The 266,637-nt window shown below is 41.3% G+C and overlaps 2 protein-coding genes across 3 annotated transcripts; one reads left to right on the top strand and one right to left on the bottom strand.

The window, feature by feature from the left end:
* Positions 1-25,868: 25,868 nt before the first annotated feature.
* On the top strand, positions 25,869-223,657 carry LOC126354727 (alanine--glyoxylate aminotransferase 2, mitochondrial-like). 2 transcript variants are annotated; one of them, XM_050004584.1, is made up of 10 exons: positions 25,869-26,050; positions 95,370-95,452; positions 113,049-113,233; positions 142,664-142,787; positions 148,691-148,879; positions 150,650-150,847; positions 151,812-151,904; positions 191,497-191,718; positions 223,088-223,336; positions 223,447-223,657. In XM_050004584.1, exons 1-10 carry the CDS (start codon positions 26,017-26,019, stop codon positions 223,558-223,560), a joined length of 1,491 nt encoding a protein of 496 aa, XP_049860541.1. In that variant the 5' UTR covers positions 25,869-26,016; the 3' UTR covers positions 223,561-223,657. The 2 variants fall into 2 exon arrangements, with proteins under 2 accessions (XP_049860541.1, XP_049860540.1); XM_050004583.1 differs by lacking the exon at positions 25,869-26,050 and adding an exon at positions 88,584-88,859.
* LOC126354728 (transmembrane protein 64) lies at positions 223,359-264,967 on the bottom strand. Its single transcript, XM_050004585.1, has 3 exons — positions 263,723-264,967; positions 263,474-263,632; positions 223,359-224,381 (listed from the first exon to the last, which is right to left on the bottom strand). The coding sequence occupies exons 1-3, from the start codon at positions 264,263-264,265 to the stop codon at positions 224,283-224,285; spliced, it is 801 nt and encodes a 266-aa protein (XP_049860542.1). The 5' UTR covers positions 264,266-264,967; the 3' UTR covers positions 223,359-224,282.
* Between the last annotated feature and the right edge of the window lie 1,670 nt (positions 264,968-266,637).

Here is a 266,637-nt window from a genome sequence, read left to right as displayed (position 1 = left end):
AAATGCAAGATGTAATTAGAGATTGTTCCTTTGCTCACTTCGATATAGTTTTAGTTATCAAAGCAGAAGATACCGGTAACTAACTGTAAGCAGATAGATAACTCTGAAGCACAGATTTAATTACACGTTTCTTTTAAATATTACCGTTATTGTTTGCATTTTCTGTAACTTGAGCAACAAAAACGGTATGAAGATTAAAAAGGCTAAAATGGAAACCAAACGAGAGGTTTCGCGAGAAGGGTTGAGCGTGCCGGGAAGTTCCTGGCCTAGGACGCCGCCGTCTGAACATCCTACCACGGTCGCATGAAAGGGGGAATGTTTGGTTTTCAACATGTCATTATTTTAACCCTCTCAGGGACCGGCACTGGGTAGTCCTCAAAGATCAGTCTCGGTGTAAATACGTCATCTTTGGGCACCGCTGGATATGGGGTACAAAATTAACCTGCCTCTTTCCAGGTTTGTATGTAGTTTTTATTCTTTTTCGGTATTAGAATATGATAACCTGGACCAAGCTGACATTGACAAGAATGTCGCCAAACTTGACTCAGTAGAGTACTACTCATGAATGTTTAGTGGGCATAGCTTAAATTATGAACCAAGCGACCTATATTTTAATACATAATAGTATTTCATGTCCTCTCTATCCCTCAAAGCTTGCAAATATAGTTTTTCTGCACCCTCTATAGTGTGGCTGGTAATCATCCTACGAGATCTCACTCAAATTTCGGATGACAGTGGACCAGATCCCCAGCTGATCGTCAAAATTTATGGTTTCTATGGTGTTCTCACAACGCTTGAAGCAAATGGCAGGATATGGCTGATTTCCTTCCTTATCCTTCTCCAATCCGAGATTTTGCCTCTAATGACCGCATCGTTGACAGGACTTTAACCCTAAACCTTCCGTCTTCCACTTTCTGTTACGTTTGTGGATGGTACGTGGAAAAACCTAAGTATTGGAGTTAAGTCATAGTAGAGCCACAAAGTTCTCTAATTATACCATTGTGTTTACTGCAGGAAATTGTGGTATGTATTTGGAAGAAAGTAAATGATATTTAGCTGTGCTTGGAACGAACACTCTCGACATTTTAAGGGAAGTCTTCACCTTCCTATATTATGCCTGTAGCATATCCTACTGGAAATTTCAGATCGTTTAATCGACTCTTACTCTGTCTAAACAAGCCTGTACAAATCAGAGATCAGATTTCTGACATTTGTTTACCTCTTTTGCTAAACCAAACTGGTATGGGAACGAAGAAAAATCCAGAGGTAGTCTACATCCACATCAGCTTCCGTACTCTGAAGTCAGTGCATGTCAGAGGGTGCTTCACATTTCACTGTGATCATAAAGACTGCTTTAGCGCCACGATAAATCTTTATTTACGATCCAACTAGTTTCGCGGCGTTAGAGCCACATCTTCAGGGATACATATTTATTTCGTAATTTATTTCAAACGATAACCAGTAGAGGACCCAACATTTTTTGTCCTCTTGTGATAAAAATGTTCAGCCGTCAAGACGTCGATAGTCCAGTTTAAAATAGTTGAACATTTTTATCACAGGTGGACAAAGAATGTTGGGTCACCGAGTGGTTATCGTTTGAAATAAATTATGAAATAAATATGTACCTCTAAAGATGTGGCTCCAACGCCATGATACTAGCTGGGTCATAAATAAAGATTTATCGTACAGCTGAAACATTGTTTTTTTTTTTTTTTTTTGTCGTGGCACAATACAAACTTTGCTGACTTCGCATTACATATTACTGCTCCATCTTGATCCATTCGCATATGGAGTGCGAGAACAATGACTTTTTAAATACTCCTGTGGTGCTGTAATTAGACTAATTTTATCTTTGCGGTCTTCATGGCAGCGATGGCAGTGGTATGATCCTAAATTCATCACTTAATACTTGTTCTGGAACACATGCAAGTAGCCTACAGCGAGACAAATAACGTCGATCGTCAAGGACGTGCCAGCTCAGATTTTTCGTCACCTTGTTGGCGTTCAACCGTCAGTCAGACAAACGTGTGACCATTCGTTCTATATCCTTGTTAATCCAATCTGCATAAAACAATACTCTGATATGGGACGCATGACGATGTTGTAAGGATTTTTCTTTGTAGGCTGTCTGCATTTTCTCAGGACCCTATCAATGCAATAAAAGTGTCCTTCCTCGTTTACCTTCGCCTAAGCATATATGATCATTGGATTTCATATCTTCACAAACTGTTACACCCATGTGTATTTATAAGCGCACTGGAGAGCCAAAAAAATACTGGTACACCTGCCGCAACAGGACGTATCATGGACTTGACTAACGTCACAACTGTGAGGGAGACCACTGACTCCTTGGACCCTGCAAGGCTGTCTATAAATCCGTAAGACTACGAGGGGGTGGAGATCTCTTCTGAACAGGACGATGGAAGGCATCCAAGACAAGCTCAATAATGTCCCTGTTTGGGGAGCTTGGTGGCCAGCGGAAGTATTTAAACTTAGAAGAGTGTTCCTGGAGCCACTCTGTAGCAATTCTGGACGTGTGGGGTGTCGTATTGTCCTGCTGGGATTGCCCAAGTCCGTAGGAATGCACAACGGACATGAATACTTTTGTACGTGTCATCTGTGAAAGTCGTATCTAGACATATCAGGGGTCCCATATCACTCCAACTGCACACGCCCCACACCATTACAGAGCTTCTACCAGCGTGAACAGTCTGCTGCTAACATGCATGGGCCATGGATTCATGAGGTTGTCTCCATACCCGTACACGTCCATCGACTCAATGCAATTTGAAGCGTAAGTCGCCCGACCAGGCAACATGGTTCTAGTCATCAACAGTCCAATGTCGGTTTTGGCCGGCCCACACGAGGCGTAAAGCTTGTGTCGTGTAGTCATCAAGGGTACATATAGTTGATGTTTTTCGTTGAATGTTTCGCACGCTGACACTTGTTGAAGGCCCAGCACTGAAATCCGCAGTAGTTTGCGGATTGGCGCACTTCTGTTTTGTTGAACGATTCTCTTCAGTCGTCTTCGGTCCCGTTCTTGCAGGATCTTTTTCCGGTCGCAGGGACATCGGAGGCTTCATGTTTTACTGGATTCTTGATATTCACTGCACACTCGTGAAATGATCGTACGGGAAAATCCTCACTTCATCGCTACCTCGGAGATGCTGTCTTCCATTGCTCGTTGCATTCAAACTCACTTAAACCTTGACAACCTGCTGTTGTAGCAGCACTAACCGATCTAAAAAGTGCGCTTGCTTGCTTTGTGTCATTCCGAAGCTGCAGCTTCGTTGGGTTGAAGGGTTAGCAGGTCTAGCTGCTTTTCCTTTTTCTTCCTCTGGTTTGACTTTCGATTCATCGCGTCTTGTTTTTTTTTCTGGTCTGACACTCTTCTTTTTCCTTCCTCTTGCTGCCTGAGCAGCGTTGCTACTCTCGTAGCAAGTCCGGCCATCTTGTTGTCTCTCGCCAGTGAATCTGGTTTCCCAAATTCCTGTTGAGAGAATTCGTGGATCTTCTCGTGTCGGCATAGAGGTGTCTCGCCGACTGCTTGAAGCGGTCCTTCAGCATCGGCACGCCCGTTAGCCGATGTAGTTCGACCGCTCTGAAGTCACGCGGAAGGTGTAATGCCAGTCTCAGGCACCTGTTCTAGATCTTCTGGAGACTGCTGATGTGAGTCTCGGCGGCATACCCCCACACCAAGGCGGCGTATTCCTGCACGGGCCTGATAAGTGCCAGATACAGCGTCTTTGAGCAGTGTGGAGACGCTGTGGTCGTGGGATTGAATAAGGGGTATAGAAGGCGAATTCTGTCACGCGTCCTGCCCTACAGTGCGTCAGACACTTCTTGTCTTATATAGGCGTTGCCGACCGCAACGCCATTTCTGCCTGTTTACATATCTCTGTGTTTGAATATGCACGCCTATACTAGTTTCTTTGAGCTTGGTTGTAGTATAAGTAAATTGTTTCCAGATATGACTCACTGGTATTGTACTGAAAGGGTACTACTGTATTGCTTTTGTTGTGTGCACAGTTTTACAGTTGGATGGTGGATGCCCTTAAAAACGCAGCTTTCATTATCAAATCGTATTTGGCGACAGCGTAAGGGCCAGATCCATGGCACAGCCTCCCCAACGATATTAGTTTGTTGCTTTCAGTAGCGACTACGCTACCGAGATGTCTCGGTAAGGTGTGCCACTGGCTTTACGAGTTTCGAGAGGCTTAAAGTAAGCCTGTGCAAGACATATTGTGTACTCGTCACTACCACGTTGCCCCTCTCTGCTTAATTTATTTTGTCAAAACTCTCCCTCTTCAGGCACCTGACAAGCTAACTTTTCCCACTAGCTTTCCGATACAAATATTGTGGAAAATCGATTGCAGCCTAGACACCAAATGTGCTAAAAGCGCTACTTCAGATTAATCAATGATTATGTATCTTCAAGACGTTACACTCTTCCAACACACAAACTTCTGCGGTAAACATTTAATTCGAGGGGTTACTTTACCTTTCCAGAGTAAAAACTTGAATGTGCACCGATCGGGCCGGCCGCGGTGGTCTCGCGGTTCTAGGCGCGCAGTCCGGAACCGTGCGACTGCTACGGTCGCAGGTTCGAATCCTGCCTCGGGCATGGATGTGTGTGATGTCCTTAGGTTAGTTAGGTTTAAGTAGTTCTAAGTTCTAGGGGACTAATGACCACAGCAGTTGAGTCCCATAGTGCTCAGAGCCATTTGAACCATTTGTGCACCGATCGGGGCTGTGTTTCTGGCAAATATAAAGGAATTCCACAGAGGGAATGTTATAATTGGTACTGCCTAACCAAAAAGCTCAAAACAGTTAATCAACGTTTAAGTGTCTGAAACTTTCATCAGATCAGACCAACGTTCCGGTTCTACATCAATAATTCGCATCTACTATCAGTTCTAAAGCCCCGACAGTGTCAGAAAACAAAATGTCATCTTCATTAAACAACCAAAGAAATACGCGTTTTTAGCCCGTTGGTAACACAAATTTTGGCTCTTTGCGGACGGCTATCGCAGTGCTTCCTTGTGGTCAGGTTGTCGGCCTTCGTTGCTAACAACCAGCTACGGGTTTCCCAGGCCGCAGCGTCTCTCTCGTGTCTGCAGTGGTTTCGTTTCCCTTTTCTCTTATTTATCTACAACACAAATGACGCACATACTTAAGGCCTTATCGCTATGACAAACATAAATTTATCGTTCCCTGTTGGTACTGTATATCGTGCGATAACACTATATTTCTGACTATAATCATCTCATCGTCCCTGACGGCAGGAACACTCCACTTTGGGCCACCACACTATCTCCCGGAAACCGGTCTTTCAGGCCACTTCAGAGACACTCACACGATGATATTGCGCACTTCCAGGCATAGAAGAAGCATACTTGTACTTGGCAACTGATGTCCCCACTTCGTTTGTCGACCCTCCACGGCCGTGGTCCCCTTGACACTCGTCTTTCTCTTCGCACAAGGCAGATCACTGTTGGGTCTATAGATTGCACTATCTCCAATGTTGCTGCATCCAGTTCCAGCCCTCACCCTTCCCCCTCTCCCTTAAGCAAGGACAGATCTTGTCCCATTACACCAGTCTCACAACTCTCACCTGACAAATTATCCATCCAAACATCCCAACCATAAACTATCCATCGCCAGTGATGATCTAAAACATTACTATCACGAGCTTAATAGCGTATCGGCCCACCTATGCAACACAATACGGCAGCGATTCTGCGTAGCATGGATTCGAAAAGTCCTATGTAGGTTTCCAGAAGTATGTGGCACAAGATGTCTACGCAATGCACAGCTGAAGCAATTCACGTAAATTGCGAGCCTGTCGTTTGTGTGTGTGAAGCTGGTTCCCAGTACTGCCCCAGATACGTTTCGTTGGATTCAGATCAGGAAAATGTGGTGGCCAAGACATCAATGGGAGTTCACTTTAACGTTCTTCAAATCACTTTACCACGATTCTGGCCTTCTGGCACGGACAGTTATCCTGCTGAAAGATGCCAACGCCATTGGGGAAACAAGCATAAGGGGATGGAGATGGTCCACAATACAGTGTTCGTTCACAAAGTTTCAGGACTGATTTGTTCCTGAGCATGGGAGGGCGCGCATCCCTGTTCCACCGACAGGGTGAAGTACTGGGAGATGTCAGCTAAACGACTGCGAAAGCGGCAGTTGGCCCCGAGGCGCTGGAGTGAGCAGATCGCATGTGGCGTGAGTCCATGTTGGTGACCCCCGTCGAAAACTTAGAGAGTCAAAGATGCAGCGCCATTTGGAGCAGCGTTGTTTAATAAAGTTCTGTGCGAAACTGAACAAAACTGTCACAGAGACTTTTGACATGTTTCAAGAGGCCTAAAAATAAGAAGCCCTGTAACATGAAGTGGTTTTCATGTAGAACAAGAAGTTCAAAGATGGCCAAGAGGACACTGAAGACGATGACCACAGTGGGAGATCTTCAACAACCCAAACAGATGAAAATTTTGTGAAAGTGCATGAACTGATCGTCGTCTTTGATTATTTGCTGATGAGCTGAGACTGGGTCAGACTATGGTGTTCAAGTTAGTGGCAGAAAATTTGATGACGAGAAAAGTATGAGTCAAACTACTTCTGAAAGTTCTTTCAGATGAACAGGAGGCATGGAACCAAGATGTCTGCGAAGAAATATTTGAACGTTTTCAAACTGATCTCAATTTTTTTAGATAATGTGGTTACTTGTGTTGAGGCCTGTGCCTGTGAGTACGATCCTGCAACGAAGTTGCGAAGTGCGGAGTGGCACATTGCCTCATTTCCAAAGTCCAAGAAAGCTCACATGAGCAAGTCATGTGAGAAAACCATGCTGATTGTTTTCTTCTATGCCGAAGGATTGATCCACAAAGAGTTTGTTCCTGCTGGACAGATGGGTCGAGTCTGCCGCATCCACCCGGAGATCAAAGACGATTGCGTTCTCCAGCATCACAATGCGCACTTTGACATGTCGCTCACCACTGGCGAAGTTTTGGCCAAGTTCAACATGACAACACTGCCACAGCTACACTACAGCCCCGACCAAGCTCCCAGCAACTTCTGTTTGTTTCCCTGAATCAAGACAAGCCTGAAAGGGAAACAGTTCGACACGATTCCCGCGGTCTAAGCATCTTCAACAAGACAGCCTTCCATGCAAAGTGTTTCAAGGGAGCCTATGAACAATGGAGGAGAAAACGCTTGCAGCAGTGTGTTGATGCGCGAGGGGGGCCATATTCGGAGGACTTTTAGTTTGCTCTACGATAACGTTTAATAAATTTTTTGTTGTGAGACCATTCTTGAAAGTTTGTGATCGCATCCACAGCTGCCACCGTGCCTAAGATTACTGCCGCAGGCCTCATGGAAGCCCAGACGATGACGCCCATAGCAAAATACTATCCCCACTGGTCTTCATTGGAGACATGGTGCATGTTTCAAGCAGTTTTTCACATGGGTGACAGCATCACCAGGCACAACCATCGATCTAGTGTAGCACGAAATTGATTCATCCCTCCAGGCACACACTTCTGTTCATCCACAGTCCAACGTCCATGATCATGTGCTAATTGCATTTATAACTGACGATGTTGTTGGGTTAACAAGGGAATACCTAAGGGTCGTCTGCTGCGCTGGATAGTGTTCTTAAGGCCCCCCACACACGCTACTGCATGCTTGACAATCACGTTTGCGCAAGCGTGCTTGTGCAAACTTGCTTGACACTGTGTAGGGTATATTAGCGCAAGCATCAGGCTTGCACAAGCAGCTTGACCGAATTTCGATCATGCATGCTTGTGCAAGCCGCCAAGCGTGTCCATGCTTGCTCGTGTGTGCCTAGAGTAAGGAGGCTTGTACAAGCACACATCTATCATTCGGACACAGACTGTGGAGAGCGCGCGTTTATTTAGATTTTGTGTCGTTTCCTTCTTCGTTCTGATGTCGGACCGGGATGTGTTGGAGGAATTTATTAGGTGCTACGAAAGAGACCCATGTTTATGGAATATTAAAAGTAAAGAATATCACGATAAAATGAAAAGAGACGCGCCATATGAGGTGCTTCTCACAAAGTACAAAGAAATAGAGCCATCAGCAACTAAAGATACTGCTATTAAGAAAATCAATACATTATGAACGAATTGCAGACGAGAAAAAAGGAAACATGACAGCACTTACAAATCAGGAGCTGCAGCTGAAGAAGTTAGCAGACCTGTTCTGTGGTACATCGATCTTTTCAGCTTTTTAAATGAACAGGAGACATCAAGATGCTCTTCGAGTAATTTACAAGAAATAGAGGTAAGTGAGATAGGTTGGTAGTGGTATTTATTTACAATAGAACTGTTAAAATTAAGATATATGCCTATGGTTTTATTTGTTTATACTATACTGCAATACACATTGTTTTCTTTTACATTTTTCTTTACTGCTAATGCACAAAATTATGTTGCCAAGGAACTTGTCCTTCATTCACAAAGTAGTTAATAAATTCCTCTCTCACATGTTTGACATCAAGTGGAATGTTTCCTGCAGTAGACCTTTGCAATGGTAGCATATTAGAATCCTCTGTTGTTAACATAGAGTAAATATCTCTGGAGTGAGCATTGCGTTCTGCACATGTTGTCAACATTGAACCAGGATTGTCACGTGAACCAGGATTGTCACGTGTTTTCGGGGCTTCGCTGTGCTTGTGTGCTATCCGCAGCGTTTGAAGTTTATAATATTAAGAGTTTTTGTTGTGTTTCACCGTTTGGTGATAGTGTAATAATAGCGATGGTGAATTACTGTTGTTGCTACAGATGCAAAGAAAAATATGTGAAAGGAGAGACAGTAACTTTTCATGGGGTACATACCATGTAGCTCTAATTATAGTTATCATATTAGTACGAGACACTGTATATGTTTAAAAATTTCAAGACGCATTATAATTAAGGCTTGATTCTGTAGGCCTATTTTTCTACGATTTTATGACTATATAATAGATATTACGGCTCGTACAAAAGCTTACAAACAATCGCTTCCTCTCATAAATTTGCTAGTGGAACAGGAAAGGGAATGAGTAGTTGTTTCAGCAAATACTATCCTCCATGCATCTATCAGTGACTTATAGATTATGTATATATAGATTACTCAGTCAACTATTTATTTAATAAACTGGGAGCAAGTACGTAAAATGCGTTAAATAAATACTTCAGTGTCACCAGTAAGAAAAATTGTGCTTTACATCGTAAAAACGAGAAAATAAATACGCAGAAATAGCAGAATAAAAGAACGAATTAGCAGGGATATGATCGCTAATGTGTGGCAAATTCGGTGTTTTCCGGACACTTGCAAAAGTACTAGCGTACTGTCAAGTCGTTTTGCAAGACTATCACTGGAAAAATGTACGTCAGGCTCTGTACTACTATAAAGTGCCGTATCATACCGAAAACTACGAAAAATCGAGTGCATCTGAACTGTGACACCTACCGCAAAGAAGCAGAATGAAATATCACTTGCCCTTAAAAATTACGTAGCTGGTTTATTCCCGGTATCAAATGGATACTGTTAAAATGTCTGCGCAACATATATAAATAATTCACGACACGTACGAAAAGAATCAGTCTGTACTAGGGATGTAGTGATATTCTAAATATACAGAGCGCTATACGGACAAACACACGACATCCCGAGAACACGTGACGAGGCCGGCAATGTATGTTCACAACACAAAATAAGGTCTGCGCATGTGAATGCTCACTCCAGAGATATTTACTCTATGGTTGTTAAGCCATTATGGAACAAGCCATGTTCTATGTCCTCCAAATAAAGGGAATCACGTGGGGCATACGTTTGATTCACAGCAGTCATAAAATAATTTTGCTTTCACCACCTTATCGATACGGCCGACTTCCAAATTAATAGCTGTGTGGAAAATCCTAAAGCGTGCTGCCAAGATCCCAAATACATTCTCAACAATGCGCCGAACTCTGCATAATCTGTAGTTGTAAACTTTCTTTTCCAAGCAGTTCAAGTCACTCTGCCGGAATGGTTTCAGCAAATCAGTCCTCAAAGGGAAATGTATCATCCCCTATAAATACTACCATTTTCGTGAACTGTTTGCTACTTTTTTTTCTCTTTTGGAATGTTGAGGATGTTACTTTGCAATCTCCTAAAAAACCAACGTCATCCAGCATAATATCAGAACCAAATCTCCCGCCTTGGAAATAATCATCAACACATTGAAATTATCTATTTTATTAAGAATCATTTGTACATGCTCAGCTTTCTAATCCTCAGAAATTACACTGTGTTCTAAATAGAAATGTACAACTGAAGAGTAGTATATTCTATTGACGCTTTCTCCCTTTTGCGGGAAAGAAATGCTAACGAAAGAACAAAGAAAAGGAAATGACTTGTCTGTCTGTTAGCAGTATTAATCACCTGCTGCTGGTGCACTATTCTGAAGGTACTCTCTGAGTCTCAGTTTCTTCTGGTCATTCTTCATTGGTTTTGCATTTCTTGAAAAAATCTTATTGTTCTTTTGTCAATTTAAGTGTGGTGTCATAGAGAGATACCACTCCCACCTGTGGCAATGGAAATGCACATTTCTAACAGACACCGACAGCGGTCGCATGGGAACCCAGCGGATCCAATGATGCGTGCCCACTGAGTCACATCTTCTGCGGCTCCGACTACAAGCGCCGTCTGCCGCTGCGATGGAGGGCGGCCAGCGGCAGCTACACAGCCCAGTCTCAATCGCAGTCTTCAGTCTTAATCAGCCTTCGAAAGTTTTTTGGAAGTTTGTGGTAAGGTCTTACGGGACCAAGCTGCTGAGGTCATCGGTCCCTAAGCCTACATACTACTTCATCTAATTTAAACTAACTTACACTATGGACAACATACACACCCATGCCCGAGGGAGGACTCAAGCCTCCGACCGAGGAGGGAGGGGGGGGGGGGACGCATGATCCGTCATGAGACGGCACCCCAGACCGTGCAGCTACTCCGCACGACTCGAAAGTTCGCATATGCATTGGGAGTATCACATTGCACGGTGCTCTTTAGGAATGACTGGACTTTATTGCTGTTTATTTTTTTGTAAAGTTTCTTAATAACACTTGGAGAAAGCTGCAAGTTAATTAAAACTTCTGTTCACTGTATATACGTTTTCTTTCCTACGACGACAGCTGCTCTACTACTCTGTAGCCCATCTCTCCTAACCATTGTGTAGAAGTAGTAAGTAACAGTAAGCGTATCTCCATCCAGAATAAAGTACTGCATTCTGCTTAACAACTAGACTACGATGCAGCTGAAAATATGGCAGGCTACCCAAAGTAAACAAATTTGCTTCACTAAGCATACGAATGCTATTTAATCTAAAGTCTTAGGAAGTAAAGAAACACCAGATTATTTCTGTGCGTGGCTCTTAGGATATGGACCAAGTCCTCATCTTCCACCCAAAATGAAGGTGCATATCTGAGTTTCAGTCACTGTTTGGAACTGTTAATAGTCAAGTAGGCTATAGGCTAGGCGTGCACAAATTCACACACACACACACACACACACCCACACACACAACACTATAAATGTTTAAAGTTCAGTTCCACGCTGCCATTCACGACGCGTTATGCTAGTTATAATAACACTCACAGCCTCAAATAAAGAAAATATACACTCGAGCGCCGAAGACACTGCTATAGGCATGCGTATTCAAATACAAAGATATGTAAACAGGCAGGACGGCACTGAGGTCAGAAACACGTGTGTAAGATAATAAGTGTTTGTTGCACTTGTCAGATCGGTTACTGCTGCTACAATGGCAGGTTATCAAGATTTAAGTGATAATTAATTGAAACCCTCAGCTGCCGACAGGTGTTGTAGATATACCTCGATGGGGACAGCTGAAAATGTGTACACCGGCTGGGACTCGATCCCAGGATCTCCTACTTACATGGCAGACGCCCTACCCATCTGAGCCACCGTGGAGATACCCAAACAGGAACAGATCGAGCTGAGTTACTGCAACAGGACCGTGTTTTGAGCATTCGGTGGAGATGCGCGCAATGTGATGCGTATCCAAACTAGATACAAGTTCTAAACATTCATGGTGGTGTCTGATTGTTCTATATCGTGTCTCCCTACCACTTTCGCGCAACGACGCTCTGAGCGTGTTTTTTTAGGGAATTAACTAGTTTGAACCTGGGACCTGTTGCTGGTAAGGAGACGCCAGACCACACTTGACATGTAGAATTCAGAAGAGTTCAGTGAGACTAGCGATGATATAACCAAATACTAAATGATCTCAGCGTCAGCTTCACTGCACTCCCTGTAAAAGAATCTTAATACTAACTAAATATAGTGGAAAGGGTTCAAGGCTTTCCTATTTTTAGTTAGCTGGTAAAATAACGTCGAAAAAGCAGTTAAGTTTACCATTCGAAATTTTATTCTACTCACAAAACATTGTTTATAAATTGCACTATTGATAAAAGGAAGTGTTTTAATACAGGATGGTAAAAACCAACAGCGTCCAACAAAAATATGAACGAATATTCCCTGAATGTGTTTCCAAGTTCTACAATAGATCGAAGGATGACGTATGCCATATCACATATATAATCTAGGTTTAATTTAAGTTTTACAGAAGAGAAAACTATCAAAATGGTCTACAGTGACCCTCAATTATCTTTAATTACTTATCTAACTTGTCGTAAATTACAGTGGCTGATGTGGCTTCTCAATAACTATATAAAAGAAAAATCATCGCGTTTCAGATCTGTTCTTCAAGTGGCAAATGTGAACACCATGAGTTTTAATTAACGATCGAACCAGTATTACGCAAAAAAGGGGTGTAACAGATGAGTCTTCTGCAGTTCTGAGTGAAGCCTTATGCGCTCAAAAATGCGGCATCACCTTGTCGGTGTTTAGGCAGCGTCAGGGCGACAGCGGCCGGCGCAACAGCCATCCAGCTCGCCGTCTCGGAACTAACTATCTCCTAACTTCTCCTTACTACAATTTACCGAAGTTGGTTTAAAAAAAAACTATCTGGCTGTGTTTTCATCTGACCAATCAGGGTCTCAATGTTAACCTTGAGCTCCGCCTACAAAAATTCTGTCTATCCAATGAGAAACGTTATACTTTTCGTGGTGGGGCAATGTTTTTAAAGTTTGCAACGTAACAGAGACGCTAAAAAGTCTCACGCTAAAACCTACAACTGGTGTGGTCCTTTTAGCGTTATCGTAAGATCTATACTGTTCTTCTGGAGGGCTCTATCTTTTAACATGGGCTGGGGGGGGGGGGGGGTGGTCCTTGACGTACCTGAGACGCGAAAGTCTCACGCTAAAACGTGCGGGTGGTAGTGGCCCTTTTTGTGTTATCGTAAGATCTATACTGTTTTTCCGGAGGGCTCTAGCTTTTAACATGGGCTGGGGGGTGGTCCTTGGCGTAACAGAGACACGAAAAAGCCTCACGCTAAAACGTGCGGGTGGTAGACTTAGCGGTAGGCTGCCGACGTGGGTGTCCAGTCCGTCCGTTATCGTAGGGCCTTCTAGCTTAATACGGTTCTGCTCTCGGCTTCTGTCCTCGTTTCTCCCCTCGGAACTGCGTCTGCCTCACGGTGGGAAGGTACGACATGCATTTAGGCATTCTTGTGTTAGTCTGTGGCATTCCATTTGCTCACTCGTTACTCGTATTACTTTGGTTAATTTAATGTCACGATTTATTCGGAACTATGTGACATACTACTAGATTTGCTTGTTATGTCAGGGTTTTCATGGAAGGTGTTGGGTTTGCCTGACACCTTACAAAGTACTACAGACCCCAACATGCTATCTTCGTTACTCTATACCCATCCTAACATAGAAAAATTACCAACTATAAAAGCTCATACGAATTAGAAGTCAAGTAGACGTCGATGCGTTCGCAGTGACACATAGCTGCGGTCGGCCTCCAGCCCGAAGAAAGAGATTTCACAATACGTCCCCAGAATAGCGTAGCGTGCTGCCATCGAAGCATTCCTAGTGATATTGCCCCTTCCTCGCCGGCTCTCACTTCAAACTGCTACTGCTACTCCTGCTGTGTCTATGACACGATTCTATCAAATATACAGACGCCGCATAGACCACTTTAATGTTTCATCACCTATACTCTAAGCGAATTATTGTATGAGACTCTCACTCTGCCCCTGAATAAAGCAGTTTCCAAACACGCTTTTGTACACTGCCAAAGATTTCGTTTTTCAACACGACTTCGAGATTGCTGTCACATTCTAAACTCACATTAAGACGCTCTGGTCCACAATCTCTCACAGAAAACTAGACATCACATCGTGTAAATAATATTCTTACGATAGCAAAAGAATCGATTATTTTTAAATAAAACACACAACATAAGGACAGTAGAAGAGTTTGGCGGCGTTCTGGAGAGTTTCCAAACCACCGTCCGAAAGTAATTGATGACCTCTACATTTAAACTCATACGCCGCAATGACGGAATAGATGATTGCTCCGTGTTCCATTTCCACTCATTCCTCATGTTGACCTCATGCACCCGATCACTGTTTCGCTGCTAGTAACCCCCGGAAGTTGCAGTCCATCCACGAAAACTTTTTAACCAACTCAAACAAACCATATCAATCAATCATTATCTGCTAACCATTGCAGGGATGCGATGGAAAAAACACCATCCGTGTACTCTAATAATAAACACGAAACTTGACAGCGCAAACAATTTTAAACTAACTTCACACCGGCCAATCATGTGACAGCATGTTTCCTCAATTTCACTATCATGTCTAAGGCATCCATTCTCTACTTGGCGAGTATCATTGCGAGCATGGATAGATGACTACTCAGCTCGTCCTTTCAAAGTTAATTCCCGAACACTTAAATCATCATAGTATACAACACAGCACTCTACATATTTCTAAATCCTCGAGCATAGTACTTAATTTACGATCCACCTCTATGCGTATCAGGGTCTCAGAGCATTCTCAACTCTAAATTATTGTTCGAGAGTCTAGGATCTGTACGTGGAAGATATTGGCAAGGGAGAGAGAACATAAACACAAGCACTGCTAAGACTACAACGTTCTGCATTTACAAACGCGCTAGAAAGTTAGATCGATTGCCTTGCTGGCCTATCAGACATACATCCTTCTTCTCAGTTTGTCTACGCTGAACTATCTTATCCAATCCTAAAAGGAAAAAAAGACTACTTGCCTATAACATTTACTTTTCATCACACCAGCACAATATAGCTTTGCGGAGACGTATAGTGTCCGCTGTTCACACGCGATCACAGTTCAGAAATTATACCATGCCTGCATCAGGCCTATATAAAATGATAGTTAATAGCGGTGCATACATCCTACAAGGAAACAGATAAACGCATAGCAGCAGCGTCCCACCTGTGAAAATTACAAGTCAATCCTCCACTAACTCTGTAAACACGACATGTCAAGCAAATGTGTACACGGGGATTATAGCACGTCACAAGCTCATACTTATATCTTAGTTATGACGCTGAAATCTCGATTTTATACACACAAGATGCGACAGGGGCGATTGCACAAATCAAAGCTCGTTTGGAGGAGTGCGTCAAGTTTCTTCACACATGAGATGTAAGTCCTCTGGTGACAGACAGGCTTACTGTTAACGATCGCCAAGTAGACAGTGCTTTAAAACACATACGGGACACGTAGCTGTATATGAGTAGAACGAGGGTTATGTCACGTGACTGATGCATGCGGACAGAACACTTGAAAAAAAAGTTGACCTCCATCAACTTATCCTTCTCCAGAATGAATCTGGCAACCATTAATTCGTACCTCGTTACAGCTCCATCTCAATCGGTCACCCGGTCTACTCTCTGTTGTCCTTTAATGCAGATGGAAGTAAGTTTAGAAATGAATAGTTGTCTGTCACTCCAAAAAGCATCAAATACAGTAGTCAACTTGCGTGTATCACGGGTACCTCATTAGACATACAGTTTAATACTGCTTCAATAGGAAAAAAATGACTTCCTCCCTTATTTCCTTCATTTCGATGTCTACGTTTTCCCGGATCCCTTGTGTTGCCATATACTTGGTCCCATATACAAATTGTTTGCCGTGAACCAGAAGATAGCAAAGTACTTCCTCAATTTCACCACATTTGGGTCTATATTCGGTCAATTCATAACTATTCCCTCGTCGTTTTTCCCAATTCTATCCACTTTAGGTCACATCTAACAATGCGATCATGGCAAAACATCTCGTTCTGTGTTCTAAAATTGACTGTAAATCTAGCAGAACTGCCAACACCTAGCCCAAATGCACTGATCGGGAGGTGTAATATAGCACTGAACTCGACTGTATCCAGTCACCTCCACATTCGGAGAGCGTTTGCTCTCCTTTCTGTATGTCTGCGTACATGTACAGCTCGTTAACTATTTCTGGGAGGGGCTATGGAATTTAGTAGAGTTAGACTTGATTTTCCCTCACGATCTTGGTTTACGTCACGAAACAGACGATAGCGTCGTAGACCAAATGGAGAACACACTGTTTGCCGCCATCATGGATAATTGTACTTCTGTTATCAGCTGGTGCCACTGTGGCGTCCTCTGACGGCGAGGAAATGCACTAAGACAGTTGGGGTCTGGAGCTCGTAGTCAACACACTAGGTGGCGCCATCTTAGATTACGGTACTTGCGTCACTACAGCGTCCCCTAATGGCATTGATGTGAACTACGTCAGTTGGCCCCCTATGAACCATGGACCTTGCCGTTGGATGGGACGCTTGCGTGCCTCAACGATACAGATAGCCACACCGTAGGTGCAACCACAATGGAGGGGTGTCTGTTGAGAGGCCAGACAAACGTGTGGTTCCTGAAGAGGGGCTGCAGCCTTTTCAGTAGTTGCAGGGGCAACAGTCTGGATGATTGACTGATCTGGCCTTGTAACACTGACCAAAATGGCCTTGCTGTTCTGGTACTGCGAACAGCTGAAAGCAAGGGGAAACTACAGCCATAATTTTTCCCGAGGGCATGCAGCTTTACTGTATGATTAAATGATGATGGCGTCCTCTTGGGTAAAATACTCCGGAGGAAATAGTCCCCCATTCGGATCTCCGGGCAGGGACTACTCAGGAGGACGTCGTTATCTGGAGAAAGAATACTGGCGTTCTACGGATCGGAGCGTGGAATGTCAGATCCCTTAATCGGGCAGGTAGGTTAGAAAATTTAAAAAGGGAAATGGATAGGTTAAAATTAGATATAGTGGGAATTAGTGAAGTTCGGTGGCAGGAGGAACAAGACTTTTGGTCAGGTGAATACAGGGTTATAAACACAAAATCAAATAGGGGTAATGCCAAGATAGATATTGTGGCCAAGATAGATACGAAGCCCACACCTCCTACAGTAGTACAAGTTTATATGCCAACTAGCTCTGCAGATGACGAAGAAATTGAAGAAATGTATGATGAAATAAAAGAAATTATTCAGATAGTGAAGGGAGACGTAAATTAAACAGTCATGGGTGACTGGAATTTGGTAGTAGGAAAAGGGAGAGAAGGAAACATAGTAGGTGAACATGGATTGGGGCTAAGAAATGAAAGAGGAAGCAGTCTGGTAGAATTTTGCGCAGAGCATAACTTAATCATAGCTAACACTTGGTTCAAGAATCATGAAAGAAGGTTGTATACATGGAAGAAGCCTGGAGATACTGACAGGTTTCAGATAGATTATATAATGGTAAGACAGAGATTTAGGAACCAGGTTTTAAACTGTAAGACATTTCCAGGGGCAGATGTGGACTCTGACCACAATCTATTGGTTATGAACTGTAGATTAAAATTGAAGAAACTGCAAAAAGGTGGGAATTTAAGGAGATGGGACCTGGATAACCTGAAAGAACCAGAGGTTGTACAGAGTTTCAGGGAGAGCGTAAGGGAACCAAAAAGTGGCTCTGAGCACTATGGGACTTAACATCATTAGTCCCCTAGAACTTAGAACTACTTAAACCTAACTAGCCTAAGGACATCACACAACACCGAGCCATCACGAGGCATAGAAAATCCCTGACCCCGCCGGGAATCGAACCCGGGAACCCGGGCGTGGGAAGCGAGAACGCTACCGCCATAAGGGAACAACTGATAGGAATGGGGGAAAGAAATACAGTAGAAGAAGAATGGGTAGCTTTGAGGGATGAAGTAGTGAAAGCAGTAGAGGATCAAATAGGTAAAAAGACGAGGGCTAGTAGAAACCCTTGGGTAACAGAAGAAATATTGAATTTAATTGATGAAAGGAGAAAATATTAAAATGTAGTAAATGAAGCAGGCAAAAGGAACACAAACGCCTCTAAAATGACATCGACAGGAAGTGCAAAATGGCTAAGCAGGGATGGCTAAAGGACAGATGTAAGGATGTAGAGGCTTCTCTCACTAGGGATAAGATAGATACTGCCTACAGGAAAATCAGAGAGACCTTTGGAGAAAGGAGAACCACTTGCATGGATATCAAGAGCTTTGATGGAAACCCAGTTGCAAGCAAAAAAGGGAAAGCAGAAAGGTGGAAGGAGTATATAGAGGGTCTATACAAGCGTGATATACTTGAGGACAATATAATGGAAATGGAAGAGGATGTAGATGAAATGGGAGATATGATACTGCATGAAGAGTTTGACAGAGCACTGAAAGACCTGAGTCGAAACAAGGCCGCCGGAGTAGACACATTCCATTAGAACTACTGACAGCCTTTGGAGAGCCAGTCCTGACAAAACTCTACCATCTGGTGAGCAAGATGTATGAGACAGGCGAAATGCCCTCAGACTTCGCATGTCTGTAGGTTGTGCAATGTGTAATTTTTGACAGTTTATAATTAGCAAGAGTGTGTGTGTAGAGCTTTATACATGAGTTATGTAGGAGTGGTTTGCAGGTCTGTATGCTGTGGGACATGTCAGAGGGTGTGTTCTGTGATACATATACTCCATCCTTAAATAAATTGCTCGCAAATAAATAAAGTACACTCCTTCCGTTCTTCCATTTTCCACGCACCCCTAGAAAGAGGTGGCAGTCTGGCGACTTAGGTTATTGGTGGTGGTGAGCTTAGTTTGTAGCAATTTTCTTAGGTTGATAGCGAAAACGCAAGTGAGCTTTGTTTACTGCCAGAATTCAAACTTGGCGATGGTTCCTAGGAAGAGATGGCGGTCTGGACCTTGAAAAGTGGTTGAAAGTGGATAGTTGAAAGTATAGTGAACACGTTTTTGATACCTACATGAAATTGTAATTAGAATTATGTAATATGATTAAAATTGAAATGAAATGTAGTACTTATGTAATTGATAGGATAGATGCGCAATGTGGGTGTTAGCATATGTACAGAAGACTATGTCTGGCGCTTGTATGGAGGAGGCGGCCGAGGGTGTGTGATGTAAGCGGTCAGACGCCCGCGGGCCGGTGGTGCGGCGCCTGTCTGGTTATAACGCGCACACGCCAGAAGAGCAGATGATCTTGCGTCCTCTGGTGGTCACAATATGAAATAAGCCACTTGAGCTCTGGAACTCGTGGTAGAAACATCGGGTGCAGCCATCTCGAATAATAGTATTTATGTCATGATCTGACATCAGGAGAACGCACTCTGGTGGCACCAGTATGAACTAAGTCAGTTGCAGTCCAGACTCAGTGGAGAACACATCTGCTTGAAGTGGGTTAAATAATAAAGTCCGTTTTTCCCGCCATTATCGTAGATGTGACGCATTATAATGTTGGAATTTGAATTTTGCACCATTTCCTGGGGGTGGGGGGGTAAGGTTAATGGAGGCAGCACAATTGACCATCTTCCTGTCAAAATCCGCCATCTTGGATGACATCATGGTGGCGCTCTCTGGTGGCGAGGATATCAACTAAGTCATTTGCAGTCCAGACTCAGAGGCGAACACAAACGCTTGAAACTGGTTGCATAATAAAGACAAGTCCACTTTTTCCCGCCATTTTCCTAGGTGTGACGCATTATCATGCTGGAATTTAAACCTCCCGCCACTTTTCTGGGCGAGGGGGAAGGGGGGCGTGGCACTTTCCCACCAAAATTTAAAGCTTGCTGCCAATATCCGCCATCTTGGATGACGTCATCGCCGCCATCTTGTATGACGTCATCGCCGCCATCTTGGATAACGGTACTTTGGAATGGTACACAGGTTGTTCCAATACTCACATCACATGTAACCTGCTCTTCTGGACCTCACATTTCTTGAAGGCTCGTGGAGTTTCTGAATGGTAAACAAGCAGCTGTTTAATTTTCAAATCGCCGCTTGCACTGACACAGAATAGCAGTTTGAAACGGTCTTTCATTTGCTTGTGACCGGGCAGTGCATTCTCCTCTGCTGTTATAAAGGTACATTTCAGCATCTTTTTCCAGAATAGACCCATCTTGTCACAATTAAAAACCTGTTGCGGCAGATAACCCTCGGAATCTACGAGCATCTTAAAGTTGCTGACGAAGTTCTCAGCTAACTTTGTGCTGGAGTTGGCTATTTCACTGTGCCTCACAACACTGTGGATGCCAGTTCTCCTCTTGAACTTCTCGAACCATCCATGGTTTCCCTTAAACACTTCTTCTGCCGCTGAATATCCTGGAGCATGCTTAACGAGGTCGGCGAAAATCAGTCTCGCCTTCTCACAAATAATGTTCTCGTCAATAGTATCGCCTTGCAATTACTTTCCATTTACCTATATAAGGACCAACCTTTCGGCAGTATCCCAAACACGAAACCGTTGTTTAGATACTCTTGTCACTCCCTTTGAAGTATCTAATCTCCTTAATTTTGTCCTTGCTCTCGAAGATAGTGCAAATGATGTAGATTGATTGTGTGTAACACCCACACCACATTCGCGTTTTTCAGTGGTTTTACGTTTCATTTCTTAAGTAATTTTCTTTATCTTATGGTCGTCTTCTTGCAGCTTTATCCTTGGGGACATTTCTCCAAAGGTTATCAAGGGGACCCGGAACGTCCCATACCTCCCATGTTAAATGTAAGGAACATTTTCTTATGAACTATTAACACCAGAATGATGAAACTTTTGCAGTATAATATCACATATATTTAATACCATGTACCATATAGATTTTAATTTATTGTTTTTTGGGAAGATATTAATTATTTTGTTACTGAAAATAATTGACACATTTTTTGGCATAGTATCTAGGAAATAAAATCTGTTTTCAATTATGTATCACAAAAAGGCGTAAAGGTGTATATTGGCACTGTTTACATTCCTTGAAAATTTTAAGTCTTTATCTCTAATAGTTCAGCAGAAAATGTTCCTTATATGGCAAAAAATGAACTTGTGGAAAACTAGTTTCAAAGTTTCACTAACATTTTACTGGAGTCCAGCACCATAAGAGGGGTTTTCACTGTCACTAGACATTTCCCCATCTAGCCTTCTTTTCACACCTTTCATTCTTTGTCTGGCTTGACTCTCACACTCCTTTACTTTCCTTTCAGCATCCTGTTTCCTCTCATTGTCTATCGACATCATTGCACTCACCATGTACTTTCCAGGCATCACATCCAACTTCTGCAGCACATTGCACTTTATAATGTTACCTTTGTTGTACGTAGCAATGGCATCATATACTCCAAAATGAAGAGTATGAATTTCCACAAACTCATGTTTTGGGATTCTGGTCCAAATTACATTATTCACACTCTCATTTTTATTTTGTGCTCGTCCATGGAGACATTTCTTCAAAAGTTCAGTTGCAGAAAGATCTCCGAAAATTGGTTTTATAGCCTTCATGACACTTTCTGGTAGACTGTGATGTTGCTTGTATACACGTTCATATACCTGATATTTGTTGTACTTGCACCAGGAATTGGGTCCCTGTGGGCATAGTCCATGTAGTGGTTCCTTGTCAGTCGATAATGTGTGGTAGTAAAGTGCCATTACAGGCTTTTCCATTGCATCAACACTGTGAGTATTTTGTCTTATTGCCAGTCCATAGTCTGTCTGCAATCTGTTGATTACCTCGTCTGTCAATCTTTTAGCTCCACCCAAAGGTTTTCCATCACTGAGTACTTGGCCTTTCATTGTGGTCTTCAGTCTGTGCAGCCTTGTTCCCATACGTTTCTGAACGAGACCTATGCACTCCTGTTTAGTAATGGCAACATCATTTCCATAAGGTTTCAGCTCAGATACAGCAGCAAAAGACTTCGAATCACCATCACCCAGGAACTGTAGGTATCTGACCTTGTGCCACAGAAGAGAGAGACTGAAAATGTCTTTCACACCGGAAACTTCCATGGCCCCACTAGACCCACTGTGGGGCGGTGGGTGGAATAATCGTTAAATTTTCCTATTATTTATTTAATGCTGTTGTTTGCCGTTCTCAACACTGGCTCTCTGACTACAATATTGGTAACCAGAAAGTGATTAGCAAAACGCGAAGCCTGTAATTAGAATTCCTAGTGCCCACTTCATCTAAGAAATACATGTATAGCTACAGCTTATAGCTCTGAGGAATTAGGAGATTGTCTGGGATTCATAATCAAAAACCATTCTCTCTAAAATGTTCACTATATTCTGAAAGTCACAGACCAAAAAGAATCCACACAATCCAACTACCAGAGCAGTTCAGAGTCTAATGCGCTGATGCAACTATAACTGTTCAAATTAAGTGTTTAAGTGAATGCTCGCCATAATTTGATGATAATGTAAATCAAACGCTACGCTAATAATGGTAGGACGTCTGTTCTGCGGCGGCTCGTGAAAATACGACATACGCAAACTAAAGATAGATCATTAACGTCATCCCAAAATTAACACTTCACTCGAAAACGATTTCATGGTTACGCGTATCCCGAGTAACTTATTACGGCATCCGAGGCTGTTTATATCAACGATACCGACGCGACGCGACTCCCGGCACAGGTGGTGCGCTAATCAGCGTCTGGGGCCTTCCTTCTCGCGCAGCGTTCTTACATATAAAGCCGCGGTGCGGACGGCTAAGGGAACACCTGATCAAATCTGTTCTCCCGACTAGTCGCTAGGCTAGTAATGCACCACTTTAAGTTATCGTATAAATCATTGCTTCCTTTGCTGATGGCCGATGAAGCTCTCAATTTAAATGTGCAATCAGCACACAGGTAAGTAATCATAATAAAAGTCTGACTTGGCTAAGACAAATATTTTGGGCGAGATAATTAATTTAATTACACTACACGCAGTAGACGAGCTTTGAACTTGCCCTTGGGAGATACGCTATCACTATAGTTTTATAGTTATTCAGTTGAAACTTCTCACTTCTTTATGATTATAGCGGATCTCCCTTCTATTTAAACATCCTAGCTTTATTTATTCGCCTACTTAATCTATCTTGCTTCCTTAATTTTTAAGATAAAAATTTAGAAAATCATGAATTTCAACTAAAATTTTAATTTGTGAGATCCAGAATACTGTTTCTACTAAATCATTATGCAAAAGGAATCTAAATATAAATTTTTAAGTTTATAGCTCATTTCTGCTGCGCTAATGATTTTTACAGAAAAACATCCAAATTTCGAAAATGGTTAAAGTTATTGAACTAGTATCCAACACATATTGATTTAGTATTACTCCTGACATTCTAGAAACGTTTTGGGTTATTTACTTGATTTTTTAAAGTATTGCACAACATTTATGACGTCAGAGCTAGTTACAGCAGACTGGCTGGCACACAATGGAAAGACTGATGTGAATTTTATAAGGCGTGAGTAGGCTGCTTCCCTACACCACTGTAATTCCTTCGACAGTTTTCTGCATGCTCATCCTTCACTCTTTTGGGACATCTACAGTGCTTGGATTTAATTACAACATCTATAACTTTTGTAGTATCAGCATTTGTTGCCGTTATTACCCCATTATGTGAAGTGTGCCCGCACTTCTTCCACGTGCCATCCAGTGCGACAGTCAGGTCCCGAGGATTCTGAACATCTGGAATTTCTTCATTCACCGCCACAGCCTCCTCCACTGCGTCTTTCATCGATTTTTGGGCAAGATCTTCAATACAGGATCCAACAACCGAGTTATATTTAGAGAATTTCGTTGGCGGTGGTAGTAGATTCATTACACCACAAAACATTTGACCAGCAGTGTATCCCTTACCGATTGACATTAGAGCATAAACACATCTAATATTTACACCATAGTACTTGCTTTTCTCACTATCAGTTTCACCTTGGCCCATTTCGACATATCCTGAGTTCCAAAATGAAACACTGTAATGACAACTAGTACAATGCAGACAGATTTCTGCTGCAAGTCCTATGTGTCGCTTGGCACATACTGACATACTCAATTTGCAACATTCCTTACACAGTACTGAACTCTCAATTACCTTTGAGAGCAATGAAATGTTATTTATTTCATTCACATCCTCACTACACTTCTCCAATAAACTGCAGTATTTTTCAGTTGATCCATGCAACTTCTTGCTCGTGCTAGAGACAGGAGTAGATTTCACTTCATGAATAACCTCACTATTTTCAGAGTCATTTCCCAAGTTCGGAGAAATTGTCACAGTTCCACTAGTGTACCTCGGAGGAGGCTTCTTCCTCTTGTAAACTCTGTTACTAAATCGAGGCATATTTGATAAGTTCCAGTGACGCAATAGAAATAGAACACAAACCGTGCTATAATCACCAAATGCTCATTGTAAACAACAATATGCAAAGACTACAAGACGCACACAAAACAATGGCCTATCAAATCGTGTTGCCAACATAATATAAAGTCTTTGGAAAGACCGGAATTTTTGAAAAACGATGTTTTCAAATTCATGGAAATTCAATGTCGCGACATGCACTCTACAGCACATCAGCGAAAATAATATTTTCAATACTTGGAGTTGAGCTACTGGTAAGATTAATATGTCATTTTAAAGAGGAAGATTTGTAGTATTTTTTCACAATAAACTGAAAACCCAAAATTTCATCATTGTTAGGTTCTGGGTTCCCTTAAAATTTACACAAAAAAACACACTCTGCGAACACAAGTTTAGAAAAATGTGTGATCGCAAGCTGCACCAAGAGCTGCAGAAGAGCGCAAAACCCAGACTGTAGTACGTACTGAAATTAAATGAGCGTATGGATTTTTGGCTACGTACTTGAAACAATGTTCATAAGCCGCTGTCGACAATATTCGGTGTTGATATTTACGAACGTTTACCCTTCCGCGGCTAACAGCTCGTGACGTCACACTAAATCGTCGTCATTCGTAACATCGCTCGTTAAGCGAGTCATGTTTTTTTTTTTACAATTTGTTTAGCTCGTAATGCGAATTGAGCGATGGAGGTGCTCGTTAAGCGAGGTTCAACTGTAGCGCAATTTGTGAATCTCAGCCTTCTACATAACACAGTATTAATTTACAGTACTTGGACAGACGACGAAAAGAAAGAGCTATCATCGTTTAATTTTTGTCCAGGACGTATAAATATATCGAACTGGAGATTCCCAGCATCATACAAGTGTCTTCAGCCATATCGGCTCTTTTCTTGGCTGGTAGCCTGAGTGCAAATTAATTACAGGGAGTACTTCGCGTGACTGATTTCACACACATGCGCATTGACGCTCACCCTATATGTATGTTTCTATGATTAATGTGTGCTTTTGCTATTTCTCTTAATTGTACACTTGGGAGAAGGATTAGGGTTTAATGTGCGTTCGGCGAATTAAAGACTACACCTACTCGAGTTATTCTGAGCTTCCAAGCAGTATGCAGCGCACGCTCTGCACGTCCAGAAAAACTGCTTCGTCAGCTTGCTCCGCCGAGTCGCTGTGTAATGAACATAAGGCATTGTTTACCGCGATGTTTGAGAGCATAGTGGATTCTCTTGTGGCAGTCATCGTAACAGTAGATATCCCCGCAGGCTGTATCAGTGGTGCTTGTGCAGAGGGCGCCATGAGGTGTGATTGCGTAATGCGTGTCACAGCCGTTATCCGCGCTGCACACGGCCACTGAGTGAGTAGCAAACAGGCAGTAGTGGCGACAGTCTACAGCGACTAAAGTCCTGCCACCTGACGACATGTCTTCCGCAATGCGCCGCGGTCTCACGAGAGGTAAGTATATAATGTGACCTGTTGATCTCGAGTACCTCAAATAACTTTCTGTCCAGAACCACAATATAAAAAAATGTATCAAACGAATGTTATTTCCGTATTTTACCGACTATAAGACGCACTTCTTTTTCGAGAAATTGCCTCCAAAATTCACGTATGTCTTATACTCGAAATTAATATGAAAATGTCCAGTGTTTGATTTAAAATTTTTGCCTGTTTTAAAAATGGCCACAAGTTCGTTGCCGCGGGAAATCTATCTCACCGTGGCAACATTGCATGTAGTTGGCAGCAACAGTGCACCCCGAAGCGACGAACATGAGTTGCGGGGATTCACAGCAGTGCATCCCTTCACCCCCCACCCCACCCCACCGCCACAAACCCAGAACACTGTCTGCATCATTGCAATCTACGGTGCCAGTGAACTTAAATTGAAAATAATTTGTGTTATCTGTAACAGTACAATATCTTTGTTAGTAGCTAGTTTCGTAGGTATTCATATATGCCGGCTGTAAATTGAAAATAATAGCATACACAAAACATGGAAACAGAGCAACTGAGCGGCATTTCGGCCCCCCAGCAGCAGAAAAAACCATTCGCGGTTTAGCGGGCTGGTAAAGAAGAAATGAAAAAAATTTGGAAGACTAAATTTGTAGACAGAGGACTGGCGTACTGAAACGGGTTCATCGTCACCGTCAGAATGGCACTAGAAGCAATACTAAATTGATTCAAATACCCGCTCGTAAGTAAGCACTACAGTGGAACTTAACAGACTTTAAATGCAGAGTTGCTTGGTTCTACAGGTTTATGAAGCGTCGTGGACTCAGCACGCGATCCAAAACCAAGTATCCCAAAAATTGCCACAAGATTGTGAAGAGAAAATATTATCTTACCGTCGCTTTATTATTCAACAACGAAAGAAAACCAGTGCGGAACTAAGCCTAATAGCGATCATGGGCGAAGCTCGTCTGACATTAGATTGCCGTAACAGAGCTGTTCCCATGAAGAGAGCTAAAATGTAACTATACAAAGAAGTGGACATGAAAAAATGCACTACGCTGTTGTCCTTTCATGTTGTGCTGACGGTTCTAAACTTTCTCCAGTGACCATTTTTCAAGCGCAAAACAATACCAGAACCTCCTGAAATAACGTCAGGTGGTGTTGTTCACGTACATGAAAAGGGCTGGAAGGACGAGATTGGTATGAAATTGTGGATAACAGAGTTCCCTCCTTCTGGTAGATCAGTTTAGTAGTCATTTGAAAAATTCTGCGAAAGAGAAATTGAGTTTGCTGTTATTCTGGGAGGATTTACTTCACAATTGGAACCTCTTGAAGCCTCTGTAAATAAACCATTTGAAGTGTATATGAGAGAGGAATGGAACAAATGGATGATGGAAGAAACCCAACAACGGACGGAGCTCTAAAACAACCAACAGTCAAAAAAGTGTCAGTGAGAAAAGTCGTGCTCTAGAGTGAGAGAAAAAATTGATAAATCTTTCAAGAAGCGCGTCATAAGTAACGCTCTCGGTGTCAATGAAGACCAAGCTATGTATGAAGAGAACAACGATGACACGAAGAGGAAGAAGAAGAAAAAGAAATTTCGTATGATGATTTTCAGGGATTTTAAAGGGCTGTTCGGTTTTAAAACATTATTTTTTAATAACTTGTTTAAAAATTAAGGTCCGTCTTATAGACCGTAGCGTCTTACAGTCCGTAAAATACGGTAGTTACCAGGTTATAAACAAACTTGATTGCTTTTCTTAGAACTTTGTTCTTTACGAAGACCTGAATAACAGTACGTCATTTCTTAAATATTAACTCAATTTTTTTAATTCGCCAATCCTCTTTCTCTTCTCAAGGCCCGTTAAAAAACGTATCACAGTGTGCCGTTCACGTAAACATTTACATCTAAATGATTACGCTGCAATTCACATTTAAGTTCTTGGCAGAGGGTTCATCGAACCACAATCATACTATCTATCTACCATTCCACTCCCGAACAGCGCGCGGGAAAAACGAGCACCTAAACCTTTCTGTTCGAGCTCTGCTTTCTCTTATTTTATTTTGATGACCATTCCTACCAATGTAGGTTGGGCTCAACAAAATATTTTCGCATTCGGAAGAGAAAGTTGGTGACTGAAATTTCGTAAACAGATCTCGCCGCGACGAAAAACGTCTTTGCTTTAATGACTTTCATCCCAACTCGCGTATCATATCTGCCACACTCTCTCCCCTATTACGTGATAATACAAAACGAGCTGCCCTATTTTGCACCCTTTCGATGTCGTCCGTCAATCCCACCTGTTAAGGATCCCACACCGCACAGCAATATTCTAACAGAGGACGAACGAGTGTAGTGTAAGCTGTCTCTTTAGTGGACTTGTTGCATCTTCTAAGTGTCCTGCCAATGAAACGCAACCTTTGGCTCGCCTTCCCCACAATATTATCTATGTGGTCTTTCCAACCGAAGTTGATCGTAATTTTAACACCCAGCTACTTATTTGAATTGACTGCCTTGAGAATTGTACTATTTATCGAGTAATCGAATTCCAACGGACTTCTTTTGGAACTCATGTGGATCACCTCACACTTTTTGTTATTTAGCGTCAACTGCCACCTGCCACACCATACAGCAATCTTTACTAAATCGCTTTGCAATTGTTGTTGTTGGTTGTTTTTGGGGAAGGAGACCAGACAGCGAGGTCATCGGTCTTATCGGATTAGGGAAGGACAGGGAAGGAAGTCGGGCCGTGCCCTTTGAAAGGAACCATCCCGGCATTTGCCTGGAGCGATTTAGGGAAATCACGGAAAACCTCAATCAGAATGGCCGGACGCGGGATTGAACCGTCGTCCTCCTGAATGCGAGTCCAGTGTCTAACCACTGCGCCACCTCGCTCGGTCTTTGCAATTGATACTGGTCTTCGGATGACCTTTAGCATCATTTGCGAACACCCTAATAGAACTGCTCTGATTGTCACCTAGGTAATTTACATAGATCAGGAACAGCAGAGGTCCCAGGACTCTTCCCTGGGGTGTCACCCAGGTCATTTACATAGATCAGGAACAGCAGAGGTCCCAGGACGCTTCCCTGGGGAACACCTGATATCACTTCAATTTTACTCGATGATTTGCCGTATATTACTACGAACTGCGACCTTCCTGACAGGAAATCACGAATCCAGTCGCACAACTGAAACGATAGCCCATAGGCCCGCAGCTTGATTAGAAGTCGCTTGTGAGGAACGGTGTCAAAAGCTTTCCGGAAATCTAGAAGTACGGAATCAACTTAAGATCCCCTGTCGATAGCGTTATTAAAAACGTAACTCGACGACTTCGACTCTCCTATAGTACACACAGTGCAAATACCTGGGATAACGAACGTTGTTCGTCCAATAGCTGGAATTGGCTGCAAACAAATGTGAACACAAGAAAATTGCCCCCTGAGCAGTCAACTGTCTTAGATTGAAGGTTTGTTGAGTACAATGTATATCAATGAAAAGAAGGTAGAAATGCTACTGATCTATGGAGAATGTAACTTAGGAGAACAGTAATGACAAGGATGTAGTTTCCTTGTGTTTCCATTTGTTTACTGCCAAGTCTAGCAAGTGTACGTCTTACGTTACTCCGGGTACGTGCACTGTCTCCAAGTACAGGAGAATTAAAGTCAATTTTGTGTTACGTTTTTAATAACTTAATTTAAAATCACGTTTGCAGGGCCCATAAGCTGTTGGAAGACCGTAATCAAGTTTTTATTGCTTGAATAAATGGAAGGCAATTAAATAAAAGACACAGTAAATCTACAGATAACAGCGGTAACAAGAAAACGGAACTCAGTGGAATAAAAGACCGTGTGTACGGCAAAAAGAGCCAAAGATAAAAAAAATCACCGGACGCACTAAAACATTATCTACTTGCACACAGGCAGGCAAAGATAATGAGCGCAACAATCCGAAACTAGCAGCCACGAGATAAACTGTTGATTTCACGAAGCGTACCTGGTCGCGTTGTTTTCTATTTTTATCATCTTTATATTTCTAAGCATGGCTCGCTAAAGTGACCATTAAGCGTCTCTGAACTTTAAAAAAGGGATCTGGATTTGATACCTTTTACTATCAAAAGGGTGTCCCAGAAAGAATGATACTTTTGAGTGCATAATAATATACAAATTTGTTGATAGAATTATGTAAATTACCTATTTTTACATTTACGTTACCTGTGAACGTGTATGATATATGTTACTACGCAAGTTTCTTCCACAACTCTACAGGCACACTCTCGTCCTTTCGATGAAATTTTCCTTAACATTTCAGCATAGGGCTACTTGCACCTCTGGTTCCGAAATTGCCCGCTGAATCTCAGCCATAAGCTCTGGAATTTGGTCGTCATTTGTTGACGTAAACACGAGTTTTCAAATACCCCCACAGAAACAAATCACATGGTGTCAGATCACAAGATCTCTGTCACTACGTTTACATGCGGCAGATTTTCCGAAAGACGAAAACCGAATTTCGGAAACCGTCTTCACTATCGCGTTTACATGTTAAGGTCCGAAGCTAGCCCAGTTAAATATGACGCCTGGATAACAGCTATTGCAGTATATGATTTAGTCAGCACAATCGCTATTTCTCTTGAGTTAGACGAGGTGTCAATGGCTTCGGTCTAATTTTCTACTCATTCTTCACTGTGCGAAAAGCTACTTAGTTCGTATTAGCCGAAATTTTTTAAAAACAATACGAAACTTAACAGCCAAAGCACGTTTCAGAACCGATTGTGTTTACTTGGGAGTGAAAATCGATTGTGGAACTGGGAAACGAGCAAAGAGAAGAAGATGTTCACAATTGCTTGTGAAGTGTTTACATGTCCACCCAAAAGCGGTATTGGGAAATCGGTTTACGAAATCCGGTTTAGGGTGCCCCATGTAAACGGGGCAACTGATCAATATTCACGTCACCGTTGCAAGAATAGCAGATGTTGGGGACTGATGCATTCCTCTCACGAAGAGGAGCATGTTTCTGCTAATAGTGTTTGCTGTACTCGTATCTTCCACCAGTTTGGAGATGCCATATTGACTTGCGTGTTATGGCAGTATAAGACCTCAACGTGTCCTGGTATGCTGTTTGAAAGCAATGGCGCGTTGAACATTTATCACAAAGATGTCACTTTTATAATTAAATGTCAGTTAATGGCACATCAACGATATAAGCCTTCAAGAGATACTATAACAGCTGATAGATATAATCACATGTCTTTTCTGTAGCGTAGCGGATAAAGACATGAAATACAGAGTCGAAGAATGTTTTTTTTATTTATTGTCCGATAGAAAATTTATTTTACAATAGCAGTCTGATATTTGCCTACTAAACACTGTGGGGATCAAAACCCTTGAGAGACTTGGACCCTGGAGATTCCCCCCACCCTCGCCTCTTCTCGTCAGTGTGGGACTAGTCTTCAGACATGAATCACTGAATCACCGTCTCGCATGGCCGGAGTTCAGAGAGACCATCACCAGACAGTTATATAGCATAAGGAGTGTTCAGATGGAACGGTACGAAACGTCGTGACTATCAAACTGGTTGAAATATGCATATTCCGCTTTGGAATAACATAACGAGACATACATGCAGTGGAACCATGCGTCGTCACCACACTCTAACAAATTTAAAGCTCTGCACTCAACAGGCAAGATGCTGCTCACCGTCTTCTTCAAGTGCGAAGTCTGATACTTACTGAATTCCTCGAGTACGGTAAAACCATCAACAGCGACATGTACTGTGACACACTCCGTAGCCTATGCAAGTCCATCAAGAGCAAACGGACAGGGCTGTTCGCGCAGGGAGTGATTCTGTTCAACGATAACGCTCGTCGCACTTCTCCAAGGCCACACAAAGTGTAATGGTCAAGTTCATGTGGGAACAGGTTGGATATCCGCCCTATAGCCTGGACATGCCGCCCTGCGACTTCCATGTGTTTGGTCCACGAAAGAAACATCTCAAAGTGAAGTGCTTCAACTCAGACGACGAATTGAAGGAACAAGGGAGGGCTGGCTCCTGTCACGGTCACAGGAATTCTAGGAACAGGGAATCCTTGTTGTGTTCGGCCTCTGGTGCTCGCTTTGGATTAAAGATTTCAATTGTACCCAGAGTGTTCTTTCGTACGTTTCCTTCCGAACACTCCTCATACGTCGTCCAGTTAGCAGAAACTTTTGTAAGAGGCTGATTCAAAAAGAAACAGCAAATTATTTTTTGCGAAGTATATTTCACTTATAGAAACAAACAAGACGTCATGTTTCAACATAGCAACCCTCCTTTTCGATACATTTCTCATACCGTTGTACCAACTTTTCTGTTCCATTCGAATAAAATACACTACAGGTTATTAAAATTGCTACACCACGAAGATGACGTACTACAGACGTGAAATTTAACCGACAGGAAGAAGATGCTCTGATATGCAAATGATTAGCTTTTCAGAGCATTCACACAAGGTTGGCGCCGGTGGAGACACCTACAGCATGCTGACATGAGGAAAGTTTCCAACCGATTTCTCATACACAAACAGCAGTTGACAGGCGTTGCCTGGTGAAACGTTGTTGTCATGCCTTGCGTAAGGAGGAGAAATGCGCACCATCACGTTTCCGACTTTGATAAAGGTAGGATTGTAGCCTATCGATCCGCATGGCTGTAACGGATCGTCTCGAACTCTCGATCCCTGACATAACAGACGGGGACGTTTGCAAGACAACAACCATCTGCACTAACAGTTTGACGACGTTTGCAGCAGCATGGACTATCAGCTCGGAGACCATGGCTGCGGTTACCCTTGACGTATCACAGACAGGAGCGCCTGCGATGCTGTACTCAAGGACGAACCTGGGTGATCGAATGGCAAAACGTCATTTTTTCGGATGAATCCAGGTTCTGTTTACAGCATCACGATGGTCGCATCCGTGTTTGGCGACAGCGTGGCGAACGCACATTGGAAGCATGTATTCGTCATAGCCATACTGGCGTATCACCCAGTGTGATGGTATGGGGTGCCATTGGTTACACGTCTCGATCACCCCTTGTTCGCATTGACAGCACTTTGAACAGTAGACGTTACATTTCAGATGTGTTACGACCTGTGGCTCTACACTTCATTCGATCACTGTGAAACCCTACATTTCAGCAGGATAGTGCACGACCGCAAGTTGCAGGTCCTGTACGGTCCTTTCTGGACTGCTGCCCTGGACTGCACATTCTCCAGATCTCTCATCAATTGAAAATGTCTGGTCAATGGTGACCGAGCAACTGGCTCGTCACAATACGCCAGTCACTACTCGTGATGAACTGTGTTATCGTATTGAAGCTGCATTGGCAGTTGTACCTGTACACGCCATCCAAGCTCTGTTTGACTCGAAGCCCAGGCGTATCAAGGCCATTATTACGGCCAGAGGTGGTTGTTCTGGGTACTGATGTCTCAGGAGCTATGCACCCAAATTGCGTGAAAATGTAATCACATGTCAGTTCTAGTATAATACATTTGTCCAATGAATACCCGTTTATAATCTGCATTTCTTCTTGGTGTAGTAATTTTAATGGCCAGTAGTGTATTTTCGGTTGTGCCTCCAAGCAAGATTGCACCACTTCGTGAACCTCTTCATCAGTTTCAAATCGTCAGAGCGTCTTTCAGGAATCCAAACACAGGGTAACCCGAAAGAGCGAGACCAGGGCTGTGTGGGGGATGCATTACGACCTGAAATCTCATTCTCCGAATGACGGAAAGCACTGCAGCGGCGGCGTGGGGGCCCGCGTTGTCGTGAAGGAGAAGAACGACTCTAGGCAGAAGTACTCTACAAGGGCTCCGTATTGCTGGCTTCAGCTCATTCTCCAACATGGCGCTGTAGCGGGCACTGTTCACTGTTTCACTCCCTTGCTGATAATACTTTAAAATCGCTACATTCATACCGCAGAAAAAGGTGAATAAGACCTTCCCAGCAGAGGGCCGAAACTCCAACTTTTTCTTGGCTGGAGAAGATGTGTGTCGCCATTCTGAATGCTGTCTTGTGCTTTCCGGTTCATAGTGACGCACCCATGTTTCGTCTTTTGTGGCGATACGTACCAGAAAGTCGTGTCCTTCAACGTTATATCGCAACAGAAACGATGTGGCAGTCTGAACACGCATCATCTCGTGTTCACAAGTGAGCATCTTAGGCACCCATCACGCACACAAAAAAACGGTAATTGAGAACTTCATTAATAATGGTATGAGCAGATCTGACACTGATACTCAGTTCCCTGGCTAAAGCTTCTACAGTAATACGCCGGTTCTCACGAATCATTGTGTCAGCGCGCCCCACGTTCTCGTCAGTAACGGGCGTGCTGGGACGACAGAACGTTTCTCATCTGTGACTGACGTACATCCACTTTTAAAGACGTCTACCCAGTCGTACACTCTTCTCTCACTAATGCAGCTGTCTCCATACCTCTCCAACATCCTTCTACTGATTTGTAGACGTTTCACGTCCTCCGACCAAGCTTGTCATGCCAAATGTCGGCATATGCCAGAACTTTCTCAAAGCATGTATCTTCACTTCCTGGCTGTTTCAAATGTCTGCCTTGTTGATTGCATTTAATACTGACAGTCTGCTGTTACTATTTGAATTGCCCTCATGTAAGCAGAGTACATCGCGTGATTCAATTCGTGCACAGTAAGCAGTGCTGGTTTTCCGAGGCTAGCGTCGCTGTTTTGTTAACCATTCTCTGGCCCTGTGTCCTTTCCATGACGAGCAATGCAACCACTGTGACAGATTAGCTAACATGGCTAATATTTGTCACAGCACAGCTTGGCGGTTGTCGCCGCTACATCCAACTCACACTCGCCAGTGGCCCTATTCTGTATCGGTCATACCGATCGGTGCGGTAGGTTTGCATCAGTAGTGACATCATTTTCGGTTCATTAGCCAAAGTTGCCATTCTGTGAGCTTCTGCGATCTATTACCGATAGGTCCACCCGCCGATTTTCCGATAACTGTACTGAGAGGTTTTTAGGTTTCGGTATGGCCAGTCGTTCAGTTCGGTGTGATTTGTTTACAGCTAGAATTTGATATTTTAGAAATACTAAGTGCTTTCAGTTTCGCATGTAGCGATCATGTTTTACTGAAGAATCACCAGAATGCATCTGAGTGGAAACTGAGTTCATAACAGACTATTTTCCTTTGTTAAAAATATGGTTTGTAGTGTTATTACTGTGAATGATTACAACATTAAAAAAAAAAAATTCGGTCGATATTCTCACAAAATGCCAGCTATTTTTATGTAATTAAGAGTTTAAAAATCAATAAATTTCAAGATGTCAACTCTGCTTATGTGTATGACATGAGTGTTAGCTGAAATTACTAGTGACTTTGCATACTTTTTCCTGCAAATGGTTTAGTTATCAATTATCGAAACGCGTTTACTATTTTTGAGTAACAATGGAAAGGAATTTTGTGAAGCTTGCTGAGTGGACGTCTTCCAAAATGTTATGCATTTACGGCTTACGCCGCATCTTTCGGCAACGAAGTAAACCTGCATTCCTCTCTAATAAAATCAGCAGAAATAGAGCGCTTGCTGTGTATTAGTTGTCGCGGCCAAGTGGTTAAGGCGAGACGCTGTACTGCTAAAGGTCGAAAATTAGCATCCCGCTGGGTATAAACGTTTTTTGCTCTTCGATTTCGTGACTTGCGCATGTTTAAGAAATGAAAGATGAAATTGCTACACATAAAATTGCTGTGCGTGAAACAACCGACAGCGACATTTATATTTTTCTTCTCACAAATAATTCACCATTTTTTTCCAAATACGTAGCGATTTTCGAGTGCATGGTTAGACGGTAACTTAAGGGCATAACTTAAATTGCTGCAAATGGAACGAACAGCAATCAGCTTTACGAGTATATTCTTGCTTGTCACGAGTGTTTATCTGCGATTGAATCCTTAACAACAAGAGACAGAGATGAAAGACCCCCTCCATAATATTTTAATACTATACTACCATATATGAAACATTTTGATTCATCAGGTACATGTTACAAATTACGGTTAACTCCAATAGATGCACTCCCCTCCCGCTCTAGAAAATGCGTTTCTTTTAAAATTTTGTTTTTGAGACCCAAATCATTGACATATCATATAGGGAAGTAGGCTACTTCATCATTTTGGTTCTCTAGGACCGAGTTATAACCACATTCTATGCACCTTCTTAATCTTTGTCACACTCTTAAACAATTTTTTGTGTGTTTTTATAGATGTATTTGTGCAGTGTGATACTTCACACCATTCTAAACTCGTATTCCGAAACGCAAAATCCGAAAAAAGATGTCAGTGTGAATGAGAATAAAATGACATAACATGGCATTTATGACAATTTCCAGAACACAGTCAAATACCCTATCGTCATTATGCACGCATGGAAACACATAGTCAGCGAAAGATGAGCACTACTACCTACACTAAACACATTTCGGTTCTGCGAAGAATAGCGAGCCTGTGTCGGTAGCTAGCCACTTCGGCTTCATGGTGCTGTGCGCGTTGCAGTGCACGTCACAGATTACAGCTGCTTGCTTTTGATTGGTTGGCGCGAGAAGAACTGAGAACAGTGCCTTGATACGTTACAACAATGCGGCATCGCTTCAGAAAGACTCACGGAGTAGAGATGGGCAAACTGAAACACGTAACTGTTTCGAAACAAATGAAACAGTACAATGTAATGTTTCGATACGCTGTTTCGAAACAGTGAAACAGTTTGCGTTTTGTAATCTAATAAACCTACACATTTTATCATCTTGAATGTCTGCTATATAAGTATGCCCATTTCAACACAAATGAGGTGCGAGAGCGATAATCATGTCGCAGAAAGCATGAAAAAATGGTTCAAATGGCTCTGAGCACTATGGGACTCAACTGCCGTTGTCATTAGTCCTCTAGAAGTTATAACTACTTAAACCTAACTAACCTAAGGACATCACACACATCCATGCACCAGGCAGGATTCGAACCTGCGACAGTAGCAGCAGCGCGGCTCCGGACTGGAGCGCCTAGAACCGCACGACCACCGCGGCCGGCGCAGAAAGTATGAAACTATCACTTAGGCGTCTTGGCAATTTCGTATTTCCTGCAGCAAATGCGCTGCTTTCGTGTCGTGTGACTTTCATACTTTTCAATTGGCTGAGGACAGCCATAGCTGAAGACAGAAGAACCACCACGAACGGAACTGGAGGTGGGAGCAAACTGCAGAAACAACGGATATGCTACTGGGATTCCCACATTCCGTTAGTATGGGTAATGTACCCATCCTGCTAATTTAAATGCACACAACGCGAATCACTGTGGATAATAGGCACAGTCACTAGAGACTCACAAATAACAGCAATTAATCCGAATTAATAACAAAATATAACAGAAAAATTTTTGTCTCTCAAGGTGTTTCGAACCGTTACTATAAATTCGCCATACTTCCCAGCCCTTCCCGTTCACCATTACACAATCAGTGATATGTCAAACACAATTACACCTACATCAAATTTATGTATATGTCTAGTAACTGACATTGCGCCTTTTTTTATTCAAAATGTTGTAGGCTTACTTGCGTTTCTTAATATGATTACTCTAGATGAAAAGAGAACCGTATGTTATAAAAAAAAGTGTAATTTAATCGAATGATTTTCACATATTTATTATTTTGAATGTGAATAGTATGCGTTGTTTTATTGTTTGGTTTATAAAGCAGATATTACACCATTTCGCAATAGGACAGTCAGCTAGAAACGAAGCTTTATTTTCGCATATCTTAAGCTTCATGCTATCGCTTGTCAAAAAGATTTCGACACTCTGGAAAGTGTTTCATGAAGTGTTATGTTGTGTTTCAGTACCTGTGCCGAGCCCGAATCTCGTACGACACAGAGCGGAATGAAACATCACTGTTTCGATACAATTAGTCCGTTCCATACACAGGTGGACTGAAACAGCATTATTTTGAAACAACGATACAGTTTCTGTGTCTGTCTCGAGGTCGAATCTAGTGCGGTTATCCGAGACAGGGGCGGAATGAAACACCACTGTTTCGAAACAGTGAACCACAGCCGTTCCGAAACACTGAAACAGTTCCACGTATCGATACACTGTATCGTACATAGAAACAGTGGCCAAGTCTATCACGGAGTAACGTGGAGGCTCTCCTCCGAAAACAAGGCCGTTCGGTGCGCTCGCCTACTCATCAGATCGGCAGAGCGGCCTGAAGATACAGAATAGGACCCCAGGAACAGCACTGAACACTGCGGCGTAAACACGTCAACAAGCTGTTCACGCAGCTAGACCTGTTCACAGAAGGACCTAAGCAGATCCTCCTCCAGTTTGCCATTAGAAGGACTCCATTTTTAATTTCATCTCAATATGGGTACAGTTGTATCATTAATTAACTAGCCTGCATGCGAAAAATTGGTTTCACCACCCATCACACACAGTGTACAACGACTCCACTGTCATACTGAGCAAAATGTTCCTGTCTGGAGTGATTGCAGATTGGTCGCAATATGCAAAAAAGTCTCATGTACATTCTCCTCAGTTGTCGCTTCTGCCCAAACACAGGCCATTATTGGCTTAAAATTGATCCAAGCCTTCCACTTACAGACGATTACCAAGACTGTAAGACATGACTTGCTCACATCAAGTAAATTTAATTGCACAGAATTGCATTCACTTGAATGTGACCACTCCCTATGTTCATCGTCAATTTGCAATAACCACTCGCAAATAGCAAACGGCAGCACTAGCAGTGGAGGATATATAAAGTGTCCTGGTGGACATGCTGGTACCAGTGCAGTCCTTTTTGTAATTCAAACGTGGAGTGGTTTATCTGACGTTCAATAGGGGAAGATAATTGGGTATTGAACCAAGGGTGGAAGCATTTCCAAAACGGTTAATTTTGTAAACTGTTGGAGTGCCACTGTCGTTAAAGCACACTGTGCTTGCCAAAAAGGCGTTGTCCAAAACCGGTTCTGAGGTAACTGTTGGACACCACAGGCCATAGATTACAGCGGCGGACCACAGCTGTGGAGATGTGTACAGTACAGATGGGGGATCCGCTACTGGACTGTTTCATAGAGTTGAATCTTTCAAAGGAGTGAACAATCAGTGATTCAGAAAAAAAGAATGGTAGCTCCAAACGTTTCCCACAGCAGAGAGAGAGAGAGAGAGAGAGAGAGAGAGAGACTGAGCATATCAGCAGGGCCTCTGCTGGTCAGAGCACACTGCACGCCACACAACATAGCCAGCGCCGGCCTCTGCCCTGCTTCTACCTTGGCTGCCTGCATTGTGCAGTGCCCCATTGGATTTTGTGTTTCACATATGCCGTGCCATCTCTGTGCTTCCTCTGCCGCGTGCAGTGTCTGGCACAGTTTAACTTAGCATCGCACTCCGTCAGCGATCGTTTCAGTCGCACGTCCTGCTCTCTGGGCAGTTGATGCGAGCAACAGGACAGAGAGCCTCCTAGCGGAGAACATAAGAACTATTTGCAACAACCTGCTCGCAGAGAACGGACGATTAGCCTCGGAGCGGGTGACTGGTGGCCGTTTACCGCTCCCCCCACCCCCGGAACTCGCCCGCTCAACGCTCATCCCACTGTTCTGGACTCTAGCCAGAGCGTTGAGCAAAGCAACTCAGGTGTCACTCTGGTCTCTGCGGTCTTAGCTCATGCAGTAATTCAGCTCGCGGCTCGACCTGCTTGACTCAGCGCCTCTGCATCGGAGTTCGTCTCTACTGGATATTGTTCTTCGTAGTAATATCGCGATGTATATTACATTATTATGTTATGTATACATCATTTGTTTTTATTATATTTTTATTTGTTTAAACCAGATTAGGTTCCTGACGACTCCTCTTAGTATAGGATTTTTATTATGGACACTCGAATTTACACTTTAATTACGAGCAAACCGATAAACGTATCGCAAAATGTGATACACCAATATTTTCCTTGTTTTATTCTGCGTAAGGCTATATGCGGCACTTTAGTCTTACCGTCAAATTTATATATATTTTTTTCTTATTCTGGTACGGATTTTGCGATTTTAGGCGTCTTTGGAAGGAAACGTCCACTTTAAAAATATATGGCTTGCGATGTATTTGTACGAGGTTAATGAAATTTTAATACATTATAGCCAAATATATTGTTAATGTAAATCTCAAGTTATAACATTTTCCGATTATCCAAAAAACCACGATAGTGCAAGATAAATCAATAATCAAAAACTTTGTCATATCGTGGAAATTTCAATAAACAATACAAAATTCTTACTCATTATCTGTGTTACTTCAAAATAGGATCAAATAAGATCAAAATACAAGTATAGTACTGGAATAATCCAAGTTTAAAGGGCAATGTGCCTTCCATTTATGTTCTATTGTGGATGAATCGTTGAGTCATGAAAAAGAGCTAGTTCATTTCAGGGAGTGAACAGTTCTGATCCGATCTCTGAAAAGAACAGTTCTGCCCATCTCTAGTGTACAGGCAAATAGACGTGCAACTGATGGGCAACTGTCTGCGCGATGAACCAAGGGGCTACCAACAGTGTCTCTTCAACAACCATTCAGCGAATTTTGCTGTGTATGGGCCTCTGCAGCAGGCGTCTGGTTTGTGCACCCATGCTGATAACTGTTCGTTGGTGACGCAGGCTTGAATTTGCACGCCAATACTGCAGCTGGACGTTCACTGAATTGACCTTTCAGGTGAGTCACGTTTTATGCTCCATCTGACAGATGGCCTTTGGTAAATACAGCGTGAAGCGTCTGAAAGCAAACACTCAGCAACACTTGTCAAAAGGGTCCAGGCTGAAGGATGGTCGTTATGGTCTGGGGTTATCGTCATTCTAGAAGGCACAATGGACCAACACAAATTTGCATCTGTTCTTCGGGACCCTGTCCACCTCTATATATGCAGTCCGTTTTTCTTCAGCCAAATGGCATCTTCCATCAGGACAATTGAATTTGCCACATATCTCACAGTCTTTCGAAGAGCACCAGGATTAGTTTACAATAGCCCTTGGTTACCAAAATCCCTGCATTTAAATCCAGTTGAGAATCTGTGGGACCACTTTGATCGAGCTGTTCATGCCATGGCCGGCCCCTTGTGACCGAGCGATTCTTGGCGCTTCAGTCCAGAACCGCATTGTTGCTATGGTCGCAGGTTAGAATCCTGCCTCGGTCATGGATGTGTGTGATGTTCTTAGGTTTTAGTAGTTCTAAGTCTAGGGGACTGATGACCTCAGATGTTAAGTCCCATAGTGCTCAGAGCCATTTGAACCATTATTTTGTCCATGCCGTGGATCCTCAACTGAGAAAGCTGCTGCAGCTGGCAACAAAACTGGAGTCAGTATGGCTCTACATCGCTGTCGGTTCCTCCCAAATCATCACTGATATCTTCCTGCAAGTCCGCAGCTCGCGGTAGCGTTCTCGCTTCCTGAGCCCGGGGTCCCGGGTTCGATTCCCGGCGGGGTCAGGGATTTTCACCTGCCCCGAGATGACTGGACGTTGTTGTGTCGTCATCATCATGATCATCATTCATCCCCAGTACGGTTGAGGGGGGGGGGGGGGGAGGCAACGGCAAACCACCTCTATTAGGACATCGCCTAGTACGGCGGTGCGGATCTCCCGCGTCTTTCTCCTACGCTCTGTCAGGAAACATGGGATTTCATTTCCAATTCCAATCTTCCTACACGTCTTGCAGTGACCTGCGCTGCAAAAGTAGTTGCTTTGAAGTTGTCGCCGCCATGTTAGATGTTTCAAAACATTAACAGACTACTGTTTATAATTGCTTCTTGTTATTAATTTCTGTCGTCTGTACGCTCAAGAGTGGTTTTAAACAGTAAATGGTACAATACTTTCGTGAATCATACAGTGTCGAGAGGGCATTTTTCACACGATTTTCTGGTCTTGCATGCATTTTTAATCCAGCAATGCACGCATTTAGCCTCAGTAATGTAACTTTTTTTTTGGTTACATGTTTCTAATAACTAGGAAGAGAAACATGTGGTATGAAAAGCCTGCTTTCGTAATCCACTATTTATCTTAATAAGGGCTAACGAAACTGAAGTTCGGTCTACGTCCGCCTCCCGAAAATGTCGAGAACGTACTGTGCTACGTTTATTCAGTTACCAATCTTTCTAAAATTCTTGTATTATAAAAGGAAATACTACTTGAACAGGTCCACTTAGGAATGAAATGTGATTCCTTTACATTTGAGCCTATAATCAGAACGATTAGTGCACCTGTAAACGACGCAAGCTGGCATTCTTTTATCAAAATATTCCCACCAAAAGCTAATGATTGGGGCAACTGACATGGCGGACGTCGTCTTCAAAATTGTGACATTATGTCAACTCCCTCTAATATTCCTCCGTGGACGGAACTCCATTATCGTTCCATCTCTGGAAAGAGAAACATCGCGCAAGACAAAATTAATCAACGAATTAAAAAGAGAAGACGACAGCTCCGTGACAACCCAAGCTGAAATAAAGGCCTATGCAACGGAATATTGCCAGGCCGGTGTGGCCGAGAGGTTCTAGGCTCTTCAGTCTGGAACCGCGCGACCTCTACGGTCGCAGGTTAGAATCCTGCCTTGGGCATGGATGTGTGTGATGTCCTTAGGTTAGTTAGGTTTATGTAGTTCTAAGTTCTAGGGGACTGATGACCTCAGATGTTAAGTCCCATAGTGCTCAAAGCCATTTGAACCATTTTAACGGAATATTATAAACAACTGTAATGGATGGAGCCCAAAGATAATGAAGCAACAACTACCATACAAACTATCTTTCAGGGATGCTAGATGAGCAGACATAATGTCTATAATGAGCGAAGTAACCACAGAATAGTTTCGGGCTCCACTGAGGGAGATGCAAGTTGATAAATCTCCGACAGTGACAAAGAGTGCCAGCTGAATTTCGTGAGCTTTTTATGCATATGCAATGAAATTGTAAAAGAAAACCAATTACCGGCAGGTTTCAGTAAGAGCCTAACATTACTGATTTCAAAAAAATACCCCCGTGAACATTTAAATAAATTTTGTCTCATCTCCCTCCTGAACTCGTACTAAAAGTTTGTGGCTCCATTATAGCAGCTATAAGAAAAAAGAAATGGCCTGCACGATATCATACATAACAGTCAGACTACAGCAGTACCAGGACGAACAAGCTTTAAAAGTCTGGCTTATTAGAGATACGTCATATCATGCACAATATCACCACCAAGGGTAGCCAGTTCAGTTTTAGATCAATAAAAGGCCTTCGACAGGATGAACTATCTCGGATTCGGTGAAACTTTATAATCGCTCAGTTCTAACATTATCATCAACGGACAATTTACTCGACAAATACTTACTGAGAAGTCGGATCGACAGGGAAGCCCAATATTAGTGTCGCTCTTCCTTATATCACCTGAGCCGGAACTAGTCACCATTACGAGTTACAAACTTCAAGGATTAAAACTGTGCTGAAGCATAATAAAATGAAGCATATGCAGACGACTGGGGTGTCGTTGTACAATCGAAGCAGGATCTATGGGAAGCCTACAGTAGCATACATAAATATGAAAATCGTCTATCCCTAAACTAAACCCCAGGAAAATTAACCTAATGACGATTGGGAGGTGATTCAGAACATTCAGACAATGCGAGAACATCACACTGCTACGACAGCGATAAGTAGTCGTCTGCTAAAAACAATTGTGGACAACTGGAAAAAACTTTTGGCCATGACGAGAGGCTCTCAGTAACACAACAAAGTCAGAGTACAGAATTTGACACAGAGGGACATTCTCAACACCAAATACTCTCAAAAACATGGTGTGTTGGACAAATATTTCCTGTGAAAGGAAGTGTATCGAAGAAAATAATGGCTGTGATAGTCCGGTATATTTGGAGGGGTGAAATCTTCAAGGTGGTGACAAATGTTATAACCCTCCCACCAGATAAAGAGATCCTTGGGCTAAAGGAAGCCCACAAAAATGAAAGGAGCTTTTGATATGGAGAACAGTGCATCTGCGCCACAAATGCGTGCATGCGTCGCCGAGTGCGGCTACAATGATAATACCCAAGTACCAATACATGTGGGGGAAATACACCACATCGGGGAGTTACTCCTGGAAACAAGCTACCTTCGGGCAGATAGAAGCATATTGTGCGAGACTGAACCACCGCCTGAGTTTACCGGTTAATGAGCAACAAGTGTCAGGCATATGGTAGTAAAGTATCTCTCTAAGGACTGGAAAGTAACCTGGAAGAACGTCCATAACAAAGTGCTAGAAACCGACATAATATCAGCCTGGTATAAGATAGTTAATGGAACTACACCAAGGAAAGCCATGTATGGAAGTGAAACATGGACGATAAATAGTTTGGATGAAAAGAGAATAGAAGCTTTTGAAATGTGGTGCTACAGAAGAATGCTGAAGATTAGATGGGTAGATCACATAACTAATGAGGAAGTATTGAATAGCATTGGGGAGAAGAGAAGTTTGTGGCAAAACATGACTAGGAGAAGGGATCGGCTGGTAGGACATGTTCTGAGTCATCAAGGGATCACCAATTTAGTATTGGAGGGCAGCGGTGAAGGGTAAAAATCGTAGAGGGAGACCAAGAGATGAATACACTAAGCAGATTCAGAAGGATGTAGGTTGCAGTAGGTACAGGGAGATGAAGAAGCTTGCACAGGATAGAGTAGCATGGAGAGCTGCATCAAACCAGTCTCAGGACTGAAGACCACAACAACAACAACAACAACAACAACAACAGCAACTAAGGAAAGAAAAACACCACGAAATACGTTTGTCGGAAACTTCCAAATCTTATCGACACCCTTCCACACAGATACGTCTGTGATGTGATATGGCAGTGGTATAGAAGGAATCTGGCTTTGATTTGCAAAACATCTCACTAACCTCGGCGCTATAACGAGACGGAAATCACACTTCCGCAACTAACAAAAGTAGCTGAACAGCATCGATAGGATATACTCAGCGTTATTTAACCAGCGACAGTAAAAAAACTATCATATCCAGGCTATAGAGTATACATCGCAACCCAGGTACAGCCACTAACGAAAAACGCTAAATATGAGCAAAACTATAACTCAACTTGAAACTACTGAAAATATGACGTAGGAAAAAAAAAAGAAGAGACAGAAGTAAGAATGCAGCTATTTCAGTATGCCGGTAGGACGTTTAACCCATTCTACCTTCTACCAATGTGCCCTTCATAGACTGTTTAGAAACATGGTCATTTCTGATTGGCTGTTGCTTGTGGCTTCCTCCAATTAATATGGTGTTCTTGCCCTTGCTAATAGATATATCTACCAAGACAGGCTGTATGGGAATGCAAATAAAGCACCAGAAATGGACGTCATGGCTGTGCCTGGCCACTTCTCTAAATTAATGTATTTTATTGCAATTCCAATGGTATTGATATTTTTGAGCAGCCACTCATAGAAATTGGGATGAGGGCAAGTGACCATGTTTCTAAACAGTCTACGCAGAGGACATTGATAGAAGGTAGATTGGGTTTAACGAGCCATCGACATCGAGGTCATTAGACACGAAGCACAAGCTCGGATTGTGTAAGATTAGTGAAGGAAATCCGCTGTGCCCTTTCAAAGGAACCAACCCGGCATTTGCCTGGAACGATTTAGGGAATTTACGGACAACCTGAATGTGGATGGCCGGACGAAGTCCAGTTTCCTAGCGGCAACACTTTGGAAGCGTCTGCTCCGCATAACCGTATCAGAGTACAGAGAGCTGAATTACTATGTCATTTGACGGTGCATTGTTGCCAGAAACTTCCACCAATTAACGTGGTTTGTTGTAGCATTGCTCCCTTTCAAATTTCGAGGATGATACTCCACTTTATCAGTGGGTTGTGCAGCTTTTATTATTATTATTATTATTATTATTATTATTATTATTATTTGACTCCCCTGGCAGCGTGCGTACGGTACTGTGGCGCGGGGATTTCATTGGATACTAGGTCTGCACACATATAGCTGTAAACAAACAAAAAGTAGCTATGTAACTTCATTTTTTTGTTAATAATTAAAATTTTGATTACCCTTCATACAGATCTACAGTTACCATTTTCAAGATATGTTGAGATTTTTAAATTGTTATAATTTTTAAATGTATATTTTGACTTTTAACAAAATTGTGTATTTTGCGACTGACCATAATAACTCGACAGGCAATAAGGAGATGGAAAAAGATTTGATTATCAGTTGTACTCCAAATGCTTCTTCGTAACTGGTCAAGAAATGGAGACTGAGAGCCTTAGTGTCTATTCACACAATTAAGTTTAGATTGGCGCAGAATAGCACTCAAGTCCTCATTCTCCAATTTTAGCTCATGTTGTGAAAATTTAAGTAAAACTGTAGTATTTTACACGCAGTTAAGGATATTTAACAAAGACTGGAATCAACCTTTCCTTGCGTTGAATGCTAAGGAGAATACGAAAGAGCTCATATTCCACAACGTAGAACTAAGAAAAATTGCTGAGCTGGATGACAGTGCATTCTGCCGCAGCTTGCTAATCACATATTATCAAATAACGAGGTGTGTAATAATATTAAGTGGCTCTCAAGCACATGTGTGTATTATCCCATTGTCTTGACTGCTTGTTTCATTTCTTTATTTGTCGTATAGTAGCTTGTGTCTGACAAGATAAGAAGAAATGCATGATCATTACAACAAACAACGTAACTTCCGAGCTACAGATTATCAGCTAATCTACTACGTATCTGAAGGAGTTTTAATTACAGTATACATTCCGTTGTGGAATTCATTGTAAAAGCATTACAATCCAGAAAGAATAGTACTGTCCATTACTGAAATACAAGAAGATAAAAAGAAGCTTCTTAACTTCTAACTAAAACTGAGTCTAGCTCAAAATCATTCAAGACGTACCTGTGTTATAATGAAGTACTATGAAAAATACACTGACAGAAAAAAATCACAGCACCGAAAAATAGTTATGTAGAGTAATGAGATTTCCGAAATACACTTGTCTAGGTAACATATTTATGTGACTAACATTGCAAGATCACAGGTTAATGTAAGTGCGAGATAAGCCAAAGTAAATGTGACATGCTGGTACATTAATAAACGATGTGACTGCCACACTGTTGAACGCAAGCAAGCAGACGTACATGTATTGTGTTGTACAGGTGCCGAATGCCAGTTGTATGATGGTGTTCCGTGCCTGTAGCACTTCACAGGAACGCTTAATCCTGTCCATGGATGACACTGGAGTTGTCGCCCGACAATGTCCTATGCGTGCCCATTTAGAGACAGATCTGCTGATTGAGCAGGCCGAGGAAACATGTCGACACTCTACCGAGCATGTTGGGTTTCAACAGCGGTATGTGGTTGAACGTTATCCTGTTGGAAACACCCCCTGGAAAACTGTTTTATGAGCGGCAGCACAACAGGTCCAATCAGCAGATTAACACACAATTTTGCAGTCAGGGTGCGTGGGATAGCCACGAGAGTGCTCTTGCTGCCGTATGAAATCGCACCCCAGACCATAACTCCAGGCGTGGGTCCAGCATGTCTAGCACACAGACAGGTTGGTTGCAAGTCCTCAACTGGCCTCCTCATAACCAACACACGGCCGTCACCGGCACGGAGGCAGAACCAGCCTCCATCAGGAAACACAACACACCTCCACCCTACCCTCCAGTGAGCTTCCGCTTCACACCACCGAAGTTCCAAATGGCGGCAGTTTAGAGTCGGTGGAAAGCATGATACAGGCCGTCTGGCTCGGAGCTGTCATTGAAGTAACCGATTTGTAACACTTCGTTGGGTCACTGTGGTGCCATCGGCTAATCAAATTGCTGGTGCAGGTGCAGTACGATGCTCCCGAGCCATACGCCGAACACGATGGTCTCCCCTCTTGGTAGTGCCAGCTGACCGTCTGGAGCTCGATCTTCTTGCTACTGTACATTCTCGTGACCACCACTGCAAGCAGTCATGTACAGTGGCTACATTCCTGCCAAGTCTTTCTGCAATATCGCAAAAGGAACGTCCACCGGCGGTGTTGATAATAGCGACTTTCTCGGCTTAAAGGCACTCTCGACTAACACCAACTCACCACGTCCAGCTTCATAGGTAACTGAAGCTCACGACCGTTTCAGCGTGTATTTAAGGCAAACCTCATTTGCATTCTCATAGTGTCGCTACATTACGGAACGATTGACAGGAATGGGGGAAAGAAATACAGTAGAAGAAGAATGGATAGCGTTGACGAATGAAATAGTGAAGGCAGCAGAGGATTAAGTAGGTAAAAAGACGAGGGCTAGTAGAAATCCTTGCGTAGCTGAAGACATATTGAATTTAATTGATGAAAGGAGAAAATATAAAAATGCAGTAAATGAAGCAGGCAAAAAGGAATACAGACGTCTCAAAAATGAGATCGACAGGAACTGCAAAATGGCTAAGCAGGGATGGCTAGAGGACAAATGTAAGGATGTAGAGGCATCTCTCAGTAGGGGTAAGATAGATACTGCCTACAGGAAAATTAAAGAGACTTTTGGAGAAAAGAAAACCACTTGTATGAATATCAAGAGCTCAGCTGTAAACCCAGTTCTCAGCAAAGAAGAGAAAGCAGAAAGGCGGAAGGAGTATATAGAGGGTCCGTACAGGGCGTGATGTACTTGAAGACAATATTATGGAAACTGAAGAAGATGTAGATGAAGATGAAATGGGAGATATACTACTGCGTGAAGGGTTTGAAAGAGCACTGAAACACCTGAGCCGAAACAAGGCCCTGGGAGTAGACAACATTTCATTAGAACTACTGATAGCCTTGGGAGAGCAAGTCCTGATAAAACTCTACCATCTGGTGAGCAAGATGTATGAGACAGGTGAAATACCCTCAGACTTCAAGAAGAATATAATAATTCCAATCCCAAAGAAAGCAGATGTTGACAGATGTGAAAATTACCGAACTATCAGTTTAATAAGTCACGGCTGCATAATACTAACACGAATTCTTTACAGACGAACGGAAAAACTGATAGAAGCTGACCTCGGGGAAGATCAGTTTGGATTCCATAGAAATGTTGGAACACTTGAGGCAATACTGACCCTACGACGTGTCTTAGAAACAGATTAAGGAAAGGCAAACCTATGTTTTTGGCATTTGTAGACTTAGAGAAAGCTTTTGACAATGTTGACTGCAATACTCTCTTTCAAATTCTGAAGATGGCAGGGCTAAAATACAGGGAACGAAAGGCTATTTAGAATTTGTACAGAAACCAGATGGTAGTTATAAGAGTCGATGGGCATGAAAGGGAAGCAGCGGTTGGGAAGGGTGCGAGATAAGGTTGTAGCCTCTCCCCGATGTTATTCAATCTGTATATTGAGCAAGCAGTAAAGGAAACAAAAGAAAAATTTGGAGTAGGAATTAAAATCCATGGAGAAGAAATGAAAACTTTGAGGTTCGCCGATGACATTGTAATTCTGTCAGAGACAGCAAAGGACTTGGAAGAGCAGTTGAACGGAATGGACAGTGTGTTGAAAGGATGATATAAGATGATCATCAACAAAAGCAAAACGAGGATAATGGAACATAGTCGAATTAAATCGGGTGATGCTGAGGGTATTAAATTAGGAAATGAAACACTTAAATAGTAAATGAGTTTTGCTATATGGGGAGCAAAATAACTGATGATGGTCGCAGTAGAGAGGATATAATATGTAGAGTGGCAATGGCAAGGAAAGCGTTTCTGAAGAAGAGGAATTTGTGGCACACCTTGACTAGAAGAAGGGATCGGTTGGTAGGACATGTTCTGGGGTATCAAGGAATCGCCAATTTAGTATTGGAGGGCAGCATGGAGGGTAAAAATCGTAGAGGGAGATCAAGAGATGAATACGGTAAGCAGATTCAGAAGGATGCAGGTTACAGTAGGTACTGGGAGATGAAGAAGCTTGCACAGGATAGAGTTGCATGGAGAGCTGCATCAAACCAGTCTCAGGACTGAAGACCACAACAACAACAGTGCCGCTACTGTTAGGCGAATGGTGCGAAATCTGAATAGACATCATCTTTCAGATGTTGAGATACTTCTACCAACTTTCGTTTAGGTCGCACTGCTTCTCCTTGAAGTTGTGATGTTTTCGCATCGGAGTAGTTTTACATTCTGGTGCAAAATTCTGTAACAGGCTGCCAGTAAACTTCAAAAACCATTTTTTTTTTCAAATCAGCAGATGTAAACAATGTAAATTGGTACCTAGTCGGACACTGTATAATGCATCAGAATATTTGTCCTCAGATAAGCAAATTCTGTTTAACTGTAATGTTGGTACTAAACAGATGTCGATGCAGGCTGCTGATAGTGGAAAGAAACATAAATGCTTTGTTGAATAACGTGACAAAATTAGCAGCTGAATACAGTAAAACTCATTTTTAAAGTATGTCTAAGAACCCAAATATTTTTCCTCAAATGGAATATTTGCCAAAGTATACAGAAGATATGATCCAGAGTCTTAATTCAAGTATGTGTGGGAACGTGTTAGTGGCGAGTGAGCAAAACAACATGCAGAATCATATCACTTCAGTAATACAAATCCACACACAGTAAGATATGAACACTACTGTCATAAGACTTCCCAGCAAGACAATAATGAGACAGAAAGGCAAAGACAATAACCAGTACAAAGGGATAAACTCTTTCATTGTTGTTAATGTCTATGTTGTATGTCTACACTGATTTTGGCGGTCGATGCACTTCCACCAACCGTCCAGTACACGGTTCCGAATAGTGGGTAGGAGGGGGACAATACTCCAGAACGTAATTCTGGAGAAATGTGGGAGGGTGGAGGGACCTGCCATAGCGAGAGCATGGTGGACCACTGTCGGCAATACTTGAGACAGGTTGATGGACGCTGTGGGCCCTGCCCAATCGTTTCATGTAAAGGCGGGCCCACACTGAGCGCGCCGCGCCGTCCAGCTGCACCCCGCGCACGGCTGTAAGAGTGCCGTCCGCGCCCCGCCTCGCCGCTCCGACGCGCGCACTGTGTTCCAGTTGGAGCGCGCGCACGGTCTGAAGATGGAGCGAGCCGAAGCCCCGCTAAACTGAGCGCGCACTTCCTTTGATGTGCCGACAACAGCCGGAAAACTGCGGCACAACGCGACGCAGCGCGGTTCGCCGTCCACACTGAGCGCGCACACCCGCGCAAGGCCGTTTTGCGCAGCGCGGCGCGCTCAGTGTGGACCCCCCTAAGATGCCTAAAGGATGCTGCATTCTCGGAATGCTATACAATAATTCAAGCAAAATCACATTAATAGTTTTTATTACAAATAAGAAGGATGACAATACATGACTTCTACACTCCTGGAAATTGAAATAAGAACACCGTGAATTCATTGTCCCAGGAAGGGGAAACTTTATTGACACATTCCTGGGGTCAGATACATCACATGATCACACTGACAGAACCACAGGCACATAGACACAGGCAACAGAGCATGCACAATGTCGGCACTAGTACAGTGTATATCCACCTTTCGCAGCAATGCAGGCTGCTATTCTCCCATGGAGACGATCGTAGAGATGCTGGATGTAGTCCTGTGGAACGGCTTGCCATGCCATTTCCACCTGGCGCCTCAGTTGGACCAGCGTTCGTGCTGGACGTGCAGACCGCGTGAGACGACGCTTCATCCAGTCCCAAACATGCTCAATGGGGGACAGATCCGGAGATCTTGCTGGCCAGGGTAGTTGACTTACACCTTCTAGAGCACGTTGGGTGGCACGGGATACATGCGGACGTGCATTGTCCTGTTGGAACAGCAAGTTCCCTTTCCGGTCTAGGAATGGTAGAACGATGGGTTCGATGACGGTTTGGATGTACCGTGCAATATTCAGTGTCCCCTCGACGATCACCAGAGGTGTACGGCCAGTGTAGTAGATCACTCCCCACACCATGATGCCGGATGTTGGCCCAGTGTGCCTCGGTCGTATGCAGTCCTGATTGTGGCGCTCATCTGCACGGCGCCAAACACGCATACGACTATCATTGGCACCAAGGCAGAAGCGACTCTCATCGTGAAGACGACACGTCTCCATTCGTCCCTCCATTCAAGCCTGTCGCGACACCACTGGAGGCGGGCTGCACGATGTTGGGGCGTGAGCGGAAGACGGCCTAACGGTGTGCGAGACCGTAGCCCAGCTTCATGGAGACGGTTGCGAATGGTCCTCGCCGATACCCCAGGAGCAACAGTGTCCCTAATTTGCTGGGAAGTGGCGGTGCGGTCCCCTACGGCACTGCATAGGATCCTACGGTCTTGGCGTGCATCCGTGCGTCGCTGCGGTCCGGTCCCAGGTCGACGGGCACGTGCACCTTCCGCCGACCATTGGCGACAACATCGATGTACTGTGGAGACCTCACGCCCCACGTGTTGAGCAATTCGGCGGTACGTCCACCCGGCCTCCCGCATGCCCACTATACGCCCTCGCTCAAAGTCCGTCAACTGCACATACGGTTCACGTCCACGCTGTCGCGGCATGCTACCAGTGTTAAAGACTGCGATGGAGCACAGTATGCCACGGCAAACTGGCTGACACTGACGGCGGCGGTGCACAAATGCTGCGCAGCTAGCGCCATTCGACGGCCAACACCGCTGTTCCTGGTGTGTCCGCTGTGCCGTGCGTGTGATCATTGCTTGTACAGCCCTCTCGCAGTGTCCGGAGTAAGTATGGTGGGTCTGACACACCGGTGTCAATGTGTTCTTTTTTCCATTTCCAGGAGTGTAGACTGAGCCAATCTGAGCGCCCAAGGATTGCAGAAGCGGTGCATATATCTCCTCTTCAAGAGGCCGCTCCTGTCGTGTAGCGGTCCTTGTCAGCGTGCTATTGGCTGACATTGCCTCACCGCCTTCTCTGCTCTTCCGTTCTTCCTTTACATTCCGGTGCTTGTGGTTATGCCAGAACAGACATAGAATTCTGCCGTGATAGTAGGATGATTGGCACAAGGGTCTGTGTCAGTCGAAGTGGATGCTGTGCAAGGATCAATTGGCAGTGGTGGCTAGTTGTCCTCCTCTTGTTGCCCCAGCACCTAAGCTGACTTGAGGCGCTGGCTGAAGACCATGGGAGGTCTGCCGTTAAGTAGGACAGAAAACGTCTGTTTCCCACATCGGAGCATTTGTGTCGTCACAGAGAATCATATGGGAGCAGTCACTTACTGTGTTATGCATGATAACTCACTGTACACTGAGAGCTTGAGGAGGCAGCATATGTATGCGACCTATGTGGTGTCTGACTTTGTATATCAATGTTGGCAACTCTGAGGTTGCCACCAGTGGAGAAGGCAAAAGAAAGTCTGCACATAGTGTCAGACGTTCGCCATACAAAACTTCAGCGAGAGAGCAGTTCAAATCGTCACTGTAGTCTGTCTGTACACCCATTAGAACCCACTGTAATGCTTCAGTCCGTTATGAACTGTGACACATCAATGCAGACTTCAGGGTTTGGTGCCACCTTTCAACCAACCCGTTGCTTTGAGGATGGTAGGCAGTTATGTGGAAGTGTTGCACTCCACACAACGTGCGAATTTCTTCAAAGAGAAGTGATTCCAACTGCTGCCCCTGATCAGTGACAGACAATGTGCATCCAAAATAAGATATCCATATATTGATGAAAGACTGCCATTGACTCCACTTGAAACATCCCCTTAGAAAATTTTTATAAATAACAGTGCTGGAAAACCTCTATGTTATTGGATACAAAGGCAGCTGAGTAAAACTGAATGTACTCACACATTTCTCTCTTTACTTATTCTGATCATCACTAAACTGACACACAATGTTTTTAGCGCAACACAATCTGACTTTCAATAGTCCCTACAAAAGAATGGCCCTGACTAACAATAACCTATACCTTTCACAAATCACTTACCTCACAAAAATCTTTGTTACTCGAACTACCGCAATATAGCGAGCGCCAATACTGCCAGCTAAATAAAAGATTCTAACTGCTGAAGGCACTAACTACTGATCGGCATAGTTAGCAAATGAAAGATTTTGACAGATAACAAACAATGTATTTACCTTAATAATGTCCAAAAGTCATCATATATATATATATATGTATTATAAATTTACTCTTTCTGATGAGCACACGTCCAGATCGTCCGCTCTCAAAATTGTGCCATCTCTCTCCCCACATCCACCGCTGCTGGCGGCTCACCTTCAACTGCGCAACGCTACGCACTGTTCACATCCAACTGCCCACCACTACAATAGCAAATATTCCAACAATGCAAACCAGCCACAGACTGCACACAGCACAGTCAGTGATTTTCATACAGAGCGCTATGTGGTGTTAAAACGTGAAAACCTAAACAGCCTTCTTACACACTGTCACACCCTTCAAGAGAACGGCTTCAATCCACCACTTTGGATCGATTGCTGACAAAATATACATGAAGCCAATGGATTCGGGGAATGGTCTGACCAAATCCACGTGTACATGTTGAAAATGACCTTTAGGTACAACAAATGAGCCTTGTGATGGGAAGGAATGGCGTCCCTGCTTTGCTACATTGGCAAGGGAGGCAGTTGTGTGTCCACATTCTGCGCTCTGCCTTTATCCCAGGCCAAACAAACTGCTCCGTAACGACCCTTGTAGTGACACAAACCACAAGGTGTGATAAATTATGCAGATGTATTTTGTGCAATTTCGCCAGGCCCAAGAAGTGTGGCATGCCTTGTGATACAGAATACCAAAGGTCAATCCTAGAGTTAGTTATTGCAACTGTAAACTCATGATGGAGTCATCCAAGAGCACCTGTAACTGACCACCTTGCTCCTGCTCCGTGGCCAACTCACCACAATCATTCCGCATACTAAGAGCATGAATGTGTGTCCTGTAATCTGCTACGACGTTGTTCCCCTTGTTTACATGCCTGATGGTGGTGGTGAATTGTGTGGTATAGTCCATGTGGAATCAGTGAAGTGCTCTCAAGTCTGTACTGCATTTTTTAGCCTGAATGGCATGTGGAAAAACTTGTTTGCTAAGTTCGTAGAAAACGTACAATGATAATGAGCCACCAATACGAGAACTTTGTAGCAGTGATTATGCAGAATAACAACCACATACTGTTGCCATGAATTGTATCACTTTCTTGAAACAGATCACACACAACAAGTTACGAACACTTCAGTCATGAGAGTACATAGACAATAACGTATAGAAAGGCAAAGACAATAATCAATACAAAGAGATACACTTCTTCATTCTTCTTCATGTGCGAGATAGTGGAAAATGTGAACACTGTTTATCTTTTCCACTATGTCGCAATATTTTCCACATTTGACTTGAGAAATTCGTAACCTAACATCAAACCTTTTTGTGACAGGAATATATATTTCACGTCATTCAAGAGAAAAATAAACCTTGTATTAAGACAAATTACACCTTATGATGGACCCACAGGGTCCGAAATGCATATTGTACTTAAGAAAACACGAAAAGTTGTGACTAACGGCGTTTTTTAATTCATACCTCCAGAATACTACAGATTGTCCCCAACTGACCATGTCAGAAGCGTATAACGTTAACATGTAGTCTAGTGATACAATAGTTCTTGTTGTAATTTCTGTATACAAAAAAAAGCAGTAACAGGAAAAAGAAAACAGAACACACAAATGAAAAGTTGAAAATCATGTTTTACTTATGACTGCACTTTCATTATTTTCGACATTACAAATAATAACGACAATTTCCTTACATTTCTTCATCTTCTGTGGCACCACCCACTACCAGTCTTTCTTGCAGCAGAGAATCCTCAAATTATTGTTCTTCTGGTTTTGCAAGAGGTATTGCTTGTGGTATTTTCTTATTTTTGGTAGACCCTTTGCTGATTATGTTCCTCTTCAGCAACAATATTTTTTTTTATTTCTAACGTTGACATATGTCCACTTCAATTGCATACTGCAGCCAATGTCACTTTTAAAGATGGAGTTTACTTTTTGACAATATTAAACTCTTGTAATGTGATTGTGTCGTTAAAAAAATAAAGTAAGTGAGTAATAAATCTGTCCTTCTTCTGTGACAACGATATGGAGCTCTTGGATGTCCCAGGCAGAGGATAGTAAGGGGAAAGAAATTAGAAATTATTATTAAAATTCATTTGCGTTGCTACAGGCAATAACAATCCAGAAATAGAGGCTGAAGCAGGAAGCATACTGGTTTGTTGCAAGTAGGTCAGGCCTTCTACACATCTTGACACTGCCCACTGAGTGAGAAATATGCATTCAGCGGAAAGAAGATTGACAGAAAACTAACAGAACAGAGAAAAGCATACTCGTTAGCTTGTAGACATGGTGCAAGAAACTCTTATCTCTTACACAAGAACACATAGTGAGAACCTGATACAGCAATGAACAGCCTGATAAGTGAATATAGCAGAATGAGGAGGACACATATGGTCATTGCAAGCTTAGCCTCATTTCATAGTCTCACACTTGCTGCCTTCAAATGATCCAGTTTTCCAACTCTCGACAGTTGATCATTGGGATCGATAGCATTTGCAGCAATAGCACTCAATTCTATGACTACAATACTACAGTGAATCTATGCTCCAGCACAGTCTATGAACTAGCCGAATATGTAGTCAAGATGATGGCCTTCACCGGATGAACTTCATGCTGCTCGCAACTTACCATCTCCTGATGGAGAAACTGTTTTCTGACACCACCACATCATAGAGTGTTACTAGCACTGAAGTTCATCCCAGAAACCAGCAACAGTGCCTCTTGGGGGTCCACATTCCTGTCCAATACGCAGGCACCGCCGTGTAGTGAAACCTACCAGGCCTGTGGGAAGGAGATCAACTGATCGCACGATTAGCGCCACAAGGTACAGTGCTGATGGGTCATCGAAGAATTCGAGATGGGACTGAGAACACTCCAACAGCCAGTGCGAGACCAAACCGCAACCTGCCACAGTGTCGAGGTAGCTAATACCACCACCTGGGCATCCAGACACTGAGCTGACTAAACAGACATCAGCTAGAATCCAACACACAGCTGAACGAAGCATCACTAGAGGCTCGTGCAGGAGGGCAACAAATTGTAAACACTGTGAATAAATGATTAAACTTTAATAATGTATTACTGGTGTGAAACACGCTCTACAGGTTTCCAGCAGCCACCTTGACCTCACACAGGGATGCCTCCACTTGCCCCCCTCCCTCCCTCCCTCCAGCACTTAGTTCGACTAATATTGTATGATGCTCATTTGTGGTACAAGTGTCTTCGCTGCTTATTATCAAATCTCTGATGTAGGGAAAGTCTGCAACAGGTTACTCGTGCATTTGAAGCTGACATATATTATGTATATGCTTGTACGTGTTATATTTTGTGGTAGAGTCCAAACTCATGCAGGAGTGTATGCATGTATCACATTCATCACATATCAATTTACATCGACAATGAGCATCATTTTTTTGCAAAAAATACATTTCACATATTTTTGATGAGAATGGTACCTACTACTCATGTTTTTTCCTTTAAGTTCATCTCATATTTTCGTATCTCAGTCAGTTACAACGGAATGTTTATAGGATTACTTCGTTGTCTCTCTGCGTCTGTCCAACTGAACAAAATCCTTTCTCTCAGAAATTGTGTAAGTAGGCTGTTTAGGTTTTCTTATTGGTAACGCCACATAGCGCTCCGTATAAAAATCACTGGCTGTGCCGTGTGCAGTCTGTGGCTGGTTTGCATTGTTGTCTGCCATTGTAGTGTCGGGCAGCGGCAGCTGGATGCTAACAGCGCGTAGCGTTGCGCAGTTGGAGGTGAGCCGCCAGCAGTGGTGGACGTGGGGAGAGAGATGGCGGAGTTTTGTAATTTGTAAGACTGGATGTCATGAACTGATATATATATTATGACTATAAAGGTAAATACATTGTTTGTTCTCTATTAAAATCTTTCATTTGCTAACTGTGCCTATCAGTAGTTAGTGCCTTCCGTAGTTTGAATCTTTTATTTAGCTGGCAGTAGTGGCGCTCGCTGTATTGCAGTAGCTTGAGTAACGAAGATTTTTGTGAGGTAAGTGATTTTTGGAATGTATAGGTTAATGTTAGTCAGGGCCATTCTTTTGTAGGGATTTTTGAAAGTCAGATTGCGTTGCGCTAAAAACTATTGTGTGTCAGTTTAAGCACATTCGTGTATAATTGTTCAAAGGGGACGTTTCATATGTCGACCCTTAGCCGAGGATACCTCACTGGAATCTTCTGATTTTTTTCCTTGTAGTTTGTGTAGTTAGTGTAGCCTTTGTTTATTGCTAGCGCCTTATCATAGAGAGAATTTCCTTTGTAGTTGCAGTCTTTCATTGTTGTACAGTAAAACAGTTGTGGCATGCATGTAGTTTTGCACGAAGTATTTCGCAGCTGCGCTTGCAATTAACTAGATATTATTTTCAGTGCTATGTTAATGTGTTCTCTTATTTTTGTTCTTCAAATTGTGTTTTTCTGTGTTGTCGTGTGAAAAATTGTGACAATAATGGCGTGTGAAAAACGTAACACTAGGCTCCAAAGTAAACTGAGAAATGACAGTGAAGACGAAAGCAGTGTGTTAGCGTCACCATCTAATGAATTCACTAACGTTCAAAGTAGTAATTTGGTAATAGCGCATAAGGAAATGGAGCGGGTTGCAAATAATGGTGTAGGAAGTGAAACAATTAGTGAACAGGGAAGTATTATCGATCGATCGGTCGGCAACAGCTCGCCTCAGGATTGCGAAATGACAGGACACAATCTTGCAAATACTGTAGATTCAGATTTTGCGTCCTCACCGTTTTCTCAAATAAGTCAAGACTCATTTTCTGTTTTTCAAACTGCGAATATTGCCGGTTCAAATGCATTGCCGAATAGCACTGAGGAACATGTTTCAGACACCAGTGCACTGTTATTACAGTTAATGCAACAAATGGGACAAAGGCTACAAAAGTTAGACACAACGCTTGAACAAAATCAGAAACAAATGGGACAAAATCTTCAAAAGTTAGACACAATGGAACAAAATCTTCAAAAGTTAGACACCTTGGAACAAAATCAGAGACAAACACAGCAAAAGCTTCAAAAGTTAGACACAATGGAACAAAATCTTCGAAAGTTAGACACCACACTTGAACAAACACGTGAAGATTTAACTACTGAGTTACATAACATTGAATCGAAATGCCAAAAAATCTGTAATGACGTTAAAACACAAATTTGTGAGCATTTTCAACCTATTTTTTCGCGGCATGAAAATGCATTACAGAATCATGAAGCAGCCATAAAAGAACTGCAAACTATTGTTCGTGAAAATCACGACACCTTGCAAGCTAAAATGGACTCAGTTGCATCCACCGATTCGGTTACGCAACTTGCAAGAACTCAGGAAAACTTAAAGGTCACAGTAGATTCGATTTCATCACAAATGGACACTCTGAAACTTGGTTCAGAAAAACACACTGAGGAAATGTGTTCACTATCGGAGAAAGTAGCCGAACTTTCAGATCAGTTCACTAACTTATCTACAAAGGTAGATGATGATCTGAATGATACAGAAGGGTGCGAACAAATTATGAAATTCAAACAAAAGCAGAATCAAATTAATACACAACACCAAAGAGAAATTCGGGAAGTGCAAGATCAGCTGACACAGGTAATACAAGAATTACGTATTTCAGAGGACAGTCGCGCTCCAACACGGGAAGAGGGACTTATAAATACGGAAAAGCCACAAAATAATAACACAGGGCATTTGGGAAATTGTGAAAGAAATTGGCAAGGTGCACCGAATTTTGAGATGGAACTGCCGACACGACGTAACAATGAACGATATGCTACCCGCCGACACGATGATTTTGACTATAAGCTGTTCATTACTGCACGTAAATTCAAAACATTTAAGAATTCTGGCAACGAAATTCATCCACAAGCGTGGCTCCATCAATTCTCTCATTGTTTTCCTCCCAACTGGTCATTAGAGCACAGATTAGAATTTATGTGTGGCTACTTGGAGAATGAACCAGCTGTAAGAATGCGATCGGTCATTCACGATTGTCATAGTGAAGGAGAATTTTATCATGCCTTCCTCTCAACATATTGGTCTCAAGCTACACAAGACCGAGTAAAACATAGCATCATAATGATGAAACATTTCGAACAATCTGAATTTTCCAGTCTTGTCAAATATTTTGAAGACATGTTACATAAGAATCAGTATCTTTCAAACCCATACAGCCCCTCAGAACTCATCCGCATTTGCTTAATCAAATTACCTGAACATTTACGACAGATTATTTTAGCAGGACGATGCAAAGACGACATTGAAGCTTTTCAGGGACTGTTACAAGAACTGGAAATTGACACTGACAATCGCGGAACGCGAAAGCAGAAGCACAACAATTACAGGTCACACCTGTCACAATTCCGCGATGACAGAAATAATACACGACAAGGCTATTCGTACAACGTAAATCGTGACCAAAACAGACACCACCCGTATGACAACCGTTGGCAGAGTAGTAATTATTACAGGGAAAGATCACCTCTCCGCGGTAATGACTATCACAGAGACAATCAGAGAAACATACAATATGGAAACCAAAATAATTATTATCAAGGGAGACGGAATAACTTAAGACGCAACGGTCCAGCGCGCAGTTACGATTCAGGGAGAAATTCTCCACCACGTGACCGACAAGAAAGAAACTATGGAATCTACCGACATGACGACACACGATATGATCGTAACGACAGACCTGAATTGCAGCAGAACTGGCGGGAATCAAACAGAGCAGGGCCTTCTCGACAAGATGAATTTGTAGAAGTTAGGTCTCCAAATCCCAATAACGACGCGCGCCAACAAAGACACAATAGGCAATGACTCATACCGCTGGCAGCCTCAAAACGTACTTATGAAACTGATGACGCAGCTGCCGTAGCTAGTAATTACGTTAAAATGGAAGACATTAGGGACATCTTACTCCAGGAACAGGACGTAAAACATAACAACATTGCATATCCTGTGATTCACATTACAGTAAATGACGTAAAATTTACGGCAGTACTTGACTCAGGCAGTCCCATTTCAGTAATTAGTGAAACAGCTTTTAGTAAATGCAGCAAATCGAAAGATTGCCCCACACTTCCGTTACGCAAGATTAAATTACAAGGTGCAGTCATTGGAAAAAGTGTAGATGTACGCCAACAAACCAACTTAGAATTCTTTTGTCAAAGCCACAGCTTCTCTATGAATTTTCTTATTGTTCCATTATTGTCGACGGAAATTATACTGGGAGTAGACTTTTTGAATGAAAACAAAGCAATCTTAAACTTTCACGATGCTGAAATAAGTTTAGAGAAAGAAGGTAAGTCAATAGCTTTGAAATTTAAAGATTGGCTCTCAAACCATGACGAGGAAACTAATCGGCTTTACCTTCTGTTAGACAACAGTTCGGAATTTTCTACGGAACTAGACACTAACAGTCGCTCTGCAAGTACTGACAGGGATTATATCGACGGCACAATTGAAACTAATGAGTTAATTCAGAATAAAATTCAAACAATTGAGAATTGTAATGACACTGATAGGCAGGACCTTTTTGAGATTTTACAAGCACATTCCACAGTTTTTACTTACAAAACAGGAACAATCAAGGGATTTCAATACCAATTTCGTGTTCGTGAGCATACAAAATTTTGTGTTAGACCATACGTAATTCCAGCACATTATAGGGACCGTGTTAGAACAGAAATACAATCTATGCTTGACGAGGGCATTATTGAGCCTGCAGTAAGCTCATACAACAATCCATTACATGTTGTTGAGAAGAAAAATGGATCGATCAGGCTTGTCTTAGATTCGAGACAAATCAATACTATCATTATTCCTGAAACAGACAGGCCGCAAACGTTGGAAGAACTTCTTCAAAATTTTAATGGTGTAAAAGTGTTGTCTTCCATTGATCTCAGATCCAGCTTTTATCAGATCGAACTTCATCCAGAATGTAGAAAATATACAGCTTTCCTTTGTTTCGGCGTTTGTTATCAGTTTCGGAAACTTCCTTTTGGTTTGAACATTTCCTCGGCAGCATTCATTCGCGGGCTAAATTCCATATTACCTGAGCTCTTAAAACGTCACATCACCTTATATGTGGACGATATTCTGATAGCAGAAGCCTCATGGGAACAACATAATCGCATCCTCAACAGCGTGTTACATATCTTTGCAGAATCTGGAATTACAGTTAACTTGGAAAAGTCTGAATTCGGTAGGACAAAAGTGAAGTTTTTGGGACATATTATTTCTTCTGAAGGCATCCAGCCGGATCCTGAAAAGTTAGAAGCAATCAGAGCCATTCCAGTTCCATCCACAAAAAAACAAGTCCGCAGTTTTCTAGGTCTCGTAAATTTTTACCGTCGTTTTCTGAATATGCAAATTCTAGTTACACCAAAACTTTGTTCCCTCACTGGAAAAAATACTATTTGGAACTGGGACGACCAAGCACAGTTGGAATTCAATTCTTTGAAAGAATCGTTACTTAACGCGCCAATACTAGCTCATCCAGATCTCTCACAAGATTTTTGCCTTAGCACGGATTCTTCTAAAGTCGGTCTTGGTGCCCATTTATTTCAAGAAGCCACAGAAAATGACATTACTGTTCAGAAAACCATTGCTTTTGCTAGCCGAGTGCTAACAAAATCTGAAAAAAATTATTCCGTTACTGAATTAGAAGCTTTAGCTATCGTTTGGGCATTTAACAAATTCCGTTTCTTTCTTTATGGTAAGCACGTTAAAGTATACAGTGACCATCGTGCATTACAATTTCTTATGTCTTCAAAATTAAATCATGACAGGTTAAAACGTTGGGCATTGTTTCTGCAAGAATTCCACTTCACAATAGTCTACATTCCCGGCAAGGAGAACATTGTTGCGGACGCACTGTCACGCGCACCGGCTGGGCTCGAGAAAAGTAACACAGAAAGCAACCTCGAGAGAAATTTTAGTATTCTTTACATCCAGAAAGTCGCCTTTGAAAACTTCATCACCACATCTTTAAAGGACATTGCTCATGAACAAGATAAAGATCCGATTTGGAAAGACATCAAAAGTAAATGGCATGAAAAGACACACACACAGATTCGGCATTATTATCTGGTTAGAAACAACATACTGTTCAAACGATGCACTGTTGATGACAAGCTATGGGTACTTTGCATTCCAGACGATTTTGTTAATAAGCTCATTTGGTACATTCATTTCAGTTATGCACATTTTGGTCCACGAAAATGTTATCATATTCTTCGAACGACTTGTTATTTTAACAATATGGAAAAGAGAATTCGAAGAGTCTTGTCTATTTGTAAACTTTGTCAAAAGGCTAAACCATCTACTGTCACTCATCGTGCTCCATTGTTTCCTATCATTCCTTCTAAATTAAAAGAATTTGCTGCTGTTGATCTCTTGGGACCGCTTGTCAGAACATCTAATGGATTTTCGTACGTTCTAGTCGCTGTTGAACTTACTTCAAAATTTGTTTCTTTCACTCCGTTACGTAAAGCCACTGGACGGTCTGTATCCAACGCCTTTGTTAGAAATTTCTTACGTGAAGTTGGACACGTTAGTAAAGTAATTTCAGATAACGGACCGCAATTCAGATCTGCTGTTTGGTCACGCATGCTTCGTAACCATAAAATCAAATCTGTTTTTATTTCATTGTACTCACCACATTGTAACCCGTCTGAACGGATTATGAAAGAAATCAATAAGCTTTGCAGACTTTATTGTCACAGAAAGCATCAGCATTGGGACAGATATTTACACTTATTTCAAAACGTGCTGAATGAAATGCCTCATGACTCCACTGCTTTACCACCTGTTCTTGTACTGAAGAATAAAGAACCACCTAACAGAATCAGAGAGCTTGTACCTTTTCCGAATACACGTAAACTTCGACACAAAGACATAATTGATTTGGCTATTAAAAATATAAATTATGCTGCAGACAAAAGAAAAAAATTACATGGTAAAGCAAATGCAAAGAAATTATATATTGGTCAGAAAGTTCTCATTAAGGCTCATCCATTGTCACATAAGAAGAAACACTTGAGTCACAAATTCTTTCTAGTTTACAATGGACCTTACAGAATCCGACATATACCACATGATAATTGCGTTGAAGTTGAAACTCTGCGTACTAGGAAGAGTAAAGGTTTACACCACATTTCACATGTAAAACCGTTTATTGAAAGATAATCTGCTTTTTAACTTAGTCTTTGCTATAAAATTTTTCATTTCACGTTACCAGTATGCTTTGTCAGACTCAGAATCTGTTAACATGCAACAATGTTTGAAGTTAAATATCCAGTCAAGAACCAAGAGAACTTATTTAAACAGAAATTACGAATGCATTGTCATAGTGAACACACGACACAGTGTTATTGTGTGTGTACATTCTTGCTTGTTAGTTGCACGATTACGTAACGACTATAAGGCTGACATACTTAGAACAGTTACCAGTACTGCTAATGAGATTTTAATGCAACATTTTGGTTTACTTGAAAATAAATTCTGGATTTAAAGTTCTTTCTGTGAGATTAAAGATGACTTAGCATTTGGTTTCTTTGATAGCTACACGATTATATCACGACGCTACTAATATGTGACATGATTTACATTGTTGCTTTTGCGGTGTATCTGTTTTATATCAGCACAGTTTTTATGAATTTTTCTGGAAAGTAAAACATGTTTTAGTGGTAACTTTTGTGGTATAGCTACAATTAGACAGCCTTTTCCATACCACAGCAATACGTTACAGCATAGTACTGTCTTCATCACGGCAATAAGCGTAATAACTAAGATATTTATACGCAAAGCAATTCACTTCCTTTATTACGAGGTAGGTACATTGACTTCAGTAGAACTTTGCTTGCAGAGGACGATAACTACGACACTTCCACATAATTATCTTGCAACAAGACGCACAGTTTATCGCTACAGTAGACGTATTTGAGTGATTAATTTTGTACTTAAAACATTTATTTTTAAAGATATTTGAAGTACAATGATACAAAGGTTTTCTGTGATACATTTCATTCCATTGCTGTAATCTGTAACACCTGAGGATATAATCACATTAATCGTCAGGGGGGTACACGCTTGCTTTGTGTACCATGTGTTTGGCAAGCACAAGGAGCCCTAGCTAATATGGTATTTGCTTATACAACTCTACACATCGGTACCGTATTTATCCAACACATAAATTACACAGCTATCTGATCATTTAACTGAGAGAAACAAACATTTATTATACTACATCAGTGACAGATGTTTACGTAATTACACAGTTGGATAACTTCACACTTACGAAGTTGTATATTGTGAACTGTTCATATTTTTTCGGAAACATTGTGATACTATGAGAGCTATGAATGACATATTTGGTATGGGATCACGAGTTTTAAAGTACGTTTGAGGTAGATGACACTTTTGACATGAGCAGAGAATTTTTTTAGGTTTTGAAATTATTGGAGGAAGCTACGACGATTTTGAGAATTTGACTGAGGTGTTATGATGTTATTATTACGACGACAATGTGAATTATACTGCTGAGGTATGTTTAAGCTGATGCTATTTGAGGAATTTGATTATGCTACTTATTTATTATGATGAAATATTGAAGAAGTGTCGACGAATAAGGTAAGGAATAAAGAGTAGTGGTTAGGGACTCTGATTTGTGAGAAAGGATGTTGAAAACCGAGAATCGTACTTTAAGAGTTATAAAATGAGTGTATATGCGCGAATGTATCACTATGTGGCGAAAATTATTTGAACACTATTCTATTTAAAGGATTTTGTTTCTACATATTTGTAACGCAAATTCTTGACCTGTGAATTTTTTTATATGAGACTACCACTGTAGGGGAAACTGGTGTCGTAAATATTTCGATAAGACAGTTAAGTGACCACCTGCATGTAATGCGTCGTGGGCACCCAGCTGCGCGACAACCACCTGACAAAAGAAAGCCATTAGTGTGTGCCTGTCAGAGGCACAGGTGGAGAAAAAAAAAAAAAAAAAAAGAAAGAAAGATGCCGTTATCCTCGCTATTGACATTCCTTTGTAGAAAGCACCGCAAATACGACACGCTCATTTCTCGGAAACATTCTTACATCTGCACACCTGATTATGACAAGTGTCTTTCTACGAGAGTTGAGAGAACTTCTTCTGACTTATGAAATGCCAAATAGCTATTGAATGATGTTTTTATTCTTTACTTTGCATTATTGCTTATTTCAGTTGATATCTGTTTTCCAGCTGTGTTACAACATTGGTTTTATAAAATAAAAGTAAATGCATTTGCTAATGTGAAAACTTTCTCTCAACAGATCTGTTAAATAACAATTTAATGATCCACATTCTTCAAAAAAAAAAAAAAAAAAAAGGAGCACTTGGAAAGGAAAGAACAATAAGAAGGAACTAGTAACAGGAACTGCATACATAATTTTCTTTTCAAGTACTTGGTAATTTATTTCATAGAATAAGTTGTGGTGCACCACTTTAATTACATAGCCATTAAGATGTGATTATATCTTTCCCTTATCTGCATTGTTGTCTTTAGTGTACTATTTTTTTCTGCTTGTAGCTTTTTCATGTTTAGGTATAAGTTATAGCATTTGCTGCGGCTGTTTGCCATTCATAGTGCTACTGAATGTCACTTTGTATTACTAGGATAAGCCAATTTTATTACTGATTTATTTTTCTTGTTTGCTGCGCATTGCCTTATATTACTTGTGATATTGCTGCCTTTTTTTGCCAATTTCCATTTTTTTATCATTGTTGTTTGTGTAAATTGTTTTGTGCCGCTGCATTGCCTCGTCCCTTAGTTAAGCATCTGAGCTCAGTAGATTTAAGTTAGCTTAAGAGGGGGTAGACTATATAAGAAACTAACTATGATGAATTGGAAGAGAAGCATTGAGAAGCTATATGAAAATGATTTGGCCAAAAAAAAGTAGTGTATAGTGGAGAAAAACTATTTTTGAAAGAGGATGAGAAAAGTACAGAAAGCAGGTATAGATAGGACTTTTTGGAAATAATGAAGAACGAAGGGAGATCTCCGAGAAGTAAAGAAAGTTTTGTTTGCAAAATACTGCAGTAAAACAAACCCTGTCCTTTCCTTTCGTATTATCCCTCTATGTGTTTATGTACCCTTGTGTATTTGTCTTTTTCCTGTCTTTATGTGTTTAGCTAATAAGATTTATGTTGTAGAATTTTTCAAATACTATGTTATTTTCTTTGTAAATATGTTCAGACATTATTTATTGTGTTTTGTTTTAATGCTCATGTGTGAAGTTGATGTTTCAAAAGTTATTCTGATCTTTTATGTATGTACTTACGTCGTCATTTTGTAACACTGATGTATTTGCTATTTCGATTCTTTTGTAAAGCCTGTACTACTGCAAATGTTCTCTGTATTGTTATGTTCTTTAAAGATGTATTTTGTTCCTTTGTTATTGTATTTTCATGTTATAAAATTGTAATTGACACCAGTTCATCAAATTAAGTAACTTGTAAATTACATTCCACTGCACACGTTTCTGTTGGTCATTGTATATGGACAATATGTGAGAAGTAGGGACTGATAGTGTTTGCACGTGTGTTCATAATTCAGTAAGGGACTGGATAACAGCATTACTGGTTGTAAGGACATTTCAAAAACAATTTTTGTGAGTGCGCAAGTGGTGGTTATGGACTTGCTATATTATCTGCAAGACTCTTCAATGGTGATTGTGCGCCTGCACAGTCAAACAGATGGCTGCTGGCCATCTCTCCAAGGACTACAGTGGGTCTGCACTTTTGATGACCCACCAATACCATTATTTCTACAAGGAATGCAATGGGTCTGCACCTCTGGTGGCCCACCAATACCGTAATCTCTACCAGGACTACAGTGGGTCTGCTCTGTGATGACCTACCTACCAATAGTTTTCAACGTCGACTGACTCTGCTGTGGCCCATTTCCTGTCTGCTTGTCAAGAGTCAGCACTGCCTTTCTGTTGGAAGGACAACACTTCCTCAAGACTGCATGGAAATCCACTACTTCCGTGTGCATTTTCTTTTACTGCTCAGACTTTGAGAAAAACACTGCAATTTTACTTTGATGAATGATCAGCACTGTCTTTATGGACTGTGAGAAAATTTTAGCTTTTGACCAACATTGTATCGATAAGTGTGTGCATTTCATTTCTTTGTTATTTTAATTATGAAAAAAATTTTCAAACCTGTATTGGCCACTGCCCAAAACAATTTGTAAATTTTTTTGTGGGGAGCATGGGGGCTATGTAAGTAGGCTGTTTAGGTTTTCTTATTGGTAACGCCACATAGCGCTCCGTATAAAAATCACTGGCTGTGCCGTGTGCAGTCTGTGGCTGGTTTGCATTGTTGTCTGCCATTGTAGTGTCGGGCAGCGGCAGCTGGATGCTAACAGCGCGTAGCGTTGCGCAGTTGGAGGTGAGCCGCCAGCAGTGGTGGACGTGGGGAGAGAGATGGCGGAGTTTTGTAATTTGTAAGACTGGATGTCATGAACTGATATATATATTATGACTATAAAGGTAAATACATTGTTTGTTCTCTATTAAAATCTTTCATTTGCTAACTGTGCCTATCAGTAGTTAGTGCCTTCCGTAGTTTGAATCTTTTATTTAGCTGGCAGTAGTGGCGCTCGCTGTATTGCAGTAGCTTGAGTAACGAAGATTTTTGTGAGGTAAGTGATTTTTGGAATGTATAGGTTAATGTTAGTCAGGGCCATTCTTTTGTAGGGATTTTTGAAAGTCAGATTGCGTTGCGCTAAAAACTATTGTGTGTCAGTTTAAGCACATTCGTGTATAATTGTTCAAAGGGGACGTTTCAATTGGTAGACGTATCAAGTTGAAATTTATGTACATACACTCCTGGAAATTGAAATAAGAACACCGTGAATTCATTGTCCCAGGAAGGGGAAACTTTATTGACACATTCCTGGGGTCAGATTCATCACATGATCACACTGACAGAACCACAGGCACAGACACAGGCAACAGAGCATGCACAATGTCGGCACTAATACAGTGTATATCCACCTTTCGCAGCAATGCAGGCTGCTATTCTCCAATGGAGACGATCGTAGAGATGCTGGATGTAGTCCTGTGGAACGGCTTGCCATGCCATTTCCACCTGGCGCCTCAGTTGGACCAGCGTTCGTGCTGGACGTGCAGACCGCGTGAGACAACGCTTCATCCAGTCCCAAACAGGCTCAATGGGGGACAGATCCGGAGATCTTGCTGGCCAGGGTAGTTGACTTGCACCTTCTAGAGCACGTTGGGTGGCACGGGATACATGCGGACGTGCATTGTCCTGTTGGAACAGCAAGTTCCCTTTCCGGGTTAGGAATGGTAGAACGATGGGTTCGATGACGGTTTGGATGTACCGTGCACTATTCAGTGTCCTCTCGACGATCACCAGAGGTGTACGGCCAGTGTAGGAGTTCGCTCCCCACACCATAATGCCGGGTGTTGGCCCTGTGTGCCTCGGTCGTATGCAGTCCTGATTGTGGCGCTCACCTGCACGGCGCAAAACACGCATACGGCCATCATTGGCACCAAGGCAGAAGCGACTCTCATCGCTGAAGAGGACACGTCTCCATTCGTCCCTCCATTCAAGCCTGTCGCGACACCACTGGAGGCGGGCTGCACGATGTTGGGGCGTGAGCGGAAGACGGCCTAACGGTGTGCGGGACCGTAGCCCAGCTTCATGGAGACGGTTGCGAATGGTCCTCGCCGATACCCCAGGAGCAACAGTGTCCCTAATTTGCTGGGAAGTGGCGGTGCGGTCCCCTACGGCACTGCGTAAGATCCTACGGTCTTGGCGTGCATCCGTGCGTCGCTGCGGTCCGGTCCCAGGTCGACGGGCACGTGCACCTTCCGCCGACCTCTGGCGACAACATCGATGTACTGTGGAGACCTCACGCCCCACGTGTTGAGCAATTCGGCGGTACGTCCACCCGGCCTCCCGCATGCCCACTATACGCCCTCGCTCTAAGTCCGTCAACTGCACATACGGTTCACGTCCACGCTGTCGCGGCATGCTACCAGTGTTAATGACTGCGATGGAGCTCCGTATGCCACGGCAAACTGGCTGACACTGAGGGCGGCGGTGCACAAATGCTGCGCAGCTAGCGCCATTCGACGGCCAACACCGCGGTTCCTGGTGTGTCCGTTGTGCCGTGCGTGTGATCATTGCTTGTACAGCCCTCTCGCAGTGTCCGGAGCAAGTATGGTGGGTCTGACAGACCGGTGTCAATGTGTTCTTTTTTCAATTTCCAGGAGTTTATTAAGATCTATGGTCCCTTTGCGATGTAAAAAACAAAATCAAAAAATAAAGATAAAAAATGGAGCTTCTAAACCAGTGCAATTAAAAGATGGGGCCATTTTTGTGACATATTTTGACACACTCAAAGTCACTCATTAAAACCCATAGGTTACTTCCCATTGACTTAGAGTCTTGAAATTTCAGGAGAAGCAAGGTTCCCCTGCAAAAATTAAGGAAAAAAATCCGAAGATTGTGAATATGTATTATACACTACTGGCCATTAAAATTGCTACACCACAAAAAGATAACGTGCTGCAGACGCGAAATTTAATCGACAGGAAGAAGATGCTCTGATATGAAAATTATTAGATTTTCAGAGCTACACCTACACTCCTGGAAATGGAAAAAAGAACACAATGACACCGGTGTGTCAGACCCACCATACTTGCTCCGGACACTGCGGGAGGGCTGTACAAGCAATGATCACACGCACGGCACAGCGAACACACCAGGAACCGCGGTGTTGGCCGTCGAATGGCGCTAGCTGCGCAGCATTTGTGCACCGCCGCCGTCAGTGTCAGCCAGTTTGCCGTGGCATACGGAGCTCCATCGCAGTCATTAACACTGGTAGCATGCCACAACAGCGTGGACGTGAACCGTATGTGCAGTTGACGGACTTTGAGCGAGGGCATATAGTGGGCTTGCGGGAGGCCGGGTGGACGTACCGCCGAATTGCTTAACACGTGTTGCGTGAGGTCTCCACAGTACATCGATGTTGTCGCCAGTGGTCGGTGGAAGGTGCACGTGCCCGTCGACCTGGGACCGGACCGCAGCGACGCACGGATGCACGCCAAGACCGTAGGATCCTACGCAGTGCCGTAGGGGACCGCACCGCCACTTCCCAGCGAATTAGGGACACTGTTGCTCCTGGGGTATCGGCGAGGACCATTCGCAACCGTCTCCATGAAGCTGGGCTACGGTCTCGCACACCGTTAGGCCGTCTTCCGCTCACGCCCCAACATCGTGCAGCCCGCCTCCAGTGGTGTCGCGACAGGCGTGAATGGAGGGACGAATGGAGACGTGTCGTCTTCAGCGATGAGAGTCGCATCTGCCTTGGTGCCAATGATGGCCGTATGCGTGTTTGGCGCCATGCAGATGAGCGCCACAATCAGGACTGCATACGACCGAGGTACACAGGGCCAACACCCGGCATCATGATGTGGGGAGCGATCTCCTACACTGGCCGTACACCTCTGGTGATCGTCGAGGGGACACTGAATATTGCACGGTACATCCAAACCGTCATCGAACCCATCGTTCTACCATTCCTAGACCGGCAAGGGAACTTGCTGTTCCAACAGGACAATGCACGTCCGCATGTATCCCGTGCCACCCAACGTGCTCTAGAAGGTGTAAGTCAACTACCCTGGCCAGGAAGATCTCCGGATCTGTCCCCCATTGAGCATGTTTGGGACTGGATGAAGCGTCGTCTCACGCGCTCTGCACGTCCAGCACGAACGCTGGTCCAACTGAGGCGCCAGGTGGAAATGGCATGGCAAGCCGTTCCACAGGACTACATCCAGCATCTCTACGATCGTCTCCATGGGAGAATAGCAGCCTGCATTGCTGCGAAAGGTGGATATACACTGTACTAGTGCCGACATTGTGCATGTTCTGTTGCCTGTGTCTATGTGCCTGTGGTTCTGTGAGTGTGATCATGTGATGTATCTGACCCCAGGAATGTGTCAATAAAGTTTCCCCTTCCTGGGACAATGAATTCACGGTGTTCTTATTTCAATTTCCAGGAGTGTACAACGTTCTGACATGAGGAAAGTTTCCAACCGACTTCTCATACAAAAACAGCAGGCGACCGGCATTGCCAGGTGAAACGTTGTTGTGATGCTTCGTGTAAGGAGGATAAATGCGTACCATCACGTTTCCGACTTTGGTAAAGGTCGGATTGTAGCCTATCGTGATTGCGGTTTATCGTATCGTGACATTGCTGCTCGCGTTGGTCGAGATCCAATGACTGTTAGCAGAATATGGAATCGGTGGGTTCAGGAGGGTAATACGAAACGCCGTGCTGGATCCCAACGACCTCTTATCACTAATAGTCGAGATGACAGGCATCTTATCCGCATGGCTGTAACGGATCGTGCAGCCACGTCTCGATCCGTGAGTCAACAGATGGGGACGCTTGTAAGACAACAACCATCTGCACGAACAGTTCGATGACGTTTGTAGCAGCATGGACTATCAGCTCGGAGACCATGGCTGCGGTTACCCTTGACGCTGCATCACAGACATGAACGTCTGCGATGGTGTACTCAACGACGAATCTGGGTGCACGAATGACAAAACGGCATTTTTTCGGATGAATTCAGATTCTATGTACAGCATCATGGTGGTCGCATCCTTGTTTGGCGACATGGCGGTGAACGCACACTGGAAGGGTGTACTCATCATCGCCATACTGGAGTATGACCCAGCTTGATGGTATGAGCTGCCATTGGTTACACGTCTCGGTGACCTCTTGTTCGCACTGAACAGTGGACGTTACATTTCAGATGTGTTACGACCTGTGGCTCTTCTACCCTTCATTCGATCCCTGTGAAACCCTACATTTCAGCAGGATAATGCACGACCGCATGTGCAGGTCCTGGACGGGCCTTTCTGGATACAGAAAATGTTCGACTGCTGCCCTGGCCAGCACATTCTACAGATCTCTCACCAGTTGAAAACGTCAATGGTGGGCGAGCAACTGGCTCGTCACAATACGCCAGTCACTTCTCGTGATGAACTGTGGTATCGTGTTGAAGCTGCATGGGCAGCTGTACCTGTACACGCCATCCAAGCTCTGTTTGACTCAATGCCCAGGCGTATCAAGGCCGTTATTACGGCCAGAGGTGGTATTTCAGGGTACTGATTTATCAGGATCTATGCACCCAAATTGCGTGAAAATGTAGTCACATGGCAGTTCTAGTATATTTGTCCAATGAATACCGGTTTATCATCTGCATTTCTTCTTGGTGTAGCCATTTTAATGGCCACTAGTGTATTAGACAAAAACTGTCTATCTGTCCGCCTGTGTGTCTGTTGAGCGCCCTTTTTCTCATCAACAAGTAGTCATATCACGTTGAAAGTTGTGTCACATACTGAGATCTATGGTCTTGGCGTTATCTTCTAAGTCATTGCAATCCAAAGATGCAGCCATTTATGTCACAAATTTTGATTCTCGCAAACTCACCCCTCATAACCTATATAACTTCCCATTGGTCTAAAACCATGAAATTTTGCGGAGAAGAAAGGTTTCACAGTACAAGTAAAGAAAAAATATCAGAAAAATGTAAATTTGCAGTTATATCACACGAAAAGAATGTCTTTTTTCGTTTGTTATCCGAAAGTCTTGGAATCCCTGGGACCGATATCTCGCCAGTATCAATGTCGATAGAAGGCAAAAATCGTCGTGATTTTAGATTCCCACGATGGACGAACTGCTTATATACATAATTAAATATGTACGAAACCCTCAGTGAGCGATTTCTACTCACCTCGCCAATTTTTTGCAGCTGAACTTGACTTGTGGCTACGAAGAATTTCTTTTACTTTATTTGTCAGTTTTGCTTTGATAAGTACAAGCATCCTCTCAAAAATTATATCCCTTAATGAACAGAATTAGATAGAATATTGGCTTATCTAGACATTTCACGTGCTTTCCATGTATTTGATAGTGTGGTACATCCTCTCTGTATGTGTGTTCGTATTTATACTAGCTGCGGCCTGTGGCAGAAAGCCAGTATTCTATGTTATTAACTTAGTTTTCCTGGAAGTAAGTTGCAGACTCTGGATTCTTCTCATCATACTCCTTCCAGTCGAGATGAGCGGGAACCATCACATTCATCTGTTTCTTCTAACAAAGCTCTGATAAGCTTGTAAATATCTGCTAGTTTACTTGGCCTGTAACTTAACTGTTTTATGTTCTTCCTCCATGCTTTGTCCACATGCCATGTATAATACAGCCAAATTCTCAGAACGTTCATTGTAGGTTTCCAGACACTATAGAAGGATTCTGCTTAGCCATAAAGACTTTCCAAGTTTCCACTTTTGTCTAGTGAAAAACAACAACACTTGACTGTTACTTCTGTTGAATACGAGTAAGGCATGTGGGAATCGTTGTGTCATATCGTCGAATACTAGTAATGTAATGAGCTCAGAACTGTAGTTGTTAACCCAATATGTTCCTTCAATATATACACAATTATTTCCGTACCTTATTCAATATTTCATCTTGCCAAGTGTTCATTACTACTAACACAAAATCTGAATTTTTAAATTGTGCATGCATTTCACTTATTGTGTCTCGTGGTTTGTAAATTAACAATCAAATGGTGCCACTTGAGTCTATGTCAACTACACATGGCTCAGCACTGGTCTCATTATTCTGCAGTCTGAAGGGGGTAGAGCAGAGATTATAACACTGTTCAGTATTACACAAATCTTGTTTAGTTAAAAAGTATATTCTTTCCATTTTCGAATAAGTCAGTTCCGAATCTAGAATAATCTGAAATGGAATCTTATTTGCTATACCTGCAGCTACACTCTTTTTCTGATATGTTTAAATGACTAAGATCATTTTCATGTTTAACGCGAGCCGAGGTAAATTTCATTAGGCATGACCCATCTTTAGGTTGGTGCACTTTCATCCTTGCTGGTCGCGATAAAATAAACGACAGCATAAATAATAATATTGTCTTACAAAACTGCCAGCAGCAACTTTAGACGCGCTGTTCTTCACATATGGTACATTGAATGTGTGAACTTCTCTATTTCGTTCTTCCAGCTCTGAAAGTCGTTAAAGGATAATAAATTCATTTCTTCTCAGTCATTAAGCTGTGCTTCATGTGCCAATGCTAAATATTCTGACAAACACCCTCCTATAGGTTCTTCATGATTACAGAACCTCAACTATCGGTGTTCACAAATGCCCTCATCATGATGTCTACATTGATGATGTCTCAACATCGTCTCACGTCTGACACACCCGAAATGTTTGCTGCAGAGATGACACTTAAATGCTGAATTTTTTTGGACTCTTTGAAGATCTTATTGTACGTGTGCGTCTTTCCGCTCTCTGAATACTCAAATTGCCTAATTTTCACTCGTGCTAGAGGATGCAAGTCACTTACGAACGACGCTACGAAGACGGGCACAATACGAACAGAATACAATTAATGGCTATAACTGCTAGGCAGAACTGAAAGACCTAAGTCGAAACAAGGCCCCAGGAGTAGACAATATTCCATTAGAACTACTGACAGCCTTGGGAGAGCCAGTCCTGACAAATGACTACCATCTGATGAGCAAAATATGTGAGACAGACGAAATACACTCAGACTTCAAGAAGAATATAATAATTCCAATCCCAAAGAAAGCAGGTGTTGACAGAGGTGAAAATTACGGAACTATCAATTTAATAAGTCACGGCTGCAAAATACTAACTCGAATTCTTTACAGACGAATGGAAAAACTGGTAGAAGCCAACCTTGGGGAAGATCAGTTTGGATTCCATAGAAATATTGGAACACCTGAGGCAACACTGACGCTACGGCTTATCTTAGAAGCTACACTCCTGGAAATTGAAATAAGAGCACCGTGAATTCATTGTCCCAGGAGGGGGAAACTTTATTGACACATTCCTGGGGTCAGATACATCACATGATCACACTGACAGAACCACAGGCACATAGACACAGGCAACAGAACATGCACAATGTCGGCACTAGTACAGTGTATATCCACCTTTCGCAGCAATGCAGGCTGCTATTCTCCCATGGAGACGATCGTAGAGATGCTGGATGTAGTCCTGTGGAACGGCTTGTCATGCCATTTCCACCTGTCGCCTCAGTTGGACCAGCGTTCGTGCTGGACGTGCAGAGCGCGTGAGACGACGCTTCATCCAGTCCCAAACAGGCTCAATGGGGGACAGATCCGGAGATCTTGCTGGCCAGAGTAGTTGACTTACACCTTCGAGAGCACGTTGGGTGGCACGGGATACATGCGGACGTGCATTGTCCTGTTGGAACAGCAAGTTCCCTTGCCGGTCTAGGAATGGTAGAACGATGGATTCGATGACGGTTTGGATGTACCGTGCAATATTCAGTGTCCCCTCGACGATCACCAGAGGTGTACGGCCAGTGTAGGAGATCACTCCCCACACCATGATGCCAGGTGTTGGCCCTGTGTGCCTCGGTCGTATGCAGTCCTGATTGTGGCGCTCACCTGCATGGCGCCAAACACGCATACGACCATCATTGGCACCAAGGCAGAAGCGACTCTCATCGCTGAAGAGGACACGTCTCCATTCGTCCCTCCATTCACGCCTGTCGCGACACCACTGGAGGCGGGCTGCACGATGTTGGGGCGTGAGCAGAAGACGGCCTAACGGTGTGCGGGACCGTAGCCCAGCTTCACGGAGACGGTTGCGAATGGTCCTCGCCGATACCCCAGGAGCTACAGTGTCCCTAATTTGCTGGGAAGTGGCGGTGCGGTCCCCTACGGCACTGCGTAGGATCCTACGGTCTTGGCGTGCATCCGTGCGTCGCTGCGGTCCGGTCCCAGGTCGACGGGCACGTGCACCTTCCGCCGACCACTGGCGACAACATCGATGTACTGTGGAGACTTCACGCCCCACGTGTTGACCAATTCGGCGGTACGTCCACCCTGCCTCCCGCATGCCCACTATACGCCCTCGCTCAAAGTCCGTCAACTGCACATACGGTTCACGTCCACGCTGTCGCGGCATGCTACCAGTGTTAATGACTGCGATGGAGCTCCGTATGCCACGGCAAACTGGCTGACACTGACGGCGGCGGTGCACAAATGCTGCGCAGCTAGCGCCATTCGACGGCCAACACCGCGGTTCCTGGTGTGTCCGCTGTGCCGTGCGTGTGATCATTTCTTGTACAGCCCTCTCGCAGTGTCCGGAGCAAGTATGGTGGGTCTGACAGACCGGTGTCAATGTGTTCTTTTTTCCATTTCCAGGAGTGTAGATTAAGCATTTGTGGACTTAGAGAAAGCTTTTGACAATGTTGACAGGAATACTCTCTTTCAAATTATGAAGGTGGCAGGGGTAAAATACAGGGAGCGAAAGGCTATTTACAATTTGTACAGGAACCTGATGGCAGTTAAAAAAATCGAGGGACATGACAGAGAAGCAGTGGTTTGGAAGGGAGTGAGACAGGGGTGTAGCCTCTCCCCGATGTTATTCAATCTGTATATTGAGCAAGCAGTAAAGGAAACAAAAGAAAAATTCGGAGTAGGTATTAAAATCCATGGAGAAGAAATAAAAACTTTGAGGTTCGCCGATGACATTGTAATTCTGTCAGAGACAGCAAAGGACTTGGAAGAGCAGTTGAACGGAATGGACAGTGTGTTAAAAGGAGGATATAAGATGAACATCGACAAAAGCAAAACGAGGATAATAGAATTTAGTCGAGTTAACTCGGGTGATGCTGAATTTTGCTATTTGGGGAGCAAAATAACTGATGATGGTCGAAGTAGAGAAGATATAAAATGTAGACTGGCAATGGCAAGGAAAGCGTTTATGAAGAAGAGGAATTTGTCAATATCGAGTATAGATTTTAGTGTCAGGAAGTCGTTTCTGAAAGTATTTATATGGAGTGTGACACTGTAGGGAAGTGAAACATGGACGATGAATAGTTTGGACAAGAAGAGAATAGAAGCTTTCGAAATGTGGTGCTACAGAAGAATGCTGAGGATTAGATGGGTAGATCACATAACTAATGAGGAGGTATTGAATAGCATTGGGGAGAAGAGGCGTTTGTGGTACAACTTGACTAGAAGAAGGATCGGTTTGTAGGACATGATTTGAGGGATAAGGCGATCACCAATTTAGTATTGGAGGGCAGCACAGAGGCTAAAAATCGTGGAGGGAGACCAAGAGATGAATACACTAAACAGATTCAGAAGGATGTAGGTTGCAGCAAGTACTGGGAGATGAAGCAGTTTGCACAGGATAGAGTAGCATGGAGAGCTGCATCAAACCAGTCTCAGGACTGAAGACCACAACAACAACAACAACTACTACTACTAGGCAGCCTCGCTGCTGTAGCATGTATGTGAGGGGGGGCGGCAAATCGGGGTATCTCCCTTCGGCAGTAATTTCAGGGGGCGCCATATTCATATTCTTGAAGAAAAAAAAACTTGTTTCACAAAGTGCCTAGCATCCAGCGCGTGTTAGTCTATCGATTGTTCATATGATTTTGAAACGCTTCCCTGTTGATTTTTGGAAATTTTTGAACACATTCTAAGTTGATATCTGAGCAGAATCATAAGTTGATTTTTGAATGCTTGTATAGTGTGCATAATGTCTCTGCCAGGAGAATCGGTATCGCATCCAGAAATAAAAATGGCTCAAATGGTTCAAATGGGTCTGAGCACTATGGGAATTAACATCTGAGGCCATCAGTCCCCTAGAACTTAGAACTACTTAAACCTAAACTAACCTAAGGATATCACACACATCCATGCCTGAGGCAGGATCCGAACCTGCGACCGTAGCGGTCGCGCGGTTCCAGACTGAAGCACCTAGAACCGCTCGGTCACATCGGCCGACCAGAAATTAAAAACTTTCCCTCAGACAAAAAGGGATGGGGCTATACCAGCTGAAACGAATAATCCCGAACGGGTCAATTCCAATCGCTGTTTTTTTTGTGGTTGATTGGGTGTGCGAATGATAATCGTTCTTATAATTACTAGGGAACTCTATAGATTCAGCCTATCAGCGTGGAAATAAACGACTAACAGGAAAAACAGGTAAGAAAGATTACATATCATCTTCTCGGTATATCAATGAAAACGAAATTTTGACAGAAACAGCGCGGAAAACGCATCGTACAAACACGTAAGGCGGTCAGAGAAGCCGAGCGGTTCTAGGCGCTACAGTGTGGAACCGCGCGACCGCTACGGACGCAGATTCAAATCCTGCCTTGGGTATGGATGTGTGTGATGTCCTTAGGTTAGTTAGGTTTAAGTAGTTCTAAGTTCTAGGAGACTTATGACCTCAGCAGTTGAACCCCATAATGCTTAGAGCCATTTGAACCATTTGAGCGAACACGTAATAACGCCTAACCGGAGAATAAACGCAGAATAACTGAACCGTTGGTTCTTTCACGGTTAGTTACGTTAACTGGAGAACGTTTTAACAGTGGCAGGAATAGTAACAAGATTGTTTGCTAGAAAGAGGAAGGAGAAGAAACAACGGGCATCACACAAATTATATGGAAGAATATGACTATTCCAAATTTATATAAACATTTCGTACTACTACTACTTTTCGATCTCATGCTTGAGAAACTGGAGCATATGAATGATATGTGCAACTATTTCCTAACCTAAAACTTCTTACTTGTAGTAAGCCTAATAGGCATTTCATGTTGGTACTTCGTGAATTATATTCTGACGTGTTATTTATGTAAATGAGGTAGATAAAAATGACCATTAGTGCCAAAACAGTCTCGATTATTTGGCGTGTGCTACAATTCCTACTATATTAAAAAGACCTATTTCGTTTTACCTAACAAGACAGTGACAAAAGAGACGTAATCAAATCGAGAAACCACACTACTCTTCGGTACTATTAGTATTGACAGCTTTTCCAGTATTAGGCAACGGCATTTTGATTTTTCATGTAGGGAAACGTTTGGCGGACTTTTATGAGGTAATAGATTCTTTTGCTAAAAGGAAAGCACTCCGTGTAAAGCTGTAGCAAGATTAGAGAAAAAAAAATGCTGGGACCTAAGGACTAAAGAAATGTATACAATCTTGCTTGTCCCTTGTCTTTACTGGTATTATGTTTCCTATATTTAATTTTATTTCACACGAAGGAGAATGCTATTCGCTAACAGGCAATAAAGAGTGCAGATTTTCTGAGGAGTTTTTGTTCTCCCGGCCACAAATAATCCTGCCCAGTGTTAATTGTGAGGGTTTTAAGTGGGATAGGATATCAAACAGGCCGACTAGCAGCAGGAGAGGTACCAAAGGACATTTGAATTTCGACTGTCCTGACTATAAGTTCGATGGCTCCTGTTACAAAATATACACGTTTGAATTCCACAGAGCGAAATATAGTGAGGTGCGATTGAAGAATGCTGCGTGAATCCCGTGGCACTGTTCTTTGGCACACTTAAGACCAAATAAAATGTTTACATTTCTTCGAACATGTATGTTTTATATATGAAACTCTTCCGAAAGATGTGCGCTACAAAATGAATGAACAGCTAGTTGTTAACTCAAAGATATTTATGTTGTCTGACTAAACAACTCGAATTTCTACAACTGTCAACTGTATTCTAATACACGTACAACATCAAATCATCGAACAATTCTAAAACGTTACTGGAAAAAAATGACATCCAGAAACTACGGACAGCAGCAATGGTTTACTCAAAGTTGCCACATGCCCCTTTACAACGTCAGGACATGTGCTAAACGTAACTGTCGTTTGACTAGGACCTCTCGTCGGATAGACCGTTCGCCGAGTGCAGGTCTTTCGGCGACTTGCGCGTCGATGGGGATGAAATGATTGTGATTAGGAGAACACAACACACAGTCCCTGAGCGGAGAAAAATCTCCGACCCAGCTGGGCCCTTGGAATTGACACACTGTCACGCTGACCACTCTGCTACGGGGGCGGGGGGGCAACATCTACTCATCACGCAATAAAGATGCAATATGCCGATATACTAAAATAAAATATCAAGCAGCACACTGTCTGCCAATTGCCTGCATAATGTCGTTCTGCGACATAATATATGCTGCTGCTCCCGTAATAAAGAAAAATCTTTTACGGTAATTGTTTTATACTATGTAATGAAATCAGATCAATGTCCTATTTGTACCATTATATGCAGCAATTGAATCATGTGAAATGGGCTTTACTTGAAACAAAATAAAAAATAAGTAAGCTGCAACATCTCGATATAAGAGAAAAGTAAGAGTTTCTCAAAGCTTGTCGCAGTTGACGAATCTGAATAAAAATTCTTAATGTCTGAAGAACCTAAATCGCTAATTCTGTTGCAGTTCCGACTGATCTTTTAACCCAAAGTATTAAAATACTGAATAAGTGAGAAATAAAAACATTGTAGCAAATTTTCTCTCTACTTCAATGCCCTGCAAAATAAAAAAAATAAAAAATCACAACAGATGTCACGCCATGCCATATCTTTCTCGTTTCTACCCTTGTATTCATCGGTCCTTATCTCCCGAATACAAGCCCTCTTCTCTGCCTCCATTATCAAAATCACTGTGTCGTATTTCTCTGTGTCCAGAGGACGCATTGTGGAAGACACTTAATAGTCGCGCACATGCCACGGAAAACTAAACACAACCCGCTGTTAAGTGGCTACTCGCTCCCAGCACTGAATGCCTGTTAACATCTGGACTATGTGCGCACACCTGCCGGACTGCCCACTTGATTCTCGTGGCCACGAGCGCTTTAGCCGTGCGTCTATTTACCGCACAGCTAACTTTCTCATGTACTCCTCAAGCGTGGCTCTAGCCTTACCACTGAAATTGAAATAGATAGTTCCTGCGAAATAGTATGGGTAGAGGTTATACTTGACAATCGGACTAAACTGTTAATTGTGTCGTTTTACGGACCTCCTGACTCAGAAGATATAGTTGCTGAACTGATCAAAGAAAACTTGAGTCTCATTTCAAATAGGTACCCCACTCATACAATTAAAGTTGGTGGCGACTTTAGTCTACCCTCGATATGCTGGAAAAATTGCACGTTTAAAGCCGGCGGCAGGAATAAAACGTCATCCGAAACTGTACTGAATGCTTTCTCAGAAACGTATATTCGGATAAAATGTCTAGCATTTTCTGGTGTATTTTATTTGCCATTTGAATGTGTTCTTCGGTTATTACTTTCTGATCGGATCAGATCCACTTCGATCAAATGCTGTAAACATAAATCTTCAGTCGTCGCTTCGACTCATCACTGTGGAGGTTATTATCTTCTGGCTCCAGTTCTTTATCTACCAACGTTCCAAGCTTGTTACAATTTTCACTTTTGTCTGACATTTTCGATCTATCCACAATATTTTCCTCCAGTATTCTTACGGTACAATTATTTTGTTTGCAATTATTGCGATTTTTCCAGAATATTCGCACACTAATCTCGCAATATTCGCGTTACCCAGTCACGAGCTAGCAGGTGAATGAGTTACCTGGCTAGGGTTGTCCCGTATCTTTGTAAATCAGTACAACAAGACGTTGTCTGACGACTGAGGCACACTCAACGGCAAGGTTCACAACACGAACAACTATACCAGTTTTGTTTTTTCTATATCATTATTTGAAAACCCTATACAAAGGGCAGCGGCAATATTACGCCGCTCTTCGGCCACAGATAATACATAGATAAACAAGGAAGACATCGAAAAAAAAAACATAATGATGGATAAAAAACAGTAGACATATGAGTAAAAAACACGGAGCCGTTCACAGGTGTAGTAAAATAAATTTCCAAGAACGTCTATCGAAGTCGCGAGTTCCAAACGATACATATCGAATTTGCGATCGTAAATCGATCATGCAACTCTGGTGGCGCACGTTATGAGTATGTTTACGATGCTCACTACAGCAAGGACAAAAGAAGAGCATTACAAAAATAATTGCAATTGCAAAGGAGACGTTTTACCTTACTCGTCGTCGGTGTTGTCGTCATGTTACAGTCCATTACGGTGGTCTGGATGGATAATTTTGAATAGTCGAAACATGTATTCTTCCTGATACTCGTTCGTTTCCCGCCCTGTCCGCAATGAGACTGTTAACAGCATTTCAGCTTTGAAACTGTTCTTACGAAACTTTTATACACTTCGCACCATCACACTCTACACAGTCCCTTCTTCCATCGTCTGGTAGTACTCCATATTCGCGGTAAAAAGAAAAACAATATTCTACGCTGGATAAACATGGAATTAGATTTTTCCATGTGAGAGAACCCGCTGAAGAAACATCAAGAACACCAGATACCCCACTCTTTAGCTACATAAATCGTCTGGCTTTCACTAGCAACTTACAAATCACAAATAATTCACGGAGGTATGTCATTCAAAGCAACTACAGGAACAACGGAAAACAGATAAAAGTGAAGATCACAAATAATTGATCACGACGCTCGCCACAGGAATCGCACGATCGATTTACAATTGCACATTCGATATGTATCGTTTCGACCCAGCGACTTCGCTAGGCAATCATTCTTGAAAATTACCCGAACACTGATGACTGAAATGACAAATGTGAACGATGGAGCGTGGGCGGTGAAATACTAATGCACTAACACGACGCCACACACAAAGAACCAATGGCGATGATCTCTGGCGCTCGAATGTTCACTGTACGCGTACGAGTCAGCGATACCAGTTAAAAGCACGGTCATAACAAGCGTGAAAATAACTATGTCCAGAGCGAGTATCCACGAGAGAGGGTCCAGTCCTCGTAGCACAGTATACAATCGGCAGCACACTACGTATACGGACCCTGAATCTATGGTGACGGATGAAATGTTACGTGGTAGCGGCCTTTACATAGCTGCACGTCGTTCAGGCTGACGTCGTTGGGGCTGATGTTTTGTGCCGACAGCGCCACCAAGGTCAAATTAAACTCTCTGTATACGATTATTCGTGTTTGCACCTAATGGTCCTTTCACAACCCCAAGTTTGCAAGATAATGCGTTTGTTTTAAAGACTGACGACCCATGCTGATGTTGTGCACATATAAATACAAAATAACCTATATGATGTTGCTGTTAATTGTGACGACAGTAGTGTACACAGATTAGATTAGATTAGATTAGATTAATACTTGTTCCATAGATCATGAATACGACACTTCGTAATGATGTGGAACGTGTCAGGTTAATAAAAGATGTCTGTACAAGAAATTACATTACACAAAATATTGCATGACACTAATGATTAATTTTTTTTTTTACTTACTTACTTTATATCTAAAAATTCAGCCAATGAGTAGAAGGAGTTGTCATCTAGAAATTCTTTTAATTTATTTTTAAATGTTAGTTGGCTATCTGTCAGGCTTTTGATGCTGTTTGGTAGGTGCCCAAAGACTTTTGTGGCAGCATAATTTACCCCTTTCTGTGCCAAAGTCAGATTTAACCCTGCATAGTGAAGATCATCCTTTCTCCTGGTGTTATAGGTATGCACACTGCTATTACTTTTGAATTGGGTTGGATTATTATCAACAAATTTCATAAGGGAATATATATACTGTGAGGTTACTGTGAGGATCCCTAGATCCTTAAATAGATGTCTGCAGGATGACCGTGGGTGGGCTCCAGCAATTATTCTGATTACACGTTTTTGTGCAATGAATACTTTTCTACTCAACGATGAATTACCCCAGAATATGATGCCATACGAAAGCAGTGAATGAAAGTAGGCATAGTAAGCTAATTTACTGAGATTCTTATCACCAAAATTTGCAATAACCCTAATAGCATACGTAGCTGAACTCAGACGTTTCAGCAGACCATCAATGTGTTGCTTCCAGTTTAACCTCTCATCAATGGACACACCTAAAAATTTTGAAAATTCTACCTTAGCTACAGACTTCTGTTCAAATTCTATATTTATTACTGGAGTTTTGCCATTTACTGTACGGAACTGTATATACTGTGTTTTATCAAAATTTAAGGAGAGTCCGTTTGCTGAGAACCACTTAATAATTTTGTGAAAAACATCATTTACAATTACATCACTTAGTTCTTGGTTTTTGGATGTTATTACTATACTTGTATCATCAGCAAAAAGAACTAACTTTGCATCTTCATCAATGTGGAATGGTAAGTCATTAATGTATATCAAGAACAGTAAAGGACCTAAGACCGAACCCTGTGGGACCCCGTGCTTGATAGCACCCCAGTTTGAGGAATCAGCTGTTTTAACATTACATGAACCACTTATTTCAACTTTCTGCATTCTTCCAGTTAAGTATGAATTAAACCATTTGTGCACTGCCCCACTCAAACCATAATGATTTAGCTTATCTAAAAGAATTCCATGATTTACACAATCAAAGGCCTTTGAGAGATCACAAAAAATACCAATGGGTGATGTCCTGTTATTCAGAGCATTTAATATTTGATCAGTGAAAGCATATATAGCATTTTCTGTTGAAAAGCCTTTCTGAAAACCAAACTGACATTTTGTTAGTACTTTATTTTTACAAATATGGGAGGCTACTCTTGAATACATTACTTTCTCAAAAATTTTTGATAGAGCTGTCAGAAGAGAGATTGGGCGGTAGTTGTTGACATCCGACATATCCCCCTTTTTATGCAATGGTTTTACAATGGCATATTTCAGTCTATCAGGGAAAACACCCTGCTCCAAAGAGCTATTACATACGTGGCTGAGAATTCTACTTATCTGTGGGGAACAAGCTTTAAGTACTTTGCTGGAAATGCCATCAATTCCGTAAGAGCTTTTACTTTTCAGTGAGTTTATTATTTTACTGATTTCAGAGGGAGAGGTTGGTGGAATTACAGCTGTTTCAAACTGTGCAGGTATGGCCTCTTCTATTAATAGCCTTGCCTCTTCTAGTGAAGATCTAGATCCTATTTTCTCCACAACATTTAAAAAATGATTATTCAAAATATTTTCAATTTCTGATTGTTTGTTAGTGCACTTGTCATTCAATTTTATTGCACTAAAGTCTTCCTGTGCTCTTGGTTGCCCTGTTTCCCTTTCAATAATATTCCAAATTGCTTTAATTTTATTATCAGAGTTACTGATCTCAGACATGATACACATGCTTCTGGACTTTTTAATAACTTTTCTTAGTACCGCACAATAGTTTTTATAATATTGAACAATTTCGGGGTCAGTACTCCATCTTGCTGTTAGATACAGTTCTCTTTTGCGATTGCCAAGGAGCACAAAAATGTCTGCGGCTGGGCGGAGTCGATCCTGCGACCCTTTCAATACGAATCCGTTCTCTTATCGCTATTTTTTTTTTTTTTAATATTTAGTTGTAGCGGACGTCTCTTGACATCCACTGAAGTTCGCTGTTGCTGATCCTTTTATTTTTTTTTATTACAGTGACACTGAGTCGAACACACATCATATCAAAATTCCTTTTATTTCCTAAACGCTTGACCATCTGAAGTTCCAACTCGGCACACTTTCATGTTTCACCACGCCCTACATGTACCATGAATTTGGACGAATTCGGCGATGACGAGTAGGCGTCCTCCCCTTTTGAGTGCGGTAAAACTGGCATGGGCAAAAGTAAAACGACTGTTAAGGGAGCGCAACATTACAGGGGAAATGTCCAAGGACGTGTCAAATTGCTGGTGAATCTCTTCTGTCGGTAACTACTGGTGACTGCAGGAAGGTCCAAGCACTGGAAGAAGATTACTGGAGGTGCGACAGTGTCGTCAGACTCAAAATAGACGGAATCATTAGCAGTATGGGTACAGCTGAATCGGACAGTGTCAACGATAATCTATCATGCTCAGATGAGTAACACAATAAGACTGATTCTGAATATTTAGTATATCTTATGTAAATAAAACATGTTCAAAATTTTACTCATTCTGTTTTTACTGCCGGAATGTAAGTTTTACTACTAGTTCTTTTTAATTTCGAATTGTCTATAAGAGCTGATACAGAATTATTACTAACAAGTGGCAACATTCATCGTGAAATTATCAGTTTCGATTTCACGACACTTGTAAACTTTTATTATATCGTGGACGCGCATTACCTAGCACTCGGCAGCTGTTACAGCAGCAGCTAGTAGATGGCATTGACAGCGCCACTTGGAACAGAAAATTAATTGTATGTCTACGTAAGTGTGTTGCTAGCACAGCTTGACGTGAACACGGTTTATTACCCTCCCCCCCAAAGAGGGAGCCGGCGCTACTTTCGGTGACCACTGTCATTGATTGAAGCTAACAGCACAAAGTACCACTGCGATGCAACACCTAATGTTGTAAAAGCACCAGCATGGCGACGGTGGCTCCACATTACCACACACGCGTACCTACTTCACAAACTACAATTAACATTCATGGTTTTACTGGCAGTCGCAGAAAGGCCGCTTAGTCTAAATAACGGACTTGAGCAATATTACTGTCAAGCTTGGAGACTTGGTTCTAACCATGCAGAATCATTACATAGACATCCATAACCATCACACACAAAATGAAAATGATTATGGTACGGTATCATACTGAAAGAAATCGGCTCAAATTAACTGACAAAAAGCCTGTAAAAATAGGACGCTTTCAATACAAATGTCTGCTAAACTATGTAAGATAATAAAAACATGTCTGTTTTCAAAATTAAACTGTCACTTGATTAAAGCTTGTACTACGGTGTTAAAGAATACATTGAAGCTAAAAATTAATGTAATGTTTCCTGTGTAAATATGGAGACATATAAAACTTTTCAGAAAGCATAAAGTGACTTTAATCCTTGGTAATTCTCTGTGTACATCAATACTTTTTTTATAGGCTGTGGTTTAGAGGGTATTGTCGAAGAAATCAGCCATTTTACTGATATCTGCATATAGCTGTGTAATTTTGATACTTGTAATTACGTGTAAGTTTCAAACTTCATACAAACATGACGCGGCCAGTACCACCATACAGAATGGTCCATGGACATAAATAAATTAAAGCACTAATTCAGCCTCCCCAACGCCAAGCGTCATTTTCGTAACATTTCGGCTACCAACGGCCGCGTTCGGCGCAACTGGTAGGCAGGGCGGAAATCACCGTCCGATTCGTTCAACGCAATTGCAGGTATCGCTGCAAGGTTCAAAAAATGGTTCAAACGGCTCTGAGCACTATGGGACTTAACATCTATGGTCATCAGTCCCCTAGAACTTAGAACTAAACCTAACTAACCTAAGGACAACACACAACACTCAGCCATCACGAGGCAGAGAAAATCCGTGACCCCGCCGGGAATCGAACCCAGGCGCGGGAAGCGAGAACGCTACCGCACGACCACGAGATGCGGGCTCGCTGCAAGGGAATTCGAGTTGTAGGCCAGAAAACTGCGGTCTAGGTATGTGTCGACCGAAAGAATCGATACCATTTACTGCCGGCACAGTGTCAAACTACACGAAGTGTAATTAGTGGCACAACTTGCGTGAAACTGAAAGAAATATGACACCTACGTGGACGTATTAGGAATTGCGTTAAAGCTGTATTTTAATTTGCCAAATGTTTCATGTTTATTTCTTAAAAGCATGCTTTTCTTAAAGCGGGAATCGTTAAAAGTGGGGAGAACTAACATTGTTCTCATGAGACTTTCGTCAGGACCAAAGGAAATATTCATTAAAAGCAGGATTTCTTTAAAATCGGGTTTGTGAATTTGAAGTTTTACTGTACTATTAGAGAGACTCCGTGGCGGTTTTCTCCTAATATACAAAGCACTGTAATCTAAAAGTGTGAGTAGATTGGTACTAATCATAACTTGTTTCTAGCATGGTTTACAGAAGCAGCATACAGTTGCTGCTTGTCAGTCTTAAAGCATAATGTGACTCTGACTCATTCCACATCTATCTGTTGCTGAAGCCAAAAAATACTGAGGTGTCTTGAACAAAATCACCTCAGTACCAACTAATTCTGAAAACGCCTGTCAAGCAGCATGCAACTCGCAATCTCCTCACAATGCATCTTGAAAGCTACGGATAAAGGCAGTCAGATGGATGATGTATTTCTTATCTTTGAGAAAGCATTTGATTCTGTACCATACCAACACTTATTAATGAAAGTATGGTCATATGAGGTATGAAATGAAGGTTGGACTAGACTCAGTGTTTCTTGCTAGGGAGGAGGCAGTATTTTATGATAGATGTAGAATCATTGACAAATGGAGAAGTAACCTCAGGCATGTTCATATTGCATACTAAAGACCTGGCAGACAATAGTGTTAGTAACATGACTGTCTTCAGACGATGCAGTTATCTTGACTGTGAGTGGTGTGTCAGTGGTAAATCTAGGCATCCTGTACAAGGTGGACAGGAACCAGAGAAGACTCAGGGTACTGTACCGATCTCTCTATATCCAACAAGTTTCAGGTGCTTTCTCTCACTGAAACTGAATCAGTGGGACTCACCTGTTTGGGGAAACCTGTTTTGTCTGGCGTCATGAGAAGGTAAATTTTCAACTCAGGAGAACTGCCCCAATTTAATCCTTGTACGATTGGAAAAATGAATTAAACAAGTTACCAGAGTCAGTGGTGTTAGAAACAGCTGAAATCATTAAAATTTAACAAATCTCCAGACCCAGATGGAATCTCTGTCAGATTCTATACTGAATTTGCAGCTGAGTTTGCCCCTCTTCTAAGTATAATCTATTGTAGATCCCTCAAACAAAAAACCGTGCCCAGTTCTTGGAAAAGGCACAGGTCACACCCGTCTACAAGAATTGTAGTGGAAGTGATCCATAAACTACTGTCCAATATCCTTAACATCAATTTGTTGTAGAATCTTAGAACATAATGAGGTGTCTTGAAGAGAATAACCTCTTCAATGCCAACCAGCGTGGATTTTGAAAACATTGATTATGTGAAATCCAATTCGCAGTTTCCCACATCACATACTGGAAGCTTTTTATTAGGGCAATCGGGTAGATACAGTATTTCTTTATCTCCGAAAAGCATTTGCGCCAGCAACAGATCTATGCTTATTGTCAAAAGTATGATCATGTGAGGTATCAAGTGAAATTTATGATTGAATTCAGGACTCTTTGGTAGGGAGGACACAGAACGTTACCCTGAATGGAGAGCCATTTCCAGATGTAGGACTAACTTCTGCTGTGCCCCAGGGAAATGTGATGGGACTCTCGCTGTTTATGCGGTATATTAATGACCTTGCAGACAATATTAATGGTAAAATCATGCTCTTTGCGAATGATGCAGTTATCTATAATGAAGTACTATCTGAAAGGATCTGCATAAATATTCAATCAGGTCAAGACAAGATTTCAATGCGGTGCAGAGATTGGCAACGTGCTGTAAATGTTCAGAAATGTGAAATTGTGCACTTCACAAAACAAAACAAAAATGTAGTATCCCGTAACTGTAATATTGATGAGTCACTGTTGTAATCAGCCAACTAATATGAATACCTGGGTGTAACGTGGAAGGGTGAGGCAGGTTTGGTCGTGGGTAAAGCAGGTGGTAGACTTCGGTTTATTGGTAGAATACTGGAGAAGTGCAATTAGTCTACAAAAGGAGATTGCTTACAAGTCACTCATGCAACATGTTCTAGAATATTGCTCAAGTGTGTGGGACCCATACCAGATAGGGCTAACAGGGAATATTGAACATATACAGAGAAGGGCAGCATGTATGGTCACAGGTTTGTTTAATCCATGGGAGAGTGTCACAGACAAGATGTGAATTATCCTGAGAAAGTCTATTAACAAAGTTTCAAGAACCAGCTTTAAATAATTACTCTAGGAATATACATATTGCTCATATAAAAATCATGAAGATAAGATTAGAAAAATTAGTGCACGCACAAAGGCATTCAAACAATCATTCTTACTGTGCTCTATACATGAATAGAGCAGGAAAAAACCCTAATAAATAGTACAATATGACACACCCTCTGCCATCCACCTCACAGTGATTTGCAGGGTAGATGTAGATGTAGATATACTGGAGTACTATCTGAAAAATGATGTGAAAGTATCGAGTAAGACCTTGAATAAGATTTTCATGTTGCAAAGTCTGGAAACTTACTTAAAATGTTCTGAAATGTGAAAGTATGGCATTTACAACATGTGAAACATTGTGTCCTATGACTATAATGCCAAAGAATCTCTACTGGAATAGGCTAACTCATACAAATACCTGAAAGTAACAATTTATAGCAGTATGAACTATAATGATCAGGCAAAATGCAAACAGTCTACAAAGGAAATTTGTCATAAAACCATTAGCAACTCATTCTAGAATATTGTTGAAGTATGCAGCACTCATACCAAATAACAGTGATGATGTACTGACAAGGGGAAGGCCTCAGAGACGGCCAACTGATTCAGCTCAGATTTGGCAGGTTGCTTGTGCACAACTTAAAACGAAGGACTCTAAGATATTTTGGGTCAACACCCCCAAGTTTTTGAGAAAATCACCCCTAAAGGTTTTGACGAGCAATGGACACAAAATTGGTGGGATCTACAGATAATTGTAAATAGAGCACTTTTGGTCGTCAGGTATGGTGTTTGAAAACGCATACTTTTCCAGAAATCGAGGTAAGAAACTTTTACAACTGACACGTCTCTACCCACATGGTTAACGCCTATCACCGACAGCGCCGATAGCGCAACGGTCAAGGTAACTGGCTGGGAATCTGAAAACCTGGGTTTGAATCTTGAAGAAACCTAGCGAATGTAATTCTTCTCGTTTGTATTTTTCCATATCTCAGTTGATAGAGATAGGAGGGTTAATAAGGTAAGTTAATCAATAAGGAATGATAATAATAAAGTAGGCAAACTAACTTCCCAAACGCCGTGAGTTAGTAAAGTATTAAACTTTTAAGCCTTGTTACATGAAAACAACTCTGAGTAAAAGGGCTGCAACTTCCTGATGAGGGATCACAGATAGCCAACCGTGCGATGCTTGTTTACAGCGAGGCACGGGATAGAATGCACGTGGAGAGAGTTGAGTTATGTTGTCCCGGTTGCCTCTTCATCATATCATATGGAAGGAACAGTGTAGCTGTCGAATGATTGCGTTCATTAGATGCTCTTGGTGCCATGAGTATATTTGTTTCGAATGTTTATATGACAAGTACTATCCATCTAGTTGTTCGAAGAAAAATGAGGACACGTAACAGTGACTGGAAGAGCCATTGTAAAGTGACCTGGAGTAACATTTTAGTTGTTTACATTCCCAAGAGGTTGGAGAAATTTATTTGCCTACCTTATTCCTTGTTGATTTACTTACCTTATTACACCTCCTATCCCTATCAATTGAGATATGGAGAAATACAAACCAAAAGAATAACATCCACTACGTTTCTTCGAGATTCGCAGCCACTTACCTTGGCCGTTGCGCTGTCGGTGCTGTCGGCGAAAAACATTGACCATGTGGGTACAGAAGTGGCAGTTGTAAAAATTTCTTACCTCGATTTCTGGAAAAGTATGCATTTTCAGACCCCATACCTAGTGATGAAAAATGCTCTATTTACAATTACCTATCGATTCCGCCAACTTTGAGTCGATCGTTCGTCATAACCTTTAGGGGTGATTTTCTCAATATGCGGGGGTGTTGACCCAAAATATCTTAGATTCTTTCGTTTTAGGTTGTACACAAGCGACCTGCCAAATCTGGGCCGAATCGGTGGCTGTGTCTGAGGCCTTCCCCTTGTGAGTGTATACAAAAAAGAGCAGCAGAGATGGTACTGGGTTTGTTTGACACATGGGAGAGCATCACAGAAATCATGAACTGGCTGAAAAACAGTGCCAATTTTTCTACAAAAGCCTTCTTATATTTGCACAACCATTATTAAATGAGTAATCTAGAAATATACTACAGCCTCCCACATATCCTGTAGGGACCACAATAGCGAACTATAGCATGCGTAGTCATTTAAAGTCATTCTTCCTGCACTTCACTGTGAAAGGAGTGGGAAGGAACCATAATATGTGGTACAATAGGAAGTCCCCTATGGCATGCACTTCACAGTATCTAGTTACATGTTGTTCAAGGCTTTCCTTCATCAAGGGAGTTATGGAAAACAATGTGTGAATGAATGACTTACAGTATCATGCATATTTATTTTCTCCATCAAAATCCATATGTGTATTACTAAATGACTAACTGACTGCAGGGTCACATGGCCCACATTGCAGGTTGCCTATCTAACAGCTTCCAGAGGCAACAAAAATTTGATTTTCAATACTTCATATAATTATTAGCCGAATTTAAAAATTAGAATGGTGTCATAATCTGTTTATTAAGAGCTATACGCTAACATTCAGTGTTTCTCTCTGTAAGACAAGTGTTGCATTTAGAAACTATGTACACAGCTCAAGGCAACACAATTCACCACATCCAAATACCCAGACTACATTCATCCAGTATTTGAGAATGAGAGCACTTAGTGGCTTCATACAAACTCTACACATAATTTCACACATTTATAAAACTTTTTCTCACTGACACCCCATACAAAATGTTGAAAGGGAATAAGTTTATTACTTACTACATTTTCACTGTTCATGCAGTAAAACAAGTGCATCAGGCATGACGTTTTAATTTATTACTTCTTTTCCACTAACTCTATTTGCAACACATTTTGCATGCAGTACTTACATATGCCACTGAATACACCTGCAAAATTATATCTTTGCGTGAGACATAACATATGTTATGAAATTTATCCCACTGGGAGGTGAGGTGGTCAGTTCCTGTTTCCTAGAACATGGTCGGCCACTGAAGGATCCATGACCGTACCCCCTCTTACTCTTTCTTGCCGGACTGAAACCGACATGCACACATCTTTCTTCAGGTCACCAAAGCTGTGAAAATAACATGAATATGACGAAAGAACCGGGCTGTACAGGATGTTGCCATGTTTCCCAACCAAATGCTGAAGCATAGCCTTCAATCCCGTTCATGCTCCGGGAACTCTATGAGCAGAGGGACCCTGCAGCCGAAAGAGAAGGTCACCATAACTTTACTGAAACTGTTGGAAATAGCTTTGGATTTCTTTGGCACTGCTGACTGCCATTTGCCCTCGGGCTGTCAGAAAGCTGGTGAACAGAATCATTGTTTGCCCACCCCCACACTGCCAGTCAGATGAAGGTTATGCTTCAGTGATTTGTTTGGGAAACACTGCAACATCTTTTGTATGACCCAGAGCTTCCATGGTGTGATTTTTACATCTTTGGCGATCCCAAAGAAAGACATGTGGACATCAGTTTCCGTCAGATGAGGAAGTGCAAGAGTTGGTGCAGTTGTGGATCCATCAGTGGCCATTCACAAACCAGAAATAAATTGTTTGATCTCCCAGTGAGATAACTGTCTTGACATGTATGGTGCTTACTTTTGAATGGAACCATTCCATGATCCAATTGTGGCGGGTGTTTGCTTTTCATTTGACTGCCCCTCATAGTTCAACAGACATGTCATAAACATTGAGATACCTGAAAAACTAGCTTTTGCTTAAAACACAGTGCAAATTACCCACACTATTACTCACCTAATGTTTGACAATGAGAGCACTTAGTGACTCCCAACAAACTTTATAACTAATTACAAGCCTTTTCGCCCTCATACGCTTAAGGTCAAATATTTGACACATTAACTCATTTGTAAGTTTAAGCTGTTTTATACATGGAAGTTTGGTTCTTTAAAGAATCGAGGACTAAGAAATTAAAGATCATACCACTGGCTGAATTAAATTTTAAATCTGTTCATATAAGTGTCATACTACCTTCCTGATTACTTAACTACCTTCTCTTTAAGGGTAAGAAACATCCAAATTTCTCAACAATTGAATTAACCTTTCAGCAGTCTGAAATTAGAATTTTGCACCTCACATTATACCATTTATTTCTGCATTCACCTTACATGTATTTATTAATTGAAGGGTGTGGCTGATCATTCTTACTTGTGCCACTTTTGAGCATGATAATTCATCAAAATACTTCTGTAAAATCAAACAAGAAGTAGTTTTTCTTTCATATTGTATATTTGCTTTACTTATAAGTTTAGAACATTGTATCTTCAGTAGCTACCACTACAATTTAATTGCTGCCTAGCACATAAAACCATATTCAACATGAGTATGATTATTTACTTTGTGCAGTAGTATATTCACTTGGTGATTATAACTTTGATTCCTTAAACAACAGGTGGTTTACAATGGAGAACATATTCAACAGCGAATGAAGAACCAAAATTACCTCCTTGTGATTTTAAGCCACAGCCATACAAGGTAATACAAAACTGTCTCAGATGCAGTGTATTTATTACTGACTAGTCTACAGATTTACTTTTTAATACCAACACTGTTTTAGTCTGTAGTGTAAACTTTTTTTTCACTTTGCTCTTGTAAATGGAGCTGGAAATTTTTAACAGATGAAAATAAGAATAATGAACACAACTTTATATGATTTTTCATGATGTTTCGTATCATATTATAGGTTGTTAATTTTATGGAATAACTTTTTAAGGATAGGTTGGTGACAATGGACGACATTTTTACGACAGAAGAAGCCAGTCATAATTTTATGAACAAATTTGTCATTACGGCAGATTTACACAATATGAATGAAAAATAAAAACCACAAAGGAATTTATCATTTAACAAAAAAATAAATTGTACTAAACAACATTTAATATAGAGATTTTACTGGAATAACATTCACTTGAAAAGGGTGTAGGATCATGAATCATTTTACAAAATGTTTTTATCGCTCAGAATGTAGATTCTGTTCTTTGGTGCCCGAGTAGATTATTTGCAACCATATTATCAAAAGGGCAAATCTTAGAAGTCTCTCAAGTGAGTAAGAATAAAAGTCAGAATTACTGTGAAACATTTGGGTTTAGTTGGTTGTGTGTTGCAACTGCTAGTAATACATTACATTTGCCTTTTATATCTGCTGATGAGGGAGTTGTTCTGATGATATGCAGCACATAATATCTTTGTGGAAGTTAGTGTCTTGCATTCATAAGTGTGTAGTACACTTCTTTCTCTCAAGAATGTTGTGCATAAGTGGAACACAATGCATCCTCATTATAATGTTTGAAGATGTGATACTGCTGATGCTGCTGGTAGGCCAGCAATACATGATAATGACAACTTGTCTGAAGATATTGGAGGAAAGCTTTCCTCTGTAAGTAGCGGGGTTGGGGTTATTGTGGATGATGGCTTTGCCATCTCTACTACTGAGTCATCCAAAAACAAAAGGCGAGTTATGGTGGGCTGACACTTGGTGTGCACATGCATGCTGATGGGGTGACTGTGCGTTCCTTTCATTCTGTGGTTATATCTTGAAGTGAAATGCTATGGAGGTGCCTGTGTTTAATGTGGAACCATGCTATCCCTGATAGCATATACACTAATACATACACTGTCCCGAGCACTGCATTGCAGTGTGCCCTGTCCAATGCTTGTGCCATCTGCATCCAAAATATCGAGATTAGTTGCTTAGTTGTGGTGTTAGATACTGTGTGGACTGAATAAGAGACAAGATGGCAAATTATGCTGAGTTGATAAGATAGGAAGGTCTGCACCCAGAAATGGGCTTCTTTTATAGGCTATTTGCTGTGGCAGTACTTCTATGGTAAAAGCCCTTGTCAAGGATCCTGTATTGGCTACTGCTGGAATGGGCATGGCACTGTAAAGGATGATGGGGGATCCATGACAATGAACCACATGATGTAAAAAAGGGATAGTGAAATCTGTGAGATCTTGATTACAGTTACCCTATGGGGACAGCCACATTGTGAGCAGCTGTGTGGTGCTGACTAGGATGATGTGTAAATCTGGGGCAGACTGATCATCACTTCATAGCATCTCATCTCCAGCACACCAGACAAAAAATTAGTCACCCCCAACAGATTTAACGATGTAGTGTAATACTACCTCTAGCATCAATAATGGCTTCAATTCAGCAAAAAAGAAAGTCCACAAATTTCTTCGGTCTATCATATCTTGGTGAAGCCACTTCCTCCTAATTAGATCCTGTAGAACTACCAAATTGCCATGATGTTGATTTCTCATTTGACCTGCTGTTCCAACTAGTCACTGCATTTTCTATGGGATTAAGATTAGGTGATTCAGCAGGCCAATCATGGCCCAATAGGATGCCTGAGAGTCGGTCAAATCAGAAACATTTGCACGCAATGCTATGAATATGGCTGTTGTCATCCTGGACATCGGGAGAGTCCACTTCATAGACATCATCAAGATGCAGGGGAAAAGCAACACTGGGTCACTGAGAATGTTGAAACAAACACTGTGGTTCATGCTCAAGATAGTCTGGATGAACTGGCCCAGATCGTGGTATGGAAAACACCAACAAAACATCACAGAACTACCTTTATCCTGAATTGTACTCTCCAAACTCTGTGAGTTAATTGCATTATTGGCCCTTCTGTGCACTCACATCTTTTATCATTTGGAAAGAGGCAAAACTGTGACTCATCAGACCAATCTACATGTTTCTTGTCCAGTTTCTCTGTTGTTATGCACATTGTAGATGTCCTGCTTTATGTGCTACTGCGACTAATGGCCTTTTGCAGAGTACTTGACTCCAAACACCCACTGCATGCTGTTCAGTCAGAAACTGGTTGGGATGGGACTACATTCACTTTTACTGACAATAACAATATGTACGGTTTGATTCTGACTCTCATTTCCAAGATATGACACTCATCTCCATTACCAATTGGTTAGGATCTATTGTAATATTTACAGGTTCAAAAGGAGACCACAAGTGCATAATGTGGACTGAACTGAAGATTACAGAATGACACTGTGGGTTTTCTGTTGGGTTGTAGCCCAAGGAAGTGCACCTATTTCTCTAAGACTCAGTATATTTGATACAGACGTCCACATTACAACAAGTCATACAGCGAACTATCATGATGGCGTAGGCTGTGGGGTTACAGAGTCAAAGGATGGTATGTCGTTCATACAGCCCCCCCTCCCCCTCCAACAGTGTGGAGCACAGTTTGAATGCAGCAGAAAGGGGGCATGCCTGACAGTGAAGGCAGTGAGGGAGACGGCAGTGATGTGATGTGGATGTGCATCTCCAGAGGTTGTTGTGGCAGGGACCACGCTGGGAGGTCAACTTGGAACTTCTGTAGGTGGTGAGGGAGAATGAGGTGTCAGCCTGCATGTGAGGATGGAGCGGTGTGGGGAGAGACTGTGTCCCCCGCATGTTTGGCTGGCAGCATTTGATCTGCAACCCGCCATAGGGGGGGTTACTGTAGCTCAGAGGAGCATATGGTCAACCCCACGTGGGAGTCGGCGGGAGCCAGCAGTTGACTGATGAACAAGGTCCCCGGTCAGGTGGGACGAGTTGTCTTGCAGCAGGATGAAGATGTGATTGTCATCAATGAGGATGATAACATCCTCCACAAGTTCGGGCAGGACATCAGTTTGCAGAACCAATAGAGGAAGGAGTGGGGAGATGGTAGAGAGAGAGGGCGAGAACTCAAGGAATGGTATTGATGGTGATGCTCTCCTGGGTGGCGGGGCGTGTCGCACCACCAGCTACATGCTGAGCAGATGGGGGTGCCAGCATTCCAGTACACGGTGGGTCACTGGTTTGACCCTCTGAAGCAAATGCGGGCATTCAAGTGTGGCAACTCTCCTGGACGGTGGGGTGTGTCACACTACTGGTGACATATGGCAGCAGATAGGACGACAGTGTCACAGTTCACGGCGGGTTGTTGGTTTGACCTCTGAGGTCGACGCGGGGTCCGCAGCCAGCCAGGGCAGGCCACTCTTCTGGTTGCTACCACGGGCAGTCGTCTCATCTCCCGACACATGCCGGAGACTTACAAGGCGAGGGCCGCAGACTTGGACGCCGGAACGGGGGCGGTCATTGCCACTGAGTCCCCAGCTACACCAGCTGAGGAAGAAGCAGCAGCGGGGCCAGCCTATGGCTCCCGGCAGAGCAGCACAGAGGCAACGGGGATGGTGGCCACTGAATTGGCTGCTGGTGCAGCCATCCTGAAGTGATCAGAACAAGGCCGGCACGACACAGCGTTACGTTGCACAGGTTGCTGGGGCAGTGGCCTCAGCAATGCGGGGCCTGTGATGCGGACCGAGGTTGAACGAAGCTCTGTAGTGGAAATGAATAAATAATTTTACGAAGTTCTCGTTGAGTTTTAATATTCCACATTCTGACACCATCCACTACATTTGGTGTCAGAATAGCGAACGTTGTCTGTCCAGTACGGCATTCGAGCCCACCACCTGCAGTACAGTCACAAGATGTGGTGAGTGCTGACAAAATTGTTCTTTTGAGTGTTGGACGTTTATTTTCTTGTTGGTGTTTTGACTATGGGTTGCCAGGAGCCACATTTTAGATGTTTTGCATATGCATAGTATTTTTTGTTGTCAGAATAAGTGTTAACGTATTTGGGACAGTAAGATGTTATTTTTCATGGCATTTGATTACTTTTTATTGGTTTATGATGTTAGTGAGTATGATGATATGGAGTTGTAGGAAGTGAGATTATTCTTTTACTTATTGCCAAAACAAAATGACTAACTGAGAATGAAAGCAACACAATGGCAGAGTCAAGGACGCAAGGTGTGTCGGAACCAGAAGCGGTGCGGATTTTGTTGGAAAAAGTAGCACAATTGACAGTGGACAATACTTAGTTGAGAAATGAATTAACATCTAGAAGTGAGTGGGAAACCCATCTGATCAGTCATTGTTGCCTAGGGAGCAGGGGATTGATCCAGCTGCCACAAGTTTGGTTACTCCTTTTTCTGGCAAGGCATCTGAGGATGCGTGTTCATGTATGGAAGATTGGATACTTCAGCTGCAATGAATGGTTGGTCTGATGAGCAGTTGTTACATGTAGGCAAGGTTAGACTAACAGGTGAGTGAAAACATATGTAAGGTGTTCTGAGGCCTTAAGGAAGGCAGGACAGTTTAAGGAGTTAAAGGAAGTGCTTTTTCAAAGGTACAAGAAACAGAATAGCACTGTGTACTTTAGGGAGATGTTAAGTACAATGACAAAGAGACAGGGGGACACGGTGGAGAAATTTGTGGACAGGATAAGGGAAATTAATGAGTACACTTACGAGTTGGGTCAGAGCGATGAAGCGAATGGTGTTCTGTTGCAGGAGGCCGAGCAAAGGGCACTTGATGTATTTTTGAGAGGGTTATAGGTGCATATATAATGGAAAGTGCATGAAGGAACTCCAAAAGATTTGTATTCGGCCATTCAGCTGGCAATTCAGTGTGAGGAAATAGACGTGGCAACAGGAGTATGCGAGAGGCAAACAATATTTGGAGCAGGTATAAAATGTTATAAGTGTGGTCGTACAGGACATGTGCAGAGGCAATGTACCCAGTCACTAAGGAATAGAGGAAGGGGTGGTAATCAGCAGCGTCGAGGATGGAGAAATGGAGATAGGAGAGGTGGACAAGCATTAAATGACAGAGGGGGCCCAGGACCCATGTAAAGGAGCTCCAGTTTAATTTCATTGCTACAAATACATATACAGAGGTGGAATGTTCAGTGGTAGGATCCGTAGGAACTAAAACGTTTAAGATTTTGTTAGACACAGGGGCGCAAGTGTCAGTGGCTACTAAGAATATAATGGGATGAAGGAAGTTAGACCCACCATGTTACAGGTTGCGTGGAGTGGGGGATAAGGAGGTCACACCTTTGGGGTCAGTGACAGTTGACTTTCGCATAGGGAAAGTCCAATTTAATGGAGGTAGTACCATGGGTGAGTGAGGGCTACAACATGATCCTAGGAGTAGATTTCCTGCATCAACGTCATGCCAAAATTGACCTTGCACAGCAAACTGTGGAACTTGGTGGAATGTTATTTTCGCTATGGGAAATGGTTGTCAATGCAGAGCTGTCGCAAGGGGCATTCAACGTAATGAACAAACTAATTGAACAAGACTTAATTTGCATGAGTGTGTGTCTAGTGGCACCGGGAAGTCACTTTGGGCAAGTGTGGAGTCGAATCTACCTGTGGGTGCAGTATGTTTTATTGAACCATGGAGGATAATGAAGTTTTACGTCCATTGGGTTGTTTTGTGAAACATAGTGTTGTACGCGTACAGGAGGGAAACAAGGGGTGAGTAGTTCTCGTGAATGTGGATAATTTTAGTGCTGTAGACGCGATTTTGAGGAAAGGAGTTTTAGTAGCAAATTTGGATGTGCCAGATGATGAAGACTGGTGTTCGAGAGGTAGGCGAAGTGATCAACCACATTCATGCAAATTAAGTCTTGTTCAATTAGTTTGTTCATTAAGTTGAATGCCCCTCGCGACAGCTCTGCATTGACATCCCTGCTGCCATTGGATAAGCAACTGCAGCAAAAAGTCGTATACTCTTAGCTCACCTGATTGTTACATAGTTTAATTCTTAATTTCTTTGCGTGTTTTTGGTATTTGCATTGTTTAATTCATAAATTTCGGGCGTATTATAGTATCTGAGAGTTGTAGCATCGCATTTTAGTACCTGACTAGTGTAAATTCACGTAGTCATCTGTCTTCTGTTTTTGTTTTGAACGGCCAGTGTCGGTTGCTCACAGCCAATGTGCTCCCTGCCGCCATTGGATAAGCAGCTGCAGCAGCAAGTCGTATACTCTTAGCTCACTTATTTGTTGCATAGTTAATTCTTAATTTCTTTGCGTGTTTTGGTATTTGCATTGTTTAATTCATAAATTTCGGGCATGTTATAGTATTTGAGAGTTGCAGCATTGCGTTTTTAGTACCTGAATAGTGTAATATTGCGTAGTCTCCTTCCTCCGCCGAGCAGTGTGTCAGCAGTGCGCAAGTAGCAGCGTTACTGCATTTACTAGGCAATCTTGTATTTTAATAACTGTTTAAATTTTGTGTCGATTTGTTTGTGCTCTCTGTAGATTAGTTCAGATGTTCTTTGCACAACAGTTTTAGCATGGATAGGGACTGCAACTGCTGTGTTCGGATGCGGGCTGAGTTGGCATCCCTTCGCTCTCAGCTTCAAGCAGTGTTGGCTTCGGTCACACAGCTTGAGGCTGTTGCCAATAGGCATCACTGTGGGGGTCCAGATGGGGGTTTGTTGGGGATGGCCAGCTCGTCCCATGCATCCCCCGATCGGACTACGACTGTGGCTGCCTGGGATACTGCCCACATTGAGGCTGATCCCTCACCTGTGGTCGAGTGGGAGGTCGTCTCGAGGTGTGGCAGGGGGCAAAAGACATTCTGGAGGGCTGAACGGAAGGCCTCTCCAGTTTGTCTGACAAACAGGTTTCAGGCTCTGTCTCAGGCTAATACTGATCTTCGGTCAGACTTGGCTGCTTGTCCTGTTCCAGAGGTTGCCCCTCAGTCTGCATGATCCAGGCGGTTGCAGAGGGTGGGCTTACTGGTAATTGGGAGCTCCAACATCAGGCCTGTAATGGGGTCCCTTAGGGATATGGCAGCAAGAGAGGGGAAGAAAACCAATGTACATTCCATGAGCATACCGGGGGGAGTCACTCCAGATGTGGAGAGGGTCCTTCCGGATGCCATGAAGGGTACAGGGTGCACCCATCTGCAGGTGGTCGCTCATGTTGGTGCCAATGATGTGTGTCGCTATGGATCGAAGGAAATCCTCTCTGGCTTCCAGCGGCTATCTGATTTGGTGAAGACTGCCAGTTTTGCAAGCGGGATGAAAGCAGTGCTCACCATCTGCAGCATCGTCAACAGGACTGACTGCGGACCTTTGGTACAGAGCCGAGTGGAGGGTCTGAATCAGAGGCTGAGACGGTTCTGCGACCCTGTGGGCTGCAGATTCCTCGACTTGCACCATAGGGTGGTGGAGTTTCGGGTTCCACTGGATAGTCGGGAGTCCACTACACGTAGCAAGTGGCTACACAGGTAGCAGGGGTTGTGTGGTATGGACTGGGTGGTTTTTTAGGTTAGATGGCCTTGGGCAAGTACAGAAAGGGCGGCAGCCTCAAATGGTGGGGGGCAAAGTCAGGACATGCGGGGTCCAAGCCGCAATCGGTATTGTAATTGTAAACTGTCAAAGCTGCATTGTAGAGTACCGGAACTTCAAGCGCTGGTAGAAAGCACCGAAGCTGAAATCATTATAGGTACAGAAAGCTTGCTGAAGCCAGAGATAAATTCTGCTGAGATTTTTACAAAGGCACAAATGGTGTTTAGAAAGGATAGATTGCATGCAACCGGTGGTGGCATATTTGTTGCTGTTAGTAGCAGTTTATCCTGTAGTGAAGTAGAAGTGGATAGTTCCTGTGAATTATTATGGGTGGAGGTTACACTCAACAACCGAGCTAGGTTAATAGTTGGCTCCTTTTACCGACCTCCCGACTCAGCAGCATTAGTGGCAGAAAAACTGAGAGAAAATTTGGAATACATTTCACATAAATTTTCTCAGCATGTTATAGTCTTAGGTGGAGATTTCAATTTACCAGATATAGTCTGGGACACTCAGATGTTTAGTACGGGTGGTAGGGACAGAGCATCGAGTGACATTATACTGAGTGCACTATCTGAAAATTACCTCGAGCAATTAAACAGAGAACCGACTCATGGAGATAACATCTTGGACCTACTGATAACAAACAGACCCGAACTTTTTGACTCTGTATGTGCAGGACAGGGAATCAGTGATCATAAGGCTGTTGCAGCATCCCTGAATATGGAAATTAATAGGAATATAAAAAAGGGAGGAAGGTTTATCTGTTTAGCAAGAGTAATAGAAGGCAGATTTCAGACTACCTAAGAGATCAAAACAAAAATTTCTGTTCCTACACTGACAATGTTGAGTGTTTATGGAAAAAGTTCAAGGCAGTCGTAAAATGCGCTTTAGACAGGTACATGCCGAGTAAAACTGTGAGGGATGGGAAAAACCCACCGTGGTTCAACAACAAAGTTAGGAAACTACTGCGAAAGCAAAGAGTGCTCACTCCAAGTGTAAACGCAGCCAATACCTCTCAGACAAACAGAAGCTGAACAATGTCAAAGTTAGCGTAAGGAGGGCTATGCGTGAACAGTTCAGTGAATTCGAAAGTAAAATTCTATGTACCGACTTGACAGAAAATCCTAGGAAGTTCTGGTCTTACGTTAAATCAGTAAGTGGCTCGAAACAGCATATACAGACACTCCTTGATGATGATGGCATTGAAACAGAGGATGACACGCGTAAAGCTGAAATACTAAACATCTTTTTCCAAAGCTGTTTCACAGAGGGAGACTGCACTGCAGTTCCTTCTATAAATCCTCGCACAAACGAAAAAATGGCTGACATCGAAATAAGTGTCCAAGGAATAGAAAAGCAACTGGAATCACTCAACAGAGGAAAGTCCACTGGATCTGACGGGATACCAATTTGATTCTACACAGAGTACGCGAAAGAACTTGCCTCCCTTCTAACAGCCATGTACCGCAAGTCTGTAGAGGAACGGAAGGTTCCACATGACTGGAAAAGAGCACAGGTAGTCCCAGTCTTCAAGAAGGGTCATCGAGCAGATGCACAAAACTATAGAACTATATCTCTGATGTCGATCTGTTGTAGAATTTTAGAACATGTGTTTTGCTTGCGTATCATGTCGTTTTTGGAAACCCAGAATCTACTCTGTAGGAATCAACATATATTGCGAATACATAGAAAGAAGGATCCTTTATTGTATGATTATATGATAGCGGAACAAACGCTGGTAGCAGTTACTTCTGTAAAATATCTGTGAGTATGTGTGCGGAACGATTTGAAGTGGAATGATCATATAAAATTAATTGTTGGTAAGGCGGGTACCAGGTTGAGATTCATTGGGAGAGTCCTTAGAAAATGTAGTCCATCAACAAAGGAGATGGCTTACAAAACACTCGTTCAATATATACTTGAGTATTGCTCATCAGTGTGGGATCTGTACCAGATCGGGTTGACGGAGTAGATAGAGAAGATCCAAAGAAGAGCGGCGCGTTACGTCACAGGGTTATTTGGTAAGTGTGATAGCGTTACAGAGATGTTTAGCAAACTCAAGTGGCAGACTCTGCAAGAGAGGCACTCTGCATCGCGGTGTAGCTTGCTCGCCAGGTTTCGAGAGGGTGCGTTTCTGGATGAGGTATCGAATATATTGCTTCCCCCTAGTTATACCTCCTGAGGAGATCACGAATGTGAAATTAGAGAGATTTGAGCACGCACGGAGGCTTTCAGACAGTCGTTCTTCCCATGAACCATACGTGACTGGAACAGAAAAGGGAGGTAATGACAGTGGCACGTAAAGTTCCCTCCGCCACACACCATTGGGTGGCTTGCAGAGTATAAATGTAGATGTAGATGTAGAACTGCCGATAGAACTGCATTGCATGACAAAATTAAGCATTTGAAAGGAGAAGAGAGAGAGCATATGGAAGAATTATTGTGGGAATTTAAGGATTTGTTTTTTCCACAAGGGCCGTTACTAGCAACTCCATTAGTTCAACATAGGATACCAACTGGGAATGAAGCACCTGTTTACCATAAACCATACAGAATACTGAGGGTATTTGCAGCCCATTGTGGAGGATTTCATTCATCAGCAGCTTGCGGATGGTATTATAGAGCATAGTAATAGTTGCTGAGAAGCAGGCATTGTCGTTGTGCCTAAAAAGTCTGTGGACGTAACTAAGATATACAGGTTCTGTTGTGATTACCAATACCTCAATAATAACACAGTAATGGATGCATACCCCATTCCAAACATATCGGAGACTTTTCTACGATGGATTTGACAAGTGGTTATCATCAGTTAGAGGTGGCTCCAGAGGATCGTCCAAAAACTGCTTTCTCTACACCTGGAGGCCATTACCAGTACATTAGAATGCCATTCGGTTTGAAAAATGCTCCGGCAACATTTCAGAGTTTGCTAGACAGTGTATTGAGAGGTTTGAAACCACAGCAGTGTCTTGTCTATTTGGATGACCTGATAGTGTTTTCAAGTAGTGTGGAGTGACATAGACAGCAGTTAAGGGAAAACTTTATGAGATTAAGAGCAGCTCGTTTGACGTTGAGCCTGGAGAAGTGTCATTTTGTATTAGAAGTAGTAAAATATTTGGGTCATATTATCAGTAAGGACAGAGTGCGAACAGATCTGAGGTTGGTACAGGCTGTAAGGAATTTTAGGGAACCAAAAACAGTTAAGGAATTGCAGGCATACATCGGACTTTGCAGTTTCTATCGAAAGCTCGTGAAGGGTTTTGCAGATTTAGCACAGCTGTTGATGCGATTGTTACCGTAGGGTGTGAGATTTGAGTGATCAGAAGAGTGTCAGAAAGCATTTGACAAGCTGAAAGAAGTGTTAACATTAAGTCTGGTTCTTGTGTTTCCAGATTTTGAAAAGGAGTTTATACTAGCATGTGATGCATCGAATCAAGCATTAGGGTGTGTTCTTAGTCAGGAGGTTGATTGGAAAGAACATCCTGTAGCCTATGCATCTAGGCAGTTGAATGCAGCAGAGAGGAATTACTCAACAACAGAGAAGGAGATGCTTAGTGTAATTTATGGAATCACATATTTTAAATGTTATTTTTATGGGAGAAGATTTCAGGTAGTGACAGGTCATGCTGCATGGAAGTGGTTGTTGCGGTTGAAGGATCCGTCTACTAGACTCGCTCGATGGGCTGTGAGGCTTAGTGAATTCGACTACGAGGTCGTGCAGTAGCCTGGGAAGAAGCACGGTAATGCGGATGCACTAAGTAGGAAGGTGGCAAAAGTAGAAGTTATAGGTTATGACCTAGGAGTATGGCAAAATTACAGGATGCCGACAACGATTTAAATTGTATCGGACACAGCCACAGTTTAATTTGTAGGACGGTCTTCTGTGCAGGGAAACGAAGATAGTGCCAAGGGTAGTAGTGCCAGTGAAACTGAGGGACGAGGTTTTAAAGGAAGCACATGATCACGTGTTATCCAGTCATGGAGGGTGTAAAGCGACAAACAGGAGAGTGGCGGAGAGGTATTGGTGGAGAGGTAGGAAAGGAGATGTGGATCAGTATGTTAAGAATTGCATACCATGTGCACAGAGAGCAGATTTGAGTCAGAAACAGATACAGCTACAACAATTACCAGAAGCAACATTTCCATTCTCTTTCCTGGGGATTGATGTCTTAGGATCTTTTAGGTGAACACCATCTGGGAACAGATTTGTTCTGACACTAATAGACCATTTATCGAGGTATGTGGAGATGGTGGCTATGCCAAATCAACAGGCAGCAATGGTCACACAAGCATTAGTAAATAACCGGATTTTGAAGTTTGGTGTACCAGAGACAATAATTACTGACCGAGGGACCAACTTCATGTCAGATTTAATGAAGGAGCTGTGTAAATTCTTGAATGTAAAGAAGTTGAGGATGGGCACATTGCATCCACAGGCCAACAGAAGGACAGAACGGGTACACAGAACAATTGGGAAGATGCTGACTTTTTATGTGGATTCTCATCACCATCAGTGGGACGAGTATTTGAAGCGTATTGTATGCACATACAATACAAAAGTCCATACAAATACTGGTTTGTCTCCATATGAGGTAGTGTAAGGGGAAAAATGCTGTCTCCATTTGATTTAGTGGAGCTACAAAACGGAAGGACTGGTGAATATGTACGTCAATTCTTGAGAACAATTCGGGATGTTTGAAAAGGGGTACAAAATGTGAATACAAAGGCTTTGGAAAGGCAGGAAGAGGCAGTAAAGCTCAAATGAAGTTTACCGCAGTATAAAGTGGGGCAATGGGTAATGCTGTCCAGCCCCTATATGCAAAGAGGGAAAACGAAGGAGGTCCTCACGAGGTATCAAGAGCCATACCAAGTTGTTGAAACCACATCTCCCGTTAATGTTAAGCTTCAGCTGCCAACTAGAATGACGATAATAAACATTGGGCGATTACGGCCATTTAAGGGTAGCCCGGATGTGATTCCAGGCATGTCACAGCAAGGAAAGAGGGAGAAAGAGAGAGTGAAGAGAGGTGTTAAGCCCAGAGGAAACAAGGAAGATAGAGTACAGCATGAAGTACCGTATGCTTTGCGTTCTAGAAAGTAGTAGAGTATTTATAGTTTTATTTTTTATTTTCTTGTTATATATCATTGGGCTTGTGTAGATTCATTAGGCACTGTGTTTTTATTTGTTGTATGTGTTTTTGAATATTGTAAGCCTGCTAGGGGCAGCAGTCCTTTTGAAGAGGGAGGAAGGGTGATGGTCATCCCTGTCCTCAGGTCACTGAAAGGGGAAGTGTAGCGTCTGACGTATGTGGAGTGTTGTTGGAGGAGGAATCAAATGCAGTTCTGGAGAAATAAATGTGTCAGAATAAATTTTGCGGCAAAGCCATAATAAATATGTATTGGACGATGTCTGAGTTGTATGATTTCTTGTTTAAATTTTTAGTTATCGACAGTGCTGGGTCAGAAAAGTTGTGTTTATATAATGTAAATTTAAGGATGAAAGTAGTCACACAATTAGTGTTGAGTTTTGATCAAAAATAGTTTATGTTAGAGGAAAATCTGTGAAGCTACGAAGATGGGACACATGCACAGTGCAGTTATTTTTAGCCAGGGGAAAAGGAATAGACTGTCCAAGGGACATCGTGGAAACAAAATTGAACTTGCAACAAGTTTGGATGCATTGGATCTTCTCCACCTACGAGAATTTGGTAGTAGTTGCAAGCTGTTTTGAGCAAGGAGTGTCTATAGAAGCAAAATGTGTAGAGCTGGAGGGGAGTGGAATTTTAATCAGTGGAACTGAGTGTAACATAATAGGACCAACCTTCCATCTTCCAGCATCAGTTTCAGGAGTCGCACAATTGAATGTTACGCAGCCACAGCTGTACTGAGGTTAGTCCAAGTTCCAGTGGATTGGATACTGAGGGCATGAGACGAGTAGGTAAGGGGTTGATCAAGCAGTGGTCATCCAGTAAGGAATTTTTATGTTTTGTTTTATGTCATGGGTTTAAGGGGCACTAGACCATATTTAAGTTTTCTAGTAGTAAGTAAGTATGTCGTAAGTGACCATCCAAACAAGTTTAAGAGTTAGTTAAAGGATGACCCGGGGACTGGAACTTTCCGAAGAGGGGAATGATGTAGCGGCATCACCATTTAGGATAGGGAAAGTTAATTTTGTGCAATATTCTGAGCTCAAGTTACAGCCAGGTGTGGGCCAGATTGAAGTACGTAGTTGCAAAGTGGAATGGAGGCCACAGGGGCCATTGAACCACTGAAAAGCGTAAACGCAGCGGTTTGCATGTCGCAAGCTACAGGAAGAAGTGGACCATTGGCACAACTGGGGTGCGGAGCGTACGTGACTTGGAGCGATGCATTACTGAAACAAAGCTGTGAAGCTAAGTATACATATGTGTTGTTTTCTAACGAGATTCATTGAAGTGTGACAGACCTCCTGGACGGTGGGGGTGACACACCACCAGCTATGTGCTGAGCAGATGGGGCGCTAGCATTCCAGTCCACGGCGGGTCACTGGTTCGACCCTCTGAAACTAACGCGGGGCATTCAAGTGTGGCAGCTCTCCCAGATGGCGGGGCATGTCACACTACTGGTGACATATGGCAGCAGATGGAGCAACAGCGTCCCAGTCCATGGCGAGTCGGTGGTTAGACCCTCTGAGGCTGACGCGGGGTCCGCAGCCAGCCAGGGCGGGCCACTCCTCGGGTTGTTACTGCAGGCAGTTGTCTTGTCTCCCGACACATGCCGGAGACTTACAAGGTGAGGGCCGCAGGTTTGGACACCGGAACGGGGCCGGTCATTGCCGCCACATTCCCAGCTATGCTAACCGAGGAAGAAGCAGCAGCGGGGCCAGCCTACGGCTTCCGGCAGAGCAGCGCAGAGTCAACAGGGATGGTGGCCGCTGAGTTGGCTGCTGGTGCAGCCATCCTGACATAATCGGAACTCTACAGCTGGCGAACAAGGCTGGCATGACCCAGCATTGCGTTGCACAGGTCACTGGGGCAGTGGCCTCAGCAATGCGGGGCCTGTGACACAGACCGAGGTGAATGAAGCACTGTATTGGAAATGAATAAATCATTTTAGAAAGTTCTCGCTGAGTTTTAATACGCTACATGCTGACACTATCCACTACAGAAGGGAATTTTTGGTCCGGAATGGGTGGCAGCTGTGAAAGAGGAGGTACTGCTGTTGGTTGTTAGGTTTGATATGGTGGAGGTACTGATGTAGCCATGTTTGAGGTGGAGGTCAATATTAAGGAAGGTGACTTGTTGAGTTGAAGAGGATCAGGTGAAGTGGATGGGGGAAAAGGTGTTGAGGTTCCGGAGGAATGTGGATAGGGTGTCCTCACCCATGATCCAGTTTACGAAGATATCATCAATGAATCTGAACCAGGTGAAGGATTCCTCTAGATGGTCCATAAATATGTTGCATAGCAAGGTGCCATGTGAGTGCTCATTGCTGTACTGCAGGTTTGTTTGTAGGCAATGCCTTCAAAGGTGAAGTAATTGTGAGTGAGGATATAGTTGGCCTGGGTGGCCAGGAAGGAGGCTGTAGTTTTGGAGTCAGTCAGGCATTAGGAAAAGTTGTGTTCAATAATAGCAAGGTCATGGGATTTGGGATGTTTGTGTAAAGTGAGGTGGCATCAATAATAATGGATGGCCCATAAACAGGTTGGCATAGGGGGGTGCTATGCAGGTGCTCATTGCTGCTGTGCTGCGGATTTCTTTGTATATCTTTCCCTTCAAAGGAGACATAGTTGTTTGTTAGGATAAAGTTTGTGAGGTGTATAAGGAATGAGGTAGTGGGTTTGGAGTCTGAAGGGTGCTGGGAAAAGTAGTGTTCAGTAGCGGCATGACTATGGGCAAGGGGGGGGGGGGGGGGTGTTGTTGTTGTACACAGAAGTGGACTTCTGCAAATTATATTAAGACCTAGAATCAAAGATCATTGTTCCTATTATGTCAGTGGCAAGGAGTAATATTTACTGTGAACAGGTTTCTATTGATAAAAATGTAGATAACTATTGTTGTATGAAACATGTAAGTGTGATCATGTAGACATTAAGGTAATATTCAGACATTCTATTTTTATCTTATTTTATTGGTTTGGTCTATGATAAATTTATCATTTATTTATTTGTATCTTGTCCTTCATATGATATTTTGTTCATTCACTATTCACTCCACACAGCTGTTGTTATAAATGCTGTTCTTATCTATTACTTCCCTACTTGTGAGTCTTCCTAGTATTTTACCACTACTCATTCTACTTTACTTGTTCAATCTTTTGCAACCCTGTAGTTCAAACACTTTCAGGTGGTGCACTGCACATTAGTAATTTCCACTTTTCAGTGCCATATAAGGCTTTGCAGTATAAAAAGGATCACACTGTTATTTCCCAAATTGTGTAACAGTTAGCTCACAGACTTGTTTAAAATTTTTGTTTCTGATTTCTGTAGATGTTTTTCTTTCTTTGTCATATTTCATAACACTTCTTGCCCTACATCTCAAACTGCTTTACTAGCTTGACTCCAGTTTGCTGACTCTCTTTCTCTTGTTCTCTGTAATTACCATTGCCTTTGTCTTCCTAATATTTATTTACAGTAATCCTCTTATTACTGGGCATTGTCTTGTAATAGCCAATCAGTATTTTCCAGGAAATGTTGGGGTAATAGTTCATCAGTGATGACCAGAAGTGGTTCAGCATGAATTGGGACAAATTGTCACAAAAATGAGGTCCCTTAATATTGTGTTGAAGTTGAAATTTCTGCTACTCTTTTGGCATCAGTATTCTGTTAGACACAAGGAGGGATAAGAAGAAAAAAGAGAAATAGCCATTGTATCTGTATCATGAAGAATGGCATGCTGACCAGCCTGGATGTGGTTTTTAGGTGGTTTTCCACATCCCTCTACATAAATGCTGGGAAGGTTCCCATGTCCTACCTCATTTAAATGATGCACAAACACTTGAAAAACTTTGTCACATTTGACAGTACAAAGCACACTAGACACAGACAGAAGGGATACACCAATTCCTCCCCCGGGTGGACGTTGGGTGGGATGGATAGCTGGCAATAGCTTTAAAGTGCCTTTGGGACTGGTGACCCCATCACTATAATTGCCTGTATTTAGGTACATTTGGTTCTCCACGCAAATTGGAGAAGCTCCATGTCAGACCTCAGGCCTGGAAATGGGTGGGTACCGGGCATTGGACAAGAAAAGAGATAATGTGGGCCTCAGACACCTCACTACTTATAGCATATCTTAGGAATGTTATTTGACAAATAATTTTTCACTGTTAATAAATGCTCTGTATCACACGCCCACCATGTGAATTCGAGACAACTTGAGAAATCAGCTTTCTCACAAAAAAACAACCCCTCATAAATGGACAGAGAACACTTTCTGATAACACTAAGTGTCCCAAGCATGCCTTGAGATACCAAGATTTCTTAATCAATGAGGCAGTGGGGAATCATATGGGATCTAAACATTTTAACAGAGGAAAAAGATTGTGACATGAGTTTGACATTGAATCTGGTCCAGATGGCATGGCAGTAATTCAGAAGTTGGTACTAGTGATGAAAGCATCCTCAAATTGCTGCTATTATTAATGACCTTTGAGCTGGAAATACCTGCAAACTGATGAATACTGATTAGCCACTATTGTCAGTTAAGTTTGCTATTGGTGAACATTTACAGATAATGGCAAGGACCACTGTAAATATAATATCAATGTGGCACAGTTGTAGAGTCAGATATTATATAACAAAGTTGAGGTAGTTATGATCCTTTTCAGATTGAATTTTAATTTCACTCACTTTCTATACCAGAAAGTGTTTTTTCATTAATATAAATTTTAAGTCAAGAAAGATTGTACTTATAATTAAATTAATTGATATTTCTGTTCCAGGGTCACAGTTATGGATCAGCAAAAGAAGTTCAACAGAAAAATGTTGTTCCTTGCTTAGCTCCTGTGTATAAAGAACCCCTTCTGCTGCACCAGGGGTACAAGCAATGGCTGTTTGACCACAATGGGAAACGATATCTAGATTTATTTGCTGGAATTGCAACAGTCAGTGTGGGACATTGTCATCCGTAAGAGAGCAGTTTTATGTAATCTGTTGTTAAATATCTTTGTATACATTTGGTTTGTATATCCAGCAGCTTATGTAATCACATGTTTCCTCAGCCAACAACAGTGGTATGAACACAAAACTTCAGGTATGCATTATTTAAAGTTTCTGGAGAACGCATGCAAGTTTTCTGTATTCTCCAATAGATAGCGTAGCTGCAGCAGTGATTCAAAATGGCATCTGTTAGTGATGTATATTACAAACAGTGTGTCGTTATTGAATTTCATACTGCAGAGAAAGAATTTTTTGGGTATAGTATTTGAAGTGAGAGTGACACAGATTCCCCTCCTAGCCTGAATACTGATAGAGAGAACATGTCAGAGATACTTGGGCTCCAGGTGACAGCCACGGCTTATGGCCATATGGAGTATGGCCACTGTGGCAAGGTGCATGAGGTGGCACTTTTCTGTGATGACTGTTTACCCATATATGTTTACTGATGTACTGCAGCCGGGTGATTGCAGCCAGTTTCTCAGTTGTCTCTGAAGCCTGAGTATCACGTCACTGAATAGTAGAGTTTTTTACTTTGCATGATTAAAGTTTGAGATTTAGGTTTTCTCTTGGATTGTGTCTAACCATTTAGACGACTTGGCTTTGCCTTAGACTTGTGTGTGTGTGTTTTCCCTCACCTCTTGATCTCTGTTGTCATTCACCAGTCGACCTGCCTGTTTTCATTCCACCAGTCTTAACGTTGCCACTGGTGCAAATTATTGTAAACTGTGTTTCTACCTTTATGGAGTAGAATAGAAACATTCAGAAACATTTGTGTGCAGTTTATGGAGCATCTGCATATGGACAGAAGTACGGTTAGTAGGTGGGCAAACAGGGTGAGGCCATTACAAGTAAGCGGTTCAGCAGATCTCAAAGATTTGCAGCATTTGGGGAGATCATTCAGAGCTGTCCCACCTGACAAGATGCGGTTTGCTGACGCAGTGGGGGGATCAAGGGGTCTGGTTTATCATGTACCACGTGCCACTTGCAGAGTAGTGCCAAATGGTCTCCAAGACACACAAGATTTTCTCGATAGTATATTATTATTAGAGTAAATTCTGTATATTATATATGTGTCTCTTATGTGCGAGGAGCTATAAAGTGAGTGTCGTACCCTGGATTAGGGGGGGGGGGGGGGGGGGGAGGAGCACCAATAAAGTTTTGTACTCTGGGCACCAGTTACGTTTGCTACACCATTGTACTGATGTGCGCTTCTGTGATGACCAGGGGCAGCACCATTAATTCTGATGCATATGTGAATACAATAACCAAACTCAAAAAGCATTTCCAGTGAAACTCACAGGAATGTAACTTTGATGTGATTGCCATATGTACCACTTTTAGATGTGTGCACATCTAAAAGAGGTACATATGGCATTTCCAATGACTTTGGCACCATAACAACCCACGTGACTGTTTGATTCATGATAATGCCTAGCTTTGCATAAGTTTGAGGACTTCAGAACACATTACCATTCAGATTTGGACAATATTGCCCCATCCACCCTATGGCCCTGATTTAGCTTCCTCAGACTTTCATTTCTTTGGCCATTAAAGTATGCCTTTCATGGAAGACATTTTGAGGATGATGAAGAGGTGATTCACACAGTGAAGAAGTGGCTGTGGCCAGAACACACCCATGAAATTTGCTGGAGTAAGGCCATGGAATGGGAAGGACATATGTGGAAAAATAGGGAATGTAGAAGAAACATTATTCCTTCTTGTGTGTACAATTCACTGTGTTCAAATCCATAATTGTTGAAGAAAAAAAGGTGATGCATTACTTCCTGGGTGACACTTTTAATTTGACACTGTTCCTCATTAAATCAGTGCAATTTATTCATTGATTTTCAATAGTGTATATACCACCCCCCCCCCCCCCATGAACCATGGACCTTGCCGTTGGTGGGGAGGCTTGCGTGCCTCAGCGATACAGATGGCCGTACCGTAGGTGCAACCACAACGGAGGGGTATCTGTTGAGAGGCCAGACAAACATGTGGTTCCTGAAGAGGGGCAGCAGCCTTTTCAGTAGTTGCAGGGGCAACAGACTGGATGATTGACTGATCTGGCCTTGCAACATTAACCAAAACGGCGTTGCTGTGCTGGTACTGCGAACGGCTGAAAGCAAGGGGAAACTACAGCCGTAATTTTTCCCGAGGACATGCAGCTTTACTGTACGATTAAATGATGATGGCATCCTCTTGGGTAAAATATTCCGGAGGTAAAATAGTCCCCCATTCGGATCTCCGGGCGGGGACTACTCAGGAGGATGTCGTTATCAGGAGAAAGAAAACTGGCGTTCTACGGATCGGAGCGTGGAATGTCAGATCCCTTAATCGGGCAGGTAGGTTAGAAAATTTAAAAAGGGAAATGGATAGGTTAAAGTTAGATATAGTGGGAATTAGTGAAGTTCGGTGGCAGGAGGAACAAGACTTCTGGTCAGGTGACTACAGGGTTATAAACACAAAATCAAATAGGGGTAATGCAGGAGTAGGTTTAATAATGAATAGGAAAATAGGAATGCGGGTAAGCTACTACAAACAGCATAGTGAACGCATTATTGTGGCCAAGATAGATATGAAGCCCACACCTACTACAGTAGTACAAGTTTATATGCCAACTAGCTCTGCAGATGACGAAGAAATTGAAGAAATGTACGATGAAATAAAAGAAATTATTCAGATAGTGAAGGGAGACGAAAATTTAATAGTAATGGGTGACTGGAATTCGAGTGTAGGAAAAGGGAGAGAAGGAAACATAGTAGGTGAATATGGATTGGGGCTAAGAAATGAAAGAGGAAGCCGCCTAGTAGAATTTTGTACAGAGCACAACTTAGTCATAGGTAACACTTGGTTTAAGAATCATGAAAGAAGGTTGTATACGTGGAAGAACCCTGGAGATACTAAAAGGTATCAGATAGATTATATAATGGTAAGACAGAGATTTAGGAACCAGGTTTTGAGTTGTAAGACATTTCCAGGGGCAGATGTGGACTCTGACCACAATCTATTGGTTATGACCTGTAGATTAAAACTGAAGAAACTGCAAAAATGTGGGAAATTAAGGAGATGGGACCTGGATAAACTGAAAGAACCAGAGGTTGTACAGAGTTTCAGGGAGAGCATAAGGGAACAATTGACAGCAATAGGGGAAAGAAATACAGTAGAAGAAGAATGGGTAGCTCTGAGGGATGAAGTAGTGAAGGCAGCAGAGGATAAAGTAGGTAAAAAGACGAGGGCTGCTAGAAATCCTTGGGTAACAGAAGAAATATTGAATTTAATTGATGAAAGGAGAAAATATAAAAATGCAGTAAATGAAGCAGGCAAAAAGGAATACAAACGTCTCAAAAATGAGATCGAGAGGAAGTGCAAAATGGCTAAACAGGGATGGCTAGAGGATAAATGTAAGGATGTAGAGGCTTATCTCACTAGGGGTAAGATAGATACTGCCTACAGGAAAATTAAAGAGACCTTTGGAGAGAAGAGAACCACATGTATGAATATCAAGAGCTCAGATGGCAACCCAGTTCTAAGCAAAGAAGGGAAGGCAGAAAGGTGGAAGGAGTATATAGAAGGTTTATACAAGGGTGATGTACTTGAGGACAATATTATGGAAATGGAAGAGGATGTAGATGAAGACGAAATGGGTGATACGATATTGCGTGAAGAGTTTGACAGAGCACTGAAAGACCTGAGTCGGAACAAGGCCCCCGGAGTAGACAACATTCCATTAGAACTACTGACGGCCTTGGGAGAGCCAGTCATGACAAAACTCTACCAGCTGGTGAGCAAGATGTATGAGACAGGCCAAATACCCTCAGACTTCAAGAAGAATATAATAATTCCAATCCCAAAGAAAGCAGGTGCTGACAGATGTGAAAATTACCGAACTATCAGTTTAATAAGTCACAGCTGCAAAATACTAACGCGAATTCTTTACAGACGAATGGAAAAACTGGTAGATGCGGACCTCGGGGAGGATCAGTTTGGATTCCGTCGAAATGTTGGAACACGTGAGGCAATACTGACCTTACGACTTATCTTAGAAGAAAGATTAAGAAAAGGCAAACCTACGTTTCTAGCATTTGTAGACTTAGAGAAAGCTTTTGACAATGTTGACTGGAATACTCTTTTTCAAATTCTAAAGGTGGCAGGGGTAAAATACAGGGAGCGAAAGGCTATTTACAATTTGTACAGAAACCAGATGGCAGTCATAAGAGTCGAGGGGCATGAAAGGGAAGCAGTGGTTGGGAAAGGAGTGAGACAGGGTTGTAGCCTCTCCCCGATGTTATTCAATCTGTATATTGAGCAAGCAGTAAAGGAAACAAAAGAAAAATTTGGAGTAGGTATTAAAATTCATGGAGACGAAGTAAAAACTTTGAGGTTCGCCGATGACATTGTAATTCTGTCACAGACGGCAAAGGACTTGGAAGAGCAGTTGAAAGGAATGGACAGTGTCTTGAAAGGAGGATATAAGATGAACATCAACAAAAGCAAAACGAGGATAATGGAATGTAGTCCAATTAAATCGGGTGATGCTGAGGGAATTAGATTAGGAAATGAGACACTTAAAGTAGTAAAGGAGTTTTGCTATTTAGGAAGTAAAATAACTGATGATGGTCGAAGTAGAGAGGATATAAAATGTAGACTGGCAATGGCAAGGAAAGTGTTTCTGAAGAAGAGAAATTTGTTAACATCGAATATAGATTTAAGTGTCAGGAAGTCATTGCTGAAAATATTTGTTTGGAGTGTAGCCATGTATGGAAGTGAAACATGGACGATAACTAGTTTGGACAAGAAGAGAATAGAAGCTTCCGAAATGTGGTGCTACAGAAGAATACTGAAGATAAGGTGGATAGATCACGTAACTAATGAGGAGGTATTGAATAAGATTGGGGAGAAGAGAAGTTTGTGGCACAACTTGACTAGAAGAAGGGATCGGTTGGTAGGACATGTTTTGAGGCATCAAGGGATCACAAATTTAGCATTGGAGGGCAGTGTGGAGGGTAAAAATCGTAGAGGGAGACCGAGAGATGGGTACACTAAGCAGATTCAGAAGGATGTAGGTTGCAGTAGGTACTGGGAGATGAAGAAGCTTGCATGGAGAGCTGCATCAAACCAGTCTCAGGACTGAAGACCACAACAACAACATATACCACCCATAAAATATAATTTCAATAGACCTGCAAAATATTCGTCTATGGCTTCTTCATGTCTTTCATACAAAATTTCCTTACTTGACCTAATAGGTGGAAATACGAGGCACAGAACAGAGTAGATATTCCAACAATTTCTTCTTCAGCTCTCTGTTTTCTCACAACCAAAGCAACTTCACAGGTAGTTTCATTTTCCTGGTGAAAGATGATCCTTTTTTCATTTGTTTGTTTTGCAATGAGTAAGATTAGGCACTGATCTTGCATTTGGGGGAAGGAGGGAAATGGATGGCAGCATTTAAAATCCCTATTCACCCATCCAGATGTGGGTTTTTGATTGTATCCCTCAATAACTTAAGGAAAATATTAGTGTAGTTTCTTTGAAAAAGATATGCTGATTTCCTTCCCAATCTGAGCTTGTGTTTCATCTCTAATTATATCATCATTGGCAGCACATTAAACCCTAATCTTAATTTTTTATCATATATTTTCATTCTGTTAGCCAACGAGACTTGTATGGTACTTGTCACTTAATGTTAAATTCTTTGCAAAGAAACCAATAGCAAAAGTGTTTTAGTATACCACAAAATAGTGGCTATAGCTTTTCTGGCAGGTGAAACTGATTTCACCTTTTTCTGGGTCAGTCATCCTGTGTTCCACCCAGTACTTTGTTCACATTTTTGTTTCTGGAGTGAAGGGGTGGGTAATATTTCATCCACAGTAATAAATTGTTGCATAAAATCAGTTGAACTCTTTCTAAACAATCCAAACATTGCTAAAAAAAATTTACATATGCTTTTTAATCAGCATTCACCAAATGCAGAACACATCTTGCACAAAGCTATTCCACATTATTTATTCATGAAAAATGCACCATACTCTTTCTTCCAATATGCCTATGGCATCAGAGATTGATTTCATTTACACTATAAAGTGAACATATTTAACTGCCTCATGACACCCTTAAATTAATTAGGAGCCTTTGGTGGGCAAAGATACAAAAAGATCAGGGGTACGGCCATGGGAACCAGGATGGCTTCTTTCTATGCCAACCTTTTCATGTGTCACTCTGAGGAGGCTCTTCTGTGATCCATAAGTCTTCAGCCCTTGGTCTGGTTTAGATATATTGATGACATCTTTGCCTTATGGACTGTTAAAATTGCTGGAATCAATAAATATCTTCTCCCAATTAAATTTCACATGGTTCTATTCTGAATTCCATGCCACTTTTCTTGATGTTTATCTCATCCTCACTGTAGGCGAGCTACACATTTTCAACCATGTTAAACCTACTAACAAATAACAGCACCTATAGTTTGACAGTTGCCATCTTTTCCATGTCAAACATTTCCTTCCACACAGCCTTGACATTTGAGGCAAATGTATTTGTTCAGATGCAGACTCTTTACTGTAACACACCACCATTCTCACCTCAGCCTTCGATGAAAGTAATTACTCCACCAGTCAAGTTCAAAAGCAGATTCCTTGGGCCATCACATCCAATGGTGGTACTGCTGATGCCACCAAAAAACAACTTCAGAGCACACAAATTGTCACTCAGTATTATTCTGGTCTGGAATCTATTAATCAGCTACTTCAACAAGGCCATGCTTTCATGTCCTCAAATGAGATCCATTCTGTCTGAGGTGTTGCCCACCACACTTAGAATAGCTTTTCATCACCTTCTCAATCACCACAATATCCTTGTCAGACCCTGTGCTCCTTCAGCACCTACCCCCCTACCCTATGGCTCCTACCCCTGTGACTGTACCTGCTGTATGACTTGCCCTATGCTTCTTCCTACCACCACCTACCTGTTCCAGCCCTGTAACTGGCAAAACATATACAGTCAAAGGGAGAGCCACCTGTGAAACAACACTTGTCTTATACCAGTTGTTACGAAAATACTGTTCAGCCTTTTATATTGGCATGGGTACCACCCAGTTATCATTAAGGATGAATGGGCATAGGCAAAGGGTGTATACTGGCAACACACAATATCCTGTTGCAGAGCATGCTCTACAACATGACAGTCATGACCTTGGTGCCTCTTTCACCACATGCACCATCTGGATTCTTCCCCCAGACACCAGTTTCTCAGAACTCCGCTGCTAGGAAGTAGCACTGCAACATGTCCTCAGTTCTCACCACCCACCTGGCCTTAATTTACATTAATTCCTTCCATCCCAGAGTTTCTAGACAATAACTAGTCCATTCATCCCTCTATTTTAGTCTTCTACATCTGTCATTCCTGCCCTGTCTATTTTTGCTGTCCCCCCCTCCTACCTCTGTTATATACAATGCACTTCACTTTTCACTCTTAGCTCATACACAATGTTTTAGTGGTAATCCCTGTCTTGTATACTACCCTGTCTTCCTTCTTTCAGCTCTCAGGTTTTCAAATCTCATCCAGTGCAGTCTCCAACAATCAGTCTTCCCTTTTCTGAACCGTATCCCTTTTCCTAAATCACTCCAGTCCCTTTTCCTTCACTCCTCATCCTTCTCCTTCAGCTCTTCTTCCAAAAGAAGGGACCATGGGCTCCGAAAGCTTGTAAAAGTTAAACCTTTTTGTGTGTGTTTGAGTTCTCCTACTGTCACTTGGCGAGTAATATTATATTTATGACTGTAACTGCTGTTTTCCAACTATGATTAATTATTGGCAAGAAGCCTCTTTGGAGAAGTAAAAGTGCTCTGAGGTTCTAGACTCTCTGTACAACTATTTCAAAAGTTGTCTAGAATATGCTCTTTGAGAGGACACCATATATTATTCTTATTACATGTTTCTGCACAATTAACACTTTTTTGTCAGTGGTCACTGCAGAATATGTATGGCCTAGGGGCAAAGCATGTGCCCATAAACTGGAAGGTCATGCGATTGAATCCCTGTCGGATCATGGAATCTTTCACTCTGCCATGAACCTAGCCTTCATCTCTTCATGATACACAAATATTAACCAGGAATAACATATGGTTCAAATTTGATGTTAAACTGCAGGTCCCCTTTCCTCAGAAGGATTACTGTGGTTGGGTAAGGACACGTAAATCACTGAAGTGGCATCCAATAGAAAGATTTAGTATGGGCTGTTAAATTACAGGAAATTATTATTATTATTATTATTATTATCATTGTCATTATCATTATACCACAGAATATTTTATGATAAGACAACAGTGACTGAAAATAGTAAACCCTAATCAGCTATTAGATTTTTTTATCTTCAGAACCTGCCATTACTTGTAATACAAAAGCTGCTGAGCTTAGATGTTCTTGTATCTCGCTTGTTTAGTGTCTTTGATTCTATTGAGAAAAATATCAACATTATTGATGCAATCAGATTGCAGGGTCCAACAATCCATGATAGGGTGTGCCTACAGCTGCTCACCTGAGCGCACCACCTAGAAGCCTGAAAGCATTCCTAAACAGAGGCCGGGAACACTACAGTTACATCTATCACCAAGTTAAGACTGTACACATCACCTTCAAGACACACTGTTGGAAACTGGCTACCTGCTACTGTTTTGGATTTTCAATGCCTCTAAGGACTGCTTATTGCTCTACTGAGTATGACTTTGCAATGACTTAAGACCATCTAATACTATTCTTCCAGAGCCAAGTTTTCTCACTCACACCAACCCAACTCATTCAAGTTTTTTTGCGAGCTTTCAGTGTTACGGGGAAATTTCATTGTGTACTAATAAACACTGTGCACATTGATCGCAGGAACACAAATGAGCATGTACAAAAATCGTAACTGGAATTCTGGCTACAATTCAAGGAAACAGGACTCAAACCCAGCATGCATTCACTGGAGGCAAAAATGGATCCAGAGTTTTTTTTTCACACTGACAGCTGCAACAGTAATAATAGGTGCAGCAACAGGCCCACTTGGGACAGTAGACAGATTCTCAAGCCAATCTGTTTCAAGCCAAGCTGAAGCAAGCAGTTCCTGCTTCAAGCAGTGGAGCCAGTACACCAGCTGCCGCCATTCCACCCTTTCAGCCAGATGCTAAGGAATGGGAGAGTTATAGCATAGCTGATGCCTCTCGCTGAACTTTAGTCATGTGACATGTCTGATATACCATTACAACATGCATGTCTTCTGCCTACTAATCTGGAATTGTTAAATTTGCTTCACAAACTTCGGCTCTTAGTAGAGCCAGAAACTTAATAATTTTCAGCGGTTTGTACATTATTTTCTTCATAGTATGAACAAAGGTGTCTTGTAGTAACAGTAAAATCAAAATTTTTTCAGTGTCATATAGCAGCAGGGGCAACTGAATCTCAAGGTGCTTCCCATACATGCTGGTTGATGTGCAACAACTTGAATTGTTATCAACAGTAGTCAAATGCTCTTGAGTGAGAAGTAATCATATGGTTTACTCCCAACCAGGATGCGATTTTAGACAACCCAACCCCAGACAAGGTTCTCTCAGTTCCTAAAACTTATGAAGTCTCATGTCAGACCAATGCTCCTTTGAGGAACAAGATATGTCTTCTATCGAGAGCTTATCCTGTTTCGATTAAAAAAGCTGCAGACTAAGGTCTCGGACTGCTCATTTTCTAGTATTGAGAGCACTGTGTCTTCCCTTCAAACTTCATCTTGCTCCCACATTAAATCACAAAACTGGGATTTGGATCACTTATTTCTTAGCAAAGACCACACTAAGCAAGCTTGCCATTCTGCACTTCACAGAGCACATTCAAATAGCCCGTCTTCTCCACCCATTTCAGATTCAGTCCAGCCCCTCCCACAGTTGTCCCCTGCCCAAGTGCCCACCATGTTATTGCACTCACCTCCAACAGCAGTGTTCTCATTATCATTTACGCTACTTGAATGTCATACTTGGCCATGTCATCATTATCATCTGCAGCTCCCACATATGTCCTTCTGCACTGTGAACAAAAAAAAGTTCTCATCATCTTACCTAAGCTAGATCCTTTTACAGTGCAACTGCAGAAAATCTTATTCACACTCACCATTTTCGACTGCCTGGTTATGTTTCAAGTGAATATAGGAGCTTCCATGTATCTCATAAAATGACACTTTTGCTTAGAATGGGTCTTCTGTCAGCTCCTAATGAGCAACAGCTGAGTGTGCATCCTCCTCAATGGTCATTGTGAAGTGATGGCCTGCTTCAAGAACATCAACAGAAGTTTTACATCATTGCTTCAAACCATGCTCAAAATATTTTTGGTCTCAGCACTTTGCATGGCAATGCCTTCAGCATGACAATTCAGTATACATGAATTCCCTAGTCCAGGCATAATCACCAGCTGCAATCCAGCATGGCTGCTGGCAGTAGCATGCTACTGGATGCCTTGTGGCTGGTGGTGCAACATCTGATGTCTAGCAGCTGCCTACATATGCAGTGGGCACCATTGGCTGGACCTGCACATATATCCGGGACCCTTGATGAGCAATGGGTGTTATCACAGCCAGTTGGGATCAAGAGAAGTTCAGCATTCAAGCAAATAGGGCGTGCCTGGTGCAGCATGCAAACTAGATCCCCCCCCAATGTTCACTGAGCCAGCAACAGCCCAGCCTCCTCCAGTATTGGTTCCAGATGGGTAGTTCTTCTGGTGTCTTCCAAGCATGACACCACCCATGAGAGCAATTTTGCTGAGGTACATGACAGCATGGTGTTCTCCCACTACCCAGGTATTTATCGCAAGGGACATCTCACCACCTCTGGATGTGGAGACGGATGAGACAATTCCAAACTCCCTACCACCACCAGACGTGGTGTTGCAGCCTTCTTTGGTGGAAATGTCAGGCAAAACACCTGCTTACACCCTCCCTTATACAGCTCATCACCTCTGTACCTGCTCCAGACATTTTAGCCTGTACTGACAGACCTTAGTGCGAGGGATCTTGTATCTCAGCCAGGTGGCAACACCACTTCTGCTAGCAAAAAAATTGACATTATCAAAAGAAAAAGGTTGCAAGGCCCAGCAGCTCATGACAGGTGGCACCCCTGGTGACTCACATGGGGATGCCACCTAGAGGCCAAACTGCCTTTATAAGCAGCCTGGAGTTCACTGAGTGAAGACTGTACACATAATCTTTGAGACATTCTATTGGACCTGGCTGCCTGCTACTGATTTGTACTTTGGATTGCTTTAAGGACTGTGCTGATTACTGTTTTGTGACAACTTATGGGCTTTCTGGTATCATTTTTCCACTGTCAAGTTTGATTGTTCACACTGGCCCAGCACATTCAGGTCTTTTTTGTGGAAGTCAATTGTTCTCTTTCAGTCTCATTCTACACTAATAAATGTGGCACTGAGAATCATAAGAGTCCAAAGCACCAAGCTCACAGGCCTGACTGGATTTTTTAACCCAGTCTCAGCATCCTATATTTCCCATGAGAAAATGATGTACCCACTGTATATTATGAAATATTTATTAATATTTAGGATTATATTTATTATTAATGTTAATTCAAAAAATTTCCATATATAGGCCAGCAACAATAGTGTATTTTGACAGTTGTCAAGTTTGTAATTAATGTGAAACTAGAATCAGAACATAAAGAACAAATACTAAATGCATAAGATACTGAATTACAACCTATTCAAACACTTCATGATTCTTGTCATCATTTTTTTCATCAAGCACAATCTGTGGTGTGAGGTTTGGATAAACTGTCAATATACCTCAAATTGCAAAGTAGTTATGTAGACACTGAATTACATAGTAAACCCTACATGACAACTGAGCAGCACATAGAGACAAAATTATTTTTTGTGCTTTGGGTCCATATGGAAATGAATACCCAAGAAATTGGTGAGGCAGCTTTTCATGGATGTTCATACAAACAATGTGGGCTTACAGATAGAGGTAAAACTGGTTCACCACAAGACCACCAGATGTCAGGAGCACACGTACATGCTACAACCTCAAAATCAATGACAGTGTGCTTTAGGTCCTTATGGTTCATAGTGCAGTGACACATGCAAAGTCACTTTAGTTCTCAGTGCAGTAACATATGCAAAGTCGCTTGCAAAGTCATGAAGCAAGGAGGGGAAGTTGCTAAGTCGGGAAGCAAGGAGGGGAACAATCTAACGCTGTGCTCTGTGATCACTGGAACCTGAACAAGCGTGTATGAAAGATAATGATTTCTGGTTCAGATTGTTAACAACATGAACAAGTAAGAATGTAAAATAATCCATTTAAAAAGAAAAAATTCACTTCAGAGAATTATAAAATTATAATTAGAGATAATGTCACCTAGCCCCTAGGTTGAGAGGGATCCACCTATTGTGAGGGTGAGGCAAGACAAAGATGAAGACAGAAGTGTTACAAAGAGTAGAAGCTCAAACAGAGTAGATGGATAAGCATCATGCTGCTTCATTCTGGCAATGTGAGAAGGACAGAGTGAGAGGTAAAGATAGAGTACGAGGAAGGGAAATGAGAAATGAAATAAATTAGATCAAAGATCAAGGAGGAAAGTGGAAAAAGGAGAGGGAGATCAGAGAAAGAGAGAGAGAGAGAGAGAGAGAGAGAGAGAGAGAGAGAGAGAGAGAGAGAGAGAGAGAGAGAGAGAGTGAGTGAGGGATTAAAAGGGGGGGGGGGGAGGGGGCATGAAGATAAAAAGAAAACTAAAAGAGCAGATTGCAGAGAGCATAAATAGAGAAATACTACCAAAAAGCAGAAAAGAAAAAGAGAAAAATAAAAGGGGAGTGTGTTAATGCAAGCTAAGTCCAGGAGAGTGGCAGGATGCAACAATATGTCACAGAATGAACTCCTGTCACTAGAGTTCAGAGAAACTAATACCAGTTGGGATGATCCAAATGACGCATGTGGTGCAGCGGGCACTCAGGTCCCTTTAGTCATGCTGTACAACATGCTCAGGACCTCAGTATTGAGTTTCCCCAAGGTGGACAGTTCTTCTTTGTCCATTCATTTGATAAGCCAGTTTCATTGTGGGCTGTCTTATATCAAAAACTGTGCATTGAATACGTGTTAACTGAAAACCAGCATGAATGATTTCATATGTTGTTCTGTCTTTCTGTTGTTGGGTTTTGCAGTGGTGGCACTTGAGTATGTGATAGTGTGTGGGTACATGGGGCAAGTTTTACAGCAGGAACAGTTTACTCTTCCCTCCGTGAGAAAGGAATTAAGAATTCCAAACAGCAGGATGCTTCTTTTTCCACTTTAAATGTTGTAATAGCCTCTTCTCCTTCCAAATATGTAGACCAGTTCAGAGGGTGCTACAACTGTTTTGCAGTATCTATTATTTGAATTTTGAGGATTCATCGGTTGATTAAGAACAAAAGCACCATGATACAATTAGACTTGAAATTTTTATTAATACTTTTTCATCTCACAGTTTCACATCATCTACATCTACATCTGTACTCTGCAGACATTCATGAAATGACAGAGGGTATGTCCTGTTGTACTAGTTATTAGAGTTCCTTCCCATCCCATTTATGTCGGTATGTGGAAGGAATGATTGTTTTAATGTCTCTGTGTATGCAGTAATTATTCTAATCTTTCCTCACAATCCCTATGTGAATGATACATAGGAGGTTGTAGTATATTCCTAGGGTAATCTCTTGAAGCTGGTTCTTGAAACTTCATTAATAGACTTTCTCAGGATGGTATGCCACTAGACCACTGTGCAAGTGCAAAGCAAGTAAATGTACCTATGAATATTTATACTAAATACTGGATACACTATAGAGAATGATTCAAACATTAAACTGAGAGTGAAGAAGAGATTGAACAGAAGTGCCACTGGTCAGTAGCACTAGTTGCCATGTGTATATTCATGCTCTGTTGGCACAGTCAGTCACCTTCCGAAATTGTTGATATAAATGAATTTGCTCTCCTGTTGTAATGATTATAGATATTAAACTACATATCTTACAATGTGTCTATCAACAGTACTTAGAATTTGACCTCCTAAAGGTAAGTTACAGCCTCCTTGTAACTTTAAAGCAGCATGTCACTTTAACATATTACTTGACAGGAAGTGAACTAAACTCATCATAGAGGAATGTAACATATTAAATCTCATAAGGTTCAGTAAGACTCCAGCTTTGTCCTTAATCTGTGTAAATGACCTTCCAAGGACTTAAATAGACTGTTTGAAAATTGTAAATGTTTGCTGATGATGGTACAAGCATACTAATCAATTTCCCGATCTCAACCATACCAAACAAAGCACAGATTACAGCTGAACTGGGTGACAACTAGTTTACAGCAAGCACATTAAAACTTAATTTCACAGAGACTCATATTATGCAATTTCAAACAAGTAAAAATAACCTACTGTTACTAGAAATAAACATTGATGGTTATATACTAAATAAAATGATTTGTCTAAATTTTTGTGGAGTTCTCGTGGCTAATATAATAAAATGGAATCAACATACAGTTAGCTTTACGAAGAAGCTCAATTTGGCATGTTTTGCTCTCATACCCTTCATAGTGTTTAGCTTACCTTGCACAGGTCTACTACCTGTTGTCTTATGGAACTATATTCTGGGCCAATGCTGATAAAGGAAATCCAAGACATAAAAATAGCATACATACAGACTTTGTTGTCTCATTTAGAGATTAGTGTTGAGTCTACCATTTTGGTTAAAAGCTCTCAGTGTAAGCAGTGCAAGAAACTGAGAATCATTGCAGACCGAAATTAAAATAAAAAAATACCTTATTAGTCACTTCTGCAAACTGATTATGTACAGTGAAGGGTTTAAGAATCCTCTAATTGCTTGATAAGTAGTAATGTTTCTTGCAAAGAAGCCTCAATTGCTTCTGAATTAGTATCAGTATAATTATGTTGATATTAAGTTAGCAGGAGATTAGTATCAGTATAATTATGTTGATATTAAGTTAGCAGTAGGAGATTAACAGCAACTATTTAATATAATGAAGCAAGAAGCAGCTTATTTGGAAACAGAGGACTTCTTTCTAATTATATAGTTATAAGGAAATGAAATCAATATTAGGTTTGGTCCAATGAAACATAATAGGACCTCCAGTGTTCTCAATACACATAAATGATTTATCAGATAGGATACTGACAAGGGAACCTCCCCATCACACCTCTCTCAGATTTAGTTATTACGTGGCACAGTGGATAGGCCTTGAAAAACTGAATACAGATCAATCGAGAATACAGGAATAAGTTGTGTGGAACTATGAAAAAAATAACCAAAATATACAAACTGAGTAGTCCATGTGCAAGATAGGCAACATCAAGGATAATGTGAGCTCAGGAGTGCCTTGATCACATGGTTAGCATGAGCAGCTGCGGAATGAGAGGTCCTTGGTTCAAGTCTTCCCTTGAGTGAAAGTTTACTTTCTTTACTTTCACAAAGTTATGATCTGTCCGTGTGTTTAGTGACTGCACCACAAAACCGTGCAATTAGTAGACGAAAGGACGTGCCTCTCCAATGGGAACCGAAAACATTTGATCGCAAGGTCATAGGTCAACCGATTCCTCCACAGGAAAACACATCTGATATATGCTATATGACACTGGTGACGGCACGTGCGTCACATGACAGGAATATGTTGTTGACCCACCTAACTTGTACACTTGGCGAGTGGGTAAAAAGAGTCTTCTACCTTGCCCGATTTAGGTTTTCTTGTGGATACCCCAAAAAAGTGATGAAAACATAAGAGTTTGTCACATAAACTGCAACAAATGAATGCAACAGTTTCACAGTCGCACAGTTTTCCCTGTGGTCTGTCAAAACAAATGTTTTTAACATTTTCAAATCCTGCATATGTCCAAGCAAATCTGAATATGTCCTGGAATTTTGGAGAGCGAAGTTGATAATGTGTGAGTGTCTGAACTTTGAAAATTGTCTGAATATAAAAAATTAAACTTTTCACTCGAGAGAAGACTTGAACCAAGGACCTCTCGTTCCACAGCTGCTCACGCTAACCACAGGACCATGGCGATCCTGAGCTCACACTTTCCTTGATGTTGCTTATCTTGCACATTCGACTACTCAGTTTGTATATTTTGGTTATTTTTTTCATAGTTCCACACAACTTCTTCCTGTTTTCTTGAATGACCTGTGTTCAGTTTTTCAAGGCCTATCCACTGTGCCAACTTATAACTAAATCTGAGGGGGATGCGATGGGATAGTTCCCTTGTGAGCACAGTAAGATTAGCCAGCCATGGTGTCCGAGCGGTTCTAGGTGCTTCAGTCTGGAACCATGTGACTGCTACGGTTGTGGGTTCAAATCCTGCCTTGGGTGTGGATGAGTGTGATGTCCTTAGGTTAGTTAGGTTTAAGTAATTCTAAGTTCTAGCGGACTGATGACCACAGATGTTAAGTCCCATAGTGCTCAGAGCCATTTGGACCACAGTAAGATTGTTCACTGACAATGCTGTTATTTTCAGGAAAGTGTCATCTTTCAGTGACTGTAAGAAATGCTAATTATGTGGAAAGTAAACTAAAGAAAAGACACTATATATATAAAAACAAAGATTCTAAATAAAATTGAAAGAAACTTCCACATGGGAAAAATATATTAAAAACAAAGATTCCAAGACTTACCAAGCGGGAAAGCGCCAGTAGACAGGCACAATACAATAACACACACACAAAATTTCTAGCTTTCGCAACCAATGGTTGCTTCTTCAGGAAAGAGGGAAGGAGAGGGAAAGACGAAAGGATGTGGGTTTTAAGGGAGAGGGTAAGGAGTCATTCCAATCCCGGGAGCGGAAAGACGTACCTTAGGGGGAAAAAAGGATAAGTATATACTCACACACACACACACACACACACACACACACACACACGTACACACACACACACATATCCATCCATACAGGATGGATATGTGTGTGTGTGTGTGTGTGTGTGTGTGTGTGTGTGTGTGTGTGTGTGTGTGTGCACGAGTAAATACCTATCCTTTTTTCCCCCTAAGGTAAGTCTTTCCGCTCCCGGGATTGGAATGACTCCTTACCCTCTCCCTTAAAACCCACATCCTTTCGTCTTTCCCCCTCCTTCCCTCTTTCCTGAAGAAGCAACCGTTGGTTGCGAAAGCTAGAAATTTTGTGTGTGCGTTATTTTATTGTGCCTGTCTACCAGCGCTTTCCCGCTTGGTAAGTCTTGGAATCTATGTTTTTAATATAAAACAAAGATTCTGCAACTTACCAAACAAAAGTGTTGTACGTTGATAGAAACAATAACAAACACAAACACACACAAATTTGGAGCTTTCGCAACCCCATGTCACTTACCTTGGGGGGAAAAAGGGACAGGTATACACTTGCACACACGCATATCCATCCGCACATATACAGACACAAGCAGACATATGTAAAGGCAAAGAGTTTGGTAGAGATGTCAGTCGAGGCGGAAGTACAGAGACAAAGATGTTATTGAATGACAGGTGAGGTATGAGTGGCGGCAACTTGAAATTAGTGGAGGTTGAGGCCTGGTGAGTAACGGGAAGAGAGGATATATTGAAGGGCAAGTTCCCATCTCTGGACTTCTGATAGTTTGGTGTAACACTGTGCCAAGATGTGCTGGCCATGCACCAAGGCATGTTTAGTCGCAAGGTGATCCTCATTACTAACAAACACTGTCTGCTTGTGTCCGTTCATGCGAATGGAGTGTTTGTTGCTGGTCATTCCCACATACAAGGCTTCATAGTGTAGGCAGGTCAGTTGGTAAATCAAGTGGGTGCTGCCACATGTGGCTCTGCCTTTGATCGTGTACACCTTCCAGTTTATAGGACTGGAATAGGTGGTGGTGGGAGGGTGCACGGGACAGGTTTTACACCGGGGCCGGTTACAAGGGTAGGAGCCACAGGGTAGGGAAGGTGGTTTGGGGATTTCATAGGGATGAACCAAGAGGTTACGAAGGTTAGGTGGACAGCGGAAAGACACTCTTGGTGGAGTGGGGAGGATTTAGTGAAGGATGGATCTCATTTCAGGGCAGGATTTGAGGAAGTCGTATCCCTGCTGGAGAGGCACATTCAGAGTCTGATCCAGTACCAGAAAGTATCCTGTCGCAAGTAGGGCACTTTTGGGGTTCTTCTGTGAGAGTTTCTGGGTTTGAGGGGATGAGGAAGTGGCTCTGGTTATCTGCTTCTGTACCAGGTCGGGAGGGTAGTTGCAGGATGCGAAACCTGTTTTCAGGTTGTTGGTGTAATGGTTCAGGGATTCAGGACTGGAGCAGATTTGTTTGCCATGAAGACCTAAGCTGTGGGGAAGGGACGGTTTGATATGGAATGGGTGGCAGCTGTCATAATGGAGGTACCGTTGCTTGTTGGTGGGTTTGATGTGGACGGATGTGTGAAGCTGGCCATTGGACAGATGGAGTTCAACGTCAAGGATAGTGTCATGGGATTTGTAGTAGGACCAGGTGAATCTGATGGAACCAAAGGAGTTGAGGTTGGAGAGGAAATTCTGGAGTTCTTCTTCAATGTGAGTCCAGATCATGAAGATGTCATCAATAAATCTGTACCAAACTTCAGGTTGGCAGGCTTGGGTAACCAAGAAGACTTCCTCTAAGCGACTCATAAATAGGTTGGCGTATGAGGGGGCCATCCTAGTACCCATGGCTGTTCCCTTTAATTGTTGGTATGTCTGGCCTTCGAAAGTGAAGAAGTTGTGAGTTAGGATGAAGCTGGCTAAGGTAATGAGGAAAGAGGTTTTAGGTAGGGTGGCAGGTGATCAGTGTGAAAGGATGTGCTCCATCGGAAACAAGGCCCTGGACATGCGGGATATTTGTGTATAAGGAAGTGGCATCAATGGTTATGAGGATGGTTTCCGTGGGTAACAGATTGGGTAAGGAATCCAGGCGTTCGAGAAAGTGGTTGGTGTCTTACACTTTTCACATTCTAATACCATGTCACCCTCACAACATCCCCACAACAACCCAATTAAGTTTTATTTACATTCCCTCCGCAAACATGCCTTCGCCCTAGCCAGATTATGCTCTCATATTTTATTTACTCAGGCTTGTCTGACACTTGGCATTAACCCCAAAGGCTTCACACTTAAAGTTCCCATCTCCAACTGTAACCTGTCTTTCCATCCGTTCTTATACCAGTTCCAAACTGAACAATCCAGAGCCCTCACCCGGCTAATCCTTCACCTACACATCCACTCAGCCAATGAACACACCTGTCAACTCCTATCCTTAATAAAAGTCCTCAATCCTTCCTCTCCCACATTCACACCAACGGTTCAGAGCACCATACTAAAGGCCAATCGCAAATTAGAACAGCATTCCACCCTCCACCTCAAAAAACTATCCAGTCTCCTGGTTTCCACCTCCAGAAAGGCAACTCGCACACCATCCGCAACCTTTCCAGCAAACCTCAACCTCCTCTCATGGCACACAGACCCAGTCTCTCTCATCTACTCAATCTCCCACTTCCAGCTCCACTCCCCCCCAAAACCTCAAAATTCTAATCAACACAATCTGGAACCACAACACCCCAATTCAGTAGTTAACCTTTCTTCCAAACCTCTCCCCAGTCCGAAACCTCTGTCCTATCCAAAGACCTCACCTTCAGCCCTACTCCAAGATTCAACCAAACAGCCCTTGTCAAAGATTTACTGTCCTACACTCGTACTCTCTGCTGGAAATATCACTTTGCCATGAAGAAAAATAACCCTGATCCTACTCCTAATGATCCAACTCCCCAAGACACTATCCAAACTGAACCCTACCTGGAACAGTCCCGTCCTTCGTCACAGCGGGACCCACCTCCTCTTCCTCAAAACCACCCTCTCCAAACCTTCCAGGAATTTCTGACTTCCAGCCTTGCCTCTCAATCCTTCTTAAAAAAAACCTTAATCCTACTCCCAACATCACCACAGCTGAGGCCCAAGCTATCCATGATCTGAAGGCTGACCGATCCATCGTCATTCTTCTAGCAGACAAGGGTTCCATGACCGTGTACTTGATCGTCGGGAGTATGTGGCTGAGGGACTGCGTCAGCTTTCAGACAACACTACATACAAAGTTTGGCAATGCAATCCCATTCCTGATGTCCAGGTGGAGCTTTAAGGAATCCTCCGAACCTTAGACCCCCTACAAAACCTTTCACCTGGCTCCATCCACCTCCTGACCCCACCGACATCCCGCACCCTTACCTTCTACCTTCTTCCTAAAATTCACAAACCCAAACATCCTGGCCACCCTATTGTAGTTGGTTACCAAGCCCCCACAGAATGTATCTCTGCCTACGTAGATCAACACCTTCAACCCATTACATGTAGTCTCTCATCCTTTATCAAAGATACCAACCACTTTCTCGAACGCCTGGAATCCTTACCCAATCTCTTACCCATGGAAACCATCCTCGTAACCATTGATGCCACTTCCTTATACACAAATATCCCGCATGCGCAGGGCCATGCTGCGATGGAGCACTTCCTTTCATGCCAATCACCTGCCACCCTACCTAAAACCTCTTTCCTCATTATCTTAGCCAGCTTCATCCTAACTCACAACTTCTTCACTTTCGAAGGCCAGGCATACCAACAATTAAAGGGAACAGCCATGGGTACCAGGATGGCCCCCTCGTACGCCAACCTATTTATGGGTCACTTAGAGGAAGCCTTCTTGGTTACCCAAGCCTGCCAACCCAAAGTTTGGTACAGATTTATTGATGACATCTTCATGATCTGGACTCACAGTGAAGAACAACTCCAGAATTTCCTCTCCAACCTCAACTCCTTTGGTTCCATCAGATTCACCTGGTCCTACTCCAAATCCCATGACACTTTCCTTGACGTTGACCTTCATCTGTCCAATGGCCAGCTTCACACATCCTCCATTACGACAGCTGCCACCCATTCCATATCAAATGGTCCCTTCCCTACAGCCTAGGTCTTTGTGGCAAACAAATTTGCTCCAGTCCTGAATCCCTGAACCAGGTAAATCTTTCCACTCCTGGGATTGGAATAACTCCTTACCCTCTCCCTTAAAACCCACATCCTTTCGTCTTTCCCTCTCCTTCCCTCTTTCCTGATGAAGCGACCTTGGGTTGCAAAAGCTCGAAATTTGTGTATGTGTTTGTGTTTGTGTTTGTTATTGTTTCTATCAACATACCAACGCTTTCATTTGGTAAGTTACAGAATCTTGGTCCCACTCTGGCACTTATGCAAACAGTTATTTGGCTTAGCAATGATTGATAGGGATGTCGGATGCCCTCCTGAGGGTATCATGCCAAATTCTCTCCAATTGGCACATTAGGTCATCAAAATTCTAAGCTGGTTGAAGGGCTATGCCCATAATGCTCCAAACATTCTCAACTTGGGAGGGAGCTGGTGATCTTGCTGGCCAAGATAGGGTTGCCAAGCATGAAGCCAAGTAGTAGAAACTCTTGTTATGCAGGCAGGCATTATCTTGCTGATGTGTGAGTCCAGTATGGCTTGCCATTTTGCACAACAAAATAGTGCATAGAAAATCATTGACATGCTGCTGTATGTAAGGGTACTGTGGTAGGCAACAAAAGGGGTCCTGGTATGAAATGAAGTGGCACCACAGATCATTGCTCCTGGTTGTTGGGCCACCTGGTGGGCGACAATCAGGATGGTATCCCATTGTTGTCCAGTGAATCTCCAGACATGTCTTCACTAGTCATTGGGCCTAAATTCAAAGTGAGACTCCTCACTGAAGATAGTTCTACTCCAGTCCATACAATTCCAGGCTGAAGACATGTCTGGAGATGGTGTGGGCAGCAGTGGGATACTAATGTAATTGTCGCCCATTATACAGCCCAACAACCAGGAGTGACAATCTGGGATGCCATTTCATTTCATAGCAAGAGCCCTCTGGTTGTCATCCACAGCAGTCTTACAGCACAGCAGTATGTCGATGACATTCTACATCCAGTTTTGTTGCGCTTCATGGAAACCCATCCTAGGCTTACATTTCAACAAGACAATGCCTGCCCACACATGGTGAGAGTTTCTACTGCTTGTTTTTAGATAAGAGATTAGATTCCGTTTTCATTCCATGAACCCAAAAATGAGATGATTCTCATTGGTGTGGAACAAGTCAGAAAGTATAACATAAAAAATATCTGAATATAATACTCACCACCCTGATCATTTGTCAGGAGATTGCCAAACTAGGTGAATACATTGGAACTGCTAATATTTAAGGAATTAATATACTATCAGAATGAAACATAGTTATGCACTTTTAATAAAGTTATAATACATAAAACACTCAATCTTGACTGTTGTGATCAAGTGGTGTCAAAACTGAAATCCAACACACATTTTTACTTAGGTCGATCCAACAGTCCTTGCTAAGATATTCATCTATAGAGTAGAAGGGGTTGTCTATCAAAAAGTTTTTCAAACTCTGTTTAGACTGTGCTTTATCTGAAACCAAGTTTTTTATGGTAGCTGGGAATTTATTGAAAATGTGCTTTCCTGAATATTGGACCGTTTCTGGGCCAAGGTAAGTAATTTTAGGTCTTTATGTAGATTGTTCTGATTCCTGGTATTGATACTATGTGCTTGCAAAATCCTAATGATTCCAGCTAGGTTTCCAGATCTCTCCCCAATTGAGAATGTTTGGAGCATTATGGGTAGGGCCCTACAACCACCTCGGGATTCTAACAATTTAATGCATCAATTGGACAGAATACGGCATGATTGTTCCTCAGGAGGGCATCCAGCAGCTCTGTTAATTAGTGCCAAGTCAAAAAAAAGCTTGCATAAAGAGCAGAGGTCTTCAACTTGTGAAGCTCATTCTCTTGAATAAATCTTCCAGTTTTTCTGAAATTGTAATTATTTGTTTGACTACAAAAGTACATCATATCTACCAATTTCCATTCCATACCAATAATTCTTCATTGTGTATCTTTGTTTTTTGTCTTTGTGTATTACCACTATGTGCAATAAATTGTACTTTTCTTTAAATGTGGATAAATGTAAGATAATGTGTGTAATGAACAGAAAGAACCCAATATTATCTGAGCTGAAGAATAGTGGTGAACATTTTGAGCAGATCAAATCATATAATTATGTACTGGAAAAACTAAGGAGTGACATAAAATGGGAAGGCCACATTGAATTACTACTGGGGAATGCAAATGGAAGACTTTGATTTATTTTAAGGATTCTGGGAAATGCTAATTATCTGTGAAGGAAATTACATAGAAGGCACTAGGGTGACCATTTCCAGAGTACTGTTCCAATGTTTGGAGTCCTTATCAAGTAGACATGACAACAGACATCGAGTACAGTCAGAAATGTACTGCTAGGATCACAACAAGTCGGTATAGTCCACATTAAAGTGTAACAGAATGTTCAATAATTTAAATATGAATCCTTGGAAAAGAGATGATGTCATTCTTGTGTAACCCTGTTGGGTAATTTTGGAGAACCTGTATTCAAAGAAGACAGCGAATGTCATGCTGATGCCATCGCATATATCACACAGACATCTTGAGAATACTGTGCAGTGTAGTAAACAGTGCAGTGTGTCCCAGGAGGAATGGGCAGTATTGAGGGATATGACAGGAATGATCATCTGAAGTGTGGGGACTCAACCAGCATGACTCCCCAAGACATCATCTCTGGTTATCGTGTGGCGCTGGGTAGATACTCTCTGCCGGTCTAGTTTGGACTCAACCTGCATTATGTTGGGATATTTGGTCCGTTATGTAAATAAAGTAGTGAACTCTAATGTATGATTACGGTATATTGATAATTTTTACTTATGGACCGTCTGACATCTACTGAATAAAACACAATTTTAGTGCCATACATGTTATGCCTTTATTTTCTGCAAGGCATCATCAGTGGCCTGGAATATGTACATATGTTAGCTATTTAATTTACATTTTTGTCACTGTGCCTATAAGTTATAAACAGTTCTGGTGGTTGGTATTTCCTATTAAGTAGTAATGTTTTGAACTGTACTTACAGGTTGCATGGACAATTTATTACATATTACACTCCTGTTGCATTTTTGGTGTTGTTCTTCTTCTTATGAATGCCAATTTGCATTTTTTTTTCAGACGGTCCATAAGTAATAATTATCAATATTCTGTAATATTACACACAACTGAGGAAGACATGACTACAAAAGTTGAAGATGTCTAATGTATGAATTCATGTCATATCATATCGCATTTGTCATTGCCGGAGTTCCTACATTGTACCGCATTCACTACCTCATCACACCATATTTTCTTGCTTTACTACTGAGCCAGTTGCCATGAAACAACAACACAGCCATTATTACACTCTGCCACTACACGTTTTGTGTGAACAGTCAGTGATTTTGCTGCATCCTTGTTTTATGTGTTACACTATGACTTAGAAACTTCATGGACAACACATCAGCTTGTGTTCAGACCTGAAACAATGATACAAGTGCAAACCACCCATTGCATCTACAGTGTTCCTCCATCAGTGCACAAGAAATTGCTTGTATGGACATGGAGGTATAAATGACATGTTTGGTGCTCCACAACAGCACTTTCAACACTCTCCATGAAACTTAAATTCAGATATGAAGTGCCATTACAGTGCCAGATAGAGACACACTACCCATCTAGTAAGACCGTATGCTCTTATTGACACTACTTTTTGGCTGCACTGCATTCAGACAGTAAACATTTTCACGGTCGTGCCTTTCAATCAATTGAGCAGGGTCAGATGTCATTTTCTGCCCTACTGTTTTGTACAATCAACAATGTATAACTGATGCCGTCAATAGTGGTGGCCATCTTGCGTTGCTGCAACCTCCAATCTCCTCACAACTGCAAGAACCTGAACTCTTGCGAATTCACCAACCATATCACCTTTGTCACTATGCTATCCCAGCTGGCCGAAGTATCACGACTTTGCCCAATGATTGCTGAAGAAGCTGGCATCCTCTCCCTGCTGTGGCAGTTGGCCATGACATAACACCCCTGTCTGAATGACACCAAGACAAGGCAACTCAGCCCAATCACCATCTCACAAGGGAAGACACTTCCCTATAGCAGCTGCTGGATGACATAACAACTTGTCACGCAAGGGATGCCGATTCGCTGCCACATGCCACATGATTCCACCTGCCCACCTACCACATAAGACAACACTCTCAACAATGTCTTAATGCAGTTTTGGCACCACCTAGAGAACAATGTTACTTCATTAAGCAAGACGTTCCAGCAGCATACCATGGTTCCACTGACATCTGGTGGGCGACTTGTTACAGAGAAGAAGCCATCTCCATCTGTTCCCTCTTGAATGACTGCAACAGCTATGTGACCAAGTAATGGCATACAATTTGCTGGTTTCAAACAACTCTCTCTCACATCAGATGATGACTATGGTGCAGGCCATGTGATCTGCCACCTCTATTCCAGTATCGATTTCATACCCTACGATCTCTATGAGAAATGATCCAGTAATGCCTCATACCAACACTCACAGCATGGTCAGTTATGCACACCTGCACTTCCTGCCCACGAGAAAGAGTCCACCTACAACCTGTCTTCAGACAGCCATGATGTGGGTGGTCAACACACTTGTGCAGCCAACATTCCACCTGACTATTGAGTGACTCTCTGCCAGTCTAGTCTGGACTCAACCTGTGTTATGTTAGGATGGTTGGTCCACAATAGTGTACATACAATATGTAAATAAAACAGTGAACCCAAATGTAGGGATTGTGTCATATCTTATCACACACATCCATGCCTGAGTTCCTACAGAAGCAAAACGTCTGGTAAGCAAGGGCTGTGAAATATGTACCTTAAGAGGTATGAGCACTTCTTCATCTTCAATACTGTGAAACAAATAACTTCTACTGCAAACTCTTTGCTTTCCATATTTTGGGAGGAGACAGTATGGACAATATAAGAAGGAGAAGAAGTCTAGTAAACATAGGCTCCAACATGCATATCATGAGACCTTTGAGTACTTGTTCTGTAGAAGAGATGTATTTCACAGAAGTGAAGATGAGCAAGTGCTCATAGCTCTTAAGACATTCATTTTAGTGCCCATGTTTACTAGTCATTTTTGCTTTGAGTGATCATTCTTGTCATGTACCTCAATAGTTACCATTCCTCATGGGACACTCTCTACATGTAGATTTAGATGTTAAATTTAGCATCTGTAACCACAAATAGTGTGCTGTGGTGCAGTGATAATTCTCTGTTGACACAATATGCCAGTTGTTATAAAATCTGAATATCTCTATCTTCTTTTTAATGTATATCTTGACTTGTTACACACTCGCCCCTTAATGGAATCGAAGGAATACAGTGGATGACTGAAAAATGAAAATGTGTTCATGTTACGGGATGAACACATATTTACAACTGATGTGTTTAATACTACTCACTATTTCAATTTGTGAACACATGGAATCACACTTGGCTGGGTTCCACAGACTCTGGTATTTACCCTCTGAATAATTTATGGGCACTTTCATAATGTTGACCTTAGTGTTACATATATATTTTCTACAATCTATGAGGATATCATTTATGTGAACAAATATAATTTTTAGTAGCTATATGCTTAAATAAGCCTACGTTTTAGGAAAAAATGAGACATTCACACACAACATCACTTTGTGTCCTACAATTGCCGGACATGTATTCGGACACCATGGACAATGTGGCAATGTCATATGTTGTTTATGCACCATGCAGTGCCATACGAAATGGGGTGCAATAGTGGTCTATGCCACATAGGCATAGTGAGTAGGCTGGTGGGACAGCGTACCATATGTCATACAGCTTGTGACGACTGGCGGAGGACAGTTGCAGTATAGACCACAGTATTGTGGTCGACACACCTATGAATGGTCATTAGTATGTGTGTGTGTGTGTGTGTGTGTGTGTGTGTGTGTGTGTGTGTGTGCGCGCGCGCTACAGAACGACATATACAGTAGCCCTGGTGATGATGTCAAAGCCACATTGTGAGGTAAGGATGATGTTATGCTCCTTTGTTGGACTCATATGATTTGATATGGACACTGGTACAGATAAGGAACATTTCCATTTCAGACCTATCATGATGGGACACTACTACTGATGCCTCAGACGTGGAATGTGCAACTGGCCAATTCAGCCAGCATGCAAGTGGTACAGTGAATGAGTTATGTGCCATGTTAGCAGAGCCCAATCTACCCGGTACATTGAAGGATACCACACTCACTACGTCAGCCATGGACATATCGGAGGGGGATTGTAGTACTGGTACCGTAATTGCACCGCAATGAGGAAGAAAATGGGTCCAGAATGCATGCCTGTGGGCATGGAACATTCGAAAAGAAAAGTGATCGAAAGGGGAAGAAAACATTAACGTGAAGGGAAATGTAGTGCCAAAGAAAGGTCCACCCTCGTAGCATGCACGTATCAGAAGGAATGTGATCGACATTTTTCATCTGAATACCACTAACATCTATTTGACTCATTCTATGCATTAGGTAGTTTTGACTTGCAGTTGGCATACATTTTTGCTATGGTGAAGGTAGTCCCTACGGCAGGTGCATATTCCTCTGGTACTACAGAGTAGCGTCGAGTAACAGTACGCCTATACCATGTCCATAATGAAGAGGGAGTGGACATGAAGGTGTGTAAAATGTTCCTTAAGAATATTTTGCAGATATCAGATGGTATTTCTTTCATTTGTCCTTTCATCCCCTTGTAAGAGATTCCTGCTGTAAATATGACCTCTATAACATCAAACTTGCTGCAGCTGACACCACACTGTAAGCAGCAGCACCAGTGTGTGACGGGAATGGTGACTGGGTGGGGGTACCCACTCACCACTCCCATCATGCATGGAAGAGAAGGGTAAATGGGCACATGAAAGAAATTTACATAAATGAAAGGCCGAGAGCGTGCAGATGGGAATGCATCGTGATGCAGCAGAAGGGAGGCATCAAGACAATGATATGGTAGTGATTGCCTTGGATTTGACGAGGACTTTACCAACACCAGTACTTACAACAGGTATCTGTACTACTAGTGGCAATTGTGGACATACTGCCTTGGAATACACGACCTATATACCAAGAAAGCTATGATGTATGTATGGACTGAGGGCAAAGCATCCCGAGGACTGCAAGAAATTGGATCATGTCTCATGCATTACATTAAACATGACATCCAAAGAAAGCAACTGATTATGTACTCGGATCAATGTGGTGGGCAAAATCGAAATATAAAAATGGCCTTACTGTGTCAATTCATGGTTCTGCATGCAGACTTCGCACAGGAAGTAATCCACCATAAATTTCTAGTCACTGGGCATTCATACCTACCATGTGACCAGGACTTTGGTATCATCATGAAGATCTAGAAAGTTCACCCAAACATATACACACCCTCTGACTGGATGAATGTCATTATCGCTGCACAAAAACTACAACCCTTCACCACTATACCAATGGCAAGGAATGATTTCATGTCCACAGTACACTTAGAGAAAAACATATAACCGTAAAGTGTTGACACAAAATACCAGAGTGTAATGGTTCCATATTCAGAGGCTTCAGTATAAAGCATCCTCTCCCCATATCATGTTTTACAAGTAATCCAATGAGGCAGATGTCCTATTTGCCGATGTCAGTTTTGCTAAATGAGGGTTGTAAGTAATTGAGACTCTGGATGTACTATATCCCAATGGACATGCTATTAGCACATTGAAAAAGACTGATTTAATGATCTTGCTGCAATTCGTACTTCTGGTGTACCATGGTTATTACCGTAACTTGAAGACATCTGCACAGCCGTGTGGCAACACCATCCCTGTAAATGATGATACAGATGATAAGCATTAATGCCTCATGTGTATCTTGTCCACTGTTTGACTACAGTTTGCAAAACAATAACCTGTTGCCTGTATTTTGGCCAAGTGCGCCGAAACAATAGTGGCCAAACCCACACAAAAATGGTCTAAAAGCACTATTACGGTTAACTCCACGTATAGCCGATTACCAGACACCATACCATGTTACGTATACCACAATCATTGCTATGTGCCACAATCACTACTCTACACATCAAGTCTACAAACATCAGTATCTTCCAGTGGCCATTCCCACAAACCAATGTGCTGTGGGTTAGGCCACTATAGTGCTGATAGCATCAATCATTGTTACACTGTAATATGTTGAAAAGTCTCATTGTGTGAATAAAAATGAAATAACAAGGTGATAAGTAAAGTTGTAAATAAAATGTTACATGACATTTTAAATATAATCTGTGGTGTGCTTTTTAATACTGGTCTTTTATTGTGGTTTATACAAATTTATGATTACTCTGTTTCTTTAACAGGAAAGTAAAAGATGCTTTGGTCACACAAGCAAATTCACTATGGCATACAAGTAACCTTTTTATGCATCCAAAGCTACATGAATATGCTCAAAAACTGACAGCCAAACTGCCTGATAAGTTAAATGTAAGAACTTTGATACATTATGTATTAGTAATAGTGATGATCAATTAGAACAATGAACTTTTTGTGACGTTGGGCAACAGATTTATTATTGTAATGTGAGAAAAAATGTTAAAACTTAAGGTATCAGAAAAGATTAACAAAGGATGTGGATGATCACATTCATCAACAGTTGAAATAGGTAGCTGGTCTTAACATAATTTGTCTAAATTTAGGAATCAAATATTTCTTGTTTATGGTTGGGAATCATTCAAGAAAAAAAGAATATTTATAAGAAGGGAATGAGGAACTGGTTCTTTTTTCAATGAAGTTGAAAAGCCCATTGACAGAATTGGAGAAAACAATGATAAGCAAATGCTTAAGACATGCTTGCGGTGGGAGGGAACTTAAAATAGGAAGTAAAACAAATAGACTACTTAACCAGAGCAGTTTGATAAAATTTGTGAGTGAGGCTAACTATTAAACAATTTTACTTAAATAAAATTCATGAACTGAAGAGAACTTCAAAGATACATTCACAATAATTTATTTAATTCTCGTAGTTCTGACTCTAGCAAGGCGTTTCAAGCAAGAAAAAAATAATGACTATATTTTAATGTTTTACTGACATCAGAAATTTTACAGGCAGAGCACTAGCTCAGCTACAGGCAAATAGGTTGATCAATCCACTTTGACATTTCAAAGCAGCCATTCTGGTGTTCATCTGAAGGGTATAGGGAATACACACGAAGTATAAATATAAAAGACTGTAACTGTGAATGCTGTTGTCTACCATACTTTGCAGAATATAGAATCAGTGGATGCCCAGTAGAAATTGCACAAACACTGCAATGTAATGTCTCGAAGAAAGAACAAGTAGCACTTACAATTCTACAGGAGGACAAATAACTATGTATTTAGAATGAGATTTTCACTCTGCAGCGGAGTGTGCGCTGATATGAAACTTCCTGGCAGATTAAAACTGTGTGCCCGACTGAGACTCGAACTCGGGACCTTTGCCTTTCGCGGGCAAGTGCTCTACCATCTGAGCTACCGAAGCACGACTCATGGCCGGTACTCACAGCTTTACTTCTGCCAGTATCCGTTTCCTACCTTCCTGGTAGAGCACTTGCCTGCAAAAGGCAAAGGTCCCGAGTTCGAGTCTCGGTCGGGCACACAGTTTTAATCTGCCAGGAAGTTTCAACTATGTATTTGCTTCCTTACAAGGATGATGTTGTGGGTGCTGATATCATGTGTGGAGTACAAAAGGCAGATATTTGATCTGTTGTATGATGTTTCCTACATACTCCAGTAAAGCTGAGATGAAGACACTGCAGGTTTAACAAGTACTGACAATAAGCATCTTAGAACATGAGCAACAGTATCAACACAACTTACTAAGGTACACAAGCCACAAATAAAGCTTTTCCGAAAGCCACTAGTTAGTAACAATGGTATACCCTTGTAGCACCTGACAAAATATCAGAACCACATTCTCAGAAAAACTCAGAAAACTCTAATGAATTTGTGCATTACGCCAGTCACATGTGTCTCTTAAATATGGGTATTACAATCAGTTTTGGTACGATTTACATTTTACTTGAGTTTCATTTTTTCAATCTCTGGAATTTTTGGCGAATAGTTTGATGGTTGTTTTACTAAACTCTTCAGGCAATTTTTTATATTTTTCCCCATTGATTAAAAATGTTATGAACAAACCAAAGGAATGGAAATTGATTGAATTTGCTGAAAACCTATACATTTTGAGGCAAAAGCACAGGCATTATATTTTTGGATATAGTTTCATGGAAATGGAAAACATGATTTTTCCATACACTTTAGAAGTTGGGGGTGGGGGCTCTACTTGCTGGCCATCATCTGCCAAGATCAAAAACTATCTGGAACACCAGCTTGTCAAAGCTGTTTTTAAATAAATTTGATGTTTCATTTTAGTGTTTGAAAATATGTGGACTTTTTCTATACCTTGTTGATATTGAAATTAGTGAGAGTATTAATATTCTAAATATTGTGTTTCATGTCACTACTTGTAAGTGGATGCTGGGAAACATTTTACTCTAAACTTATGTAACAAGCTATGCAGTAAAGTATAGATACATAGGACTTCATGTAGTTAGTAGTGTGAGAATTGATGAAATGCCTTTAGTTATAATTTTATTATGAAAAGGAAAGTTGCTTCTCACCAGCTACAACCAGCAATGCCGAGTTGCAGATAGCCACAACAAAAAGACTCTCACAAATAAAGCTTTCAGCCATTAAGCCTTTGTCGACAGTAGACGTACACACACACACACACACACACACACACACACACACAACACACAACACACAACACACAACACACAACACACACACACACACACACACAAATGCAATTCACACACATGACTGCAGTCTCAGGCAACTGAAGCCACATTGTGAGCAGCAGCACCAGTGCATGATGGGAGTGGTGACTGGGTACCCCCACCCAATCGCCACTCCCATCACGCACTGGTGCTACTGCTTGCAGTGTGGTTTCAGTTGCCTGAGACTGCAGTCATGTATGTGAATTGCATTTGTGTGTGTGTGTGTGTGTGTGTGTGTGTGTGTGTGTGTGTGTGTGTGTGTGTGTGTGTGCGCACGTGTGCGCGCACGCACGCTGCCTATGTCTGTTGTCAACGAAAGCCTTAATGGCCGGAAGGTTTCTTTGTGACAGTTTTTTTGTTGTCCCTATCTGCGACACAGCATTTCCACTATATGGTGAGTAGCAACTTTCCTCTTCATAATATTGTTACATTCTATCCTGGATTTTCCTTTGATTTAGCTGTAATTTCTTCATTATTTTCATGTAACTGTAAAGTAATACGTTATTTATATTTTATTTTTCTTTAACTTTAGAACACTAAAGGGGGGAAATGTTACATTGCTAAAAACCATCATTAAGAATACTACTCCACATTTTATTCAATGCAAGCCATAATTTATAGGTTACGTATTAGTTAATTACAGTTATTAGTTCTCCAATAGTATGTTAGATACCAAATTAAGTACAAAACATCCTGTTTTATACTATAAAAAAACCACACAACATCCAAATAGGCCTTGAAGGCCCAATGATACTGACCGGCCATTGTGTCATCGTCAGCCATTTGGTATTACTGGATGCAGATACGAAGGGGCACGTGCTCATCACACTGCTCTCCCTCCTGTTGTCAGTTTTCATGACCAGTATTGCTACATCACAGTCAAGTAGCTCCTCAGTTGGCCTCACAAGGGCTGAGTGCACCTCGCTTGCCAACAGTACTCAGCTGACTTGGACAGTGACCTACCCAAGTGTTAGCCAAGCTCAACAGTGCTTAACTTTGATGATCTGATAGGAAGTAGTGTTACCATTGTGGCAAGGTCAGCAATCATAATTTTTTGAGGGTTTAGTAATCAAGTGTTAATGGCAGTACAATGTTAATGGCAGTGCTTTGATACAATTGTTGAATACCACAAATTGTATGTATTGTGCCCAAAGCTTGTAGTCTAGTTTAGCATTGCTGCCTCGAGATTGTGGAGTCCTCTGTTTGATTCCCAGATGGATCAGATATTTTTGTCACTCAGGGACTGGATGTTTGTGATTTTCCTAATGTTTTCATCTCCTCTTCATTGACATGCAAGTCATCAAAGTGGAGTCACATAGAAAGACTTGCACTGTGCATCCGAATTACCACACGGTGTCTCCTGACCAATAAACCCATATGATCATATAATTTTTGTGATATGTGTTTTACATCTGTTTCTTCAACAGTAGACACATTATTAAACATAAATTATGAAAAATAGGTCACAGATGGCAGTAGTTACCTACTCTTCTGGAAATACACGAAATGGGAAACTTCTGTAGGTGGATGCCTCTGAGATAAATACAGTACTGTGGAAGTTTGTTGAAAAACTTATACTTTAATGCAGGAGAACACTGTAGCTGCAATTGGGAAGCTATGAAAGTATGAACCATGCTGTCAGTCCACACATTCCTGTCATTTTATTCAATGAAAACACAACTGTTAGTTGAACAGCAAGTGAAGACAGAACTACATTAGGCATACTCTGTGTGGAACAACAATGGTGTGAGGATGACCTCAGTTGATTAATCGATTTTATTTGTAAGTAATGTCCTGTTCTCTTTTTTAGTGTGTGTGAATTTAGGTATATTTCCTTATACGATATTTCGGACATGAGGATCCCTTCCCATTAGTGTACAACAAAATATTTTTTAATATTATAGTTTTTGCCAGATGATGGAACTTTAACTGTTATGAAGTAGAACTGTGTACACAATAAAAGAGTGTGGATTAAGCAACTGCTCTGCAATTTATTGATTTTTCAAATTGGTCTTTTAAAGGATGTTGTTCATTTAAATTCATGAGCTATTTTAAGCACTTCTTTCAAAAAAGAGTCTTTAATTTTAATGCCTCTTGATTGGATCATTCTGAGCTACAACACAAATCAAAGAATCATCACAGGACATCTGGCACTCATAACATACAAAAGAACATTTCCAGTTGATGCTGCAGAGATTTGCTACTCGTGCAATGTGAGATAGTTTGGTTTAATTATGCAACTAGTGGAAACTGTTAATAGGTTGGGGATTACCAATGATGTAAGAGTTTTAAGTAACTGATACATTGCACATTCAGTCCACAAGAGATAAAAAATTGCAAGCTAACTTTATAAATCTATTGTTTCATATGATTTGAATTTCGAAATCAGCTGATTGATGCATGACTGCCAGTCCTCTTTTACTGATTGGAATGCTACTAGTGCTGGCATTGTGGATTTGTTTTTGCGACCTATGGCGGAGGGGCTTTTGGAGCTTACAATGTTTGTTGCTGTTGTAAAAGTAGCTGGGACACGTGGCCCTGCAGAACCTCACGCTGTTCTTTTTTCTCCTGGCTGTTGAGGACACAACTAGTGCCAGAAGCAACCTACTTGAGGTCCAAAGACAGTGAATGTTGTCAACAAGTAGATCTGTCTGTCTAACAACTGTTGGGTGTTCACGCCATATAAAGGCAGAAGGCAAGCTGACAATAGTTCACCATGTAGAGCCTTGAGTGCTGAGCAGGAAATTGACATGGCACCTTGTGTATGACGCTCTCTGCTGGGTGTCTGAAAAAGGTGCTCTGTTATAAGGGCAGTTGTCTTCATGGGTATATCTCTGATATCTTGACATTATCACTATTATGGGCACCAAAATAAATATTTATTTTTACTGTGTTGTGAGATACAGGTTTTTCCCAGTTTCATTCTGCTCATTTAATGAAGCTTTTTTTTAGCTGATATGAGCACATTGCTCACACTGTTGCATGAATTTTCTTTTAGGAGAAAAACTGTGAGAGAGGGAGTGGAGCAGAAGGAGTTGGGAGGGGTGTCGTCAGGTGGTGGAGGAAGGGGGGAGGGGGCAGAATTATAACCATCCAACACTATAGAAAGATGGTCAGTATGTGAAGTGTAAGCAAGCAAAACCAAGTTCTGGAGAGACAAATAAAAATCAAGATGGCTACACAAGATGAAATGAAAACCACAATGGGAAAAACACGAATACCAAAACTTGTCTTGAGGGGAAAAAAATATAAAAAAAAATGTGGTGGACTAGACAGAAAACAATACTACTAATGAAGTGGCAACAGACACAGGGTAAACAAGAGAGAGGCTCATTTATCTGTTAAAAGGGACATGAGAATGAGACTAACCAGGAGTGTACTAGAAAACATGGCCACTACAATAAGTCATACAAAGATAATAAGTACGTGGGAAATCAACAATAAAGAGCTGGCAACAGATATTTTGTTTTTAGAGATATCCATTTTAATGTTTTTTTTACTAACTCCTGTTATACTTCAGGTCATGGACAATGGAATTTATACATTATTTGCTGTCACTTCCAGGTTGTGTATTTTGTGAACAGTGGCTCTGAAGCCAATGATCTTGCCATGCTGCTCTGCAGATCATATACGAAGAACTATGACATAATTGCTCTGCGAAATGCGTACCATGGTATGAGTCCATATACAGCAGGTTTAGTTGGAATTTCTGTCTGGAAGCCTGATGTACCAACTGGATCCGGTGTTTATCATGTAAGTCATTATGCATTTAGTTTTGAAATCATTATCTTTAAATAGTTAAGATTATAATGTCTGTGTTTCCACACAATGAGTTCATACAATGAAGGCTTTCATGAGCAGATGGCTTAGCTACTGGCAAATCTTCCGGATTCATCTGAAGCTACATTGGACACCTTCAGACATGTTCTTGGCTCTGCTGACTTGGCAAGACAGGAGCTGAAGACAAGACAGTTGGAATGAAAGAGTTTCGTGGGTCACAACCAGCAGCTGACATAAATTGCCATAATCTTAAAGTAAAATCAACTTTGTTATTTTGATTGTTAAAACAGCTTTTAAAAATAATCGGTACTTTTGATTTGTCAAGATTTAAATAAACGCAGGCTTTGGATCATCTACATCCTGTAAACTACTGTTAGGACTTACATTTTTTGCAAATGGAACAACAGCCAAACAAGATATAGAAACCTTAGCGCTTGATTCCCACCATCCTCCTGGCTTTAATTACTTGATTTTTACTCCTATGGTGCTTTGTGTCAATGGCATTATGTTTTAGAACAATATGTTATAAAATTATTAAAACTTATTCAAATCAATTAATCAAATATTTTTTATGAAAGTAAAGGATAGATAAAAAATGATACTACTAATAACAGTGACTATAAAGCATTATAATTTACTTAACTGAAAGTGAATGGGGAAGGTGTTGGCCATAACCCATTACAAAAAACCATCCAAACATTTGCCTGGAATGATTTGGGAAAAGTCATGAGGCAGTTTTTCAAACTTTTCAATGCCATTTAGTGACTAAAAAATTGCAAGACACATTATTGTCTGAGGCACATTGAATAAAGATTATCACTTAATCAGCCAGTAGGTGTACTGTGACATCATTGTAAGAAACTGTGGCTTTTTAAGCAAAAGCCCACATGGAATTTGACAATTAATGCCACATATAACTCAAATGGCTCACATTTTTAGTAAGAATATTTTTCTTATTCAACTGAGCTACCTCAAAATATTATCCCTGTGACATCAAGGAATGAAGGTATGTGAACTCTATGGATTTTTGCTGTATCACTGGTGCTGACTGTGCACAATACATCAACTTTAAAAAAAGCTGAAGTACTGAAATATAGCTTGGGATTCATCCTCATAAAGCACCTAGAGCTAGTTTTGATAAGGCAATGGTTACTTGACTGGAGAATCATTGTTTGTGAAGATGTCAGTATTGATTTTATGTTGAATAATTGTGACTGAGCACAATAAAATGTTGTTGACTACAAGCCTTAGATTATTATCCACAGTAAAATTCCCAGTGAGCATTGAAGGGCACAGAGCAATACCCACTGATAATTCGTTTTTAGATACAGCTACCTTCAGTGTTCAGTAATTTATACAAAAAATTTATAGTCAACAGTTTAACTGATTATGATGGCCAAATGTTAACTGTAGTGTGATCTTTCCAGCTAGGTAAGCATAATACAAGAAAAGTGTTGTTTCAGAAAATGGTAAATGATGACTCATTCATGACATTTCTATCACAGTATTAAATACTTGTGCTGACTTGATAAGACTATTGTAAGCTATCTGTGTAGTCAATCAGTGACTCAGGGTACATTTCCTGACAGATTTAAATGTGCTGTAGTAACGTGTATCTATAAAACTAGAGCTAGGCAAACTACTTCTGATAATAGACCCATTTCACTCCTTGCCTGCACTTCAAAAAATTATTATAAATTCACTATCACAACACTATTCATTGTGATGTTGTTTTCATCCTAGACAATGAATCCAGATGTGTTCCGAGGAGTATGGGGTGGAAAATATTGTAGAGATTCACCCGTACAGACAGTACGCAAATGCAATTGCAGCCCATCATGCTGTGAGGCATCAAGCAGATACATTGATCAGCTGGAAGAAATTCTTCAAACCTCTGTTCACAAGAAGAGAGTTGCTGGCTTTTTTGCTGAATCCATACAGGTCTGTATTCACCTTGCACAAGTATGTGTTTCTGAAATATACATCTATATCAGCATAGATACTCCATATAATGTAATTGGATGGATAAAAAAAATCTACTCACCAAGAAGCAGCAGGAGTACACACATACATACTCCGCAAGCCACTGTACGGTGCATGGCAGAAACCCTCTATCTTCTTTCTAATCCTACTGGCCATTCAAAATCTGATACATAATGAATTATTACATTTGTAAGTCACCTATAAAAATCTTTCATATCCAAGAAACAACTTAAACCCCTTATCTGGTTCAGATCCACTGATGGTATCTTCATGATATGGACCCACAGCAAAAAGAACCTCTGTTTTTCTCTCCATAACCTCAACATCTATGCACAAACCCACTTCACCTGATCCTCTTTAACACAATGAACAACTTTCCAGGATGTTGATCTACATCTCTTTCGTAGGTCCAGAACAAGCACCAACTACTCTCCTGCACATCCATTCATTCAGCAAACCCATTGCCAGAACCTCTGCTTGTCTCCATAGTCATCTATTTCCTTTTCAGTTTCTTGCTCTGTCTCCTTCCTCTCCCATCGTTCACCATCTGATTCCTTCAAGGTACTCAGCTCTCTAGTGCAACTTTATGTTCTATTACATCTGGCTATGCACCATCCATTAATCATTCACAGTTGAACTATTGTCTTCTCTCATTTTTATTTGTAAGAGCATATTTATAGTGATTACTATTGGCATGTACAACATTCCCTTTGATATTTGGAGAAGACAGGTTGTATGAAGGGCATTTGAAGAAGATGAATTATGTAAAAGTAGTTTACTGGTGTTAACAGATATAGTTGTACTGTTGATTTTGAAACAGAATAGAAGTGATTCTCTACAGTAATATGTTTACTGTCAATAGCACCAATAACTAATTAAAACAGGTTTCTGGACTGTGCATAACAGAAATACTAAATTTCAGGGAGTTGGTGGAACAGTCCAATATCCAAAAGACTATCTTAAAAAGGCATTCAAGATAATAAAAGACAGTGGAGGCCTCTGTGTGTCAGACGAGGTAAGTTTAAATTTTAAAAAATATGTATGCTGAACAATGATCATTTTACTTTTAAAAGACCAGCTTACAGAATATATATCTTGATTTGGCTGTGGGACTGAGAATCTGTCTTCTCAATGTTAATATTTTTTGATATATTAAAAACAAAGATTCCAAGACTTACCAAGCGGGAAAGCACCGGTAGATAGGCACAATAAATAAAACACACAAACACACACACAGAATTTCGAGCTTTCGCAACCGGCGGCTGCTTTGTCAGGAAAGAGGGAAGGAAAAGGAAAGATGAAAGGATGTGGGTTTTAAGGGAGAGGGTAAGGAGTCATTCCAATCCCGGGAGCGGAAAGACTTACCTTAGGGGGAAAAAAGGATAGGTATATACTCGCGCGCACACACACACACACACACACACACACACACACACACACACACACACATATCCATCCATACATGCACAGACACAAGCAGACATATTTAAAGGTAAAGAGTATGGGCAGAGATGTAAATCGAGGCGGAAGTGTGGAGGCAAAGATGATGTTGAATGACAGGTGAGGTATGAGTGGCGGCAACTTGAAATTAGCGGAGATTGAGGCCTGGTGGATAACGAGAAGAGAGGATATATTGAAGGGCAAGTTCCCATCTCCGGAGTTCGGATAGGTTGGTGTTGGTGGGATGTATCCAGATAACTCGGACGGTGGAACACTGTGCCAAGATGTGCTGGCCGTGCACCAAGGCATGTTTAGCAACAGGGTGATCCCCATTACCAACAAACACTGTCTGCCTGTGTCCATTCATGCGAATGGACAGATTGTTGCTGGTCATTCTCACATAGAAAGCGTCACAGTGTAGGCAGGTCAGTTGGTAAATCACGTGGGTGCTTTCACACATGGCTCTGCCTTTGATCGTGTACACCTTCTGGGTTACAGGATTGGAGTAGGTGGTGGTGGGAGGGTGCACAGGACAGGTTTTACACCAGGGGCAGTTGCAAGGGTAGGAGCCAGAGGGTAGGGAAGGTGGTTTGGGGATTTCATAGGGATGAACCAAGAGGTTACGAAGGTTAGGTGGACAGCGGAAAGACACTCTTGGTGGAGTGGGGAGGATTTCATGAAGGATGGATCTCATTTCGGGGCAGGATTTTAGGAAGTCGTATCCCTGCTGGAGAGCCACATTCAGAGTCTGATCCAGTCCCAGGAAGTATCCTGTCACAAGTGGGGCACTTTTGGGGTTCTTCTGTGAGAGTTTCTGGGTTTGAGGGGATGAGGAAGTGGCTCTGGTTATCTGCTTCTGTACCAGGTCGGGAGGGTAGTTGCGGGATGCGAAAGCTATTTTCAGGTTGTTAGTGTAATGGTCCAGGGATTCAGGACTGGAGCAGTTTCGTTTGCCATGAAGGCCTAGGCTGTAGGAAAGGGACCGTTTGATATGGAATGGGTGGCAGCTGCCATAATGGAGGTAATGTTGCTGGTTGGTGGGATTGATGTGGACGGATGTGTGAAGCTGGCCATTGGACAGATGGAGGTCAACGTCAAGGAAAGTGTCATGGGATTTGGAGTAGGACCAGGTGAATCTGATGTAACCAAAGGAGTTGACATTGGAGAGGAATTTCTGGAGTTGTTCTTCACTGTGAGTCCAGATCATGAAGATGTCATCAATAAATCTGTACCAGACTTTGGGTTGGCAGGCTTGGGTAACCAAGAAGGCTTCCTCTAAGCGACCCATAAATAGGTTGGCATACGAGGGGGCCATACTGGTACCCATGGCTGTTCCCTTTAATTGTTGGTATGTCTGGCCTTCAAAAGTGAAGAAGTTGTGGGTCAGGGTGAAGCTGGCTAAGGTGACGAGGAAAGAGGTTTTAGGTAGGGTGGCAGGTGATTGGCGTGAAAGGAAGTGCTCCATTGCAGCGAGGCCCTGGACGTACGGGATATTTGTGTATAGGGAAGTGGCATCAATGGTTACAAGGATGGTTTCCAGGGGTAACAGACTGGGTACGGATTTCAGGCGTTCGAGAAAGTGGTTGGTGTCTTTGATGAAGGATGGGAGACTGCATGTAATGGGTTGAAGGTGTTGATCTATGTAGGCAGAGATACGTTCTGTGGGGGCTTGGTAACCAGCTACAATGGGGCAGCCAGGATGTTTGGGTTTGTGAATTTTAGGAAGTAGGTAGAAGGTAGGAGTGCGAGGTGTCGGTGGGGTCAGGAGTTTGATGGAGTCAGGTGAAAGGTTTTGTAGGGGGCCTAAGGTTCGGAGGATTCCTTGAAGCTCCGCCTGGACATCAGGAATGGGATTACCTTGGCAAACTTTGTATGTAGAGTTGTCTGAAAGCTGACGCAGTCCCTCAGCCACATACTCCCGACGATCAAGTACCACGGTCATGGAACCCTTGTCAGCCGGAAGAATGATGATGGATCGGTCAGCTTTCAGATCACGGATAGCCTGGACTTCGGCTGTGGTGATGTTGGGAGTAGGATTAAAGTTTTTCAACAAAGATTGAGAGGCAAGGCTGGAAGTGAGAAATTCCTGGAAGGTTTGGAGAGTGTGATTTTGAGGAAGAGGAGGTTGGTCCCGCTGTGATGGAGGACGGAACTGTTCCAGGCAGGGTTCAATTTGGATAGTGTCTTGGGGAGTTGGATCATTAGGAGTGGGATCAGGATTATTTTTCTTCGTGGCAAAGTGATATTTCCAGCAGAGACTACGAGTGTAGGACAGTAAATCTTTGACAAGGGCAGTTTGTTTGAACCTGGGAGTGGGGCTGAAGGTGAGGCCTTTGGATAGGACAGAGGTTTCGGATTGGGAGAGAGGTTTGGAGGAAAGGTTAACTACTGAATTGGGGTGTTGTGGTTCCACATTGTGTTGACTAGAATTTTGAGGTGTTGGGGGGAGTGGAGCTGGAAGTGGGAGATTGAGTAGATGGGAGAGACTGGGTCTGTGTGCAATGAGAGGAGGTTGAGGTTTGTGGGAAAGGTTGTGGAGGGTGAGTGAGTTGCCTTTCCGGAGGTGGGAAACCAGGAGAATGGATAGTTTTTGAGGTGGAGGGTGGAATGCTGTTCTAATTTGCGGTTGGCCTGTAGGAGGATGCTATGAACAGCCGGTGTGGATGTGGGAGAGGAAAGATTGAGGACTTTGATTTGGGATAGGAGTTGACGGGTGTGTTCATTGGCCGAGTCGATGTATAGGTGAAGGATTAGGCGGGTGAGGCTTATGGATTGTGCAGTTTGGAACTAGTATAAGGACTGATGGAAAGAAGGATTGCAGCCAGAGATGGGAACTTTAAGTGTGAGGGCTTTGGGGGTAATGCCAAATGTCAGACAAGCCTGAGTAAATAAAATATGGGAGCGTAATCTGGCTAGGGTGAAGGCATGTTTGCGGAGGGAATGTAAATAAAATTTAATGGGGTCGTTGTAGGGATGTTGTGAGGTTGACATGGTATTAGAAGGTGGAAAGGGTAATATGAGGTTAAAGTGAAAATAAATAGAAATATATATAGGGAGAGATAAAGGTGTGAAAGAAGTCGAAAAAGTGTTGGTTTGAGATGAGCTATGTTGATCCTGTGCTGAACTTAGGTTGGTGAACAACAATGGGTGCAAAGGTTAGGTAGTTGTGTTGTCTCCGAAACACGTTAAAGGTTGGGGAAATCAGGAAAATTTCGAAAAAAATTTCCCGAAAAAATTTATCGAAAAAATTCTCGAAAAAAAATGTGTGTAAATGTATTCAAAGGACTGGTTGTGTACTGCCAGGTTAGGAGAATGAGGCTAACAACTGTTTGATGAAGAAATAAACCTGTGGGAAGCTGCTAAAAAATGATCGGTTATGTGGGAAAAACGGGAATGGAAATAAAACAAAAGTTGTTGGAAATAGCTGAGATGGTTGTTTAATGGGTGAAAGGAACTGAAGCTGTGAAATAGTATTCACGAGTTTACACGAAATGTATGTAAACTTGGAACAGTGGATTTTATAGCAGCGGTTATGTTGAAAGCGTTAAAAATTTTTAGGTTATGTTTTGGAAGTAAACTACGTATTATTGAGTATAATTAGGCAGGATAAAATGTATGGTAGATTACGGAAAAAGGGAAGATGAATACAAAGTGAAACTACTTGTACAAACAAAAAGAGAAAGTAAGATGATAGAGAAGATTTCGAAATGCAACAGAGACAATAACAAACGTAATTGTTGGGTTCAAATTAATGATGATGTAAATAAAATAGAAAGAAACTTCCACATGGGAAAAATATATTAAAAACAAAGATTCCAAGACTTACTAAGCGGGTAGATAGGCACAATAAATAAAACACACAAACACACACTCAGAATTTCGAGCTTTCGCAACCAGCGGCTGCTTCGTCAGGAAAGAGAGAAGGAAAAGAAAAGATGAAAGGATGTGGGTTTTAAGGGAGAGGGTAAGGAGTCATTCCAATGCCGGGATTTTGAGGATTTCTAATACTTTGAGGTTAGTGATTGGGTACACTGACAAAGTAGACATCTTTACTACCTGGTTTATTCATGGCAAGCCCAGTCTATTTAAGTAAGCAGAACATATGGGTTCCTTCCCCAGAGCAAAATTTACAATGTCCATAATCTCATTCTGTACTCTCCGTTAAGAGGGGGCTGTGGGTACTCTCAATTAAGAGGGGAGGGGGGGGGGGGGGATATTTATATCACTAATAAATACATGTAACAAAATTTCTCTTTGATAGGGGTTCATTTTACGTGCTATTTCTATGTTACAGGGGCACTGTGGCTCACAAATCTAAAATATTTCACTGACTCTACCACAAATGTAATGAATACTCCAACTTCTTTAAATTATTCAGATGGTCTTATGTCATTCACAGAGCCTCTTTCAAGCCTGTATTTTCTCCCACAGTCTATCATTTAGCATCTCCTCCCATACTTACCTTTGCAGTCCTCTTCGGTTCACATAATCCTTCACATGACTTTTCCATTGTTGTCTTCCAATTAGTCTTTGTCAAGATTCTTTCCATACTAGGGTTCTTCATGGGAATTCTTTCAATGCGGCCAAACCACTTAACCCTTTTACCCTGCATAGTTTCTTTTAGGAACTTCATCTGCATTCCTTATTCTGTCCCTTCTTGTCTTACCCAGGATCCTTCACAGAAAGTGCAACTCTGTTTCTTGTGTTTTACTCAGATCTTTCTTTCTCCAGGTCCAACATTCTGATCCATAGGTCAAAACATGCATATAATATGACTTGTGTATCATGAACTGTACTTTGGCTGGTATTTTCCAATTTCTAATTATGTCCAGTACACAATAATAAAATTTTGAATGATTTTCTATTCTCTCTGAAATTTCTTCCTTGATGTGTCCTTTCTTCATTAATTTACTTTCCAAATACATGCAAACATCTACTTTCTTAATTGCTATTCCACTGAAAATTACTTACTTAATTTTTTCCATTTTTCTGTAGATTTTAATTACTTAACTTTTTGTTAAGCTTATTTCCATGCCTGCTTCTTCAGTTACTCAATGCCAGGTATTTAGTAGTTCTTTCAATTTCTGCTCATTTTCATCAGAAATAATGACACTGTCTGCATATACTATGATTTTAATATTGTCTACATATACTATGATCTTCATATCATCTGCTGTTGGCATGTATGATGTCGTCCATGACTTTATTAGAAAACACTGATGAGAGCGAACTTCCTTGCTGAACCTATCTGTCAATTATAAACCATTTTGTGTTCTTTTATCTTTTATAACATAACATCTTTTATAGCATTTTTCAATTTTTTTCTGGTTCTCAGTTACATTCCTTTTGACAATTCCAGCCTATTCAGATCTTGCCATATTTCTTTTCTTCTAACACTGTCATAATCTCTTTGTATCTATGAATACTACAGTGTCTTTCCCAGATTCCTATTTCTTTTCTACAATCTGGCTGGCTGTAAATATACCTTCTATAGCTGATCTTCTAGGTCGAAATCCTTGTTGTTCTTAATTATGGTTCTGTCTTATTCCTGACTTTTTATAAAATTATCTTTTTGTATCTTCATGCAGTTGCAAACTAATGCTATTCCTCTGTAACTCTCACAGAGCACCTAGTTACTCTTATTAAAGCTAGGTATAATACTTACCTTTGTCCAATCATCACAAATCTTTTCATATTTTCACACTATCCTCAACTTTTCTATTTCCTCTTTGACCAAATTATAAAAACAGATTATCCAAATTTCCATAGTTATTTTAAATTATACAAGAAGCTTCTTTTTAAAGTAATATATAAAGCAAAACAACTAGCAAATAAAGCCTATATAAATGATTCTAATAATAAATGTAAAGCCATGTGGGATATTGTCAGAAAAACTTTACAAACTGATGTCAAACAGGAAACACCACAATCTCTTCAATACAACGGCCAACAAATAACAGACATCAAACAATAATGTTTGTGATACATTCAATAAACAGATTTCTGGAATTTCTAGCAGTCTTTCAATTGGTCACCCTCCATACAGTAAAAGATCTGACAAATCAGTTTTTCTAATACCTGCAACTTTGGAGGAGGTTCTAACAATTATTAGAAATATGAAAAATTCCCTCTTTCTGTCCTTGACAGTTTACTTAACTTTGTAATAAAACATGATGCTACTGAAACAATACAACTACTCTGCAACATAATCAACTACCCCCAAGGGTACTGGTATTTTCCCTCAGCCACTGAAAACCTCCAAGATAGTTCCATCAAACAAGAAAGGGGACAAGTGTGAGGTCAGCAACTACAGACTTATATCCCTCTTCCCATCTGTGTCCAAAATAATACAAACAAATTGTATATACTTGAGTAGTATCCTTTTATGAGAATAACTCCACACTAAGAGCACAACTGTCTGGCTTTCATAAAACAATGGGATTATCTTTTCATTTACTGACCAGACAATGTATGTATTTAATGAAAAGCGGTATGCTTCTGAACTTTTTGGTGCTCTGACAAAGGTGTCTGATCTAGTCAGTCACACACAACTCCTATGTAAATTTGATGTTTATAGTATAAGAGGAATCTGTAATGAATGATTTCAGTCATATCTCTCAAACAGATGGCAGCTGGTAGAAATAACAACACTTGATGGAAGAACAACCTGTTCAGATATAATGCCAATCACATCAAGAGTCCCACAGGGCTCAACACTAGGCCTCAACCTCATCCTTCTCTTTATTAATGACCTCCCAGAATACCTACCGTCAACAATTCCTGTGTTACTCTTCAATGATATAGACCTCCTATCTTTTAACATTTTTCCACAGCAGATGACAGCTGTGAAAAGCTATATGAATACAACCTCTTTATTTGATATGGAAAAACAGCTCACAGTATTATGTCCATCAGAGATCCATACAACATATACAAAATCACTAATTCTAGACAAGAAAGTTGTCAAATAGATTAATGAGACTAAATTTCTGGGGCTCTGGATGGACAATATTGTACAGAGGTGAACAACTATGTAAACTGAGTAACCTCTGCTATGGCTCTGCGTGACTTCTCTGTCAAAGGTATGGCTTGACTACCAATAAAACTGTGTACTTTGCACTAGTTGACTCAGTCATTTCATACGGCATTCCTTTCTGGAGGTCAATACACAACCAAATATTTATTATGCCAAAACAAAGTGACAAGATCATGATTTGATTACACGCACCTACCAAACTAATCTTTAAAGAACAGGCAATATTACCTGTCTAATGCATATACCTCTTAACAATAAATAAGAATCTCCTGCTCTTTAAAACAAATAATGATGTGCGTGATCATCATACCTATGGTGATGGTAACATTTATCTGGCAGATCAGAGACTGGGCAAATGCCACGACAGTGTGAGGCACATAGGCAGCATATTCTATAATAAATTACCTTGTTCAGTCAAAATAATAAAAACTCTTAGGGGGAGGATTTTACTCAGTTTTGTCCAAACTGTATTAACCAAGGGTGGTTAAATAATAATAATTGTCATGTCCAATTTGTATTTTAAAATGGAGATTGCTGCTTAAAAGCTGTTGTATTGTAAATTTATGTATATTCTGTCCTTTAAAGTACATGTATATTTAGAAATTTCTAACAAAAAGGTTTATGCTCCTTCAGCTTTGTATTGCTGTAACTTGTATCCCATAATATGAACATGATTTCTTGAATGAATAAATATTTTTTTGTCTCCATCTATATCATCATGTGGATTTGTTTCATCCTGTCTTTCATAAAGTTTTTGAAAGTATTCTTCCTTACTTTTAAAACTACTGATCCCAAACAGGATTTCCTTATTTTCTGATGACTTTTGAAATATTTCTGATGGCTTTTGAAATATTTTCTTTCAAATAGAAAGCATGGTGACCGTTCCTGTGAAATAAAAGACACCATGCAGATCCTGCAGTTGTGAATCACTGTATGTAATTTGAAGGTGGATCATTTCAATCAGCTGCAATGCGATAGTAAGCAGAATAAGCACTGAAACTTCCTGGCAGATCAAAACTGTGCCGGACCAAGACTCGAACTTGGGACCGTTGCCTTTCACAGGCAAGTGCTCTACCAACTGAGATACCCAAGCACGACTCACACCCCATCCTCCCAGCTTTACTTCTGGCAGTACCTCATGTTCTACCTTCCAAACTTCACAGAAGCTCTCCAGCGAACCTTGCAGAACTAGTGCTCGTGAAAGAAAGGATATTGCAGAGACATGGCTTAACTACAGCCTGAGTTATGTTTCCAGAATGAGATTTTCACTCTGCAGCAGAGTGTGTGCTGATATGAAACTTCCTGGCCGATTAAAACTGTGTACTGGACCGAGACTCAGATTTGGGACCTTTGTCTTTCATGGGCAAGTGCTGTACCAACTGAGCTACCCAAGCACGACTCACGCCCCGTCCTCGCAGCTTTACTTCTGCCAGTACCTCGTGTTCTACCTTCCACACTTTAGCTCTCCTGCGTACCTTCCAGAACTAGTGCTCCTGAAAGAAAGCATAATGCACAGACATGGCTTAGCCACAGACTGGGGAATGTTTCCAGAATGAGATTTTCACTCTGCAGCAGAGTGTGCACTGATATGAAACTTCCTGGCAGATTAAAACTGTGTGCCGGACCGAGACTCGAACTTGGGACCATTGCCTTTCACGGGCAAATGCTCTACCATCTGAATTACCCAAGCACGACTCACGCCCTATCCTCGCAACTTTACTTCTGCCAGTACCTTGTCTCATACCTTCCAAACTTCTGTAAAGTTTACTTCTGCCAGTACCTTGTCTCCTACCTTCCAAACTTCTGTAAAGTAGGAGACGAGGTACTTGCAGAAGTAAAGCTGCGAGGATGGGGCGTGAGTCATGCGTGGGTAGCTCAGTTGGTAGAGCACTTGCCCGTGAAAGGCAAAGGTGCGAGTTTGAATCTCGGTCTGGCACACAGTTTTAATCTGCCAGGAAGTTTCATATCAGCACACACTCTGCTGCAGAGTGAAAATCTCATTCTGGAAACATCCCCCTGGCTGTGGCTAAGCCATGTCTCCGCAATATCCTTTCTTTCAGGAGTGCTAGTTCTGCATGGTTTGCAGGAGAGCTTCTGTAAAGTTTGGAAGGTAGGAGATGAGGTACTGGCAGTAGTACAGCTGTGAGGATGGGGCATGAGTTGTGCTTGGGTTACTCAGTTGGTAGAGCACTTGCCCATGAAAGTCAAAGGTCCCGAGTTCGAGTCTCGGTCCGGCACACAGTTTTAATCTGCCAGGAATTTTCATATCAGCGCGAACTCCACTGCAGAGTGATAATCTCATTCTGGAAACATCCCCCAGGCTGTGGCTAAGCCATGTCTCTGCAGTATCCTTTCTTTCAGGTGTACTAGTTCTGCAAGGTTCGCTGGAGAGCTTCTGTAAAGTTTGGAAGGCAGGAGATGAGGTACTGGCAAAAGTAAAGCTGCAAGGACAGTGCATGAATCTTGCTTGGGTAGCTCAGCTGGTAGAGCACTTGCCCGTGAAAGGCAAAGGTGCAGAGTTCATGTCTCAGTCCAGCACACAGTTTTAATCTGCCAGGAAGTTTCATATCAGTACACTCTCCGCTGCGTAGTGATAATCTCATTCTGAGAATAAGCACTGATGAGCGAAAATGCGTACCGGACCAGAATTTGAATCACTCCTTGGCTTTTGGCAAGATCAATGTGTAGACTGTTTTGTTTTTTGTTTTAAAAAAATCTCATGGGAGATAAAGAAAGGATAGGTTCTTTATTTTAGTTTATATAATGAAAGGTAAGATCACCAGCACTTTAGTTTTTGTACAATTTCTTTGACTTTTAAACCATACAGTGATGGACTCACACTCATTTATTTTACAATGATTCCTGGTCGTCACTACAAATGGCATATTAGACATGAAATAAGACTGACTCATGTTCCGGTTGTACACATTGTTTACTTGAAAGGTGCGATAAGCAATAATATCTCTGCTATTAAAAGCTTCCGGTCCTGCAATAGCGTTCACTATATCTTTGGGATACCGCACAATAGCAGCAGTCATCCAACTGTTACCTTGTTGAGCTACATCATTTTTCTCCATTGTAAAGCTGAGAACACATTTGCAAAACACAGATGGCCCTTGCTGAACAACTTGTGCTCCCACATTACTACCCATGGTAACTTCTATATTGTCAGTGGCATTATAGACTGCAAGGCGAGAAAGCCTAAATCTCTTCTTATGCCATGGCATCTGTTTCGCAATACAATGCTGTAGCACCCGCAGCTGCACATCACCCCTTTCAAGTAAACAAGGTGTACAGCGGTGACAAGTGTTGGTCCCATTTCACGTCTGATATGTCTTTTGTAGTGACGTCCAGAAACCATTGTAAAGTAAATTAGTGTGAGTCCGTCACTGTGTAGTTTAAAGCCAAAGGAAATTATGCAAAAATTAAAGTGATTGGTGATTACAGAAACTGAAATAAAGTACTCATAATTTCCATATCTTCCATGAGATTTAAAAAACATTCTACACATTGGTTGAGCCAAAAGCCGAGAAGTAATTCTTCTTGGTGTTGTAGCTCTCGGGGTACATTGGGATGCTCTCTGTGTGAGGCACCTCTGGGCATCTCTGTGAGTATTGCTGCCTCCTGTGACGTCATGGCTGTGTTGCCACAAGAAAACCAAGGAGCTGCCAACACCAACCATAGGGCACCAAAAATTCTGAAGATGGCTTTAACATAAGCCAAAACCGGTAAATAAACAAATATTATTGAGATGTTGACTGTTGATTTTAACCTAAATTTAGCGTCAGGTTGCTGCACTCCATATTCAACATTGACCAACTATAAGTACTTTGATCTGCCACATACCATTACAAGTAAATAGTTGTTATCTTCTGCGGTGATACTATTGACACATGACAGACTAATAAACAGTCAACAGAGTATGTACAGGAAATATGTAACCACCTGAGGAAAAGAAATTTATGTTTTAATCTTCACGATATTGATTGTATTCTGACAAAATTATGTAGATAGTAAAAAAATCTACCTTCCAAGCAGTGGCAGAAAACACACATAAAAGACTGTTGTAATTGGCAAGCTTTCAGAGCCAGTGGCTCCTTTTGACGCAGAATGATTGAAGGGGAAGGAAGAAGGGTGGAGGAAAAGGACTGTAGAGGCCTAGGAAAAGTGGATTTTGGGAAAGTCACCCAGAACCACGGGTCAGGAGAGGCTTACCATACGGGATGAGAAGGAAAGACTGATTGTTGGGGACTGCATTGGACTAGATTTGAAAATTTTGTCACTAATTGATTGTTTTTGTGATTGTATTTTGAGATTTATTAGAATGTGTAACTGTATTAAAAGGAAAATTTGCCAGATAAAACTATAATATTATGAGACAGAATTGCTGGCCAGTACCTACCAGCACATGGATGTCTAATGACATGCAAATGTGCAACATAACTGAGAAACTGCAGGTAGCTGGATATATATTCGGGATGAAGAGAAGAAAGAGCCACTCAAATAACATCATCTCTTTCCTTCCCAATGTTGCTCTCAAACACTGCCACAAACTGAAAATCGGTGGAAATTGGAACTTGGTGGTTCTGGAAAGCTTTGAACCTATCCAGCTGAATGTACATTCGGGATGAAGAGAAGAAAGAGAGATCTGTCCAATCTGCTTAAAATATTTTGCAAGACAGAAGATTTTCCAATAACTGTGACATGAATATGAGGTGGACATATTATAACAAACATTCTTTAATGAACATTAGGGAATCAGTTAGTACTGAAATAAATATGTTACATGAATTAAAGTAGTTAATTACAGCAACGCAAATTTATTAATAATCCATGTTGTATAGTCACAGTTCTGAAAATTTGTGTAAATACATTTAATTTTCACTATTACAAATTGAAACAGTTGTAAAGTTCTTGAAAAGAATGCATCTGCTTAGTACGAGGGGCATTCAATAAGTAATGCAAAACATTTCTTTTCTTGGGCAATTAGAGTTGAAAAAGTGTGGAATTTGCTGTGGGACATTGTGGAATATTCCTGCTTCAACTCCTATAGTTTCTGATAGGTGGTGGCACTATATGTTGCCTTCAAAATGATGTCTGCAATGGAGGTGCATTCCAAGCAGAGAGCTGTCATTGAGTTTCTTTTATTGGAAAACCAGAGCGTGACAGATATTCATGGGCACTTGTAAAATTTATACGGATACATGGCAGTGAACAAAAGCATGGTGTATCATTGGGTAAGGCGTCTGTCATCATCGCAACAAGGTTGTGCAAACCTGTCCGATGTCCTGTGTGCCAGCTGACCACACACAGCTGTGACTTCAGCAATGCTGTAATATTGCATACATTCTCATTCGAGGTGATAGACAGATCACAATCAAAACGCCTCACTGCACATCTCTGCTGGTAGTGCTGACACACTCATCCACTGTTGTGGTCCTAGAACATGTGTGCCCGCTGTGTTCCTCGTCACCTAACATAAAGAAGGACCATCAATGCAGAATTGCTTGCATGTTATGAGGTTGACCTTAACAATATTTTGTCAAACATTGTCACAGGCAATGAAACATGCGCTCATCACTTCTCACCAGGAAAAAACAGCAATCCACAGAGTGGTGACAGACAACCTCTTCTCTGAAGAAAAAGTTCAAAGCTGCACCCCCAGCACGAAAAGTCATGGTGATGGTCTTCTGGGATCATCTCTGAAATGTATTGTGCTACTTTCAGGGAATTCAAGAAATAACTTCAGTGTGTTCATCACAACAATAATGCAAATGAACTTCTTCTCCATAACAACACAAGGTGACACACATGTCTGTGAACCCAAGCGAAGCTCATAAAACTTCATCAGAATATTCTTCCTCATCCAACCTACAGCCTGGACCTTGCACCTTCTGACTTCCATTTGTTTGGAACAATGAAGGATGCACTTTGGGGAACCAGTATGTGGATGGTGGGGAGGTTATTGATGCAGTGAAATGTTGGCTCTGACGAACAGGCCCTCCCAGTAAGGTGGCATAAAGCCATTGCATAGACGGGAGATAATGTTGCAAAATAGGGTTTCATAGCCAAAAGAGTGGGGAATAATATTGTGTATTGGACTCCTGAATGAAACCCATCTGCTTTCAGAAAAAAAGATGTGTTGCATTATGTGTTGAACACCCCTCGTATATAAAATAGTGGCATTCCACGGCCTGTGGTAAAGTATACTCTGCATTATAACAATGTGTTCTCTCTGATAGAGATGAATGTTCGTTTTACACTTAGTCAGTTACATACTGAATAAAACCTTAGTTCTGAGACATACAGATATTTAATTGGCCAGTGGACTCAGTGAGCAATCATGTCAAAATTTTAATAGTAGTGATGTAGGAAAAAACGAAAAACCTTCACCGGGATTTGAACAGCTTTCTCTCTTTCCTCATATTAATGAAGAGCTTTAATCACTTGGTCATAGTTATAAGGATTTAGGTACATTTCACACACCATCTGATTTTAATATCCTTTCTTAACAATATGACACTTTAGAGCTCTACATGTGAGAGTTTCATCTCCAATAAATATGCAGCACAAACTAGTTTCTCTCTTCAATTAATCCCTCCAGAGTTACTACGCCTCTCTCTGTTCCAAACATTTATCTGTCAACTTAGTCTGGATTAAACTTTCTTTGCTGTCACTTCCCTAGCCACTTTAATTTCTTCTCTTCATCCTTATATCTTTCTTTGGTTTGGTCCCTCCACAGTGTGTTTCTTTGCTTTGATGTCTCAGCTTCTTTTTAATCAGTCAAAACATTCTTAACTCTTGTTTACTAACCTCATAAACATCTATTCAGTTATTAATGTTTTATTAATTTCTACACGCTTCGAAGCACACCTGTAGCTCTCCATTCTCGAACACATTTATATCTTTTGCACTATGCTTGCCTCTTGGTTTGGATTATGAGAAGTTATCTGCAGCCCACAGTTGAACAGTAACTTATAAAAAAACTGTTAATGCTGAAACTCACTGTATATATGTATACGACATCACAAGAGTTATCTTTTGGAAATCTTACAGCACAAGTCGCCTGTGGCCCAGCAAACTGCACGACATCGGGGCTGGGGCAGGACAGGGAGGGGAGCATACTAACCAAATTATAAGTTGATGGAAAAAGCTGACAAAACTCATATCACTTGTTACTCACTTGTTTACTTCATAGAAAACATTTTTACATGACTGGTAGGGAATTATAAAATGTGTCAGAAAAGGAAGTAAATAATTTCATGACTGTTTGTGATGTGCTTCACATGGGAAAAATCATAATTGTCTTGGGGTGTACAGATAAATCTCTGTAAAAAATATTCCGAGACTTTGTATTCTCTTGTAGGGAAAGCTGAATACTGGCTTTGCCCAGGTCTGTATTTATTCTAATGTTCTGTTAGTCCATTTCCTCCTTCCCCTCTCTATGTCCATCTCATCACCCTCCTCCTCCCACTCTGTGTTCACCTGCCCCGGCCCCCTACACTCAATCGACTTCCTTCTGCCTCTCTGTCCGTCTTCTCCTCCCTATTCTCACTGTTCAATTTCTCCTCCATTCACTCACTGTCCTTTTCCTCCTTTCCCCTCTCCCTGTCCCCTTCTCTCTGTCCATCTCCTGCTTCCTCTGCCTCTCTTTTCATCTGCTCCTTGCCCCCTGTCTCTCTCCTCCTCCTTCCCTGCCTTCTCTCTTCATGTTATCACCCCCATCCCATTAAGAGCCTGGTGGTCTTACCCTTACAGCATTTCTTTCCAAATAATAGCTAATATGTGTACCAAATTTGATTGAAATCATTCCAGGGGTTTAGGATGTTTTTTACCCATGGCTTTGCCCAAATTTGGGCATGTCAAATCTATTTCATATATATTTAACATATTTCACTCACATTTATTCAGGTATTTCACTCATACTTCTAGCAAATTTCACCCTGCAGTTTCATTTTCACACAGATCAATGTTTACAATGTCATAAGCCCTGACGATGTGGCACTTTTTCAAGCACCTCAATGTTCACAACAATGTATCTCTGGAACTGTGTGTCATACAATGTTATAATTTTACTGGTACATTGAGTACTATCTGGGAATACTGTCTCCAAATTTTGTCACAAATACAGGCAGTAGTAAGGAAGCAATAAATTATAACAACTTTACATCATAATTCTACAACATTAACAGCAAAAATGTAGTAAGCGACAAACTTTTTCCATTTTATTATTTTGTGGGGGTTGTCAAGGAAATTTTTTGTAAAGATTTGATATTGTATTCTCAAATACTAGATGAATAACATATGGATATTAACATATTGTAGGCTACACTCCTTTTTCACCCCCACCTCCAACCCCTTTGATAGGTATGTACACTGAGGTGACAAGAGTCATGGGATACCTCAAACTTTGTCTTGCCCAGTGTAGTGCAGCGACTCATTGTGGCATGGACTTAACAAGTCTTTGAAACACTGATGCAGAAATATTGAGCTGTGCTGCCACTATAGCCGTACATGATTGCGAAAGTGTTGCTAAAGTAGAATTTTGTGCATGGACTGACTTCTCAATTACATCCCATAAATGTTCAATAGGATTCACGTCAGGCAATCTGGGTGGCCAAATCATTCACTAGAACTGTCCAGAATGATCTTCAAACTAATTGCAAACAATTATGTCCCAGTGATATGGTGCACTGTCATTCATAAAGATATAAAGATTCCCTTATTTTTTTTATTTTTATTTATTTATTTATTTTTTTTTTTTGGGGGGGGGGGGGGGGATATGAAATCTATGAATGGCTGCAAATGGCTTCCAAGTAGCCAAATGTAACCATTTCCAGACAGTGATTCATGTAAACACTCCCCACACCATTACGGAGCGACCACCAGCTTACACAGTACCTTGTTGAGAGTGTGGATCTATGGCTTCATGACGTCTGCGCCACACTCGGACCCTACTGTCAGCTCTTACCAATTGAAATTAGAGCTCACCTGACCTGTCCACAGTTTTACAGTCATGAAGAGTCCAACTGCTTTGGTCACAAGCACGGGAGAGGTGCTGCAAGCAATGTCATGCTGTTAGGAAAGGCACTCACGTCAGTTGTCTGCTGCCATATTTCGTCACTCTCTCCTTACAGCATGTTTGTTGTATGTTTCACATTGATTTCTGCTGTTATTTAATGCAGTGTTGTTTGTCTGTTAGAACTGACAATTCTACGCAAACATAGCTCCTCTGTTGTTAAACGAAAGCCGTCGGCCACTGCATTGTCCATGGTGAGAGGTAATGCATGAAGTTTTGTATTCTTGGCACTCTCTTGACACTGTGGATCTCAGAATATTGCATTCTCTAACAATTTCCAAAGTGGAATGTCCCATGCATGTAGCCCCCACTACCATTCTGCATTCAAAGTATGTTAATTCCCATCATGCGGCCATAATCACGTCAGAAACCTTTGCACGTGAAACACCAATGTAGTGTCCTTTTATACACTGTGTACGCTATACTACTGCCATTTGTATATATGCATATCACTATGCCATGACTTTTGTCACCTCTGTGTGTATCTAAGGTAGCCTGTGTGTTAATTCAAGGTATAAGCTACCTCTGTTTCAAAAGTTTCATCCAAATCTGCCGAGCCATTTCAGCGTGCAGGAGTATCCAACATACTAAAACACACACACTTGCATTTATAATTTATATAAGATTACCTTCACCACCTATTCCAGCATTACATATCTACATCTACATACATACTCCACAAGCCAATGGTTGGTGCATGGCGGAAGGTACCCTGTAACACAACTAGTCATTTCCTTTCCTGTTCCAATCCCAATACCTCCCTTCCTTGCATGTGCACATCAAAAAGTGTTTTAAAAATATCAAAATCCTGTCTCTCATTTAGCATTTATTTCCTTCCTATTTTCCATATTATTACAGTGACTGGTCTCACATATTGTAAACACAATTATAATTTTCCTTTCTGATCATAGTTTTCTAAGAGAATAAAGTACACCATAGCATATTTCATGCATATTCTGACTTATACAGAAAGCAGGTTTACCTAGAGTGATCACTACTACATGTCTGTCTGTGCATGTATTAGTGAGCATGTGAATCTACATGCTCTTGGCAGCACAAAGACTGGTGGCAGAAAATTGTAACCAGAGTGTTTTGCTACTAACTCGTGCACAATGGCTGTGACCAGTTTGGAAAATTTGAATACTATTTATGAAATAAGTGAGGAAGCATGGAATAAACCATATTCCTGTAAAAAAAAAAAAAAAAAAAAAAAAAAAAAAAAAAAAACCAGCAAGAAAAGGCGTGAGCTGTGCAAAGTGTAAGAAAAAAATAAAATAAAAAAAAACAGCAAGAAAAGGCGTGAGCTGTGCAAAGTGTAAGGGGAAGTTCCGTTACTTGTATGTAAATGCAACAAACAGAGTGAAAAGCTGGAAATGCAGTGATTGTTTTCATCCTAAGTGTGACGATATGATCAGAACAGTAAGAAAGGAACTCAAGTATTCGAAAACAATTATATGTTTACTAACAAATGAACTCCAGAAGCAAGAAATGGCCAAGAAAGAAATGTGTAAAAACTACAGATTTGAGGCGTCCAACACAATTCACAACACAGTGTGCATACCACAACAATGAAAGCAGTTTTAAAAGGAAAGCCATCTAAGGGTGCAGCAATGAAAATGCAAAACTTTGTTCCAGAGAGTCAGTTAGTGAGTAAGAGACCCAAAATATTTGTTGCATCTCATAGCCATGGCAGAGACAGTGTGAGAAACATTTTAAATTTAGCTTCAAATAAATATAACATTTAAGGGAAGGTGATGTGCCCCCACTAGTATTACAAAAATCCAATAACCTTCATAAGCTGAAAAATGAAGATTTTTCAGTTATTTGGGCAGGAGCCAATGACGTAGCAAAGACTGAAGCCAATTTGGCAATTCATTCATTACAAAAAGCTTTGTCAGCATTACAAAATACAAATGTGATTGCAGTTGGAGTACCACACAGGCATGATAGGCCTGCATGGTCTCGTGTAAACCAAGAAATTCAATCCACAAACAGAAAACTAAAAAAATAGTGAAAGGCTTCTATAACACTTGTTTTATTAATACTCCTAGTAACAAGGAGCTGTATACAGCACATGAACAGCACCTAAATGCAACTGGTAAAGGACTAATGGATACAAGAATTCATGAATCAGTGGAAACAAACAGGGAAGTGTACAGAACAGCAATAGAACTTAAATGGAAGGATACTGCAGTCTCAGATAAAGAATGAGTGAGAATGGTTACTGGCACAAATGATGTGGCAGGAAAGAAGGGACCATATAAGAAGACAGACCTACTTGCAGAAAGTAGAATAACAGCAGTTGAGTCTCCATTTACCAGAAACAGCAGCAGCAGCACATCAACAACAAGCAACAGAAGCATCATCATTATCAGCTGCAGATCAACAATAACCACCAGTAACAGCAGAGAATCTGTCAGCTTTAGCAGCAGCAGCAGCAGTAGACACACCACCACCATCAACAACAGCATCCAGTCCAGTAGAAACAATTAGTAGAAAGCCGATCAGAAGAAGAGTGACAAGATCCTTACACTTGAAGGATTTTTTTCTACTAAGCAGCCTGAAGGGGATACTAAGGTGAGCTGTGCACCAAATCTAGGTGGCTTGCATTTGCTGTATTGGAATGTACAAGGACTAGGCAACAAAATGTGTGAGCTGGAAGTAATTTTAAACTGTTATCTTAAGGAGATTTCTGTGCTGTGTATCAATGAGCACTGGCTTCAGGACACTCAGATTTGTGCAGCAAATATACCAGAGTTTGACTTAATAAGTAGCTTTTGCAGGGAAACTTATAAATGTGTAGGTGTATGCACCTATGTTAGAAGTAATGTTAAATCTAAAGAGGTAAAACTTAGCAATGTGAAGTACGTAGAAAAAGATTTTGAATGTTATATTTGTGAACTTACAGACTATCAAACTATCATTGGTTGCATCTATAGGTCCACATCAGGTGACTTTACCCAATTCTTATATTATATAGATGGTCTTTTAAATGAATTGAGAGGCAAGTCCAAATGCACAATAGCTCTTGGTAACTTTAACATCAATTTTCACAAAAGTAATAAGAACAAGGTGCAATTATTAAATCTGTTTAACTCATACAACATGCAACTACACTGCAGGAAATTACCAAATAAGGGGATGGGTCTGTAACAACACTTGATCAGATATTTACCAACAAACAAAGCTGTGAGTACTATATTGAAGTAACAGGTACAGGATTTTCTGACCATATGGCTTTAAAAATGATGATAAGGAATGAGGACAATAAGAAATACACAGAAAAAATATCTACAAAGAAGACTTATTAGTGCAAACAACATAACAGTTTTTAATAGTATGTTAAAGAGGGTGCAGTGAGGCATAGAACAAACTGATGATGTAGACAAAAATTATGACACTTTTCTTACTGATTATAAATATTGCTACGATGTGGCATTCCCGTTAAAAAGAATTAAAGTCAGTGAGAAGACAAACACAAGGGATTAAAAAATCAGCAACCACTCTTAGGAACCTAAGCAAACATACTAAAATAAATACAACTGAGGGAGAAGTTCGGGTTGGTTGCACCAAACAACACCCATTTAGCAGTAGTTCATTTATTCACCTAAACACATGCAAGGCTCACAAAGAACTGAACATGGTGGAACAGCCCAAAGACAATGCTCAGAGTCCAAAGACAATGCTCAGAGCCCAAAGATGAACTCATATCGATGCTGGTGTCGACCTCATCGGCACCACACAATAAAAACATACTAAAGGAATCATAGAAGGGTCTATAGGAAAGTTTTACAGACAGCAAAAAGGCTAAGCAATGATTCATACATTAATAAGGGAAGCAAAAATACAAAATCGTTTTGGAAGGTTAGAAACAATAACATAGGAAAATGTAAAACTAAGACCCATACTTTCAAAATTAAAAGTGAGGGTAAAGTGATAGAAGATACTCAACAGATAGCCAATATATTCAATGAACATTTTGTGAACATGGCACCAAATGTAATTAAAAGTCTGTGCAATTCACAACAATAAAAACATAAAAGTACCAACTTGTGGAAAGACAATGTTTCTGTGCCCTGTAACAGAATGCGAAGTTAGAAATGCTATTAATAAACTAAAAAATAAAATGTCTTGTGGTACTAATGGAATTCCAGACAAGGTAATCAAACATAGTTCTGCCAGTATAGATACTCACCTAACAGATATTATTAAACTTATTTCAGGACAGAGGTGTTGCCATCAACACTAAAACTCTCCATAATAAAACCACTTCACAAAAAGGATAGTAAGCTGACATAAATAATTATAGGCCAGCGTCATTATTGTCAGGTTTTTCTAAAGTAATTGAAAGAGTAATGCATGAAAGGCTAGTTGGCTTCTTGAATAAAAATAAAATACTGACTAATGCTCAAAATGGGTTTAGAAAGAAGAGATCCATAGAAATGGCAGTGTTCCAATTCATGAAAATTGTCCTAAATGCCTTGGACAAGAATGAATTAAGCTGCAGGATATTCTTAGATTTATCTAAAGCATTTGATCTAATCAGCCATGACTTACTGCTTATAAAACTAGAATTTTATGGGGTCCGGGGGCTCGCTTTCAAATGGTTCAAGTCTTATCTGTTTGATAGACAACAGATGGTTCAAGTCTTATCCCTCTGATAGACAACAGAAAGCACAAATATGTCATGAAGGCAAAGAGTATCTTTCAGATTTCAAAAAGCTAGCTATGGAGTGCCCCAGGGTTCCATGTTAGGCCCTCTGTTGTTCTTGATGTATATAAACGATTTGCCAAACCATCTGACAGTTGCAGAAACGGTGATGCTCGCTGATGACACTAGCATTTTCATAAAAGGATACAGTGAGAATAATCTACAGTAGAGTATCTGTAGGACAATAAATGAGACAGGAAAATGGTGTAGCAATAATGCTTTGATCATAAATAAGGATAAAACAGTATTGATGAATTTCATTAATATTAAAAGTAAAGCTAGAAGAGTAAAACCTGAGTTAGGGAACTATGTTACTGCAGAAGCTCCTTACACAAAATTCCTAGGTATATGGGTAGATGAGCACTTGAGATGGGAAAATCATCTAGAAGTTTTGAGCAAAAAACTAAGTAATTGGTGCTATGTGCTAAGAATGCTTCAGGACTGTTGCGACACTGAATCATTGCTTTGTGCAACTATGCTTATATGAACAGTTTGCTTAGGTATGGTGTGATCTTCTGGGGAAATACAGGTATGGCAAAACAAGCTTTTAAACTTCAAAAAAAGGGCTATTAGAATAATGAAAGGGGTTCCCTGTAGAGTGTCATGCAGGGAAATATTTAAAGAATTTAAAATAATGACTCTTCCTAGCTAATACATCTATGAATGTGTCTGCTTTCTGAAAACTCACCACAAATTTTCAACATTAAATAATTAGGTTCATAACCATGAGACAGGTAATAGAAATGATTTTCACAGAGACACTCACAAAGAAGTGCTCTACCAAAAAAGTGTAAACTACCAGTCCAAAATACTTTTTATTGCATTGCCTGCAACAATAAAGAAAAGTAAAGAATTTCATATATTCAAGGAAGATCTTAAACTATTTTTACTAACACACATTTTTTTATAACATTGAAGAATATCTGAATATGGAAAAGTAATATTATTTATCTACACTGATATAAAATATTTGTATTTGTTATCCAAGTTTTTTTGAAACAAATTAAATATATGAAATTATATTGTAATTGACAACATCCATGCAATGTATATTGTTAACAGGTGAATAAAGAGATTGATTGATTGATTGAGTCAAAGTCTGTGACATGAATGAAATGCAATATGCCATTTTTCTGAATTACAGTGAGAACATACAAAAGAGGAATATTACTTGAAATATTACCCAAAAATTTTCTTGTCTGTATTCTTATTCCAAGAAGACACACAAGCTTTTCTGCCAATAAGCACCCAGTGAGAAACAATATGGAACTTAGATGCCTAAGCTGTGCAAGCCCAAACTGCTCTTTCGTAAAGAAACATTTTATTTTGTAGTATTTTCATTGAAAACAGTGTTATGTTATCATCATTTGTTTGCTTAGGTTTACTTTTGGTACTAGTTATACATTTTTGTTCAATTTTCATACTTACAATACCAATATAACCATAATTTCACTATTACTTCACTAGTCTCACAGGATTTTGATCCAGAGGATTAATTTGCTGCCAAATTATAGTTTTGTTCATTAGTGACAAAACCTAAGATATATCCCTTTCTCTGCTGCTCTTACTGTTCCCTTTTACATTGTTTTTAATTTTTTTTATTGTGAATAGGCCATCTGAGGATCACATTCTAATTTCAATTCTTTGTTCTCTGTTCTTTTCTTTTCCTCCAGTATGCCTTCATCTCTTCACTATGTTTCTTTTTTCTGTCTTCAGATCATCTTTTTAGCTATCCTGTCTTGGAATCCTTCCATTTTCAATAGCTTTTCCCCAAAAGGCTTCTCTGTCATTTATATCTTCTATTTTTATATTGTTTCATTCTAAATCCTTTCGCACTCGGTTGACCCCGCTTGTTGTGGAATTCTTACATTTTACATTATTATAGTATTCTTGTCTCAATATAATCTTTTGCTCTTAATGTTGCCTCTGTTATTATTATTATTTTATTATTATTATTTTATTATTATTATTAATGTTAGTTCCCTGTTAAGGAAAGTGCAGAAACACAATCAATTTTTTCTCTCTCTTTCCTTTTTCATCCCAAAAACTCCTCATATATTCACTGCGTTTCTTCTTCCTCTCTTCTGTTCACTTCTTTCCTGTTTTCCTCTCTTTGGGCGTTTGCTGTAATTTCTGTTTTCTGATTTTTTCTCAGTATTTTTAACTGTCTGTCACATCTCCTGCAGAGTTGTGTTGTTTTGCCGGAGGAGACCAAACAGTGAGGTCATCAGTCTCATTGGATTAGGGAAGGATGGGGAAGGAAGTCAACTGTGCCCTTTTAAAGGACCATCTTGGCATTTGCCTGGAGCAATTTAGGGAAATCAAGGAAAACCTAAATCAGGGCAGCCAGATGTGGGATTGAATCATCGTCCTCCCGAATGTGAGTGTAGTGGCCTTCTGCAGAGATGTTCATTTTCTTGAGGTCTTCTATGGTTTCTTTTACCCGGTTAGTTTTCACTGTATTACTTGTTGCTTTGTTAAAAATTTTCTTGGTCAACTTATTTTATTTTCGTTCATCCTATGCATGTGTCCGTATAACTTTGCCCTGATGTTGCTGTCTCTGTCTGTTAGTACAGTTCTTTTGGTGCTCTCTTTATCCAGATCCCCTCTGTCTGAACTGGCCTGTAGATCTTTCTCAGTATTTTCCTCTCTTGTTGCCCATCTCTTTAATTTTCATTCTTCCCTTCATTACTGTTGTTTCTGAGCATACAATGCCTCTGGTAAGAATACTATACTGCAGTGTTGTAATTTGGCATTGATGGAAATACTTTTTTATTGTAATGGTTCCATGTAAGTTTGTTATTATTATTATTATTATTATTTTCAGTGCAAACATGCTTTAGTATCAATGTCTCATATCCTTCATACACTGCTCACCTTGTTGCCGTGTTTTATCGATCTCTAGAAAACTCGTTCAACTACAACCTTCGCACAGTGTTGGAAAAGTGTAGCTTGACCCTGAACCTTCCACTTCCTCTGACCACTTCCTCCCACTTCCTGCCTGCCTTTTACAGCTCTGTGCACCTCCCTCCTCCCATGCCCAATGCATTCCACAAGATGCTGGGCTATGACTGACTCCAGAACAGCTATCCCCTCAACCTGACAGCTAATAGTGGAAATAACTCTTTAGAGTTCTACACCTTAGCTTGCTCACAAAGATGAGCAGTTTCAGGACCTCAGCTTTAGTGTTATACTCCTGTCAGACCATGGTTGAAGCCAAGTATCCTTCCCAGTTCCATAAGCCTTGATGGTCACATTTTTCTGGAACAGATGAGGGGGAGGTGTGGCAGCATATCCACACACAAATTTGTTCCCCAAGGTTATGGTAATGAGGACACACAACCCTAATACATGTTCACTGAAATTAAACTGCCAAATAGAAAGGGTTTCATCTGTGTAATAAACAATCCACCTTAAGTTGGACAGCTCTCTAGCATGAAATCTGCACTCTCAAGCCTTGGATCATTGTATGAATGTGTAACTGTAACTGGAGATAACAACATAAATGTTCTAAACAACATTCCTTTTATATCAGGATTCAGATGCATAATTTTCTGTTCAAAACTTACACTGATTCCACTTGGGCCTACTCACCATAAAGTAGACGTTCATACATTTATTGATATATTTGCAATCAAATCTCCAAATATATAAATTCACATGATCAGAGTTCATTCACCAACTGGCTTGTCTGCTCATGATGTAATATTCATAACTAACTCACTGCAATGCACGAGTGATGACTTTTAGATATTTTAAGCACATTAATATCTCTGAGATTACAGGTGATGCCTGTGGTATTTCTCGGCTAACTTTGACATAAATAATGAAGTATCCAACTTCACCAAGAAACTCAATAATTTATAAGAGAAACATGCACCTCTATAAACAGTAAGAGTAAGGAGAAAACCTGCACCATGGCTTACAGAGCACCTCAGACACCTTCTGAGCATCAGAGACGCAATACACAGAAGACAGGATATACCAGGTGTGCTCAAAAAATAAGGTGACTGTATATTTTTATGAAAAAAATGTATGTATTTATTAATCAATATTCATGTTGTCCTCTTCAAAGTAATCCTCCTCAGATACAATACATTTGTGCTAGTGCTTCTTCCAATATTCGAAGCACTTGTCATAAGCACTCTTTTGTACAGCCTTGAGTACTTCGAGCAATGCAGTTTTTATTTCCACAATCATTGAAAATCGTCATCCTTTCATAGGTCTCTTCAGTTTTGGGAAAAGGAAAAAGTTGTAGGGGGCCAAACCCAGTCAGTATGGTGGCTGAGGCAGGATTGTCCTGTTGTTTCTGCCCAAAAAATCTCTCACAAGCAATGATGAATGAGGAGGTGCATTGTCGTGATGCAAATACCATGAATTGTTTTTCCACAATTTCAGACTTTTTTGTGTATTGCTTCTCACAAACAGTGCATAATGTCAAAGTATTATTCCTTATTGACCATATGACCTTGAGGCAAAAGTCATGATGCACTATGCCATGGTAATTGAAACAAAAACAGTGAGCGAAACTTTGACATTTGATCAAACTTGGTGTGCTTTTTTTTTGTCTTGGTTCTCCAAGATGTTTCTATTGGGATGATTGGGCTTTGGTTTCGATGTCATAAGCATAAGCCCATGTTTTGTCACCAGTTACGACCTTTTGAACAAATCAGGATCATCACTCATGTCATTCAAGAGCTCCTTAGCAATGCTCATGCGATGGTTCTTCTGATCAAAATTGAGGAGTTTTGGAACAAACTTTGCTGATACAGGTCTCATGCCCAAAACATCAAAAAAATTGTACGACATGAGGTGACCGATATGCCAGCATCCTCAGCAACTTCTCTTACAGTAATTTGATGATTTTCCAAAACAATTTTCTTCACAGCTTTGACATTATCATCTGTTGTTGATGTGCTGGGGTGTCCAGAGCAGGTTCGTCACTGGGGTCTTCTTGGCCATCTTGGAAGAGCTTGTATCAGCTGTAAACATTTTTTTTAACTTAGAGGAGACTCACTGTTTGCCACTGTCAACATTTCATGTGTTTGAGAGCACTTGATTTCATTTTTCACACAAAATTTGATGCAAATTCTTTGCTCCCTTTTTTATAATAATCAAAAATCACCAAGCACACTGAAACATGTCTAACCTTTCTATCTGTCAAAGCAAACAAAGTGTGCTGTACACTTGAAAATGTGAATCTATGAAAAAAGGATCAAATGTACATTGCCCATGCAATTTGAAAAGTCATCTTACTTTTAGAACAGCCCTCATACAAACAGCACCTGACCTCCGATAATCATTTCACCTACAAGCAACTATGGAACCGAGTTAGTCAATCGGTGAGAAAAGCAAAGCTTAGGTATATCCAGTTGCTGAGGACTTTCACAGACCTGCCATCCTGTGGAAAAATCTATGAGGTCTAGGAACACACAAGCCCAACTCTTCAGCTAAACATCTAGTTCTTATTGAGGGTCTAAACGAATGTTTCGCCACACTGGTATCTTTACTTGACCAACACACAAGGGCACAAACTATTGATTCCCTTAAAGTATCAGCAGGTGGTACAAATGAAAAATGTTCTCTGCCATCATTAAGCCCTAACAAGATCCAAAAGTCAATTGCACAAATTTGTTCAGCAGCTGCACAGTACAATAGTCTAACAGTGCAAATGATCAATCTTCTCATCAATCCTATACCACCAACAAAATGGACATTTTTAACTATTACATTTTGGGCATACAGCCATATAAATTCAACTTCTTCTGTCAATATTTGACCTGTATATCACTCAGCCATCTTTAGAGTGAGCCGAAAGGCTGACGCTCCAGCAGTTACCCCAACCTTTTAAACTTGGGGACCATGCCACTGTGCATGTGACCACAGATACACAGGTCCAGAGGTGTTGATTGGCGGCAAAGTAGTACACATATGCATGAATTATGTCTGTGGCTGCACAGTCAATCCACACAAAAATGTTGATACATCACTTTGAGCTGCACTGTCACAAGTGTTTGTAAGTTTATTACAAAAAGCACTGGATTCCATGGCTTATCCAAGTTGAAGCCATTGTCTCTTAATTAAACTCATTGCCAAGTGAATTTCAGTTTCATATTTCACCACCAAGTCCCAAAAAGGTGATGCCGACACTGAAATTTCAATGCTTTTGTACAGCATAGAGTTAACCAGTATCAATATAGTGTTCAGCAACAGTTGATTTATTTGGCTGTAAGGGGCGGGTGTGCCAGTGGTGTTCTGTACACCTTTCAGGGACTGTACGAATTATCTGCTCAATGCCTGAAAGGCAACATTGCCATGGGATCTTGTAAGCCCCAGCATTCCAGAGCATCAAACCATCTTTAATGTAACCCAGGAGTGCTGCTGTCTTCAGTTTTGTGCTTGCTGAAGAGTCCTATTTCTAACAATGGGCTTCCCACATGTTGCAAGAAGACTAACTTTGGTTTCTTTTTTAGTGCCTTATGTATCTGCTGTGGAGAAAACCCATTGGTTTCAAATACTCTCTTCAAGTGTAGTTGCCCAATCTGCAGATTGTTTCCATCAGCAATGATATGTGCTCTGTGAACTAAAGTTCTGAGAACACTCGTTATCTGTGAGGGATGGTGGCAGATATCTGCACATAAATATAAATCTCTGTGTGTTGATTTCCAATATACTGTGTCTCAAAGTGCCATCACCTTTGTGCCGAATTTTCTTGAGACCGAGAAGCTTATGTCCACAAATCGGCACATACAGTATACTGGAAACCAACACATACAGATTTACGTGCAAATACACTCCTGGAAATTGAAATAAGAACACCGTGAATTCATTGTCCCAGGAAGGGGAAACTTTATTGACACATTCCTGGGGTCAGATACATCACATGATCACACTGACAGAAGCACAGGCACATAGACACAGGCAACAGAGCATGCACAATGTCGGCACTAGTACAGCGTATATCCACCTTTCGCAGCAATGCAGGCTGCTATTCTCCCATGGAGACGATCGTAGAGATGATGGATGTAGTCCTGTTGAACGGCTTGCCATGCCATTTCCACCTGGCGCCTCAGTTGGACCAGCGTTCGTGCTGGACGTGCAGACCGCGTGAGACGACGCTTCATCCAGTCTCAAACATTCTCAATGGGGGACAGATCCGGAGATCTTGCTTGCCAGAGTAGTTGACTTACACCTTCTAGAGGACGTTGGGTGGCACGGGATACATGCGGACGTGCATTGTCCTGTTGGAACAGCTAGTTCCCTTGCCGGTCTAGGAATGGTAGAACGATGGGTTCGATGACGGTTTGGATGTACCGTGCACTATTCAGTGTCCCCTCGACGATCAACAGAGGTGTACGGCCAGTGTAGGAGATCGCTCCCCACACCATGATGCTGGGTTTTGGCCCTGTGTGCCTCGGTTGTATGCAGTCCTGATTGTAGCGCTCACCTGCACGGCGCCAAACACGCATACGACCATCATTGGCACCAAGGCAGAAGCGACTTTCATCGCTGAAGACGACACGTCTCCATTCGTCCCTCCATTCACGCCTGTCGCGACACCACTGGAGGCGGGCTGCGCGATGTTGGGGCGTGAGCGGAAGACGGCCTAACGGTGTGCGGGACCGTAGCCCAGCTTCATGGAGACGGTTGCGAATTGTCCTCGCCGATACCCCAGGAGCAACAGTGTCCCTAATTTGCTGGGAAGTGGCTGTGCGATCCCCTACGGCACTACGTAGGATCCTACGGTCTTGGCGTGCATCCGTGCGTCGCTGCGGTCCGGTCCCAGGTCGACGGGCACGTGCACCTTCCGCCAACCACTGGCGACAACATCGATGCACTGTGGAGACCTCACGCCCCACGTGTTGAGCAATTCGGCAGTAAATCCACCCGGCCTCCCGCATGCCCACTATACGCCCTCGCTCAAAGTCCGTCAACTGCACATACGGTTCACGTCCACGCTGTCGCGGCATGCTACCAGTGTTAAAGACTGCGATGGAGCTCCGTATGCCACGGCAAACTGGCTGACACTGACGGCGGCGGTGCACAAATGCTGCACAGCTAGCGCCATTCGACGGCCAACACCGCGATTCCTGGTGTGTCCGCTGTGCCGTGCGTGTGATCATTGCTTGTACAGCCCTCTCGCAGTGTCCGGAGCAAGTATGGTGGGTCTGACACACCGGTGTCAATGTGTTCTTTTTTCCATTTCCAGGAGTGTAGTTCCCACTATCCTTTGCAGACAATCAGTGTTCTGACACCTTTAGCTTACAGAGCACATGCCATTGCTGACAGGAAGACTTTGCAGGTTGAGCACGAACACTTGAAGCAGGTTTTTAAAGCCAATAGGTATTCTGTCACAAAAAATGTAATGGAGCAATCATTACACCACAAAAGGATGAAGATGCACATTTGTAACCATTCTCTGACCTCCAGCATTTTTTCAGCAACCGGGAAGCAGAAACAGCCTTCCGACTACAGGCCCATTTGCATTCTGTCAGCACTACCCAAGGCTTTACAATACATAGTTCATGAACAGCTTACTAATTATTTAACATCAGATCACCTTTTAGATGAATATCAGTCCAGTTTCCAGAAAAATTACAGCACAACAATTGCTCTTATAAAAGCGAGTGACAAACTGAAACAATCTATCAACAAACAACAGGCTACTATTATGTGCTTTTTGGATTTGAGCGCAGTATTTGACACTTGTTTTTGGCATTCAACCAGATAACCTTATGAGTAAAAATGTTTCTTGTACAGTGCTGTATAGTGGTTCCATTCATACCTTACATCTCACCAACAGTGCGTAATGAGTGGAAGAAAAAGGTCACAATGGAGGGCTGTAGGATCAAAGGTTCCTCAAGGATCAGTATTGGGCCCATTACTCTTCTCATTTTATGTCAATGATGTGTCATCCATCCTCTCACACTGCAAATATCACCTATGTGTTGACAAAATTCAGTTATATCTAAGTGCAAGGCCAACAAATCTGCACACAGCCATCCTGCACGTAAATGCTGATTTACTTGCTCTGTCATTGTTGGCACTGAGTGTAGGTTTGAAACTTAATCCACCTAAAATTCAAGCAGTCTTATTCACTTACAAAATACTTATTACCCCTCAGTTTGTGAATCTCTTCCACCATTATTCCAAAATGGCACAGAAATAACTTTTTATTTTCCCGCAAAGAAATTAGGGATAATTTTGGACAGTCATTCAGACTGGACTGTGAACACACAACTGCACTCTGTAAAAAGTTGTAGCATCACTTCCCTCACTACAGAAATATAGAAAATTATTTTCTTTTGAGCCTAAAAATAAGCTCATAGAGACACTAGTACTTCCCCATACTTGACTACAGTGATACATTTCTCCAAGGACTTTCATACGAAAGCTCATGCAAACTGGAACTGACGATGAATCCTTGTGTATGATGCATTAGTGATGTACACTTTTTGGACTATATCACACCAGCCTACAAACAGATATGATGGCTACATGCTCACAAGAGTGGAGGCTATCATAATCTAAGAGGATCACTCCACACTATTTTTGTAAAAATACAGTTTTCATTCTGCATATGTGAAAGTTTTACGGTGTGTAGATACATCCTTCCTGCTTGTTTTCAAACTTAGTTCAACCTGTTCCCATGAGTGGTGCTGTCACAGCATGTCTTCAAGATGGCTGCTACACTTGATGTTCGTCAGAAGCAACGTGCTGCATAGAATTCCTGTGCTGTGAAAATGAGACAGTGGGAAACATCCACAAGAGGTTGAAAAAGGTGTAGGGAGATGCTGCCATCGATTGCAGCACAGTTAGTCGGTGGGCAAGCAGGTTACGTGATGAAAGCGGGCATGGCAATATTGAGGATTGTTCTCAGAGCAGCAGGCCTCGTACTCCACACACTCCAGACAATGTGCAGAGAGTTAACAAATTGGTGACTGCTGACAGACACATCACAGTGAACGAATTGTTGGGATAGGGGAAGGAAGTGTTTGCAGAATACTGAAAGTGTTGGCGTTAAAAAAGGTTTGTGCCAGGTAGGTTTCCAGGATGTTGACAGTGGCTCACAAAGAAACAAGAAAAATGGTATGCAGTGAACTTTTGGAACAGTATGAGAAAGGTGGATATGAATTTCTTGGAAGAATTGTGACAGGTGATGAAACATAGCTCCATCATTTTTCAACAGAGACGAAGAGGCAATCAATGGAGTGGCATCATGCAAATTCACCCAAGAAAAAAAAATTCAAAACCACACTTTCTGCTGGAAAAGTTATGGCTACAGTGTTTTTCGATTCCGAAGGACTCTTATTTGTGGATATCATGCCAAGTGGAACCACCATAAATTCCAATGCATATGTGACTACACTGAAGAAACTTCAAGCTCGACTGAGTCATGATAGACCACATTGGCAAAAGTAGGATGTTTTGCTGTTGCATGACAATGCATGGCCACATGTCAGTCAAAAAACCATGGAAGCGATCACAAAACTCAGATGAACAACACAGAAACACCCGCCTTACAGTCCTGACCTGGCTCCATGTGACTATTATCTCTTTGGGAAACTGAAAGACTCTCTTCGTGGAACAAGGTTTGAAAATGATGACTCTCTTGTGCATGCTGCCTAACAGTGGCTACAACAGGTTGGTCCAGAGTTTTACCATGCAGGTAAACAGGCGCTGGTTCCACGATGGCATAAGGCAGTTGAGAGGGACGGAAATTATGTGGAGAAATGAAAATATTGTTCCTAAAGGACGTATCTACACACTGTAAAACTTTCAAACATGTAGAATAAAAGATGGATTTTTTTAAAAAAAGTGTGCATTTCTTTTGTAGTGACCCTCATATATTTGCTCTACTGTCTTCTCAATCATTGCAATCTCTCTTATTTGTCCTAACTGTTATTCTAATATATGAACAGCACAACAGAAATACTCATTCTCAACAAAGCAAAATTCTCTCTGTTCCAACACATAGCATTGCAATGTTTTCAAAATCATTTTCTTTATCAGGAACCAGACTCTGGAACATTTTCCTCAAAATCTCGAAGAAATTAAATACCTTCCAAACTTCAAAGGGTAGCTAAAGGGCCCACTTTCTGTCACAATATCCATCTCTCCTGCACTCGTGCAGCTTGTTCTCATCACTCTCCTTCCCCCAGGACTTTTTCCTACCATTGTTGGCAAAGTTCTCTATATATATTTAGCTCATTCCTAAAAGCCACTGTCACTGACATTCCAGTCTTCCCCTCTTCCTTTATCTATTCCACTTCCCATAATACTAAACTTGGCTTCAAATGAGCTAAGCTAATCTATATCTCTCTAACCACCCTTTGCTATTATTATTATTATTATTATTACTGTCAGTTATAATTATTAGTATTATCATTATTGAGAAGGTTTTTTGTTACATGTATGATATGTATTATTCCTGGTCAGATGTAAGAGAGGGCCATAAGGTCTTGACCTGTCCAGGGTAAATAAGCAATAATTAAACAAATAACTAAATGATAAAATATGCTGTTATTAGCTATAGATGCAGTATATATACCTTTAACAGGGAGATTTTTGCTTATCAGCACTGTAGCTGATTGGCCAACATGTAGGCTCTTTATTACAGGTTGCAACTTTTTTTTCCCTTCCATGTGATGGCTTAACACTACACAGAAAATTCTCCACTATTGCAATAATTTGCAGGAAATATTCCACAGTTTTTAGCCTGTAAATCAATGAGCATCACTTGTGGTGGGAAGTATGATAAAACTGGCAACAAGATTTGCTGTTTGGATGTCTGGAAATAATAATAATAATAATAATAATAATAATAACGTATTAATAACTCCATCACAGTCTAGCAGAAGAGCAAAAATTATTGAAAGCTGATCATTCAGTCTACACAACAGCCACAGCATAAACAATTATTTCATTGAATTCTGTCACAGGGAGGCTACACCTGACAACCCACCATTTTTGATGTGCTTTAACACATTGAGGACTACTCAAAAGAAAGTCTTATAAAAGGATTCAGGTCATTAGACCTTGTTTTGGGAAAAATTAGATAATAATAATGTATACTTCTTCATATTATTCTTCAGGCACTCTTTTCTTGAACTCTGCCTTGACAGTTTGTCAGTTAATAAATACCACAAAAGCATTAAAACACCCAAATCTTCTGCCCCAAGCATTTTAGATTAAAGACAGTTTGGTGCATGCATATTTATTTTGTCTAATAGTCACCAGAAAACAAACTCACATTACATCAATGAAAACACATCTCTTTGTAATTAGTTAATGGTAAAAAGATTGCCTGAATGATATTACAAAATTATGTGCTTTATGAACAATTATGAAATGGAAGATTGTTACTCACAGTAAATTGGCACATTGAGTTGCAGGCAGGCAAAACGAAAGGACCTTTACATGATAAGCTTTTGTTCAAAGCTGTCTTCCAAAGAGAGATAATGCACACACATTCACACAAACAGGCATAACTCATGCACACAGCACCCTTATCTCTCGTGCTCAAGTCTAACTGCAACTGTTTCATTGAATGAAAGCAGCAGTCAGAAATGGAGCAGGGAAGGGGGAGGTATAGCAGTCTATGGGCAGGGGGAGAGAAGAGCACTGTCTTTCAAAGCACACAGGTACTACTGTAGAAGGTGCCAGTATGCTGTAAAATTCACAAAGGCCTTCACAGACAGGCGCTATCTCCCAGACCTAGTCCACAAACAGATTACCCATGCCATATCCCCACACACTCTTAATCCTCCCACCACCCCCAAGAACTGGCTACAAATGAGACCCCCTTTGTAACGAAGTACCATCTTGACTGGAACAAATGAACTACATCCTTCATCACGGCATTGATTATCAATCATCATGCCCTGAAATCAGATACATCCTACCACCCCTCCCAAAGTGATGTTCCATCCCAATGCCACTCCGAGTCTCAGCCCCTTGCCACAGGGATCATATCCCTTTGAAAGACCACGGTGCAAGACCTAACCAGTCCACCCACTACACTTCCTATTCAAGTTCTGTCACAGGCTTATCTTATCCTTTCAGCAGTCAGGTCACCTGTGAAAGCAGCCATGTCATGTACCAGCTCTCTGCAGTCACTGCACAGCTTTTGATATTGGTATGACTATCTATCAGCTGTCTGTCTGGATGAACAGCCACTGTCAAACAGTGGCCAAGAGATGGGTAGACCACCCTGTGGCACAACATGCTTGATTTTAGTGCCTGCTAGACAACCTGGGCCATTTGGATCCTCCCTTCCACCGTCAGTTTTTCTGAACTGGGCAGATGCGAATTATCCTTACAACACATTCTCTGCTCCCAAAATCATGCCGGTCTCAATCTACAATAAATTGCAGTCCACACACCCTCCACCCAACAGTTTGTGCCCCCTCTGTCCTATAACATCCTCTCAATTCGTGTTCCCTCGCCCTCCCTGTGCTCACTCTCTGTCATCACATCCACTAGTCCTTTCCTGTCTCTGCTCCTCTCCTTTTCCACTCCCCACCCACCCCCACAGCCTTCTGATGCTGCCTCTGGCAGCCTTGTGCCACCATCTTCTACACCAGTCCCTGCACATTCCACCAGACAGCACTCTTCTGTCCCCTACCTGTATTTCGCTATCCCTCTCTCTTCCCTGCCCCACTCCCGAGTGTTGCTTTCTTTCAGTGCAACAGCTGCAGCCCGACTATAGCAGCTGGAGGATCACTTGTACATTAGGTGTGCCTGTTTGTGTGAAAGTGTTTTACTTTCTTTTCTGAAGAAGACTTTGGCTAAAAGCTTAAAGCCTAGTACCCATGTACAGAAACATTAGTGTAGGAATAAAGGAGGCCCCTAACCAAACTGAACAGCAGAAGCATTGATTGTCAATAGGCACATACAAAAAGAGGATAAAAACTTGCTAGCCTTCAGAGGAAATACTGTGACAAGGAACATGTGTGTGCACCTACACACACACACACACACACACACACACACACACACACACACACGGAGAGAGAGAGAGAGAGAGAGAGAGAGAGAGTTCAACACAGTGCTTAGTTTGTAGTCACAAAAGTCATGCCCGATCATACTCCTCAGGACCAGAGATGCAAGTACCTAACAAAGACAAGAAGGAAAACATGTTACTGTCTCATAGGTTAAGCCTACTTTGTCTCTTCCTATTGTCTCTCTACATCTTTGCCAATGTTTTCCTTCTCGCCTTTGCAATGGACTCGCATCACTGGCCACAAACAGCCTGGTTGTGCATGACTTTTATAACTCCATTCCCACATAGTGTGTCACGCCATCACAAGTGTGTGTGTGTGTGTGTGTGTGTGTGTGTGTGTGTGTGTGTACTTTACCTCAAACTTATTTACATTAAACCATTAATTCTGTAATATTCAATGGCAGTAGATGATTCAAAGTCAGATACCTAAACAACATCACTTTATGTCCATTCACTCCATTCATGATACGTGCCTCATTGTCAACATGCTATCGTGTCACTGGTGTAGAGGAAGGAAATTTGATGGTATCAGAGACTGGGGCACGGTATGTTGTTTCTGAGTGCAATGTGCAGTAATGGATGAAATGATATTGTCATACTGGAGAATTTAGTAGGTGTGTGGGGCTAGACATTGGCATGAAAAAACACCAGTCCAGGATAATTAATTTGTAAATGCATCGCAGCACGGTCCTTTTTTAAACTTGGTGCAGTTGAAACACATTACTGCTTTTCCTAGGTTCAGTGCTGATTTGGAGAGTCTGGACTACAAAGCAAACCTGTAACCTGTATGGGAAAGCTCTGTAATGATTACCAACTCTATTGATTAGCATTTGCTGTTGTGATTTGCAAAATGTTATATTTCTGAATGAATCAGTATTTTTCACAGCAAGTTGTAGTCCAGTACAAATACACAGGCTGCATGGTTCCATTTTACCCAAAATATATCCATGAGTCATCTAGCAGTGGCCATGTGTCTGTGGTGGCTAGGGGCTGGGTGTGTTCCCATGGACTTTGGTGTTTCACAGGATAGACGACTGATTTGATGCTGTCCAGTATACTCATATTGAGAGCCCATCAGTGTTACAACTATATCATCAGGAAACAACCTTTTGAGAGAAGCCTACAGATAATGAGAGATTTATTACTCACCTCATACATCCTGTCGTCACAAGATTCAGAGATCCATCAAAGTGGAAGAACTTTGGGCAGGATATTAAGTGGTAAGGAACCACATGTTATGCCCTTTTAAGGACCATATAATTCTTGCTAAGAACTGTGAGCTGTTCACTCTGATAATTTTGTGTTATCTGCAGATTAAACAAATTAATGCAGTGAAACAAAATATAATTGCCAAAAATGGGATTTAACCCATACTTTGCCACTGTGCAGATGCTTCTCAGTCTACCAACTACACCGCTGATGAAATCACTATGCTAAGTGCTGCAATATTCAGGTTTTCTTATTGTTGTTTCCTCAGAATGACAAGGAGCAGATTTTCTTGTGTGTTCTTGCAGAGTGAATGCTTTGTGTTGAATGTCAAAAGGGTGTAACTCCTTCATTTACAAGGGTCCTTTACTTTAATGAGCAGTAATGTACACTTTTTGATGTAATTGGCTTCTGTGTAACATGGGGGCAATTCAAATTTCAGCCACCACTACTTTTTGTGTTGTCAAGTATTCATCATGTATAAAATGAGTGGACTGGGCTTATAAATCTAATTTATTTGCAAATTTTAGTCGCCACTGAGATATAATTACTTCACTTCTTTTCTTTGCCCTTGCTCCTTCCTCACAACTTTTACAAAGTGCCCCCCAGGTGATAACTAACACTTGAAATACAAAATTATTGCTGTGATGTTAAGTTCAATTCAGAACAAATAATTATTTGCTTAATAAAGATACTTTGGGTACCATGGAACTTGTAGAAGACTGCAGATGTGTGTGCAAGTTGCGTTTATGTGAGTATGTGTGTGTGTGTGTGTGTGTGTGTGTGTGTGTGTGTGTGTGTGTGTGTGTCAACTGCTGACAAACGCCTTAATGGCTGAAAGCTTTAATTGTGTGAATCTTTTTATTGTGCCTATCGCGACTCAGCATCTCTGCTATGTGGTGAGTGGCAACTTTCCTTCTCTGCTATTGTTCCATTCCATCCTGGATTTTCCATTGTTTGATTTTTGAAGTTACTGTTTTCCTTTTCTATGCCTAATACACACTTGGGAGCATAAATATGTCATTTACAGTGTTGTTGGATGGAGGTTTGAACTGCTGCATCTCCTCAATGAGAAGACCAAGTTCTTAACCACATCATCTCTTCACACATTTCCTGATGCCTTTTCTCTTTTTTACTGTATTGTGCCTTATAGGCTCCTGTTTGCCCCATTTTTCCAATGGGTTATATGTGAGCTTTACTAATGGAGTTCCATTGTAAAGTAAATGAATATTAAGTTATTAGCTGACATCTACAAATAAAATCCTAAACATCTCCCACTCTGAACTCTCCACAAAGTATGAACTACATTTTCTGGGGTATAACTTAGCTAGGTGAGATTTAAATACCACAAAGTAAGAATGTAAAGTAAATGGATAGATAAAAAACCTAATCACCAAGCAGTGGCAGGGGAACACATACACAAAAGGATTTGCCTATTACAAGCTTTTGGAGCTAGTGGCTCCTTCTGCTGGCAGAAGAGTTGAAGGGGAAGGAAGAGGTTGTGAATGAAAAGGACCAGTTCATAAAAGTCACCCAGAGCCCCGCATCAGAGGAGACTTACCAGAAGGGATAAGAAGGAAAGACTGATTGTTGGGAACTGCACTGAACAATATTTGAAAACCTGAGAACTTGAAGGTGGAATGTGTTGTTGTGGTCTTCAGTCCTGAGACTGGTTTGATGCAGCTCTCCATGCTACTCTATCCTGTGCAAGCTTCTTCATCTCCCAGTGCCTAATGCAGCCTACATCCTTCTGAATATGCTTAGTGTATTCATCTCTTGGTCTCCTTCTATGATTTTTACCCTCCACGTTGCCCTCCAGTACTAAATTGGTGATCCCATGATGCCTCAGAACATGTCATACCAACCGGTCCCTTCTTCTGGTCAAGTTGTGCCACAAACTCCTCTTCTCCCCAATTCTATTCAATACCTCCTCATTAGTTATGTGATCTATCCATCTAATCTTCAGCATTCTTCTGTAGCACCACATTTTGAAAGCTTCTATTCTCTTCTTGTCAAAACTATTTATCATCCAAGTTTCACTTCCATACATGGCTACACTCCATACAAATACTTTCAGAAACGAGTTCCTGACAACTGAATCAATACTCAATGTTAACAAATTTCTCTTCTTCAGAAACACTTTCCTTGCCATTGCCAGTCTACATTTTATATCCTCTCTACTTCGACATCACCAGTTATTTTGCTCCCCAAATAGCAAAACTCCGTTACTACTTTAAGTGTCTCATTTCCTAATCTAATTCCCTCAGCATCACCCGACTTGATTTGACTACATTCCATTATTAGGTGGAAGACAGGTTTATTTTTGACAACATTGATAACAAATTTAAATCATAACTACATCAGCAGAGAAACAGCCATTCAAGAGTGCCCATGCCTGGGGGCAAGAGGGGCTTCAGCCCCTCCTACCTTTTGAGAAAAGGAAAAAGTATAGTGTAGCCACATATTTTTCTTTTAGGAAAATTATTTATAAGTTGGTGTTACATAGATTTTTAACAGGGTCACAAGTGGAACCTTTTTATAGCTACTCGTATGTTGCAATTCATCTTCTAAAATATTAAAAATACTCCATACACCAAGAGCTCCCCCCACCCCCCTCCAAAACAAAACTGTTGTATGGGCACCCTTGCAGTCATTGGTAACTCCGGTCTTGATGCTGTTAGATCCTCCGAGTCTGATTCTCTGGCTTATCATTTTAATTTTGACTTTTAAAAAAATTAACTTACATTTTTTTTTGTTTTTACCACGCAAACACTGAAATGTTATGACTGAATGTAAAATACGTTCTAAAAGGGTAAGGAATTTCAACATTCCTCTTTAAAAATACTTCCAATATAAATGCAAAAGATTTGAAAAAGTAATTCAAGACTAGTATTATTTTACAAATTTATAGACTGAATCAATATTATTAAACTGTTTTTGTACAAATATTATGTTGTTTTAAAAGTATCCTAAGTGGTGCACATTTAATATGTGTCAGCTGCCTCAGCACATTGCTTTGTACAAAAGAAATTATACCTGGCAAAACTGGAAATAGGTTGCATCACCTTACTGAAAATAACTTTTTGTGGATCGAAGAAATCTGAATGTTTCTATAATTTACTTTCAACAGGTGCAAACTGGGTTTGGAAGAACAGGAGATCACTTCTGGGGATTTGAGGGACATGATGTGCAGCCTGACATTGTAACAATGGCAAAAGGTATTGGAAATGGATTCCCATTGGCAGCTGTCGTCACTACAACAGAAATTGCACAATCTTTAAAGAAATTCTTGCATTTCAACACATTCAGTGGAAATCCACTTGCCTGTGCTGTCGGAACAGCTGTTCTGGAGGTATGGTAAAATATCCATTCTGCTCATGATATAATTTTACTTTTGAAACTTCCTTGCAGATTAAAACTGTGTGTCAGACTGAGACTCAAACTCGGGACCTTTGCCTTTCACGGCCAAGTGCTCTGCCATCTGAGCTACCCAAGTATGACTCATGCCCCATCCTCACAGCTTTACTTTTGCTAGTATCTTGTCCCCTCCCTTCCAGAGCACTTGCCCGTGAAAGGCAAAGGTCCCGAGTTCCAGTCTCGGTCTGGTACGCAGCTTTAATCTGCCAGGAAGTTTCATATCAGCACAGACTCTGCTGCAGAGTGAAAATCTCATTCTGAAATTTTACCTTTATTCACACTTAAAATGGGATACGTGACATAGAGTAAGTGTTTCACTTAACAACAAATAATATATCACTGTGTAACTCCAAATGCAGGTAACATCATACTTGAACCAATGTAGTGTTCTTATCTAGTTTAAAGTGAAAGCTTCCGTGGAGTGCTGCATTAGCTTCTGCAGGCCAGTAAGCACAGTATGGGGACATATAGCTTATAGCAACATGTATGCAAAAGGATTGTGAAACAAACTAGCTGTACGAGGTGCATTCAAGTTCTAAGGCCTACGATTTTTTTCCTCCGGACTGGAAAGAGATAGAAACATGCGCATTGTTTTAAAATGAGGCTGTGTTCATTGTCAATACGTCCCAGAGATGGCAGCACCATACAGCAAATGGAATTTTACTGCCAGCGGCGAGAATGAGAACTGTTTTAAATACTTAAAATGGCGACATTTTCCTTACTTGAACAGCGTGCAATCATTCGTTTTCTGAATTTGCGTGGTGCGAAACCAATTGAAATTCATCGACATTTGAAGGAGACATGTGGTGATGGAGTTATGGATGTGTCAAAAGTGCGTTCGTGGGTGTGACAGTTTAATGAAGGCAGAACATCATGTGACAACAAACCGAAACAACCTCGGGCTCGCACAAGCCGATCTGACGACATGATCGAGAAAGCAGAGAGAATTGTTTTGGGGGAACGCCGAATGACTGTTGAACAGATCGCCTCCAGAGTTGGCATTTCTGTGGGTACTGTGCATACAATCCTGCATGATGACCTGAAAATGCGAAAAGTGTCATCCAGGTGGGTGCCACGAATGCTGACGGACGACCACATGACTGCCCGTGTGGCATGTTGCCAAACAATGTTGGCGCACAATGACAGCATGAATGGGACTTTCTTTTCGTCGGTTGTGACAATGGATGAGACGTGGATGCCATTTTTCAATCCAGAAACAAAGCGCCAGTCAGCTCAATGGAAGTACACAGATTCACCGCCACCAAAAACATTTCGGGTAACCACCACTGCTGAAAAAATGATGGTGTCCGTGTTCTGGGACAGCGAGGGCATAATCCTTACCCATTGCATTGCAAAGGGCACTACGGTAACAGGTGCATCCTACGAAAATGTTTTGAAGAACTAATTACTTCCTGCACTGCAACAAAAACATTCGGGAAGGGCTGCGCGTGTGCTGTTTCACCAACACAACACACCCACACATCGAGCTAACGTTACACAACAGTTTTTTCTTGATAACAACTTTGAAGTGATTCTCCATGCTCCCTACTCACCTGACCTGGCTCCTAGTGACTTTTGACTTTTTCCAACAATGAAAGACACTCTCCATGGCCGCACATTCACCAGCCGTGCTGCTATTGCCTCAGCGATTTTGCAGTGGTCAAAACAGACTCCTAAAGAAGCCTTTGCCGCTGCCATGGAATCATGGAGTCAGCATTGTGAAAAATGTTTACGCCTGCAGGGCAATTACATCGAGAAGTAACGCCAGTTTCATCGATTTCGAGTGAGTATTTAATTATAAAAAAAATCGGAGGCCTTAGAACTTGAATGCACCTTGTACAGCAGCAATAGCCAGAGTAAGCAGGATTCCACCACTCCAGGACAAGAACCATGTTATGAACTATGTGATGGGGGGCTGGGTAATAGAGCAACAAATACGCCCTGGCACTGTGTAAATAACTGTGAATTTTGAGGCAGATTCATTCAGTGTCAAGCAGCACCACCACAATGCCAGGGCTGTGCTACACGATGAGATGACTGGGCACTGCCAGCTGCAGCTATCGGTTCGAGATCAGGCCAGAGCTACTGTCTTCTGCATTAAGTTCACCCTGTGCTGCCCACCTGCTGTCTGTGCTTGCTGCCATCACACTCCAGCCAGGGGGCAGCGCATCGTGTCCTGTGCACACAGTCTTCCCTCATCACTGTGGTGGACACTAGCCTGGCCTGAGTCACCTGGGCACAGGTGTTCTTCAGATGAAAGCAGTCGCAGTACGAGAAGGAGAGTGCTGCTGATGTCAAGGTCTCGGCGAACTGATGGGCCACTAGATTTCTGCCAGACTGACGTCAGCATTGCAGGGCACTGACACGTGTACCTCTTCGCTGGGGCTGATGTCAGCTGTCTGTTGGCCATTGCTGGCTTGCTGCATCAGAGTAGGGCATGTCTGCCTCACCTTGTCAATAACAATATGTTTAACTCAAGTCTAATAAAAAATTTCACTCTAACACCAGTCCATGACTTGGCCCCACTGGTCCATCATTCCACTGCTTGCCCTACAGAGTAGTGCCTGAAATCAGTGTCACACCCTGCAGAATCATGTCGGGAGAGTTATGTCATGAACAGTGGACAGTGGAGAGTGTATCAACACCCACAGCATGACGTCTGATCTGTATCCTACAACTGCTATCTGTGGATGGAGATGATGACTTGACCACTGTGGATGTGCAGTTTCATCGACTCATGGTGGAATGGGTGCAGTCTTTCAGCTTTTTTTCTGTTCTGCCTGTGAGTGTCATGGCAAGTCAGTTGTTTTTGCCAAAGGTTGAGTTGTGCTTGTAAGATCAGTATGTGACAGGTGAACACACATGGTATTTCGAGATGACGTAAATACAAGTGTTAGTTTCTACCTGGTTGATACGGGGAATATGGATGTCATGAGCAAGAAGTGTTGCTCACTGTCTAGTAGTATATAAGCTTTGGCCATGTACAGTGATTCAGGAGGTAAAGCTATGTTTAGTGATTGTTTTGATGCTTAGGAGTGGTTATGAGCAGTCAGTCAGGCAAGAGTTCTTGAGTTATATTAAGAAGTGATACAACTGTGTTACAGTTAAGTGTGCTAGTAATTCGTTTTTGTTTTGTGCACAGCAAGGAATATGGCTGGATATTTAGGCACACAAAGTAGTGGGAAGTTTGGCATAGTGGTGTGTTTAAAGTATGTCTCCCGTTTGTGTTTGTGTGACTGATAAGAGGTAATCACTTTGTGGTTAGTACCACAGGGAGCAGGTCTGTCAGTACTGCCAGTGGGCACCACAGGGAGGTGTTTAAAATTTTAAGAGGTGAAGTAGATAAATTCTGAGTGAAGAATGTGGAGCTGCATAAGAGATTAAACAGCACTTGATGCTGAAGAGAACGGTACAGCTTATCGCAAAACTCCAAAGTATGGAGAGAAGTTTCAGAGAGAGCACTACGATTAGTTGATTGAAAATGGATCTTGGGACATGAGGAATATGTTGATTATGGAGAGAAGGAAAAAAGGAAAAGCAGAAGGGAGGAAGGAGGAAGCTGAAAGGGAGTTGAGCAGGCTTGTGGATGGTTAACCTTTTCCTACAGGGTAGCTGATTATCATGAATGTACTTAAACCTGTTGATCTTGTGAAGAGTAAGGAAAAACATGATGAATGGGTGGATGCCTTTTTATGTGGTAAGATTAAGCATGTGAGGGGAACAAAAAGGGCACAGATGGAAGAACTGTTGTTGGAGTTTAAAGACTTGTTCTTTCCATGTGGGCCATTGCCTGCAATGCACACAATGTAACACAGGATTCCTGAGGGGAACAAAGCACCAGTGTACTGGGGGCTGTACAGGATGCCACAATCTCTGCGGACAATTTTTGAAGAGTTTGTCTATCAACAGTTAACTGCTAGCATAACAGCAGAAGAGCAGCAGTTACCCATATACTGAAAAAGACTACAGACATTACAAGGAAATACCGATTACGCTGCAGCTACTGCCATTTGAACAGTAAGACAATAACAGATGCTTGGCCCATTCTGGACATCATGAAAACCATTGAAAATCTTGGGCAGTTCCAGTATTTCTCGATGATGGTCTTAAGGAGTGGGTACTATCAGTTGGAGGTGGCTCCAGAGGATAGATAGAAGACTGTGTTCAATACCTTTGGGATATTACCAGTGTAAAAGAATGTCATTTAGTTTAAAATGCACCAGCAACATTCCAGCATTTGGTTGGTGGGAGTGTTGAATGGATGAAAGCCTTATTAACATTTGGCGCGTATGGATGACATAATTGTTCTTTCAAGGGATATGCAAGACCACCAGCTGAGGTAAGTGCTAAAGAGGTTACAAGCTGTACATTTAACACTGAGTACTGAGAAGTGTCATTTTACACTGGAAGAAGTAAATTACTTGGGTCATGTACTTAGTAAGAAAGGTGTGAAGACTAATCTGAGGTTAATACAGAGTTCCAGTCTTTCTTGGGCCTCATAAATTACTATCAAAAATTTGTGAGAGGATTGTCTGACATAACACAACCACTTGTACAATTACTAAGAAAAGATATCAAATTTGTGTGGTCTGAGGAGTGTCAGAAAGTATCTGAAGGGTTAAAGTAAGTATAGCAAATAGGTGCAGTGTTGGTACTCGTGCACTTTTGGACAGAATTTATATTATTGTGCGATGCATTGAACCATGCTCTTGGGTGTGTTTTGAGTCAGGTCAATTGAGAAAATCCTACTACTTTTGCATCGAAACAAATGAATGGAGCTGAGAGTAATTATTCTACCATGGAGAGAGAGATGCTTAGCCTAATGTATGTAGTAGTATAATTCCATTGTTACCTGTATAGGAGGAAGTTTAAAGCAGTGAGAGATCATGATGCTTTGAAGTGGTTACTAAGTTTGAAGGACCCACCCAGCAGACTGATGAGGTGGCCATTAAAACTCAGTGAATTTGGGTACAAAGTATTCCACAAACCAGGGAAGAAATATGGAAATGTGGACACACTGAGCAGGAATGTTGACACTAGGCGAAGACTTAACTGAGTGGCAAGCAGCATGGAGTGCTGAGTTAATGTGAGCAGTACAGTAAGTAGCAGCAGTTTGGCATGTGTGATGAGTTGTTATGTAAGGAGATGAGATTGGGGGTGACAACTGGTTGTGCCAGTGAAGCTAAGGGAAGAGGTGCTAAGAGAAATGCATGATCAAGTTTTGTCTGGCCATGAAAGGTGCAGAGCAATGAATCAAAGGACGGTGGAGAAATACTGATGGAGAGGAAGAAAAGTTGATGTCAATCAGTATACAAGGAATTGTGTGCAGTGTGCATAATATCCAGATGTAAGTTGGAAACAAGTGCTGTTGCAAAGACTGCCAGGAGTGACTTAACCATTTTAGGTTATTGGGCTGAATGTGTTAGGTCTGTTTAAACAAACTCCAGCAGGGAATCATTTTGTGCTGACTATAACAGGCCACTCTTCTTGTTATATCGAGATGTCGAGATGGTGCCAATGCTGGACCAGCAGGCAGTCACAGCTGTGCAAGCGTTGGTGAACAGATGGATGTGGAAGTTTGGTGTGTCAGAGATAATAAATAATGGATCAAATCATGAACTTCATGGTAGACCTGATGACGAAATTGTGTTGGTTGGATAAATGGGTAAGTTAAGTAGTAGTCCACTCAATCCCAGTCAGATGGTTCGATGGAGTGGGAGGGAAGGAGGGAGGGAGGGAAGGAGGGAGGGAAGGAGGGAGGGAGGGAGGGAGGGAGGGAGGGAGGGAGGGAGGGAGGGAGGGAGGGAGGGAGGGAGGGATTGATTGAGTGAAAGAAATAGGGTAACAAGAGGGTGACATGTGTAGATAAGCATAAACTAAGCAGAGTTAGAGCCTTAACACAGCAAATCTCCCTAAGGATGATAATGGGGAATTCTAGTACGGAAGTAAACGAAACACTAACCAAAGATTCATTAGTAGCGAAACTTCTGATATGATACTGGATATGACAAAGGACTTAAAATAGGATTTACTGAGAATAATATATTTGTCCTTAATGCCCTCCTCAAAAAGCAAAAAGAAAACTTAGCAAGGGTCAAAAGGAATCAGAAATAAAACTGATTAATGTTACCTGATTCTTCCGCTACTTCTTAGCAGAACAACATGACTATAGACGAAAACCACAATATTTTATAACAAGGAAAACAATCTGGAAATATCACTTTGCCATGAAGAAAAATAAACCTAATCCTACTCCTAATGATCCAACTCCCCAAGACACTATCCAAATTCAACCCTGCCTGGAATAGTTCCGTCCTCCGTCACAACGGGACCCACCTCCTCTTCCTCAAAATCACCCTCTCCAAACCTTCCAGGAATTTCTCACTTCCAGCCTTGCCTCTTAATCCTTCTTGAAAAACTTTAATCCTACTTCCAACATCACCACAGCTGAGGCCCAGGCTATCCATAATCTGAAGGCTGACCGATCCATCATCATTCTTCCGGCAGACAAGGGTTCCACGACCGTGGTACTTGATCGTTGGGAGTATGTGGCTGAGGGACTGTGTCAGCTTTCAGACAACACTACATACAAAGTTTGCCAAGGTAATCCCATTCCTAATGTCCAGGTGGAGCTTCAAGGAATCCTCAGAACCTTAAGCCCCCTACTAAACCTTTCACCTGACTCCATCAACCTCCTGACCCCACCGACACACCGCACCCCTACCTTCTACCTACTTCCTAAAATTCACAAACCCAATCATCCCGGTTGCCCCATTGTAGCTGGTTACCAAGCCCCCACAGAACGTCTCTCTGCCTACATAGATCAACACCTTCAACCCATTACATGCAGTCTCCCATCCTTCATTAAAGACACCAACCACTTTCTCGAATGCCTGGAATCCTTACCCAATCTGTTACCTTCAGAAACCATCCTTGTAACCATTGATGCCACTTTCTTATACACAAATATTCTGCGCATGCAGGGCCTCGCTGCAATGGAGCACTTCCTTTCACGCCGATTACCTGCCACCCTGCCTAAAACCTCTTTCTTCATTACCTTAGCCAGCTTCATCCTGACTCACAACTTCACTTTCGAAGGCTAGACATACCAACAATTAAAGGGAACAGCCATGGGTACCAGGATGGCCCCCTCGTACACAAACCTATTTATCGGTTGCTTGGTGGAAGCCTTCTTGGTTACCCAGGCCTGCCAACCCAAAGTTTGGTACAATTTTATTGATGACATCTTCATGATCTGGACTCACAGTGAAGAAGAACTCCAGAATTTCCTCTCCAACCTCAACTCTTTTGGTTCCATCAGATTCACCTAGTTCTACTCCAAATCCCATGACACTTTCCTTGACATTGACCTCCATCTGTCCAATGGCCAGTTTCTCACATCCGTCCACATCAAACCCACCAACAAGCAACAGTACCTCCATTATGACAGCTGCCACCCATTCCATATCAAACGGTTCCTTCCCTACAGCCTAGGTCTTCGTGGAAAATGAATCTGCTCCAGTACTGAATCCCTGAACCATTACACCAACAACCTGAAAATAGCTTTCGCATCCCGCAGCTACCCTCCCGACCCGGTACAGAAGCAAATAACCAGAGCCACTTCCTCATTCCCTCAAACCCAGAATCTCCCACAGAAGAATCCCAAAAGTGCCCCACTTGTGACAGGATACTTTCTAGGACTGTATCAGACTCTGATTGTGGCTCTCAAGCAGGGATACAACTTCCTCAAATCCTGCCCTGAAATGAGATCCATCCTTCATGAAATCCTCCCCACTCTACCAAGAGTGTCTTTCTGCCATCCACCTAACCTTCATAACCTCTTGGTTCATCCCTATGAAATCCCCGAACCACCTTCCCTACCCTCTGGCCCCTACCCTTGTAACTGTCCCTAGTGTAAAACCTGTCCTGTGCACCCTCCCACCACCACCTACTCCAGTCCTGTAACCTGGAGGTGTACACGATCAAAGGCAGAGCCATGTGTGAAAGCACCCACGTGATTTACCAACTGACCTGGCTGCACTGTGAAGCTTTCTATGTGGGAATGACCAGCAACATACTGTCCATTCACACGAACAGACACAGGCAGACAGTGTTTGTTGGTAATGATGGTCACGCTGTGGCTAAACATGCCTTGGTGCATGGCCAGCACATCTTGGCACAGTGTTACACCATCCGGGTTATCTGGATACTTTCCACTAACACCAACCTATCAGAACTCCGGAGATGGGACCTTGCCCTTCAATATATCCTCTCTCCCTGTTACCCACCAGGCCTCAACCTCCGCTAATTTCAAGTTGCCGCCGCTCATACCTCACCTGTCATTCAACAACATCTTTGCCTCTGTACTTCTACCTCGACTGACATCTCTGCCCAAACTCTTTGCCTTTACGTATGTCTGCTTGTGTCTGTATATGTGCGGATGGATATGTGTGTGTGTGCGAGTGTATACCTGCCCCTTTTTCCCCCTAAGGTAAGTCTTTCCGCTCCCTTAAAACCCACATCCTTTCGTCTTTCCTTCTTTCCTGATGAAACAACCATGGGTTGCGAAAGCTTTAATTTTGTGTGTGTGTGTGTGTGTGTGTGTGTGTGTGTGTGTGTGTGTGTGTGTCACTTTTGTTTGGTAAGTTACATCATCCTTGTTTTTAGATATAAATAATTTAATTGTATAAGAAAAAATTTACTTGCCAAGTGGTGGCAGAACACACACATAAAAGAAGGTTATAATTAGCCAAGCTTTTGGATGCAGTGGATAGTTCTTCGGGCAGAAGGGTTGAAGGGGAAAGAAGAGGGGCAAACAAAAAGATTTGGAGAAATCTGGGAAAAGGGGTAGGTCTTGGGAAATTCACCGAGAACTGCAGGTCAGGGGAGACTTACTGGGTGGGATGAGAAGGAAAGACTAATTGTTGGGAACTGCATCAGATGGGATTTGAAACCTGATATCTTAAACGTGGAAGACAAGAGTTTACTGCTTAAACATCGTGCATGAGTTAATAAACCTTCAATCCTTCTGCTTGAAAAAGGACACACTGGCTCCGAAAGCTTGCCTAATTATAAGCTTCTGTTATGCATGTGTTCTGCTGCTGCTTGGTAGTAGATTTTTTAACTATCCAATTAATCACAATATTTTGTATGTTCTACAGTTTCAATTTATTAAGTTAACTGGTTTTCAGCTTACAAGACCATCATCATACTTTAACTGACAATCATCGACAAAGAAGTTACAATATTTGTAAACAACATTGGAAAAAATGCTACTTGTCTAGACTAAAGCATGAACACACAGTAAATGCCACCTTTGGTAGTGCATCAGTAACGCAATTAAAAAGGTAAAAAATTTGAACAGTAAATAAATATAAATGTAGCAAACCAGGAGTAACGTTAATACCAAACTTGAAAAACAGTGCTTGTATAACAATTTAAATTAACAGCCCCCAACAAATAAAACTTTTGTACCTGACAAGAAAAAGCATGCCTTGAAGGGGTATTACATATGTAAAGTGTTACATAAACAGAGTTAAAAGATATTTTTGATTTTCAGGGCTTCTGACAGGTTGAGATTTTGGTCTCAGGCTACTAATTGGAGGACATGGAACTGTGGGTGGTAGCTGTGGCCCTCACTTAGTAGATGCTCAGCCATGGTGGAGTGATTCTGCAACCCCCAGCCACATTAAGTTCAGCCAGCCTAGTTGCTATGTCTCTGCCTGACTGACCAGTATAAACTTTTCCTGATTGTGATAAGTAATTCTGTATAACCCCCCGCCCCATTGGCTGATAATTGGGTCTTGTCTTTGCTACTGAAAATATACTGGCTGTCATGTTTCTCACATAGTAGGAAATCCTATAGTTACAAGATTTCATTGTTTTTTAATGCTCTGTGATACCTGTTCTAGGTATGGGATTGTACACCACTTTCTGCAGTCTGTGCAAGGAGCAGTAGGGGGAGCATAAAGGAGCAGTATAGCTTTCACTATTTGTTATCTGTGCAAAATGTGGTCAGTCGGGACATGACTCACCACTGGTCGAGCCAGTGAATTTGACTGTGTCTGCCTATGCTTTGAAATATTTTTTGGACATGGGAACAGATATTAGATGGTGCACCACTGATTGGAAAGCTGCAGGTTTGTGTGTTACTGGGTGTTGTGGAAAGAAGCTATTGCAGTGTCTGTAGTTGCTGTTTTTCTGTATACTATTGAGACAAAAACCAAAGTCAACACAAAACATTTGGTTTAACAGTGTTTGCAACACTAAATGACATCATAGTATGCCACTATAAAGTCAAGAGGAATATCTGCTGCTGCTGATAAAGCCATTAAGGTTGCAAGACATACATGAATAAAAGAAGAAATGAAGAACTGGTATCATGTTTGTGACAATGCCTGTACTTGCGTAGAAGTGGTACACAAGACTGACTATCCACTGAAGATCCACCAATTTGAGTTAGATGTTCTTGATAGCAAAGCTGATCAATGTGGGAATGCTCTTTTTAATGATATATTCTTATGGCACAAAAAGAAATTAGCTATGATTAGTAATTTGATGCCCATCTAACACCAAATTGCAAATAAAGGTTTTCATATGTCAGTAACCTGTTGGACTTGGTCCTTTCGACAAATGAACAATATGTCTTCAGAAAGATTCTAAATATGCCCCTTCCCGTGTGCTATTAAAAAAACAAATATGTAATGAAGATAACTTCATGCTTCAGCAAAAGACGTTACTGTAAAAAATTTAGTTGCTCATGCACTAAAGAAAGGAATAACACTTGAGTGTAACATCCCACAGGCTAAGGACTTTTACATTCTCAAGAACTTTAAAAAGAAAAAAATGTCAGTAAGATATCATTCCCACAAAATCAGATAAAGGCAATATTATTATACTTCTTAGCAAGTGTGAATTACTTGAAAAAGTCAGTGATTTCCTGAGTCCCACATGCTTCCAAGTCCTTCCTAAAGACCCTACTAAGTTATTCAGAGACGAAATTGTGTAACTCATTCTTGCAAAAGGATATTTTCTGTTTTTGAAGCAAAGCTATTAACTAACATGAACCGAATGTATATGAGGCTGTAAAGGCTTCCAAAACTGCACAAGCAAGTTGTACCAATTCATCCAGTTGAACCATCATTCAGTGATCCATCATCAAAGTGGCTTTAATTAAAAGTAAGACAAAATTCTAATCAAGCATGATATTTCAAACTCAGTGGACCTCATAAATAAGATAAAAGCTCTGTCTCACACAGTGATTTATCAGTATTCTTTGATGTCTGCAGTTTTTTTTCCAACAGACCAGTAGGGGAATATGCTGATATTGTGCTAGAGTTGATGTATAATTCCAATGTCAACCTAGAGGAATTGAGCAACTTGAGACTGCCCACTCATCAGATCTGCTTATCACAAAACTGTTTCCAATGCCACGGGGCTCTGCAGGAACAGTTAGATGGTTTAGCTATGGGATTCCCTCTTACAAAGAGAGGTCCCCAAGGGTGGGATCAAATTTTTGAAATAATCTATATGGTTGTGTAGGTTAGGGTCCCAGATATATCACCATGCAGCCATTCACCCTGGTGAGCCCTTGTTTGCGAGGAACTAAAGAAAAAAATTCAGTAATTTTATGTTATGTTGTAAAGCCTTGAAATAGACCAAGTTACTTAAGGAGGCATTGTAGCATAGTGGTAAGCATATGAGCATAATGTGCAGAAGGTTAAGGGTTCAAATCTCATCAGGTGCTTCAAAGGTTTTTATTTTTAAATAGTTATCAAAATGACTTTGATTATTATTTTTATGCCATTAATTGGTTTAAATGTATTTTTTTAACTCTAGTCCTTTCTCACAGCACTTTAGTCATCATACTAACTTTTTCATCTGGTCTTATTCTTTCTTCCTAGCACTTTGTTTTCATTTGGACACTCTGTGCATATGACTTTAATTATTTTTATTTATCTATTGCAATATTTAAGTATTTGAAAATGTGGATCTGTCACTTAAAAAACAAAAGACAAAATAATAATTCATATTGACTGTGCAGTGATGTCAAAGGTGTATGTCACATTACGTACAAGATGTACATTTTATTGGATGGTAAATCAGACAGATGTTTAAGACATAAATTCCTGTTGCACTATGGACAAAGTAATGCAGCTTAAGATTTAAACAAAAGAAGGAATTACAAATAAATGTGGATAATGAGGAACAGAAATAATGAATGCAATATAATCAACAAAAATATAATTAATATAATGTAACAATATCCTTTTCATAATACTGTTACATTCCATCCTGGATTTTCCATTGATTAATTAATATAGTGGTGTTATGAAGCATTAGAAATTTTAAAAGAAATTAAATTTAAACCAATTAATTGAATAAAATAGTGATCAAAGTAATTTTAATAAAGATTTAAAAATAAATTTTTTTGAAGTACCTGATCAGATTTGAACCCACAATCTTCTGCATGTCATGCTCATATGATAACCACTACATTGCAACATCTCCATGAGGAGGACTTTCTATTTTAAGGGTCTAGAACATCACACAAAATTAGGAAAAGTTATTTCATCAATTACTTGCAAATAAGAGCACAGCAGTATGAGTTGCTGCAGGGTGAAATACCTGGAACTCTAACCTCCATCACCGTGTAGATGGTTTCAAAAATTATGTCCCACCTCTTGGGATCTCTCCTTGTTAGTCCACTTTTGGCTGAAATATTCATGGACAATTTTAAACAATATTTTTCTGATAAAGAAGCTAGATGTCTTGTGTATGTGGACAGGCACAATACAGCTCAACACATTTTTCATAACTTAACCAGTCAAGATAAAAATATTCACTTTTCAATGGGGATTGGCTACAAATCAACGAACTTCCTAGACCTATCCACTGACATCAGTAACCAACTCATAGTTTCAAAATTTATAATAAAACTACAGCTACAGACTTACAATATACAGTAACACACAAACATTCAGCTTTACTCACTTTGACATCTATTCCCATGTCTAAAGAAGATTTCAGATCAGAGTTAGATATAATAAAATTTATTGCCTCAACGAATGGCTACAGTCCTGTCCTGATTGACTACATCTTGAATACAAAACAAAACCTGAAAATTACACTCCTCCTCTATGCTCCCTCTGCTCCTTCTTCCACTGTCTGCAGAAGATATGACACAGTGTAGCAAAAACACTCAAATCCTGCAACTATAGGTGATGTACCTTCACTCATGACTCACACGATTTCAGAGAGTGTGCATACATACAGTTCACAGGACCTGGATAAGCCCCTGGTGCTTTCTGGTTAGCTGCCAAAGAAACAACATTATTTAAGTGATCGCAAACGCGTGCTCAGCCTTTTCTTTATGCTGTATTACTTTTGCCCAGTCAGTGTGTTCAGTGCTACATGCAACTTTTATCTTTCATGTTGTTCTGTAAACTAGTATGTTCCATAAATCATGTTTGTTCTTCCTATAACAAACTTAGCAATGAGTGAGAGTTACGTTTTCTCCGCATATTAATGTTAGTGCTAGGTCACCCGACAAACTTCTCGATGGAAGAAATACTCCAACGTCTCACTGCCCAGCAGCAAACTTTGGTGGAACAACAGCAGGCTTTCACCACCACTCTCAATCAAGTGGTGTCTGTGTATTTGTGGCAGGTTACACTCCTGTTGGTGCAACCATCCCCCTCTCCAGCATATCATGAAATGGCTTAAGATTGATACTCCTGTGAGATACAGTTACACCAGCAGTTCCAGATTTATTGTGCAGGTGATGCAAACCCATGTAGGGCTTTCTTTCTTTCCTGGCTTTCACCATGCATTTATCAGTTATTGAGTCAGCTTGTGCCCATGCAATAACCAACCAGCTTATCATTTGACCAAATGTGCAAGCTTCTCGTAACCTTTTGGTATGACAGAACTCATGTCACTGTGATGTGTGTAGAATTTTACTGTTGTCAGAAATGTCCAAACCAATCTTACAAAGTCTGGGTCACAGAGTCACGTGGATGAGCCATTGTAAACTTTTCCATAGTATCCATCATGAAACCTACGCTGATCATATGGTGAGTGATATTATTCATCTGGCCCCACTTAGGGAAGTCTGCAAAAAAGCACTTCAGTGTAAGAATCTGATGCCTATGGATGGGTTCCATATAGCACAGTCGTTTAAAGTGTCATGGGCCACAGGCAATCAGATTGCTGCAGAAAAAGGGGGCAGATATTGGAAGTTTCTCAGTCAACCCCTGTTAGGTACACGGCAAATGTTCAGGGTGACGGGGAAGCTGTTGCAACACTACATCCCATGGGGCAGCAACAGCTATGGCCACAGTAACAAGAAGCCACATCATAGCAGTGGCCACATGCCTGCCATCCGTCTTTCTCGTACTGCTTTGTCCAACACAAGCATGCTGCATGCCCCAAGTGTTGAACAGTTTGCAACTGGTGTCAAAAGAAAGGCCACATTGCATTGGTGGTAACTCCTCTTCAAATGTGAGACACAGTAGTACTGATGGACATAAACTGTACGTCTACAATGACTGTTTCCCTGAACAATTTGTTTATTGACTTGTGTGTGTTTTATTAAACTGCAAAAAATACAAGTGGACATAGGAGCTGCAGTGACTTTAGTAAATGCACAAATGTACATGGACTTGGGCTCCCCTCCCCTCACATAGGTTTCATGGAAATGGGTTCTTAGAGTAAGCCAGTTCTCCACCCCTGTCTCTTACAAATCTGTTGTTGGCCCTTTACCTCCCTTGTTGTGGGCCTTTCGCACACCACAGACCTGTTCATGTTAGAAGTGTTTAATGCTCAGTTCTCCACTCCTGTCTCTTACAAATCTGTTGTTGGCCCTTCATCTCCCTTGTTGTGGGCCTTTTGCACACCACAGACCTGTTCATGTTAGAAGTGTTTAAAGCTTTTGATATCTCCATTGTCGATGAGGTAAATTTAGTGTCAAGTTCTGCATCAGCAGCTGGAGTCCCACGGCACTGAGTTTTCATCTCTGTTTGCTCCTCGGCAAGGTTGTGCTATCAGGTTTCAGGCCCACATTACCATGAAACAGCCCACTTGCCCATGGTTTTTTTTTTTTTTTTTTTTGCACAACAGGTGTCTGTTGCATTGCACGGCTCTTTCAAGGCCGAATTAGACTGTTCGACATCACTCAGTGTCATTTGGCCTAGTTCTTTCACAAAATGGGCTACATCACTGGCCATTCTTAAGAAGCTGATGGGTAAGCTTTGAGTCTGCAGTGATTTCACTGTCACTATTAATAAACAATTCGTGGTAGACACACACCCTTTGCCCCTCCATGACGAGTTGCTCTAAAAATTGGCAGTCGGCCACTACTTTTCCAAGATTCATTTATTGGAAGCATACCTCCAGCTCCCCTTGGATAAGGCCACTAGGCGCCTTTTCATTGTCAATACATCTTTTGGCCTATATCGACATCAATGCTTGCCTATTGTCATTGCTAGTGTGCCCGCAATATTTCAGCATTTTTTAGAACAGCTGACAGCTTCTGTACCCAACTGTATCAATTACCTCGGTGATATTGTTGTTTCAGGTTCTTCCACTGAAGACCACCATAGCAATCTCAGATCGTTGTTTTCTGTTTTGGAATCTGCAGGTCTCAAGTGCAATCTTGCTAAATCTCAGTTTTTTCACTTATCAGTTGAGTGCCATGGTTTTGAGGTTTCTCACACAGGGGTCAAGCCATTGCGTCACTGTGTTGATACAATTGCAGCTTTGCTGAGCCAACTTTTGTTAAGAAACTGCAGGCATTTCTCGGTAAAGTTGCATACTACCGTAAGTTTTTACCGGATGCATCCACTGTTGTTCAGCCAGTGCAGGCACTTTTTTGTATAAAAATGTTTTTTTCTAGTTCCCAGCTTGTGATGGAGTGTATGCTTTGCTTAAATCTAAGCATCAATCTGCCCTGTGTCTGGCCACTTTTCAGCTGGATAAGTTTGTTGTGTTGGCTACAGATGCCTTTCAGCATGGTTTTGGCATGGTGTTGGCACACAAGTATGTGGATGGGTCTGAATGAGCCATTGCATACACTTCTAAGACTTAAACTAGCTCAGCAGCAGTATTCTCGGATTGAAAAGGAGGCTTTAGCAATCGTGTTCACTTTCAATAAATTTCACATCTTCTTGTATGTTTCTGATTTCCATTTAATTATGGATCATAAGTCATTTGTTGCTCTTTTTAACCCTTTGGCTTCTATGTTGGACAAGGCAGTGCATCATTTGTAGTGATGGGCACTCTTTCTCTCCCATTATCATTAACAGATAAATTACTCACTAACAGCGCAACATGCCAATGCTGATGCCTTATCATGCCTCCCAATTGGGCCGGATCTGGTGTTTGATCAGTATAAGTTTCTTTGTTTCTATTTAGATACTGAGAACTTGAATGTGATCAATGGTGTCCTCATGACTAATGCCATGATAACATTGGCCATTGCTGTGGATTCTGTACTTGGCTGGGTTCTTTCTTTTGAGCAGCACATTGGCTGGAAAAACACCAGGCTGTGCCTCGGATCCCCTGCATAGTTACTTCTCCCTCCAGCACTGCCTCCAGCACTGCCTTTCTGTGCTTGAATATGTGTGTGTGTGTGTGTGTGTGTGTGTGTGTGTGAGAGAGAGAGAGAGAGAGAGAGAGAGAGAGAGAGAGAGAGGACCTTGCTGCCTTGGTTGTGATCACCCATTGCACTGACTGTATTAAGTAACAGGACCCCATGGGTGTCTTTTGTCCATGGCCGATGCTGCAGTGCCCATGGGAGCATCTACATGTCAATTTTACAGAGCCCTTCCTAAATCAGTATTGCCTCATTGTAGTGGATGCCTATTCCAAGTTTCCCTATGTGGCATATGTGGCATGTTGTCTGTCCATGTCCATGTCCATGGTGGCCACTATTTCATCAGTCTAGGATTTTTACCATTGAGGACCTTCCGTATATCTTGGTTACCGATAATGGCCTCCAGTTTGTTTCTCGAGAGTTTACATCTTTTTGTCAGACTAGTGGTGCTTGCCATCTCACAGCTCCCCTATTTCATCCTCAGTCTAATGGTGAGACCGAATGTATTGCTGGGTCCTCGTTTCCAATGCCCCTGCTGACGCCTCTGGCACTGACTGTGACGAGGGCGTCACTATTGAGACGCCATTCCTGGTCCTGCCCTGTGGCCTCTCACAAGTGGGGGGATGGCGCACCAACCTGTCCCCTCATCATTTCCGCAACGGCTCGCCAGAGCCTGTCCACCACATGCTGCAGAAGTAGCCGTCATTGGGTGATGAAATGGTTGTCAGCACAGTCAATGGTGTTTTATGTGACTCGTAATCTCAGCTACTTGTGAGATCAGTGCTTTTTTTTACACAGTGCCAGGGCCTTTCAGTACCAGTGCTTTTCAGTGCGAGTGCTTTTTTGGTACCAGTGTTTTTTTTTTCTGTACCTTGAAAATTTTGGTACCTACTGTTTTTGATGTATGTATGTATGTATGTATAGATGTGGGTTTCCCACCCCCTAGTGGAGAGGAGTGATGCAATTTCAGTGTGTGCATGTTCATACAGTTCACAGGCCCACTTAGAGAGGCCACCTGGGTTGGCCCCCTCGCACTCTCTGATGAGCCGCCATAGAAACAACATTATTTAAGTGATCGCAAATGAGTGCTCGGCCTATTCTTTACACTGTATTACTGTTGTCCACTCAATGTGTTCTGTACTACGCACAATCTGTATTTATGTGTTGCTCTTTAACATACTATGTCCCATGAATCATGTTTGTTTTTGCTATAACGATAGGATTTTCTGCTATGTGAGGACACCACAGCACAGTGTATTTTCATAAGCAAACATAAGACCTAATTACTGGTGATCAGTGGAGAATAAAAAATTACTTGCCCAATTATGATAAGTTTTGCGTTGGTCAGTCAGGCAGACTTAAAGCAGCTGGGTTGGCTGAACACGAATGCAGGTGGAGGTTGCAGCACAATGGCTCCACATTTGCTGAGCACGTACTGAGTGACGGTCTCGACTATGTCACAGTCCCATGTCCTCCACTCAGCCAACAAAAGCCAAAGACTCAACGTGTTAGAAGCCTGGGAAATCAACAACAGTCCTGATTTAAAATTAAATGACCAAATGCAGCTTAATACTTCCCTTCATTTAAACTTCTTAATTCTCACTGATTTCCAAATGCTTCCCACACTGTCTGTTCCTCCATTTTCCTGTATTTATTTATTATGATTGGCCATTTACTAAATATATTCTATTGTTACGATCGTCAGTTCTATTGCTCTCTCTGTTTATGTATCATTTTACATATATATAATACCTACGTTTCTAGCGTTTGTAGACTTAGAGAAAACTTTTGACAATGTTGACTGGAATACTCTCTTTCAAATTCTAAAGGTGGCAGGGGTAAAATACAGGGAGCAAAAGGCTTTTTACAATTTGCACAGAAACCAGATGACAGTTATAAGAGTCGAGGGGCATGAAAGGGAAGCAGTGGTTGAGAAGGGAGTGAGACAGGGTTGTAGCCTCTCCCCAATGTTATTCAATCTGTATATTGAGCAAGCAGTAAAGGAAACAAAAGAAAAATTCGGAGCAGGTATTAAAATCCATGGAGAAGAAATAAAAACTTTGAGGTTCGCCGATGACATAGTAATTCTGTCAGAGACAGCAAAGGACTTGGAAGAGCAGTTGAATGGAATGGACAGTGTCTTGAAAGGAGGATATAAGATGAACATCAACAAAAGCAAAACGAGGATAATGGAATGTAGTCGAATTAAGTCGGGTGATGCTGATGGAATTAGATTTGGAAATGAGACACTTAAAGTAGTAACGGAGTTTTGCTATTTGGAGAGCAAAATAACTGATGATGGTCGAAGTAGAGAGGATATAAAATGTTGACTGGCAATGGCAAGGAAAGTGTTTCTGAAGAAGAGAAATTTGTTAACATCGAGTATAGATTTAAGTGCCAGGAAGTCGTTTCTGAAAATATTTGTATGGAGTGTAGCCATGTATGGAAGTGAAACATGGACGATAAATAGTTTGGTCAAGAAGAGAACAGAAGCTTTCGAAATGTGGTGCTAAAGAAGAATTCTGAAGATTAGATGGGTAGATCACATAACTAATGAGGAGGTATTGAATAGAATTGGGGAGAAGAGGAGTTTGTGGCACAACTTGACCAGAAGAAGGGATCGGTTGGTAGGACATGTTCTGAGACATGAAGGGATCACCAATTTAGTATTGGAGGGTAAAAATCGTAGAGGGAGACTAAGAGATGAATACACCAAGCAGATTCAGAAGGATGTAGGTTGCAGTAGGTACTGGGAGATGAAGAAGCTTGCACAGGATAGAGTAGCATGGAGAGCTGCATCAAACCAGTCTTAGGGCTGAAGACCACAACAACAACAATACCTTTTCAAGTAATTCTTTAGTACTCTTGCAAAATAAAAAAAAAAAATATTTGGCTCATTAACTTAAATTGTTATACAGGATTTGCTTTTAAGTTTTGTGTTAATGCTTTTCCTGGTTTGTTTCCTTTATATTTATTTACTATCCAATGAGTTACCTTTTTAGTTGCATTAGCTGTCCACACATGAGCAGATTTCCATGATGAGCCTAATACTCTGCCCAGTTCCATGGGTATCTCTCACGAGCCTAGCCCACTCATCTGGGACCTGTGATTTCCCACTGATTCTCAGGCCATGCCTCTCAGATCTAGTCTTTCCAAGCTGCCCACAGACTGGGTCCATTTATGTGTGGGGGCAAATTGGCAGATTTTTAGCCACGACTGTGTTGCTTGCTTGACAGTCCAGAGACCATGGTCAACAGATTTCAGGAGGCACAAGTACGTCTCGCCCCAAAAGTGCATCATACATTATGGCATTTTTGAGACATTATTTGATAATAAGATGTTTAACACTTTGAAAGTAGTTTATATTATCGAGAAAAAGTATGTACAATGCTAGGAAGAAAATTGCGTCAGTTTTGGGAAGTTTGTAAAAAAAAAAAAAAAAAAGATTGCTGAAAGGCAACATTCCAGACATACAGATCTGGTTCAGAATCTCTTGGCATTCCTCTGATATGAATATTCAGTATACTAGTGAAAGGGCATTCTTGAACCTTTGTTATGTACAGTAATTCATAATAACTGTATAATAATGGACATAATAGAGTTAAGGACAACAGCCTGAAACAATGAACAAACTACAAGCAACAATTTATTGGTGCTTACTATAGTGTCAGTGTATACAACTCATCTCCTATACCCCCTTTTATGCTTCTTTCAAGAAGCCTACACAGTCTGCCAGAGCAGCAATTCAGCCACTGGCTTGCTGAAAACTCACGGACTGCCTAAATGAGGCCCATTGCGGAAATCCCCATGTCTGTGTATCTGCTGAGAAGCCAGATTGCCACTTCCAGGAACTGCAGGTACCAGTCAGAAGATTATATATTCACTAGAGGTGGCAAAAAATAATGTAACTGAAAGAAATGACTGGTTACTGAGAAGTAACGGTTACTGTGATAACTGCTCGAATATCGTACTACGCTTTCGCTCAACTCATCAGAGATCTGGCTACGAAAGAGAGGGATAGACCATTTGGAAGGCATTCTATAGGTCATGGGAATAACTGAGAGACTGCATGCCATCTTTTGATAAGAGCTGTGTACTATTTCATGCGCCTTTGTTACTTTTAGCACAGACAATTTAATAAAGTTATGGGAATAACTGTGAGACTGTGTGCCATCTGTTGATAAGAACTGTGTACTATATCATGCGCCTTCATTACTTTTAGCACAAACAATTAAATAAAGTTAATGTCAGAGTGGTGGCTGATAGGAACTGCAGTACAGGCATTAACAAGTATGGTTGTTCCCTTGAGACACCGCCTTATAAGTCAATTTAGCTTGGACAGATAGCACAAAGAGAGCTGCCATGAGGAATTTGAGTGACTATGGAAATAACTGTCAGAGATCTGTATTTTTCTCTGGCAGGTATCGTTATTGGCTCACAGTTCTCCTTCTCTGGTGGAGGAGGAGGAGATTAGTGTTTAACGTCCCGTCGACAACGGTGTCATTAGAGACGGAGCACAAGCTCGGGTGAGGGAAGGATAGGGAAGGAAATCGGCCGTGTCCTTTCAAAGGAACCATCCCGGCATTTGCCTGAAGCGATTTAGGGAAATCACGGAAAACCTAAATCAGGATGGCCGGAGACGGGATTGAACCATCATCCTTCCAAATGCGAGTCCAGTGTGCTAACCACTGCGCCACCTCGCTCGGTCGTTCTCTGGTAGTTATTGGGCTACCACCACAGGTAACCTGGAAGTTGGTAACAGAATAATGGTGTGTCTGTGTTCCTGACTTGGTGATATTTCCAGAGAGGATAGTTACTGGAGCAGACGAATATTTTCGTACTGATTTGGAAATAGCCGCTAGTCATCGTAAATGACAAATAACATGTCAGAATATATAACATAAAACATTTGAATATAATAATAATCATCCTCATTATTTGTCAGGAGATTGTCAAAATATGTGAATATATTTAGAGAATTGATACACTGTCAGAATAAAACATAGTTATGCACTTTCAATAAATTTATCATACACAAAATACCTGATCTTGACTGTTTTGACCAAATGCTGTCAGAACTGAATTATAGCAGAATTTTTATTTAAGCTGTTAAGATATCCATCTATAGAGTAGGAGGAGGGGTCAATGGAAGTGTCCGATTACACCCGTCTGCTTTGATGTAAAGGTGTTGTGGTGTGTGAATGACATTACGGCACAGTGTTTATGAGTTGGTTGCGGAAATGACCGATTCCCATTTTCGTAGTTGGTGTTGGTGCTTTGGTATTGTCATATGTGGTTGAACTATATAGGTCAAGGGAAATGTCTGATTCCAATTATCATAGTTTTAATTGTAGGTATTGATGTTTTGGTATCGTCACCTAAGGTTGAGCTATATAGTTCAAGGGAAGTGTCCGATTCCTGCAGATTTTGTTGCTGTAGTGGAATGTTGTAATTTTTTTCTTTTTGTTCATCATTTTGTGTTTTGGGATCATGGTGTGTTTTTTTTTACTATTATATTTACCTTGTCCTCACCCTAAAACCCCAAACTTCCCATAGTTATTCTGTTAGCTTGATTGCATTTTTTGGAGGGAGATGTTATTGTCTTATGTATATGTATCTACGGCTTTGTTGCCGTGTGTATGTAGTGACGTCATAGGAGACACTTAGAATAGCCATTTCAGCCATATTGATGATGGGTCAAAGCAGACGGGTGGAATCAGACACTTCTGTATCAAAAAGTCTTTCAAACTCTCTGTAAACCGTGCTTTATCTGAAACCAAGTTTACAATGGTTGCTGACTTGCTGGCAGTTTATTTAAAATGCGTGTTCCTGAATATTGGACCCCTTTTTGGACCGAGGTAAGTGATTTTTGGTCTTTATGTAGATTTCCGTTTCTAGCTCTAGTATTGATATGTACTGAGCTATTGGTTGGAAATACTAGCAACAAATTTCATTAAGGAATGAATATACTAGGAAGCAGTGGTTAGAATATGAAGTTCCTCAAACAGGTTCCTACATGATGATCTTCAGTTTATACCACAAACGATTTTTATTACACATTTTTACATGCTAAAAACTTTTTGCTCTGATGAGTTACTCCACAATATGATCCCTTATGAAATAATAGAATGAAAGTATGTAAGCTTTTTTTACATTTATGTCTCCTACCTCTGACATCATTCATCACTACAGATACAGACTTATCTAGGCACTTCATCAATTCTGTGGTATGCCCTTCCCAACTGAATTTATTATCGAGTTGTAGTCCCAGAAATGTTAACACTGTCAGCTTTTTTTATCTGCATTTCTTCATATGTTATACACATGCTGTAGCTGAAGAAATCGAGCAGTTTTCCATCTCTCACATAAAACTTGGATTAGTGTACTTACACTTTTCCCAATAGGACTATCTGGTAAAGGACAGGAGTAAACGAATCTGTCACATTACATATATTTTGTAGTACAAGGCTGTACTCTTATTCTATTAAGTTAGCAGCACAAGAAATTAAGCTTCGAATTTAACCTACAGTATTCAGTTTACATGTTAGTTCATACTTAAAAAGGCACGTTGTTAACATTTTACTTAAACAGTGCTGTGGCGAAGTTCCGCATACTTTCTGTTGCAGCTGTGAGGATAATAATTGTAATAGTGACCGATAACCTACATACATATAATATGAAACACTAATAATCATTCTAACATCAACTGAAATGTACCCGGAGTTAATTAGCTAAGATTATGACACGATTCATGTGACATTCCTTCCATTTCACACTATTTGCAGTTATACCGATAACTAAACTGATGGATTCCAACTATGTTGCAATTTAACTGTAACCCCATCGGAATATTCGGTAGTGAAAAATAACTTGACAGTTATTGATAACCATTAAAAGTAATGGTTATCAAAGAATAACTGGAACTGTGACAATGGTTACTCCAGAATAACTGTTTGGCCCACCTCTAATATTCACTACTGCATAAGAAGGGACTGGAGATGTTCCCAATAGAAATATCGATGATGATGATGACGGTGGTGATGATGATCGGTTTGTGGGACACTCAACTGCGCGGTCATCAGCACCTGTACAAAGTCCGAATTTTTACACAGTCCAATTTTTTATTCATTCCAGTCTACACACTGTCACAAATGATGATGATGATAAAATGAAGAGTGCAGCACAAACACCAAGTCCCTGGGCAAAGAAAATCCTCAACCCGGCTGGGAACTGAATCCCAGAGCCTGTGATAAAGAGGCAGCAACACTAGCCACTAGATCACGAGCTGCAGACAGAAATATCTGTGGCTTGCTTTAGTGGCCAGCTATTACTATTTCACTGCTAAAGATGGCATTTAGCATGTGTCTGAGCTTCCGTCTAGAAGAGTAACATCTACTCCAATGTCGTTTACAAACCTAGTAACTTCTCTGATGACAATAGTCAGATGATGGCCTTGTAGGGCTAAATGTGGTTAAACAAATAAATTAATCCTGTAGAACATACATAATATTGTGTTTTTCATTTATGAAACTGATTGAATTTTTACAAAAAATCAGAATCATTGGCCAGCAATTAGCTTCAGGAGGCGAGACTAAGTAACACAGATAAACACATATGAAAGTATATTAAAAAACTGTGCTAGCTTTTGGAACTCTAAGAAAGAAACAATTCACCAACACACACACACACACACACACACACACACACACACACACACACAAAAGGACTCACATCTACCTCCAATGAACTCTTTACCCCTTCTGACCAGTGCAACCACACATTCTCAAAATACATATGAACAACTATTCCAATTGTCACATTCTAGCATGCATCAAAGCTCCTACTACTTGCACCTTCAACACTTCAGAGCCTCCTGTCAATGTAAAAGATACCAACCATTTTCTGGAAAATCTCAGATCCATTCCCATCCCCCATCTTTTTAGTCTGGACTCATAATGACACTGAACTGCTCCGTTTCCTGCAACAGGTTAACTTCTTTGTACAACTCAAATTCACTAGTACCTTTTCCAAATCTGAATTCCTCTTCCTTGAAGTTGACCTCCATCTCATTGAAGCTCAGATCCAAAGCTCATTCCATACAGAACCAATCAATGAACAATAGCTCCACTTTGACAACTGTCACCTGTTCCATTCCAAACACTCCGTTTCCTACAGCCTATCAATCCATGGCAGATGTATTGACTCCACCACCAAATCTCTCAACATCTATATAACAACTTCTCGCTCAACTACCCCATAGATTGCGTCCACAAACAAAGCTCTCGCCTAATCCCCTCCTCTCACCTGTCAACAAATACAGCTCGTGATGGGAAATTTTGATGCACTGTTTGCATTCAAATTTGGTTGGTTGGTTAGTTTAAAAGAGGGGGAAAGGGACCAAAGTACGAGGTCATCAGTCCCTTGTTCCTAATAAAACAACGCCACAAGTGTGAGAATAAAAGAGATGGGACATATAACACAAAATGGAAAGAAAGAAAAGACCACAAGAACGAAGGAAAAGCAACGAACACTAAAAGGAACAAAAGAGGACAAGAAAACAACAGAGAGATGCAAGAAACAGTTAGAAGAGAGCAAAACAAGGAAGCAGATTACAGTGGCTGGCTGTTCATGAAAATAAAAAGAAAAAGCCAGCCACCCTGCAACACATTAAAACCTCCACCCTAAAAGCACTAGGGTGGAGGACGCAGAGGGACAAAGGACATGTGCTAAAACTTAGACTGAATGATAAAACCCACCCTCATAGATGAAACAAAACCAAATCAGCCAATGAGGCGCTGTCTGCTAAAATCAATGATAACGAGTCCGGCAACCAAAGAGAAGTTGCAGGGCAGCCAAAGAAGGACAGAGCAGAAAAATATGGGCCACTGTCAACTGGGCATAGGCAAAGCCTACGCGACTGTCAGCCATCGAGCCATTGGTGTAAACCACTTCAGAGCCCTGGAACATGTCAAGAATTAAGAGGAAGTGACATCAGAGAGCTGCATGGTTAATGGAGTCCTTAGGGCCACGTGACAGGTCCAGACGAAGCTGCAGCTGAGGCATACACCACGGAGGTGTACGTGAATGGACCGTAAGTAGAGGTGGTAAAGGGAAGGACTCCAGTTTGGAGATAAGGGACCGCACGCAAACCGCAATCGTTAGCCCCGACCTGGGTCGCCGATTCAGGAGATGGACTGCCGCGGGCAGGAAAAGGAGACGGTAATTCAGATGCTCAGGAGACCTACGAATGTGTGCTGCATAACTGGTGAGCAGCTGTGCATCTCTGATCTGCAGTGGAGGGACCCCAGCCTCCACCAGTACGCTGGTCACAGGACTCGTCCTAAAAGGTCCTGTCGCTGGCGCACAGGGTCAAGTAAATGCAACACTGAGGGCACTACTGAACCATAAACCACACTCCCATAGTCAATTTGGGATTGAAAAAGGGCTCTGTAACGCCGCAGCAGTGTAGAGCAATCTGTACCCCAATTGGTGGTGTTCAGGCAATGGAGGGCATTGAGGTGCTATCAGCACTTCTGCTTAAGCTGACGAAGATGAGGAAACCAAGTCAATCGAGCATCAAAAACCAGTCCTAAGAATCGATATGTCTCCAGTACAGTGAGTGGATCATCATGAAGGTAAAGTTCAGGGTCCGGATGAATGGTACGACACCGACAGAAGTGCATGACAGATGACTTTGCAGCTGAAAACTGGAGGCCGTGGGCTAGAGCCCATGACTGTGCCTTGTGGGTGGCTCCCTGTACGTGATGCTCAGCAACAGCAGTACTGGAGAAGCAGCACAAAATGCAGAAGTCGTCTGCATACAGGTGAGACGGAGGGCCCGACAGCAGCTGCTAAGACAATTAATGGCCACTAAAAATAGAGAGACACTTAATACAGATCCCTGCGGGACTCCATTCTCCTGGATATGGATGGAACTATGGGAGGCACCAACTTGGACACTGAAAGTATGGGGTGACAGGAAGTTTTGGATAAAAATCGGGAGCATTCCCCAGAGACCCCACACATACAATGTGGCTAGGATATGATGTTGCCAGGTCGTGTCATATGCTTTATGTAAGTAATAAAAAAAAAAAAAAAAAAAAAAAAAAAAAAAAAAAACGGCAACCAGGTGTTGGCAACTGGGAAAGGCTGTTCGGATGGCAAACTCGAGGGACACAAGATTATCAGTGGTAGAGCGACCCTGGCGGAAGCCACTCTGACATGCAAGCCAGAAGACCATGTGACTCTAGAACCCAGCCCAACTGTTGACATACCATACATTCCAGCAGCTTACAAAGAACATTGGTGAGGCTGATAGCTATCCACATCAAGTGGGTTTTTACCGGGTTTCAGCACCGGAATGATGGTTCTCTCTCATCATAACCACTGAAAGACGCCATCCCACCAGATCCGGTTGAAGATGATGATGAGAATTCCAGCTCTTGTATATTGCAAGCATAGGCTAGCTGCCAATGATGCTGGTATGTTAATTGCCATAAAGAACACAAAATATCTAATGAGATTATTATAACAATGGAAATAATCAATTTTCAATTTTTAAAATATAATGTAACTGGACAGAGGAAAAAAAATCTACCCACCAAATGGCAACAGGAGAAAACACACAAGTTTAACAAAATTTGCAAGTTTGTGGCGCCCGTGGTTCCTTCTCCTTGTTTCTTCTCCTGGCAGAAAGATTGAAGGGAAAAGAAGAGACATGAAGAAGAAGGACTGGTGAGGTTGAAGGAAAGTTTGAAAAAGTCAACCAGAACCCTGAGTCAGGGGAGACTTACAGGACAGTATGAGAAGGAAAGACTGACTGTTGGGGACTGCAGCATACGAGATTTGAAAACCTCATAGCTTATAGATGGAAGATAGGATAATAAGCAAGACAGAGATTATTGACAAAATGTCATACAAGATTTAATAAGAATGGAAACCTAACTGTATTGTATGTGGTAGAAGTGGGAGATGGGAAAAATAGACAGTTCAGAAAATAAAAAGATGTAGAAAACTAAAGGGAATGAAGTAAGGGATTGTTACAGAACAAATTCTGTGACCGAAGAAATTAATGTAAATTATTGTCAGGTGGGTGATGAGAACCAAGGACATGCTGTCATGACAGTTCCTACCCACAGAGTTGTGGGAAGCTAGTGTCTGGGAAAAAAATCCGGATAGACCATACGGTGAAAGTTTCTGCAAAAGCAGAGGGAACTTCATCACAGGTTCAAATGAAATCAAAGCCTCATTTACAAACAAAAGCTGAACAGAGCAAAAATGAGGAAAAGAAGAGCAAAGTGGGAGGCATTCAATGAATTGAAAAGTAATATATATTCAACCGGTTGGCTAAACTTCCTAAGTAGTTGTGTTCTTCTGTAAAGTCAGTAAATGGATCAAGATAATCTGTTTGTATTATCAGTGATCATACCGGCAATGAAATGAAGGATGATGGTCAGATAGCCAAAATACTGAACTGCATCTTCCAAAATAATTTCACTTCAGAAGACCGTAAAACAGTTCCTTGCTTCAATCACTGTACAAATGCTGAAAGGACAGATATTGAGGCAGATGATGGTAGAATAAAAAAAATCAGCTAAAATCACTTATTAGTCTGAATTTATCAGGACCTAATGAAGTACCTGAATGTGTTAGTACAGATTATGTGACAGAAACAGCTTTACGTCTAGCATCAGATTATTGTAGGCCACCGGAGCAACGAAGTTTATGGAGCAATGAAGCTTACTGATTGAGAAAAATCACAGGTTATACCCATTTTCAAAAAGGGCCATGGGACAGACGCACATAATTACACTTCTATATCATTACCATCCATTTTTTGCAGGAGTGTGCGACAGTTCTATGCTTGCACATAATAACCTACTTGGGGAACAAAAATATCCTCTGTATTAAACAACACGAATTACAGCAAACTGATATCTTGTGAAACTCTGGTTGTTCTGTTTGTTCATAATATCCAGAGCACTATAGACATCGGTGCCCAGGTTGCTGCCAAAATCCTCACCTCAAGTAAGGCACTGAATGCAGATCTCCACTGTTGTTTAGTGAAAAAAGTATGAGATCACTGAGTATTGGATCATTTCTGATTGGAGCCAGATAGCAGACACAATTCGAAACATCACAGTATGTGGGACAAAATCAGTAGGTGTAAAAAGTAACTTTGGGAGAAGTGTTATAGGACAATTACCGTATACAATATATGCTGCCTGATCAAAAATGTGAAACATCCAGAAGGGGAGGAGGAAGCAAGATGAAACTTCATGGGTTGAGAGAGCATGTGATGTTATTTCAGTTATAACAATATTGAGTCAAATTTACAAAGACCTTGGTAGGATGCCCCCACTTATTAGTCTGCTGTTGAACTCTCTATGGCCTGGATATATGCACTGACTCAATTGGGAAGGGTACTACAAAGCCGTCGTGCGTCTTCCCATATGGAAAGTTGGCCCACAACTGTTGTAAATAGTCCCCGGTATCCTGGATACTGGCCTGGCACAGAGTTGATGACCGAGTTAGTCCAACATATGTTCTATCAGGGGAAAATGTAGACGTCTTGTCGGCCATGAGAGTACTTGAGTACTTCCATGTCACACGAGAGTTTGTAGAGACATGTGCCACGTATGGATGAGAATGTCCTGTGAAAGACAGTACCAAGTTAGAGTCATACAAGAGGTAACATAGGAGGAGACAGGATTACCATACTGCTGTCAGACTTCCCATAACTGCTATCAGCCATGACCTTAAGTCTTATCCAGTGGCTTACCACTGTGCCTTTCCAAAACAATTGCCAGTGCTGGTCACCTGAGACAGTGCCTAGCTGCTGTTCATTTCTAAACACAAAATGACCCCTATTTATCAGGAATTCATGCTTCCCTGTCACAGCGACACTTCAGACACAACCATTAGTATTATGGCGATAATGGCAGCCTACACACGAGACAGTAATTCCCTAGTCTGACTGCTGGTAGTGTCCAATCAATGGTGTAGGATGCCTCAGAACGTTTCAGGGAATCCATTACTTGTTCTCGAATGGCATGCACAGGTGTGAAGGTGCAACAATGTGCTTGGTGCACAATATGGTGATACACCCTTGTGGTGGTAAGATGTATTCGAGTGAAACCTTGATGACAAGCATGCTTGCCCGTACATTCCCGTGCAGTCCAACAGTGGACCACTGCCACACCTAAATGCCCCACAAATTTGGATGTTGCAAAATTTGACCAACTGGTCAAATGGAGACCCACAACGAAACTCCATCAGGTTCTGATAACACTATCTCACATGAGTATGTGGTATCCACAGTGATCATTCATCACTCCCCTTATAGATCCTACCTGTCCTGGTAACAACGCTAAACACCAACACTAGTGCACTCTAATGGTTGCTCAACCAGTCAGGGGAAATTGCATCTTTAATCATTTACATACCTGCCAATGGTGTGTTTGTGTACAAGATTATACTGATGTCCAGCCTTGTTGTCTGGGTGCTTTACTATTTTATGTAATGGATAATATTAGACACTCTGTGAAACTGTTCTCAGATGATGCTGTTATTTTGAATGGTCACATTAGAAGTTTTTTAAAAAAAGAAACAAAAGCCACTATTGGCACTATCGAGATGTGAAATCACTATTGTGATTCTTAAAGTTTATCTGGCGAAATGAGTATTCCATGAGGTTTCAAGATTGCAACTGGATGATGTTCACATCTTGCCATATTTTGTCTGATAACGACATAGCCATATTGAGGTTGTCAGTTGAAATACTTTTGCAAAAGTTGACATTAACTGACTGCGATTCCAAATCTCATGGAATTGTTAAGGCAATTGCTGATGAAATGCAATAAGTCCAGATTTGATTACCAGTCCTGCAACAAATCTTCATTTACCACATTAGATTTATAAAAGGTAATCTTTTAATTTTAAACAACTAACTTATAGGTGATGCAGTTGAGATGTGACACTACTATTGTTTTAGAATTTGTTGTCTGCAATTTTGAAAACAATGGTAGCTTAGAAAATGGCCAAGTAGCTTGTTTGTATTGAGCATTTAGAGAAATATGTTTGTGAAAAAAATGGAAATTTCATGTCTAGGGTTTTGTCAGATTATTTTTTATGGTTAAAGGCAATGTTAGAAAAATTTGACAGAGGAAAAGAGAAATCTGCACACAACATCTTGTGCAGGAGACAAAAACTTGGATATTTTCATATTTGAATATGAACTGAAACAAACAAAAGGGGTTGGTTTGAAAGAACTTAAAAACAATGACTTGCAGCCAGAGAGAAATTCTGCAACACATCTGGCACAATAACGTGTCAAAGACAAGGACTATCTTAGTTCGGTGCCACACAATTTAGAGTCAGTTCATAGGCCAATTCAAGGGTAGTTCTAGGAGTCAAATAAGCTATAATATCTAGGATAAGGAATGTACAGATCGTAGCCATAAATATATCACATTTCAGATTGTGTAAAAGTATTTTTTGATACTGGTGATAAAAAGACAGTAAGTTTCTCACTGCCAGTAAATAATGTTTTGATTGTACTATATATGACATGCAAGAGGTGTGTTATTTCCATGAAACAAATGAAAATTATTCTTAGTTCTTAACTTCTTCATATGGTGCTAGAGTTATAAAACTTTAAAATCATTCTTATTTGAAAATTCACTTTATATACCAATGCTTTTCTTCCAAGGTTATTGAAGAAGAAAAGTTACAAGAAAACTGCAAGATAGTGGGAACATATATGCTCACAAAACTCGCTGAACTACGGGACAAGTTTGACTGCATTGGTGATGTTCGGGGAAAAGGTCTAATGATTGGTGTTGAAATGGTAAAGGACAAAAATCAAATGAAACCAATGGCTGCATCTGACTTTTTAGATATTTGGGAAGAAATAAAGAAACACGGCATAATTATTGGGAAAGGAGGTGCCCAAGGAAATGTAAGGAATAAAGAACAATCTATTAACAATAAATATGTTCATTTATTGAAGGCACAAAGTAATTAAATGCTTTCACAAATAGTGTTCTAATCATATCTTATTGTTCACAGGTATTCCGCATTAAACCACCGATGTGCATCACCAAAGAAGATGTAGATTATACAATTTCTGTACTTGACAAAGTTTTGACAAAATATGTAGAAACACAAAGCACTAAAAACTGAACTCCAAACAAAAATGGCACAATCATTTTGACCTCATCCAATAAGTCAAAAAATTTATTTTTCTTTATAGTTATAATAAACATATTTATGTAACACATGTTTATCAATTTGATTTTATCACATCCTAATACATCCATAAAATTATGCTGCAATAACAAGACAACATAACAGGATTTATAAGGCGACTTCTTGTAAATACTTGTATTTGTGTAAGTAAACATACACAAAAAAATGTTTTCCCCGGAGTAATTAATATCTGACCTATCTTTGGCACAATCACAGCCCTTAAAATATTTCAATCAGCAAGCTGCCTGAAACATTAAGTGAAAATAAAACTGTCATCAGTGTCTGACCAATCGCCATGTAGTGCAATGAGTAGGCACAGATTTAACAGCATTCAGTTTATAACAAGTTTCTGTGAAAACACAGAAGTTGTGAATATATATATACACACATAATTAGTGTAAAACTATACTTTTTCAATATCCCCATAGTTTACATATAAATAACCAAAGTGTGACATTTAATGGCAAAATAAATAAAAAAGAAATAGAAAATTATACAACAGAAAGATTGAACTGATTGATTCGTTCTGTATTAAAACTAAGCAAAAAGCAGTTCTAAATCAATAAATATAAAACAATACTGATGATGTCTTTAAAAAATTTGATTTCAGTTCTGTGGTGTAATATACCATGTGTGTCAATGGTAACTAACAAGAATCATGCCACCTGACTATACGATGTACTGTATAATGCTTTCCTTAACTCTTGACGAGCTTTTGTCAATACGTAGGCCATGAGGCACACACCAACGGAGATCTGAAAGAAAAAAATATGATAAAGCAGAGAACATACAAATATATTATAAATTATATATTTCACAAGATAAAATTTCAGTAGAGGTGTGTGTGTGTGTGTGTGTGTGTGTGTGTGTGTGTGTGTGTGTGTGTAGACAAATGATTGGTTCATTTACAAGCCAGCCATTACACTACATACTGATCACAATGTTCTCTTGATTTATGCTTATAGCAAAGCAAGACTGCTAAGACAACTAACAGTGCCAAAATTAATAACACTCTTTCTTATGGGAATGCAATTGCTTTGTTCTCAGTAAGAGATCGTTCTGTGTCACACTTTGAAATTTCATTATTAGAACAACATTTACACAAATATTCACAATGTATTTATGTAACCATATTTTCCAGTCAGCAGATTCTGCTGAAAACTGCCAATGGGTTTTTATTTAATATGTGATTCAATCATTTGCTTATGAGTGTTCCCTGGAAACTCTCAATGTGCCTTAACAACCGCAACCACCAACACAAAAAATAACAGGTTGAAAGTATATTCTCAGACTTCAGAGCTAAAGAAAAAAATTTGACATGGCATGCATATGTACGCACGACGAAAGACTGCAGTAAAAACACACAAAAAATGGAAAAGATGTAATGGACTTGACAAGATGAACATAGTGATTGAGCCAATAATGCACTATTTCATGAAACTAGTGTCGAATCAAAGAACAGAGGTCACATTACAACACAGTTGGAAAGTATTGGGGACAGTACAAAGAGGTGACCATAAATAACACAGATAAATAGATATTGACACTAGTACTACTGGGACATTTTTGTTTCCCTGACAATCACTGGGAATCAAAGACCCCCATGTAATTTATGTGGGATATTTTTACAATCTTAATGAACTGATATAACAATGTAAATTATAGCTGTTCAATGTAGCAGTCATCATTCAGTTTTCATAAATGTCACATTCAAGAGACAAACAAATAATTAAACTGGAGTCATACTGACACCAGTGGTACTCAGTGCTAAATACTAAGAATAAATTTTAATGTACTGTAAATATAAAAACTGGACAAGAGCAAGTAGTAGGTAGGACTCACATTCTGATGGTAATGATGATGATGATAATAATAATAATAATTTTGTATGGCTCAGTGTACTGGTGCAACTCTTTCATTTGGACTCCACTTCGCCAACTTGCGTGTCCCTAACTTACCCCAACTATCCAACCTGGGAAAAGGGACCTACAGCTTAACGTGACTGGTTTTGGGAACTCAAATGGGAATCCCTGGAGAGGAGACAACATACTTTTCCTGAAATACTATTCAGATGATTTAAAGAATCGACATCTGACATTGGCTGCAGAATGTATCTACTGCTGCCAACCTACATGACACAGAAGACCACAAAGAAAAGATAAGATAAGAGAAATTAGGGTTCGTATGGAGGCATATGGACAGTTATTTTCCCTTCACTCTAGCTGCGAGTGGAAAAGGAAAGGAAATGAAGAGTACTAGTACACGGTATCCTCCGTCATGTACCATACAGTGGCTTGCAAAGTATGTGTGTAGATACAGAATATGGAACCTGAACCACATATTGTTTCTGTCAACTCCTCATGTGGTTGAGAGCCAAAGGTTACAATATAATGAAGATTTTTCATCCGTAATCAGTCTAAGATTCGATCCCCTGGCCTCTTAGTTCCTAGGCACATGCTTTACCGCTAACTACCAAGCCTGCTGTGTATACAGAGTCCGCCAGAAAAATGTATACACACATTAAGGAACAAAAAGTATTACTTATTTTACATTTAATAATTGATTACACATGTTGTACAAACTTCAGTTTAGCACATGGTTATCTTAAAAGTTAAAAGTGTTCACCGCTGGTAGCTATACACATAGAATAACAAGAGGTCGCCGCAACTACGTCAGTCAATGTTACAGTGGAGATCGCTGTCTATGTCGCTATAATCTCCTGCCGAAGTTCCTCCAGCATGTGGGGCTTTCGTTGATAGACATTATTTACCACAGTTCCCCACAAGTAAAAGTCCATAGGTGTTAGATCTGGTGAATGTGGAGGGAACTCAATGGGCCCTCTTTGTCCAATCCAATGCCCCAGAAAATTGTCATCCAGAAAAGCTCATTCAGCTAGGTGGTAGTGTAGTGGTGCCCTATCCTGATGGTAGAAGAAGACCTGTTCATCAGCTCCTTAAAGTGCATGTATACCTGGCAAAATTAATGTGTGTAACATTTCCAGGTACACATCTCCAGTGACAGTAGCATCAAAGAAAAGGTCCTACTAAGCCCCTAGACGATAGTCCACACCACACATGAACCCCTGATGGATTAACTGCTTCATCCACATAAATCCACATAAACAAGCAGATTTTCCGGTGTCCAGTATACACTGTTATGACAATTCACGGTTCCACTAAGTTTAAATTGTGCCTCGTCACTCCACACTACCTTCAGCACAAATTGATCGTCATCAGTTACCATTTGCTGATACTATTCGCAAAATTGAATTCAGCCATCAACACTAATCACGTGCAGTAATCATGGAGTGTAAACTTTCCACTTTGCAGCTTTCAGAATTCTTCATACACTTGTATTGCTAACTCCCACTTTACATGCAGATTGCGTAGCAGACGTCTGTGGAGAATTAACAGATGTTCCCAATACGAGAGCCGACGAAGCAGAACTTGTAGCTGTATGCTGTTTTCCTGATCTTCCTTTGTGACTATCACAAATCGTCCATGCAATTCAAACTTGTCGAAGATGCATTTAATTGTTAGGTGGGTTGGCGGTTCTGTCTCACACTCCCACCTTCACTGACATTGCACTTCAAACTTGAAAAACCACTTCACAATACATTTTCGTTGCTCGAATGTCAAGCATGCTCCAGCCATCTTGTTTTGTCAATACCAAGATAAAAGTACTAATAACTGTTGAGCCAAAGATCATACTACAACACACGCGTAACTCAAATCGAACGACAATATCAGTATCTTGATAGGGCCTGAAAAAAAGTGTATACATTTTTCTGATCATCTAGCCCTATAGGTTTTGAGTTTGCGATGTATCAAAATATGTAAATGCCCATAGCTTTTAATTGTACTAATTAACAGGCTTCAATTTTTTTACACTGCCAAGGGATCGCACACCCCGGTATTTGACATAAATTTCAACTTCATGCCTCTACCTGTTCCTGAGAAATAAAGGGTCTTAACAGAGGGACACAGAGATGGACAACAAAGTGATCTTATAAGGGTTCTGTTTTTACCGATTGAGGTATGGAAGCCTTAAAAGGTACAAAACATCAATGGATACAACTGATGCAGATGGAAAAAGCCATACTTTGAAAGTAACTGTTTTGAAACCCATGGAGATATATATTTCCAATGTGTTTATGGAGTCATATTGACCCCGCTAGTACTAAAGGGTTAAATACAAGAGAGACTAACTTTCAAACATGTATGAAAAACATGTCTCGTTAAGCTGGTTGGTTGGTTGGTTGATTGGGGTTGAAGGGACCAAACAGCAAGGTCATCAGTCCCTTGTTACAAAGGCGGTCAGTTCCGACAGAGGGACAGCTCAGAAGAGTCAAAAACGATAAAAGGTAAAAGGCTAAAAAAGTGCAGTTGTGTCGTCAATGATAAAAACACAAGGAGGGAAGTCAGTAAATGGGCAACCTCAAGAGAGGAAATATCCCACCTGTGATGCAGTACAAGCAAGACCACATGCTATTTAAAAGCGTTCAACCGCCAGAGTGTAAAAGGGCGGATTCTAAAAGGGATTAAACAAACCTAAAAGGCGATAAAAACAGTAAAAGGGAAAAAAGAAGGAACATGGCCAGGGAGGGGAGTCAGGAATCTCCAAGCACAGCCTACAGTGGGAGACATCCCAACCCTCACCGCCCTGCCCCTACTCCAGAGGGAGATGAAAATCCTTAAAACTGAGAATAAAAACCACTTTCACGGAGGAAACTGAGAACCAGTTCAACCATCCGGGAATCGTCTGCTAATATTAAGGGTAAAGTGCAGGGAAGTCTGTACTTAGTACGCAGAGCTAAAAGACGGGGGCATTCCACCAAAATGTGGGCCACTGACTGGAAAGCTCCACAACCACAAACTGGGGGTGGCTCACCACGCAAAAGAAAACCATGGGTCAGCCTGGTATGGCCGATGCGAAGACGACAGAGGGTGGTTGAGTCCTTTCGCGAGAGGCGTAAGGAAGAACGCCATGGGACAGGTGTCACCTTAATCGCACGAAGTTTATTAGACAAGGAGGTAGCCTCCCAGGATGTGGCCCATGATTGCGCAAAGTGGGATTTGAGATGAAGCCGTAAATCCGCCACAGGAGGGGTGACAGGGAATGGGGGGTAAGTGACTGCTCCCCCAGCCAAACGATCAGCAAGCTCATTTCCTTGGATGCCCACATGGCCAGGGACCCAAAGGAAGCTAACAGAACAAGCAGCATGGTGGAGATCAGCGAGATGGTCATGGATGGAGGAGACCAAGGGATGACGGGAGAAACACTGGTCAAGTGCCTGAAGGCCACTCATTGAGTCTGTACATAACAAAACGCGATTGAGCTTGGACTGTTTAATAAAGGCCAGGGCCCGGGAGACCGCCATCAATTCCGCAGTGAACACCCCACATGCATTTGGCAGGAGATGATTTTCCATGCCTACAGAGGAGGTGAAGGCATAGCCCACACGATCAGCAGATTTAGAGCCATCAGTGTAAAAAACAACAGCATCCCGAAACTCAGATAAAATGCGGCGGAAAAAACAACGGAACACCATCGGGGGAACGGAATCTTTCGGACCTCGGCAGAGATCCATCCGAACTCGGGGCCGAGGAACTAACCAAGGAGGTGTGTTGGGGAGGGAACGTGGGATACAGGAAAAGGAAGGAAGCTGAAAATCACGGCGAAGAGACGCTAGGCGGAGCCCAACCGGTAAACCCGCCCGAGGGCGGGAGTCAGGTGGGCGACTTCCTTGGGCAGGGAACAGGATAGAATAGGAAGGATGAGTGGGAGAGGAACGGACAGCGATTGCATACGAAACCAGAAGCTGGGAGCGCCGAACGGAAAGGGGGGGGATCCCAGCCTCAACCAGGAGACTATCAACAGGGCTAGTCGGGAAGGCACCGATGGCCAAACGGATACCACGATGGTGGACCGGATCCAAGAGGCGCAATGTAGAAGGGGCAGCTGAACCGTAAACTTGACAACCATAGTCCAAGCGAGACAACACTAAGGCCCGATAAAGGTGGAGGAGAGTGGAACGGTCAGCACCCCAAGAGGTGTGGGCAAGGAAGCGAAGGACGTTTAGTTTACGGAAACATCCTATCTTCAGGCGTCTGATATGAGGCAGCCAAGTGAGCTTGTTGTCGAAAAGAAGGCCAAGGAAACGAAACTGTGGGACCACAGGTAATCGTTGTGCATTGAGATAGAGCTCTGGATCGGGGTGGACTGTCACACGGCGACAAAAGTGGACCACTCGCGATTTTAAAGGAGAAAACTGAAATCCGTGTGAGATGGTCCATGCAGAGGCACGCCGTATAGCACCCTGGAGCTGCCGCTCTGCAGCGGCCATCGAAGAGGAACTAACCCAAATGCAGAAATCATCCACATACAGAGCAGGAGTGACCAAAGGACCGACGGAGGCCACAAGTCCATCTATAGCAATGAGGAACAGAAGTACACTCAATACGGAACCCTGAGGGATGCCATTCTCCTGGGTTCGCGGAGAACTTAAAACTGTACCAACCCTAACCCTAAACGAACGATGAAACAAGAACTGGCGGATAAAAATCGGGAGTGGGCCCCGAAGACCCCACTCATGAAGTGTAAGTAAGATATGATGGCGCCAAGCCGTATCATAGGCCTTGCGAAGGTCGAAAAATACAGCAACCAAATGGCGGCGCTGGAAAAAGGCCTGCCGAACTGCGGATTCCAAGCGAAGTAAATGATCGATCGGAGACCGTCCCTCTCGGAAGCCACACTGGTAAGGGGACAACAGACGCCGAGATTCGAGGACCCAAGTGAGACGACGGGCTACCATCCGTTCAAGTAACTTACAAACAACGTTCGTCAGACTAATTGGCCGATAGCTGTCGACGAACAGGGGGTTCTTACCGGGCTTAATGACGGGAACCACGATGCTATCCCTCCATTGGGAAGGGAAGTCACCCTGGAGCCAAATACGGTTAAATACCCGGAGAAGATGTCGCTGTTGTGGAGCACTGAGATGTTGAAGCAGTTGGTTATGAATGGAGTCTGGGCCAGGGGCCGTATCATGAGAAGAGGAGAGTGCGGAAAGAAGTTCCCATTCAGTAAAAGCGTCGTTGTATGATTCTGACTGGCTGGGGGTAAAACATAAGGCGGAAGCTTCGGCCCGCTGTTTCTGGGGAAGGAAAGCAGCCGGATAGGAGGCTGATGCCGACGCTGTTGCAAAATGGGTCGCAAGGTGTTCCGCGAGAATCAACGGGTCCGTGCAAAGGCCATCCGGGAGGTGAAGACCCGGGAGGGTAGACTGCCGATGGCAACCTTGGAGAGAGCGAAGTGTAGCCCATACCCGCGACAGAGGGACAGCAGAACCGAGGGAAGAAACAAAGCGTTCCCAACACATCTGTTTGCTCCGTTTGATTAAGTAACGGGCTTTTGCGCGAAGGTGTTTAAAGGTAATAAGATTGGCAACGGATGGATGCCTCTTAAGGTGTTGCAAAGCTCGACGGCGATCACGGATGGCAACGGCAATGTCCGAACTCCACCAAGGGACCTGCCGGCGGCGAAATGGTCCAGATGAGCGCGGGATAGCAAGGCTAGCAGCGTGAACGATCGCGTCAGACATGTCACGTATGACATCATCAATACCATCCGACAATGAGGGAAAAAAAACGACCTGTGCAGTATACAGAGGCCAATTGGCACGTTGGAAGGACCAACGAGGTGATCTGTCCATGGGGGAGCGGGAAGGAAGCGAGAGAATCAACGGGAAGTGGTCACTATCGCAAAGGTCGTCATGCGGTGACCATTGTAGGGAAGGGAGGAGGGAGGGAGAAGAGAGAGAAAGATCAATGGCAGAAAAGCTACCATGACCGGCACTGAAATGGGTAGGGGAGCCATCGTTAAGAAGGCACAAGTCGTGGTCGGTAATAAACTGGACAATGAGATGACCCCGACTAGATGGAAATGCACTGCCCCACAAGGGATGATGTGCATTAAAATCGCCAAGTATAAGGAAGGGAGGAGGAAGTTGCTGAAGGAGGGCACTTAAGGAGGCAGGTGTAGGAGTTCTGTCAGGAGGGAGATACAGATTGCAAATTGTGACCCAAGAGTCCAGGTGGATCCTAACAGCAACTGCTTCCAATGTAGTTTGGAGAGGAATCCACGTGCTGGCAATGTCCGTTCGGACCAACGTGCAAACTCCGCCAGACGCCCATAGGGGGCCGACCCGATTTCGACAGAAAGCACGGAAGCCACGGAGGGTTGGTGAGTGACCACCAGTAAAATGAGTTTCTTGTAGAACCACACAAGCCGCAGAGTAAAACGAAAGAAGGGATTGCAACTCCGGTAGGTGACGGTAATAGCCATTACAGTTCCATTGGATAGCCAAAGAACGATGAGTCAATTGGGGGGTGAACAGGCTAATGTCAGTCATGCCGGTGGGTCACCACCCGTCACCGACAAGGAGGGGGCGACATCCATGAATAACAGGTCAGAGTCAGGTTGTGAAGATGGGGACGAGACCTCTAGCGACACCAGAGACTCCTTGTCCCGGGACTTGTGCTTCTTCTTTCTTTCTGTTTGGGATCGTGGAGGGCTGTGCAACAAAATGGAGCCAGCCACAGCAAGATCGGGAACAGAAAGAGAGCGGGCGATCTGGGGGCCCGCAGACCGTGGTTCTCGTGGTGGCCGCGTGGCAGCAGACCTTTGGCCTGGAAGGTGCCGGGAAGGGGGATCCCGCGAGGGGCGCCCATGACCGGCAGACGCCGAAGAAGCAGGACACTTCTCCAGCCGGGGAGAGGAAGCGGTGCCCGGAGGGGATGGTGTGGGAACAGCAGGGGGAGGGGGGAGGAAAGGGGTTCGGGACTGGGGTAAGGAATGAGGAGGACGGGGTGAAGATACTGCTGAAGCATAACTAGTTGTCAGGGTCACTGGATGAAGGCGTGTATACTTTTTACGGGCCTCGGTATAGGTGAGACGATCAAGATTCTTATACTCCTGTATCTTTTTCTCTTTCTGATACACTGGGCAATCCAGTGACCGTGAAGAATGATTCCCACGACAATTTACGCACACAGGAGGGGGAACACAGGAACTTCCCTCATGGAACGGATGTCCACAGTCACCACAGAGGGGGGCCTGCGAACAGCGCGAAGACATGTGGCCAAAACGCAAACACTTGAAACATCGCATAGGTGGTGGGATGTATGGCTTCACGTCACACCGATAGACCATAATCTTGACCTTCTCAGGGAGGGTGTCCCCTTCAAAGGCCAAGATAAAGGCACCAGTGTCAACGCGGTTGTCCTTCGGACCCCTCTGAACCCGCCGAACAAAGTGAACCCCCCGCCGGCTTAGATTGTCCCGAAGTTCCTCATCAGATTGAAGGAGGAGGTCTCTATGGAAAATTACACCTTGCACCATGTTCAAGGACTGGTGTGGGGTAATTGACACAGGAATCGTACCAAGATGGGTACAGGCACGGAGAGCTGCAGACTGGGTAGCTGAAGCGGTTTTAATCAACAGCGACCCAGACCGCATCTTGCTGATAGAGTCCACCTCGCCAAACTTGTCTTCGATGTGTTCAACAAAAAACATAGGTTTCGTATGAGTAAAAGCATCCCCATCAGTTCTGGCGCAAACCAGATAGCGAGGGAAAGGTTTCGCCCCCAGCCGACGAGCCTGGCCCTCCTCCCAGGGGGTAGCCACGGAAGGGAAGGCGGAAGGGGCAGAGGAAGCAGCACGTGAAGAATCTTTTCCAGTCAAAGAGACGGCCGGAGAACGGCCAGAGTTGTGGACTCTTATGCGTTTCATGAGCATAGTGTCCACCCTGATACCACCCACTCCGATCAGGGGCTCTCCTCATGGGCGCCACCCAGCCACAGCAAGGGCCGTCTGGCACGGCGGCCATTGCTGGGAGTTCCGATGCTCCAGGACGACAAGCAACGACTCCTAGGCTTACATGAGGAGGTCACAGCTCAGGTATCAGACGTGTGATCCCTGTGTTTTCAGGGGGCTCAACCAAAAGGGTACATAGCGACCCCACCACCCGGGCTGGCTACCGTGCTGGCTATGGACCCTAGCGTCAAACAACGACGTAAAGGAAACGATGGAATCAATGATGATGGCACACGCCGGAGACACTAGGTAAGGTGCTCTTCCCCAAATGGCTCACACTACGGAAGAAAATTTAGTGATGGAGGTCAAACCCCAGAGGGGACCAGAGAATACCAAAAGGATGAAGGAATTACAGAACAAGGCCGAATTGCAAGGTCAACAGAACCAGGAGAATAGCAGGGCCAACATAAGGAGGGACACCATAAGTAGGGGCACCAAGAGAGGGAGAGGAGAGGTCGGAGGGAAGGATGAAGGACAGGAAAGGAGGGGAAGGGAAAGGAAATGCAGCCCGGAAAAAGAAGGAAGGCTGCAATAGCTCGGGGCCCCGTGCTCGCCACGCACGTACTCACGAAAGGACCGCGAGCCCCCTGGGGGGCGTTAAGCTGGTAGAAGATGCAAGAAGGTATGGTTTGGCACTCTGGGAAAGGCCTTTAGGGAAAATTCTCTTTTCTACAGAGACAGTGCTAGACAAACTCGAATGCAAGACAAATATAAGTGAAATATATAATCAGAACTAGGTCAAGGAGTATTTTACAATAATCCATGTTCAAAGCACTTATTGTATGAAGGTATTTCAAACAGACTCATTCGATTTCACAAGACTGTAATCTTCTTCAAAATCAAAAATAGAAACTGAAAGTTTAACTTGGTACCAATGAGTTGCCTTTTTTTCTGGGGCAGGGGTGTTGTGAAAGACTCCATCACGATTTTCCCTTCAAACAATTTTGGGTAAACTGTGACACTGGGGGTTGTGCTTTTTCATTCAAACAATATTGGGCAACCTAAGATACTTCACAGCAACAATGGTGAATGCAGTAACACCAAACATGCTCACAAAAGTAAGACTACGTATGGATGCTTGTTGTATGTCTGGTGGAGGGCACTCTCAACATTTATAACAAATAAATGAAACTTTTGACCCTAAATGTAATGTATCCCAAGGCTGTACATGCAGACAGATTGCTCCTCTAACTCTGCCGTCTTGACATTCGCAAACTCTGCGACAATGTTCTACTCAGTACAGCACTGAACAATAACTAACAGACATATAACAATGAAACTTATGGCAGTTACTCACTAAACACAAGCATGTGCAGAAATGCCAACTGCATTTCTTTCCAACACACCATTGGTGCAAAATTACGAATTTTCCAGAATGTTTTGAACAGACCTTGTATATCTCCTCAACAATCAAGTAAGTGCACAAGAGATGATAGCACCATAAGCCCTGTTGTAGTTCCTACAAGTCAGTAACTCATTTTCTTGATGGTCATGAAATCTCTTAAGAAGCAGTAGAATACATATGTACTTCCTTCTCCCTTCATATTCTCCCGCACTATACATGAGGAAACTCAAGATGACTGGACAGATGAAAGTATTTCCTTTTTCCAGCCTCCAATACCAAACAACTGAGTCAAGATAATTGTCTAAAACATTACAAAATGTGTGATAAAAATTCTGGTCTGATTTACCAGTTTTGAACCGGCATGCCCATTCTCAAACTTTACACTTTGTTATTAAGCATAGCATATGTGTCACACTGCTAAACTTGAATGACACTACCAGATGTAGCAGTATGATATAAAGTCTGACTTACCAATGAAAGTACTTGTTGCCCACAGTTTGACTATCTGTACAGAAGCTATTCCTGCTTTTTGGCACCATATTGTATAACAACCATTAGTCATTCCTATAATGAGGTGCGTGGTTTGAGAATGGGCACGTCAGCCCAAAAGCAGACCTACTGCAAACAAAATTGTATATTCGTGCAACTGAGACAGACAAAATAAAACATTATGAAATTTCTTCATTATGAGCAGTTACACACCTAACATCCTGAGGCAGCATGCCTCGAATCAGCAAATTTACAAGTTGGGAATGAATTTATTCAATGGGGGCAGTGACTCTGAATTATCACACAGTTTTGTATTCATACATTGCTTTTGATTCAAGTTTCAATCAAATACATGCCAGCAGCCCTAGAGAAACAAAACAGTGATTAAACCTATGTTTATAAACTGTAGAATATAGGGTGTGATTTTGTTAAATAAGGATGAACTGCAGGAAATGACCCCTCAGAGGACAAGGAGAAAAGACAAAGCTCATATGGATGTTGTTGTTGTGGTCTTCAGTCCGGAGACTGGTTTGATACAGCTCTCCATGCTACCCTATCCTGTGCAAGTTTCTTCATCTTTCAGTACCTACGGCAACCTACATCCTTCTGAATCTGCTTAGTGTACTCATCTCTTGGTCTCCCTCTATGATTTTTGCCCTCCAATGCTAAATTGGTGATCCCTTGATGCCTCAGAACATATCCTACTAACCGGTCCCTTCTTTTTGTCAAGTTGTGCCACATACTCCTCTTCTCCCCAATTCTATTCAATACTTCAATAATTAGTTATGTGATCTACCCATCTGATCTTCAGTATTCTTCTGTAGCACCACATTTCGAAAGCTTCTATTCTCTTCTTGTCCAAACTATTTATCGTCCATGTTTCACTTCCATACATGGCTACACTCCATACAAATACTTTCAGAAACGACTTCCTGACACTTAAATCTATACTCGATGTTAACAAATTTCTCTTCTTCAGAAAAGCTTTCCTTGCCATTGCCAGTCTACATTTTATATCTTCTTTACTTCGACCATCATCAGTTATTTTGCTCCCCAAATAGCAAAACTCCTTTACCACTTTAAGTGTCTCATTTCCTAACCTAATTCCCTCAGCATCACCTGACTTAATTCGACTACATTCCATTATCCTCTTTTTGCTTTTGTTGATGTTCATCTTATATTCTCCTTTCAAGACACTGTCAATTCCGTTCAACTGCTCTTCCAAGTCATTTGCTGTCTCTGACAGAATTACAATGTCATCGGCGAACCTCAAAGTTTTATTTCTTCACCATGGATTTTAATACCTACTCTGAATTTTTCTTATGTTTCCTTTACCGCTTGCTCAATATACAGATTGAATAACACTGAGGAGAGGCTATAAACCTGTCTCACTCCCTTCCCAACCACTGCTTCCCTTTCATGCCCCTCAATTCTTATAACTGCCATCTGGTTTCTGTACAAATTGTAAATAGCCTTTTGCTCCCTGTATTTTACCCCTGCCACCTTTAGAACTTGAAAGAGAGTATTCCAGTCAACATTGTCAAAAGCTTTCTCTAAGTCTACAAATGCTACAAACGTAGCTTTGCCTTTCCTTAATGTTTCTTCTAAGATAAGTTGTAAGGTCAGTATTGCCTCACATGTTCCAATATTTCTACGGAATCCAAACTGATCTTCCCCGAGGTTGGCTTCTACCAGTTTTTCCATTTGTCTGTAAAGAATTCGCGTCAGCATTTTTGAGCTGTGACTTATTAAACTGATAGTTCGGTAATTTTCACACCTGTTAACACCTGCTTTCTTTGGAATTGGAATTATTATATTCTTCTTGAAGTCTGAGGGTATTTCGCCCATCTCATACATCTTGCTCATCAGATGGTAGAGTTTTGTCAGTACTGGCTCTCGCAAGGCCGTCAGTAGTTCTAACGGTATGTTGTCTACTCCCGGGGCCTTGTGGAGGGGGGAGGGGGAGGCTCGTACGGATGTATGGCCACAAATGCATTTCAGGGGAGGTCACCCACTTCAAGGTAGAGAACTTCAAGGCAAAGATAAAATATCTTCTGACAGTTACCCCACTATCATCACCAGGCAGGTGGCTTGGTACCATGGGGCAAGCCACATATTCCCAGTGACAACTGCCACTATCCTTACCACTTACATATGCAGGCCTTATTACCTACAAACTTGCCTCCACAATGACAGTCCTGTCACTGGTTCGAATCACAGGGTATCATTGTGCCAGAATTTCAGCCGCCCATCATATTCTGAGATAAGGCCACCTTTCCATGAGGTGGTATTGTCAACCATCACAACACCAACCTGTGAACTATAGAGAACCCCCCAGTATGGCGGCAGCAAGTGACTGCCTCCTGTGGCCAGTTACCCTTCTAGAATGCCTCATATGAGAGGCATATCTGCCCTTCCTGTGGTCGACCCTGCCTTCGCTGCTGGGAAACAAGCCTTTGGATGTATGAAGTGTAATGCGGTTACTACATTACGGTGCTCCAGCTTACTTCCCTCTTAGGTGAGGAGCTGAACCACCAGTACAGACAGAACATTCCCACTTGCCTGGTGTGTTCTCATGTAAGCTTTCAACCACTGAAACCCACACAGTCAAAGATCTTTTATCTCCACCTCCATGTGGGTGTACCTTCCTTGGACTGCATATCTGTGTGACCTTCCCTTCTTATCTTCTTGTTTGCTGCAGTTCCCCCCATTTAGCAAATCACACTGAAAATAGGTTCCTGTATAGTCCAAATAATATTACTCAATAGTTGGCATCTGTCACCTGATGCTACAGTGCTGAGACGTCTGCTGCCATCTACTACTCGGTTATAGACAACACACAAATATAGTAAGTCACTTCGCATTTTGTGTGACATGGAGGAATGTCAGAAGCAGCCATGATGGGAATGGAAGATGGTCTGTCTACAGCTGATTTTAAGCTACCAACAAATAAACTGCAGCAGACAGTGACTTTTGTAGTCCTGAATTTAAATTCGTGTCCTAACCTACGCATAACCTGGTGTTGTGCAATGTATCTGAGACGTAGGTGGTCAACAGTCTGTGGCAGAACTAAAATCACGATCGCTTTGTACGCGGCATTTAAGGCTAACCTCAAGACAGAAAAAATTCATAATACCTTTGTTTGCACTCTCATCTTCAGCAGCAAAGTTTCAGTTTTAGCAGTAAAAGCAAACTGTAATTTCTTACTGTCATTAGTTAGCTGAAACTGTCGACACACTGGCTATACGGAATGCTGTGTTACCAACTGATGAGCAGTCCTGGTTTGCTCTTGGTTGCAGATTATAGGCAATACAAGCAGATTCCAAATGAACAAAGAACGACAGAATGAAAAATCAGAGCAAATAAAAAAGTATTGGAAATAAAAAAAGTATTGGAAATAAAAAAAATACATTTAAACCAACTAACCGAATAAAAATTATGGTCAAAGTCTTCAGATTAGAATTAGAAAAATACAAATTTTTGCTGCATTTGACAATATTACAACTACTGAACGTCAGGTTTATAAGCTAACCACTACACTATACCATTAGACTGGTGTCCCAGTCACAACAATTAATTGATAAGACAACCTTCAAAAATTTGGCTTCACATCAAGGAAGGAAGCCGGGCCGGTCGGAGTGGCCGTGCGGTTCTAGGCGCAACAGTCTGGAGCCGAGCGACCGCTATGGTCACAGGTTCGAATCCTGCCTCGGGCATGGATGTGTGTGATGTCCTTAGGTTAGTTAGGTTTAATTAGTTCTAAGTTCTAGGCGACTGATGACCTCAGAAGTTAAGTCGCATAGTGCTCAGAGCCAAGGAAGCTGGTCCAAGGATTGAAAGTGAACTAGTTGTGGCAGTTTGGCAAAGGTGAATGGTTTGGGCATGACGTTGAGTGCTCTGACTGAAGGGAACAAGCTACAATGTGTGAAGTGTCAACTATGAAGTAATTTTAATTGGCCTACGGACTTCTTCATGATAGTAAGAAGTCCAGAATGGAAAGAGGAGGCATGCAATGAAATTCCTTATGAACAAAACTATTCCCAGAAGGCTTAAAGGACATTTTATATCCTTGAACTGAGAAAATGAAGAAGGGGTGCCTGTAAATAGAGCAAATCTTTAACAACTTCATCTTGCTGATGACAATGTACTGTCTGCCTCTAGTACAAAAAAACTTCAACATTTTATCTTTAAATGTGAACATTTTAGGTTAGGCTTTACCATGACTGTTATTGACATCAAATGAAACACGTTTACTGTTACCAGTCACTTTTTATTTATCTCCACAACGCGTTTCAAAGGTTTAAACCTCCATCATCATGGGGATTTACATTAGTATGGTGTGTGTGTGTGTGTGTGTGTGTGTGTGTGTGTGTGTGTGTGTGTGTGTGTGTGTGTGTGTAATGATTTTTTGGAGGAACTTGTGGCACTGTTTAGTGAAGAAACAAAACACTAAAATAAAAGAAGTAAATCAGAGCAGCTCCAGTGGTCACAGGTTCCTTTCACTGTCATAACACATCACATGTATACTGTCACAGTTTGTAAGCAAATGTGGCATCTGGGAACTATTAGATGCAAGGATCTTATAGCAGAAGAGAAACATTGTCACAAAATACAATGAATATACAACATAACAACATTATTACAGAATAAGTTTTAAGGGATTTTTGAGATCTTCGTTTCAAAGTGTTGAATACATGCATTGGAATAAATATTTCATGTGGTATATAAATTCAGTTTTGTCAAGTTTATATAGCTTAAACTTCATACTCATTTATTTAATCCAACTGACAAGTTACAAACTTTGAGTACAATAATTATGTTGGCTCCGGTGGTAAAATTATACACAAATAGCAATTTTGGTTGGGATTCATAGACAGGAATGAAAGGATTGAGGTAGTGGGAGAGGAAGGGAAAGAGAAAGACAGAGGAAGAGAGAGGGTGGAACGAGTGAGTGGATGAGAGTAAACTTTTGAAAAGCAAGGGGTTCTTAAGGTTATATCTGTTACATGTAATAATTGCCTAAAGGTTGGGGTAATACATTGGTTAATGCTTTAAAATATGCATATAGATGTACAATTTGTGTCATCAGTTGATGTACCTATAGTTTCAAGCAGACGGGTACATGCTGTTGGTGTGGTGGCATATTTGTCAATGAGGTTAATCCTTTGGGGGATGTCATGGTAACATAACTAAATATTTATGGCAAACATTAAGGCGCGCACGTGAGTGTGTGTGGGTGCGTGCGCACCTGTGCGCACACACATTGCAAATTTAATAATGGAGGCAGTTGCTGAAAACAGAGATGATACTATTGTAAATATTGTCATTTTTGTAATTTGAGATGGAGTCAGACTGTTTTGTTTGGTGTTTGTATATTTGGAGTGTTTCAAAGAAGTCTAGTTTTTTTCCTTTAGGTTGGATCTGTAGAATGCTGATACTTGTGTCGTTAACATGATGTTTTGTTTCATGCAGGTGGGTGATTATTGTGGATGTGTGATTTTTTTTTTTTTTTTTTTTTTAATGCTGACATGTGTTCTTTGAATCCAAAGCTTGTTGTCTGTGATAAAGGATATGTTTATGCCTTTTCGTTTGAAGACATTGACAGTCTGATATGAAATAATACCTAGAAATGAGATTGCATGGAAGAGGTTGTTTCCTTTTTGTTTTTTGTGATGTGATTGTTTTGCCATTGTTGAGTGTTTTAAGGTGTCTACTATGGAGCTGTTACAACCATTTGCAATAGCTGTTTGTTCTATTATCTTGTTCAGAAGAAGCACTACTCTGCAAAGGATTAAAACAGCATGTTCAAGCTCCACTGGACCAAAAGAACCAAGAGAAGCTCGTCACACAGATTTCAACCATCACCTTTAAGAATCAAAATTATAGAATAGCAGCGTGCAACAAAATTAAAGAAATAATTGAGAAGGAGATTGCAAAACCATTCCCAGCATACAAGAAAATGAAGAAGCCCTTACATGTACTATTAAGACTAAATTAAACATGTGAATGCAATAATTGTAAAGGCTGACAAGGATAATACAACTGCCATAATGTACAGAGCAATAAACATAGAAAAAACTTTAGACTTCTTCCAAGCCAATAACATAACAGAAATACTTAAAAGTCCAACTGCCAAGATACAAAAAGAGATTAAACACATTTGAAATAACATAAACCATCCAAGAAACAAGAAACATTGTAACAATGAGCCCACAAGCACGTTGCCTTAGATCACAGCCAAATATACACAAAAATGGGACCCCCAGCAGGCCAATAGTGAACTATAGGGACAGCCCAACATTCAAACTCAACAAAATGCTCTTCAAAATCCTCAAAGGAGCTGAAATATTTATAAATAATTTAGAAGGCAAAATCCTAAATTCCAATCGTAACCACCTCAAAAATATCATCTAGTACTACCGGTATGTAGATGATACCACCATTTTAATCACTGGCATAAAAGATGACATCAATGAGTTGAGCCAATTATTCAACAACTCCCATGAAAACACAAAATTCACTGTAAAATTTATCGGAAGCCCACCACAACACACACTACAATCCACAGCTCCTCCTGTCACACCCACAGCCCACAACACGGCAGCATTCTAGTACATGACCAATAGAGATATCCAACTACAACTCTCTGAAGATAAATGTGAACAAGAAATTGAAATAATGAAAAAAAGCTAATGTAAATTGTTATAATGGCTCCATAATAGACACTTTAAAACATTCAGTAGTGGCAAAGCAAACACATCACAAAAAAACAAAATGAAAACCTCTTCCTTACAACCCCTTTCTAGGTAATTTTTCATATCGGATTGCCAATGTTTTCAAATGAAAAGGCATGAACATATCCTTTACCACAGACAATAAGCTTGGACAGAAGTTATCTCACATCAACACACACAAAATCCACTTCATCACACAGGTGTGTACAAAATTGAATGTTTGGGTTGTGACTGCTTCTACATGGGCCAGACAGGTAGGTCATTTGTGATTATATTCAAAGTACACATGGCAGCAGTGAAAGACACTAAATACTACACATCAGAAACAGCCACCCACCTGCATCAAACAAAACACCATGTTAACAACACAAGTATCAGCATCCTACACATCCAATCTAAAGGCAAAAAAACTAGACATCCTTGAAACACTCCATATATACAAATACCAAACCAAACAACCTGAATCCATCACAAATAACAAAAATGACAATATTTACAATAGTATCATCTCTGTTTTCAGCAAAACACACACACACACACACCTTAGTATTTACCACAAATATTTAGTTATGTTATCATGACATCCCCCCAATGTATAAGAGACTGACCTCATATACAAATATACCAGCACACCAACAGATTGTATCCTCTCTCAGCTTGAAGCTATAGGTACATCAACTTATGGCACAAATTGTGCATCTATATGCCCATTTTAAAGCATTAACCAATGTATTACCCCAACCTTTAAGCAGTTATTACATGTAACAGATGTAGCCTTAAGAGCCCCTTGCTTTTGAAAGTTCGCTCTCATCCACTCACTCATTCCACCCTCTCTCTTCCTCTGTCTTTCTCTTTCCCTTCCTCTCCTTCTGCCTTTAGCCTTTCATTCCTATCTGTGAATCCCAACCAAAACTGCTATTTATGTATAATTTTACCACTGGAGCCAATATAAATATTGTACTTAAGGTTTGCAACATCTCACCTAATTATATAAATGAGTATGAAGTTTAAATCGTTATAATGGCTCCATAATAGACACCTTAAAACATTCAGTAGTGGCAAAGCAAACACATCACAAAAAAACAAAACAAAAACCTCTTCCTTACAACCCCTTTCTAGGTAATTTTTCATATCAGATTGTCAAGATGGAAACCCAGTTCTAAGCAAAGAAGGGAAAGCAGAAAGGTGGAAGGAGTATATAGAGGGTCTATACAAGGCCGATGTACTTGAGGACAATATTATGGAAATGGAAGAGGATGTAGATGAAGATGAAATGGGAGATAAGATACTGCGTGAAGAGTTTGACAGAGCACTGAAAGACCTGAGCCGAAACAAGGCCCCGGAAGTAGACATCATTCCATTAGAACTACTGACGGCCTTGGGAGAGCCAGTACTGACAAAACTCTACCATCTGGTGAGCAAGATGTATGAGACAGGCGAAATACCCTCAGACTTCAAGAAGAATATAATAATTCCAATCCCAAAGAAAGCAGGTGTTGACAGATGTGAAAATTACCGAACTATCAGTTTAATAAGTCACAGCTGCAAAATACTAAAAGCGAATTCTTTACAGACGAATGGAAAAATTAGTAGAAGCCAACCTCGGGGAAGATCAGTTTGGATTCCATAGAAATGTTGGAACACGTGAGGCAATACTGACCCTACGACTTATCTTAGAAACTAGATTGAGGAAGGGCAAACCTACATTTCTAGCATTTTCAGACTTAGAGAAAGCTTTTGACAATGCTGACTGGAAAACTCTCTTTCAAATTCTAAAGGTAGCAGGGGTAAATCACAGGGAGCGAAAGGCTATTTACAATTTGTACAGAAACCAGATGGCAGTTATAAGAGTCGAGGGACATGAAAGGGAAGCAGTGGTTGGGAAGGGAGTGAGACAGAGTTGTAGTCTCTCCCTGATGTTATTCAATCTGTATATTGAGCAAGCAGTGAAGCAAACAAAAGAAAAATTCGGAGTAGGTATTAAAATCCATGGAGAAGATATCAAAATGTTGAGGTTCGCCGATGACATCGTAATTCTGTCAGAGCAGTTGAACTGAATGGATAGTGTCTTGAAAGGAGGATATAAGATGAACATCAACAAAAGCAAAACAAGGATAATGGAATGTAGTCGAATTAAGTCGGGTGATGCTGAGGGAATTAGATTAGGAAATGAGACACTTAAAGTAGTAAAGGAGTTTTGCTATTTGGGGAGCAAAATAACTGATGATGGTCGAAGTAGAGAGGATGTAAAACGTAGACTGGCAATGGCAAGGAAATCGTTTCTGAAGAAGAGAAATTTGTTAACATCGAATATAGATTTAAGTGTCAGGAAGTCTTTTCTGAAAGTATTTGTATGGAGTGTAGCCATGTATGGAAGTGAAACATGGACGATAAATAGTTTGGACAAGAAGAGAATAGAAGCTTTCGAAATGTGGTGCTACAGAATGCTGAAGATTAGATGGGTAGATCACATAACTAATGAGGAAGTATTGAACAGGATTGGGGAGACGAGAAGTTTGTGGCACAACTTGACCAGAAGAAGGGATCGGTTGGTAGGACATATTCTGAGGCATCAAGGGATCATCAATTTAGTATTGGAGGGCAGCATGGAGGGTAAAAATCGTAGAGGGAGACCAAGAGATGACTACAATAAGCAGATTCAGAAGGATGTAGGTTGCAGTAGGTACTGGGAGATGAAGAAGCTTGCACAAGATAGAGTAGCATGGAGAGATGAATCAAACCAGTCTCAGGACTGAAGACCACAACAACAACATGAAGTTTAAGCTATATAAACTTGACAAAACTGAATTTATATACCACTTGAAATATTTATTCCAATGCATGTATTCCATACTTTGAAACAAAGATCTCCAAAATCCTTTAAAACTTATACTGTAATAATGTTGTTATGATGTATATTCCTTGTACTTTGTGACAATGTTTCACTTTTGATATACGATTCTTGCATCTAATAGTTCAAGACATTATATTTATTTACTAAATATGACGGCACACATATAATTTGTTACAGCAGTGAAAGGAACCTGTGGCCACTGCAGGTACTCTATTTCACTTATTTCATTTTTACCATTAAAAAAAAAAAGGAGCCATGTTCTGAAATAGTGTTTTGTTTCTCCACTAGACAGGGCCATCTGTTCGTCCAAAAAAATCATACCACACACACACACACACACACACACACACACACACACACACACACACACACGCGCGCGTAAATCCATCTGATGATGGAGGTTTAAACCTTTGAAATGTGTCGTGGAGAAAAATAAACAGTGACTGGTAACAGTAAACTTGCTGTTTCATGTGAGGTAAATTTCAACAACAAATGGGGTAACTGGATACAGCAAATTCGTGAGTGTACCTTGCAGACGGAGATATATTTTTTTGTTGCAGCATTTATTGATGGAGCACAACACTGATGAGTCTGATGGTGAAGAGTGTACAAGCATCACCTGTGACACTATTGTCAAGTACAGTAACTTGTGTCTTGAAATGTAGACTTAAACAACTGGGTGACATTTAATGTTTCTTTATAATACCAACCTCACAGAAAATATGCGAATCCGAATGAAAAATATTTTTTCACAAAGAGTTTGTGGAACACATGGTATCTGCAAGTAGTGTCATTATGTGCTCTGTAGAAAAATAAGGCCTTTCATTGTTCCTAGCACAGAAAACAACCATCTCCATCAGGAATATTTAATACAGTACTTGCACCACACTGAGCAGACATCATCTGAATGCAAACAATTTGTGGTTTCTCACAGTTAAATAATATGTAAGGACGTAAGGAGGAGGAGGATTAAAGATGAGGTGAAAGTACAGGCCATTTGCTGGACTAATGTGAGCCATCTTCATTTATCTGTGCACTGTTCACCAGCAAAAGCAAGGAAAATTAAGATTTAATGTTGATAGTTGAGTCCATTTCAAACGTAGTTTCCATATTCACCTTGAAAGATTTATTAGGGATGTTAAAGGAAACCTGAATTTGGATGGCCAGACAGATGTTTCATCCACCCTCCTCCCAAATGTGAGTCCAACATGCTAGCAGCTGTGATAAGAGGTTGTTTACCTGTGATAAAAAGTTGTTCACCTGCAGCTTTTTTAACTTCCTATACATGTTTTCATCTTTTAAACTGTTGTACTCTATGGTGGTCAGGAGAGATTGTCTGTGTTAAACTATGTTAAAGAACTGAGATGAGTGAATTATTCGTTACTACTGCAGAACCCAGCTGAGCAAACCTTGAACCACGTAGTACTGGCTACAAAGTATATTTACTTAACACAATGCAAGAAAACAGTCTTACTTCTACACAGAAGGCTGACAAAACACACATGGCGCTGGCTATCTCTGTCCTCGACACAGGTAATGCAGTGTATATGTCACAAAAAGGAGCAGAGATGATTCTTCATCTGTCTCGCGTGTGTTCAGTATGAGCAAGAGTGCTGCTATGCTGGATATGCAGCAAGATAGTTTACACAGTAGACCTTTGTTTTGGAGAAACAATTCTGATTTTGATTTTTTGACAAGGTTGCATTATTCTTCTTTTCTGAAATGACAGTGAACTTTATATCAGCAGTACATTAACCCCTAACAGGAAACAGTCAAAGGTATACTGAAAAGTGCACCACATTCCACCATGCTAACATAATAACCATCATATAACTTCAGCATACTTGCTTTATTTCATATCTTAGCAAAACCTGTTTCCTCAGTGCTCCTTGCCTCACAGGTTGCTTTGCCAACAAAAAATCCTGAAATTGTAATTCAAGTAATGTTTTTCCATAAATGGCGGGTACAAGAACATGAAATGTGGCACATGCAAACATCTATGAATATTAACAGCAGCAACAGCAGGTTGGAGTTGGAGAGGATTACGGTGAGTGATATGCTAAAAATTTTTGTTTACTGACCTTCTTTGGGTGTTTTTTTTTTTTTTTTTGGAAAGAAAGGTATTTCCTTAATCTGGATTAGCCTTTTACTATATCTGTCCTCACAATACCATCCTAATGTAAGTGGGGAGAGGCAGGAAATGATACACCTCTCCTGTTTGTTACATTACTTCTGTACCATTCCAGGCTTTTTCAGTTGATTTGTTATTCTACCTACACAGTCAGCAGGCAGTGAAGGGCACCAAGAAGAAATTTGATAAAGCAGTTAAAGTACAAGGAGAAGAAGAAAAAAAACTCGGAGGCTTTCAGAGTACGTAAAAAACACATAAGTGGTGTCTTTACCAAAGAAAGGTAATGTGGAGTGTATTGAAAACTGCAGGCCAGTTTCACTATTGTCTATTTCCTCAAAAGTAACTGAATCAATTACGAAAGGCAGACTAATGAGTTACATGAACAAATACAACCTTTTTAACGATTCACAGTTTGGTTTACAAAGTCAGCAAAGCACAATATTAGCTTTTACAGAGTTCACAAATGTTGTACTTGAAGTTCTTGACAAGGATGGTGTATCTATTGTTGATGAAGGCCAATGGCTGAAAGCTTTAATTGTGAGATCTTTTTGTTGTGCCTATCTGCGACTCAGCATCTCTGCTATACTGTTACAGGCATATTCTTTGACTGGTCCAAGGCTTTTGACATAGCTGACTATAAAATACCACTAAATTACCTAAAAGTGCTAGATGTAAGAGAAACAGCAAACAAGTGGTTCCCATCTTATCTAGTTGACAGGGTGCTAAAGGTAGAAACAATTTGCATGTCTGATGATGATACATTTTTAGTAAAACAATTGTCAGACAAGAAGCATATACACACAGGTGTTCCTAAGAGCAGCGTGTTGGGTCCAGTTCTATTCTTAACAAATATCAATGACTTTCCAGATAATATAAGTTCTATTTGCTGATGATAGCAACATCATACTCACTGATAGAATATCAGAATCCCTACTACAGAAAGCAAATGAAAAACTCAAGAATGTTCACAGCTCTGCATTGTGCAAATAAATTAATTTTTGAAATGAAATGTGAAAACAGCTCTGTCAAAAATAGCATAGATGAAGAATCAATAGACAGAATAACAAACATGAAGTTCTTACAAATGAACACTAATTGTTAATAAAGATGTAATGAGTACACTAAGATACTGGCAACACGACTGTCATCAGCATGTTCTGCTATTAGGGTTCTATCATCAGTTTGTAACAGCCAATGTCCTGTGGTGGCATACTACTCCTACATACACTCAATTCTCGGTTAAAGTGTGGTACTGCCACCTGCCCCCACCCCTACTGAAATCATGGTTGTGGTGATAGACTGATGTATAATTCAGTTCAAGGCCTAGGTTATGTTACCAATACCTAGCTTTTACCCAATTCTTAGCCATGAGATTGTTTTCTGGGAATCAAAAACATGAAACACACAAAAGGTCCATACGAATAATAACTAGAAGTAGTAGTTGGATTCATTGTAAAGAACTACTTTACAAAAATGAGTATCCTTAATACACCAAGTGAGCACATCTACCAATCTGCTGCGCATACAAGAGAAACCATTTCTCTAATATTCCTCTACCAATCTGCTGCGCATACAAGAGAAACCATTTCTCTAATATTCCTATGTATAATCATGAAACAAGAGCCAGTTTGGACTTGCATTCACCTGGGAAAAACAAACACAAAACTCCAAACAGCATTTTCTATCAGGGATTAAACTGCATAATACATTGCCCAAAGCAATGAAAAAGGTCACTAAAATAAATCTGTTTCAAAATGCAGCTGAAACATTCTTCATAACTAATGCATACTACACATTTAAGGATTACTTCGAGAATGCCTAAGTATTGGTTAACAATGAAAGTGGATAAACACAGGTTACCAGTGTGAGGGATAAAAATCATTGAGGGAGGCTGAAAGATGAATACAGTAATAAGCAGATTCAGAAGGATGTAGGTTGCAGTAGTTATCTGGAGATGAAGAGGCTCACATAGGATACAGTAGCATGGAGAGCTGCATCAATCCAGTCTTTGGACTGAAGACCACAACAACAAACAACTACAAATGCAAGCCGATCTTTTTTTCTGATTCTCATGGTCCAAAAGTGTGTCTTTGGATTCATTAAGGGAAGAAGCTTAAGGAACTTCCGAAAAATGCTGCTAGAAGCCACTGTAAGTAATTATTTGCCACAGACCCTGCTGTGTTATTATTTACGTACTGAATGTTAATTTTTTTTTATCATGAAGGAAATTCACATTTAATGCTGCTCACCTTTGAATTTAGCAGCTTGCAAATATCTACAGTAATAAAAGTAAATCTCTCCACATACACACAGTCAAAATGAACATTTTTAAGAACCTGCAAAAGGTGAGTAGCATGGTAAGAGTTTTACATTTCGACAGCTCCAGCTGCGTTCTGAAGCTGTCGGCACACACTGATCTACATTGAGCCATTTATCAATGCTGCCAATATTAGTGATGTAACAATAAGTAGTAGTTTCATTGCTTATTTTAATTTTATATTCATGAATACAGATAATGTGTTGAACATGAGCTTTTATGAAACTTTGCTACTTCCGTGAGAGATAACTACTACAGCAGATGAACAATATGAATCATATGTTATCTGTGCTCCACGCAATGGGTGAAACTCTCCCAGCACACCAACCAACTCTTCCCCCACCACCACCACTACCCCCTCCAACTTCATTTGTGTTTCTCCCACTGGCCCCAAGACCAATTAGAGCAGTGCTCACTACAATGCTTGCATGTGATACATTTGGATTTCACCATTTGCTTCAGTCTAATTTAGTACCTCTGTAAAGTGCCGGGTTTTAGTCTACCATGATGAAGTGTGTTCATTATACTGTGAAGCAAAAAAAAAAAGAAGTGATTTCTCTCACTGAGAAAACATGAAATCAATTAGAGTAATGTGAGATGATGGGGACAGCGGAACGAACAGCTTTTAATATGTTCCAGCAATAGAAAAATAGTTTATGGGCCAAAACACGGCTGCTATTGTATGTTAGAAGTTGTGCTGAATGATTTTTTTAGGGAACAGTGGCATAAATGCTTATGCATGAGAGCAAAAATTATCAAAGTTAAAGCACATGAAGTTGCTAAACAGTGGAAAAAACACAAATTTCAAAGGAAGCTGCAATTGGGATGCCCATTTCAAGAAATATTGGAGATTTTCTCTTTGTAGGTGCATCTCAATTGCACAGAAGCTGACAGAAAACTACAAGAAAAAACTCGTAGAATTTTAACATTTCATAATTTTGACAGTGCACTGAAAATAATATCTTCTTACTCAGGTGGAAATGCAGACAAAACTCTGGTGTATTTTAATATGACAACAAATCACATGGTAGAAGCAAAAGGGAACAGCGATGTCAAGATATGGTCTGCGAGTGGTGAAAAGCAGTGTATGTGTCATGCTTGCTTGTGCAGTGGATGGCCATAAACTGCCACCGCTCACTGTTTTTAAAAGCAATATGTTACTTAAGTCCTAGGTATTTACAAAAAACATTACTAGTTACTTGCTAACAAATGTGGCTGGTTCACAGAGGACATTGTATTAGAGTGGATTAACCTTCTATGGCAATGTCGTTTCTGGTGCCTTGCTAAGGTTGCCAATGTGCTTGTACTAAAGTCATACACAGGGCATACTATTCCAGCTGTAAAGAGAAAATTGGTAGTGGGCAGAATGCACTTGGCTGTAGCGTAGTTTCAGGAGGGATGATGTCAATTCTACAGTCATCTGATGTTTGCTTAATCAAACCATTTAGGGACAAACTTAAAAATATGTACATGCAATCGCTAGTAAAAGAAGATAGGTAATTAATGCTTACAGGACATGTTAAGCGTGCACACTTACCTCAAGTGTGTGGGTTGAATGACAAATCTTGGAAATGTGTCCCAAATAAAAGTGTCCATCATGCATTTAAAAAATGGTGAGTTTATAAGCCCTTAATGAATGATGCTCTCCACAAACACAGCAACAACAAGGTATTGAGTGATGACGACTCAGATCATCTGATTAATGATTAAAAACAGAACTTATATGTTTAGGACAGTTTAATAAAGTTTCTGTTTTGTACCTTTGGTTTTTCATTTCTAAGTCACTTTGTCTGCACGATGGATGGCGGTATCGAACCAACGAGCCAAAAAGTAACTTTCTTGGATGAAAACATTACAGTTCATAGAAAAAAAAAAAACTTTAGATGACATTCATGTGATGTAGAAAAACTGATTTATGACACAAGAATAAGTTGTGGCAGTCTGTAAAAATCAAAATGGCTCTAGTTTCGCAATTCCACTTGGAAAAACTCTCACTGCTGTCAGTGTTTGCGATGTGCCACAATTTTAAGAGTGTAACAGGCTAAATGTAATTCCCTGTGAATTACTACAAATAAGTACTACTCCCCACAAATTTTTTACAGGTGTGGCTCTTTAAAGTTTATACCATCATCTGATGAGCCACATTTGTTTTGATTTTTAAGTGTGGTTTGAAAAGTGGGTAATCTTTTTTATTTTTTCTACCTGAAAGAAACGAAGTAAAACTAGAAAACAAACTGAAAAAGTTTCTCCTTGACAACCCCTTCTATTCTGTAGAAGAATTTCTATTATTGTAAAGTGCAAAAGGTGATGGGTAGGAAAAAACTCACAGCTGTATGCTCGAACAGTCCACGGGTATACTGCCGGTTCATAGTGTCCAACGAGCACAATATTTTGGCGACATGTCTGATCGCCGAAATATTGTGCCCGTTGGACACTATGAACCGGCAGTATACCCGTGGACTGTTCGAGCAACAAATACACAGGGAGAAACTGAAGAATCACATCACATCTGTATATTTAATGACAAATTAGTCTCTGGTGTGAATGTGAAATGATTCAATCCGCACTATCACAATTTATCAGGCAAATGATTCATGGAATATGAAACTAACTTAGCCCACAGTGTAGCCTTATACGGAAATTATATACGGACAAAGCAGTGTACACGAGAAGATAATCAAAGCTTATGAAATGTGGTGCTAAAGAAGGATGCTGAAATTTAAATGGGTAAATGGAATTGCTAATGAAGAGGTAAGCCCACTGATTCAAATTGAGGAGGGGGAGTGGAAGAAAAGGAAAAAAAAATAATTTTGTAATGGTGGAGTGTGTGTGTGTGTGGGGGGGGGGGGGGGGGGGGGCGCGTGCGTGCTCTCGTGTGTGCAAGAGGCGAGCAGGAGGAGGAGAGAGATAAAAATTGTAGAGGAAGACAAACATTTGACTAGCGGATGTAGGTTGCAGCAGTTATGCAAGCTAAAAATGCTTGTTGAGGACAGACTAGGTAGGAGAGCTGTGTGAAACTGATTTTTGGACTGAATACCACCGCCACTGCTGCTGCCACCACCTCCACAACCAAGGTTAATGTTGCCAATAACCAATACATAAACAGGCTACAGATGTCCAAATGGAAGTATAGCTTTTTCCTGATGTAATCATTGGTTGGGCAGTGTGCTATTGGAACTTATGAGCTGGGATTTCCTGCTGATCCTATATTTTGCCAGTTAAAGCGACTTTCGCCTCTGGTGATAATTTTTGTATTCAAAAACCTCTAATTCCAACATGGTTTAGAATCCATTTTACATCAGAGACCTCTCTATTAATGGTTGGCATCTTTTCGGGTTGGATGAAAGTCACACTATACTACTTCAATTAGCATGAGAGGCCTACCAAATAAAGCATTGCAACAGTCAAATGAACCTTTGGATTTATGTCTGCTTTACTAGCAACTGGGGACAGGACTTCTGTTCATTTCTTTGCATCCAGAGTTCCTCTGAATAACTTTTCCCCAAAACCATTCCCTACCTTTGATCTATCAATTTCCATTTTCCATACATTACTGAAATTTATGTGTGTATAAGGGGCAATCAGGTGAAAGTGATACAGATGAAAAAAATTAAGTAAACTGTTTATTATTTCAAAAGTAATCGCCATAACTGTGAATACATTTATTTTACTGAAAGGTAAGATGGTCAATGGAAAAAATTTGCATTTGGCTATGGAATAGTGAGTGTACCCATGTCAGCACCTCTTTGCCTGAAACAAATCAACAGCCACAAATATCTTTCTCCAGGCCACCAAAATATGGAAATTGCAGAGGGTGAGATCGAGAATGTTTAAGCATTTCCCCATTAAACTTCTGCAGTGTACTCAAAACAACCTCGAATGAAAACCACGTTACCAATATTGTCTCAACTACACTGCAGGAGTTTTGCTGGGAAGTTCTTACACATCCTCAGTACAGTCCCGATATCTTCCCCGTATCTTGGTCGTCAACTTGCTTGAGACAAAGAGATGTTTACCTGAGTACAATCATGGTTCTGCAGGCAACTGCAAACATTTTTCCATGAAGATGTTGACCGTCTTGTTTCACAATGTGGTAAATATATTTATAGTTATGGTGACTACTTTTGAAATAACAAACAGTTTACTTACTGTACTGTAATTCTTCAGGTTTTCCTGGCAAGGTATTTTGTCATGTTGTACAATCTGGTTTCTGCCAGTTATTTGCATCTTTCTTGCATGATATTTCAACTGCATGACTTGCAGTCTTCTTCAGGTGCTCTCTGGCACTTGAGTCACGCAGATGAAATATCGTGCAAGAAAGATGTGAATAACTGGCAGAAATGCGATTGTTCAACAGAGTTTACTTACTTTTCTCCATGTCTCGTTTTCATTTGACTGTCCCTGGCATAGTCCACATCAATTAAGGAAGACAAAGAAATATTATTACCTTCATAGTTTCAGGTATTATTCAACTTCGTATAAGTTGAAATTCTTGCCAAAGTAAGAAACCAGTGTTTTTGTTTTGTATTTAAAAAAATAAAAAAGGAAAGAATGAAAGAATAATCCTGGTCCAATATATAGTCAACAGAAGATGGCACCTCGAGCACCATTTTGTGTATGCAATTTTCAGGAAAAATTTAGAATGCTGTGTCTCTGAAACAGTGTCAGGTATTTTATTGATTTTTTTATTTTTATTTGAAAGACAATAACTTTAGAATTACAATGATATCCTCAGTTTGGAAATATGTGTCAAAGGGTTTTTGCTGTAGCCTTATGGTGGTTATTTTCTTTTAAATTTAAGAATCCTCCCTCCCTAGTGATATAAAATGCCTGGGCATTTATAAGTCAGGGCACATGCCTAAGATAAATGCCAGGGAAATGCCCAAAAGTCATAAATGCCTACGCATTTATGCATTTTAAAGATTAATTGATAAGCAACATACATAAAAAAATTAAACTGATATTTTGGAAAAGGTTTTTTGTAACACTACTTCTTCAGTGGTTAGTGGAGAGTAATCAGGGGAAATAAATTGAACTGTCAACATAACTTTTTGCGTTTTTAACAAGGTCAACTCCTGGGTAGTAAATAGAAAAAGGAAACAACACTCAAGTTTAAAAGTAATTTTTGAAGTATAGTATAGTTTATATCATGTAGCTGGCCAATATGTGATATTTTTGCTTATACTATACTTCTACAAAAAAATTAAAACATTGTTCGCTACCAGTTTCATGATCTTCATAAGTTGCAGTGGAATTATGGAGCTCTGACTCTGCCTCAGATTCTTCTGAATGTGATTCCTCAGTGATTACTGGGTTCCTTTCCATTTTGCTTTTGCTTGGACTGTTCAGTATGAGTTCTTCCTTGATATCAACAGGATTAAGTTATGCTCCTGCTCCATTCATCAACTTCCAGTTATAGAAGATGTATGTTAGTTTTGCACAGCTCTCTGATGAGAGTCTGCTTCTTTTTTTTATACTGTAAATCCATCTAAAAGTGCTGAAGGAACACACTGTAGACCAGATGCAACTGGCGCGCCTACAATTTTTATGACAACTTCTAACAATTCACAAGTTCATGTTATGCCTCACCACTACAATAAAGGATGTACATGATATTTCCTATCTTTCCCACTCCTCCTCACACAAATCACCAGGACCAAATTCCTTGTTTCCCCTATAATCAGCCAAGTTCTCTCTAACTTGAATTTAGTTCAGTGTTCTTTGCTGTGCCATAAACAAAGATTATTGCCTCAAATGTATTGATAGGCTTCAGGTTACTATCTTGTATGGCTGGATCAAGAAGATTAGTTGCAAGATGGATATAAGAAGCAACGAATTGCTTCCTAGCTTGGAATTTAGATAAGACTGACCTTTCTTCTGCAGATTGCAGTGTAAAGAATGGTAGTGTCTCAATTAGAACTTCTGCCAACATATTGAAGTTTGCAACTATTTTGAGAACTTGAGGCTCATTTAACTCTAAAGCTGTAATCAATCAATGATTTGGTTCATGAATTCTATCATTTTCTCAACTTTAGCCCAGAGATCATCATCATCATTATCATCCGGGACTCTTCTTTTATTTCAGGCTGCAAGTATGACTGTTCCTTTTCCTTTATAAATAAGGTTTGTAAGACAATTTTATTCGATTGCAAATGTTCAAGACAAAAAATATGGCTCCCCATCTTGTCTTTCCTGTTTTTTTTTTCTTTTTCACCACATAGTACTACACTCCCTGAAAACAGGTTTCATAAGCAATGTTCCATGGCTAATCCATTTACTGTAGTTTTTTAGTACTAATTTCTTTGCTGTTGCTGTTTATTTCTAACTTCTTTGTTGCAGTTTCTTCTTGCCAGTTTCTCTGTTGCAGTTGTTTAATTCTGGTTTCTGAACTGCCCTTGTCCATAACTAATTTCTATATTGGAGAACAATGTAGAAAATATGAGACGAGACTGATAACCTAAGAGTTTAGACATCTTACTCTCCAAACCAACCAACCAAAAGCTGACGCAATCCAAATAAGCCTGTATGTCTTTATGAGGATTCTGCTGACAGATTGAATTGTAGAGTCTTCTGACTGGGGCCACATGAGAGTTAAGTGTGCTGACTATTTGAATAAAAGAGCGGAAAAAATCAACCAACCACAGACTTTCTACAGGATGGGAATAAGTGTGCTCATTTCAAGACTCTGTTTCAAAGTCACAATGTTTTCTGTGATGACTTTCTGCATTTTAAATGCTTTGATGGAATACCAACAATGGCAGCAACTGAACAAGGTGAAATCATGGTGCAGATGCAGCAGACACTGCACCTGCAGAGGAAGAATTACATTCCCTGAGTCAGACACCTAAAGAGGTATGTTATCAAACTGGTCAGTGTGGCCCAGTCATAAGCTCTATGCAGAGAAGTAAATGAAGCTGTGAGGGAGTACACCAAAACTAAACTGATCATAGTCTTCAAAGTAGAAATCCCATCTTTAGAAGGAAATTAACCAAATGAAGCTTGCACAATTGCGTGGAAGTTTCAGTTCAGCTGTTGAACTGTGTGCATCCTACAATGAAAAGGTACAAGTTCTATTATCCCAAAGTCTTTTTCAGAGACTATTTTAATCACATTCCATCAGCATCAAAATATGTGGTAGACAAAACAAGAAACGTGAGATCTGTAAAATGATTGTTTGGAAGACCAGATCCCTATTATTATCATTCTGTAAAAGAAGCATATGTTCAAACAGCACAGTAATTTTATCTGGAAGATAAATAGGACTATTCTCGCCAGAATGCCAACAAAAAGAACCAATAACTGTTGAAGAAGAAAAAGTTGTGAAAGTGAAAACATACATGATTCGTTGTATTAAAGAAACTTTTGGCATATAAAGGAAGGAATATACAACATTACACATTGGAAGAGCAAAATTTTATGCATTACAGCCAAAGTTGGTGGTTCCACATCCACCTAAAGATGTCTGTTTATGTGTATACTTTGCAAGTTTTGAACTTTGTGCAGTGAATTCGAAGAACTTACTTGAATACATGATATATGACACCTTGGTGAGATGTGTATCTGTTGAAGAAGTAGTTTGTAATGCAAAACAAGAGATTTGTTTGCTTCATCAATGAAGTGATTGCTCTGGAAAGGGATAACTCTCTTTACTGGCACTTGGTCTGAAAAACGTACCAGAAGACTTTTCAGAAGTTACATATGCAATAGCGGAGGAAAAGAAACTAACCACCAGAACTGTTGACACTAACATTTTCAATGATGAACTTACAAAATGGGCAGTGAAAGCAGTAACACACCGACACCTGAAAAAAGTGCAACAATACATTGCTCAAGTAAAGGGACATGTACAGGTTGAAGTACTAAAGTTAGAACTTCACTGTGATTTTGCTAAGAACTAGTCTGTGATCCTGCCACAAGAAGTACAAGGATATCATTGGAGTAATGAGCAAGTCCCAATTTTTACAAATGTGATATGAAGAAAAAGATTATAAGAGCTGCAGTATAAGTAATGGTGCAGGACACGATTCAGCACATACATTGTTGACAGTGTGCAAAATTCTTCAATAAGTGCAGTCACAGGCAGAAAAGATCACCAATACTTCCGATGTTGATCCTAGTCACTTCAAAAATCATTACCAACTGTCTGAACAGACTAAACTGCTTGTGCCAATGGAGTGGGTATCAACTGCTACTGGGAGGGGAAGAGGCCTTGTGATCGTGTACGTGCCTACTGAAGCACCATACTACAAAACAGAATCTTTCCTGCCCAAGCATTGAGAGCTACCGGTTCGTAGATCCTGCCAACGCATAAGAACAGTGGAGATGCCGGGAAGGAGCAGTTGTGTTGGTATCATCAACGATTCGGGGAGCGAGCCTCAAAGTGCATTCTACCATGCAGTCACACTCACTGCGTAAATAACATGGAGACTGTAAGTACAGATGTTTCTTTATTAACGGTATCTCGGTGACTTTATGTTCGGGATGTGACGGCTTCGTGTTATTATTTGATAGACACGGGGTCTGATGTCTGCACGTGGCCCAAGGCGAAATGTACTTCCCTCTGTGACAGCACATCGTTTTGCCTCAAGGCTGCATATAAACAGCCCATAATGAAGTATGGCAGTTTTCTATATGCATTCAGTATTGCGGTGGACATTCGATTACCACAGCTTAGAAGGGGCAAAGAGGTGGTGCATGGTCATGTAGGGATAATCACAGAGGAGGTACACGGTTCGGTTGGAGAGACAGAAGTATGCCGACTTGGGGAACTGTCAGAGCAGCCGATAGCTAGGGTGGCCAATCATACAGTTCACCACATAAACACCATGCCCAGGCCTCCGGTCTCCCTCAGACCACTTAGGTTGGCCCCAGACAGATTTGCAGACACAAAAGCTGAGTTTGAAGAGATGCTGGATATAGGAGTGATACGAAAATCTGATAGTACATGGGCCTTGCCTTTACATGTAGTGCGGAAGATAGACAGAAGTTGGAGACCTTGTGGTGATTATAGGTTGTTGAATGCCCGTATGATACCTGATCGGTATCCGGTTCCCAACATTCGCGACTTTACAAATAAATTGGCAGGAGCTGAATGTTTCAGTGTAGTCAACTGTATAAAGCATACCATCAAATACCGGTGGCTCAGAGTGACATACCGAAGACAGCAGTCACTACACATTTCGGTCTTTTCAGGTTTTTACGCATGCCATTTGGTTTAAAAAACACTGCACAGACATGGCAATGTTTCATCAATGAGGTGCTACGAGGGCTAGATTTCACTTTCGCCTATTTAGACGATATACTGGTGTTCTCGCCGATACCAGCCCTCCACGAAGAGCACCTCCGGACAGTTTTCAAGAGGCTACGTACTTATGGTGTTGAAGTAAATGACACCAAATGCAGTTTGCGTAAAGATCGGGTGACTTACCTGGGTCACACAGTCTCAGCAGCTGTCATCCGTCCTTTTGAGGAGAAGGTCGAGGTTATACAGCAGATGCCTCACCCTTTAGATTTGCAACAATTGTGGAGGTTTCTAGGTGTTTTCAATTTTTACTGCAGACATCTGCCAGGAGCTGCAACTTTACAAGCACCACTCACGGAGGCTTTGTCGGGCACGAACATCGGGAAAAATCAGAAGCTACAATGGACAGCGAGCATGCAGCGCATGTTCGAGCGGATCAAGGAAAGCCTAAAGCAAGCGGTTTTACTAGCTCACCCACAGAAAGATGTGAAGCTAGCTACTGTTGTTGACACAAGTCAGGTGGCGATTTGGGCAGCGTTGCATAAGTAGACTGCTCCTAGAAACTCACAGACCCACAGCGGAAATGGAGTGTGTATGGCAGAGAGTTGCTGGCTGATTATGAAGCCACAAGGTATTTCCGGCCTTACGTGGAAGTCAGACCATTTACATTGTTTACAGATCACAAACCTTTCAATTTTGCATTCTGCAAGTGTACGGATACTTTGTCACCTAAACAATTCAGGCAACTGGAATATATAAGCCAGTTCACTACTGATTTACGACATATTAACGGGGCAGAGAATATGGTGGCAAATTACTTCTCACGAGTTGAGGCAATAAAGTATTCAGTGAAGTATACTACAATGGCGAGAGAGCAGAAGGATGATGCACAATTGCAAATTTTTCGGCAGAGCACACCCTCCAGGTTGAAGTTAAAAAAAAAAAAAAACTGTGTCCAGAAGGTGAGACAATACAGGGACGGCCTAGACCTTTTGTGCCGGAGAGTTTGCACCGGGAAGTATTCGAAGGGTTACACGGTTTGGCTCATTCGGGACCCCAAGCGAGTGTAAAATTAATGACAGAGCATTTCGTGTGGCCAGGAATTAAGAGAGACTGTCGGAAGTGGGCACAGACGTGTCTGGATTGTCAGCGATGTAAAGTGGGATGCCATGTGAAGAAGCCGGCAGGTAAAGTTGACGGGCCAACTGGTCATTTCGAACATGTGCATCTGGATATTGTTGGACTGTTGCCAATGTCCGAAGGCTATCGGAATCTACTGACAGTAATTGACAGATTTACGAGATGGGCAGAAACAATCCCCATTTCAGACAGTCAGTCGGGCATTCTTGACAACGTGGACAGCACGGTTCGGATGTCCAGTACATGTCATGATGGACCGAGGACGTCAGTTCGAATCCCCCTTGTTCCTGGAGCTGGCAAACATGTGTGGGTTCGGCCGTCACCGTACCACAAGTTATCACCCAGAAAGCAACTGCATGGTAGAGCAGTGGCACCGAACACTTAAGGCCACGTTAATGTGCCATGGCGAGCATTGCCACTAGTGTTACAAGGCTTACGCACTGTTTTCAAACCTGACCTCGGAGCATCTACAGCGGAATTAGTATACGGGGAAACCTTACACCTATCCGGAGAGTAGGAAGCCGGCTCACTTACGGCTAGAAGATGTAAGACAAAAAGAGGAGGTGGGCCTGCAGCAAGACGAGGGGATCCTGCAGGGTGCAACGTGTGGTAGGACAGCGAGCCGGGTGAAGCCGCGAGAGGATACAACGATGGACGAAGTACAGCCGGAAATACGCACAAGACGAATAGTTGCGTGTGCACAGTACAGGGGCAGTGGCAAAGACTCTAGTATGCACATAATCATTTACTCTTTGCTTTGTGTTTCTTTTGTCTTAGATGTTCTATGTTGATGTCTGGCTCATTGCTTCAGAATAAAGTCGAACATTAAGAATACGAATGAGTCTATCATTAATAGAATGGAGCTACGTAGTGGTTACAACAGCAACACCACCATTGGTACTCCCTTCCAGATTGTAATTTTTTAAATATTGTAACTGCCTCAGTTCCTAAGGCATGGTAAGTGCATTTACAGTGTTAGTGGCTTTTGTGTTGTAATTGATAACTGTTTTTTTGCAATGACTGATGGCAAGTACAGACATTTAGTGATTATACAACATGGAGGAACTAATGAGAAAATAAGTTTTAGATAAAAGCCACAAATGACGTGGAATATATGGAATTACATAGCAATATAATGGAATATATTGTGTAAAATGTTGTCATATACAACGGAATATTCCACAAAATTTAAACTGTACTCTTAGATTCTTGCATAACCACAATGGAAACTTAATTCGTAACTCATTGAAACTAATTTCGATTCTCCTATAACAGTCACGACCGATAAATGCAAGCAGCGACATCCAAATGAACCCAATACACCACATAACACACAGACCATACACACACCACCAGAGTACACTACCAATCGCAACAAGACCACATCTACAAACACAACACACTCATAAACTAAACTCCTCGCCGTCATGACATCACACACCACAACACCCTTATGCCATGGGTCAAAGGCGACGGGTGGGATTGGACACCACCGGTGACCCTGGTGTACCATTGCCCAATTGCCTACGACCAACTGAAACAAACTGCCAACATCAGCATGTAGTGGAAAAGTTGCCAACATCATAAGTGCACTTTAATTGGATGGCATCACTAAATATCAACAGAGAATACTGATGCAAAACAACACATTTTTAGTTCATCAAATAGCTCATTAAAGGTCTAAGCAGAGTCTATGGAAGTTACATGTTTTGGAATCTGTAAGATTTTGGAACTTTCTTGCATGTTTTAGAATCATTTAATACATTTGAAAAATGTACCTCTTACCCATCTTTCCGAATAAATAAAATTCTGTGTCAAATAAGACTAGGTTTTGATTTTGGGTTGACAGAAGCGTCCGATCCCACGCGTCTGCTTTTACCTGTGACATAAGGGTGTTGTTGTGTGTGACGTCATGACGGCGCTGATTTAGGTTTGTGAGTGTGGCGTGTTTATAGATGTCATCGTGTTGTGGTTTGTTGTGCTCTCTGATGGTATGTTCAGGGTTTTCGTTTGTGTGGTGTAATGGGCTCAGTTTGCTTTTGCTCAAGAATTGTTCGAGTGTCGGCTCTGTTTGTAGTGTAATTCATTTCAGTGAGTTAACAATTTTGTGTGAAGGTTAATTTAGAGTTGTTCGCTGTACATCGTGTGGAAATTTTAGTAAAATTAATCTGTAGTTGTTCATGTTCACTAATGGATATCACGGATAAAATTAACAGTGCGCAGCTCAAGGGAAGTGTTCGATCCCAATGTGTGGCTGTGTATGTTGATATTGGTATCGAGAGATGTTTTTGAGCTATATAGGCCAAGGGAAGTGTTTGATCGTAACTTATGGGATCAGGAGCTGCTGTTGAGCTATACAGGTAAAGGGAAGTGTCCGATTCCAGATGATATTGTGTTTAGTGGTATTTGTGGTGTTTTGTGATGATGTTTTTTTCTGTAGTTTTGTGTGGTTTGTATGGGGGTGGGTGTCTAAATTTGTTTATATTTAGTTTGCCCCCACCCAAAAACACCCCATTTCCCGTACTTGTCCCATTAGTGTCATTAGGCTTTTTGTGGAAAGTGTGTGTGTTTGTTTTTCTATGTATTTTCGTTCTCATGATGTGTACGTAACAACTTTATATGCGCCATATTGGAATCGTGGTTTATGGTTGTTTCCGCCATATTTGTGATGTCATGGGTCGAAGCAGACGGGCAGGATCGGACGCTTCCGTATTTCCTTGATTTTGTGAGACTGGTAAGTGGTATTGTGGTACTAGAAACTTCTCTAATGTGGTAATTTTTGGGACTGATAGTTTAGAAGAGACAACAAAGAAAGTGTCCTGGAACTGTTCCAGTAATGGGCTTACATAGTTTTAAAGTTTTTCCCAAAAATTGCAGGTACAAAACGAAACTCGCAACGTCATCCTCGGCAGCTTTTATCTTGGGCCAGGATTACTTTTCCACAAAATAAACAAATACATATTTCTGTCTACATCCTAAATTGTAACACATGTCAAATTCAATAACATCTGAGGCTAAGAAGTTAACACCCCCCCCCCCCAGTCCCACCCACCCCCCTTTTGCTAATTTAAACCACCCACTGTATAAATTTTGTTACTAGTAATTGATTTTTTGAACAGGTTTCCAGTTCAGCATGTTACAGAATGCAACATATTTTGTTTGAGTATCTTTCTTGCACTTACATGAGTTGAAAGAACCAACAACTTTGTGCCAAATTCAGATATTGTAATCTAAGATCACACTATGAATGTGACACGTTTAATACAGTGGATCATTGCAATAGCAGGCATCAAAGTGAACCAGATCACATCATAATCTACAACTTTGTTGCAGCCTGTTTTTCAATAATTGAACAGTCATTTTAATTAGGAAGAGCTCTTCAATAACTGTACTGTGATCATGGTGTGTATAGTGCAGGCAATTAATCCATGATCATAACTGATATCATTAACTATACAAGTCACAATAGTTTTGAGATTGTGGCTCGTTATTTCTGACAAATCATGCATAATTTATTTACTTCCGCTAATATCTTACAAGAGCCACGAGAACTGCAATTTGTGCTCAGAGTCATCTTACCTAATCTTAACAGAAGTGACGACAATGTTATTGAACTGTCTCAACGGCAGTGACAATAAAAAGCAAATGCTGAAATCTAAAGAGCACTCTACATTTTAGTTTGCATTACACGGTAAGTACTGATAAAATATTCATACATACTTGAAAAAACACAATGATGGCTGTGGTGGCTGTTGATTTGTGGGACAAAACTTCCTCCATTGATCTCAATGAGCTTCCCAGATACACATTTATAACTTGGGCTGGTATCATACCAATAAAAGATGCTATGAAATATATTCTCGTATTAATGTTGCTGACCTATAGAAATAAAATTAAGGAAAGCTTCAGATAACATTTCTATAAACACCCTAATCTACTTTGAATAAGTGGCTTAAAGTGTACACTCACTGCAAATATTAAATTCTGTACTCCGAAAGGCACTGGGGTCAAGCGAGAAAAGGCTGCAACTCTAAATGCTTTCGATCCCGATATGACAGAGAGCACAGCTTGTATTTTATCATTCTGGATAAGCTTTGTTAATGGAAATTTATAGTGTACAAGTCTAATTGCAAAATGTGCGGCAACTACACCAACGTTTGCTGCGAATAAAACTGTTACTAGCCCTCTAATTATTCCGAAAACGTAACCTGTAGCGAAAACAAGAACTGTGTACCCCCAAGTGAATGGGAAGGAAACTAGAACGAACAGCACAGTAAAAATTAAGTATATAACAACTTGATCTTGTGACTCGACCCACATTAGCAATGCTCTAACATATTCTTTGAATTCAAATAGAATTATGCTTAAAACAATCACAGTGATCAGCAACAAGCAGCAATTATATAAATAGCCAGCACTGCTCACGGAATTTATTTTCAGACAGGAACTGTCAGATTTAGATGTCCTAAAATCGGACACCGTTCCATCAATATCAATACTTATCGAGTTCATATTTGTTTATATGATGACCTGCAAACAAATATTCGAATGTCCTGCATTATTTGTGACCTCACGTCAAATCACAGAAAGAATTCTGTTCACATTGACTGCATGATGAATCCGAGGCAGATGCTGATGTTACATCTTTCAAAAACGTGAAACAAAAAATATGCATCATTAGTAGCTTCAATATGAAAAACCAATAACAACTTCACACATGACAACAACCTGTCTAATCTGTAAACAGAACTATATGAATCTTTGGAATTTTTAAGCTAAACTCTGTGGTTATTAACTGACTGCGGTTTAGTTTGAGAATTGTACACCGTGCAGTACAGGTATCAAGCGTTGTCGAAGAATCAGTCCGTTCCCATCTATAGAATCAATTAGACACGTTCCAGTGCCAATAAGAAAACACCACGTCATCATGTTCACGTTTCTCTGAGAACCATGACTTTGATGCAGTATTAGGATTCCATTTATCCAGAATTCAATTGTAAAAATCTTAGACCGGCCTCCACAAACTCGCGAAAAATCACAAAGTTCTTATAACTAGAGAAAACAGTGCCGTACACAGCTACCAAAAGCATGTTTTCGGCAGTGGAAACCACTAGTGTCATTCGAGCGTGCGACATTCAAATCAACATTGAAGACTATCAGCAAAAAAGGGAAATTGTATACAAACAGAGGCAGCTTTGTCATTAAATATTATTCCTTTATTTACTTATAGATGACGTGAAATTAAAGACAAGTGCACAAAACTCGTTCTGTTTGTTGTGCTCTTAAAGAATATCATTCCTAATGTTGTGTTCCAAGGCCTATCAATACAGAGATGGTGTTGTGGTGAGCGGATAACGGATATGGACAATCGATATAGCGCGAGTGCAATAATTGATTCATGAATAGCTGTGAAATGAAAACTAGATTCACCTTTGTGTTGGACAGTATTACTTGCGTTTTATGTTCTTTGGGAAATACTATGGCGAGATTTCTGTTGTGTACGATGGATGAGTAGTCTAGGTATAGTGAGTAAAAACAATAAAGTGTTGACTACTATCATTGTCCTGTGTATTACAATTGGATGCAGAATTCACAAAAAGTGGTGACCTCGAACTCAGTAACATAGAACATGCTCTTAAACCGGACGCGTAACACAATGGATCCCGATACAACCGCTGTGAAGACGGAGTGCCACAACTCGCCATCTGCCAGTAATCTGTTCCGACTATCAGCACAGGCTCAAGCAACGGCCACAAGAACTGTAACATAAAAATACCACCTTCCTGGCGTACTATGGCGCAACTTTGGTTAACACAAGTGGAGCCCATTTTTCGATTACGTGGACTCTTACTTGATACGGAGCAGTTTACATTGATTATCACACAGTTGGGGTTAAATGTGATCGAACAGTTAGACGATGTTTAAAGCAGCTGTACTCCAGTGTTTTCTACTACCGCCAGAATCAAGGTTTCAAAAAAGTTATTGAGAGTGAATGTCTGCCGGTGATCCCCCATCCCAAGTGCATCGCTCGTTACGTGCTATGGCCGGTAATGAACTGCTGTCAGAACAGTCTTAAAATTTTTTTCTGGGTTCGAAGACTGCCACTAAACATGATGGCCATTCTATGTGCTTTTATGGATCTCTCTCTCTCTCTCTCGACGAACAGGGATTCTAAGAGGATGTGGCCACGATTGCATGCATGGTTAATATAACCTGTGCCACTGTGAATGAGGTTATGATAGGATGCCCCAGGCTATGCACTGTGTCCACAGTTACAACAGGGAGCCCCAATGTGTGCATTGTGGCAGCACACACAAGGCCCACAGGCGGAGCCATCTATGAGGAACTTGAAGAACTACCCACGCTGAATTCAAGCCTTAAGAGGCATACCAACAATGACTGCCTTCGAAGCAAGAGCAACTAGGGGCGTGGAAACTGCTATTAGTACCACAGGCGTTTGTTTGTTGATGATGCGAGGCAGGGCACAAGCCCCTGCACATACCCAACGGAGAGTGACGGATGCTAGTAGGCACATGCATTTGTCAGGATTTTTCAGAGTGCCTAAAGCAGAAAGACTGCAACGATTTCAGCTGTTATAGACTACACTCAGTTATTTATCAAAGACAGAAAGTGTGGTGCTCCTTCCCTTGTAGACACTGATTCAGAAATCAGCGTTTATCCGAAATGCCGAATGATTCTGGCAAAAATGACGATGTTTCTTTTCTCAGAGCTGCTAACAATTCTACAATCTGAACATATGGGGAGAAAGCACTGACTTTAAAGTAAGATGACAACTTCCGCCCTATGTGGACGTTTGTCATTGCTGAAGTGGCTGGGCTTGTTTTAGGAACTGAGTTTCTCTGACAATTTTCAGTTGCATCAGA

The sequence above is a fragment of the Schistocerca gregaria genome, chromosome 3 (genome assembly GCF_023897955.1).
Source record: "Schistocerca gregaria isolate iqSchGreg1 chromosome 3, iqSchGreg1.2, whole genome shotgun sequence".
NCBI classification, from domain to species: Eukaryota; Metazoa; Arthropoda; class Insecta; order Orthoptera; family Acrididae; genus Schistocerca; species Schistocerca gregaria.
The sequence above is the reverse complement of the archived record's forward strand: the minus strand, read 5'-3'. Positions and strand labels throughout refer to the sequence as shown.

What these genes read in the sequence shown, in the direction of transcription:
- LOC126354728 (XM_050004585.1), bottom strand. Translation starts at nt 264,265, where the DNA reads ATGAACTCGATAAGTATTGATATTGATGGAACGGTGTCCGATTTTAGG. An exon ending in TACAGAATTTAATATTTGCA is followed by an intron (nt 263,633 to 263,722) that starts GTGAGTGTACAC and finishes TTATTTCTATAG; the next exon opens with GTCAGCAACATTAATACGAG. An exon ending in CCATCATTGTGTTTTTTCAA is followed by an intron (nt 224,382 to 263,473) that starts GTATGTATGAAT and finishes TTTTTCTTTCAG; the next exon opens with ATCTCCGTTGGTGTGTGCCT.
- LOC126354727 (XM_050004583.1), top strand. Translation starts at nt 88,745, where the DNA reads ATGCTTTTCTTAAAGCGGGAATCGTTAAAAGTGGGGAGAACTAACATT. An exon ending in AGTGTGGGACATTGTCATCC is followed by an intron (nt 113,234 to 142,663) that starts GTAAGAGAGCAG and finishes TTTCTTTAACAG; the next exon opens with GAAAGTAAAAGATGCTTTGG. An exon ending in AAGGAGGTGCCCAAGGAAAT is followed by an intron (nt 223,337 to 223,446) that starts GTAAGGAATAAA and finishes TATTGTTCACAG; the next exon opens with GTATTCCGCATTAAACCACC.